The 268,242-nt window shown below is 39.2% G+C and overlaps 21 protein-coding genes across 31 annotated transcripts; 13 read left to right on the top strand and 8 right to left on the bottom strand.

The window, feature by feature from the left end:
* Positions 1 to 70,477: 70,477 nt before the first annotated feature.
* Positions 70,478 to 83,760, bottom strand: hic2 (hypermethylated in cancer 2). The gene is made up of 2 exons (XM_041041407.1): positions 83,653 to 83,760; positions 70,478 to 73,200 (listed from the first exon to the last, which is right to left on the bottom strand). The coding sequence occupies exon 2, from the start codon at positions 73,138 to 73,140 to the stop codon at positions 71,377 to 71,379; it is 1,764 nt and encodes a 587-aa protein (XP_040897341.1). The 5' UTR covers positions 73,141 to 73,200; positions 83,653 to 83,760; the 3' UTR covers positions 70,478 to 71,376.
* A 2,462-nt stretch (positions 83,761 to 86,222) lies between these two features.
* Positions 86,223 to 87,089, bottom strand: LOC121184351 (beta-2 adrenergic receptor-like). The gene has a single exon (XM_041041969.1). It carries the CDS (start codon positions 87,087 to 87,089, stop codon positions 86,223 to 86,225), a length of 867 nt encoding a protein of 288 aa, XP_040897903.1.
* A 1,948-nt stretch (positions 87,090 to 89,037) lies between these two features.
* On the top strand, positions 89,038 to 90,486 carry LOC121184350 (G-protein coupled receptor 15-like). Its single transcript, XM_041041968.1, has 2 exons — positions 89,038 to 89,927; positions 90,402 to 90,486. Exons 1-2 carry the CDS (start codon positions 89,038 to 89,040, stop codon positions 90,484 to 90,486), a joined length of 975 nt encoding a protein of 324 aa, XP_040897902.1.
* Positions 90,487 to 95,850: 5,364 nt separating this feature from the next.
* On the top strand, positions 95,851 to 96,747 carry LOC121184349. The gene has a single exon (XM_041041967.1). It carries the CDS (start codon positions 95,851 to 95,853, stop codon positions 96,745 to 96,747), a length of 897 nt encoding a protein of 298 aa, XP_040897901.1.
* Positions 96,748 to 98,314: 1,567 nt separating this feature from the next.
* Positions 98,315 to 99,205, top strand: LOC121184348 (olfactory receptor 1082-like). The gene has a single exon (XM_041041966.1). It carries the CDS (start codon positions 98,315 to 98,317, stop codon positions 99,203 to 99,205), a length of 891 nt encoding a protein of 296 aa, XP_040897900.1.
* A 1,575-nt stretch (positions 99,206 to 100,780) lies between these two features.
* LOC121184346 (kappa-type opioid receptor-like) lies at positions 100,781 to 101,668 on the top strand. The gene has a single exon (XM_041041962.1). The coding sequence runs from the start codon at positions 100,781 to 100,783 to the stop codon at positions 101,666 to 101,668; it is 888 nt and encodes a 295-aa protein (XP_040897896.1).
* Positions 101,669 to 104,044: 2,376 nt separating this feature from the next.
* Positions 104,045 to 107,030, bottom strand: LOC121185059 (protease-associated domain-containing protein 1-like). Its single transcript, XM_041043031.1, has 5 exons — positions 106,805 to 107,030; positions 106,418 to 106,518; positions 106,189 to 106,298; positions 105,037 to 105,204; positions 104,045 to 104,931 (listed from the first exon to the last, which is right to left on the bottom strand). The coding sequence occupies exons 1-5, from the start codon at positions 106,878 to 106,880 to the stop codon at positions 104,811 to 104,813; spliced, it is 576 nt and encodes a 191-aa protein (XP_040898965.1). The 5' UTR covers positions 106,881 to 107,030; the 3' UTR covers positions 104,045 to 104,810.
* Positions 107,031 to 109,917: 2,887 nt separating this feature from the next.
* On the bottom strand, positions 109,918 to 112,426 carry si:dkey-88e18.2 (interleukin-12 subunit beta). Of its 2 annotated transcripts, none has more exons than XM_041043029.1 (7): positions 112,268 to 112,426; positions 111,863 to 111,944; positions 111,458 to 111,709; positions 111,074 to 111,176; positions 110,757 to 110,947; positions 110,147 to 110,295; positions 109,918 to 110,040 (listed from the first exon to the last, which is right to left on the bottom strand). In XM_041043029.1, exons 1-7 carry the CDS (start codon positions 112,400 to 112,402, stop codon positions 109,918 to 109,920), a joined length of 1,035 nt encoding a protein of 344 aa, XP_040898963.1. In that variant the 5' UTR covers positions 112,403 to 112,426. The 2 variants fall into 2 exon arrangements, with proteins under 2 accessions (XP_040898963.1, XP_040898964.1); XM_041043030.1 differs by having other exon boundaries at positions 110,757 to 110,944.
* A 1,875-nt stretch (positions 112,427 to 114,301) lies between these two features.
* LOC121185094 (transcription factor BTF3-like) lies at positions 114,302 to 117,160 on the bottom strand. Its single transcript, XM_041043078.1, has 6 exons — positions 117,084 to 117,160; positions 116,191 to 116,259; positions 115,964 to 116,077; positions 115,185 to 115,386; positions 115,036 to 115,092; positions 114,302 to 114,703 (listed from the first exon to the last, which is right to left on the bottom strand). The coding sequence occupies exons 2-6, from the start codon at positions 116,257 to 116,259 to the stop codon at positions 114,657 to 114,659; spliced, it is 489 nt and encodes a 162-aa protein (XP_040899012.1). The 5' UTR covers positions 117,084 to 117,160; the 3' UTR covers positions 114,302 to 114,656.
* Positions 117,161 to 117,536: 376 nt separating this feature from the next.
* Positions 117,537 to 123,423, top strand: utp15 (UTP15 small subunit processome component). The gene is made up of 12 exons (XM_041041370.1): positions 117,537 to 117,691; positions 118,438 to 118,554; positions 118,688 to 118,780; positions 118,954 to 119,138; positions 119,453 to 119,631; positions 120,095 to 120,220; positions 120,377 to 120,512; positions 120,671 to 120,755; positions 121,455 to 121,610; positions 121,836 to 121,937; positions 122,172 to 122,305; positions 122,464 to 123,423. Exons 2-12 carry the CDS (start codon positions 118,465 to 118,467, stop codon positions 122,753 to 122,755), a joined length of 1,578 nt encoding a protein of 525 aa, XP_040897304.1. The 5' UTR covers positions 117,537 to 117,691; positions 118,438 to 118,464; the 3' UTR covers positions 122,756 to 123,423.
* Positions 123,424 to 124,856: 1,433 nt separating this feature from the next.
* On the top strand, positions 124,857 to 158,801 carry LOC121185105 (rho guanine nucleotide exchange factor 28-like). Of its 5 annotated transcripts, XM_041043104.1 has the most exons (39): positions 124,857 to 124,889; positions 127,759 to 127,900; positions 128,703 to 128,812; positions 129,103 to 129,289; positions 131,750 to 131,933; positions 132,440 to 132,641; positions 132,980 to 133,055; positions 134,388 to 134,434; positions 135,121 to 135,193; positions 142,887 to 143,008; positions 143,183 to 143,556; positions 144,450 to 144,609; positions 145,226 to 145,337; positions 145,562 to 145,639; positions 146,525 to 146,567; positions 147,581 to 147,670; positions 148,286 to 148,409; positions 149,214 to 149,358; positions 149,628 to 149,683; positions 150,497 to 150,554; positions 151,138 to 151,267; positions 151,522 to 151,652; positions 151,763 to 151,903; positions 152,079 to 152,329; positions 152,424 to 152,549; positions 152,656 to 152,773; positions 153,159 to 153,413; positions 153,507 to 153,583; positions 153,687 to 153,865; positions 153,986 to 154,086; positions 154,228 to 154,419; positions 155,051 to 155,182; positions 155,353 to 155,486; positions 155,581 to 155,628; positions 155,944 to 156,048; positions 156,172 to 156,336; positions 156,831 to 157,082; positions 157,202 to 157,580; positions 157,752 to 158,801. In XM_041043104.1, the coding sequence occupies exons 1-39, from the start codon at positions 124,857 to 124,859 to the stop codon at positions 157,937 to 157,939; spliced, it is 5,520 nt and encodes a 1,839-aa protein (XP_040899038.1). In that variant the 3' UTR covers positions 157,940 to 158,801. The 5 variants fall into 5 exon arrangements, with proteins under 5 accessions (XP_040899038.1, XP_040899035.1, XP_040899034.1 ...); XM_041043101.1 differs by lacking the exons at positions 124,857 to 124,889; positions 127,759 to 127,900; positions 128,703 to 128,812; ... (4 more) ...; positions 134,388 to 134,434; positions 135,121 to 135,193 and adding an exon at positions 138,530 to 138,740 and having other exon boundaries at positions 157,755 to 158,801; XM_041043100.1 differs by lacking the exons at positions 124,857 to 124,889; positions 127,759 to 127,900; positions 128,703 to 128,812; ... (4 more) ...; positions 134,388 to 134,434; positions 135,121 to 135,193 and adding an exon at positions 138,530 to 138,740.
* A 241-nt stretch (positions 158,802 to 159,042) lies between these two features.
* On the top strand, positions 159,043 to 165,823 carry osmr (oncostatin M receptor). Of its 3 annotated transcripts, none has more exons than XM_041042560.1 (17): positions 159,043 to 159,170; positions 159,263 to 159,417; positions 159,615 to 159,768; positions 160,243 to 160,515; positions 160,609 to 160,738; positions 160,966 to 161,114; positions 161,401 to 161,534; positions 161,630 to 161,771; positions 162,038 to 162,123; positions 162,274 to 162,484; positions 162,665 to 162,850; positions 162,948 to 163,049; positions 163,584 to 163,751; positions 163,997 to 164,149; positions 164,328 to 164,412; positions 164,512 to 164,596; positions 164,874 to 165,823. In XM_041042560.1, exons 1-17 carry the CDS (start codon positions 159,083 to 159,085, stop codon positions 165,279 to 165,281), a joined length of 2,709 nt encoding a protein of 902 aa, XP_040898494.1. In that variant the 5' UTR covers positions 159,043 to 159,082; the 3' UTR covers positions 165,282 to 165,823. The 3 variants fall into 3 exon arrangements, with proteins under 3 accessions (XP_040898494.1, XP_040898493.1, XP_040898492.1); XM_041042559.1 differs by having other exon boundaries at positions 162,271 to 162,484; positions 164,331 to 164,412; XM_041042558.1 differs by having other exon boundaries at positions 162,271 to 162,484.
* A 2,882-nt stretch (positions 165,824 to 168,705) lies between these two features.
* sb:cb288 lies at positions 168,706 to 172,818 on the bottom strand. 2 transcript variants are annotated; one of them, XM_041043248.1, is made up of 5 exons: positions 172,609 to 172,818; positions 172,033 to 172,087; positions 170,863 to 170,934; positions 169,795 to 169,879; positions 168,706 to 169,561 (listed from the first exon to the last, which is right to left on the bottom strand). In XM_041043248.1, exons 1-5 carry the CDS (start codon positions 172,666 to 172,668, stop codon positions 169,513 to 169,515), a joined length of 321 nt encoding a protein of 106 aa, XP_040899182.1. In that variant the 5' UTR covers positions 172,669 to 172,818; the 3' UTR covers positions 168,706 to 169,512. The 2 variants fall into 2 exon arrangements, with proteins under 2 accessions (XP_040899182.1, XP_040899183.1); XM_041043249.1 differs by lacking the exon at positions 172,609 to 172,818 and adding an exon at positions 172,479 to 172,578.
* A 1,786-nt stretch (positions 172,819 to 174,604) lies between these two features.
* ykt6 (YKT6 v-SNARE homolog (S. cerevisiae)) lies at positions 174,605 to 177,950 on the bottom strand. Of its 2 annotated transcripts, none has more exons than XM_041042305.1 (8): positions 177,858 to 177,950; positions 177,172 to 177,329; positions 176,908 to 176,990; positions 176,316 to 176,416; positions 176,124 to 176,228; positions 175,867 to 175,932; positions 175,379 to 175,480; positions 174,605 to 175,273 (listed from the first exon to the last, which is right to left on the bottom strand). In XM_041042305.1, the coding sequence occupies exons 2-8, from the start codon at positions 177,273 to 177,275 to the stop codon at positions 175,238 to 175,240; spliced, it is 597 nt and encodes a 198-aa protein (XP_040898239.1). In that variant the 5' UTR covers positions 177,276 to 177,329; positions 177,858 to 177,950; the 3' UTR covers positions 174,605 to 175,237. The 2 variants fall into 2 exon arrangements, with proteins under 2 accessions (XP_040898239.1, XP_040898238.1); XM_041042304.1 differs by lacking the exon at positions 177,858 to 177,950 and adding an exon at positions 177,695 to 177,851.
* A 4,360-nt stretch (positions 177,951 to 182,310) lies between these two features.
* gck (glucokinase (hexokinase 4)) lies at positions 182,311 to 186,907 on the top strand. The gene is made up of 10 exons (XM_041042307.1): positions 182,311 to 182,406; positions 182,888 to 183,050; positions 183,171 to 183,325; positions 183,524 to 183,643; positions 183,829 to 183,924; positions 184,045 to 184,144; positions 184,271 to 184,454; positions 185,142 to 185,297; positions 185,505 to 185,738; positions 186,223 to 186,907. The coding sequence occupies exons 1-10, from the start codon at positions 182,326 to 182,328 to the stop codon at positions 186,368 to 186,370; spliced, it is 1,437 nt and encodes a 478-aa protein (XP_040898241.1). The 5' UTR covers positions 182,311 to 182,325; the 3' UTR covers positions 186,371 to 186,907.
* A 1,173-nt stretch (positions 186,908 to 188,080) lies between these two features.
* myl7 (myosin, light chain 7, regulatory) lies at positions 188,081 to 189,289 on the top strand. The gene is made up of 6 exons (XM_041042257.1): positions 188,081 to 188,200; positions 188,388 to 188,463; positions 188,631 to 188,735; positions 188,837 to 188,915; positions 189,042 to 189,090; positions 189,185 to 189,289. The coding sequence occupies exons 1-6, from the start codon at positions 188,165 to 188,167 to the stop codon at positions 189,287 to 189,289; spliced, it is 450 nt and encodes a 149-aa protein (XP_040898191.1). The 5' UTR covers positions 188,081 to 188,164.
* Positions 189,290 to 192,050: 2,761 nt separating this feature from the next.
* Positions 192,051 to 198,210, bottom strand: agpat9l (1-acylglycerol-3-phosphate O-acyltransferase 9, like). 2 transcript variants are annotated; one of them, XM_041043083.1, is made up of 14 exons: positions 198,169 to 198,210; positions 197,552 to 197,754; positions 197,362 to 197,428; positions 196,054 to 196,202; positions 195,786 to 195,931; positions 195,473 to 195,547; positions 195,273 to 195,362; positions 195,082 to 195,175; positions 194,864 to 194,979; positions 194,437 to 194,492; positions 194,130 to 194,215; positions 193,877 to 194,005; positions 193,652 to 193,731; positions 192,051 to 193,327 (listed from the first exon to the last, which is right to left on the bottom strand). In XM_041043083.1, the coding sequence occupies exons 2-14, from the start codon at positions 197,693 to 197,695 to the stop codon at positions 193,219 to 193,221; spliced, it is 1,341 nt and encodes a 446-aa protein (XP_040899017.1). In that variant the 5' UTR covers positions 197,696 to 197,754; positions 198,169 to 198,210; the 3' UTR covers positions 192,051 to 193,218. The 2 variants fall into 2 exon arrangements, with proteins under 2 accessions (XP_040899017.1, XP_040899018.1); XM_041043084.1 differs by having other exon boundaries at positions 197,552 to 197,736; positions 198,169 to 198,209.
* A 3,061-nt stretch (positions 198,211 to 201,271) lies between these two features.
* On the top strand, positions 201,272 to 221,334 carry adamts12 (ADAM metallopeptidase with thrombospondin type 1 motif, 12). Its single transcript, XM_041043136.1, has 24 exons — positions 201,272 to 201,623; positions 201,803 to 202,161; positions 207,473 to 207,647; positions 207,797 to 208,005; positions 208,097 to 208,180; positions 208,629 to 208,753; positions 208,891 to 209,040; positions 209,429 to 209,572; positions 210,521 to 210,665; positions 212,380 to 212,472; positions 212,640 to 212,785; positions 212,925 to 213,094; positions 213,572 to 213,705; positions 213,884 to 214,004; positions 214,908 to 215,152; positions 215,487 to 215,628; positions 215,748 to 215,874; positions 216,258 to 216,468; positions 216,636 to 217,784; positions 218,411 to 218,563; positions 218,754 to 218,930; positions 219,441 to 219,587; positions 219,710 to 219,863; positions 220,058 to 221,334. The coding sequence occupies exons 1-24, from the start codon at positions 201,503 to 201,505 to the stop codon at positions 220,216 to 220,218; spliced, it is 4,842 nt and encodes a 1,613-aa protein (XP_040899070.1). The 5' UTR covers positions 201,272 to 201,502; the 3' UTR covers positions 220,219 to 221,334.
* Positions 221,335 to 227,427: 6,093 nt separating this feature from the next.
* fgf10b (fibroblast growth factor 10b) lies at positions 227,428 to 235,017 on the top strand. The gene is made up of 3 exons (XM_041042531.1): positions 227,428 to 228,717; positions 233,724 to 233,827; positions 234,189 to 235,017. Exons 1-3 carry the CDS (start codon positions 228,258 to 228,260, stop codon positions 234,378 to 234,380), a joined length of 756 nt encoding a protein of 251 aa, XP_040898465.1. The 5' UTR covers positions 227,428 to 228,257; the 3' UTR covers positions 234,381 to 235,017.
* A 2,066-nt stretch (positions 235,018 to 237,083) lies between these two features.
* paip1 (poly(A) binding protein interacting protein 1) lies at positions 237,084 to 244,900 on the top strand. The gene is made up of 11 exons (XM_041042837.1): positions 237,084 to 237,480; positions 239,839 to 239,990; positions 240,277 to 240,474; positions 240,673 to 240,785; positions 240,876 to 240,987; positions 241,430 to 241,555; positions 241,656 to 241,762; positions 242,056 to 242,173; positions 242,269 to 242,323; positions 243,027 to 243,105; positions 243,749 to 244,900. Exons 1-11 carry the CDS (start codon positions 237,282 to 237,284, stop codon positions 243,834 to 243,836), a joined length of 1,347 nt encoding a protein of 448 aa, XP_040898771.1. The 5' UTR covers positions 237,084 to 237,281; the 3' UTR covers positions 243,837 to 244,900.
* Positions 244,901 to 250,929: 6,029 nt separating this feature from the next.
* On the top strand, positions 250,930 to 266,276 carry LOC121184930 (integrin alpha-2-like). The gene is made up of 30 exons (XM_041042860.1): positions 250,930 to 251,062; positions 252,187 to 252,310; positions 253,038 to 253,147; positions 253,337 to 253,428; positions 253,996 to 254,110; positions 254,232 to 254,359; positions 254,490 to 254,638; positions 254,981 to 255,131; positions 255,286 to 255,451; positions 255,596 to 255,672; positions 255,896 to 256,034; positions 256,842 to 256,987; positions 257,089 to 257,232; positions 257,543 to 257,740; positions 257,923 to 258,053; positions 258,286 to 258,449; positions 258,752 to 258,903; positions 259,026 to 259,136; positions 259,513 to 259,598; positions 261,015 to 261,156; positions 261,301 to 261,384; positions 261,515 to 261,591; positions 261,695 to 261,778; positions 261,890 to 261,992; positions 262,086 to 262,196; positions 262,354 to 262,464; positions 262,778 to 262,891; positions 263,010 to 263,099; positions 263,498 to 263,614; positions 264,010 to 266,276. The coding sequence occupies exons 1-30, from the start codon at positions 251,017 to 251,019 to the stop codon at positions 264,097 to 264,099; spliced, it is 3,552 nt and encodes a 1,183-aa protein (XP_040898794.1). The 5' UTR covers positions 250,930 to 251,016; the 3' UTR covers positions 264,100 to 266,276.
* The last annotated feature ends 1,966 nt before the right edge of the window (positions 266,277 to 268,242 follow it).

The following is a 268,242-nucleotide window of genomic DNA, read 5'->3' as shown; positions in this document are numbered from 1 at the left end:
CTGGCAGACCAGCAGTCTGTTGTGGTAGCAACATAGTTCACAGCACTCAGCTTTTTGATGATTATGCTCTTCTTGTGCTTAGCTTCCTGTATTCTTGTGCATAACGTTTTCCTTGTCATTACTGTATGAGGTTGCAAGGTTTCTATCATAGTCTTGAACGACAACCACAGAAAATGGTTGCTTAGCTCAGCACAGAGTAGACTCATGTAACCTAACAAGACCGATTTTAGGTCAAATTTACCGCAACATGTTTCCTCAAGTTAGACGTTGAATGCCGAAATATCCGTTTGTTTTGGGAGACACAGAAGAATGTGTCATGAATGTTTCAGTGTTTCACAACACAAAATATAAGTGAAGATTATGTAGGGTTACAATCAGCCATGCCAAATAACAAACATGGTTTTCTATTATTATTATGTCCAGACCCAGGTCGCGGGGGCAGCTCCCACCCAGTTCACAATGCAAATTATTATTATTAGCTACGTAGCTCAAGTAAAGCTGTCGCGTTGCGTGCATTCTTCCGACAGCAATCCGTGTAAATCCGTGTAAAATGTGGAAAAGATCTAAAATTATTATCATTAATAACAATAACAATAATAATAATAATACACTTGAAACCACATTATCATCTGCAGAGGCAGAGGGTGTCCGTCACCACAACCCATATCCATTGTGCATATCCCTTGTGCTTGGTTATGACATATTATGCTTGGTTGAAAGTCTTACTAAAATCCGACTTTTTTTGGCATATGTTGAAGCCTTAACCCCTATGATGTGTTTTATGACATTTTGAGGTCATTCTAAAATCCAACTTTTTTTGGTATATTTTGACGCCTTACGGTCATATGATGTGTTTTATGACATTTTGAGGTCATTCTAAAGTCCACCTTTTTTGGCATATTTTGAAGCCTTAGTATACTATGACGTTTTTTATGACATTTTGAGGCAAAAAATTTTTTTGTCTTTTTTTGGCCGATTTTGACGCCTTGCTATACTATGACGTTTTTTATGACATTTTGAGGTCAAAAAAATTTTTGATTTTTTTTGGCCGAATTTGACACCTTACTATACTATGAAGTATTTTATGACATTTTAATGTCAAAAATAATTTTGACTTTTTTTGGCCGAATTTGACGTCTTACTATACTATGACGTTTTTTATGACATTTTGAGGTCAATAAAAATTTTGATTTTTTTTGGCCGAATTTGACGCCTTACTATACTATGACGTTTTTTATGACATTTTGAAGTTAAAATTTTTTTTGACTTTTTTTTGCCGAATTTGACGTCTTACTATACTATGACGTTTTTTATGACATTTTGAGGTCAATAAAAATTTTGATTTTTTTTGGCCGAATTTGACGCCTTACTATACTATGACGTTTTTTATGACATTTTGAAGTCAAAAAAATGTTTGACTTTTTTTTGGCATATTTTGACACCTTACTATAGTATGACGTTTTTTATGACATTTTGAGGTCAAAAAAAATTTTGACTTTTTTTGCCCGAAAAAAAACGCCATACTATACTATGACGTTTTTTATGACATTTTGAGGTCAAAAATTTTTTTGACTTTTTTTGTCCAATTTTGACGCCTTACTATACTATGACGTTTTTTATGACATTTTGAGGTCAATAAAAATTTTGATTTTTTTTGGCCGAATTTGACGCCTTACTATACTATGATGTTTTTTATGACATTTTGAAGTCAAAAAAATGTTTGACTTTTTTTTGGCATATTTTGACACCTTACTATAATATGACGTTTTTTATGACATTTTGAGGTCAAAAAAAAATTTGACTTTTTTTGCCCGAAAAAAAAAACGCCATACTATACTATGACGTTTTTTATGAAATTTTGAGCTCAAAAAAAATTTTGACTTTTTTTGCCCGAAAAAAACGCCATACTATACTATGATGTTTTTTATGACATTTTGAGGTCAAAAAATTTTTTGACTTTTTTTGTCCAATTTTGACGCCTTACTATACTATGACGTTTTTTATGACATTTTGAGGTCAAAAAGTTTTTTGACTTTTTTTGGCCGAATTTGACGTCTTACTATACTATGATGTTTTTTATGACATTTTGAGGTCAAAAATTTTTTTGACTTTTTTTGTCCAATTTTGACGCCTTACTATACTATGATGTTTTTTATGACATTTTGAAGTCAAAAAAATGTTTGACTTTTTTTTGGCATATTTTGACACCTTACTATAATATGACGTTTTTTATGACATTTTGAGGTCAAAAAAAAATTTGACTTTTTTTGCCCGAAAAAAAAAACGCCATACTATACTATGACGTTTTTTATGAAATTTTGAGCTCAAAAAAAATTTTGACTTTTTTTGCCCGAAAAAAACGCCATACTATACTATGATGTTTTTTATGACATTTTGAGGTCAAAAAATTTTTTGACTTTTTTTGTCCAATTTTGACGCCTTACTATACTATGACGTTTTTTATGACATTTTGAGGTCAAAAAAATTTTTGACTTTTTTTGGCCGATTTTGACGCCTTACTATACTATGACGTTTTTTATGACATTTTGAGGTCAAAAAAATTTTTGACTTTTTTTGTCCGATTTTGACGCCTTAGTATACTATGACGTTTTTTATGACATATTGAGATAAAAAAAAAGTGGACTTTTTTTGTCCAATTTTGACGCCTTACTATACTATGACGTTTTTTATGACATTTTGAGGTCAAAAAAATTTTTTGACTTTTTTTGTCCAATTTTGACCCCTTACTATACTATGACGTTTTTTATGACATTTTGAGGTCCAAAAAATTTTTGACTTTTTTTGCCCGAAAAAAACGTCATACTATACTATGACGTTTTTTATGAAATTTTGAGGTAAAAAAAATTTTTGACTTTTTTTGCCCGATTTTGACACCTTACTATACTATGACGTTTTTTATGACACTTTGAGGTCCAAAAAAATTTTGACTTTTTTTGCCCGAAAAAAACGCCTTACTATACTATGACGTTTTTTATGACATTTTGAGGTAAAAAAAATTTTTGACTTTTTTTGTCCAATTTTGACGCCTTACTATACTATGATGTTTTTTATAACATTTTGAGGTCAAAAAAATTTTGACTTTTTTTTGCCGATTTTGACGCCTTACTATACTATGACGTTTTTTATAACATTTTGAGGTCAAAAAATTTTTTGACTTTTTTTGGCATATTTTTACGCTTACTATAGTATGACGTTTTTTATGACATTTTGAGGTAAAAAAAAAATTTGACTTTTTTTGGCCGATTTTGACGCCTTACTATACTATGACGTTTTTTATGACACTTTGAGGTCAAAAAATTTTTTGACTTTTTTTGCCCGAAAAAAACGCCATACTATACTATGACGTTTTTTATGACATTTTGAGGGACAAAAAATTTTTGACTTTTTTTGGCCGATTTTGACGCCTTACTATACTATGACGTTTTTTATGACATTTTGAGGTCAAAAAAATTTTTGACTTTTTTTGTCCAATTTTGACGCCTTACTATACTATGACGTTTTTTATGACATTTTGAGGTCAAAAAAATTTTGACTTTTTTTGCTCGAAAAAACGCCATACTATACTTTGACGTTTTTTATGACATTTTGAGGTCAAAAAAAATTTTGAATTTTTTTGGTCCATTTTGACGCCATACTATACTATGACGTTTTTTATGACATTTTGAGGTCAAAAAAAAATTTGACTTTTTTTGGTCCAATTTTGACGCCTTACTATACTATGATGTTTTTTATGACATTTTGAGGTCAAAAAAATTTTTGAATTTTTTTGCCCGAAAAAAAAGCCATACTATACTATGATGTTTTTTATGACATTTTGAGGTCAAAAATTTTTTTGACTTTTTTTGCGCGAAAAAAATGCCATAATATACTATGACGTTTTTTATGACATTTTGAGTTCAAAAAAAATTTTGACTTTTTTTGTCCAATTTTGACGCCTTACTATACTATGACGTTTTTTATGACATTTTGAGGTCAAAAAAATTTTTGACTTTTTTTGGTCCAATTTTGACGCCTTACTATACTATGATGTTTTTTATGACATTTTGAGGTCAAAAATTTTTTTGACTTTTTTTGCGCGAAAAAAATGCCATACTATACTATGACGTTTTTTATGACATTTTGAGTTCAAAAAAAATTTTGACTTTTTTTGTCCAATTTTGACGCCTTACTATACTATGACGTTTTTTATGACATTTTGAGGTCAAAAAAATTTTTGACTTTTTTTGGTCCAATTTTGACGCCGTACTATAATATGATGTTTTTTATGACATTTTGAGGTCAAAAAATTTTTTGACTTTTTTTGCCCGAAAAAAACGCCATACTATACTATGACGTTTTTTATGACATTTTGAGGTCAAAAAAATTTTTGACTTTTTTTGGTCCATTTTGACGCCATACTATACTATGACGTTTTTTATGACATTTTGAGGTCAAAAAAATTTTGACTTTTTTTGTCCAATTTTGACGCCTTACTATACTATGACGTTTTTTATGACATTTTGAGGTCAAAAAATTTTTTGACTTTTTTTGCCCGAAAAAAACGCCATACTATACTATGACATTTTTTATGACATTTTAAGCTAAAAAAAAATTTTGACTTTTTTTGCCCGATTTTGATGCCTTACTATACTATGACGTTTTTTATGACACTTTGAGGTCAAAACGCCATACTATACTATGACATTTTTTATGACATTTTGAGGTCAAAAAAAATTTTGACTTTTTTTGCCCGAAAAAAACGCCTTACTATACTATGACGTTTTTTAATCAAATTTTGAGGTAAAAAAAATTTTGACTTTTTTTGCCCGATTTTGATGCCTTACTATACTATGACGTTTTTTATGACACTTTGAGGTCAAAACGCCATACTATACTATGACGTTTTTTATGACATTTTGAGGTCAAAAAATTTTTTGACTTTTTTTGGCCGATTTTGACGCCATACTATACTATGACGTTTTTTATGAAATTTTGAGGTAAAAAAAAATTTTGACTTTTTTTGTCCAATTTTGACGCCATACTATACTATGACGTTTTTTATGACATTTTGAGGTAAAAAAAATTTTGACTTTTTTTTCTCGAAAAAACGCCATACTATACTATGACGTTTTTTATGACATTTTGAGGTCAAAAAATTTTTTGAATTTTTTTGGTCCATTTTGACGCCATACTATACTATGACGTTTTTTATGACATTTTGAGGTCAAAAAATTTTTTGACTTTTTTTGCTCGAAAAAAACGCCATACTATACTATGACGTTTTTTATGACATTTTGAGGTCAAAAAAATTTTTGAATTTTTTTGGTCCATTTTGACGCCATACTATACTATGACGTTTTTTATGACATTTTGAGGTCAAAAAAATTTTTGACTTTTTTTGGTCCAATTTTGACGCCTTACTATACTATGATGTTTTTTATGACATTTTGAGGTCAAAAAAATTTTTGAATTTTTTTGCCCGAAAAAAAGCCATACTATACTATGATGTTTTTTATGACATTTTGAGGTCAAAAATTTTTTTGACTTTTTTTGCGCGAAAAAAATGCCATAATATACTATGACGTTTTTTATGACATTTTGAGTTCAAAAAAAATTTTGAATTTTTTTGGTCCATTTTGACGCCATACTATACTATGACGTTTTTTATGACATTTTGAGGTCAAAAAATTTGACTTTTTTTGTCCAATTTTGACGCCTTACTATACTATGATGTTTTTTATGACATTTTGAGGTCAAAAAAATTTTTGAATTTTTTTGCCCGAAAAAAAGCCATACTATACTATGATGTTTTTTATGACATTTTGAGGTCAAAAATTTTTTTGACTTTTTTTGCGCGAAAAAAATGCCATACTATACTATGACGTTTTTTATGACATTTTGAGTTCAAAAAAAATTTTGAATTTTTTTGGTCCATTTTGACGCCATACTATACTATGACGTTTTTTATGACATTTTGAGGTCAAAAAAAAATTTGACTTTTTTTGTCCAATTTTGACGCCTTACTATACTATGACGTTTTTTATGACATTTTGAGGTAAAAAAAAATTTTGACTTTTTTTGCCCGAAAAAAACGCCATACTATACTATGATGTTTTTTATGACATTTTGAGGTCAAAAAAATTTTTGACTTTTTTTGTCCAATTTTGACGCCTTACTATACTATGACGTTTTTTATGACATTTTGAGGTCAAAAAATTTTTTGACTTTTTTTGCCCGAAAAAAACGCCATACTATACTATGACGTTTTTTATGACATTTTGAGGTCAAAAAAAATTTTGACTTTTTTTGCCCGAAAAAAACGCAATACTATACTATGACGTTTTTTATGACATTTTGAGGTCAAAAAAATTTTTGACTTTTTTTGTCCAATTTTGACGCCTTACTATACTATGACATTTTTTATGACATTTTGAGGTCAAAAAAATTTTTGACTTTTTTTGCCCGAAAAAAACGCCATACTATACTATGACGTTTTTTATGACATTTTGAGGTCAAAAAAATTTTGACTTTTTTTGTCCAATTTTGACGCCATACTATACTATGACATTTTTTATGACATTTTGAGGTAAAAAAAATTTTTGACTTTTTTTGCCCGATTTTGATGCCTTACTATACTATGACGTTTTTTATGACATTTTGAGGTCAAAAAAAATTTTGACTTTTTTTGGCCGATTTTGACGTCTTACTATACTATGACGTTTTGTATGATATTTTGAGGTAGAAAAATTTTTTGTCTTTTTTTTGGCATATTTTGACGTCTTACTATAGAATGACGCTTTCTATGACATTTTGAGGTCAAAAATTTTTTTTGACTTTTTTTTGGCCGAATTTGACGCCTTACTATAGTATGACGCTTTTTATGACATTTTGAGGTCAAAAATTTTTTTAACTTTTTTTTGGAATATTTTGACGCCTTACTATAGTATGACGTTTTTTATCACATTTTGAGGTAGAAAAATTTTGTAACTTTTTTTTGGCATATTTTGACGCCTTACTATAGTATGACGTTTTTTATGACATTTTAATGTTAAAAAATGTTTTGACTTTTTTTGGCATATTTTGACGCCTTACTATAGTATGACATTTTGAGGTCAAAAAAATTTTTGACTTTTTTTTGCTGAATTTGACGCCTTACTATAGTATGACGTTTTTTATGACATTTTGAGGTCAAAAAAAATTTTGACGTTTTTTTGGCCGAATTTGACCCCTTATTATACTATGAAGTTTTTTATGACATTTTAATGTCAAAAAATTTTTTGACTTTTTTTGGCATATTTTGACACCTTACTATAGTATGACGTTTTTTATGACATTTTGAGGTAGAAAAATTTTTTGACTTTTTTTGGCCGATTTTGACGTCTTATTGTACTAAGACGTTTTTTATGACATTTTGAGGTCAAAAATACTTTTGACGTTTTTTTGCCGAATTTGACCCCTTATTATACTATGAAGTTTTTTATGACATTTTGAGGTCAAAAATACTTTTGACGTTTTTTGGCCGAATTTGACGCCTTACTATAGTATGACGTTTTTATGACATTTTGAGGTCCAAAAAAATTTTGCCTTTTTTTGTCCAATTTTGACACCTTACTATACTATGATGTTTTTTATGACATTTTGAGGTCAAAAAAAATTTTGACTTTTTTTGCCCGAAAAAAACGTCATACTATACTATGACTTTTTTTATGACATTTTGAGGTCAAAAAAAATGTTGACTTTTTTTGCCCGAAAAAAACGCCATACTATACTATGACGTTTTTTATGAAATTTTGAGGTCAAAAAAAATTTTGACTTTTTTTGCCCGAAAAAAACGCTATACTATACTATGACGTTTTTTATGACATTTTGAGGTCAAAAAATTTTTGACTTTTTTTGGCCGATTTTGACGCCTTACTATACTATGACGTTTTTTATGACATTTTGAGGTCAAAACTGTTTTTGACTTTTTTTGGCATATTTTTACGCTTACTATAGTATGACGTTTTTTATGACATTTTGAGGTCAAAAAAATTTTTGACTTTTTTTGGCCGATTTTGACGTCTTACTATACTATGATGTTTTTTATGACATTTTGAGGTCAAAAAATTTTTTGACTTTTTTTGGCCGAATTTGACGTCTTACTATACTATGACGTTTTTTATGACATATTGAGGTCAAAAAAATCTTTGACTTTTTTTGCCCGAAAAAAACGCCATACTATACTATGATGTTTTTTATGACATTTTGAGGTCAAAAAAAATTTTGACTTTTTTTGCCCGAAAAAAACACCATAATATACTATGACCTTTTTTATGACATTTTGAGGTCAAAAAAAATTTTGAATTTTTTTGTCCAATTTTGACGCCTTACTATACTATGATGTTTTTTATGACATTTTGAGGTCAAAAAAATTTTTGACTTTTTTTGCCCGAAAAAAACGTCATAATATACTATGACGTTTTTTATGACATTTTGAGGTCAAAAAAATTTTTGACTTTTTTTGCCCGAAAAAAACGCCATACTATACTATGACGTTTTTTATGAAATTTTGAGGTCAAAAAATTTTTTGACTTTTTTTGGCCGATTTTGACGCCTTACTATACTATGACGTTTTTTATGACAATTTGAGGTCAAAAAAAATTTTGACTTTTTTTGCCCGAAAAAAACGCCATACTATACTATGACGTTTTTTATGACATTTTGAGGTGAAAAAAAATTTTGACTTCTTTTGCCCGAAAAAAACGCCATACTATACTATGACGTTTTTTATGAAATTTTGAGGTCAAAAATTTTTTTGACTTTTTTTGGCCGAATTTGACGCCTTACTATAGTATGACGCTTTTTATGACATTTTGAGGTCAAAAAATTTTTTAACTTTTTTTTGGAATATTTTGACGCCTTACTATAGTATGACGTTTTTTATCACATTTTGAGGTAGAAAAATTTTGTAACTTTTTTTTGGCATATTTTGACGCCTTACTATAGTATGACGTTTTTTATGACATTTTAATGTCAAAAAATGTTTTGACTTTTTTTTGGCATATTTTGACGCCTTACTATAGTATGACATTTTGAGGTCAAAAAAATTTTTGACTTTTTTTTGCTGAATTTGACGCCTTACTATAGTATGACGTTTTTTATGACATTTTGAGGTCAAAAAAAATTTTGACGTTCTTTTGGCCGAATTTGACCCCTTATTATACTATGAAGTTTTTTATGACATTTTAATGTCAAAAAAATTTTTGACTTTTTTTGGCATATTTTGACACCTTACTATAGTATGACGTTTTTTATGACATTTTGAGGTAGAAAAATTTTTTGACTTTTTTTGGCCGATTTTGACGTCTTATTATACTAAGACGTTTTTTATGACATTTTGAGGTCAAAAATACTTTTGACGTTTTTTGGCCGAGTTTGACCCCTTAATATACTATGAAGTTTTTTATGATATTTTAATGTCAAAAAAAATTTTGACTTTTTTTGGCATATTTTGACGTCTTACTATAGTATGACGTTTTTTTTATGACATTTTAATGTCAAAAAATGTTTTGACTTTTTTTGGCCGATTTTGACGTCTTACTATACTAAGACGTTTTTTATGACATTTTGAGGTCAAAAATACTTTTGACGTTTTTTGGCCGAATTTGACGCCTTACTATAGTATGACGTTTTTTATGACATTTTGAGGTCAAAAAATTTTTTGACTTTTTTTTGCTGAATTTGACGCCTTACTACAGTATGACGTTTTTTATGACATTTTGAGGTCAAAAATTTTTTTTGACTTTTTTTGGCCGATTTTGAGGTCTTACTATACTATGACGTTTTTTATGACATTTTGAGGTCAAAAAAATTTTTGACTTTTTTTTGCTGAATTTGACGCCATACTATAGTATGACGTTTTTTATGACATTTTGAGGTCAAAAAAAATTTTGACGTTCTTTTGGCCGAATTTGACCCCTTATTATACTATGAAGTTTTTTATGACATTTTAATGTCAAAAAATTTTTTGACTTTTTTTGGCATATTTTGACACCTTACTATAGTATGACGTTTTTTATGACATTTTGAGGTAGAAAAATTTTTTGACTTTTTTTGGCCGATTTTGACGTCTTATTATACTAAGACGTTTTTTATGACATTTTGAGGTCAAAAATACTTTTGACGTTTTTTGGCCGAGTTTGACCCCTTATTATACTATGAAGTTTTTTATGATATTTTAATGTCAAAAAAATTTTTGACTTTTTTTGGCATATTTTGACGTCTTACTATAGTATGACGTTTTTTTATGACATTTTAATGTCAAAAAATGTTTTGACTTTTTTTGGCCGATTTTGACGTCTTACTATACTAAGACGTTTTTTATGACATTTTGAGGTCAAAAATACTTTTGACGTTTTTTGGCCGAATTTGACGCCTTACTATAGTATGACGTTTTTTATGACATTTTGAGGTCAAAAATTTTTTTTGACTTTTTTTGGCCGATTTTGATGTCTTACTATACTATGACGTTTTTTATGACATTTTGAGGAAGAAAAAATTTTTGACTTTTTTTTGGCATATTTTGACGTCTTACTATAGAATGATGTTTTCTATGACATTTTGAGGTCAAAAATACTTTTGACGTTTTTTGGCCGAATTTGACCCCTTATTATACTATGAAGTTTTTTATGACATTTTAATGTCAAAAATTTTTTTGACTTTTTTTGGCATATTTTGACGCCTTACTATAGTATGACGTTTTTAATGACATTTTGAGGTCAAAAAAAATTTTGACTTTTTTTGGCCGATTTTGACGCCTTACTATACTATGACGTTTTTTATGACATTTTGAGGTCAAAAAAAATTTTGACTTTTTTTGCCCGAAAAAAACGCCATACTATGCAATGACGTTTTTTATTAAATTTTGAGGTAAAAAAATTTTTTGACTTTTTTTGCCCGATTTTGACGCCGTACTATACTATGACGTTTTTTATGACACTTTGAGGTCAAAAAAAATTTTGACTTTTTTTGCCCGAAAAAAACGCCATACTATAATATGATGTTTTTTATGACATTTTGAGGTCAAAAAAATTTTTGACTTTTTTTGTCCAATTTTGACGCCTTACTATACTATGACGTTTTTTATGACATTTTGAGGTCCAAAAAAATGTTGACTTTTTTTGGCCGATTTTGACGCCTTACTATACTATGACGTTTTTTATGACATTTTGAGGTCCAAAAAAATGTTGACTTTTTTTGGCCGATTTTGACGCCTTACTATACTATGACGTTTTTTATGACATTTTGAGGTAAAAAAATTTATTGACTTTTTTTGGCATTTTTTGACGCCTTACTATACTATGACGTTTTTTATGACATTTTGAGGTCAAAAAAATTTTTGACTTTTTTTGCCCGAAAAAAACGCCATACTATACTATCACGTTTTTTATGAAATTTTGAGGTAAAAAAAAATTTCGACTTTTTTTGCCCAATTTTGATGCCTTACTATACTATGATGTTTTTTATGACATTTTGAGGTCAAAAAAAATTTTGACTTTTTTTGTCCAATTTTGACGCCTTACTATACTATGATGTTTTTTATGACTTTTTGAGGTAAAAAAAAAGTTTGACTTTTTTTGCCCGAAAAAAACGCCATACTATACTATGACGTTTTTTATCAAATTTTGAGGTCAAAAAAATTTTTGACTTTTTTTGCCCGAAAAAAACCGGCATACTATACTATGACGTTTTTTATGACATTTTGAGGTCAAAAATTTTTTTGACTTTTTTTGTCCAATTTTGACGCCTTACTATACTATGACGTTTTGTATGACATTTTGAGGTCAAAAAAAATTTTGACTTTTTTTGTCCAATTTTGACGCCTTATTATACTATGATGTTTTTTATGACATTTTGAGGTCAAAAAAATTTTTGAATTTTTTTGCCCGAAAAAAAAGCCATACTATACTATGATGTTTTTTATGACATTTTGAGGTCAAAACATTTTTTTACTTTTTTTGCCCGAAAAAAACGCCATACTATACTATGACGTTTTTTATGAAATTTTGAGGTAAAAAAAATTTTTGACTTTTTTTGCCCGATTTTGATGCCTTACTATACTATGACGTTTTTTTATGACACTTTGAGGTCAAAACGCCATAATATACTATGACGTTTTTTATGACATTTTGAGGTCAAAAAAAATTTTGACTTTTTTTGGTCCAATTTTGACGCCTTACTATACTATGATGTTTTTTATGACATTTTGAGGTCAAAAAAATTTTTGAATTTTTTTGCCCGAAAAAAAAGCCATACTATACTATGATGTTTTTTATGACATTTTGAGGTCAAAAAATTTTTTGACTTTTTTTGCGCGAAAAAAATGCCATACTATACTATGACGTTTTTTATGACATTTTGAGTTCAAAAAAAATGTTGACTTTTTTTGTCCAATTTTGACGCCTTACTATACTATGACGTTTTTTATGACATTTTGAGGTAAAAAAAATTTTTGACTTTTTTTGCCCGAAAAAAACGCCATACTATACTATGATGTTTTTTATGACATTTTGAGGTCAAAAAAAATTTTGACTTTTTTAGTCCAATTTTGACGCCTTACTATACTATGACGTTTTTTATGACATTTTGAGGTTAAAAAAAATTTGACTTTTTTTGTCCAATTTTGACGCCTTACTATACTATGACGTTTTTTATGACATTTTGAGGTTAAAAAAAATTTGACTTTTTTTGTCCAATTTTGACGCCTTACTATACTATGACGTTTTTTATGACATTTTGAGGTCAAAAAATTTTTTTGACTTTTTTTGCCCGAAAAAAATGCCATACTATACTATGACGTTTTTTATGACATATTGAGGTCAAAAAAAATTTTGACTTTTTTTGCCCGAAAAAAACGCAATACTATACTATGACGTTTTTTATGACATTTTGAGGTCAAAAAAATTTTTGACTTTTTTTGGCATATTTTGACGCATTACTATAGTATGACGTTTTTTATGACATTTTGAAGTAGAAAATTTTTTTGACTTTTTTTTGTCCAATTTTGACGCCTTACTATACTATGACGTTTTTTATGACATTTTGAGGTCAAAAAAAATTTTGACTTTTTTTGCCCGAAAAAAACGCCATACTATACAATGACGTTTTTTATGACATTTTGAGGTCAAAAAAATTTTTGACTTTTTTTGGCCGAAAAAAACGCCATACTATACAATGACGTTTTTTATGACATTTTGAGGTCAAAAAAAATTTTGACTTTTTTTGGCCGATTTTGATGCCTTACTATACTATGACGTTTTTTATGACACTTTGAGGTCAAAAAAAATTTTGACTTTTTTTGCCCGAAAAAAACACCATACTATACTATGACGTTTTTTATGACATTTTGAGGTCAAAAAAATTTTTGAATTATTTTGTACAATTTTGACGCCTTAAAATACTATGATGTTTTTTATGACATTTTGAGGTCAAAAAAATTTTTGACTTTTTTTGCCCGAAAAAAACGTCATACTATACTATGACGTTTTTTATGACATTTTGAGGTCAAAAAAAATGTTGACTTTTTTTGCCCGAAAAAAACGCCATACTATACTATGACGTTTTTTATGACATTTTGAGGTCAAAAAAAATTTTGACTTTTTTTTGGCCGATTTTGACGCCTTACTATACTATGACGTTTTTTATGACATTTTGAGGTCAAAAAAATTTTGACTTTTTTTGCCCGAAAAAAACGCCATACTATACTATGACGTTTTTTATGACATTTTGAGGTCAAAAAATTTTTTGACTTTTTTTGCCCGATTTTGACGCCTTACTATACTATGACGTTTTTTTATGACATTTTGAGGTCAAAAAAATTTTTGACTTTTTTTGTCCAATTTTGACGCCTTACTATACTATGACGTTTTTTATGACATATTGAGGTCAAAAATTTTTTTGACTTTTTTTGCCCGAAAAAAACGCCATACTATATTATGACGTTTTTTATGACATTTTGAGGTCAAAAAAATTTTTGACTTTTTTTGTCCAATTTTGACGCCTTACTATACTATGACGTTTTTTTTATGACATTTTGAGGTTAAAAAAAAATTTTGACTTTTTTTGTCCAATTTTGACGCCTTACTATACTATGACGTTTTTTATGACATTTTGAGGTCAAAAAAAATTTCGAGTTTTTTTGGTCCATTTTGACGCCATACTATACTATGACGTTTTTTATGACATTTTGAGGTCAAAAAAAATTTTGACTTTTTTTGGTCCAATTTTGACGCCTTACTATACTATGATGTTTTTTATGACATTTTGAGGTCAAAAAAATTTTTGAATTTTTTTGCCCGAAAAAAAAGGCCATACTATACTATGATGTTTTTTATGACATTTTGAGTTCAAAAAATTTTTTGACTTTTTTTGCGCGAAAAAAATGCCATACTATACTATGACGTTTTTTATGACATTTTGAGTTCAAAAAAAATGTTGACTTTTTTTGTCCAATTTTGACGCCTTACTATACTATGACGTTTTTTATGACATTTTGAGGTAAAAAAATTTTTTGACTTTTTTTGCCCGAAAAAAACGCCATACTATACTATGATGTTTTTTATGACATTTTGAGGTCAAAAAAAATTTTGACTTTTTTTTGTCCAATTTTGACGCCTTACTATACTATGACGTTTTTTATGACATTTTGAGGTTAAAAAAAAATTTGACTTTTTTTGTCCAATTTTGACGCCTTACTATACTATGACGTTTTTTATGACATTTTGAGGTCAAAAAATTTTTTGACTTTTTTTGCCCGAAAAAAATGCCATACTATACTATGACGTTTTTTATGACATTTTGAGGTCAAAAAAAATTTTGACTTTTTTTGCCCGAAAAAAACGCAATACTATACTATGACGTTTTTTATGACATTTTGAGGTCAAAAAATTTTTTGACTTTTTTTGGCATATTTTGACGCATTACTCTAGTATGACGTTTTTTATGACATTTTGAGGTAGAAAATTTTTTTGACTTTTTTTGTCCAATTTTGACGCCTTACTATACTATGACGTTTTTTATGACATTTTGAGGTAAAAAAAATTTTTGACTTTTTTTGCCCGAAAAAAACGCCATACTATACTATGATGTTTTTTATGACATTTTGAGGTCAAAAAAAATTTTGACTTTTTTAGTCCAATTTTGACGCCTTACTATACTATGACGTTTTTTATGACATTTTGAGGTTAAAAAAAATTTGACTTTTTTTGTCCAATTTTGACGCCTTACTATACTATGACGTTTTTTATGACATTTTGAGGTTAAAAAAAATTTGACTTTTTTTGTCCAATTTTGACGCCTTACTATACTATGACGTTTTTTATGACATTTTGAGGTCAAAAAATTTTTTTGACTTTTTTTGCCCGAAAAAAATGCCATACTATACTATGACGTTTTTTATGACATATTGAGGTCAAAAAAAATTTTGACTTTTTTTGCCCGAAAAAAACGCAATACTATACTATGACGTTTTTTATGACATTTTGAGGTCAAAAAAATTTTTGACTTTTTTTGGCATATTTTGACGCATTACTATAGTATGACGTTTTTTATGACATTTTGAAGTAGAAAATTTTTTTGACTTTTTTTTGTCCAATTTTGACGCCTTACTATACTATGACGTTTTTTATGACATTTTGAGGTCAAAAAAAATTTTGACTTTTTTTGCCCGAAAAAAACGCCATACTATACAATGACGTTTTTTATGACATTTTGAGGTCAAAAAAATTTTTGACTTTTTTTGGCCGAAAAAAACGCCATACTATACAATGACGTTTTTTATGACATTTTGAGGTCAAAAAAAATTTTGACTTTTTTTGGCCGATTTTGATGCCTTACTATACTATGACGTTTTTTATGACACTTTGAGGTCAAAAAAAATTTTGACTTTTTTTGCCCGAAAAAAACACCATACTATACTATGACGTTTTTTATGACATTTTGAGGTCAAAAAAATTTTTGAATTATTTTGTACAATTTTGACGCCTTAAAATACTATGATGTTTTTTATGACATTTTGAGGTCAAAAAAAATGTTGACTTTTTTTGCCCGAAAAAAACGCCATACTATACTATGACGTTTTTTATGACATTTTGAGGTCAAAAAAAATTTTGACTTTTTTTTGGCCGATTTTGACGCCTTACTATACTATGACGTTTTTTATGACATTTTAAGGTCAAAAAAATTTTGACTTTTTTTGCCCGAAAAAAACGCCATACTATACTATGACGTTTTTTATGACATTTTGAGGTCAAAAAAATTTTTGACTTTTTTTGGCCGATTTTGACGCCTTACTATACTATGACGTTTTTTTATGACATTTTGAGGTCAAAAAAATTTTTGACTTTTTTTGTCCAATTTTGACGCCTTACTATACTATGACGTTTTTTATGACATATTGAGGTCAAAAAATTTTTTGACTTTTTTTGCCCGAAAAAAACGCCATACTATATTATGACGTTTTTTATGACATTTTGAGGTCAAAAAAATTTTTGACTTTTTTTGTCCAATTTTGACGCCTTACTATACTATGACGTTTTTTTTATGACATTTTGAGGTCAAAAAAATTTTTGACTTTTTTTGTCCAATTTTGACGCCTTACTATAGTATGACGTTTTTTATGACATTTTGAGGTCAAAAAAAATTTTGACTTTTTTTGCCCGAAAAAAACGCCATACTATATTATGACGTTTTTTATGAAATTTTGAGGTACAAAAAATTTTTGACTTTTTTTGCCCGAAAAAAACGCCATACTATACTATGACGTTTTTTATGACATTTTGAGGTCAAAAAAATTTTTGACTTTTTTTGGCCGATTTTGATGCCTTACTATACTATGACGTTTTTTATGACACTTTGAGGTCAAAAAAATTTTTGACTTTTTTTGCCCGAAAAAAACACCATACTATACTATGACGTTTTTTATGACATTTTGAGGTCAAAAAAATTTTTGAATTTTTTTGTACAATTTTGACGCCTTACTATACTATGATGTTTTTTATGACATTTTGAGGTCAAAAAAATTTTTGACTTTTTTTGCCCGAAAAAAACGTCATACTATACTATGACGTTTTTTATGACATTTTGAGGTAAAAAAAATGTTGACTTTTTTTGCCCGAAAAAAACGCCATACTATACTATGACGTTTTTTATGACATTTTGAGGTCAAAAAAATTTTGACTTTTTTTGCCCGAAAAAAACGCCATACTATACTATGACGTTTTTTATGACATTTTGAGGTCAAAAAATTTTTTGACTTTTTTTGCCCGATTTTGACGCCTTACTATACTATGACGTTTTTTTATGACATTTTGAGGTCAAAAAAATTTTTGACTTTTTTTGTCCAATTTTGACGCCTTACTATACTATGACGTTTTTTATGACATATTGAGGTCAAAAATTTTTTTGACTTTTTTTGCCCGAAAAAAACGCCATACTATATTATGACGTTTTTTATGACATTTTGAGGTCAAAAAAATTTTTGACTTTTTTTGTCCAATTTTGACGCCTTACTATACTATGACGTTTTTTTTATGACATTTTGAGGTTAAAAAAAAATTTTGACTTTTTTTGTCCAATTTTGACGCCTTACTATACTATGACGTTTTTTATGACATTTTGAGGTCAAAAAAAATTTCGAGTTTTTTTGGTCCATTTTGACGCCATACTATACTATGACGTTTTTTATGACATTTTGAGGTCAAAAAAAATTTTGACTTTTTTTGGTCCAATTTTGACGCCTTACTATACTATGATGTTTTTTATGACATTTTGAGGTCAAAAAAATTTTTGAATTTTTTTGCCCGAAAAAAAAGGCCATACTATACTATGATGTTTTTTATGACATTTTGAGTTCAAAAAATTTTTTGACTTTTTTTGCGCGAAAAAAATGCCATACTATACTATGACGTTTTTTATGACATTTTGAGTTCAAAAAAAATGTTGACTTTTTTTGTCCAATTTTGACGCCTTACTATACTATGACGTTTTTTATGACATTTTGAGGTAAAAAAATTTTTTGACTTTTTTTGCCCGAAAAAAACGCCATACTATACTATGATGTTTTTTATGACATTTTGAGGTCAAAAAAAATTTTGACTTTTTTTTGTCCAATTTTGACGCCTTACTATACTATGACGTTTTTTATGACATTTTGAGGTTAAAAAAAAATTTGACTTTTTTTGTCCAATTTTGACGCCTTACTATACTATGACGTTTTTTATGACATTTTGAGGTCAAAAAATTTTTTGACTTTTTTTGCCCGAAAAAAATGCCATACTATACTATGACGTTTTTTATGACATTTTGAGGTCAAAAAAAATTTTGACTCTTTTTGCCCGAAAAAAACGCAATACTATACTATGACGTTTTTTATGACATTTTGAGGTCAAAAAATTTTTTGACTTTTTTTGGCATATTTTGACGCATTACTCTAGTATGACGTTTTTTATGACATTTTGAGGTAGAAAATTTTTTTGACTTTTTTTGTCCAATTTTGACGCCTTACTATACTATGACGTTTTTTATGACATTTTGAGGTCAAAAAAATTTTGACTTTTTTTGCCCGAAAAAAACGCCATACTATACTATGACGTTTTTTATGAAATTTTGAGGTATAAAAATTTTTTGACTTTTTTTGGCCGAAAAAAACGCTATACTATACTATGACGTTTTTTATGACACTTTGAGGTCAAAAAAATTTTTGACTTTTTTTGGCCGATTTTGATGCCTTACTATACTATGACGTTTTTTATGACACTTTGAGGTCAAAAAAAATTTTGACTTTTTTTGCCCGAAAAAAACACCATACTATACTATGACGTTTTTTATGACATTTTGAGGTCAAAAAAATTTTTGAATTTTTTTGTACAATTTTGACGCCTTACTATACTATGATGTTTTTTATGACATTTTGAGGTCAAAAAAATTTTTGACTTTTTTTGCCCGAAAAAAACGTCATACTATACTATGACGTTTTTTATGACATTTTGAGGTCAAAAAAAATGTTGACTTTTTTTGCCCGAAAAAAACGCCATACTATACTATGACGTTTTTTATGACATTTTGAGGTCAAAAAAATTTTTGACTTTTTTTGGCCGATTTTGACGCCATACTATACTATGACGTTTTTTATGAAATTTTGAGGTAAAAAATTTTTTTGACTTTTTTTGCCCGATTTTGATGCCTTACTATACTATGACGTTTTTTATGACACTTTGAGGTCAAAACGCCATACTATACTATGACGTTTTTTATGACATTTTGAGGTCAAAAAATTTTTTGACTTTTTTTGGCCGAATTTGACTTCTTACTATACTATGACGTTTTTTATGACATTTTGAGGTAAAAAAAAAACTTGATTTTTTTTGGCCGATTTTGACGCCTTACTATACTATGATGTTTTTTATGACACTTTGAGGTCAAAAAAATTTTTGACTTTTTTTGCCCGAAAAAAATGCCATACTATACTATGACGTTTTTTATGAAATTTTGAGGTCAAAAAAAATTTTGACTTTTTTTGCCCGATTTTGATGCCTTACTATACTATGACGTTTTTTATGACACTTTGAGGTCAAAACGCCATACTATACTATGACGTTTTTTATGACATTTTGAGGTCAAAAAAATTTTTGACTTTTTTTGGCCGATTTTGACGCCATACTATACTATGACGTTTTTTATGACATTTTGAGGTCAAAAAAATTTTTGACTTTTTTTGTCCAATTTTGACGCCTTACTATACTATGACGTTTTTTATGACATTTTGAGGTCAAAAAATTTTTTTACTTTTTTTGCCCGAAAAAAACGCCATACTATACTATGACGTTTTTTATGAAATTTTGAGGTAAAAAAAATTTTTGACTTTTTTTGCCCGATTTTGATGCCTTACTATACTATGACGTTTTTTATGACACTTTGAGGTCAAAACGCCATAATATACTATGACGTTTTTTATGACATTTTGAGGTCAAAAAATTTTTTGACTTTTTTTGTCCAATTTTGACGCCTTACTATACTATGACGTTTTTTATGAAATTTTGAGGTCAAAAAAAATTTTGACTTTTTTTGCCCGAAAAAAACGTCATACTATACTATGACGTTTTTTATGAAATTTTGAGGTCAAAAAAATTTTTGACTTTTTTTGTCCAATTTTGACGCCTTACTATACTATGACGTTTTTTATGACACTTTGAGGTCAAAAAAAATTTTGACTTTTTTTGCCCGAAAAAAACGCCATACTATACTATGACGTTTTTTATGACATTTTGAGGTCAACAAAATTTTTGACTTTTTTTGGCCGATTTTGACGCCTTACTATACTATGACGTTTTTTTATGACATTTTGAGGTCAAAAAAATTTTTGACTTTTTTTGTCCAATTTTGACGCCTTACTATACTATGACGTTTTTTATGACATATTGAGGTCAAAAAATTTTTTGACTTTTTTTGCCCGAAAAAAACGCCATACTATATTATGACGTTTTTTATGACATTTTGAGGTCAAAAAAATTTTTGACTTTTTTTGTCCAATTTTGACGCCTTACTATACTATGACGTTTTTTATGACATTTTGAGGTCAAAAAAAATTTTGACTTTTTTTGTCCAATTTTGACGCCTTACTATACTATGACGTTTTTTATGACATTTTGAGGTCAAAAAAAATTTTGACTTTTTTTGGCCGATTTTGACGTCTTACTATACTATGACGTTTTGTATGATATTTTGAGGTAGAAAAATTTTTTGTCTTTTTTTTGGCATATTTTGACGTCTTACTATAGAATGACGCTTTCTATGACATTTTGAGGTCAAAAATTTTTTTTGACTTTTTTTTGGCCGAATTTGACGCCTTACTATAGTATGACGCTTTTTATGACATTTTGAGGTCAAAAATTTTTTTAACTTTTTTTTGGAATATTTTGACGCCTTACTATAGTATGACGTTTTTTATCACATTTTGAGGTAGAAAAATTTTGTAACTTTTTTTTGGCATATTTTGACGCCTTACTATAGTATGACGTTTTTTATGACATTTTAATGTTAAAAAATGTTTTGACTTTTTTTGGCATATTTTGACGCCTTACTATAGTATGACATTTTGAGGTCAAAAAAATTTTTGACTTTTTTTTGCTGAATTTGACGCCTTACTATAGTATGACGTTTTTTATGACATTTTGAGGTCAAAAAAAATTTTGACGTTTTTTTGGCCGAATTTGACCCCTTATTATACTATGAAGTTTTTTATGACATTTTAATGTCAAAAAATTTTTTGACTTTTTTTGGCATATTTTGACACCTTACTATAGTATGACGTTTTTTATGACATTTTGAGGTAGAAAAATTTTTTGACTTTTTTTGGCCGATTTTGACGTCTTATTGTACTAAGACGTTTTTTATGACATTTTGAGGTCAAAAATACTTTTGACGTTTTTTTGCCGAATTTGACCCCTTATTATACTATGAAGTTTTTTATGACATTTTGAGGTCAAAAATACTTTTGACGTTTTTTGGCCGAATTTGACGCCTTACTATAGTATGACGTTTTTATGACATTTTGAGGTCCAAAAAAATTTTGACTTTTTTTGTCCAATTTTGACACCTTACTATACTATGATGTTTTTTATGACATTTTGAGGTCAAAAAAAATTTTGACTTTTTTTGCCCGAAAAAAACGTCATACTATACTATGACTTTTTTTATGACATTTTGAGGTCAAAAAAAATGTTGACTTTTTTTGCCCGAAAAAAACGCCATACTATACTATGACGTTTTTTATGAAATTTTGAGGTCAAAAAAAATTTTGACTTTTTTTGCCCGAAAAAAACGCTATACTATACTATGACGTTTTTTATGACATTTTGAGGTCAAAAAATTTTTGACTTTTTTTGGCCGATTTTGACGCCTTACTATACTATGACGTTTTTTATGACATTTTGAGGTCAAAACTGTTTTTGACTTTTTTTGGCATATTTTTACGCTTACTATAGTATGACGTTTTTTATGACATTTTGAGGTCAAAAAAATTTTTGACTTTTTTTGGCCGATTTTGACGTCTTACTATACTATGATGTTTTTTATGACATTTTGAGGTCAAAAAATTTTTTGACTTTTTTTGGCCGAATTTGACGTCTTACTATACTATGACGTTTTTTATGACATATTGAGGTCAAAAAAATCTTTGACTTTTTTTGCCCGAAAAAAACGCCATACTATACTATGATGTTTTTTATGACATTTTGAGGTCAAAAAAAATTTTGACTTTTTTTGCCCGAAAAAAACACCATAATATACTATGACCTTTTTTATGACATTTTGAGGTCAAAAAAAATTTTGAATTTTTTTGTCCAATTTTGACGCCTTACTATACTATGATGTTTTTTATGACATTTTGAGGTCAAAAAAATTTTTGACTTTTTTTGCCCGAAAAAAACGTCATAATATACTATGACGTTTTTTATGACATTTTGAGGTCAAAAAAATTTTTGACTTTTTTTGCCCGAAAAAAACGCCATACTATACTATGACGTTTTTTATGAAATTTTGAGGTCAAAAAAATTTTTGACTTTTTTTGGCCGATTTTGACGCCTTACTATACTATGACGTTTTTTATGACAATTTGAGGTCAAAAAAAATTTTGACTTTTTTTGCTCGAAAAAAACGCCATACTATACTATGACGTTTTTTATGACATTTTGAGGTGAAAAAAAATTTTGACTTCTTTTGCCCGAAAAAAACGCCATACTATACTATGACGTTTTTTATGAAATTTTGAGGTCAAAAATTTTTTTGACTTTTTTTGGCCGAATTTGACGCCTTACTATAGTATGACGCTTTTTATGACATTTTGAGGTCAAAAAATTTTTTAACTTTTTTTTGGAATATTTTGACGCCTTACTATACTATGACGTTTTTTTATGACATTTTGAGGTCAAAAAAATTTTTGACTTTTTTTGTCCAATTTTGACGCCTTACTATACTATGACGTTTTTTATGACATATTGAGGTCAAAAATTTTTTTGACTTTTTTTGCCCGAAAAAAACGCCATACTATATTATGACGTTTTTTATGACATTTTGAGGTCAAAAAAATTTTTGACTTTTTTTGTCCAATTTTGACGCCTTACTATACTATGACGTTTTTTTTATGACATTTTGAGGTTAAAAAAAAATTTTGACTTTTTTTGTCCAATTTTGACGCCTTACTATACTATGACGTTTTTTATGACATTTTGAGGTCAAAAAAAATTTCGAGTTTTTTTGGTCCATTTTGACGCCATACTATACTATGACGTTTTTTATGACATTTTGAGGTCAAAAAAAATTTTGACTTTTTTTGGTCCAATTTTGACGCCTTACTATACTATGATGTTTTTTATGACATTTTGAGGTCAAAAAAATTTTTGAATTTTTTTGCCCGAAAAAAAAGGCCATACTATACTATGATGTTTTTTATGACATTTTGAGTTCAAAAAATTTTTTGACTTTTTTTGCGCGAAAAAAATGCCATACTATACTATGACGTTTTTTATGACATTTTGAGTTCAAAAAAAATGTTGACTTTTTTTGTCCAATTTTGACGCCTTACTATACTATGACGTTTTTTATGACATTTTGAGGTAAAAAAATTTTTTGACTTTTTTTGCCCGAAAAAAACGCCATACTATACTATGATGTTTTTTATGACATTTTGAGGTCAAAAAAAATTTTGACTTTTTTTTGTCCAATTTTGACGCCTTACTATACTATGACGTTTTTTATGACATTTTGAGGTTAAAAAAAAATTTGACTTTTTTTGTCCAATTTTGACGCCTTACTATACTATGACGTTTTTTATGACATTTTGAGGTCAAAAAATTTTTTGACTTTTTTTGCCCGAAAAAAATGCCATACTATACTATGACGTTTTTTATGACATTTTGAGGTCAAAAAAAATTTTGACTCTTTTTGCCCGAAAAAAACGCAATACTATACTATGACGTTTTTTATGACATTTTGAGGTCAAAAAATTTTTTGACTTTTTTTGGCATATTTTGACGCATTACTCTAGTATGACGTTTTTTATGACATTTTGAGGTAGAAAATTTTTTTGACTTTTTTTGTCCAATTTTGACGCCTTACTATACTATGACGTTTTTTATGACATTTTGAGGTCAAAAAAATTTTGACTTTTTTTGCCCGAAAAAAACGCCATACTATACTATGACGTTTTTTATGAAATTTTGAGGTATAAAAATTTTTTGACTTTTTTTGGCCGAAAAAAACGCTATACTATACTATGACGTTTTTTATGACACTTTGAGGTCAAAAAAATTTTTGACTTTTTTTGGCCGATTTTGATGCCTTACTATACTATGACGTTTTTTATGACACTTTGAGGTCAAAAAAAATTTTGACTTTTTTTGCCCGAAAAAAACACCATACTATACTATGACGTTTTTTATGACATTTTGAGGTCAAAAAAATTTTTGAATTTTTTTGTACAATTTTGACGCCTTACTATACTATGATGTTTTTTATGACATTTTGAGGTCAAAAAAATTTTTGACTTTTTTTGCCCGAAAAAAACGTCATACTATACTATGACGTTTTTTATGACATTTTGAGGTCAAAAAAAATGTTGACTTTTTTTGCCCGAAAAAAACGCCATACTATACTATGACGTTTTTTATGACATTTTGAGGTCAAAAAAATTTTTGACTTTTTTTGGCCGATTTTGACGCCATACTATACTATGACGTTTTTTATGAAATTTTGAGGTAAAAAATTTTTTTGACTTTTTTTGCCCGATTTTGATGCCTTACTATACTATGACGTTTTTTATGACACTTTGAGGTCAAAACGCCATACTATACTATGACGTTTTTTATGACATTTTGAGGTCAAAAAATTTTTTGACTTTTTTTGGCCGAATTTGACTTCTTACTATACTATGACGTTTTTTATGACATTTTGAGGTAAAAAAAAAACTTGATTTTTTTTGGCCGATTTTGACGCCTTACTATACTATGATGTTTTTTATGACACTTTGAGGTCAAAAAAATTTTTGACTTTTTTTGCCCGAAAAAAATGCCATACTATACTATGACGTTTTTTATGAAATTTTGAGGTCAAAAAAAATTTTGACTTTTTTTGCCCGATTTTGATGCCTTACTATACTATGACGTTTTTTATGACACTTTGAGGTCAAAACGCCATACTATACTATGACGTTTTTTATGACATTTTGAGGTCAAAAAAATTTTTGACTTTTTTTGGCCGATTTTGACGCCATACTATACTATGACGTTTTTTATGACATTTTGAGGTCAAAAAAATTTTTGACTTTTTTTGTCCAATTTTGACGCCTTACTATACTATGACGTTTTTTATGACATTTTGAGGTCAAAAAATTTTTTTACTTTTTTTGCCCGAAAAAAACGCCATACTATACTATGACGTTTTTTATGAAATTTTGAGGTAAAAAAAATTTTTGACTTTTTTTGCCCGATTTTGATGCCTTACTATACTATGACGTTTTTTATGACACTTTGAGGTCAAAACGCCATAATATACTATGACGTTTTTTATGACATTTTGAGGTCAAAAAATTTTTTGACTTTTTTTGTCCAATTTTGACGCCTTACTATACTATGACGTTTTTTATGAAATTTTGAGGTCAAAAAAAATTTTGACTTTTTTTGCCCGAAAAAAACGTCATACTATACTATGACGTTTTTTATGAAATTTTGAGGTCAAAAAAATTTTTGACTTTTTTTGTCCAATTTTGACGCCTTACTATACTATGACGTTTTTTATGACACTTTGAGGTCAAAAAAAATTTTGACTTTTTTTGCCCGAAAAAAACGCCATACTATACTATGACGTTTTTTATGACATTTTGAGGTCAACAAAATTTTTGACTTTTTTTGGCCGATTTTGACGCCTTACTATACTATGACGTTTTTTTATGACATTTTGAGGTCAAAAAAATTTTTGACTTTTTTTGTCCAATTTTGACGCCTTACTATACTATGACGTTTTTTATGACATATTGAGGTCAAAAAATTTTTTGACTTTTTTTGCCCGAAAAAAACGCCATACTATATTATGACGTTTTTTATGACATTTTGAGGTCAAAAAAATTTTTGACTTTTTTTGTCCAATTTTGACGCCTTACTATACTATGACGTTTTTTATGACATTTTGAGGTCAAAAAAAATTTTGACTTTTTTTGTCCAATTTTGACGCCTTACTATACTATGACGTTTTTTATGACATTTTGAGGTGAAAAAAAATTTTGACTTTTTTTGGCCGATTTTGACGTCTTACTATACTATGACGTTTTGTATGATATTTTGAGGTAGAAAAATTTTTTGTCTTTTTTTTGGCATATTTTGACGTCTTACTATAGAATGACGCTTTCTATGACATTTTGAGGTCAAAAATTTTTTTTGACTTTTTTTTGGCCGAATTTGACGCCTTACTATAGTATGACGCTTTTTATGACATTTTGAGGTCAAAAATTTTTTTAACTTTTTTTTGGAATATTTTGACGCCTTACTATAGTATGACGTTTTTTATCACATTTTGAGGTAGAAAAATTTTGTAACTTTTTTTTGGCATATTTTGACGCCTTACTATAGTATGACGTTTTTTATGACATTTTAATGTTAAAAAATGTTTTGACTTTTTTTGGCATATTTTGACGCCTTACTATAGTATGACATTTTGAGGTCAAAAAAATTTTTGACTTTTTTTTGCTGAATTTGACGCCTTACTATAGTATGACGTTTTTTATGACATTTTGAGGTCAAAAAAAATTTTGACGTTTTTTTGGCCGAATTTGACCCCTTATTATACTATGAAGTTTTTTATGACATTTTAATGTCAAAAAATTTTTTGACTTTTTTTGGCATATTTTGACACCTTACTATAGTATGACGTTTTTTATGACATTTTGAGGTAGAAAAATTTTTTGACTTTTTTTGGCCGATTTTGACGTCTTATTGTACTAAGACGTTTTTTATGACATTTTGAGGTCAAAAATACTTTTGACGTTTTTTTGCCGAATTTGACCCCTTATTATACTATGAAGTTTTTTATGACATTTTGAGGTCAAAAATACTTTTGACGTTTTTTGGCCGAATTTGACGCCTTACTATAGTATGACGTTTTTATGACATTTTGAGGTCCAAAAAAATTTTGACTTTTTTTGTCCAATTTTGACACCTTACTATACTATGATGTTTTTTATGACATTTTGAGGTCAAAAAAAATTTTGACTTTTTTTGCCCGAAAAAAACGTCATACTATACTATGACTTTTTTTATGACATTTTGAGGTCAAAAAAAATGTTGACTTTTTTTGCCCGAAAAAAACGCCATACTATACTATGACGTTTTTTATGAAATTTTGAGGTCAAAAAAAATTTTGACTTTTTTTGCCCGAAAAAAACGCTATACTATACTATGACGTTTTTTATGACATTTTGAGGTCAAAAAATTTTTGACTTTTTTTGGCCGATTTTGACGCCTTACTATACTATGACGTTTTTTATGACATTTTGAGGTCAAAACTGTTTTTGACTTTTTTTGGCATATTTTTACGCTTACTATAGTATGACGTTTTTTATGACATTTTGAGGTCAAAAAAATTTTTGACTTTTTTTGGCCGATTTTGACGTCTTACTATACTATGATGTTTTTTATGACATTTTGAGGTCAAAAAATTTTTTGACTTTTTTTGGCCGAATTTGACGTCTTACTATACTATGACGTTTTTTATGACATATTGAGGTCAAAAAAATCTTTGACTTTTTTTGCCCGAAAAAAACGCCATACTATACTATGATGTTTTTTATGACATTTTGAGGTCAAAAAAAATTTTGACTTTTTTTGCCCGAAAAAAACACCATAATATACTATGACCTTTTTTATGACATTTTGAGGTCAAAAAAAATTTTGAATTTTTTTGTCCAATTTTGACGCCTTACTATACTATGATGTTTTTTATGACATTTTGAGGTCAAAAAAATTTTTGACTTTTTTTGCCCGAAAAAAACGTCATAATATACTATGACGTTTTTTATGACATTTTGAGGTCAAAAAAATTTTTGACTTTTTTTGCCCGAAAAAAACGCCATACTATACTATGACGTTTTTTATGAAATTTTGAGGTCAAAAAATTTTTTGACTTTTTTTGGCCGATTTTGACGCCTTACTATACTATGACGTTTTTTATGACAATTTGAGGTCAAAAAAAATTTTGACTTTTTTTGCCCGAAAAAAACGCCATACTATACTATGACGTTTTTTATGACATTTTGAGGTGAAAAAAAATTTTGACTTCTTTTGCCCGAAAAAAACGCCATACTATACTATGACGTTTTTTATGAAATTTTGAGGTCAAAAATTTTTTTGACTTTTTTTGGCCGAATTTGACGCCTTACTATAGTATGACGCTTTTTATGACATTTTGAGGTCAAAAAATTTTTTAACTTTTTTTTGGAATATTTTGACGCCTTACTATAGTATGACGTTTTTTATCACATTTTGAGGTAGAAAAATTTTGTAACTTTTTTTTGGCATATTTTGACGCCTTACTATAGTATGACGTTTTTTATGACATTTTAATGTCAAAAAATGTTTTGACTTTTTTTTGGCATATTTTGACGCCTTACTATAGTATGACATTTTGAGGTCAAAAAATTTTTTGACTTTTTTTTGCTGAATTTGACGCCTTACTATAGTATGACGTTTTTTATGACATTTTGAGGTCAAAAAAAATTTTGACGTTCTTTTGGCCGAATTTGACCCCTTATTATACTATGAAGTTTTTTATGACATTTTAATGTCAAAAAAATTTTTGACTTTTTTTGGCATATTTTGACACCTTACTATAGTATGACGTTTTTTATGACATTTTGAGGTAGAAAAATTTTTTGACTTTTTTTGGCCGATTTTGACGTCTTATTATACTAAGACGTTTTTTATGACATTTTGAGGTCAAAAATACTTTTGACGTTTTTTGGCCGAGTTTGACCCCTTATTATACTATGAAGTTTTTTATGATATTTTAATGTCAAAAAAATTTTTGACTTTTTTTGGCATATTTTGACGTCTTACTATAGTATGACGTTTTTTTTATGACATTTTAATGTCAAAAAATGTTTTGACTTTTTTTGGCCGATTTTGACGTCTTACTATACTAAGACGTTTTTTATGACATTTTGAGGTCAAAAATACTTTTGACGTTTTTTGGCATATTTTTACGCTTACTATAGTATGACGTTTTTTATGACATTTTGAGGTCAAAAAAAAATTTGACTTTTTTTGGCCGATTTTGACGTCTTACTATACTATGATGTTTTTTATGACATTTTGAGGTCAAAAAATTTTTTGACTTTTTTTGGCCGAATTTGACGTCTTACTATACTATGACGTTTTTTATGACATATTGAGGTCAAAAAAATCTTTGACTTTTTTTGCCCGAAAAAAACGCCATACTATACTATGATGTTTTTTATGACATTTTGAGGTCAAAAAAAATTTTGACTTTTTTTGCCCGAAAAAAACACCATAATATACTATGACCTTTTTTATGACATTTTGAGGTCAAAAAAAATTTTGAATTTTTTTGTCCAATTTTGACGCCTTACTATACTATGATGTTTTTTATGACATTTTGAGGTCAAAAAAATTTTTGACTTTTTTTGCCCGAAAAAAACGTCATAATATACTATGACGTTTTTTATGACATTTTGAGGTCAAAAAAATTTTTGACTTTTTTTGCCCGAAAAAAACGCCATACTATACTATGACGTTTTTTATGAAATTTTGAGGTCAAAAAATTTTTTGACTTTTTTTGGCCGATTTTGACGCCTTACTATACTATGACGTTTTTTATGACAATTTGAGGTCAAAAAAATTTTTGACTTTTTTTGCCCGAAAAAAACGCCATACTATACTATGACGTTTTTTATGACATTTTGAGGTGAAAAAAAATTTTGACTTCTTTTGCCCGAAAAAAACGCCATACTATACTATGACGTTTTTTATGAAATTTTGAGGTCAAAAATTTTTTTGACTTTTTTTGGCCGAATTTGACGCCTTACTATAGTATGACGCTTTTTATGACATTTTGAGGTCAAAAAATTTTTTAACTTTTTTTTGGAATATTTTGACGCCTTACTATAGTATGACGTTTTTTATCACATTTTGAGGTAGAAAAATTTTGTAACTTTTTTTTGGCATATTTTGACGCCTTACTATAGTATGACGTTTTTTATGACATTTTAATGTCAAAAAATGTTTTGACTTTTTTTTGGCATATTTTGACGCCTTACTATAGTATGACATTTTGAGGTCAAAAAAATTTTTGACTTTTTTTTGCTGAATTTGACGCCTTACTATAGTATGACGTTTTTTATGACATTTTGAGGTCAAAAAAAATTTTGACGTTCTTTTGGCCGAATTTGACCCCTTATTATACTATGAAGTTTTTTATGACATTTTAATGTCAAAAAAATTTTTGACTTTTTTTGGCATATTTTGACACCTTACTATAGTATGACGTTTTTTATGACATTTTGAGGTAGAAAAATTTTTTGACTTTTTTTGGCCGATTTTGACGTCTTATTATACTAAGACGTTTTTTATGACATTTTGAGGTCAAAAATACTTTTGACGTTTTTTGGCCGAGTTTGACCCCTTATTATACTATGAAGTTTTTTATGATATTTTAATGTCAAAAAAAATTTTGACTTTTTTTGGCATATTTTGACGTCTTACTATAGTATGACGTTTTTTTTATGACATTTTAATGTCAAAAAATGTTTTGACTTTTTTTGGCCGATTTTGACGTCTTACTATACTAAGACGTTTTTTATGACATTTTGAGGTCAAAAATACTTTTGACGTTTTTTGGCCGAATTTGACGCCTTACTATAGTATGACGTTTTTTATGACATTTTGAGGTCAAAAAATTTTTTGACTTTTTTTTGCTGAATTTGACGCCTTACTACAGTATGACGTTTTTTATGACATTTTGAGGTCAAAAATTTTTTTTGACTTTTTTTGGCCGATTTTGAGGTCTTACTATACTATGACGTTTTTTATGACATTTTGAGGTCAAAAAAATTTTTGACTTTTTTTTGCTGAATTTGACGCCATACTATAGTATGACGTTTTTTATGACATTTTGAGGTCAAAAAAAATTTTGACGTTCTTTTGGCCGAATTTGACCCCTTATTATACTATGAAGTTTTTTATGACATTTTAATGTCAAAAAATTTTTTGACTTTTTTTGGCATATTTTGACACCTTACTATAGTATGACGTTTTTTATGACATTTTGAGGTAGAAAAATTTTTTGACTTTTTTTGGCCGATTTTGACGTCTTATTATACTAAGACGTTTTTTATGACATTTTGAGGTCAAAAATACTTTTGACGTTTTTTGGCCGAGTTTGACCCCTTATTATACTATGAAGTTTTTTATGATATTTTAATGTCAAAAAAATTTTTGACTTTTTTTGGCATATTTTGACGTCTTACTATAGTATGACGTTTTTTTATGACATTTTAATGTCAAAAAATGTTTTGACTTTTTTTGGCCGATTTTGACGTCTTACTATACTAAGACGTTTTTTATGACATTTTGAGGTCAAAAATACTTTTGACGTTTTTTGGCCGAATTTGACGCCTTACTATAGTATGACGTTTTTTATGACATTTTGAGGTCAAAAATTTTTTTTGACTTTTTTTGGCCGATTTTGATGTCTTACTATACTATGACGTTTTTTATGACATTTTGAGGAAGAAAAAATTTTTGACTTTTTTTTGGCATATTTTGACGTCTTACTATAGAATGATGTTTTCTATGACATTTTGAGGTCAAAAATACTTTTGACGTTTTTTGGCCGAATTTGACCCCTTATTATACTATGAAGTTTTTTATGACATTTTAATGTCAAAAATTTTTTTGACTTTTTTTGGCATATTTTGACGCCTTACTATAGTATGACGTTTTTAATGACATTTTGAGGTCAAAAAAAATTTTGACTTTTTTTGGCCGATTTTGACGCCTTACTATACTATGACGTTTTTTATGACATTTTGAGGTCAAAAAAAATTTTGACTTTTTTTGCCCGAAAAAAACGCCATACTATGCAATGACGTTTTTTATTAAATTTTGAGGTAAAAAAATTTTTTGACTTTTTTTGCCCGATTTTGACGCCGTACTATACTATGACGTTTTTTATGACACTTTGAGGTCAAAAAAAATTTTGACTTTTTTTGCCCGAAAAAAACGCCATACTATAATATGATGTTTTTTATGACATTTTGAGGTCAAAAAAATTTTTGACTTTTTTTGTCCAATTTTGACGCCTTACTATACTATGACGTTTTTTATGACATTTTGAGGTCCAAAAAAATGTTGACTTTTTTTGGCCGATTTTGACGCCTTACTATACTATGACGTTTTTTATGACATTTTGAGGTCCAAAAAAATGTTGACTTTTTTTGGCCGATTTTGACGCCTTACTATACTATGACGTTTTTTATGACATTTTGAGGTAAAAAAATTTATTGACTTTTTTTGGCATTTTTTGACGCCTTACTATACTATGACGTTTTTTATGACATTTTGAGGTCAAAAAAATTTTTGACTTTTTTTGCCCGAAAAAAACGCCATACTATACTATCACGTTTTTTATGAAATTTTGAGGTAAAAAAAAATTTCGACTTTTTTTGCCCAATTTTGATGCCTTACTATACTATGATGTTTTTTATGACATTTTGAGGTCAAAAAAAATTTTGACTTTTTTTGTCCAATTTTGACGCCTTACTATACTATGATGTTTTTTATGACTTTTTGAGGTAAAAAAAAAGTTTGACTTTTTTTGCCCGAAAAAAACGCCATACTATACTATGACGTTTTTTATCAAATTTTGAGGTCAAAAAAATTTTTGACTTTTTTTGCCCGAAAAAAACCGGCATACTATACTATGACGTTTTTTATGACATTTTGAGGTCAAAAATTTTTTTGACTTTTTTTGTCCAATTTTGACGCCTTACTATACTATGACGTTTTGTATGACATTTTGAGGTCAAAAAAAATTTTGACTTTTTTTGTCCAATTTTGACGCCTTACTATACTATGATGTTTTTTATGACATTTTGAGGTCAAAAAAAATTTTGACTTTTCTTTGGCCGATTTTGACTCCTTACTATAGTATGACGTTTTTTATGACATTTTGAGGTAAAACATTTTTTTAACTTTTTTTGGCATATTTTGACGTCTTACTATAGTATGACGTTTTTTTATGATATTTTAATGTCAAAAAATGTTTTGACTTTTTTTGGCATATTTTGACGCCTTACTATAGTATGACATTTTGAGGTCAAAAAAACTTTTGACTTTTTTTTGCTGAATTTGACGCCTTACTATAGTATGACGTTTTTTTATGACATTTTGAGGTCAAAAAAAATTTTGACGTTTTTTGGCCGAATTTGACCCCTTATGATACTATGAAGCTTTTTATGACATTTTAATGTCAAAAAAATTTTTGACTTTTTTTGGCATATTTTGACGCCTTACTATAGTATGACGTTTTTTATGACATTTTGAGGTAGAAAAATTTTTTGACTTTTTTTGGCCGATTTTGACGTCTTACTATACTATGACGTTTTCTATGACATTTTGAGGTCAAAAAATTTTTTGACTTTTTTTGGCCATATTTGACGCCTTACTATACTATGACGTTTTTTATGACATTTTGAGGTCAAAAAAATTTTTGACTTTTTTTTTGCTGAATTTGACGCCTTACTATACTATGACGTTTTTTATGACATTTTGAGGTAGAAATTTTTTTTGACTTTTTTTTGGCCGAATTTGACGCCTTACTATACTATGATGTTTTTTATGACATTTTGAGGTCAAAATTTTTTTTTGACTTTTTTTGGCATATTTTGACGCCTTACTATACTATGACGTTTTTTTTTGACATTTTGAGGTAAAAAAAAAAATTTGACTTTTTTTGGTCGAATTTAACGCCTTATTATACTATGACGTTTTTTATGACATTTTGAGGTCAACAAAAATTTTGACTTTTTTTGGCCGATTTTGACGTCTTAGTATACTATGACGTTTTTTATGACATTTTGAGGTCAAAAATTTTTTTTACTTTTTTTGGCCGAATTTGACACCTTACTATACTATGACGTTTTTTATGACATTTTGAGGTCAAAAAAAATTTTGACTTTTTTTGGCCGAATTTGACACCTTACTATACTATGACGTTTTTTATGACATTTTGAGGTCAAAAAAATTTTGACTTTTTTTTGGCCGATTTTTACGTCTTACTATACTATGAAGTTTTTTATAACATCTTGAGGTCAAAAAATTTTTTGACTTTTTTTGGCCGGTTTTGACGTCTTACTATACTATGACGTTTTTTACTAAAATATCATATCTTACTAAAATATCATGTTTTTTGGCATATTTTGACGCCTTACGGTTAGTGATGGTCCTCTGACACCAGAGGCTCCGACACATGCACGGTAGCTCATGAAACAATTGTATCGAACCACTGTGCCAAGGTGTGGTTTGATCACATGAGTAGTGATGTTTGAAGCACTTACGTGATGTTCAAAGGAGGTGAGTGCATCGGACGTCATACGAATCACCTGATTGGTTCTGTCATGTGAATCACGCGGCGGGATCAAGTGTGTTCAGGGATAGGATAGCTCTATGTTGTGGCGGTCATTTGAATTTTTCCTTGCAGAGTAGGTTGTTTTGTTGTGGTCGTTTGGTGTTTTGAGAGTTAGTAGTGTTGATCACGTATTTTTGGAGAATCAGTGTGGATAGAGCAATAGATATATGCTATATAAATTAGATAGATACCCAAATCTGTATCAAGTAGCCAAGCATTTTCTGTGTACCCTAGCCTCATCTGTGCCGTGTGAACGGGTTTTATTATTATTATTATTATTATGATGTCATGTCATCATCTGCTATCTGGGTCCAGGCCCAGGTCACGGGGGCAGCTCCTGCCCAATTCACAATGCAAGTTATTTTTATTTTTATTATTAATAGTAATACGTAGTTCAAACAAACGCAGCTGACAGCTTCGCGACAGCATGCGTTACGTAGCTCAAGCGAAGCTGTTGCGATCTAGAGCATGGTTTTGTGGGTGTGGCATAAACTAGTGTTTTTCCTGCATGACTGGACACAGCCAATCACCAGCACTTTTGATCTTGGCACATCAAACATGCTGCAAATTTACTGGCTCACTGACGTCGACGAGATTAACCCATTAGGTATTGAAATTTGATATAGAACTAAATGACATTTTTCGATTCAGTCATATCTTAGGAAGTATTGAATTCGATACCCAGCCCCACACAACCCAAACGTTAGATGATACAGTATGTGCCAGCAATTTCATCAAGACCTACACACTGTAGTTTATATTTAATCCACCAGAGGGCAGCACAGAATGACATTTAATCTTAATGCGTTTCTTGCCTGTTCTGGTTGGTTATCCACTCAGTCACAACTCAAGTAAAACCAAATCAGCTACTCACTGTGGACAAGACTTGAAATACAGTAATACCAGGAAATGTGTGAAACAAAGTTCAGACATTACAGCTGTCAAACTGTTTCCCTCTCAGATTGTGAGACTGGCCTTGAGTGTGCCTTGAAGCATTTACCTATGACTTTAAATGGTGGCTAACGTGTATGTGCCTGTTTCTGTCTCCATGAAACACTAACTTTAGGCAGCTCTTCTGAAATACTACCTATATGCTTGCAAAAAAAGGTTATGTTAATCAATGCTGGAAAATGACTCAAATAAAACAGTCCAACCCAAAGGTATTACAAATTTGCAGGTGTGTGCATCAGCAGAGGAGTGTAAGAGCCCTGAGGAAAGAGTTGACGCAGCTCAAGTCATCACGCTGGAGGCCAAGCAATACAGACGGAGAGAGTGTGTGAAAGAAAGAAGGAAAGAAAGAAAGAAAGACAGACAGATAGAGGTCCCATGACAGCATGGGGTCTATAGGCTGCTCTTGCTTTGAGTTCTTAAAGCTGATGTACTTGCTGTTTTAATGAAAAGCCTACAGATTTAATTGATGAAAAAGCTGCTGATGGTTGTTTGTGGGTGGACTCTCGATACTCCATTTGGTTAATATTTAATTGCAGATGTCCGGAGGGGAAACACCTTGATGTATTTTTGATGAGATCAGATCACTGAGAGTCATGGCTACTCCCCGTGTTCCTGCAGGTGTACTGATCTAATCCCTGTAGCTTCACATGGAGTTTCAAATTCAAGATGTGTGTACACAGCTGGCTGAACATTTGTGCCTGTTTGAGATCTGAACGAAGCCTATAGACAAAAAGTGACAAGAATAACTTAAAGGGTTACTTTGGCTCACAAATCATGAGTGGCAGCTCAGACAAAGTTCCTGTTTTGCTGGTCTGAAAAAGTTCTTGTGCAACATTGTCAAGTTTAGACACGTTTCATGAAACATTACTTATTGAATCTTTAATTGTCCTGAATTACACTGACAGTGGCTCACATCTGTCGCCTCATATTCTGTAATTAATTAAAGGAGTCTTTGTAGGTTAATGCAATAGACAAGAACATCAACACAAAGTGTACAAATGAGAGAAAGACAAAACCCAAGAAAAACAGAATAAACCTCAAGAGAAACAGCACGTGAACAGTGACATAAATAAAAATCAACTTAATGTGCATGATGATCAAAGAGAGAGATAGAAGAAACAATAGAATGATAAATATTTTACCCGACTGAGGGGATGATGCTGAGAGCTTTAAAGAACTGGAAAAGTAATGAATGTTCTGGATTTCACTCTACAAAGACATATTGATACTGCCAGTGTGAAGTGCAGTAAGAGTTAATGCGGGAGGTGTGTGTGTGTGTGTGTGTGGTATATGTTAGAGTAGGTGGGTGGTGGTGCTGGAGGGACTGATATTTTTGAATTGTCACCACATGTGAGTGATTATCCATCATTCACAAACTGAGGTGTTTATGTTTTTATTAGCTCCTACGTTAATCATTTAAAAGCAAAATCTGTTGGCTGAAAGCTTTCTCCTCTTTTTGTTTGTCTCTCTCTACACAGGCATATACTGTAATTACATATATTCTTGTTCATCATGTGTTGAACTGCAGGGCGTCTTGTGACACATTCATGCTTCTTGAACTGGTGCAGCCGTGGCCCTGTATGCCAGCCATGTGCTATGCAATAATTAACTCTTCTCTGAGCTGTTCCAGCCATTAAAGCAGTACAGAATGAAGCTGAGTAGAAAGGGCTATTTGTCCAAAGGCCAGAGCAGACAGTCAGTCCTATTGATGAGATGCTGGAGCTAATCAGGAATAGTGGCTGCCCTACCCTGAATAGCAGTGTTGATGTGTTTTTTTTTTTTTTGTGAAAGAAAGGAAACCAGTGGCACACAGAAGTCAGGCTGTCCGCTGCCATATTCAGATTTTTTATTTTTTTATTTTCACATTACTGGCACATCAGATGAATCTGGATCTTGACTGTAATGCCTGCTGTTTGGCTTTAAGATATGAGAGTACATTCTCTGATCACATACATATGAATAGACAGAAGTGGACAAAATAGTAGAAACACCTCTCGATATAACACATTACATTTTAACAGTACCAAAGACTACATCCTCCAACATGATCATAGTACTTTGCTAAAACTGTATCAACTAAAACTGAAAATTACAGCATCTGTTGCACTGACTGTTGTATTAAACTGTGTTAGTTTTCGCTGGGTGTATCTGATAAAGCTGAATTCCCCCCAAACTGAATCATTTCACTGGTGCCATTTTATTTGGTGGCTGTGTTCTGCAGTTTGCACGTGACTGGAGGGCAACGGTGGGGTGATTCTCTCCTGTGCAGTGTTGCCACTGTTGATCAGTTGTGTTATCTGATGGTGTGATGACTTAAGGGAGGGGTCGGAGCCACAGGCTTAACCAACACAGAGTCACTGTTTACCTGTGAGCTAAAGGCCACTGGGTGACAAACACTGTACATTTAAACATGCAAACACACATTCGCACAAGCAAACAGAGAAACTATACAAGCACTCATTATCCCAGCGGTAAGGGCAAATCCATCATGATGATATAGTTCACTGTATTCAATACAATTTGCTGTATTAGCATAACAAATCTGTTTTATAAAGCTCCTCTATGCCCCCCCGCCCCAAAGAAAAGATGTTCCCAGAACTCTCTAAGGGCTTGTCAGGGCACACACTGGGGCCAAAACTTCTTGTCGTTTTTCCTTTCTTTCTGTCTTTTTCTCACTGTTTCTTGGTGCCCACGTGTTATACGCTATTGGTCCAGGCTGCTGAATGGGCCCCAGTGTTCGCCCTCTCCTTATCGTGTGACCTTTGATCTGTTTGGACAGCGTGACCAACAGAGGCTGCAAGCAGAAGAGAGGGCCAAGAGACACCCGAGTCGTAGCAGAGGAAATGCGGCACAATTCAAATGTAAAAGCAATAAATGAAATGGAAGGATGAGAAGAAAAAAAAAGATTTACTGTGTGTAACAAGAATCAAATACACATGTATCCAGACAAAATGAAAAAATTATATGACATACAGATATGATATTTGTAATGCTCTTTCAGGGCTTCACTGGGCTCTGGGAACTCTGTATTGCCCTAAAATATTGGTCTATAACTCATATCATAGCACAGCCTTGTACTTTCATACGTGAGAGAAATGCCACAGCTGCACTACCCAACCTGCACACTGACTCCCACATCATGAAAACTCTGTTGTCAACACATTTTCTTCTCCCAAAGCTCCTTTTCTGCGGAGCATCATGGCACCACTTTTGCATTTAGAAAAAGTCACTGCTCTCAGGTGTACAGCATAGGTTAAAAATAGACATTCAGCCTTTGCCCTCTTCGGTCTTTGTTGTTCCTCCCTCCCTGCTGTCCTCTCACCACCCTTTTACCTCTGTTGCCTCTCCTGCCCGTCACCTGGTTTTGCTTCTCTTTATTGACTTCCTGTAACAATCTTTACTTTTTGTCACTGTGTTGACTTTGTGCAATTTATAGCTGACATTCCAGATTCATAACAGCCATGCTAGATCTCAAAAACAGAATTGTATTCCTAACTTCAAAAAGGAAACCACTTAGACCTTGTTCTTATCTTCTCTCTTCCATTTTCCTTTTCTTCCTCTTCTTGTTTTTTTTTTTATTAATTTTTACCGCATTCCAGACATTGAAAAAGTCAAGTAAAAATTTGCAAGTGACTGTGGTGACTTGCAAGAATCAATTCCAGCAGTAATAGCTGGCCTTTTTTGTGATATGGCTGTTTTTTCATCTATGTATTACTTCAATGAGCATTTTATTATTCCCTTTAATACTTGTACAAATTTGTAAGTTTTCTTGATAACACATTATCCCTCTTTTTCACCATTTTGTTGGAACATCTCAGTGTGACATGCACATTTAATATTTCCTTTTGATCTGTCAGCAACAAAAATATGAACCGAGACAAACAGAATTAATCAGCTTCACACAACATTTCTCCAAACGTTAAAACAGGGCTTTGATGTGCATTAAGATTTTCCCACAGTGCGCTGATTGGTGCCAGACCGATGATGTGAAGCCATGCAGTTGTGCTTTTGCCCAGCAGAGGGCTGGAGCAGCACCAACCTGCAGAAACATCAGCACAGGAACAGTAAATCCCAAACAAGCTGGAGGAGCTGTGTATAAAATCTCTCTCTCTAAAAGGCTGTTTTCTTACAGTCCTTGTTTGTCCCTCATTCTAATTAGTTTTTCCTCTAAATGCTACCACCTTAATCATTTTCCATATTAAAAAACAACTAAAGACTCCCGAACTACTTTTTAACTATGACCAGTTTAAACTGATAATGAGTGATTTTCCTCCCAAATCATACTTCACTTTTCTCTGTGGGTTTGAATCTGATTAATTAAGCACTGTCCATGGCAACCAGGCAACAACAAAAAGCCTCTGCCACTCTCTCAACCGCCATGACCACTGTTGCCACGGAGACCCATTCAGATGCCCGGTGGTGACCTCTGACCTGAGGGGAGGCTGGTGAATGTAGCTGAAAGGGGCGGCTGGGCTGGGGCATCTGGGGTATCATCTGGCGCCTAACAAAGCCCCTCGCCAGCTGGGGAGGAGGGCAGAAGATAGAGAGAGAGGGAGCTGGAGGAAGGGGCACAGAGGAGAGGGGAGTGGAGAGAAAGAGAGAGCACCCTTTTCTTCTTGCCCTCTTCAGAGAGAGTGGCCATTGACACTGTGCATCTCATTAAAATCTGTGCACCACCCTCTCCCCACCCCTCCTTCTCTCTGGAGCTCAGGGCCCAGGCAGCTGCCTGTCCTGCTCTGGCCATTCAAGCTCAAGTGCAGTCCACTGCAGGATAGGGAGAAAAAAGGCAGACAGAGAGAAGGTTGGGAGTTGGGGGATGATGAGGGGGTGGAAGAGGCCTTGGACATATGCCACCACCGCTGGGATTGGAGAGTCTGCAAGGAGAAAGACACCACTCTACTGTTATGCCCTAAAAGGCTTTCTTTTTCTATCTTTCTCAAGGTTGGTCTCAAAAATGGTGCTGATTAGAGTGATGTGCACAGATAAAAACTTTTTTCCATTTTGAAAACAGTGCATACCTACAGTATGATTTCAGAGTCCTCCTACCTTATTAAACAAAAAGATGGAATGCCAGGCACAGCATGAATCCTGAGTTCGTTAATTTTTTGTGAGTTTTTGAAAGATGTAACTGAGCCCGAGAATGATGTGATGTCAGCAAGGCGCCAGACATGGCCCCATCCATGTGTAGATGGACAGCAGGATAAACATGCAAACAGCTGCTGGGTGGCAACACACGTAATCACAGACAGCAAACAATGACACACACACCCGTCAAACTCCCAGAGCCCCTCTGGTGTCCCTACACCCCCAAAGGACATTGAGGACGTGCACAGGCCTCTCTGAGGGTCATGGTCATGCAATCTGTGTGTGTACGTGCATGTGTATATCTGTGTGTGTGTGTGTGTGTGTGTGTGTGTGTGTGTGAAGCCAAGAGAGCACAGCAGGACTGCTGTCAAAACAGAAAATCTTCCACTGGGTGCAAAAGGTGGGGGATCTGTAATAAGGGAGGGGAGAAATGACTAATATTGGGGGCAGGGCTTAAACGGGTGGGTGCAATGCTAATGAGATGATAACACTGCAGGTACTGGAGAGAGGAGCATAAGCAGAGCCCTAATTACTCAGAGGAATATAACATGTTTATTTGTGTGGACAAATTCATTTGCATACACACACACACACACACACACACACACACACACACACACACACACACACACACACACACACACACAATTTAGGCATGTGATCATTCAAAAATGAGTATGGAGCTGACAGACTAAAGACAACACGAATCATATATCTGGAGAAATCAGCCTCGACTCTCCGTCCTCTCTTTTTCACCCTTCATTAGCTAGTTTGGATTCCTAAATTCAAGGGTACAGCGACAGAGCCCCTTGTCCCCCACCTCTTCTCTCTGTCTCTCTCTCTGCTGATGAATGGGGCTTTGCGTGTGGATTTTAATTACTGCACTGTCGAGGTGGGAATTGGCCATGCATTAAATTGGAATGAAACACATTTTTTCCCTCAGCAGGGGAGGGAGGAGAATGGAGGGTAAAAGGAGAAACTGGTTACTGTATATTAATTGAACCATCCAGTGGCACAAACTTTTCACATAACTGTGGGAGGTTAACAAAAGAAAAGGAGCTTGGAGGGAAGATTTTTTCATGCAAGAAAACTACGGATGAGTTACATTATATGGCCAGTTTATTTCCAAGACAGACATTTTTTTCTGTGAAAAAAAAAGCATAGCATAAAGCTGAGCTATTTTATGAGTCAAAGGCCTGCTGGCTTTTTCTCTTTGGGTTGTGGGAATTTATTCAGCCATTTTATTTTAAATGGTGGAAGTCATAGAGGGAGAGCTCTGCTGGGCTCTTACCTTAGCTGGCAAAGGCTTGTAGAATTATGATGAAGGTCTATCTGTGTCAAATTATCTCTGATTAAAAAGGACATCACGTAGGTCAAATTCCTTTTTGCAGTCTGCAAGTGCACCTTGGCAGCATTAAAGAGAACTGAGCTTTGAATCCCTTCACACACACACAGTTAGACTCATTTTGCAGGTATGGTGTTCAGTGGACCAAGAAAAGCACTAGTTGTGTGTTTTTTTGTTTTTTTTTTTCAATTTCTAGAAGTGAAAAAATGGCCAGTCTTGGTTTTCTTTACCTCAAACAGCACATAAAGAATCTGACTTTAGGGGTAAAGTAGTGGTAGCGATGTTACCTTATGACCAGGACTTAAATGGCTGCTAAAATGTGAACACCCCTGGGAACCCATAGGCCAAGTTCAGTTCTGTAACGGCTGTCTTAGGGGTAAATCAGGATGAAGTACCATATAGCATGCCTCTATATGTGACAATCCACAAGGAAGAGCTCTCATGGGTGCCTTTTTGGTTGAATAAAACGTGATAGTGCCCCCACAAGTGAGAAAACATGATAAAGTGCCCTTTAAATGAAGAAGATGAAACGCAGTGCCCTATGAGTTGCCAGTGTAATGGGGTGACCTGCGGGTTCTGTGTGGGTGCTCTTCTAGTAAAAACAAAAATGGAAAAATGTGGCATTTAGTGTGCCCCCAAGTTCAACATACTGAAGTGCAAATTAGGGTGCCCTTTCAGTGGGAAAAAGAAAAAAAAACATGACTGATTCCCCTCTGGGGTGCCCCCATGTGTGAGAAAACATGATGCTATGACAAATGTCCTTTCAATTAAAAGAAAAACTTTGTGAAAAACCCTTCCAGTGAAGAACGTGAGATACTGTGCCCTATAAGAGGCCCTTAAGATAGAGCAAACTGGCCATTATGGTACAAAGAAATGGATCCTTGTGTCCCATTTCAACTGCCTGGTAGTCTGGTAGTATTTTAGCTGCTCTATCAGGATACCTTACCAGAATAACAGTGCATTTATTGTGGCATCTGAGGTAGGAAATTTCTATCATGTGTCAGTCAATATGAGGTGGGAACAAACAACAACATGCACTAGTGATGACATTAATAATGTGAATCATAATATGAATCATAACAAAAATAAAGATACTCCCTGTAATTTCGCAGCTCCACATGGCAGCTTGGAAATTAATTTACTGACATCTAAGGAAACAGCAGACAACATACTCGTTACTGACAAGTGGTTATTTACAGTGATTTTATGCAAACACTTACCAAAAGCAAGTGTTAGACTTTTTTTTTTTTTTAAATTAACCGATTAAAGGCTTGTGAGTCAAATCTTTTTCTACTGATGTTCAAGAAACAGTTCAAAATGTTCAACTGTGGACAAAGATGTGTGTCCTATATTTCTTTTACTGGAGAGATGACATTTTACAAAAAACATACACACTGTGGGTATTTTATAGTCTGACTGCAGTATTTTTAGACTTAGCATACTTAATCTTGACTACTTTTGGTACAACAAAAGGATTCAATGTATTTCTACATTAATTCCCAGGTGCATTAGAGGGGGTGGGGATGGAGACTCACACCTCTGCATAAGATCCTGGTTGCAGCCCCCTTTGCACCAGTGTTCAGACAAAACACAGACCTCTCATTCTTCCAAACTGGGCAAATCTAAACTGCTCATCTCAATTGGTAAAGAGGAATGTTCACCCCATCTTGTGGGGTGATTTGGATGTTCAGATCTTACTGCTTGTACTCAAATTGAAGTGTATTACCCTTTTGAGGGATAGCAAGTACTTCTAGTTCAGAGTCTCAGAACCAGTAAATGTCACTTAAGAAGAGCTTTTCTAGAAAGGCTACTGACGTCATTCCACTCCGATTGATAAAAGATGACTTTCGACCAAATGTGACTTCTGTCAATGGGATACTGGTCGTGTAAAACTTAATGGAATCACAGTGGAAGATAAAACTTTAAAGTACATATCTTATGGCAGTGTTTGCCTTCACAATAACCTATGTGGCTCTGAAGCAGCTGTGTGTAAAACCCAATATCACTCACATTTTCAGTCAATTATTTACTGTCTCTTGATAAGGCCGCGACCTAAAGTATCTCAGAGTTAGAGGTCTTCGCTTTGACTGCATCTCAGCTGTTTTTAGAGGACTCACAAAGTTCTCTTGTGTGCATACAGCAGGAGGATGACCGTGTCCAACTGACTGTGGTTCTGGGGCAAATACAGCTATTACATGATTCAACTGGAGGTTGCAGGGGTCAACACATGGTCATCTGGAGTCAGCTGACAGGCCGAGCCACTTTGATAACAGGCCAGACGGGCAAAGGACAGGAAAAGCATGACCTGGCAAACAACACGTGACCCTGACAGAGATCTTTGTCTATTTGTCCTTGTTTGTCCCTCTTATTCTCTCAGACTCTCTCTGTCAGCCTCCTTTTAAGTGTGTTACACTCAGCCCTTCTCAACCAAGCACCTCTCTTCTCAGTACACTGAAACTGAGTGACCCAGAGATTTTTTTCTGAATTTCTGATTTGTTGTTGTTGGGATCTGTGGCATTGCTTTCTTTCTCAAGTAAACTCTAACAAATACTTCACTTTCTAATGTCCATTAACGTGGTGTTAAATGAACTATTTCTTCCATTTCATACAGTGTTCAAACTACAGTTTTCATCTACAGATCATTTCATTGAGAACAATTATGCTGATGTCACCTAAATGACCATCTAAACATCTTTTCTCCCTCTGGTATGCTTTTAAATAAATGTATGTCAGATTAATTTAAAAAAAAAAAGTTTTTTAATCTGATCACTGTATTTTACAATAAATGTGAATAACAATGACCAGTTTTTAAACTTACTTTAATCTTGTTAAAGTAATTTGCTCCACCGACCTTCTTATCCCATCAACCCTGCTCTAATCCTCAGATTATAATAGGAATACATGGTCACTTAGAAGTTTATTCTATCCTCCATTTCCCCATACAAGCAACTTTTTCCACTCCCTTTCCGTCCCCTGTCCCACTGCTTTTCCCTCCCTTTTTCGTTCCCCTTTGCCTCCTCTTTTTCCCACTCCCTCCCTCCCTCCTGCTCTCCCTCTCCTCCAGTGTCTGTTAATGGAGTGTTGGCAGCGATCCAGGGGAAGCCTTGCTCTGTAGGTCTTCCCTCCTTGGCAGAGCTCCCAGTGTGTGTGTGTGTGTGTGTGTGTGTGTGTGTGTGTGTGTGTGTGTGTGTGTGTGCAAGTGTGTGGCGCAGAGCTCTCTCATAATCACTGCCATTCAGCACCTCGCCGGAGTGTGTCCATGTTTACACGAGAGGGGTCAGGGAGCAGGCAACAACTCTCTCTCTCTCTTTCACTTCAAATACATGCACACACAGACACACACACACAAACAAATGCACACGCATGCAAACCCGCACAAACATGTGCACAAACAGAGGTTGAGGAAGAAACGAGGCACATGCTCAAAATCTTACCAGTATGCGCTGTACTCTGAAACTCTCATCTCGATCAGTAGCAGGAAGAGGCTGAAAAGTTCTGTGTTTAGTACAAAGTATGAGTTTGTTCAAGACACTGTCAAATAATCTGTCAAAAAAGATAGATTGTATATGGATAATACTAATTTCCGATTGGTTGTTGGGTTCTTCAGTTTCCATATAACTTAAAAAATGACCCCCAAGCTAACTCAGAACTAGGAGCCACATTTCCACCGTAACAGTTGGTGACACCTGCTGACCAGTTGTGCCAAATGACAAAAAAGGGCAAAACATGGTTTGTGTTTTGCTACCAACATTGTCTAAGTAATGAGAAGGAAATTTGTTTTTTTACAGAGTGGAGCAATCTGTTGGAAATATATATCAGTGCCAATGTTGTCAGTCATTTTTGTTTGTTCAAGGAACATATCCTGAGCCTGACAGAGTAGTGAACCCTGCAGCATTAAGCCAAGTCAAGAACTAGACAGCTTTCTGCAACAGATGATTTTGGATGTCTATATAAAGTCTGACTGTTAGTTTGATCTAAGCTGTAGTTAAAGTCCATAACTTTGAGGTTTGAGATGGTCAAAATAATTTGCTTTAATCGACACTTTGAGCACAATTATCTGTTTTGCCTTGTCAACGGTTATTAGATACAGGTGGAAATAACTTTTGAAAAAACATAGACTTGCTTTACCATCTGTTTTTTTCAGATGTAATAAAACCTTGTTGTGTACCATCGCTTGCCGTCATTACTGTATTTGACAGGTTGGTACTCATGTCTAAAAGCAGACTGACATCTGAAATGGAGGTGGCACATGAGGAACCCATGATTTGTCTACATCACCTCGAGCAGTGCTGTATATCTATGTGTAGAACCCGAAATTGATAGCTGTTCACATTACGATAAAGTTGATCTCATCTGTTGATGGTTTTCGCTGTCTGTGTGTTTTCCTTCCAAGTCAACATTCAGAAGACTGTGATGGACTAACAGCAAGAAAACTGCATGCAAGCAAACTATATAGCTATACTATATAGCTTTTAGCCCATCAAACTGTCAGAGCTCTATGTGCAAATATGCATGCAAATGATCATCGGCTGCAGTCATGAAAAACTCTGCAAAACTTTGTCGATAGAGGCATGCAGGTTACAGCTGGCAGTTCTCAGCAGGGCAACATGCAACACAGGTTTGATTGTTTAGCTCCACTTTGCTCACACTGACAGGTATTGTGAGGAAGCAATTGTCTTAACAGCAAAGACTCCTCTGGCATGGAGGAATGTGGCTCGTTCTCTCTCTTGTTGAGTCTGTTTTCTCTCTGTAATCTGTTATTCTTTTTTTTCTCTCTCTCTAATAGCTACCCTGTGCATTTCCCCCTGAGGGCCTGCGAGCCATTCCCTTTATATTTGCATGCTAGCAGTGGGCGTGCGAGCAGTTCAACTGTCTGTTTGAATCTCAAATAGCCCTGGGATAAAGTAGTCATCACTGGATGGCAATTCTGTGTCTTGGACGAAATATTGAAACACCTTTAACTGTGACACTTAATACCTTTGGGGCTGTCCAAACACAATTAACATTTTACAGTGTTAGGAAGTTAATATTCATGATACTGGTAACTGACATTGGTGTTTATTCCTATTAACTGCTGCGGGACCAGTGGTGCCTCTTCTACTGGTTCCTGCCAGTGTTTGTGTATACAATATGTTTCTGGGTGTTTGTGTGTACCTACATATGCACGCAAGCAAACATATGCCTGGAGTAAGAACAACACTTACATCAGAGTGAGAGACATGAAGAGACAGAATGATAAATAGAGGGAAAAAACAGAGAGCAGGAAATTGAAATAAAATAGAAATAGATAAATAAACACAAAGAAAGTCTTTGGTATCAGCATGCCACCCCCAGAGGTACATTTTTAGACATAAAACAAGTAACACAATTGTCAGAAAATTATATATAATAGACTAGCTGTGGGGTTTTTATCTGTTGTAATGACCTTTAACATAATGTGTTCATAACAAATTGCATTTAGTTTAATTTAGTGACAAATGCGACGAGGGAACAGCACCTGCTGTGACACTGGTGGCTCAGGCTGAGTATGTGTGACCCACGAAGTGAATTCCGGTAACGCCGTTTTTTCAAACTTCCTGTTTTCTCTTTCCCAGCAGGACTTTCTATTTACCTGTAGTGAAAAACAAAGTATATAGTCATTTCTGAGCAACAGATGAAACAAGGCTAAATGTAACTCACACAGTTCGTAAGCATAAATGAGGTTTATTAAAATATGTTTTGCTAATTTCAGTGGTTTCCTTTGTTCATATGCTGTGTATTAATTTATATAGAGAACATTTGCTGTTGGTAATTTATTGTCATTTTGTTTGGTCTTGAAGCAGTTACAAATGTAATGTATTCATATTCATATCCATAATATATGTACAGAGTTGTTCATTGATGGGCACGAAATGTAAACGGTACTGATTAATGATTGCTGCTCACTCACCACAGGAATCCACTTGTGTTCCTGCCCTCTGTCACGCAGCTAAATCATTTTGTATCTTTTTATTTATGTCTTAATGTTACTATACATCCTAATACATAAATTTAAAAAAAATAAAGTCTAAAAAAAACAAAATAGTCTTTGCAATCATCTTATAATCAATCTTTTGCCTCCCAGTACTTCTTTTACTTCTGCACTGGTGGCATTTAGCCCTCAGAGGGGCAAACTCATCAGCAATCTTCTTACACCAACTGGGTCATTTGCACCTAATGAGATCAAGGAGGGGTGATCCAGTGCTCTGAGCTCAAGATCACACCAACAGCACTTTTCACTTCCATACATAAGCAAATACAGCACACATTCCCCTGCCTTCTAACAGTTTGTGCTAGGTTTGTGTAATGTATGTAATACAAATGTGATGAAAGTGTAAAATTTGCATTACAAAATCTGTTTTGCATAATTAACAGTAAAGAGGCAGCTTGAGTGGGATTTAGACACCAAAACACCAGTCCCTCCATTTTCCTTCAGTGTTTTTCAAGAAACAGTAGCATTGAGCTCAGAGCTCGTTTAGTAATTCTCCAAGCAGATTAGGATGCCTACTGCATGCTTGCAGGGGATTGGGCACACAAGCCCAGAGTCGTCCAACAATACAGCGAGACAGATTATCCACTGTGGCACACGACTGACCACAGCTACAGGAGAGACTTACAGCTGATTTCTTTCTCTTACAGGTCACAGGTGTGCATAAACACACATGAGGAAACCAGACTCAGAGCACACACATACTGTACAATGCATACACAAACACATGCTAGCACACATAGTAACAAAAACACACATGTACACATACCCTGAACACACCAGTACCCAAGCACTTGATCCTGATCACCTGGTGTTGATCTCTTCTGTATGTACAGGGGTCATTTTACATTTGTAACAATACACTGCATTATCTGCAAAAACAGTTATACGAGCGTTCACATGCATGTAAATACAAGACTTGTTCTCACTTAGAGATAATCTGCTCTGGTGTGTAATGTTCATGTTCATTGGGAGAATGTGAGAACCAGCACTTATTCAAAATGTCCTATTGCTGCAATGCATGTTGTTCTGTTGTGCTTGCACACAGTTGCATACATGGTTTTTCCCTTCAATACAGCTGAATATATGTGCAAAACTGACAGTATTTTTTACAGTATTAGAATATTCTACATTTTCAGTGTATGTGCATGTGTATTCCTTAAATACTTGTCCACTAAATAACTGCTTAATCACTCAAATTAATGGTTTGTACATAAAGAGAGAGTAAAAGCTGATATATTTTGATGATTCCTCTCTACATCAGTGGGGCGAGCTTGGGGTGCATTTGGAAGTCATGAAAAATATACGTCCTCAACGGCTGCAGTTATTACACCTCAACTTTGTAACATTATAGTACTGATGCTTTCTTTATTTACCAGCTTGGTCACTCCTTTTCACATAAACAGGCAAACAGAAACATCACCAAGCAACAGGAGATTTGTATGTGACAGGACTTAATTTTTTAAGTGGCCAGGTTTTTGGCAATTGAGTGAGGACATGAGTTCGCCCAAATACCATCCCCAGATTCCTTAGCAAACTATGAACAAAATGTTGCTTTGATTTTTTTAATTTAATTTAATTTATTTATTTCTTTTTTTGTTAAATGCTCAGTTACGTTACAAGTTAGTTACAAGAATTTCTTTGAACTATGTGAGACATGAAAACACTGACTTAACAGTTCTCTTGTGATCCATTTCCATCTGCTCTGCTGAGGGAAAAGTAAACCCAGAGCTATTGGCTATGTTTCCCTCCATTATTCCCAAGACTGTTGTTTCTTACCAGAGTAACAAGCATTTCCTGTGAAAAAAAAAAAAAATCAAATTGGAGTCTTCTGTCAAATAACACTACACATATATATTGCAGAACTGCCCATTTACTGAGTGCACAATGTTCATTCAAGTCATATATACACACACACAAACAGTGCTGGTGCTGTACTGGTTAAAGCTCTATCTGCATGTCCACATGGAGCAGGTCTGACCCAGTCTAAGGGCTTGGAGTCCCAGAGGGCCAGCGAGGGTCTCAGGGCCCCAGTGGTTGAGAATAGCTAGGTGATCTATATTCATTGGCCAGCTTTGGAGAGGCCTGCTGTCACGGCCTCCCCACCCCCCATGGCAGACCAGACCAGGGACGTGTGTGTGTGTGAGTGCGTGTGTGTGCGTGCATGTGTGTGTGTGTGTGTGTGTGTGCGTGCGCATGTGTGTGTGTGTGTGTGTGTGTGTGTGTGTGTGTGTGTGTGTGTGTGTGTGTGCACGTGCTCCTCATGGCACTAATGCAGTCTGACAGAGATGAATGGAGCTGGACCACACAGTTTTCAGCAATGAGGGGTCCAGAGAGCAGAGAGCAGAGGGAGTTATCTGCATAAAAAGGCAAAGAGAGAAGAAATGGAGAACATGTAGGTGAGGAGAGAAGAACGAGGGAGAGAGGAGAGATTGCGGGGGTGAGGAGAGAGAGAGAGGAAGGGAGAGAAATATATAACATGAGGCAAAGGAGGGACTAGAGGGGGGAAGATGCAGGTGTTGGAATGGGCTTGGAGAGAAGAAGGGAGGAAGGAGGAGGGGAGGTGAGATCTACTCTTCATTGGTACTACATCTGTGCTGGAGGTGAGGATGGGGGAGATTGTTAAGGTAAGAGGTAAGAGGATGGTGAGACAAGATAATGAAAGAAAGGAAAATAAACTAAAAGAAGAAAGAAAAACATGAGAAAAGATACACATGGGATATGGAGGAAGGAGAGATGGAGAAATTGGTTTTGCAGAAGAAGAAGAAGAATGAAAAACAGGGGAGTGGATGAACGGGGAGAACGGTTTGAGAAATGGGGCCTGGTCCCATTAATGTTAATCAAACATCCCTGACAGATCCTAATGAAGGTTTCATAAGAAGGGTTATTCATGATTTCTCCTTGCGCTCTCAGCTTCACATATCCACACCAGAGCTGGAGTGGCAAGAACCAAAGTGTTCATCTTTGGCGTTATCCATCACTTAACGAGATTGTTCCCTCAATTACTTTTCCCTACAGAAACAACAATGTTTTAAAATAAATACAAAAACGTCCTTTTAAAAACTGACAACATTCATATTCATGTTTGCAAATGTCAGGAATCTGTGTAACCTATCAAATTAAAAGGCTTCTTTAGCATGTGCTTAAACAGAACCCTCCTCACCTTTTCAGAGATCTTTGTCTTTCTGATCCTTTCCTACTGGTCATTTGACACTAATAAGACACTAACCTGCTTAAACAGTTCTAAAGGTGAAAATAAAGATGCACAGTTTAAAGTTAGATAGTTTAAAAGTAAGATAGACCCTTTAGAATACATCCTGTGGAATTACATTTTGCATTAGGGCAGTTCTGGGTTTGTTTGTCTATTAGCAGGATAAAATGCACTCAAAAGATTTCAGTGAAATTTGGTGAAAAGTTTGGTCTTGGGCTAACATAGAAGTGATTAGGCTTTGACCTATGTGGCACCTACAAAGTATTCTCTGTGTGACTTATGCATTCTCTGAGCTCTTGCTAGTTTAAATATGTAATTCTGTGTGTACTGCTTCGTTTAAACGTGTTTAGACCAAATTCCAAGTGAAGTTTGGAGGCTGCACAATTGCTGATGTTCACCCTGACGAACTGAGGCAAAGACACATCTGACTGGAGGCTGGTGAGTTCTGAGAACAGACATTGTCTGAGCTGATTCATAAACACGCAAATACAAGCTTAGCATGGTTGGGAAATAACTAAAACATTCTGGCAGTCAAATATCTGTGAGTATTGCAAAGTGAATATTTGAATTCTGTACACTTTTTTAAACTGGGTGTGAAAAAACAGCAACTGAACTTTGAAATACTCTTTCAATGCTCAGTGGATTCATCATAAAATCCTAAAGAGACTGCTACATAACGTGAAATGTGGGTAGTGTCAGACCTACAGAATCAGTAAAATATTTAAACTTGGAGCTTTGGAGTGATGGGAGCACACGACCTGTGATTATTTGAGGCCGTCATCTAGTCGGATAGGTTGATCATGTTTTTTTCCTAGATATCTGGCAGATCAGTCCTCAGTCATGTGTGTATACCTGTTATATTCATGATAATGACTGTTTTGCTGTGGACGTGCACACATGCAACCCTTTCTGCAGAGCATCTGAGGTGGCTGTTTATGTGCCACATGCACCATGCTGGTTCCCATTATGGACCTGGGGCTCTCTCGCCTCCCTCCTCTGCTCGCTGCGATTAACAGCACTCTCCTGTCAGACTAATGAACATGCCAGAAAGCAGAGAAAGAGAATAGAGCGGAAGAAACAAGAGAGAGGGGGTGGTTATGAAAGAAGCAGAATGAGAGGGAGACTGCCAGATACAGGGGATAAAAATTAATAAGGCAGTGATGTTAAAGAGGACAGAGAAAAAGTGGAGGCTACAGAAAAAAATCAGAGGTGATCAGAAAGGATGTCAATTTAGACGAACAGATCTGTCCTTATTGTCAATTCAAAGATCGCTGTAGGCTGCAAAATATGAATTAAACAAGCAATTTACACAATTTACGTTTTTTTTTTTTTTTTTTGCCCGAAAGGGCAATGGAGTATGAAGATTAGCCATTCTTCCTTTACATGATGTTGATGTGCTGGGCTCATTGGTTCTGTTCTATCTTTGAGGACCACAGTGGCCTACAACTCATTTTCCTCTAACACGTCATCATACTTCTTAGCACAAAATTAAACAACACAGTCATCTGTGATTTCTGAGTCACATTAAAAAGCTGCACAAGTCAATGCAGGGTGGGAATGGGATTATCCCATCTTGCACTCAGCCTCGTACAATGCATAACTGCACGGTGCAGACTTCAACACTGCAGTTAGCCTTAAGTGAAATAGTGATGACAAGATTATTAAATCTGATAGCGCTGCAGATGTTGTGCTCCTGTGTTCTGTGTTAAATGAAATAGAACAAAGGTAAGATGATAATGATGACCCCTGTAAATGCCCAACCAGTAAATGCCTATTTGTACAGCAAATGAATGCATGTACAATGTCAAATCTGAGCACCTTGAGGATTAATGTCCATGAATGATGATCAGGAATAATTCCATCACCTTGTTAATAAATCATTTACTGCTGCTTCCCTGTATCTGGGCTAGATTAGTGGGGGAAATTCATAAAATGAGGTGGGGAGGATGATGGAGGTTGCTGTGGCAACAGTAATGACACCCACCCCCTCTGTGTATGTGTGCTGGCTCTTTCCTCAAGATACTATTGTAATTGTAATTGTAGCTTGTGCTGAGGTTCGTAGTGCAAACCCTTTTGGAAAAATCTTTGATTTAACCTGACGTATGTAGGTGGTGGTGTTTGATATTCTCAAGAGGAAAATTCGGCACCAAGACACTTTTGTTTTCTCTGACAGTTAAGACTTGTGATCTTGAGTAAGCCACTGGCAAATGCTTGAAATAAAAGTGCCAAGACGGTGATATATTTGATTTAATCATGCTTGAACAAAACTATCACTACATCAGCGCTTGGAAAACAAAACACCACAGGCATTTTCATGGAACATGTTCATATTATCTGATCGAAGAGTGTGTACAACTATAAAAGAAATTCATTCAGGGTGCAAATGCTAAAACAAACACTTCACAGAGTTTGTAAATCAGTGTGCAGATGCTAAACTTTCAAATGTTTTCTCCTGATGAAACAAACAAGACTGTGTGTATGTGTGTGTTATATATATTTATATTTTATATTGATATTTTTATATATGCATATATTATGTATTTTTGATGGAGTGCCATGTAATCATGCACATAAACTGAAAATGTGAAAAACCACCAGAAGTAGACCTGCAGGGTTTTTCAAGTGACAACCTTGATGTGTTTACACTACAATCATGCAAATTTCATTCGTTCAGTATCTGTTTGTTTAGTATTTGTGCCTTCCTTTTGCTGGATGAGTGTTTACATATGCATAAATGTGAAGACATCTTACTGTGTGTCTGCACGTACTCATCCTGGTACCACTTTTTACATGAAGTTTATCTTTTAACCAGGGTGTTTTCTTCCTTCCTTTCTTTCTCTCTTTTTTCTTTGTTAAAATTGGCACCACTTCAAAGCCAACCACAGTTCCTATTTCCCATTGATAAAAAATAACCTTCTCCACGTGCAGTGAAGCTGAGCCCACATCCCTCTGACTTGGATGAGATGACTGAGAAGCCTGGGCTGTTGGTATGGAGAGAGGCTTAGACCCAAAGGCTGATTACTGATTACCACAGTACTGCTGAGTATGCTAAAGCACATAGGCTCAAGGTGGGCTGGGTCACTATGATTAGGGGAAGGGGAGGGTGGGTGGATTGGAGAGCGAAGGAGGGGACAGGGCCACTGAGACCCTACCAAGAGAGAGAACTGCTGAGGTGGACCCAGTAAAGCCATTACAGGCAAAATCATCTCCCTCCTCCGCTCTCTGCATCACGTAGGCCTGCACACTCATACAGGAAGACTTGTTCATTTTTTAGAGGAAACACAGGAAATATTATGCAACTGCAATGTTTGGAGCAGTGCTTGGATGATTCAGCGTGCACACAGCAGCTGTTAAAGTGTCAGTCACAGATACAGAGGATGACCCTTTTTATACACTGTAAGAAAAAAGGCTGCACAGGAAGGAATCCCGTGAGTGTGTGAGGGGGGTCGCAGAGTCTAGTCCTGAGGGGAGGAAGTTCAACAGAGTCATGAAGAAACAAAAAGAAGACAAGCTTTAGCTGAGGAAACGCTCTAAAAACGCTGAGTTTACCTTTAATCCAGCGTGCATGTGTGTATATAAAAACCCAGAGTAGAGATTATTAAATCCATTTGTGTGCATTTCTGTGTGAGTGCATTCGTATACAGCGTAGGTGTGTATGTGCATCTGTCCCCTTGAGGTAGCTCATGATTTTATTGCCCGTCGACTTATTGCCACGGTGTAAGTGTCCAATAGCTGGGGGTGAGACCATAATGAAGCTGCCTTTTATTGGTTTAACAGTCAAAGTCAAGAAGCCACTTCCCAGCTGCAGGACGCAGACTCTTATGCATAGGTGTGTGTGTGAGAGAATATGTGCCGCTTCATCTTTTATATACTGGTGTATATTTGTAGGGAGAATATAGGCTTGCAGGCATTGACTTGTACAAACACATGCAACAACCCATCAGAAGAACTAAAATTGTTAAAAGGACTACAATAGAGTTTTTGCTGGTTTTAGCTCCCCACACAACGTTATGAATTCTTTTGAAAGCTTGCATAAAGTGGTTTTTAAATTTCAAGAAGATTGATCTATAACACAACAATATTTACATAATGGTCACTATGTGAGATTTGTGGAAACACTGATTAAGCCACACACTACTACTTAAATGGTCCTGTAAAAAAAATAAAAATAAAAATAATTCAGCAAAACTGCATTTTTGCTGAACACTCCAATATAATGAGCTGTGAAGAAAAGGTCATTCTAAGGCCGGAGTGGCTGTTCCTTTTCTGAAGAGCCATCAGGGGCCATTCAAAGACAACTGACCAATAACACAACATGAAAAAATGCCACAGCGGAGGGTCTTATGACCAACCACCCCACTGCCACACTAAATCAATAATCATTAACACTGTAGCTATGTAATGTTAATTACATACATAGCATTTTCAAAGCATTACACTGAGTCACACAAATGAGAAGCTGAAATGTTTGCTCAAATCGATTGCACAGAGCCCTTCTTATGACTCATTGTCCTAATTCTTTTATAGATATAGATCATCCACACTTCGTTTGTGCTCATCTGGGGAAAATTGATATTGCTGCGGAAGCACATATTAACACTAAATAGATAAGCTCCTCGTCTTTCTCTCATGTGAAATCTGGAATCCACTCACAGGTTGCAAGCCACAGCATATTTACCCTGCTGCCTGCCATTCATACACACATGTACACACACACACACACACACACACACACACACACACACAGACAGACACACACAAACAGTATCGCTGCCAGGCAGGGTGGAATTACCAGAGATGTGCTTCAACTTGCCCAACGACATTCCCCAGAAACCATGGCAACCTTGCAAGGTATAGTGAGAGCGTGTGTGGTGTGTTTACTTGCCTTTAAGGGTCTCCAATGCCCATCAGCCTCACACAGTCTGACTGACTGCACCGGCCCTCGCTGGAGCCACTCCACATCTTTCAGGAGCTGAATAGGGTCAAGCCTGCATGGCAACAATCTCTTCTTCCTTTGTGGCTGTCTGGGATCCTTAAAAGAAACCAGGAGGGCATAAAACTCATTCACTGACGCACCCACTCACTTGCACACACACACACACACACATACACACACACTCATGCACGCACGCACGCACATACACACTCGTGCGCGCGCGCATACACACACACTCCTTCTCCCTTTTTCTTACAAACACACACACACGGGCATGTACAGCTGGAGAATGTGGTGGTCTCACGGGAATGGAAGGGTAAGTGCAATGCAACCTCAGACTGACCCTTGGCTGAGAGAAGGTGCATGCATTCATGCACACCCCACACATGTACACACACTTACACCAAACTAAAGAAGGACTCAAGCACAATGTTTGAAAGGGAAGTCCATCCAACTCGGTCTATCTTTAACCCTTTCCAGTAAGTGGCTGGCATATTTTGATACCTAGGTTGTGTACAGTTGGATGTGGATTCCTGAGCAGAGCTGGCTACGGGTGAGGACAGCTAAGGGTCAGTTTACACATCTCTCCCTCTCTCTTTCTCTCCCTCTCCTCAATTATTCATACACTATAACATCCTCTCTTGCTCCCAGCCAATCACCATATACCAAGAATGGAAGAGGAGGCTTGGGGGAGGGCATGGAGAAACTTGGGAGCGCAGAAAGCGCTGATGAATCCGTGGGCTCCAACAGAAGCTGCCACTCACTCATTCACTGTGGGATCCATTATCTCCTGAAAAGTATCAGACACGGAAGTATCTGATTCCATAGGCACAAACTATAGATGACACACACGCGTGTACACATGTACACTCATTATACACATCAGCTTACATAAATACAGGCATGCTCTAGAAAGCCTTCACAGAACAATACTGCCACAATTGCTGTGTAAGCATTAGCATAGTAATGGTGTCTTGAATACAGGGTCAGGCACAGCTCTTAGGTTATTAGACCCACTCCAGGTGCCTTAAATCTAAAAATGACCCTTTTCAGCCGTGGCTGCAGGCTCATTTTATGTGTCAATACAACGTTTTTCTGAGCGCTCACTGATATTCATGGAATGAAATGTGCAATTGTACGTAAAGCAGGCTAACTGTGGCATAATGTGTGATAGTGAAAGGTTTCAGAGCAGGAGAGGATTAGGATTTTTGCCTGGAAGGAGAAATAAAGTAAGAGAAAGATCCGCGGCCTGAAACACAGAGAATGTGAAATGTCGTCTAGGTTTGCTACATCTATTTCTGTCAGCGTGGTGTCCATTGTATCAACAATGGGTGAAACAAATTGAATTTGTATGTAGGAAGAAGCAGAAAAAGGTTCACAGTGATCACAAGGTAAAACATGCTCTTTGTTGAAGAACAGCCACAGATAAAAGCTTCAAGACACTTTTTCAACTAAAAAAGGAAGAAATTTTCTTTTATGATCTCTATGTCTTAACATTCTTTGAGAACACATTTAAATGGGTACTCATGTAATTTACTATTACAGTTCAATGGAGCTGGGAAACTCATAGAAGACAGATTTCAAAGTTTTAAAACAAAGGTGAGATAATTATTAGGGACTTTATCTAAGAGGAAAGGTTATATATTAATGGATTGGCTGTACAGTGCTCCATTAATGGGATTTATTTGACATGTTGGCTCAGGTGAGGACATATTACAAAAGTTATCAATCAAAAGACAGATAGATGTACTTAACACATGGCCGTTTACATTTGCATGAATATTACATATTGGGAGGGAGGGTCTGAGCAAACATCCTAATCACTGTTCCTCCCTGGGGTGAGGCTGCCACTGACCTCCTTCCCATAATGCACTCTGATGGCCTTGGGGCAAAGGGTGTAGTTCTGTGCCGCAAGGAAGCTTTCCTCCTGCCCTGTAACATATCTCTTACCTTTATTTTATTCCTCCCTTCTTCTCTGCCCCTGCTCTTCCTGTGTCCTTGAACACAAAGTAATGACACAAAAGAGACTGGAGGAGCAAAGAGTGAGGGAGAGCAACAGAGACAATGAACAAAGGTGGCTGGTTTTTTTTTACTGAATATATTACATTATGGGGAAAGAGAGCAAGACAAAGATGTAACCAAAAAGGGAAAATAAGGAAAAAGAAGACAGAAAGAAGAAAGAGAACGGGAAGCAGATCAAATTCTGTCCAATTACAGAAGGAGCTGAGGCGTAAAGCGAAATGGTTGGGGAAGGAGGAGGTATTCTCACTAACCTAATGTAACCAGACAGAGAAGAGAAGAGAGGGGAGGAGAGGAGAGGGGAGGAAAGGAGAGGTCGAAGGACTGAAGCCAGTTGAGACAGAACACTGAGAATTTTGCAGAACAGTGAGAAAGTAGAAGTAGAAATATTTATTTGTTTAAATGATGCAGAAGGACTGTAGTTTATTTGGAATAAACTACAGTCCAAGTACTGGTGAAATAGTAAGTGTCAAAATCAACATTAGCATTAGCTCCAATGGCAGTACAAAAATGTGTGTTGAAGGCCAGTCTATGAAAGCAGGTTAACTGTTACCTAGACAACTAAAAAGAAATTAAGAAGGCAAGTAAATCCATAAAGGACAGGAGGAAGGGAACTAAAAAAGTTAGGAGATGATTTTGAAGAACAAAATTCATCATGTAACATCTCCAAAGGAGCAGGCACAGTGTGAGTGTGCTATTTCCCCTTTTACTCATCAATATGCCTAATATTTCAACACATGGAACCCATATAACAGCTTTGCATAGAGTATCCCTTTACTCCACATCCTCTGAGCATTTAATGAGGTGCAAAAAGGAAAGAAGAGAAATTTCTGTGAAACTGAAACGTGTGTCAGACAGACTCACAGACTCACTGCTTGATCTTCTAACAGTGCCAGATCTTCCAAGGCTCTTTCATGCCATCATCACGTCACTCCTTTTAAAAGGTTCAGTCCGGAAATTAGGTGTTTTCTTCTTCTTTTTTCACATGTACAGCTTTGATTTTTCTGTAGGGTCAGAAACAACTGGTAATTGGAGCATAAGGGAAGCATTTAATCTGACATGAAAGAGAGAAATCTGTCCTGCTTTTTGTGTGAAATCTTATTGTGAATGCACGTCTGATTCTCTACTACTTTGTCTAATGGGATTTTTTTACATTGTAAAACACAGTGGCATGTAATAAATGTGTCACAGTCTAGTTATTAAATGAACTTTTATGTTTCACTGTATGTAAGCAGCAGCCAGAAATTTAATTGCTGTGTTTTCCACACAAGATTATCTGTGTGATCGTGCCTGTGCATGTGTGAGATGAGTGTTTCATTGTGTTTGCGTGCACACTCTGATTAACACTCAAAGTCGGCCAGTGAATGATAAATTAGGAGCATGTTTTAATTCACTCGCCACCAAAGAAAATTACAATTAAATATAACACACACACACACATACATACACACAGGGGGAGAGAGGGAGAGAGAGAGATAAACAAATCAGCACAAAGGGGAGGAGATTAGAGAGCAAATGAGTTTACCCATACGTCATGACGCTGATTACTCTTTGAGACAAATATCTTTCCCATCGTGATGTTCTCCTTCTCCTTCTCCCACTGTTTATGACTTACTTTATGTCTCATTATAGAGGAAAAATGAATGAGGAACAGTAAGAAACAGTGGATGACCTCATATGTAGAGGACACTGTGGCCTGTGGAGGAATTTGATGTTTGCCCTAAGTGTGGCTTTAATGTTTGTACTCTTATTAAGTGAATAAAGTAAGGCAATTAGTAATTGTTTTCTTGATCAATTACCCAATTGTTTTTTTTTTCTTTTGATAAAGTGTCTAGTTGCTGAAATGTCAGAAAATGCCCATCACAATATCACAGAGACCAAGGTGAAGCCTTCTGTATGAATTAGTTCTTCAAACACTGAAACGGAGTCTGTCCAGTTGTTATAGAAATGTTGCAAAGGGCTACTGGTTTTAGCCACAAGGAGCAGGTGAAAATGACTTTTTTATTTTTATTTATATATTGTTTGTTTGTTATTACTACATTGTGAAGACCCAGAGAGGTTCATACATTTTATCTGAATGTGGATGTTTTATTCACGTACCCTCAGCAAACTAGATGGGAAAATTAAATTTTTTAAAAATGGTCACAAAAAACCCCAAAAACAAACAAAAAAACAAAAGGTGTTTTAAAAATGTTTCATCAGAATGACTCTTGAAACAAAAAATTTTATAGCTAACACGATTGAGAAGTTCTTAAAAGATGTAAATTCAAACCATCTCCATCTGCTGATGAAGATTGTGTGAAAAGATTGCCCTACACTGAAGCTTATGTGCTTGGAAGAACAGCTGGCAGCTGACAAATGGTACCAAGACTTCATAGACATGACTTAGGACTGAATCAGGCAAAAAAAGATTTCCGTTAACCTAGGTGTTAAGATTACTTGACATGTCCTTGGAGCAGGGAATGCAAAAACTCTTTACAGATGGCAGGGAGAGTTTACAGAAAGCCTGTCTGAAAACTCTTAAAGAAAACCCCACCAAAACCTCACAAAACAAACAAAAAAAAAATACACAACTGCCATTCTGACTGGACAAAAACCAAAAACATAGACTGTACCACGCAGCAGGTCAGCCAGTCTCTAATTCTTATTTAGCTCTGAAAATGGGATAATGATGATAATGAGAATGATTACCGAAATGGACGTCTTGGAGCACAGTAATCTAAACTGTCCATCACAAAGAGAAAAAAGGATCTGTACATTTTTTTGTGTGTGCCTGTGTGTTACAGCTTACAGTACTACTCTGTAAATGAACTGGCATTAGCATGCTCTGAAAGGAGCAGAGCCGGGGTTGAAGGGAGCAGGTGAAAATCTCACTTTGAATCATTTCCCCTCCCGGTCCCTGCCATTGTTCCTGTCCTCACACATGGCAGAGGCAGAAAGAAAGGATCCTATTATTCCGGCCCAAGCCTGTTCTCCTCGTTTATCGTTTAAAGAGGGGGAAGAGAGGGGGAATATTCTGATGGAAAGCAGGGCCTCTGTGGCAGCCTAGCAGTTGTGTGCCAGCTGAAAAGACTCCACGGGCTGAAGCTGCGGCGGTGCCCACCACCTGCCGAGTTCTTTCTCCTTCATCTCTCCCTTCTCTCTCTGCTCTCTTTCTCTGCCTTTCACCGTCAAGCGCTCGGTGACTCAGCAGTGCAGGTTCAATTCAGGCAGAGGCCTCATGAAATAAAGAAAAAAAGGAAGGGTACAAAAAGAGAGAGAAAAGATTAATTTCTTGAGTGGGAGAGTGAAAAGCGGTGAAAGAAGCAGGCAGATACATAGGTACTGTATTTTTTGCATTGAATGAGAGGCCTAAGCTGCACCTGGCTCTGGATTTTGAAGTGATTTTCAAGGGTGTTGAAGAAGGACAAAGTTGATCTAACTTTCTTCCAGAAATTTCCACACAACTTTAGAACCACAACATACTCTGTCTAGTGTGTATATCTCATACAGTTCACTCAATTTTTGTCTGTTTTGGCCTTGTCTTCTTGCCATACCTGCACAACAGGCCTTGGACGTCCTCCCCGTGCTCCATAAAGAGACCCACTGAATTTAAGATCAGGTATTGATGCTCAGAGTGTACTCAGCCCCCATCAATACTGATGGGTTATTGATGAAGGAGTGAGTGAATTCTTGTACCACACCATCATGAGACCAGTTCTGTCAGGGAAACATCTGTGAGTGTGTGTGTGTGTGTGTGTGTGTGTGTGATGAAATAATGAGATAGGGCTAAAGGAAGGTGCTGTCATATATACGTGTGCACACTCACACAGCAAAAATCAATGAAATCCCACACAAATGGAGACACATACCTTGCCTGCAGCGTTGCACTTTTGTGCCAAGACACGTGTCTTCCCAGTGGGACGGGATCCACTGCACACCTCCCTGAGGAAGAAGGATAAGGAGGACGGCACGGTTAACTACACGGACAGAGGGAACGGCCCCACAGGCAGAGGCAGGGAGATGAAAAGATGCAACTATGAAGAAGAGATGAAGTGTTGGAACCTGGGATGAACAGTACAGAGGCGAAAGCAGCTGTGAATCAACATTTCCCTGGATCTCTCCCCTGCACTACCGGGAGCAGCATCTCATAATGCCCGTACAGACAACCGGGGGCTCTGAGGCATTAATTCAACACATTGTTAATAATAGATGTGCATCAAAACATTGAAGATATATGCACACATGATCAGAATGTATAAATTCTACTCTAGTGGGTGATCCACTCTCTCTCAAGAGGATTTTATCAGTCTGGTTTGTATGCAGCTCTACAATCAATCAAACAATATCTGTCCTCACACTTTACAGCAACTTTGGACCAATAACAGATAATTAGCATTCACTTTCTGCATGCATAGTAGTCACTGCCAAAAACTTTTTTTTTTAACTCTGACTTTAAATCATGCTCAGCCTGAAAAGGTGCAACTTTTACATAACGAATGCAGAAATCCATTTGGCAGTGAAGCTGCACATGTCTCTTAGACCTCTAATGTCTCCATCTTTATAAAATCCTGTTTTGCCAAGCATTGCCCAGACCCGCAGAACATGAATATTTCACTGAGTGCAAGCATCATAGAGCTTCAGTGAAGCCCTGAATGAGTTGAGCATGTGAAAATGCCAGAAACATGTATTTTTGATTTAAATTTAAGGAAACTTAAGGAGAAGTTGTGGGTGGGTGAGGGGGAATCAGGACTTTAAAGGAATAGTTTGACAGTTTGGAACATACACTTACACATTTTATTGCAGAGGGTTAGGTGGGAAAGTTGATACCACTGTTACATCTGTGTAGTAAACACAAGGGTGGAGCCAGCAGCTAGTTAGTGTTGCTTTGTACAACGATTGAAAATAGAGGGAAACAGGCATCCTGGCTCAGTTGAAAAGTAACAAAATCAGGCTGTCAGCACCTCCAACAACTCACCAATCAATATGTTATGTCATGCATTTTTTGTTTAATCTGTCCAAAAACGATAATTTGTGGTTTTATGTGGGTTGTGTGCCTGACTATTCTAAGCTAACCACTTGCTGGCTATAGCCTTATTTTTTTCTGTACACATGAGAGCTGTATCAATCTTCTCACAAAACTCCCAGCAAGAGAGCAAGTAAGCGTATTTCTGGAAATGCCAAACAATTCCTCACACAGAAGTTAAAACATAGCCAGTGACCAAGACAAGGCCAGAGTCCTTCTGCTTAATATCAGCATGGAGACAAGAAGGTCATCTGGTATTGGAGATAAAGATGGGTGTGGGTTGTGTGAGTGTTTGTGTGTGTGTATACCACTTAAAACAGACGCTGTCCATCTCCCTCTCCCACCATGGGCAGGCCAGGCATCTCTCATCCACATTCCTCAGATTATAGAGGGCCATCCCAGACGAGCAGAGGCAAGCCTGGACCCACCTGGGCAGACCCTGGTAAATTCCACTCATGCTCACAGACCCACTGGGACAAGAAACCTGGGGAGAAGTGGGAGAATTTTTAGGAATTTCTCTTTTTGCTCTTCACCAGATAAAATCAAAAACAACATATGTAACTGCTGAGCTTCGTGCTCGTTCCTCGAGGGGCCAAAACAGTCCTCAATGTGAAACACCCCTGGCAGGCAAACAGGCACACCAGGTCTTTGGTGTGGGTAATGTCCACTCTGTACCCACCCACCTACCCACCCCCCTCCGCTTTCACTATTGTGTTTGCTTGGCGCTGATGTTAGGGGAGAGAGGGGCTCGGGATGGGGGAGGGCAGGGTAGGGCTATCGACACCAGGGCCATTGTTTCTCAGCGACCCCCATTCAGGGTCATTTAGCATGTGACACCTCTAGGGGCACAGTGCATTACTAATGGCACAGAAGAGCAATAAATGTGCCAGCTCCCTACACTCTGACCTGAGCCAGGATGATATGAAATAAGGAAGCAAAGATAAGGGGGAAGGAAGAGGGGGTGGCAAAGGCTTGAGTCAAAATTAGGGACAAGAATGCAACAGAAAACAGACATGATAGATGGATAGCAGTGAGAAACACCCATGTAAAGCAGAAAGACATTGAAGTATCTCATTTACATACCTGAGTAGGGCGTGTGCATGAGTCTATATGTGGTAAGTATGTGTTTATTGTAAGTGATGGGCTGGCCAGTGGCCCACAGCCCTGGGCATTCCTGCCTGGGCATCAAAAGAGACACTGGGGGAGAGAAGGCTGTAGATAGCCTGGAAAAAGCCCAGTGTTTACCACAGTTTGGGGCTATCCTAACCACAGGAGATGGAGATGGCAGTTGAAACTCATAATATTAGTTAGATGAAGCATATAATGTTTTCATTGAGCTTTTTGGACATTTTATTTCATCTTAAAGAAATAGTTCAGCACTTCAGGAAAGCCGAGCATTTGATTAAAAGACTGGCACCACTGTTATATCAGTCCAATAACTACGGACCTATAGTCAGGAGACAGTTAGCTCACTTTAGCATGAAGCCCGGAAGCTTGATGACAGCAGGATGATGGGCTGTTAGTATATTTGCTGTAAATGCCCCTCAGTCCATGACAGTGAGGATTTTCGTGTCCACATGCAGAAACTGCCTATCGTCTGCATTTTTCAACAGGATTTTTGAGGCATTCCCTTCACCACTTAAGAATTTTGCAGTGCTTGTGATTGTTCCAAAAGGAGCCAAGGCAGAAAAAAATGATAATCCCAGCTACGAAGTAGCTGGATACTAGTAGAATACTAATCAGCAATATTAATGGACTGTGAAATACAGCAAAAGGAAAGACTCAACAACCATGACAACAAATGTCAAACTTAAGAAAGCTACATTTGAAAGAGGAACTAGTGGCCACAAGCAGACATGTTCACAGATTGGACACAAAGCCATCCTGAGGCAAACTCCACAGGGTAGAAAATACCTGAAATGGGGCAGGTAACGTGACCTGGGAGACATTATACATTAGATATTATCTTTGAACAAGATCAATTACACAGAGACGGAATCAAACTTGTTCTCAAGAGATGAACACAAAACTAAGTCAAAGGCAGTCTTGGTTTTCAATCAAGCTTTTAATGAAAAGATCATAAAATAACAGTTTATTTTTCCTCACTGCTGTACATTAAGACTGCAAGGTTGTGAGTGCTGAGGTCAGCTGTATTACACTTTCATGACACTTTTAGTTTGCGAGCCCCATCGCTATGCACGGCGGCGGCTCTGACCTGAATACGAGCTCTCTGAGGAGTGGAGATAAAGAGAGAGCCCAGCCTGGGTGCTGCCAAAAGCCACAAAACGGGGTCACAGGATCTCACCTTAAATACTGGTGTGTGCATGTTAGGTTGTGTTTGAAGTCTAGACGATTGCATCTGTTTGCATGAGCGAAAGTGTATGCGCAAGCATGCCAGCAAAAGTGCACCTGGGTGTGTACACCTTTGCATATGAAGTGTGTTTGCCAAGGGGGAGGGCTTCTCTGCCTTTAATTATTCATCAGCAAAGACCCTACATGTCCATTCCACAGCCTCTCAGCCCACAGATCCTGATACATTATTGAGAGGCTGTTCCTGAAGAAAATGGACCAGAGAGGAAGCCTGATACACCCACTTCATGGGCACCTCCACTAATCAACTCTTCAAGTACTATTTTCTTTAGCAGCTAATCATGTCTTTCCAATATTGTAGTGCACATCAAGGTGACACTGTGCTGTTATAAATTTACAAACAGATGTAAAGTAAAGGTTATGTATGAAAATATGCTGCTACAAATCAATGTCAGAAATGATGTTATGGTTACAGATGGACGGCCAAAAAAAAAAAAAGTAAAAACAGTGAGATGTAATGGCAAAATAGCACGTTTCTGTAAACACTGAAAGTTTTGAGGTAATTTGGTGTTTTTTTTTTTTTGTTTTAGTCAGTACTGTACAACATCACTGGAGGTACAGTAAATACTGATGTGAAATATAAAATGCAGCAGAGCGGAGGATAGGGTCACCTGCGCAGTAACAGAAATTCCAGAGGGTCAAGGGGCTAAAGCAGGGGGTCATGTGTATCAGAGATAAAGCAAGGGACAGTAAAGCTTAGACAAGGTTTAATGGCACTGGAGGCCATTTTAAAACTGGCTTTGGTTTAGTCTGCCGAGGTAAGAAGGAGCATCTCCATAATAACTGGACAGACCAGCCCCTCTACTATACAAATGCCTGGAGAGGATGGTAGTAGTAACGACCGTACACGGCGTAACAACAATAATGCCAAAAAATGAGATGGACACTTGAATGCTTAGAGCCGAGTACAGTCTCTCGGTTGAGTTCCTGCTTTGTATATTCATTTTTAAAGCTTTTGTAACACTGCATAATGATATGACATTTCAACAAACACACAGCAACAACGATGAGGTAAGAAGAGAAAGACAAAGAGTAAACCGTCAGTTAAATGAGAACTGATATGAGAGCGCCCGGGTCTTCCCAGAGGCTTTGAAAAACATACAAAGTGCACTTAGTAAAGCTATCTCACCCAAGGTTTCTAAAATCCTCCAATGTGGGACTAACAGACACTAAAAACATAAAACGTCATGTAAAAGAGATGGAAGAAGTGGCGAGTGGTTTAAGACAAAAACTGTAACAATAGTCACGGGAAGAACACTACCGTTCAGCGGAGAGAAGTTTTGAATATGTGCATGTTTCTGCTGTGTGAATGCTTATCTTTTTATTTTTGATGGTCGCAGCATGGCAACACCCAGGGAGAGCAAGCTTGAAAAGATACAGTAGCCTCCGTTCTGCACAGGCAGGTCACAGTGCCCTGCCTGTGTCCACAGACACACACAAGGGGTTAAAGTTCAACTACCCTGGTGTGCAGTCATTCAGTGAGAACTCAAGAACACATGGGCAAAAAAACGCCCATCGTGAATTACATGAAATAAAAACCCTACAGACTGTCAGGTGTAACTGAGAAAGAAGATATTAAATGCCATTTTCTTTGAGTTTGAGAAAAAAAAAGTAAAATCAGTTCTCCCACAACAAAGTCACCTTCACAGATTGTGGTTAATGGCTATGTATTGTGTCTCATTTTTGATTCTCAGCTTGAAATCCTTAAAATGAAAAAAAAAGGGGGTCCTGCCTCCACCTCAGTCTCACACACTGAGCAAATTCTTTGCAGAGGTGAGGGCAGGACCAGAAATAAATACATTCATCACTGACAATAGACATTTGATAAAAAAAAAAAAAAGAACACAGTCAATAAGTGTTTGCACCAACTTTGTATGAGGCCCGGCCAGCCAGAGGTTTGTGTTGCTTTTACCCACAGAACACAGGCAGCTAAAAAAAAAAAAAATAGTTTCAAAACATCATAAAAGCAGAAAAACGACAATAACATTCACAGTTAAGACTACCAGATAAGCCTGTTTACATGCAGTGAACAAATCAAAGCTACATTCTCCAGATAGGTTTCAAGAACCGCCAGCATAAGAGATGTACCATGTTACTAAAACAACCCAAACCATTCAAGCATCACCCACCCACTCCTACATATTAAGAGACCCAAGCAGCAGAGGTAGCCCTCAAGTGCATTTGGGTAAATACAGAAACACAACATTGAGCTAAAGACCCTTACTAACAATGCCTTTTGAGTAATACGTCAAGGATGCAGCGTGCACCCCCATCGCTGCTGTCCCATCTGAAGACAGGCCAGAGGGCAGGGGGACTGGGGCGCAGGGTCACCCCGAAGCCAGCTGGCAGGGGGGGGGGGTTGCCCCTAAACCACACACCCCTCCCCTTAATTGAATATGCAGCAGTTCAACCCATGTTTGACGCTATGCTTTTGTTTTGGCAGCAACCTCTGTGGAAAAGCATCTTTTAAAAAAATACACACAAAACCACCTTTCTGACTGGCCGAGCCCCGACTGAGGTCTGTAAAACTGTAAGAGTTTATGTAAACAATGAGATAAATACATATGTTTCTTTTTAGAGCCACACATGGTTCCATAATCATTCAAATGTGCTTTGGTTTAAAAAATAGTTTGTGGATTTGGGTATGAGCTTTTTTTTTTTTTCTTCTTAGTTCTTTGTACAACTTTGCAACTATTTCTGAACATACTGTGTTACTAACTAAAATGTAGACTTGTTTCGAGCTGCCTCGCCTTTGTCAAGGCTCTTTGTGTTAGTTGAAAAAGTACCCCCCTGTTCGTCTTAAATATGAAACTAGTGTTTTGCTTTTCCCATGATTAAAATACAGAGAAATCGATACAATACTATGTCTTACAAATGTAGCTGAGAGTCTGCATTCACAGATGCAGAACAATCCCTGAAGTATTTGAATAGTAGTAGTACTAGTAGTAGTAGTAGTAGTAATAGTAGTAGTAGTAGTATGGTCACAGTTTGGAGTTCGTAGTTTTTTTTTTTTCTTCGTTATGTCAAACAAGCAAGCATTCAAATGCAGCTGCAAAGTCTTCTGCAGAGATGGCTAGAGATCTTGTTGTACAAAAACACCTTTTGCATGACAGACATTATGCCGTACTGCAGTAAGTGCTGACAAGTACAATAACGTTTGAAGGCAATGCATTGTGGACTCCCTCTTAATCTAGAAGAGGTCACAAGCAACAATGGATCAGGCGATAAATAACATGTTTGTGGTTGGGGAGTGGGGGGGGGGAGTGTGAAAAATTCATCGATGTACCATGCAATCACTAAAAAGCAACTGCTTAACAGCAAGACACCAACATCCAATATAACCAAGTAACAACTCTGGGAGTCCAGGACGCAGGTACCTTAAAACGGTAGTGATGTTTGTAACTGTAGCTGCATCCCTATGATAACAAACATTTCACAGACCATAACATGAGGACGAAAGAGGAACAAAAAAAAAAATAAAATAAAAAAATCAAGAAGACAGTTAAACCAACATAACAGAGGAATGCCTATACCAAAAACTTGTAGTGAAGGTTCATGCTCCACAGTGTAATTGCTGAGAGTAGATACACTGGACAGGTTTCAGTGAAACCTACAGACAACAGAGGGGCCATTCCCAACTTATGGTCGCTTATGATGAGGTAAAGCTTTAGAAGTTTAAAATAATTTAAAATCATTCTGTGATATAATGAAATACAATCAGAAACAAAAGGATGCTGCAGGAGACCAATGAGTTGTCCAACTGTCCAGTGCATCTCTGCTTCTCCCTTCTTTTTACAAGTTTTCACAAGTCTGGCTCAAAAAAAAACTAACAAGCAACTTGAAATTCACATTAAAATTCTGATTATAATTCCTATCTTTTTTTTCTTTTTCATTTTTTTGGTCTGAACAGAACACATACAATGTCATCAAGTCCTGTTTTTAAAGTCAGGGAATATAAAGTGATAAGGACTCTGGAAACAAACAAAAAGAAACAAAAAACATGTTCAGGGAACATGTTTTTGAACTTTACCAGTTTGGTTAGGTGGTAAAGTTTACATTATACCGGCCCACCAATCAGCACAAGCTTTCCTTGCAAAACCACAAGAACCTTCCTCAGTCTCAGAGTCATTGGCCAAAACTCCATCAAAAGAGTGGATTTCTTTGTCTGGACTTAGAATATAATTCATAATTTGTTTTATACAGCAAAAAGAAATCAAAAGTGAAATAATTTAGTATGCTATATATCTTAAGTACATCTTTTTTTAAAAACTTTGGTTATGAACTTGTCTAGCAATGTTTGTTAGTTAGCTCTGTTCTCCTCAACATTCATAAGATCTTTGGAACACTATACATCTAAACTAACTAACCACTATTTGCTCCAGGCAGGAAGCTACAGTACACTTTGAGGTGGGGCCACACTGAGCAGGGCACCCAAAAAGCTATATTTGACAAGTAAAAACAACAGCTAAAATAATATTAATGTGTAAAATCTATGAGCATTAAAAAACCTGTGTTGAGAGATGGGCAGGTTAAAGCATTAGGTGAAAAGTTACCATAATCTACACACTTTTTACAATTAATTACATAGGAACTTTCAACTAATCAACATAGAGTTCGTAAGAGTAATCAGAGGTAGCGAGGTCACAAGCCTATATAAATAGACTTTTCTTTTTTCTGAGGGGAGGAAAGCTATACAGACAAAAAAATAAACGTACCCACTGAACATAATGTTCAGTCTAAAACACCCTCTTCTTACCCCCATTAAACCCCCGCCCCACCCACCCCACCCCATCCAAACCTCCCCCCCACAAGAAAAATCCCAAGACCTTCCAGTTTAAACATTCACTGAAACATTACAAGTTCTTTAAGTAAAACAAGTACCTCAAGGGGTTCATCTTTCCGACCAGGATTCATTCCTGGAAGCACTAGCAGGCAAAACCGCAAACAACGAAAATCCTCTCTATTTTAACTGTGAACAGCTGTAGAGAGGACTTTGAGTATTTGTTGTCTGTAAAAACTAAAACCTAATCCAATGTCATCCCACCATGAATCTTCTTTCAGGACTTTCAGTTAAAGCATGGAGATGGTCCCGAACCCAGTTATCTGTCCTCTTACATACAGAACCCCATCACCAACATAACAAAGGATATAAAGCTGTCAGGGTAAAAATAATCTTTTTGCTGAATTATTGCCAGTATTGTTTGCACGGGGTTTTTGGTCAAAATAGCACTGGAGTACAGAGTGGACTCTTGAGTTAATCGGTTTGAGGAACAATCTGAAAAACTCAAAGACTCAATGCTCAAAGGTAGAAGAGAGGAAGGCTGCTGAGGGGTATGAGGTGAGGGGGCTTGACATTATATTAGTACCCACATTCACATTTGCAACGCAGACCAGAAGTCATGCCACTCCACCATGGCTTTGTGACTTTGGAAAGTGACAGGAGTAAACTGTCCCTCTAGAACTCCTGAGAGGTGAGCAGATGATATAAACGATGACATGATCCTTGCATCAACATAACCCCACCATCACCAAGAGCCCACCGTGGCCAACGGCAACATCATTCACTTAGCCAGGGCGTCGTAAACTGGAATCAATATGTAGAGCTATGTGTGTCTGCATGTGAATATGCTTGTGTGCGTTTCTTTGCTTTTGAGATGGAAAAAAGGTAGAGAAATGTTGTTTTTTTTTTTCTATTCCCAGAGTTCTTTGGCTTGATGCATTTCTAAGAGGGTGAGGTGTGCATTCTCAGGTGACTGATGAGGTTGCGCTGCTGGGTAAACTTCCCCCCGCATAGCTGGCATTCATACGGCTTTTCCCCAGAGTGGACACGCATGTGCTCTGTCAGACGGTACTGGCGTGTGAAGCGCATGCCACACTCTTCACATGCAAACGGCTTGAGGCCAAGGTGGCTGCGCATATGGCGTGTCATGGTGCCCCTCTGAGTGAACATTTTGCCACAGATGTTGCAGGGGAAGGGCCTGGTCAACCAGTGGCTCTTTTCATGTTGTCTCAGCGTTGCCGGGTCTTTGTAGCTCTTACTGCAGACGGTACACTTGAATGGACGCGTTTCAGAGCCAAAGTTGGAGGGACCTACGGGGGCAGAGAGGTCCTCTGCCTCCTCCTCATCTTCCTCTTTCACAAAGGTCCCTCCCTCCTCTTTGATGTAGAGCTCATCCTCAGTGTGTGTCTCCACATGAGCGTTGAGTTGCTCAGAACTGGGGAAGCCCTTACCACAGGGAATGCACACATAGAGGTTGTCCCCGAATGCTGGCTCAAAACCTTCCTGCCTGTACACGTAATTGGCGCTGTGGTGTCCCCCTCCTGTTCCTCCTCCACCTCCTGCAGTCTCTCCATCACTTTGACCACTCTCATCACTGTGGTCCTGGCCGTTCTCTCCTCCTTCTTCCTCATCTTTACACTGGAAGGACTGGTCAGAGGCGAAGCTGCTACCACTGCCCCCTCCAACCCCAGAGGAGCGGCCATCTTTAGGACCCACAATCACCCCATTAACCAGGGGCCTGTCATGATCTTCAGACTTCAACCCTGATGCCTCTCTCTTAGGCCATTCATTCTTGCGAGCACCCTGCCGGGATTTCTTCTGGGGTGGGGGCCCATCTGGCTGGTTTTGGGTTTCCTCTGAGGTTTTAGAGGAAGAGTTGAGCTCCATGGTTTCTGAGCCACAGTTTTCTACACCTGGTAGGGTGGTAGAGGAGTCATCCAGTGAGGCACTGTTGGTTGTGGATACTGAGGCAGATTGAGGGGATTCTTGGGAGTTGCTGTGTGGGCTGAGGGCATCGGTGGCTGTGCCCGCAGAGGGAGGGCTCTTCTTGGACAGGTCTAGTCCAAGGTCTGGTTCCCCAGCACTTCCTCCACTGCTGAGGTTACCGTTACTACTGCCATTCCCCCCATTCCCATTCTTCCCAGAGCTGCCAACAAACATCTCATCATCTGAGAGTTTGTCCCGAAGGCCTTCATCTGGCTGTGGCTGGTCGGCATCGGAAGGGGTTGGAGGATAGTGGTTGTTGGGGCCAGCAGGGGTAGAAGAGGAAAGGCGCTGGTTGTTGAGGCGTAAGCGGCTAAGGGGACCTGGAGTGGAGGGTTTACCTGGCAGAGGTTTCCCGCCACTGCGCTTGAGCTTCTTTCTGCACAGAGCAGCGAGGTCATGGAGCTGGAGGTAGCTGGCTGCGGTTAAGAGGGCACTGAAGTTCTGCTCACTGCTCTGGTCCGATGACGACAGGAGCTTACCAGTGTAGATGAAGTCCAGAACTTGTCTGAATACAGAGGGATTAACCATCTCTGTATCAAGGTTAATGAGGTTATCGTGGAGGACCAAAGATTTGAAGTAGATGCTGCTTGCGGCCAAGATGTTCTTGTGGGCACGGAAGAGCGCATTCTCCACCACGATGATAACATCACACAGGAAGCCCTTGGCTCTCTGCTGGTTGAGTTGCAGCAGCAGGTGTTTGGCATGATTTGGCAGTTCCATTTCCACCTTCCTTCTTTCCTTCTCTCTCTCTCTCTCTTCCTACACGAGCACCACCTGAAGCTGAAAGAAAAAAATGGAAAGGTGATCAGTGTTGCACTGTAGACATGAAGAAGTATTAGACTGATACTATGACAAATAACCGGTTGTTCAATACAGTGTGTAAGCCAGAGTAAATAAATGAAAGAGTAGGGGTGTTCAACAGAGGACACAAAATGTTAAAGTCAAAAAAAAGTTCACCAAGCAATGTGTGCTGGCTTAGTCGATGCAGCATACACAAGCACGGTGGGAAAACAGAGTTTTCTAGTTTACTGCAGCCTTCAGTGGGATTAAAAGTGAACACAGGTTTAACAGAAATTGACAGTTAAAAGGCTTGTGTGTCTGACATATCTGACAATCTGACAATTAAACAGCAAGTTTTATGACTCACACCGCAAGTACATCAATCTAAGCTTTTAGCTTACACGAGAAAAGAGCAAACTGTTTGCAAAGCGTGCCACATAATCACATGGCAACTTAGAAACTGGAACCCTCCCCTCCCTCTCATCTTCCTTTTTAAACAAATTGCAACCCTACATGGATCAAGTTCTGATTGTACACATTGCCACAGTTCTGGCACAAAAGCCAAAGGGGCGGAGAAGAACAAAGGGCGAAGTAACTACTTTTCTAAGGTGCCTCCTCTCAGCTTCTCTGCCCTATCTCTGCGGAGTAACTCTAGTTTCAGTGGGGTGCCCTCTTTGGAAATTCGTCTCACTCTAGTCTTCATTAGGTCATGGTAATGTCAACCCTGCCCCATTGTCTAGGGGTGGGGGGTCGGTGGCACAGCAGGGCCGGGGGGAGGGATTAGGTGACACCTGAGCAGGTAAAACTACACAGGAGCTGGGGAAGAAAAGAGGGGGACGGAAGGGGGGCGGGTGTGGCTCAGAGACAAGGACGTTACCACCTGATCCTCCAGAGAGGCCCTCATTTATGGAATTAGGGCAGATGAATCTCATTCACTGTTCAAGTACATACTGATGACATATTACATATCACAGTGCTACACTTCCAGAGTGACAATGAAAACACAAACACAAATTTTGTTAAAGACATTTGATGCAGTCGATGCAAAGAGCCTATCCACAGCTCAACTGTGATAGTAACAGTGGTATGCTTTAGTTGAGGCAACAGGGTCTGCCCCTGACTCATGTTTAACATGTTCTTAAAGCCCTGGGCATGCTGGGAAAATGTACACACGTCTTTAATGCCCCTGATCAGAGAATGGTATACCGTATTACAGGAGATTACACAGTAATGCAGAGAAATGCTTAGCTCAAGCCATAAATACATATGAAAATGTGTCATTTCAACTCAGTGCCAACTTACGAGATTTACTGAACATTATATTTCATAATATGCAGCATGAAAAAAGGGAGTGGTTCTTCAAGCTAGTTGGATTGACAGAATCGTCAAGCCTGAATGCAAAGGCACAAAACTAAAATCTGTTATGAAAACTATCTCTGGAATAGGGGTTCATCTGCACGCTGAAATTTCCAAAAATGTATCTGGCAAAAGCTCATTCTAAAAAGTACATGACCCAGGGCTGCTCGCACAGTCTGTTTTCCTTTTCTGAATACTTCTGACTACTAACTCAGAACAACTGCATAAAGATAAATAATGTACTACAGCGTGTATTTATTTTCATCACTTCTTTTGATCACTGTTCAGCCTGAATAAATTTGGTTTTAGCAAACTTATGCTTGATCTGTATGCTTCCTTAAAGAATCTGAAATTTCCAGCACAATAATGACATGCAGCATCACAACCATCTTAAACAAAGCTTCAAATATACTGGCCAAGGCTCTTCAGTTAAGCTCAACAATCGCCACACAGACTCTAATGAGAGAATAACACGCAATGTGCCATTGTGTGGCAAACTGGCCACTGAAGAAGGTGACAACAAGGAAGGGGATTTGTTAGATCTGGGTAGTGAGGACACACAACACAATGTTGCGAAAATACTCTATTACAGACAACAGCGAACATTGTGCAAGAATAGAAAGGTGAAATTTGTAAACTGGAGATGGCTGGCTGATGTATATCAAAGCTGGCTCTGTTGCAACAGTCGGGCTAGCTGATACAATCAGCTGGAGTGATCATTACTCTCAGGTCCAGGCCTGGGCTTGCCTCCTCTGCTTTGACACTTCTACTCATGGTCTTCTTCCCCTCCCCCGTCTTGCCGCTGCTCCTCTCCCTCTCTATCCTCCCACCCTCACCAGCCTCTCACTGGGCATACAAACACAGTTTGCTGTCCCCAATGTGAATCATAATGAGCTATTCTGGAATACACAACCCAGATCTGCAGTTAATCGCAGAATGTGCTACAGGGGTGTACAGCACTCAACCCTGCAGGCGGTAAAGGAGAAGAGGGCTGCTAGAGAAAGAAGGGCCTCTACTATGATGCCAGCCAGGAAGCCATATATCAGTCAAGTCTCTCTCTTAACATACACACACACCTCTGCAGGCTTTATGGGGGGATTCAAGAGGCTTTTCCAGCAGACCAACATAAAAGGGGGCTGGGCTCAGAGTAGAGAAGCCAGCTCAGGAGGGAAAAAAAGAGCCGTCCCCCACCCCCCTCCTCTTCTCATCCTGCGTTCTCTCTCTCTCCTCCCCCCATCACCCACACAGCTACCCTCTCCCCCTGGCCCCTCCGGTGCTGTGCCGTGCCGGCTGGATTCCAGGGAGCTGCTAATGGATTACGGCTGATCTATATGCAGCTAGGGTGGGACACGTGTAGGCCCAGCTCCCCTTCCAATGGTGCTGCCCAGGAAAACAGGCTTAATACCACAGGGGACAGACAGGCCTGAACCATCGTGGCAGCTCCATCTGTGAGTGCACGGTGCTCTTTGCAGTTTGTAGAAACATTTCCAATATTATATCAAGGCTGTTACAGAATCGCAGTCTCACAGTTATAGCGGAAAGCCAGGGATGGATGAATTATTAGAAAGATGATACTGCTAGGACAGCTAGAACGATGTTTCCAGTGGGCAGGATTACTAGTTGATATATGTTATGTAGTTGGCAAGCAGCATTTCCTACAGGGTTGGATTCCTATATTTTTAAGCTCTCTGCAAAGGCTGGCAGGGAGGTTGAGAGATGGCAAGATAGCTGGTCAGGAGGGCCGTGAGAAACAAGACTTGCTCGGACCAAATATGGCACCACATACCAACCAAAGCCAGCCTGGGCTTGGACTGCAGACCAGGGTAGATGTTGCCCTTCAAGCACAGCCACAGGATCAACTTACCTTGTCTGCAGTGTTAACCTTTTCAAAAACTGACTGTGGTTTAATGATAGAGGGGGAAACCTTATTTTAAAAACACAGCAACCTGCTGTTTAGCCTCAACCTTGACTTGTTTCAGGAGCCTGCTGATGAGGAGATGAGCAGACGGGGATGTTTACCCAAACTTGACAGACATGATCAGGATAACATATCCGTGTGTTGATTTGGGGCTGAAAACCAGCGAGCGCCAAAGTGTCCCCAGCAGTAAATTAATGTCAGTCTCCTCTAAAATTACACTGGTTACACTAGAGATCTGGATTATCTGGTTTGACTTCATTTACTGCTGCCTGTCATTGCATCCTTTTTCCAAGGAGTTTATGGATTAAAACAGCGAGCTAGTAAACCTTTCAGAGTCGGTGTTCATGCAGCGAAGGTGACTGAGAGAGCAGTGGGCTGTGGCACTAATCTCCTGAACAGAGGGTAGAGAGCCAGGAGAGAGGGCAGAGGTGAGGCAAAGTCCTGTGGCGCAATAACAAAACACACCCTACTACTGTGAAAGGTCATCTCCTAACAACCAATAGAAAGCAAGACTGAGAAGGATTTCAGAAACATATTCAACCAAGGGTTATCTTTTACTCCAATTCCTTTAAACAGTATACAGTAATGACTTTGTAAAAACAGTGCTGATGGTTACAATGCACAGGGAAGGGTGGGCAGAAGAGACGGACATGCAGGTATAGACTGTTTTACGCAGATAGAGAAAAAGAGCCAATCCTGTACACAAGCTAAAGGCCTCGATGTGTGCGCACGCGCGCACACACACACACACACACACACACACACACACACACACACACACACACACACACACACACACACACACACACACACACACACACACACACACACAGTGCACTTAAACACATGCACACAGCACACGCACAGATATACACACACCCAGAGAGTACGCTGGTGGGCAGAGGGAGTGGGGGAGGGGTTGGGGGGATGGTACAAAGCCAGTTTGAAATACAAACACGGTGAAACCACCTCAGAGCCATTTCAACATGGCTGACGCTGCTGCATGGGTAAGGTTGAGCCAAGCAAGACTCAACAATTATCTGAGTTTCAGTTCTCTCATAAGCAAAAGGACAGCTCACAATACAATGAGGAGATTAAAGAGAACAGATGTGCTTTTCAGCTACCTGCTCTGTGATCCTTTTCACCTGTGTAATATCTGCTGCACCAAAGGAAACACCATAAACATCTCTCTAATGATTTGTTCATTATTTCAATTTTAAGAAACATTTTAGAAACTCTGGTTCAAAGTTCTTGTGTTTACATGGAGACATAAAAAATAATAACAGCACAAATCAGGTTAAGGCAGCAAATTGGAGAATGTATTCATATGCATTGCCATAACCTGGCTGCTGTAAAACAAGCAGGTAAATGCAGGTTGTCAGTAAGTAATTTTTCCCCACATGATATATATATATTTTTAACTCTGGCATATCTAGACTGTATTAATAGTGGAGATTGTTTCCCTTTATTTCAGAGCATTTGGCTTGTGCAGTGGGAGAGCAGACAGTGTTTTCTTATTGTGTGCAGGTTTTACAAATAGTCTATTGTTCAGCTCTGGAAACCGGCTCACTTATTTCTGTTTTAATCAGAGTTCAGATTGGTTTCAAGAATGCACTTATACGAGTAACGACGTTTCCTTTCATCCTGCCACATTGCTGTCACAGAGATACCCTGTCTAAAGCATTTGTCATGCACACGCACACAAGTAAAAACCTTTTCAGAAAGCCTGTTAAACATGTACATGGCAAAGAAATCAGGTTTCTCCAGCTGAAATCTATCAGTGGTAACTGGGTTTTTCTCTTGGTTAAAAGAAACCTGTTTTTTTTGTTTCTGTGATGTTTAAGAAATGAGGTTACTGCAGCAAGTCCACAAACCCAATACCCGTTAAGGAGAAAGTACTTTAACACAATTAAAGTTTAATCCAAAACCTACAGCAATCTTCATTTTTTTGCACAGAATGTAAAAACATGCCACACAGTCTTGTATTGAATTTTCTCCAGTGTTATACAGAAAACAGAGCCATTCAACCAAGTGCCATACAGAGCAGAATATGCAGCTGTTTTGTTCTAACCAGAGACTACAGAGGGTGAAATAATAAGTGAAATCACCTGCTGTGATCTTTGCTTGAAATAAAAACCAGCCTACACTCATGTCTCTGTGGCAAACAGTTGAATAGCTCTGATGCAGAGCATCTGCTGGAATTCTGGACGCGGATCCAATCCTAGTTATAATCTCTTCAGAAAAGCTGCAGGAGAGACGTCCTGCTGTACAAAGGCTCAGAAACATTAAGACAAGAGATAAAGTCTGAACTGTCCTGTCTTAGAGACATGAATTCCTACAGAAATGTTGAATATAAATGCTAGTGAACAGGTACATAGTGCTGTATGGCTAAAGGGGGAAGTGCATGAATTACAGTATCCCTGCCGCAGTCTGGGTAGAAACCTTCCAATTAAGACTAATTTTCTGTCAGGCAGTTCAGCCATGTTGCAGACAAACAAGTCCTGCCCAGGGTGCAGTGGAATGAAAAGAGCCCCGTCCATTTCATCACAGGAGGGGGTCAATGGTTGCTGTGTACCCCAGATGTGCCAGTGCTGTGCAGCAAGGGAAGAAAAGGCGACTCTTTCTCACACATACCCAAACACACAAAACCTCCTACATGCGCACAACTCAACCTGTAATCAAAACCATGGATCTATTTCTGTGTGAATTCAAGATCTTTTTTGCTTGGACCAGAGCATTAACACCTGTGAAATGAAGAGGAAAGATTTTCCCTCGTGTGATAGAGTAGTAGCGTGAGTCTTAACCTTACTTCGTACATCACAACTTAACAACAGGTCATGAATGAATGTGTTCTGCGGTGTGCATGTCAGCCACAGGTAATACTAGACACTAAAGCCACAGCCAAGTCTAGAGGGAGTAACAGATATACAAGTGTACTCTCTCATGCATACAAAAATAGCACACACACCAAAAACTTTCCCAAAATTCCCCTCCTTCACATTTATTGTTATGACGGTGCTGGATCCAGTTGCCTAAACTGGGCCACAGATTTCTCCCTTACATTTTATAAACTGCAGCCAATACTCAAGCCAACATTATTAATTGGCATGAGACAAATGAATGTCATAATTAAAAAAGCACAATAAAACCGTTTTAAGAGTTAATTTAATTAATTTAAATTATATCTTTGACACAACATATTTTCAAAATGTGGGTCTGAATTCTTTCCTTTGTAACTATGTGACAAGAATCAGGAAGCACCAACATACTGAAACCAGGTGGAATTCAGAGGACAGCATACATGACTTCTCTTATATTTCCTAGTGTGACAGATTTTACCCTGTCAAGTGTTTAATCTTTTTCATCATATCTAAATCCTTTCAAGTACCATATTGAAAATATCTTTTGTTTTGTTGTTTGGTTTTGACACATTGATGACATATCTGCTTTTCACTAAAATTGCTACCCAAACGTGTTAATCATAACAACAACAACAAATAATAATAATAATAATGATAATAAAAAGAGAAACTGAACTTTGGTAGATACTGAGACTAACAAATACAGGTACTGAACATCTAACCCAATCCTTCTCGGTGCTTTCTAAAAAAAACAACAAAAAAAAAAACAGAGTTACTACTCTCTCTTTCGTCCTGTCTTGCTGCCACAGTTTCATGTATAACTGTGCATTTTCGCTCTGTCCTGTCTATGCTGCATTGTATTCTGTGGCTGCATACAAAGTGCTCCCTGGAGAAATTAAATAAAGACTGAAATGAACACTGAGACTTTCACTGAGGCTACCAGCAGTACTGATTATCAGCTGGCACCCACACACTGTTTCCAACTGTGTGTCCTTCCCAAAAGTGAAGTAATCAACCACTTCACTAACATGCAAACATATGATTGGTGTGATAAAATGCCCTCTGTCTTAAGAGAATGGACTCTGTTGATGAGATAAAGTCTCACATAAAAGGCAGGAGACCCACATGACCTGGTGCCTAATGCTTAGGTTGAGGACAGAGGGCAAGTTGGGTAAGGAGAGATCCTGTATGGTCCAAGGGTTTACAGAGCTGCAACCCCCTCTTCTTCCTCGTCCTCCTCCTCCTCCTCCTCCTCCTCCTCCAGCCTTTACACACCGCATAACCTTCTGGCTATCAGCACTACATTCCACAGACTGTTTCTTCTTCTTAAAGAACAACAACAACCCTGCCCTGAGGAGATTTAGCCACTGAATGAACCAAACTACCCTCGAACAGGGAGCACAGCACAGAACAGAACAGGCAGATCCATATAGATACAACAGCCTAGCACAATCTATAAGTCCTCATCCAACATGTCAGCAGAACATATAGCCTAAGTAGCCTTCTTACTGCATTGTGCTGCCCACACACACCACTGTAAGCCATGATCACAATGTACACAGGATACTGCGTGTGTATTGAGACGGGGAAGGGACAAGTAGGGTGAGGCAAGACCAACCGGCTGAACATGAGGATCATGAAGCGTGCACGCACACACACACACACACACACACACACACACACACACACACACACACACACACACACACACACACACACACACACACACACACACACACACACACACACACACACACACACACACACACAGGCCTCAAATAACCCTCCAGGCCCCACTTTGTAGTCTATAGTAATCAATGAAACTGGTCACACTTATCAGTTGACTTGACTAAATTAACTTGTTTGACACTTATTGCTAGATGTACCTATATATAATATATAATTTTGACGACAACTGCCATATGAAGGTGGTTAGGCTTGGAAATAAAATATCAGTTAAAAGATGCAAAACCTACTTTATGATGCTTTTCTGTCAGCGTTTCCCTCTCATGTCTGTGAGGCGTTTTGGCAGAGATAGCAACTTGCTAGACATCTGCCACATAGTCTAAAGCAGAGGTCAGTTAAAATGCAACACACTATCTTCACTCACTGGAGCTTATAATTTCTGCATACCTGCATAAGTTTGTAAGAGACACGGTCTTGAAAATAATGGGATCACATGAACTACACACTTAGTACTGCCAGTCTTCAAAGCTCATTACTGTTACAGATGCAGCATTGTCACCATCGAATGCTTAAGGCAGTACAGCCAGGAGCCCTGTTCCAGCTTTACAAGCCTCACCAAATTAGATTATGTATATGAAGTGTAAAATGCATTTAGATGCAACCCGTCAAGCTTTGAAAATATTTCATCAGTACAGCTGAAACCATGCACAGTTCACATAACTGTCCGGCCAAATTTTAGGCTGGCAGGTAGAGTGACTGCAACCTTTAACTACACTTCTGGGTGGGTGTAACCAGTCAAAATATAATCCTATAATCTTCATATTACAGGCCACAGCAGCGCTCAACCCTGAACAGGATAAGAGGTTGTGAAAATAGATGGATTTACCTTCATTTTGCCCTAAAGCTGTGACAAAAACCAAAGACGAGACTGGAAATGTGTCTGCATTTAAAGAAAATGGCGAGACCCTGCATTTTTGAAAACTCCTAACAACCTGTCTACTAAAAATGACTCAATGCAAACAACTGCACTGGATGTATTCAATCTGAAGAATAAGAACAGTTAACTTTGTGTGATTACGCAACAATCTAGTTTATGCAAAACCATTTTGTCATGTATGACGAAAACTAAAACAGGAACATTATTGTAAAGTCAGACTAACTGAAAAATGAGGACCTATGGCCTCTGTGTGAACAGTTTACCATCACTACACTGTCACACACACTGTGTACAACAGTTCCATTAACCCTATAATATAACAAAGGTGTCTTATCAGAATTACATCTCATCTTTTCTTAGCTGAAACTAAACACTGTAAACCAGACCTGTACTGGAATTGTTTTTACAGAACTAAAAATTTGGTTTTACAGAAAGCAGCCAGTCGGAGGAAACCACATTACTAACATTCCTGTGCCTTATTATCCTCATGCCCCTTGGTACTTTAACTACTCTAATCACCTGAGAAGCCAAGCTGCCTTCACACCTGAGCACAGACATTATTTTAGTAGTACCAAGTCATTTGTGGTTGGCCTTTATTTAATAATCAAATACTCAATATTCTGATGCGGCTATTTTTAGCTTTAATAGAAAGATAATTTACATATGGAAATTAATATCATGCAGTACTGTTTCTATAAAGCTCGGCGGTTGTGGGTCACAGTGTAACGTTACACCCACACTGTAGCTGATCACAAAGATGGTCGATGTACAGCAGTAGCCCACCTATAGGATATAAAGACATATACAATCCCCTGCATGGATAGAATTCACGTTTACAAGACAACGTTTTAAACAAGAAAGTAGCTGCGCCTACACGGTACTGGGTTTATTAGCAAGTCAATCCTGTTAAATTATTTTTTTAATTCGCCCTACCTAAGACCAAGGTGGCTTAACCCACATATAAACAATGCAGATTACACTATAGGTATCGACTGCAACATCTCTATGATTATCAGGATGATTGCGCAACACATCGTGCGTAAAATCCAAGGACTATGTCCGGATTCATTAAACACATTAAGTGCAATTTACTGCTTTTTGAAAAAAAAAAAAAAAAAAAAAAGTCGGTGTTATCATTACATGACAGGGATCGATTTAAATGAAACCCTCACCTCATTAGCTTACATTCTGGCAAACAATTCACTGAACTCACTGGATTACAAAATCACAGAAAACGAGGTAAAGTGTGTGGAAACATTTCAACATTTCTTTGAAACGCTGCGACGAAACGTTTGCGGATCCTTTCTGTCGCCTAATGTGCTTTGCCAGCCTGGTAGCCTAATTATTTGGTACACACTCGTCCCGTGAGGCATCTCTTGTAAACTCACGACGCCAAAATAAACGCCACAAGAATCGCAAGCCATTTGTTTTACGGTTTCGAACAGGGGTAGCGATAAACACGGACAAATAAAGTGAGATTTCTCGGCTTGCCAAGCAGGCTGGTAGAGCCAGAATAGGCACCAGCGGAGCCCCTTTTTGTTGGCACGCCGTGGAAAAAACACCACCGTAACGCCGAAAAGCCTTGCGATCCTTGCAGCAGCTGAGAGAAAAACGATCCGATCGACACAGACATAAACGCATCTCCGTGGCGCATTAACAATCCAGCTAAAAGAGAAATATTTTCTTTTAAATACCTTATTACATCGGTAGGATCGTTCTCAAGCGTTCTTTACCATCCTCTTGCTCATCTCACAGCCTTCGGGACGCCATGTTGCAAGCTTATGACGTTAGGCTTCCTCACCCCTGACCCACATTTGAATAGAAACCAGCCCAGAGTGCAGCAGAGAAAACATCCCACTGTGGGAGGGTTTGGCCACTTTCTCAGCCCAGGACCCCTGGCAACTTTACCTGCAAGATGGCAGAGGGGGGGAGAGACAGACCGGGGGGGGGGGGGGGGTAGGGGGCGGGGGGTATGCTGTGTTCAAACTGTGGTTTAGGCCTTCTTCTTCTCCCAGCAGCACGACTCAGCCATGGCCCTACACTGCTGAATGCAGGTCCGCGCTGCAAAAAATGTCAGACATGATAAGTGATTTTAGTGTAATGTTTACGCCTGGTTCTCCAATTAAAATGAATCAGCAAAACAAACCAAAAATAATTCTCGGTAACTTGTGAGAGAAACTCGCACTTTCGCCTCAAATTAAGACATGTTAGTTGGCCATGTGCTGACGTAAAGCGGTGTGTGTTTTAATAAAGGTTTGTACCTCTTTCAGCATAAATGAGCTTGTATTATGTTAAAAATGTGAAAAGCTCGTTTCTGATTCAGATTAACTTGACTTTTTTTCAGTGTGCACCATGTTTCTCTGCAAGCTCAAGTCTTCACCAGAGTATGACTATACAGACTATGCAAATTCAACATGTAATGTATTTAATGTGACTATCGCAATCCCTATAGAAACCACCATCAACCGTGTGTATTTTTTTATGTTTTTTTTTTGTTGTTGTTCTTTTTTTTTGTCAGTTGCATCCATCCAAATGTATATATCTTATGTATGTCTTTTTCTGTTTGGTTTTGACAGGGTTCACGTAGACAAATTATACTGACCATATATAGTTTGCATGTGTGTAAGACTGTCGGGGTCTTTTGAGGAGGACTATTTACAGTCTGGTTGGTGACCAGGGTGATTTCAAATCTTCCGGACTGGCCAGATGATTTACAGGAATTAGCAGAGATAGGGAGATGGTTGTGGTTCAGATATTGGGCACCAGATGTGCGGAAGTGTGGCGATCTGCTGGCTCCTCCTCTTAGCACAGAGGACCCACACCAGCCCTCAGCCAATAGAAAACAGGATACAACCTCACTGATGGGTTTGACCAACATACCACTTTATTAGATCTCTCATCAACGAGATTACTTTGATGATGGCACCTGACCTAAGCTATTAATGAATCTTATTTCTCCTAGCCCACAGGAAGCCCCCGAGGAAACACAGGCTGATCTAGATATTGTATCAGTCCAGTCTCCTTCGCTCTGTGCTCATGGTTCATGGTTCACATCCCATGGACAGCGAAGTTATGGCGCAGTGCCAAAGTGCTCTTCTGACACTCTGTGGTTGCCGCGGAAACTGCATCCTCTGCGGGGAAGCTCAGCCACACTCAAGTTGCATAATCAGGGGTGCTTAGACGCACTGCATGTGTTTCTGTGTTATTAGCTCGCCCTGGATGAGGATCCTTAGCGAACAACATCAGTGGCTATGAGGGAAACTTGGTTAACCCTATAACGTAAATCACAGCCTGCGACTACTGGGAATTAATAGGCTACAAGAACTGAGTGAATACAGCCGATTAATCAGCACGACTATTTTCCCTTTTACTAAGTTTTAATGTAATGCCAAACGGTAAACATTCTCTGTAGCGATGCCGGAGGCTGATCAGAACAAGTCGGCACACTTTACCCTTTGCATATTTCACATTTGTGTCCAATAAGGAGGCTTCCGAAGAAAACTGAATAACAGTCCTGTTGACTATTTAAAAAAACATGTTTGACAGGAATGACAAAGTTGAGTTTTAGTTACTGACGACCTTGGGACCTTTAATTTTTATTTATTGCAATATGTTGTATTAAAATAACTAAATTCAGACACGCTACAGGATCAGTGTTCATTTGTAATTTCCACCTGTTCTTTCTGGAATAACATCTGAAACGAGTTCACTGCGATTTGAGAGCAACACTGGAAGCAGTGTGGGTGTGTAGGTGGAGAAACAGTGGCTGGATGCGATGATGAAACATTTCCAACAGCTTCCAAGGAACCCAAAGCCCGAACTTGTTCTCTGGCGTGGATTCACAATGAAAAATCCCAATCAGCCTTTGACTGGTTTGGTTATGTTGGCATGGAATTAAAACAACATTGACTTTGACATGCATTCACTTACAAAATGATCCAACTTTCAAATTAAGCCGCGCAGATGGGGTGTTTCATAGAGCCAAGTCGTCCAGGATACACGCTTTATAAAGAGAATGAAAGAGAAGGCAAAAAGACATTTGGATCAATTTCAATTTGTGAGATAAAGAATTTCAAGCAAGATAAAAAAAAAAAAAAAAAAAAAAAAGGACTTTTCTGCAGCCTTTATAAAGGGATTCTTGGCTTTTGTGTGATCAAAACTTTATGTAAACCCTATGAAAACCAGATTTAACTAGCAGGAAAAGCACCTCTGGATAACACTGAGGAGTTAACAACGTGTAGACTCGTCAAACATCATCACCTTCTTACCTCCTCCTGCTGCAGGGTCTCCACACTTTGCTGAGCAGCATCGCTCTGAGCGGAGTGCACCCTCTGATGTACAGAATGGGGGTCAGGGCAGCGTTGACTCGCGGCAAAATACGGAGAGGGTCAGTGCCTTCATTCTTAAAGGTGTAACAGGTCGAACCAATGAAATTACAGGCCACAATGTGAGAGAATATAGGAAGCCACGTCCCTAAGAAAAACACAGCCACCACCAGTATGAGATACACCGATGAGCGCTTGCTCTCTCTGTCCTCAGAGGGAGGCTCCCTGTCCAACTGGAACCTGGCTATGATGAACAGTCTAACATTCAGCCCTATCATTATAATCACTGTGAATATGTTGCCCACAAACGTGCCAATGCTCGTGATCTTTTTGGCTACCCCGATTGTGACCAGGTTATGCACACCCACGATGAGGAAAGCATAGACCCAGTAGGCGAAGATGACCATCAGGGTCCTGTTTCGGGTCATGCGGAGGGAGTATTTAAAAGGTGACACCACCGCGTGGTACCTGTCTGCCTGCGCGGCCAGAATGGCCATGTAAGACAGACCTAAAAATGTGGGTACGATGTACAAGGTTCTCGTGGGGGAGTCGAAGCTGTCCCTCACGTCGAGAACGCCAACATAATAATAAGACGCGCCGGTGCAGATGTCACTGAGGCAGGTGCTCAGCATGTACATGAAGCGGTTCTCACTGCGCAGCGCTCTGCTCAGCAGGATGGAGAGAGACACAGACACGTTGAGGAAAATGATGGTTGCAGCCAGGAAAATACTGAACAGAAACATCATCACATTGCCAAAGCTTGTGAGGGGCAGTACAGGAGACAAACCCTGGCTGATGTTACTCATCGGTGCGGAGAAAAGGTGCGTGCAACAGAGTGCTCAGGTCTTCATCGCACGGGAGTTGCACTGTGCAGCTGTTCAGCTGAAGAGGGGGTTTACCTCTGCTCCGATTTATGTAGGAAGCACAGTCAAGCTTACAGGGAGACGTGGACCTGGGTGACTGTAATTCCCTTGACAACAAGTCAGCAAGCTCCTGAAAAACATACAGAGGTCAACATCTTATTAAAGTAACTTAGTAGGCCTAAAAAATAATAGTACAATTTGACCAAATTAATCTTTTATCGTTTTCAGATGTTTACATTATCATATAATTTAGCAGGTTTCTGCAAAATTTTACCCAGAGTCAGCCCATAGTCTACCTCAGGATCTGAGGACAGCAGCACCAGTCTTTGTATTTACATAGAATCTCTCATTACACCTCAAAAACCACCTTAATTCTAAATAATCTTTACTAATTTAAAACATCTTTCTATGCAAAACCGTTTAGTTCTGTTGAGGTGGTCTGCCCCCCCCCCGAGAGAAAAGGTTTTTCTCACACATGTAAATAAAATAACGTTTTTAATTAGTGGCTGCTGGAGGTCACACGTTTGATAGTGTTTGGATGCTGCATGAACAGTTAAGTCTGCACAAAGAATCTGTCAGCAACATGTGTTAACTCAAAGTGTCTACATTCAGACAGACTGACTCTGTTGAGTGTTTCATTTATCACTGCTTTACTGTCAACTCTTTCACTTACATTGTTTGTCTATTTCACGTGTATGTTTGTAACTGACAGACCTTTAGGTTAGACTTCCAGTGGATGAAGCAGTGAGTCAAGCATTTTACACCGTGATGTCCACTGTGGGGGTCAATGTATGACTGGATCAAACTTTCATGCAGTTAAATTTACAACACTGTATATACTGAACACAAACTGAATTACTGGGGATTCAAACATAAAACACGCCTTTACAAGGACGCATGTTCTTGTAAGAATCCATACAACGCATTTGGTGCAATATTAGTGATGACCGTCAGCAGTAGAGACGCGTTTTGTGTCCACACAATAGTGAAACGCTGGTGAATTGCTCCCTCTACTGGCTGAAAAAAAGCATTGAGTTTAGTCAGGTGTTATTCAATGCTTGTTTGGAAGCTTTCACTAAACTCTGTACAAGGATTTTAAAAAATACAGGGTCTGGCTTATGCTGTGTGTGTTGGTTGTTTTTTTTATGATTGAACTTCATGCCCATGCGGGGACATGTGCTGTGTACGATCACTGTCTGCAATAATCAGTAACAGGCATTTGGGAGAACTAAATCATCCCTCATTACAACTGAGTCATGAAAAATGGAAGGGCTTAGACCTGCAAAGTCAAGGAAAAGTAACACTAAAGGTGCTCGTTTCACAAATGTCTTAAGAAACCCCGTCTCCTCAAAATTACGCTTCTATACACATAAACTGTAAAAGCAACTACGTCTTTTATGAAATGTAATTGGGACATTTTCTATCAGAATAACGAGGATGTGTTGTTAAATTAGGTATGTGGCAAAAAGCAAACATGTTGATACTGAACATAGCTGGAGAACAGCGTACTTGTTTTCCCACTAAATATCCTTAATATCCTAAATATGTCAGTTCATTGCAATATGAACTGACTCTTTCCATAGGCACTCACAGCTAGGTCATCCTGAACCATCCAGACTTAAGGTGGAGGGTAATGGCTTAGAAAGGGAGTCGCAGTAAACCACTAAAAAGGGTTGTGGAAACAACAGGAAGCACAAACAAGTGATTGGTGATCATCTTGTTTCCACCACTAACAAACACTCCGGGGACTTCTGTCGATTAGGCTTCATTTATTCTTTCCGTCTCTACCTGTAAACATGCCAGGTGTTTATGCTACAGCCCCTGCTCTCTAGAGGTCAGGACGTTTGCTTAAACTCTGACAAGTAGCAGCATTCATGTATAAATACAAGGAATGCCGATCTTCTGGCGGAGCGTCAGGATGCTCCTCAACGCCACCATACCTCTGTCGGTGGATTTCACCACTCCAGAGGACTACCTCATCTTCATCTTCCATATTATGTTCGCCACCAGCGCCGTGCTCGTCGCCGGCTCGGTGGTCATCGGGATCTCCTCCACCCGGTCTCTGCGAGGCCAGAACCGCTTTATATTCATGCTGAACACGAGCATCAGTGACACTCTGACCGGCTTCTCGGTCTACTACCTCGGCCTCTTCGACGTCCAAGAGGGCTATCCTTCGAGGAATGGCACATTTTACATTTTACCCTCATTCCTAGGTGTCAATGTGTTAACATTCCTCTTTGCTCAGTTTGACCGGTACTTCGCCGTTTGTCATCCGTTCTTTTACAACCGCTACATAACAAGGTCTTTTGTCATTGGTATTTGCGCGTTTTGCTGGATTTACACATACTCCATCCTCACGGTGCAGAACATGGTGCCCATTTCAAAGGCGGCTCAAATAAACGCGTTTGGCGTAATGACTCTACAGATTATAGTTCTCATTAAAGTGTTGATGACAATTAAATTATACATCATAGCCAGGAATCACCTGGTGAGAGAGGCGCCCAGTGCTGAGAGAGACAACAAGAAGGAGTCGCTGCGCATCATTGTGTTTGTGGTTATTTGCTTCTTGGCTCTTTGGTGTCCATCCTTTGTCAATATAATTGTCAGACAGTTGACTAGAAACGGTCTGAGATTCAGAAACGAGGCCACTAACCTGTTCGCCATCATGGCGCGTCTAAACGCACTGGTCACACCGGCTCTGTACATCTGGGGCAGCCCGGCGCTGCGGGGAGCAGTTTGGAGAACTGTGTGGCGGAGGATCTGCCCCTGGAAGAGAGCGAGGTCGGTCTCAACAGTTAGTGCGATTTCAAATTGTACTATTTGCGTGTTTGGGAATATTTGATTGTTTTGTTCAATTTTGTGTGTAAATAAGAAATATCTTGTGAGACAATAACTGCAGCTCTCTCCCTCCCTCTCTCTCCACCCCCACCCTCTGTCTCTTTTTCAGAGTTGGCTTTAACTTTGAAGACAAAAACATTATAATGAAGCAACCTGCACCTGGATCATCATAAGGTATCACAGGGTGATGGACTAAATGGGCAGATCACGGGGCTCACTTTGAATGTGTTTCAATCAGTTCTGATTTAACGTGAGTTCTTTCACCTTTTAACTACTTTTTAATGACAAAACGATGAAACAGGGGCAGCTCGAATCACAAACAATATGAATGCAAACAGCACTGTGTTGAAATCATATGTTCAGCTGCGACAAAGGCGCCAGACTAAGATCTACAACAAGCGTACTTCTGTTCTACAGGTGTGTCACAACGCATGCCCGAGGTGCTGATCCTGAGACCGCCAAGGATCCAGGAGCTGTTCGGGGTTCTCGCTGTCTTTGTTAAGCTTAGAAGCAGAATTCTCGCAGGCGTCAGTCGCAGAAAGGCGTTCAAATTGTAAAGCTGGTTAGAACGGTTGGTGCCATTCTGGCATTTGTATTCGTGATGTGCGGTATCAAGCCGCGAACCTGCCTCTTACTTGTAACTTGAATTTGCCGCAAGTGATCTAAAATGCACAAACTAACGCACAAGCTGTAACAGGAAAGAAAATTATGACCTTTCAGGACCGTGTTCAGAGGCGTGGATCGGCCGCTGATGGTAAAGGTTGCGGAAGAGCACCGCGGACAGCTCCACTATCACTCACAGCCGCAAGTTCAGGACCTTGGTCAGATCCGTTTTGTTGTTGACAGTGGTTTCTCCAACCAAACACAAAACGGGCCATGATGGCTATGGATGATAGGAAGCTCAACTTATTTAGGCTATGCCCTCATTAAAAAAAAAAACTCTCTTAAGTCTTGTAGTTTTGTCTGTTGCTGAATGCTGATTTAGAAAAGGAAATTTTAAAAAATGAAAAACAAATTTTCAATAAAACTGATGGGGAAAACTCAAGGGGAAAGGGCGATGAGACGTCATTTATCATCAGGCTATCTATCGGTGTCTCTTCCTACATAGTGATGGGTCGACTGACCGGGGCTAGTTGTCACACGGGTAAGTTGTCACAATGCAATTATCTTCTCCACCAGAGGGCGCAACTAAAAAGTGGAGTACTAGTTTTCTTCCTTTGCATAGTCAGGCCTCATGGACTGAGTGAGAAGAGGACAACACATTGTAAGTTGAGATGAGCACCAATTAACCATTTTTCACTACCCAAAGTAAAAAATATTAACTCTATATTTTTTGAAATAAGCTTCATTCAGATAAAAATCCTAGCAGTTATACATGTGGACTTGTTAAAGTAGATATTAAGGCATCCAGTCATACCTCAGTCATTGTTCTGATTTAAGCTAACTTTAAGATAGAGCTAGCATTAGCAAACATGGTCTTTTGGGGCAACTTGTCACAGTCATTTGGGGGTAAGTTGTCACATGTGACAACTTACCCCAGAATAATAACTTTCAAAAATAATTTAAATCAACACATCCAAATGAAAATTTTACTTTATTTTTATAGGAAAAGAGTGGTTTAAAAGAGAGGAGAAAGTGAGAAGATGGTCAGGAGTTATAAAAGAAAAACAGAACATGGCAGTGCAGCTCCTGACGTGATGCTGAGGGCAGTCAGGCAGGTGACCCTAGGTCACAAGTCCATCAGGAGTACGGCGAAGGACTTTAATGTCAACTACCGTACTTTGGCGCGGTACTGTAAAACATTCACACCAGCTGAAATTCAGGGTCAGACAGCTATCCCAACTACAGTGGTTGGGTACAAATCACCACGGCAGGTTTTCAGCACAGAGATGGAACTGCAGCTTGAGAACTATATCAAGAGATCCTCTAACATATATTTTGGTTTGTCTCCATCAGAGGTGAGAAAGCTGGCATATGAATTTGCGGTGGCAAAGGGCCTGAAATTTCCGCAAGCTTGGTCAGACAAAGAAAAAGCCAGTGCCGAATGGTTTACAGGCTTCCTAAAGCGGCACCCCTCACTTTCTCTTAGAAAACCAGAGGCAACTAGCCTTGCCAGAGCTAGTGCCTTTAACAAGGAGAATGTGAAGTCTTTTTTTGACAATCTGGAGAAAGTGTTAACCAGACATTCCCTGGGACCAGGAGATATCTGGAACATGGATGAAACTGGAGTGACAACGGTACAGAAACCAGACCGATTGGTAGCCAGGCGTGGCTTCAAGCAGGTGGGGTCACTGACATCTGGGGAAAGGGGTACCCTGGTGACCCTTGCCTGCGCAGTCTCAGCCACAGGGAACAGCATCCCCCCCTATTTCATATTTCCTCGGGTGCACTTTCGTGATCATTTTATGAACAATGGGCCACCAGGCTGCAAAGGAGGAGCAAATCCCACAGGGTGGATGAAAGAACCACACTTTGTTGATTTCCTCAAGCATTTCGTGGAACATGCCAAGTGCTCAAAGGAGAAGCCCTGCTTACTCCTTCTGGATAACCACTGCTCACATCTCTCTATTGATGGGCTGAATTTCGCCAAAGAAAATGGCATCATCATGTTGTCCTTCCCACCCCACTGCTCACACAGGCTGCAGCCTTTAGACAGAAGTGTTTACGGGCCATTTAAAAAGCATGTAAACTCTGTCTCTGATTCCTGGATGAGGAACAACCCAGGGAAAACACTCAGCATCTATGACATCCCTGGGATTGTAGCAACTGCTTATCCCCTGGCTGCAACCCCACTTAATATTCAGGCTGGCTTTCGGGCAACAGGGATTCAGCCTTACAACAGGGATGTGTTCTTGGAGACAGAATTTGCGCCATCTTACATCTCAGATCGCCCCTACCAAGACCCAGCTCTACCAAGCTCAAGCACTAACCCAGCCATTCCAGGCTCCGAAATTGTACCATCTTCTCCAGGCCCCAGCACTGACCCATCCAGCACCAACCCAGCCATTCCAGGCCCCAGCACTGGCCCAGCTGCTCCAGGCCCAGGCACCAACCAAGAAGCTATTCCAGGCCCTAGTAACCCAGCCTCCTCCACCAACACATTTACTCCAGAGGATATTAGGCCTTACCCAAAAGCTGGTCCAAGAAAAAAAGTTACCCAGCAGAAAAAGAAGAGAAAAACTTCTATTCTCACTGACACACCTGTGAAGGAGGCACTTGAAGCTGAAAGGCAGGCACAAGGGAAGAAAAGACTGTTCAAAAAGAAAGGCAAGGCAACCAAATCTAAAATGCCAAAGAAGCAAAGCACAGGGAACAAACAGAGGGCAGATACAAAAAGAAAAACTCCAGATGACTCCTCATCGGAAGAAGATGAGTCCCTGTGCCTGGTCTGCATAGAGCCATTTGGAAACAGCCGCCCAGGAGAAACATGGGTGCAGTGCATGATATGCAAAAGATGGGCACATGAAGAATGCACCCCTGGCAATTCAGTCTACATATGCCAAAACTGCAACTCAGATGAGGAGTCTGGCTAGTGAGCTCAGGTTTTGTTTGAGGTTTTCTTTTGTCCCAGGACCAGTTTAAGTGTTTCATGATGCATGTTTCATAATATTTCATTTTATTTCATGTTATTTCATAAGATGCATGTGCTCCTGGCAATTCAATCTACATAAGCTATGCCAAAACTGCAACTCAGATGAGAAGTCTGACTAGTGAGATTTTCTTTTGTTCCAGGACCAGTTGAAGTGTCAGTTTCATAATGCATGTTGCATAATATTTCATGTTATTTCTTGAGTAATAAAAGTGAATTATTGTCATTTATTCACTTTCAATTAAAACAAATAACAACAATAATTTTGTCCTTATTTTATGGGTTGCAAAATCCAGTGTGACATCTTACCCCACATAGTGTGACAACTTACCCGTTTGTGGGGCAACTTGTCACATGGTGACAATCTCCATTAGATTGCTTATAACTCTGCACTGACACAAGATATGAAAATGACATGAATACAAAATATATACCTGAGACTTTGGTCTTTCATCTGGTACATATTTTTTTTATATATGATGTTTTGATTCCAAGATATCTATATGAATGTAAAAAGTGTGACAACTAGCCCCGGTCTCCCCTACTTGTGCTTTTCCAGCTACGCCTGTCAAAATGTCTGCTGTCAAGATGGCCCATTATCTCCGTCCAAATTACTGCAAGCAGATTTGGGCCCAGTGTTTTGGTGAAATTCTGCTATTCAACCTGCACACTGGGAATTGCGTATTGTGTGATTTATGATTTCTAAACAACAGTTTACCCACAGTGCCAAAAACATCTGGTATAAGAGATTTCATGAGTTTGTTTGTTTGTTTGTTTGTTTGTTTGTTTTAGTGTTATTGGGTTTCTAAAATGAGATTTTGAATCTTGATCCAAACTCACAAATCCAAAGCATAACTAAATTATTAGATTTTTTTTTTAATTAGCCAGAGACCTAACTCATGTTATTTTATTGAGTTTCTGTGACAGGTTATATTCAAATGTCAAATTCTTCATTTTATTATTGCGAGAGTAATGACAACTCTCAAAGCCTGTTTATTTATTCTAAATAGAAATTTTATGAGAAAACCTTGATCAATCTCACGTTTTTCCAGTACTCAAATGAGAAATACATTTAAATAAACATTTTGAAAAGCCTTAAAAAAGTTATTGCAGGGAAGATGTTCTTGGAAGTCTGAGCCCTTGTGACAGGTCACTAACCCTTGTATCCTGAGCCATCCAGCTAGATGAACGCTGCAGCAGTGAACTTAAGTTAAAAAATGAAAATATAAATCAGTCTTAGTGACACAGTTGTTGTGCTTTCTAAAATATAATATATATCAATAATAAAATTCACCCCTTTTGCCTCAGATTGAACCTGTGTTTCTAGAGGGTTTTTTTTTCTAGAGTGTGTCAAGTCTGGAGCCCTGTAAGATGATGGGTGTTAGTTAAGATCTTTCCAGATATATTAATGAGATGTTCTGATCTACCAAAGGAAGCTATTCGGGGTCATAGTATCACATTCAACACTTAAACAGAAGAGGACTAGGGAGGAAACAAGGCTAACAACTTAAACAAAGGCAGTTTGAATCTGGCTGGATGTTGTAGAAAGCTATTTAACTGTTTGCAGCTTAGACTATTCTGCTGATGAAGGCTGGACTTGAAACAGGTCTAAAGTTATTGTCAATAGATGAATGTCTATTATGAACCTTAACTTCAACTTCATCTTTTGAATAAAAGATTTTTATAGTATGTTTACATTGTGGCACTGATAGTTTTACCTAAGTAAAAGCTTTGAATGCTTCTTGTGCACTGGGCCCAAGTTGCCTCCATGATCTCTGACATGTGGGATAGCTCTGTCCCCTGCTCTCAGCAAAGTTCATTACTAAAAGACAATTCATCTCTTTGTGGGTTATGGGATGTTAACTGTCAGTTTTGAATCAACAGAACTGTGCCCGAGCACATCGCTGGAAACAAATAAGCTCCAAATACAGAGCAGTTAAAGTTCACCCTATCGGGACTTTCTTGGAGCTGAACGCGAGAGAGGAAGTATTGTCAACAACAACAACAACAACAACAACAACAACAACAACAACAATAAGGAGCTGACCTAAGTGATCTAAGTGTATCCCTCGTTAACTTTTTTTTTTTTTTTAATTGGGATGTCCGTCATCATCAGTCCACCTATCACTGTTCCACTCCCCCCCTCCTGCACACCATCGCCTGTCTGAGCATCAACAAGAAGAGTAATCTGCAGAAAAACAAGTGACTTTAAGACACGAGTCCTACCCTGTTTTTGTCGCAGTTCGTGTCGGGCTGCTTCCATCATTCACTCCCATCATGATCCTTTCGGTCAACATAACTCTCGTCCCTCTGTGTGTTGACTTTACCAGTCCAGGAGACTATTTCCTTTTTATTTTTCACATCTCGGCCGGGGTGAGCACCATCCTTGTGGCCGGTTCCGTGGCATGGGGCATCGTTAACACGCGTTCACTGTTAAGACAAAATCGGTTTATATTCATGCTGAACACGTCTATCTGTGATACACTGACGGGCTGTAGTATTTTCTATCAGTACCTGTTCGATGTGCAGACGGGCTTCCCTTCTAAAAATGGGACGTACTACATTTTACCCTCTCTTCTTGGAGTTAATATCATGACATTTCTATTCGCCCAGTTTGATCGATATTTTGCCATTTGTCATCCATTCTTTTATGGTCGCTTCATCACCGCGAAAGTGGTTATATGTGTCAACGTGTACAGCTGGGTGCATGTATACGGCCAGTTGTTCATACAGCACATGGTGCCACTTTCTAAAGCCATAGACCTCGCAGTATACAGCAGAATCAGTTTGCAGGTTATAATTATCACAAAAGTATTCATGACAGTTAAGCTGCTCATTGTGACTAAGAACCAGCTGCTGCGAGAGCCGCCGGGCCCGGAGAGAGACAGTAAGAAAGAGTCTTTGTTGATCGTAGTGGTGGTTGTGGTGTTTTTTCTGCTGCTGTGGGGCCCATCCGTGCTCTACACGGTTGTGTCTTCGCTGACGGGTAAATATCTCGACATCAAAAACGACGCATTAAACCCAATGAAAATTTTGTCCAGGAGCAACGCTCTGTGTACTCCGTCCCTCTACCTGTGGGCGAGCCCTTCGCTCAGGGAGGCCGTGTGGAAAACGGTGTGGAGCAAAGTCTGCTGCTGCAAACGGCCCAAACGGTTGGTGGGGCAAATCACTTGATTTGTATTGAACAGTGTTCAAACTATAAAAGGCAAATGTGCAGTTAATTCGTTTGTATCTGCACAGACTATATAAACATTGAATGTCTAAAAAATATCAGTGGTTTTGTAGCGTAATTGATATTAAGGAGTCAACAAAACAAAATTTAATTAACAATGGTGGGATTCATTTTTTTTCATTATCAACTAATGTAATTGTGGTGACCAGAAAGTGGCTTTTAAAAAACGGAACTTGAATATTTACCTGTTAACAACAGACAGCCAAAATAAAACCGCAGCGACGAAGAAGGCCTGCGTTGCTTATTTTAGGTTTCAGGGCCCTGGTATTGTGCATTCGACGTGGTTTCTATGGACAAACCTGTGACTTAGAAATTATATTTTTGTGCTTCTAATTTGCAACAGCAATTACGTTTTGGAGGAAACTGTCTCAGGCTTCGGGTTTTAGTCAGTATAACGAAGAAGCGTTGCTTGTGAAAGTTTATGTCAGTCATTACCGAAGGGATGAAAATAGAGTTGCACTTATCATGTCAATTTGTATGCATATAATAATTATGATGATAACAATAATGGTATTAATTCGCAACTGATTCACATTTTTTCTTCTTGCATGATTGATAAGGTTGGCTGTGACAAAGAACTGCGCTTTGAGACCAGACTCCACGTTTGAATAAGTGTTTTAAATTTTTGAGATTCCGTTTTCTTAACGTCATGTCATCTTCCTCAATCGACTATCAGACTGTCAGGGAGTTAGGTTAGTCTGTGCAGATGTAAATATTATCATGTCCCACGTTTCCAAAAGTTTTGTAAGCCTATCATTATAAATTCATAAACTAAAAAGAATAAAACATGTTCTGTTACTCAATACTTTGCCCAGACTTGGATTCTTCTACTATTATAACAAGCTCTGATGTTTTTAATGTGCTAGAACATGAATAGTTGTCAAAGTGGAGATGTTGTAGAGAGGCTATACCATACAGATTGCAGAGCACTGCAGATACAAATATCACGGTGGATCCAAAACTGTCAGTTTTCTCATTACACGATGTCTTGACTTTCAAGCTGTCCTGTAAATCTCTGTGACACAGTAACATCATGATATGCTATGGTTGCAAGCCACAACAAATTAAATCAAGCATTAAATACTTCCTCACCAAAGTGTTATTACAGGTAGGACCGAAGAAGATCTGAAACGGTCTCTGGACTATCAGGTAGGAAAACTGTGGGACACACTGCTGAAAACAACAACAACAACAACAACAACACACACAAAGTAATCAAAACATCATAGCATAGGAAACACCTAGGGCAGAGATGTCTGATTACAGAGCGTGCATCCTCTATATGAAAACTTTATGTTTATGTTGTGCCATTGTGTCTCCCACCATATACAATAGGAAAACTGATTTAAAACTGCAGACTTATTGCCCATAGTTTTAAATGACAGTGCCTTAAAGAAAACAAACAACACTGATGTGTAAAGTGAGATTAGGTCATCCCTCATGAGGAAAGGCGTTTTATCAACGACCTATATGAAGACAGACAAAAAAACAGGCTGAATTACTGAAACAATGCTCCTCTCCAATACCACAGACTCTCTAACAGGCGGAGCGCTGAGTCTCTCAGTGAACTTCGACAGTCCTGTGGATTATCTCATTTTTATTTATCAACTTTTATTCGCTACAACTGCTGTTCTAGTAGCCGGACCTGTGGTCATTGCCATCCTGTCCACCAGAGCTCTTCGTCTCCAAAACAGGTTTATTTTCATGCTGAACACCAGTATTTGTGATACGCTTGTAGGGTTTTCAGTGTATTACCTCGGACTGTTTGATGTCCAGGAGGGATTTCCGTCTAGAAATGGAACTTTTAACATGTTACCTTCTCTCCTCGGGATAAACATTATGACATTTTTATTTGCTCAGTTTGACCGGTATGTTGCCGTTTGTCACCCATTTATCTACACGCGCTTTATAACCAGGCGAGTAATTATCTCGGTGAATGTCTATTGTTGGTTTCATGTCTACTGTCAGTCGATCATTGTGACTCTCTTGCCCCTTTCCAAAGCAATAGAGTTGTATGTTTTCAGTATTGTCTGCTTACAACTTATCGTGCTCACCAAAGTGGCCATGACTATCAAACTCTATGTTATTGCCAGATTCCAGGTAGAAAAAGACCCTCCCAGCGCCGAGAAAGACAGCAAAAAGGAATCATTGAGAATCATTATTTTTGTTGTCATAAGCTTCTTGGTGCTGTGGTGCCCCTCTTTTGTTAATATCGTACTCAGACTGGTGATAGGAAGAGGGCTGAGATTTAGGAACGAAGCCACCAATCTTTTCGCCATCATGGCTCGTTTAAACGCTGTGTGCACACCGGGCGTGTACTTGTGGGGGAGTCCGGCTCTGAGGGAGGCCACGAGGAGGACAGTGTGGGGCAGACTGTGCCCAAGATGCAAGAGGAGGTAAGAGGTTAAATGTCCCCAAACTGCTATAAAGATGCCATTCCTGTCTCTCAGTACAAACGCAGCCGTTAATCTGCTTCTTTCTCAGAATTGGCTCCTGTCATGTGAAGGGAAGCCCGATGGGAAAAACGGGAAAAATATTCAAACTGTAAATTCATATAATCATATATATAGAGACTCTGACGGGTTCTTCCTGACACCGTTTTCTTGATTAAGTGGTTTGGCTAAATATGACATGAATATGACATTTAAGTGAATAAACATACTGTTCCTACGGCATATGAGGATTTATTAGAGTGTAAGCGGGATTTTTGCAGGAGGGAAGTTGAGCAACATTGCATTGTGAAGCTGAGTCGGGCTATAACATCGATATATCTGACGATGCTTCTGGAATGTACTTATAAATTCGCTTATTCGGAAGACGATAAAATAATTCACAACGTTTAGAAAAAACGTGTCAATAAATAAACTTTTTACGGCATCCAAATTAATTTTGAACGTTTACTTTACTACAACCAAATGTTTAAGCACTATTCTAAAATTCACAATTGCCTGGTTACTGCATGTATAATGTTAAACAGAGAGCTCAGGTGGATCCACGTGAAACTGACCTCTTTACCATATAATATCCTACAGGCCTTTACTGTCGACATCTCCTCGTGCTGAAGCTATATCTAATAATCTTGCTCGACGAGTGACAGATAAAGTGCCGGTTCATGAAAATCAAACGTCTCTTGTTTGTAATGGAGTTTTTAGACCACAGCAATGTTTTACCAATAGAGAGTTACGTTTCACAAACACAAATATTTACGAGGTTCAAATCAGCTTGACTGAGCACGGGTCTGACACTAGCAAAGTAGAATAACACATAATTTATCGTCCATTCTCATAAGTTTTTTAAAGACTTAAATTGGTTCTGTCATTTCTGTCACTGCTGATTAAAATAAATAATTATATTTATATATATGGAGAGAGAGAGCTGCATTTTTGAACTTCACAAAGGGAGAACTTTGGTAGACAATTTCTCTCTTTTAAAGACACCACAGCGCCCTCTGCTGATGTTTTGGGATCAAATACAAAATCTCTTGTAAAATCTCTCGTACATTAGCATTTACTATGAATACAGTTATATTAATGCATTGGCATTCTATTTCGATGTCTTTTTTTTTTATTTTGCATTGTTTTTAATTTTTTTTAAAATTATGGTCTGCTTCTAGCAAAGCATTTTCCAACAATACTGAATGTGTTATAGAAAAGGACGAATGCTATGCTCGTTTATCATCACATGAAGAACTTGTAGAGTTTTTTGTATTATTGCTGCTCAGAATGAGAACGACAGCACAACAAAGGCTGAATAAAAGTCTAATGCGCCGCATGTGAGATGAAAGGATTAAACATGAATGAAGTGGCAATGTCTTCAAAGGTTAAACTAAATTCGACTTTTGCATGAGGCTGGTGTAAAGCGGGTGTGGGGGGCGGCATTACATCAAATCATCTCAAGAGATCACGGCCGGTGCCTTCACGGTACAATCGGTCTTACATAAAACAATGGTAGCACTTAACCATTTGCGCATTAACAATGCTCCTCTCTAACATCACACACTCTGCGGCAGGAGGAGTCCCTCTCTCGGTGGACTTCGACAGTCCAGAGGACTATTTCATCTTTATATTCCAGGTTTTATTCGCCACAACTACTGTTCTCGTAGCCGGGACAGTAGTCATCGGCATCTTATCTACCAGAGCGCTCCGCATCCAAAACAGGTTTATCTTCATGCTGAACACGAGTATCTGTGACACGCTGGTTGGGTTTTCAGTGTATTATCTCGGTCTGTTTGATGTCCAGGAGGGATATCCGTCCAGAAACGGGACTTTTAATGTTTTATCGTCGCTTCTAGGAGTCAACATACTTACATTTTTGTTCGCACAATTCGACCGGTATTTTGCCGTGTGCCACCCATTCCTCTACAGCCGCTTCATAACAAGACAGTTCGTGATATGCATCAACATCTGCTGCTGGGTTTACAATGTCGTTCACTTGCTGGCCAGGAATGTGTTACCGGTTTCCAAATCGATACAACTCTACGTTTTCAGCATCGTCTTTTTTCAACTTATCGTGTTCACCAAAGTGGTCATGACCATTAAACTGTATGTTATTGCCAGATTCCAGGTGGAAAAAGACCCTCCCGGCGCCGAGAAAGAAAGCAAAAAGGAATCACTGAAAATAATTATTTTTGTTGTCATAAGCTTCTTGGTGCTGTGGTGCCCTTCTTTTGTTAATATTATGATCAGATTTGTGGTAGGCGGAGGGCTGTCATTTAGAAACGAGGCCACCAATCTTTTCGCCATCATGGCTCGTCTAAACGCTTTGTGCACGCCGTCCGTGTATATCTGGGGGAGTCCGGCTCTGAGGGAGGCCACGATGAGGACAGTGTGGGGCAGACTGTGCCCAAGATGCAAGAGGAGGTAAAGGAGGCAGGAAAACACCGTGGGGAAACTTCATACAAAATTCACTACCATGTTTAACCTAGTTATGGTGCTTTGTAGCGACTGATGTATTCGTTGCTCATTTAAATTGTCTATAACCCCTTTCTTCAGAGTCGACTCTTGTCATGGGAAGGCAGACAGCAAAAAGGCATGGAGATAACAAGAACTCGAAGACTCCATTCATCACGTTATTGCAGTCTCTCTCCCTCCCTCTCTATCTCTGTATACTATATAGCCTACTCTAAATACAAAGGGTTTTTATATAAATACAGTTTTCCTAAATGTTTCCAGCACTGGATCTTACAAGGTCGGGCTAATGTTTCATCTGAATTAGCTGTTGATTCAGTGACAGTATCCTGATAACAATCCCATGCTCAAACAGGCACTCCTATCAAATGTTAAAACTATAGTGCTATGCTGTAGTCTGAGAGGCATACAGCAATTTATATTAATGCCAGGGGCATCCCCCCTAAATCAGAAAACAAATGGCAAATAAAGTGGAAAATGTGTACGTTTAATCTCAATAAATTCATTCGCACTAATGGTATGTGGGGGCAGCACAGCCTGCATGCTCTATCCAAATGATATATGATATAGACTCCTTTTACCACTATGTGTCTTTGGTCATGGCAAATTACCTGTAGGTTAATGTGTTTGGTGCAATAAGCAGTGTAACTGTCCATGCTGTGTGGATCTGGATCAGTTGTGTGTTGAGCACACTACTAAGTCAAATGTTGGCATTCGATGTGTTTTTTTGCAGTTATGGTGTATTTTCTGTAATAGTTTTGAGTTTTCTGGTTATGGCCTGCAGCTTTTACACACCAGCTAAACATCTGAGGTAGTGTTTATGTACTTGTGTGGATAAAGTCAACAACTGGTTTTGAGATCAAGTTAACACTGAACAGCAGAGTTAAATGGCCCATATGCTGAAAGACAGATAAATATACAGACCCTAATAAGCTTCTCTGATGATGTTTCTACTTCAGATCCAGACATGAATAAACAATAAATAAACACAAGCATATTTTTTCTCACCTGCTTTTTTTCTTCACAGGAAATGAGCTTAAATGAAAGTACTGCTCATATATTTTAATATTTATTCAATTCCGAATCTGAAAAGACTGCAGAATGAAGGCCTAGCAGACACACATGACCTCAGATTAAATCTCTTAAATTTTCTCACAAATTAAATAAAAGAAATCACAACTCCAAACAGTCATTGTGAACTTTTTGTACTTTTAGAAAAAAAAAGAAAGAAAGAATTTTGGCGTTACAAAAGCTAGAAACGCATTTTAGCTGCCACAAGCTTATTGGGTCTATATCAGTCTGTGATGCATTTCATGACACTAACACATGCAGAAAGGACGGCAAGCCCAAAGAATAGGAAACAGAGCCAGTTAACCATAAAATAACTACTCTGCACTTACATTTAACTTGAGGATTTTACATCCACTTATACAGTCATACAAACCAGTGAGTTCAATGTTCAAAGAAATTTAAAAACAATAAAATATTAAAAGAAACAAAGCTCATGGGCTGTTATCAGTCTGTCTTTATAAGTTATCAGCCTACCACTGTCATTGTCTCCTCCTACACCCGCATCCTATCCCTCTACATCAGGGGTGTCAAACTGTTCCACAAAGGGCCGGTGTGGCTGCAGGTTTTTGTTCCAACCAATGAAGAGCACACAGTTTGACCAATCAACTGTCTGAAGACTGAGATCAGTTGATTAAATGAGTCAAGTCTGGTGTGCTGCTGCTTGGTTGGAACAAAAACCTGCAGCCACACCGGCCCTTTGTGGAACAGGTTTGACACCTCTGCTCTACATCAACATGGCTTGTTCAAATTTTGCAGTTTTAGTGAGCTCTTGCATATTAAGTGCAGCTATATTCCACATAAAATCCAACATGGAGCATAATTTCTTTTTCTTTGACCAGCTGGAATTCTGCCATTAATGTCGGAAAGCTTGAAAGCCACTTGTTCATTTGTGGCAGACTCTTCCTTTTTTCCCCACATTATTTTGACTAGTGTTACAAACTACCTTCCGGTCACCAACTGCAGTCTCTTCAACCTTCAACAGGCAACTTTTTTCACATTGAATGATCTTAATGATGTGGTACAAAAAGTCCTCCCCTGGGGTGAATTTTTAACATTTTTTTTCTGCACAGCACTGAAAGTAATAAAGGACCTCCTATACTGGCCAATACTGCTTATTGCATTACAAGAACTGTTCTCTGGGTTACTTTGGGCAAGGAACAACAGATGTCTTTAAATCATTTGTTATTATTTATTATATATTATGTGCACACTTTGTAGAATTGTAATATAAATTGTACTTTTTCATTTGTCAGATCTCTCGCTTTTTCTTTATCATTACCAACTGATTGTACTACTACAGTAGTATGGGTGATTGGGCTACAAGCACACAAAAATGCATGTGTACCCTTTTATGTTTTACAAAAGTGTACCTTAGGAAGGCAATAAATCATAAGTCTGTTATGGAAAAAGTTTCCAGAGTTGTTTAAATCCATGCAGATAAACAGGAATGTATTTACACTTTTACAGTGAGACATTCTCAGTATTATGTGTAGTAGTGAAGTCTTGTCTGAAGGTGATGTGAAGTATAGCATGTGGTGTCATGGCCTGTTTTTTTATTTTCTGTTTCTTTTCCATAGTGGCCTAAGCAACGACTTATACTATTGTGTGTGTTTCAATCTGTACATGTTGTATTAATTCATTCCAAATTTTCCAATTTCACAACTCACTAGCGACCAACAGATCATCTGAACAAAAGCTCCTGGAAACTGCTCTACTGGAAGACACGCTCACACCCATTACCACTGGCTGATTATTCAAACCTGTTCAAGCATGCACGTTTCTTGTTCGTCTGTCTTTACCTGGTACAACAGTTCCAACAAAGAGATGTGCTCCACATGCCTTTGGCTGTGTGTGTAAGTGTGAACTAATCATGCTGTTATATTTTATAGGTTCACCACTTGTGCCATGAATTTGTTAACCACCACCAAAGAGGTTCTCTGTGAGTTTATTCACTGCTGACAGAATGTGCACTGATGAAAGGATGTTGACTAAATGGATGTGGGTGAAGTTGTGGGTGTGCGTCACTTCTACCACAGTGTCCATGGCGGTTGCTTGAGAGGGAATGAGGCCAAAGAGGAAACATTGACAGGAATAGAAATGACAGCCCACGGCAGCGCTTGTCTCTGAAGAGTTCGTCTGATCATCATCCTAAAATACATGAAAAAGGGAAAAAAAATCTTAATGTCCCAAAGTGTATTGTATTAATAGCTAAATAAAACAGCTCTGAGTAATGATGACGATGAGCTGTCTTACCCATCACGTCCCAGCAGAAATAAAGCAGGTATGCTTGGTTTAGCAGTGGTTCCATCAGTGATCATATCGAGATATTGACTGTCATTGTCCACTGCATTGTCTGCAATCAGAACAGCTGTGCCTCCTGCTTCCTCCACGTGTCGGGCCTTTTGTACAAAGGAGCAACCTCTGGAGAAAAACAGAGAAAGTAATTTAAGAAACCATTGTAAAATGTGCCTGCAAAAACACGTTGTAACACCACCATTAATTTATAAATGTCACATATTCATTCAAACTCTACTCGCCCAAAAAGGCAATATGATTTGCACAGAGTTTGCTGCAAAACATTACAAAAATATAATGTCTCCTATGCTAACTTGAAAGTAGAAATGGCCTCTTTTCATATGTAAGTAACCTTCACACATAAACCTTGTGCATGACACTTGGATTACATTAAATATTCAACATGACACATTAGTGTCTTAGTGTTTCTCAAAAAGCCAGAAAAATAGCTTAATGCAATTATGTTTAAATATCTTCACAATAGAAAGAGTTGGATTTAGAATTAAGAAGGCAAGACGTCAAAGCCAGGATCTCGTGTTTGCCAAGCAGCATCCAATCCGAAAGAAAAAAAAACAATGAAACAATTTAGAAAAAGTACCATACAACATACATTGTACGAATTTGCCACATTTACATTTTAATTTTGCGCCAGTGATGAGTGCAGGCAGGAGCCCTGCTCAGACTCTTACGTGCATATGCTACAGGCCCAAAAATAACCTTAATATGTCAATAATATGAACAGGGTATTATAGTGACTATAAATTTGTCTTTTTAATATATATTTTTTTTTATTCCAGCGGTAACACATGACTTGCACTTACAATGCAGCAGCTCAAACTGTCCTCTTAAAGTTGTGAAAGGATGAACAAGCTGTGAAAGCCTTACTAGAAATCTACTGTAATTGCTACATTTCTGGCAGACACACTGTGGGCTGCTTATCTTAAACTTATTCTCAGGGCGCAGCTTCAGTTAGCCCCCCACCCCCGCTCATGACTACTAAATGAATCCATCCAAGCTTACAGTACTCCCCCCCACCCCCATTAAGTTTGTTATCACATCCTCTATTGCTTTCAGAGTTGCAGATATAGATGCAGAAGAATGTTTGCATACCCCCTTTCCACCAGGATTACTTGTCCCTGAATGATTTCTGTGTTCTTCAAGTCTGAGCAGCCGTCTGCTGGGTCTGCTGGAACCAGGAAAATCTCATCATAAGATGATGTCTAGCACCCAAGGGAGAGCAGAGTAATTTGATTAGAGGGTGAGTATACGTGTTTGTGTGTCCGAGGCTTGCGCAATTTCTGGGCGACAAATGAAATTCAAATGAGGAAAGACTACTTACAAAATCTCCTCCAAAGTCTTTAGCAGGTGCTGCACTGAAGATGTACCCTATCTCCTCTGGACTGATGACCCGGAAATACAGTAGTTCATTGATCCCAAGACCTGGAGCAGTCCAAAAAAGGAACAATTACCACAACTAACGTATCTCAGAAATGTGTTAACCGCAGCGGCAGTGACGTGAGATGGAAATTCACAGGGAATATGACATAGTACACCTCTGACAAATGACTTCACACGTGACAAATCGTGTGTGAGAACCTTGTATGCTCAGCCAACTTACACGTGTATAAATAAAGGTTAATTAAAAAGCTTTAGCTAACACCGACCGTTAGCTAGCTGTTTCCTAGCATTTGAAACTCGAGTCTACCTCACCGACTCTTCCTCTCACCTGACATGCAACTGAACTGCATGAAAACACTCCACAGGTATAAAACTAAAGCTGCTGTCCGAACAACCTCTGCCATGTTCAAGACATTGGCGACCTTACATGGACGAGACGTCAATGTGGCTTTGTACTTAGCAGTGGTATTTTGTCCATGTGTGGCTCTGTGAACAACACAGCAGCTAGGTTAGCAAACATAACCACTCTTCCTGGCATGCGCATGCGTACACTGCAAAGGCGGATTAACGTGTTACGGGGCCGCGGGGCAAAAATGAGCCATTGGGCCCCTTTACCCCTTTATTTTGTCTTAACCACTTTGACAAACCATATCTCATACGGAATATGAAAAAAAAAAACTTCAACTATAATGCTCTGTTAATAGCCATGCCCTTCCTAGCCTTCTTTGCTTATGTCACTGTTGTTGTTTGCTTTATGTCACTGTTGTGTTTGCGTATGTCACTGTTGTTGTCTGTTTTATATCAGTTGTTTCTGCACATTATGTAAATCTCACTATATACTATGTATATGGCTGAAACGACAATAAAAAACCTACCTACCATCCTTTGTTTAGCAATAAAATTCCCACCATGTCTCAGTTTCCCAGCTGCCAAGAAAAGGATTAAATTAATAATGATAATAACTGTGGAAAATCCCCTCCTACTTCCCCTCCTACCCTCACCTGGTGTACTGCTTTCCATGGCTCCACCTACAGAATCTACCTATGAAGCCAGCTCACCTGGTGCTCTCTCTGTGAACAAAGAAACCTGGCTGGCCTAAATGGTGGATGGCTCATCCTTTAAAGTTTGGACTGTCTGCATGACAATGTAGGTTTGCTTTGCTTGGTGATGAAAAGCCCTGACTTATTTTCTGTAGGATCGTAGGATCGTGTTAATATCTACTAAAGTAACAATTTAGTGTAATTCACAGAACAACACAAGAAATGCTTTCTTCAGTTCAGAGCTTTTTCATACTCAGTTTATGATCCTTACCATCAACAATGTTGAATCTTTGTTCAAGCAATTGACACATGCAATAAAAGTGTTTGCTTACATCAAACTGTAAATATATGTACCTATTCAGATTTTTTTTCCCATAATTTCCAACTAAGGGTTATTTGTTCAGCAGAACAATGCTAGTTAGAATATACATTTTTGTGAACATCTTCTTTCTAAAGTGTGCGACTCCTTTTAGCATCTTTGTCCTTTTTTTTCTTTCCTCTCTTCTTGCACTTGTCCAAGTATCCAGACGGCAACTCTGGGCAGCAGTATTTTGCTGTGTTTCTGCATTTGCACAATTTCTTTTCCCTTGTCCTCACCTGCAATGAATTAATGACAGATTAGGGTCTGAAAATGAAATGGTGATGGGGAAAACTGAGTAAGCAATGCTTTAAGTCTTAGAAACTTTAATACTTATTCAGTTTGTCTTTGCAAGTTTCTGGTAATGAATATCAAGAATGAATCCTATTAAAATACTTAAGCGTTAGTTTGGACACTTTTAGTGTCATGCAATATTACACTACTTTCACAGTGAAGCATGTTATTTCTCTGCACAACAATGTGATTTACTGCTTAAGCTTTTAGCCAAGTAAGCTCTGCTCTCTTGCAGGTGTGAGCTGTTAGCAAATATATTGATTTTACATTATAAGGCTTGGGAGTATCTATACTAATGCTGCATTTTTTTAGACTTTCAATATGTCCGATAATTTCAGTGAATAACAGATGGCAAATTTTACCTATTAATTGACAATTTTATGTTTACATGAAATGCGTCTGTCATGTATAACAAATGTGGCTGATCAAGCAGGCACAGCTATGATAAACCTTGCTGCATTTTGCCATTTGCTAGCTTTAGCTGGTGCCTTAAAGGGTCTGTAGAGTTCGCACAAGCTTACTAGGTTTTAGTAGGTTTTACTACCTACTACTAGGTAATTAGTAATAAATAAAAAATATTAACTTCTGAAAAACTACTATTGCTCTTTCATTGCCTTCTAGAAACATCTCAACATTAGAAATACCCTCCAGAGGAACTTGCTTAACAATAAATAACTTCAGATAACTTCAAATGGTTAGTGTGCATTAAAACAGTGACTGGTCATTGTAAGTTATACACTATAATTACACTATACACTATACTATACTACTATACTATACACTATAATTTTTACTACAGTATAGTAAATAACAGTAGGGGTTAGTGAGTAAAATTACTACCATAAATATGGTTTGACACCACATTACATTGATGGGGGATTTCTATTTGTCTGGCCAGGAACTGTGCATATGTCATGAGCAACACATAAATGAAGAAGGAACATATATAAGGAAGGAAGCACAAAGCTCTTTTAATAGCCATTTCTTTGCACGACACCAAACCACCAAAATACACAGCAACGCCAACTCACTTGAACAGAAATAACACAGACAACAAACGTGTGAAATTCTGTCTAAAGTGCAGACTGAACTGGACTCCTCCACTTGAAACACAAAGTTGACTTCTGATGCATGTCTGATGTAAGTTATGTATTATGGAGATATTCTTAGACTTTAATTCATGGATCCTTAAATGGACATTACTCCAGAGACCCATTTTATAATATCGAAGAAAAAATGAACCTATCTGGCACCTGCTGGTGGATACACTTTCATATTGACTCACAGAACTGCCTTTGTTGAAAACTGGGAGGTAACAGTGACTGCACAGAACCAATGTCTATTGTTCACATTTCTTAGGTACCTCCATTTGCCCTAACAAAGATCTCTGGTGGTCACCAGGCCCCAAATTGGAGAACTGTAGTGCTTTTGTTAGTGTTTCTTAAATTTTTGTGTGCATAATATACTATAATCAATACATTTATAACCAAATAAACAGTCTGACTGCAGTAAAATAATAAGTATAAGTATAAAAATAAATAATAAAAGTGTGATGTATTTATCTTCTTATCATAAAACACAACTCTTGGCTTATTACTGAGCTATTGGTGAGTGCTGTACTATCTCTTGGCTAAAGTGAGACAGCCAGAAATACAATGAAAAACATTATGTGAGAGGACATGAGACGAAATTGTAGACATGTAAGAACAGAGACAGAGCAGGAGCAGACAGTGCTGGATTTAAATAATGTCAGTAGGTTACATTTTTCCAAGGAGTCCACTGGCTCCAGGCTGAGCGCACCAGTGAGTCTCTGGAGCGAACTCGCAACTTGCTGATCCTCTTTGGTATCAGAGTAGATAAAGAACGTCCAATCTAAAGTCAAATAATAAATAGGTCACACAATAAGAAAACACAGCAGTGGAGAGAACGACAGACATGGAGACATCACCACTTTGTTTCAGTGCGGGCTTGTGAGTACCTTGCCATCATCTTTAGACATATATTCAATCTCGTGCTCCAGACTGAAGAAACTGTAAGGAGTAGACCAGCTGGATGGTGGATCAATGGTCACATTCAGGTCCTGCTCCACCTCTTGGCAATTGACAATCTGGGGACTATCGGGTTGAACTTGACAGAAGGAAAATCACAGTAAAAAATGCAGTTTTGGTCAAAGTTTATCTGTTAGAAATCATTATAGTATAGTGCAGTATAGTATATATAAATATACATGTAAATAAACAAATATTTGCTGAAATCACATTCATTTACAAAAGGATTTACAAGTGAATAATTGAATGACCCTCTTTTCTTTTTTGTACTTGAGGTTTAGTGTTACATTTTCACAACTGTTTTTGCAGCTATTAACAATTATTTGAAAATCATTTCATTTTAAACTGACTTTTATGTAGTCATAGCTTTTGATAATGTGAAGAACATGCATCTTTATGTTAAGTACTCAAATGAACAATGTGCTTTTATACTTTGTGACATGCTTTGGGATTTTTTTGGGGGGAAAAGACGCAGTTTACTTTAAATCTTGATAGTTTTCTGTTGAATGCATGAATGTAGCTCAGTTTCACTCAGCTTACCGATGTCTCTGAGATAAAATCTCTTGGTTCTCCTGAGGATGGAGAGGTTAACAACGGCCTCAGCAGTGAGTTCGAGCATGGTGCTTTCCTCAGCATAGGGTGAGAGGGAGTGGGACAGCTCAAACTGGAATCCCCCACCCAGGAGCTGATCACTGCTGCTGACCCAGTGACATGACTTCCCACCTTCACTGCTAATCATGTAGAGGCAAGAAGTAAAACAGGCACAGAGTGAAATATGTAACTGGAAGAGGTACCATTCAGTCTGTTTGTTGGTCTATTATTCTCTTTAATGTGAACTGTTTGTGTTTTTTATTTACCAGTCATGGCCCAGTCCAAGGCGCACTGCTGTGTATCTAGTGTTGGACCAGTTACAGCTGAAGTTACAGTCATAAGACTTTGCCCAGCAACTAAGGAGGGAATCTATAAAGATACACAGTGTGAGTGGACACAGATTTAATGGAAAACATTCAGGCTTTGTTGCACCAAAAGATGAAGAGAAAATATCACTGAATGTAAGACATTTATGTTGGAAGTGCATCATAGAACGGTTCAGCGTGTGAATGGCATGCAGATATTTTCAGACCTTAACCTTGTGGCTTTGCCACTGCTAAATTGTGAACTGTATGTTCCTCTATTTAAGAGTCCTGACATCTACATTATTTGGAAAGTAGAATAAATGAAAAATTAAATGAGCATCTTACCTAATTTCTCTTCCTCCTCAGCTTCCAGCAGCAGATAGGTTGATGATAACACCTGTTCTCCTCTCCAGCAGCTGTATTCTCCCAGCATAGGTGTATCTACTTCGGACACATTCAACTTTTGACCGTCTTGCTGGATATTGTCCTCAAAATCCTCAATCACTTCACCATCAAACTTCCACGTGACAGGTCCGTTGATCTTTGCACCGCAGGTCAGTGTGACTGGGTTTGCGTCATCCCTTTTTGCCACAATGACTACAGAAACAGATACAAACAAACAGGTACACACAGAGGCGTGCATAAAAACAGTTATCATATATTAACTTGACTCAATAAAAAGATATAGAACCACTGAACACATGGAAAATTTCATATTAGAAAAATATGTAGACTATAAATAAGACATACAATTTTCTGGAAAGTGGTTGAGTCCATGCACTCCTATGGGGCTGACGAGCAGAAGCCCAAATATCCACAGTGATAAAGTCTTCTGAGGGAGTGTGTGATAACAAGAGGAGAACATTATTGAAAAGCATCCAATATTTGAATTAAGACCTAAGTGATTTCACCATGATTTGCTAGTGATTCTTGAAAATTTCACCTTTGAGAAACAAAAAAAAAATCTGTACATGAGACATTTCAATGAAATGTCAGAGACATTCATAATGTCCCTGACATTTCATTTCAGAGACATTATGACATCTTACCATAAACAATCAAATGCCACATTAACTGACCAAATATATATATATAAAAAAAGGTCTATACAGCATCTAATGTTCCTTGCTTTGACTGTCAGCAGTTAGTACTTACCATTTGGATGAAATTACGCTGAAGTGAAGCTATGAAAAAAATCAAGAGCAGAAGTTCAGTCGTAGTAATCCTGATGATGTATGCTGTGGCTGCCCACTTAGCTTCATTTTTATATCTTTTTTTTGCATACAGCATACATCATCATCACCATCATCATCACTGTCCTCGCACCTTGGAGGTGAGACAGAAACTGATAAGAATTAACCTATTGACAGAGATAGCGGGAAGTGCATTTCCTCTATTTTGCAAGTCAAAGTCAGTTTCATCTAAGGGACTGACAAATAGCGATATAAATTGGTAAGTGTAGGTGTGGGGGGTTTACCCTCAGCCTTTAAGCTGAACAACTGCGACATAATACATGTACTATATCTGCTTAACAAACTACATGCAAACACTAAAACATATACACACATTTGACCTTCTATCTTTAGGAGAAGTAAACATTTATTTTTGAGGCAAATTCCATTTCTCTGAGCCTTAAATTCACCTAAAATTAACAGAATACAGATGTCATACCTTAGCAGTAGCAGACCACACAGAAATGTATAGAGTAATGGAAGAGAAATTTTACAAATAAATTATTCATCTCTGTACTCTAGTGAACTTCCTGTTCTGGATACTGTAACACTATTTTTATTATTTATTTTTCTCTTCTATTTTGTTTTACACATAATATTTCCCCGATCCAAAATCTAATCTAATCCTTAATCCTGGGTTTAAATCCCAGAAATAACCCAGCATTATCCTTAAAGAGAAGACCAAATAAAAATGATCTTCTTTCAGTTTTCCCCATCATTCCATCTTTGATAGAACATTTAATTATCCCCAAGTTCAAGACCATGCACACACACGCACACTCACAGACACACACACACACACCTTCAAACAACAAAAGAGAGGGAGAAACAACAGGATTTTCCCTTTGTGTGGGGCAACAATTTTGTTCAGTCAAAATCCAAAGCGCGTGTCCTTCAGATCACACTCACGCTCACATAGTTCACTCATGGGTATCTTCACACATACATAATTCATCTGATCCTGTCAGGTGTCATAATATGTGACGTACATACCACGGTAAACAAAGCCTTGCAAGTCATGTACTGGGGGGTTTATGTTTGTATTTGGTGTTACAAATCTTTGTCCATCTACAGCTACAGTAAGTACATCTTACTGTATATTTAAAAGAATTCACCCTGTACAGTTTGACATGCAGATTATAATGACATTTATGACCTACAGTTCTGTTGAAACCTTTTAGGTCATTTGAACAGAAATAGTTGGTCTCAAGTTTCAGTTCCTTAAAAGCCTAAATGCCACAATTTATGACTTTAAGACTCTGGGCTTTTACGAAACACCTTGGATGTACATACAGTATATGTACCGTACTGTATATTTATCTTTATTGTTTGCTGTTCTGCATTAAAAAAACAAGTCAAAAAAGTCAAAAAGTTTTCATATTGGCTCATAATGATATATCTTGTGATAGGCCAATATATCGATTGAGCTCTACCCTAAATCACGTGTGATGTCGGACATAGGGTCACCTTACTGCTGATGTAAAACACTCTTGTATATGAACATTATAATCTTTAAAACTCCAGTATGTTGCTAATACTACTACTACACTACTTCAGTGTCTAATTGGTTCACAGGAAAATGGGGAAAATGTTTCGGGTTTTAGATGGAAAATTAATTCCAGCTCCTGATTCACTATGACACAGCGCTCAAAAAGACCATTTAACATTTAAGGTGTATAAGACAGATGCTTTTGTTTGCTTTCTGCTAGCCGCTGCTGACCCCTGCTCCAGCATTCTGTGAAGACTGCTGGGATCATGATGACAGGTAAATGTTTTTTCTAGTATATTAATATGGGTAATAATTAATAATAATAATTAGTAATTATTAACTTATCCCATTTAAATTTAGGGAAAAAAAACATGAATTTGAATAAAATGAAGCCAATGAAGTAAAAATGCTTTTACATAATATGTTGCAGAGAATTGGTATCAAAATAAGTATCAAATAAAATTTGAAAAATTTTAATGTGATCTTTATTACATGATTAATTCCAACAATACATTTTTGATGTGCGGGCATCACAATGCAGGAGAGGCAGCGTGAGAAAGAAAAAGGTCTGCACATTCCACTGAATTAAATAATATCACTTGTACTGCAAAACAAGGTTAATCAGACAAAGGGGTAGGCAACAGTTGCCATAAAAAGTTGGTTTTACTTTTAGCCAAATTATCAAGGTTACAATCAAGAAGCAACTTCTGATAGTAGCCACAGAGCAATAACAGAGATGAACAACTACAAAATGCTGCTGTGTCAAAGTATGGTAAGTCAAGAGGAGCCTTGAAATGCAAACACCTGCAGATGCTTGATGGTGTTAGTTTGCCTCGTTCTTTGAAGCCTCGTCAAAGTTTTCAACAAGATCTGAAAACGCAAACAGAAGGGTAAAGACCAGTTGAGACAGAAAATAGTAACAAATAATGATAAGAAAATGTATAAATAAGCATACCATTTAGCAGCATTCAAATAAAACTAAATTACTGAAAATGAATAACCAAAAACAGCAACCATTTGACTTAAGTCATAAAATCTGTACTTAACAGAGATTGTCTAATATTCTTGTGTATGGATCCAGATGCATTGAGACTAAACTTATTAGACCTAAAAAAGTCATACATTATCATATTATTTTAATGTCAGGGCATACTACAGAGCATGCAAATCTTTTCATAATGGGCATGTGTAAATTTGCTTACCTGGAACCTCATCATCCTCCTCTTCAGCAGCAACCATTGGGGCTTTGTTTTCTCCAGCTGTGAAGGAAGATCAACCAGCAAATCATAAACACAGAACACAAAAAAATACTGATTCATGTAAACAGATCAGTAAAGAGTTTTGTGGGTACCTGGTTTGGGCAGGGTCTCTGCTAATCTTCTGAGACTTGTAAGACTGTCAGCTCCCAGCTGGTTTAGGATTCCTGGGAGCATCTCTGTGAGCTGCTTGTTCTCAGCATGCCCTGTGATTGTAAAGGTGTTGGCAGCCAAGGAGGCCTGAACCTTTGGGTTATTGAAATGGATCACTGTCCCCTGGTTTGTGAACATATTCACCTACAATGAAATACAAAAGGAGTTGAAGGGAACAAAAAAGAAGAATAACAGATAAATTCAAGGTGAGTGTGCCAAAGAGGATGGTGCAACAGCTGGCAAGACTCTGTCCTTGTCAAACACCATTTTCAACAAGTGATGCATTAAAAACACAAACTTTTAAAACAAATAATTATGTTATTTCTGCCAATGTTGACTAGAAACCAAATGGTCTCCAATCAATAAAAAACAAAATGCTTACAATAGTCATATTCATTCATATCTAAAATAACATTTCTGACAATTCATTGTAAGCTGTCAGCAAAGTGATTAAAAGATTTAATTTGTATTTTACATTATTTAAATTAGGAAGATGACAAACTGAATCATTATAACAAGTTTGACTTTTTACCATCTTTAATAATTAAAGAATTTAATTAATTAATTAATTGTTTCAGCACTTAAAGACAGCAACTTGGTCTCTTGTATATTATATTTATTACTCCATCATTAAGTGAAGAAACCTTACATTAGAGCACCAATGTCATGAAGACATGTTAGCCCACCTATTGATGTGCATTTCAGGAAAAACTTGCTCTACCTCCTCAATGCCAGAGATGTTGTTGACTCCTAGTTTCTTGAGGGAGAACTGCAGCTTCTTGTCATCTGCTGTAGCTGTTCTATGCACCACCTTCTTCTTTCTGCGGGCTGACCCCTACAGAGCACAACAATGAGCTTTAATGTATGAAGCTATAACCAAAGAGCAAGACTCATTAAAAAAATCTCACATTTTCTTTAAGGTATTTGCCAACATGTACTCCAACCCACCTTGCCGCCTATGCGGACCTGCGCCTGCAGTTTGGCGAGCTTCTCCTGGTTCATTATCGACTCCTTCATCTGAGACAGAATAAAATCAATTTCATACATGCTCAAAAATTACAGTCATTTGGAAAAAAAATAAATCTCACTAGACACAGTGGTGAATACATGAAAGCTCCACTTCTGTCATCACAACACTCATATGTTGGAGATACTGAGTAAATACTGATTTAACACCACTTTCTAATCAGACTTTCTAATCTGTATGCACACTAATAGTCTGATCATGAGATGAGAATCTGACATAGACAAATATGCAAAATGAAAGTATAAATGTCATGTCAATTCACTGGAAGCAAAGGGTTTGTAATTACAATGAAGTACCAATCCTATAACTCCCCAAAATCCCCGACGCCGACGTTTTGCCTCAAACTAACAAGAATGCACAGCTGCTAGGAGCCCCAAAAATAGCTGCACACTTTTTTAAGTCTCGACTCAAGTTCTGCATGAATCAGACAGAGGTGGTCAGCTACAGTTGTGGCTAACTGAGGCTCGCAAAGGCCGCCAAAGCGAAGAGAGATGAGCAAGCTTATAACAAGCTTACTATTGCTAGTGTGCCTTGACGAGAAACCCATACCTGAACATGCAACCTCCAAGAATGGGAAACGTATCTTTTTTAACCCGGGGTCTCAGAAAGTATGAAACTTAACTGCCAGCTAGTTAGCAAACCATGCTAAACAGCTAACTCAGGCCTTTTCAAACTGATGCTAGCGTTCAAGTATAATTGCCGTTTTCCTCGCGCTTCAACACATAGAGTGGCGCCAGCGACACTTATTTCTTCACAAAGTCTACATTTTATCAGTATGACAGAGCCAAATAAGGCCACAGAGATGTGAACTGACCTGGGAGTGTGTAAACACGCGGGCCACACCGCTGATAGTAGCTCGGAGAAAGGAGCGAAGCCCGGAAGTGACGTACCCTTAGGGGTGCGCTCGCAGTTTTTCAAAATTCGTGCTCAAACTTTAAAGGGTTTTTAATCTTGATCGAGTGTTTTCTAATTTATCCTGTCACGTTTCAGGTCGCAGAGATTACATTTAACATTTACATGCTTTCTAAAACTGATTAAAAGTTGTCAACTTCCACATATCTATCTACTACATGAGACATAATAAAGAGGTCAGATCGATGATTTCTCGCTTTTCTTTCATTAGAAAGGAAATAGATTTAATAATTGAAAAACATATTTAGTAATGTTTATTAGAATACTATGGCTATATTAAAAAAAAAAAGATACAAAAACAGTTTCAAAACTGTAAAAAAGATATGCCGTTCATAACGGAAGTAGTTCCGTTAGTAGTCATGGCGTCCCCCTGTGAACCTAGACGCAACGTGATCGCTCGCTAAAATGAGCAACTTTTGGTTTATTTGGACAGCCAACATCGATATCATCTAATTTCAACACATTCTACTGGGAAAATACGTTTCCACTCCGCGACATTTTCGTTCACAGGTGAGAATCACCAGAAACCGGTTTAGTAGAGAATGATAGCCGGCTAAAGCTCAGTGTGCTAATCAAGTTGTGTTGCACGGAACACGTTGGGACAGGTGTCTGTTTAATAAGCTGCTTTTGTTTTCAAATCGGTAGCTTTACGTTTAATTGTTGCTCTTAGGAAAAGACTGTAGGCGTGTTTTCTTTTATTGAGCTCTTTACGCACAATGAAAACATTCAGTGAAAGGATCTGTTGCATCGAACTAGTGAGCTCGTTAGCTTAGCCTACACAAGCTGTATAGATTGTTGGGTTGTGGTGATGTTGGGTTAAGAATATAAACTTTCCTTCCTTTTCTTGTTGCTGAGTTCAATGCCTTCTTTTTGTTCTCGTGCATCAAGCTAATATTGGCTATTAGTCCCTCAACAAGTGATTGTTACTGTTAATTTCCCCTTTGAAATGCCCAGCTTTCGTGAAAGAAATCCCCTTGTACCACTGTGTGACCACATCATATTCTGTAAAGGTGCCTGCCAGCTCTGCGTTGAAGCTATGTCATGTTTACTCTGAGTGAAATGATCAACATGCTCTCAGACTCTGTCTTTATGGATTAATCCATTGAATAATAAAATATTATAAATGTATTTTGCCCATTTTTATATTACCCCACCCACCAGTAGGTAAGTTGGATTTATGAGGTTTAAGTAGCCCAGGTGCCCTGTCTCTTGCTATATGTTAATGTTCATATTTTTTACATTCTGTATCTTCCTAGGTTTCATATTTTGTGATCACCACAGGCATGGCTTCATTTAAACCTACGAAAATCCCAGTCTATCCCAGACTTGGAGAGAAGGTCACACAAGACACGCTGTACTGGAAGAACTACAAGGTGAGTCTCTTTTCATGTATGCTGTATGTTTAACACTTTTGTGAGCAAGTGTCATATAGAACATGTGGTACCAGACTTGTCTTTAAATTTGTTTCTCAATCTTAACGAAGCATCTTTGTATCTGTTCTTACAGGCTCCAGTCCAGATAAAAGAATTTGGAGCAGTCACAAACATAGACTTTTCCCCTGTGGCTCCACATAATTTTGCAGTGACAGCTTTCACAAGAGTATGTTGGCATTGCTTTTATGAATTCTCTGTTTAGTTTTGTTCACACAGTTTAATCAATATTCACTTAATCAAAACAATTCAGGTTCCAGTCAGTTCTGGATGAGCAGTCAGTATTAAGTTGGCAACATTTGTTTAAGATTTCTTCTCATTCTAACACTGGTTTCTTTCCAGATCCACGTTTACGGGCCGTTCTCCCAGGAGCCTGTGAAGACATTTACACGCTTTAAGGACACTGCATACAGTGGAAGGTTCAGGTCAGATGGTCAGCTGCTCGTGGCGGGATGTGAGGACTCTGTGGTCCGGCTGTTTGATGTCAGCGGCAAGGTGGCACTCAGGATGTTCAAAGGGCACACAAAGTAGGCATCCCATGTGTCACTGTCTGATGGTGATTGTATTGAAACCAAGGAATACATCTAAGACCATTCGCACACAATTCTAAGCTGCTTCACTGTTCAGGGTTGCAGGAAATATTTATTAGCTGATTGTGTAATCTGGAGTTGATGTGTAGTTAAGGAAGTGTTGAAGGATGATTTCTTGAGTGATCCATCGACTGAATTTCATGATGAGCTCAAGAATTCTGACAACCTGCAAACTTTCTGACTGACTTAAAAGCATCTCATCATGAAAGAGAACTGATGTGAATTTTGTAACTTATTTCATTTCTGCTCAGGGCTGTACATGTAACAGACTTCACCTCGGACCGTTACCAGATCCTCACGGGGTCAGACGACTACACCTGTCGACTTTGGGACATCCCAAATGCCACAGAGCTGAGCACCTACCAGGAGCACACAGATTACATACGCTGTGGTGTTACGAGCAAACTGAACAGAGATCTCTTCATTACAGGTGAGATGGAAGCTAAGTTTTTAAATGGTGTGAGGATTAACTTTTTGATCCATTGGGATCAGTGGCTGGTGCATCTCAAAATTATCTACATATCTACATATTTTGACATGTTTTTGTAGCCCATACTCTTCTCAAATAGAACCACCATATGATGGATCTCACCTGTCACACTGGCTTTTAGATCTAAGTGATGTAACAGGCACAGCTAGAATTTACCAACACCTGACTTTAACTGGTTTATGTTGTATTAGCAGCACATTTTCAGCAGTATATGCTACAGGATTTTTACCTTTTTAAAGGTAACTTATCTAACTAGACTTTTTTGAATAATTAATATGCAAAGTTAGTTGTAACTGAAGAAAAAATGATCAGACTAAACTCCAAATATAAATAAAGTTATTCTGAAATGCTGCTCTTGAGTTGTTGGACAGAGTGCCAACAAAAAAATATGTTTTTATTCTAGGATCATATGACCACACACTGAAACTGTTTGATGCCAGAACGGATAAAAGTGTGATGACCATGGACCATGGCCAGCCAGTGGAGAGTCTGCTTCTCTATCCTTCTGAGGGTCTCCTTGTCTCTGCAGGTATAATCATCACATTCAGTCAGCACATCCAGAAAATGTACCAACTTGTCATCAGACCAATATTCACTTATACAAAAATACTACATTTTATTTACTGATGTTCATCCAGGGCTTAAGTAAACTTTTAGTCCAAATTCTCTTTGTCACTCTGGTTAGGAGGCCGCTATGTGAAAGTGTGGGATCTGCTAAAAGGAGGCCAGCCTCTGGTGTCCCTGAGGAACCATCACAAAACTGTCACCTGTTTGTGTCTAAGCAGCAACGGACAGAGACTGCTGTCAGCTTCTCTGGACAGGTATGGGGTGGGTGTATGTACAATATGCATGCCTGACGTAGCAAAGGAAAAATGTTATAAATTGGGGAAATCAAAGGTCACTCTATCATGACACTTCCATACTTATTTCATAAGTAATTTTTACGTGATCTAATGCAGAGCCTCTGTTTGTCTTTCAGGCATGTAAAGGTGTACAACACAACCAACTATAAGGTTGTACATAACTTTGACTACGCTGCCTCCATCCTCAGTCTGGCTTTGGCTGTAAGAAATTACATTCAATCCTTTGTCATTTTTAAAATTGTAGTTTTTTTCTTTGAAGGTGCATTTTTTAAAAATGTGTTTTTAAATAATTAAACACTAGTTAATTATCATAACACTAGGGGAAACTCCTTATTTGGCGGATTGTGCCCTATAAGTATAGAAAAACCAAAAACCTCTGGCACAAATTTGTACAGATACAGAGAGGTGAAAAGTTGCTTGTGCTTGAGGTACAGCTCTCAAGAGGAAGCTGTGATTTGAAACCAGCTCTAAGACTGTAAAGTGATAGACTCAGGTTCTGCAGCAGCCAACACAAATATCCAGTACTGCCAGAGTTTTAAAATGAAAGGAGATGAAGCAGTACATCCTCTCCTCACGGTGTTGGCATGAGGGTGTAGGGTTTCCAAAACACAATGTGCAAGCTCACTTAGCGAACTGACAAGGCATTTTTTACTTTGGGCCTTGAGTGCTTTTGGATTTGCCCTTTCAGTCACCCCCATGATCTTTGATTTGTTAGAAAAATGCACTTGAAAAAGAAATGCTGTACCATAGCCATATTGATAATAATAATATACCATATTGTTACATCAGTCATAGCACAACATTAAACGGATTTTGTTAGGCCTGCTCTCTGCTACTCAGAGAGATGCGTGAGAAAATCTGTCTGAAATCTTGACACTATGAATATGTCTTTCTCCTCAGCCGGATGATGAGTCCATTGTCGTGGGCATGACCAACAGTATTCTGAGTATAAAACACAGAAAAAGCCCTGAAGAGTCAAAGGAAATCTCTGGCCAACAGAGGCGAAGACCATCATATCGCTTTTTTGTGAAGGGGAAGAACTACATCCCTAAACAGGTACATTTACATTTGGTAATGTGTAGTAGTTGAGGGACAGGCTGTGGTCTGTTACATTATTATTCCCCAATAGATGCATTGAATACTAAAAAGGATAAGGTCAAACTGTCTGACAGTGCCTAATGCCTTTAATTCTGCATGCTGAGATAGTATTTAAGGTTTATGAGGCTATTTTCTGTCTAACAATTGTTATTTTTTGTTTCTTGGTTGTCTATCTTTTTCCAGGATGATTATCTCGTCAGTAAGCCGGTGAAACAGCATTTGGCCAAATATGACAAGCACCTCAAGAAATTTAATGTATCCAAGGCTTTGGATACAGCTCTGGAGGTATACATTCCATGTATTTATAACTTTAGCCACAAGGCTAGATCTGTTGGTATCATTCTGTTGAGATTTAAAGTTGTCCTTTTTTCAATTTGCAATATGAAGCAGTGACATAATGCTGCTCTTGCTGTTGGCTGTTAACTGTCCTGGATGTTGGAAGCTGAACAGCATTCCTCATGCACATACATACATTTCGGTGATGTATTAATTTACAAGTACATTCGATTTTATTTATAGACATGGACAAGATTCAGAAAACCAGAGATCACAGTTGCTGTTGTAAAGGAGCTAGATCGAAGAGGAACGCTAAAGAACGCTCTGGCAGGACGGGATGAAGAGGGGCTCTCTCGGTTGCTCAACTTCCTCATAGGGTAAGGATTCAGATAAAACTTCATTACTCTAGGCTTTGGCCATGTTGGTATAATGGGTTATTGGATGCACTGAATTTTGTATCTTGCAGTTGTAGACTAAATCATGCAGAAATGTTTTGACATGTGATTACTTAAACTTTTTTCTGTTTCTTCTCCAGGAACTTGGTTGACCCCAGGTTTGCTCCTGTCCTTTTAACAGCGGCTGAGATGATCCTGGACATCTATCAGTCAGAAATCGGCCAGTCACCAGTCGTGGACCGGCAGCTGCTGCGTCTGCAGGACCTGCTAGAGAGAGAGCTCGACTACCAGAAGAACCTTCTGGAGGTGTTGGGCATGTTGGACACAATGTTCGCCTCTGCTCTGCCAAGGAAGGAAGTGCCATGCTCTGCCGTCAGCAGATCTAATGGGCTGGCTCAGGGGGAAGTAAGACTACAGCCTCAGGGCACCTGAGGCCTGTAGGGGTGAAAAAAACTGCTTTAGACTGGGTTAGAGTACCTTTACAGGTGTCAGGCAGATGACATGTCAGGCTGCGTGTCATCAAACAAACATTTTGGTCACTCTGGTGTTTTTAACTCAGCGTGGCTGACAACACAACAGACAACAAAGAGAACATGCATTTACTGTATGAGAAATCTCTGAATGTGTGGATGTAAAGCAAGGTATTGCTTTTATTGGAAGTCTTGTAATTACACTTTCAATTGTATGTGTGTGTGTGTGCGTGCGTGCGTGTGCGTGTGCGTGTGTGCACTCTTGTGCGTTTGAAAGATTTCACTGTGAATGTCTGCTTTGTGTTTTCATAATATTTGGCGTTGACAAATGTTTTATAAGCAGATAAAAATAAATCTTTGTAATACTTAACCTAACAAATCAGAATTGTGTTCAAAAAGTGTGAAAAACTGGTTCAGCTCAGTGCTCATGTACAGTGTATGTAAGCATTGAATAAATTATAACAGGTAATGTGGTTGTTACTGCTCATAAGGGCACTTTTAACTGTATATTAGTGTAGAGTGTTTGTCAACAGTCATAACATCTTCTATGAAGACATTTTATATTACAATTGTTTTACTATATTTTCATTAATTATGTCTTTATACACCAGCTCCCACTCACATGAGTTATAGCTGTTAATAAATACACAGTTCTCACTTGCCAGTTTATCAGTTAGTTCTGCTTATAGCTACATTATGCTTTGTTATAAGTCATTTATAAAGTGTTTATATACTACCTGTAAATGCTAAATAGGGTGACTCAGTGTTTGAAGGGATCATCATCCCTGCTCGTGGCCTCGCCGCTGTTTTATCGCCTTCCATTAGAGGTCGCTGTAACCTCAAAGAAACAGTTAACTTTCGCACGCAAGGAGGAATTTGCATTTGAGCAGACGGAAGACGGACAGAGAGCATCGGCAGTGACTGGGAGGAGGATGCTGTGTCAGTGGAGGCTGCTGGTCGGACTGGAAACGCCATTTCCCCAACTTGCGGCTTCAGCACCGACACCTGAGTTAGCGGTTTTACCCACCGGAGGATGAGTCCGAGTTAGCTGCTCTTTTTTTTCTTTTTCTTCTTCTGAAATCATCTGAGCGCTGTCAGGTTTCCCCTGCTGGAGTTTGAGCTCCTGTGAAGGTAGGTACATCAATATTAACCCTTTTCCACTAGCTGCTGACTTTCAGCGTTCAACCTGTTTCTCTCCTGTGGTATTATTGACGGTTTGTTGGTCAACAGTTGGAATAATAAAAGCCTATAAAAAGAGCCTAATTTATTCTGCGGCTAAATAGGTCAACATTAAACTGTGAGTTAAATTCATTTGAATCATTAAAAAAAAAAAAAAAGCACATAAACGTTAGCACGTAAAAGCCAGACTGCTGAGTTTGTGGTATTTAATAAAAAAATATCTTATATAATAGCTGTAATATTTACACTGTGAGCAGTTTTGCTGTGTCATAAAGCTAGCACACTTACAAAAACTTCCTCTCCTCTTGGTTTGTTCATGCTTTGCCTTTGCTCTCTGTGGGTCTATTATGATTATAGACATGTAATTATAAAGGTTGTTGCAAAAGATAATGTAATTGCATAGGTAACAGTTTCTGGGGAAGTGGTTTTTATTTTAAGACCTTGATGTTGTGTCCAGTTCAGGAAGTGGCCACTGATAAAGAACAGATCTGAATCCCCCCAGCACTAAAATCAATTGGTTTCATACTTTAGCAGACACACACACAGAGGAGTACACTACGCACTGTCTGCATATCAAATTTGGGCACATTTGGTGTTCTGGTACTGTCTCTACGCACCAAGGCAGAAAGTATCATCATTAAAATAATTATTCGCATACTTGGGATCAAAAGATTATCCTGTCTCATCAGGGGACCTCTGACTCTGCTTGGCGCAGATGAGGTTTGATAATCTGTTCAGGATCAGAGGACCAAGCAGAGTAACCAAAATAACCAAAGAAGTAATGATGAGTCACATGACTACACTGAGAGTGGGTTTTTCTTTTTTTAATATTTGTCTCTCATATGTCTGTTTAATGTCTGCCTTTGCCTGCAGTTGCTGCGCAGATGGAGCTGAGCAGGAGGAAAGTGCCTCTGTATGTGAGTATGTGCTCCAGTTTGCTGTCAAGTTTGAGACCAGCCTCTCCGGTTAATCTCAAGAGTTAGTTATCCCTCTGGAAAGTCTCTGCAAATTGGGTTTGGAATGGCAGTGAGAGATCAGCCTTTTTTAAAAGCCTTTTGGCCTTATAAAAACTGAAAGTCTGTAGCTGAGATTTTGACCAAAATCATGACCAAGATCATGACCAAACCAGTATGTTCAATGAAAAGGCCAAACTATAATGTAAATAACATCCAATACCTTAAAGGATACAAATGTTTCCTGCTTGTATGTCAATATTGTAGACATAGTTTCATTCAGTGAAGTTACTGTATGTACAGTTTTATACATCAAACCTCAGATTAGACAGTTGGGATAATGAGGGCGCGATGATGACAGGAAGACTGATGTTTTCCACTGTGATCAAACAGGGACTATATTGGTCTTTGCATGAAACATTTCTGGGTTTCGCTGTTGGATTATTTGAGTACTGAATCATAGTTTCTTTGGAGAGAAAATAACCTTATCCATCAGCACAACAGTTAACAATAGCAGCCTGGCACTTGCATATATAACTGGCAAATCAGTAACTCCTGTGATTCATTAACGGTGATGTTTTTTTATTTGTATTTTACTTAGAGCTGGAAAGGAACTTGTATTTGCTATCAGTTTGATTTGTGATGTCTGTGATCACGCTAAACCTTTGAATGGATCTGTTGTCTGTGAGGTCAAACAGGGCAGGACTGCAGTCAAACATTTCAGTTTGGGATCTTAACAATGTACGCAAACATTAATGAGAACTAATTCTTCCCTGAAGATCAAAGGAGGAATACACTGCTCACACTGTACTGCCCAATCTGTCCTAATTTGACATGTTTTTAATGCTGTTTTCCTTTTACTCAAGGTTACTTAAAGGTCACCAAACTTTGGAGCTCACCAAAGTCAGTGGGCTTCACCCTCTGTGCACATGTGCACACTTCCACAGTGGAGTTTATGGGCATCTGTTTCTAAGTGTGGGGCAAAGCAAGCAGTTGCATATTGCTATACTGGCACACATCCTATTGTTTAATGCAACCAGAATTTTGTTTAGTTTCAGAAATCTGTTCCTATCCATTCTTCCTCTGTTTCTAATAGTTCCCACTGTTAGACCCAGTGTTTCATCTGATGGTCACAGTATCATTAGTGGTCAGCATCTGGTCAATCATACAGAGGTGAAGAGTCTTATTGAGGGCACAGGAGAAGCTGTGGAGACACTGTAAAATTTGTGGCAAATGGGGTTTTCTCTCTGTCAAAGAATAAACAACTAGGGGTAAAGAAATGGATAAGTGAATCTGAAATTGGGATTACATGAGACGGAGAGAGATATAGAGGCAGGATTACTCACAGTGTCTCCATCTGAGACAGTGAGAGAAGTAAAGAGAAAAACCTCTCAGTTATAGCATGAGAAATCAGGTCAACTCTTGAGGTGATGTGAGGCTAATAGGCAGACTCTCTTAAGAAAAACAGAAAAACTGCTTAAAAATGCCCTCAGTCTTATACGCTTCTAGCATCCAACACTAATCTGGGATGTTCATTGCATTTCAAGTTAAGCCTTGAAATTTACATTTTTTTTCTGTACCTTTTTCCATGCAACCTGTTTCTTTCACTCCTTCCTCAGTCAGTCGTTTGATACGGTTCCCAGAATAACCCACACGCTGTGTCTTGTGGCTGCATTGCTATTGAGGCCACTGTAGGTGGACAAATTGATATCTTCTTGATTCATGGTGGAAAGTGGTGGCTCTGAAAAGCAGGCTAGTGGCCCTGGAGGATGTTTTTTATTCTTAGGGACTGAAACTAAAACCTCTGTCCCTAAGGGGGTAAAAAACCAATTTATACTTCTTTGAATATTTCAGTTTGTATTTTCATCATATGTCCTAAAAACGACTCGGTGGAACCAACTAATTCTTTCATCACCTGTTCTGATACATTGTTGGCATGACACAGAAGTGCAAGCAGACGTCTGCCCCTGAACTGCTGTCAGTTTTTCTTTTCTCTCTACTTAGTGTGATTTTGTTGTATTTAAAAGGCTAAACTACTGTAGAGGTGTACCACATAGTATTTTGTTAAACTAATATGACACAAAGATCCCTGTGTGCTAATTCCATTTCCCTAAGCTCTGTAGTTTTTAATATAATAATGGATAATGGATCTCTATATAAAACTTGTTCACATGATATGTCGATAGATGGGTGTCTAACCTCAATACTTTTTTATTACAGTTTGAAATATGCCTGTAGTCCAAATAATTGAAAATGTCAATACCAAAAGCAGGAATTGGTTAGATTCTGTAACTTTTTTGATCGTATTAAAGCTCGGGCACTGTATTGGCTCTGGTATCAAAAACTTCAAACAATACCCAGCCCTGGGTAAATCAGTGACCTCGAACAACTCAACCTGAGCTTCTTAAGTGAGGGTTCACAGTTTAGCGAGGGAGACAAATAACATGTTGTCACAACCACATCTGAGCTGCTCAAAGTGTTTTTTGAAGGGTAACAATCAGTCTACATATCGGTATGACTGTTCTACCTTATTTCACTTTCTTCTGCCTTAGATCAGAAGTCTAAAGTGTTCTGGCCTGTTGGGATCAGGGCAGGTCTTTGCAATAGACACTAAGACATTCCTGTTTTTATTGAGGGGGAATGTTTTATTGTACCCTCAAGAGGAATGCTGTCAGGGGATTTTGTGTGCTTTACAGAAATGTAGAAGATTGCATTAGAATGGAGTCTTACTCTAAAACGAGCCTGTATCTTTAGGAGTAGAAATATTTTTTGCTCTCTAGCATCTTTCTTCTTTGTTTTCCCTCTCAAACTCTCTCACCTTTCTTTATCTCAGGGCCAGGCGAAGGTCTTTGCTTTGCTGCAGGGTTTAGACTCGGTGCCAGACGATGCAGAGGTCTACATTGTTTTGGAAGGATCCACACTGGTCCACGTCACCAGGGCCCAGAGTGATGTCATGCTCTGCTTTATAGTGCCTGGTATGTGCATGTGTATGCCTACATAATGTTGTGTTGTTATATTGTGACTACGTTTTCGTTTGCTTTGTTTGACACCTAAAAGGGAATTTTTAGAGAAAGAGAATTTATTTAGAAATCTATCATTTAAAGTATCATTTATAGACCGTATATAATATAAGTTAAACTGTGCTTCCTGATTATCCCAGGTTTTCCACTCCTGTCTGTGTTGTACTAAGGAGCCGTGCATCACTGTTCTTCACACACACACACACACACACACACACACACACACACACAGACATACACAGACATAAACATTCACAGACACATAGATACACAGTCTGTGACTTGAGGTCTGGAAGGGCACAGAATCTTATCAGCTTCCTCTCAGGAGGGAAGCAACGCCATAAACAGTATGTCAACATTACTGAGCCTCTGTGTAGGCTGACACAGACAGCAGGCACTCCTGCAGGCTTGTGTGCTCTCTACAGTGCACCAGCCTGGTGGACTATTAAAAGCAGGTCTCTTTCTCCATCAAAAAAGCAAACATGGCTTTATTAACACACAAAAAGAAAATCTGAGAACATTGTTACTTACACTCAGGCATTTCCTAAGGCACTTAGGCTCCGGGCTGAAAAATATAAGGCATTTTTAAAGCACCACACCAGTGGTTTTGTATTTTTGACTTGTTGCCTGAAACTGTGTGTAATTTTAATTACTAATACAGTGCATGACATTTTATATATATATATATATATATATATATAGACATAAATCTGTTTGGACTGAAGTTGGGCTTGTGCTGCGTTGTGTCTCTCTTTAGGACATAACCTGGCTGAGATGGTCTCTGTCCAGGCCTACCTATGCTCTGAAACCACACCCCTCACCTGGGTGGGTGGAGCTTCTCTGGAGTATGTCCAGGATGATGCTCAGGTAAGGAAGATACACACATATTATCCTATTCATTGCATGCAAGGTTGTGTATCTCCATCATAAAACTTACCTGCTGTCATGTGTCATATTTAGTAAAAAAGAAACTACTGTTGGCTTATTAGTGAATCACTTACTTCAAGTCATAAAATTCTCCAAACATGTTTTTCTTGCATCAGAGTAAAATGATCTTACTTTGGTTGCAGAGCGACAGTTTTGCAATTACTGTTTTTTTTTGCATTGTGCACCAGTTATCACATCTTGCATCTTATTCATGACCGCTTTACTCTCAGGACCTTGCGGAGCACTTGGTAATCCATGGACATTGTCTGAGCTCCACCGATCACAAGGAGCTGAGTAGCCTCTTCAACCTGGGCCAGGAGAGTTCTCGCTGGGCTATGGATCGCCGCGTGGCCCTGGCCATGGCCAACCTCGATATCCCCCAAAACTGGAACGTACTGGGGAGCCACAGAGGAGACGGTGAGACGGGGATTATCTTAGTGTGTTGAACAGCATTCCTTCACACCTATGTTGATCAAAGGCATTTTATGTTTGGGTTTTATTATGTATTATGTTCCTGTGTAAATTAGGAAATTCTAATATGTTTAAAACATTAAATAGATGTGAAAAAATTCATGAACAAAAATTGAGCGAGCAGAGAAAAAGCTGACAGATTTTGGGATAGCTTCATCTCTCTGCTTCGTCGTGGAAACTTGGAGCCAGAGCTATCCAAGGAAAGTGAACTTTTCAACTCTGCTTCCATCCGCCTCTCATCCATCCTTCTACTTGCTGCGCCATCATTGCCATTTTCCATGCTCACTGGGCTGAAATCGGAAGTGAACATGGTCACATGTGTGCTTCTGTTGAATTCATCAAAGCCAATTAAGCAGCGTGTAATGTGGTTAATAGAGCCTTTCCATCTGGAAGTAGCCCTAGGCAGAGCTCAATAAATCTGAGGGCAAGTGTGTGCTCCTTCTGTGTGTGCTGACCACCATGTCTACTAGATGCCTCCATCTGTTTATATGATCGGAGTGTTTGTGTAGGGCCACCTACATAAATAACAAACTGGATTTAGCCTTAATATAGTTATGGCAGTCTGTTTCATCGCAGCGTCTCCCTCTAGATGTCTGCCGTTAATCTGATAACACTGCTTATGACATCACTCTGTCGTTGATGCTGTATGCAACTGAATTATCAATCCCCAACTTTCCTTTCATAGTCACCATTTCTTTACTGTGTACGTTGCATTTTTAAGGCACTGGAAAAACTCATTACTGTTACACAGTCAAGAGACTGCTTTGGAGCTTGGAATTATTATGTTCTCTCTGGACTGAGAGCAGCTCTGAGAAGCTCAGCTTTAAAATTCTGACATTCAGATGGCAAAAGTGTTATCTTGCGAAATGTGTCTTTATAGCTTAACAAGGCCTGCACCCTGATGGGTTTTTGGATAAAGAATATACTTGGACAAATAGAACTGAAGTCAAGCCTTTTAGGTCTGTAAAGTAAATCTGGGTTTGGTCTCACCAGACCATTGTCTGTTTGTTTACTATAAAGTAACCCCAGTTTGAGTAGAAAACATATGAATCGCTTTTAAAAGTAAATCGATCTTTCTTGCTCTAGTTTCTCTAGACTTACAGTGCAGCACTTTGCAGTAAAATAATTGTGATTTATTAATTTTTGGTGAGGCCTTCCAAGGTGTTGATTTTGTTTGATTGTCATATTTGAGGTTATAGTTTGTGGTTTCACTAAGTAATATCCCATTAAAAGTCCCTCAGTCAGTGTAGACCACATGACCGGCGTTTCTCTCTGCTAATGTAGTGTTCCGGTGATTCACCATGATCTTGGACTCTTTGCCTCTTGCCACATTTTTACAGTGTTAGTCGGTAATGTGCACTCAAGTGAGACAGCATCTGTCTGACTTCATTGAACCTCTGTAAGCAACCTCATGTTGCCTTAAAAACATTCTGTGAAATTAGGAAAATGGTGACTGTCAGACCTTTGTGAAAGCTGTCATACACTGCTTATTGTCATTTGAGTTAATGTGACTCACTTTGCATTTGCCTTTATAATTGCGACTTATTGTGGTTGCTATCTCCATCGCTGGTGAATCAGTTGCAAACACTGAAATATTATGGTGGAAAGTATAAAAAAAACAAAAACTGTCAGCAGACGGTGGCACCAATCACAATAGACCCTCACTATTTCTAAAAGATGCTATAAAGAAGATTTTTCTACAGTCAAAGCAAAAAGCAAACACTATGAGCTTCACCAAACTGGTAATGACTACAGGGTTTGTTAGTACAGAATTTTATGTTGGTTCCATTATTTTGTCCAGCCTCTGTTACTTTTATGAATATATGATGATTTTACCTTGACCGTAGGCTGAAATGTACTACTCACCTATATATTTTTTAATGTATATAGTTTTTCTCTTTTAAGGAATAATACCTACACCTAAAAGAAATTGAAGAGGTTGAAAAGATTTTTAAAAAATGAAATATTTTATTATGGTGAATTTATGCTGCTTTTTTTTCAAACTACAACTATACATTTACAAGCTTACTAGTTGCCCGACTGTAGCTGATTTGATGCAGTCTAGTTACCTGGATACAGATGTTGCGTGGCAGACACAGAAATAAGAGGCTGTCACCACTTTGTTGAAAAGCTTTTTGCCTTAAAGTGGGTCAGTGGAGCAGAGGGATCCGGTGTTGCGCAAGAGAAGAAACCAATCATTGATATTTAGGTTAATTATCATGAGGAGGTGGTTACAAAGGAGAAATTCTCAGCATATTTGTTTCCTATATTTTTCTCACATTCTGCCATTGACTTATTTTTTCTCATCTCCCTCTTACATTCAGCAGCTGCCTTCAGTCCCTCCGCATACCATCATCTCTCCAGAACTATATTTTAATGTTATTATAATTCTCCCCTCATCTCTAGAATACAGTCCCAGGGAGTCTCCCCTCCACCTGGCAGTGCGATGGGGTCTGTGTCGGCTTGCGGAGCTGTTGCTTTGCCAGCCGGGGGGTTTGATGGCTGTCAGCCTGCCGAACGAAGAGGGAGTCACACCGCTGCAGCTGGCAAAGACAGCAAGCAACACTGAACTCCTGGAGCTACTGACACAGTAAGATTATAAGCTCCGACAGGGCACTTCAGGGAGAGACGCTGACAAATGAATCACTGTTCTGCAGTAACATTATGCGTTGAGTGCCGAGCTTTCCCACACACAGCAGTAAGGGAAAGCTTTCCAAATGTAGAAACAACCTGGTTTTAACCTAGCTATTACCCCAGGTAATTTGCATTCTTTAGATTTCTCAGATACTGTAAATATTCTGGTTAAGGTACATTTTATGAACACATAAAATGCTAAACACCTGTTAGTTACCTGTCAAACTCAGGAATGTTTTGTGCTCAATCAGCTAGGCTCAATCTGGATCCATAAATCTTTAGCACAGCTTTGTAGGTCTGTTGACTTGACCTGAAAAACCAGTAGACCATCATCTGCACTGAGCGACAGTACTTTTAGCATGTTATTTATGTATTCTAATCATTATTTTAATAATAAAAACAGTATTCTCTAAGTGTCTTTTTGTGATTTGAGATTAAACTAATCCACCTGTTGTGCTGCAGCCCACCCAACCCTCTTGCCACACCTCCAGCAGGTCTGTCCCAGGTGTGGGCAGACCGGTCTCGCTTGCTGAGGTACTGTCATGACACCAGAAACCTGACACTGACCGTCCGACAAAGCCTGAGGTGGAGCTCAGAGGAAAGCCGGCACGCTGACATCCTGCTTCTGAGAGACAGGCTCAGGGATGAAGACTTCCTCAGAGAGGTGAGCGTTTGTAATCAGTGTTGCCTCATGACTGTCTGCCTGAAGAGTTGTTTACATTAATAATATCTGTAAACTCTAGATTGAAACAGAACATTATTGATTATGATCAAGTACTGGTACAAACATCTAATTTAAATGGACTAAAAATCACTATCTGGGGCTTTCCTAAGGGATCTCATACATAAACAGAAACATTTTTTTTGCTGCAATTAATTTGCCAGAAGGCACAGTTAAAGCATTGATAGAAACTGTGGAATTAAGTAAACGCAAAAAACATACCAATTTATATGTTATTTTATTCCATCTTCCGATTTAAAACAATACCTGTCCTCCTTCAGATCAAAGCACTGAGGAGGGAACGAGTGGAGACCATCCTAGGGAAGGAAGAACTAGTGGATGATCCTGCAGAGAATGGTATCATACCCTTCCTAATCCGCCTGCTTTGTGGGATTTGGGAGGCCTGGTTAAACTAAGCCTTCGAGTCTTAACTCTTCTCTTTCATGTTGCAGTGGCCTGCCATTTTTTGTCCTGGTGTTTTATGAGGCTTGATACTATCAGGCTACAAGACTGCCCTCCTCTGGGGTTTTAGGGGTACTGTACTCTGAGACAATCCAGAGAACAACCACACCGTGTGTTTAAGTAATGTTGACAGAATAGTTGATTAATAGATAATGAATGATTATTTGACTGTCAAAAAAATGATCAAGAATTATCAGAAAACATCTGTTAATTAGCACTAAATACGAAGTTCAGCTGAGTCTGATGGAGCTAGATGAAAAGTCATGGATTCACCAAGGTTATACACATCATTCATATGGAGGTATTAGGATATATTGTCTCGTAATCATGAATGTCTGTGCAACATTTTGTGCCATTCCATCAAGTGCTCTAGATGTTATTTCACTGGATAAGAGAAAACCTTGACCTGCTGGTGGTGCTAGAGGACAAGTCAGAGGACCAACAGTGTCATTAGGATTCAGCTTCTGGGCATCACAATGTCTGCACAGAATTTTGTGACACTCAATTCGAATAGTTGTTAGGATATTCAGTCAGAACTAAGGCGGTGGGCTGACAGACAAACAGACCACGAGCCACACTGCGAGCATGGCTAAAAATACATGTTAGCTGGATGAAATCAGTCTCCCTGTCTCTCTAGCTCTCTAGAAATTTAGAGCAACATTTGAGCCAGTTGGCATCATTATATCAGACTTGTGAATGTGTTTTATGGCATCACGCTGAGGCACAGAAAGACCTTAGTCAGATTGGGGCTGTTGTTTAGTGTTTTCCTGTACATGACATCTTTTCCTTTCCCAGCTTATGCTTTCTTTTGATCCTCTTCCTCTCATTACTTTTTTTTTTCTTGTGTCTGACTTTCTCTCTCAACCTATATATCCTTTATGGGTTGCTACCACTTTGCTCTCCTACATTTCCTGCCTTTATATTTTTACGTTACCCCCGGCCGCACATCAAAACACCCAAACACTAATTTCTGTGTTTCGGTGCTTTGTTTCTGGTAAGCGATCATACACCGTGTCCTTTGATCTGGGATGTACATGGTAGTTAAATGAAAAGAAAGGAGATTAGGGCCACACGGTAGAGATCCCCCCAGGTTATGAAAAGAAAACAAAAATAAGACTTGACATGGTATCGTTAAAAACTGACAAACATCTGCGCTTACTTGAGTCTCTTTTGAAGTTTAATGGCTGCTGTATAACTGGGTTTGAATATGTTTTCTCTTTTTTTCAGGACTGTATCCCAATATAAATGGAGGAAACACAGCTGTGGAAGAAAATGTGCGTATTTGATGCAAGAACAATAATGGATTTTCTCTACATAATTCACAGAATAGACCAGAATATATTTTGCTGTTGTAAATCTCCCTAGAACCTGTGCTTTAACGGCTTTATCTGTTGAGATAAATCAGATATGAGCGTAAGTTACCTGCCCTTCCAAAATATTCTGGAATAGTTTTGTGCTGTTTTACATTTTACAACAACAGGTGTTACTTAAAAAAATCCTGGATATCTAATTTCAGATGTTAAAACTCTCAAAGCTCCTTTCAGTTTCCATGAACATCTGCATCAGCCAGTGGCAAACGACGGTCATGGCTAGAAAAAGGCACTGACTGCCCCTCAATGCTCCACATTGTTTCACTCTCATTGTTAAGGTGTTGGAGTTGGCACCTTGCACACGCCGCTGAATAGCTAACTTTGTGCACAGTCAGGTGTGTATTTCACCTTTTGAGAGGTGTGGCGTGTGCACATGATTCTGGTTATCCAATAGGACCTGTTTTATGTGATGCAGATGGTTAGCTAATTAATCTTTCTCTGCCACACACCTAGGAACTCACCAGACACTTGTGTTTTTATGCTTAGTTCTACACGGTTTTTAGTTTTTGTGTTAAACTTGTAGCCTGATGAAGCCTGAGTTTGGAAATATGCATCCTGTTTGGCAAAACGTTCCCTGTTTCTTCTCTCAGGACTATGAGGAGCCACTAATGTTTTGCCTGAATGAGGAGGACGAAGAGGACGATCCATCACAGTCTGACTCGGGTAAAGATTTTATTTTTAAAGTCTTTTTAAAGTCCCTTCCAAGGAAGGTTCCTTTCTCAGAAGCCCGTTTATAGATATGGTTTTAATTTTAGAGCTTGTGGTGCCTCAGCTGTAGATCATGTTTTGTGCAGACTGAAACTGATCATTGTTGTTTTAGGTGGTGTTATATTCATAGGAAGTTATCCAAGTAGCTTCCAATCATTAAATGAGACCAACTGCAGGAAACATTTCCTTTCCTGAACAGAACTTGGAACTCAGCTCTAATCCTTGACTATGGCAGTCTACCATCCCCGTGGACTATAGGATCACATTTCAGCCCCGTGGCTTGTCATGCCCCCCTCTCTCTGGAGTTTTTCGAGTCTTGTCACTCTGTGTTTACAGTGATTGCGGCACTGGGAAGGCATCTTTTTAATACAGCATGTAGAGAACACTTCTGTAGGTAATCCTGAGTCATTCTGTTCCCGCCAGCAGTGAGAGGAGGAACAGAAATGAATGTTAACTAGGTGACTGAAGGTGGCTTCACTCTGATCTTCTTCTGGATGGGAAGGAAAGGATTTGAGAGTGGGAACATCCTGCGGGTTAATAATTGGCTTGCATTGCTCCAGAGCAGACTGATGCCTCAGTGTAAGAATGCTGTGGTTACAAGCTGAGGCTTCGGGCTTTATAACACTTGGCACTGGACATCTGCAATCTTAACTTCCTGTGGCTGGTGTTGTTTTCCGTGCTATATGGTCTGGCCATTTTGTAGTCTGTGTGCATATGTGTATTAGTGAGTGTGTGTGTTAGTGTGTGTTGGCTGGTTGAGGAGTTTCACATTTTCTGTGTAGTCATTGTAGACTGCCTGCCGGTGACCTTGCTCGATCCCCTCAAAGGCCTTTTGTGGTTCAGACGAATAACATTAGTCACTTGAATATGTTTTCTTCAAGTTTCCCTTCAAGTTTCTTCAAGTTGCAGGAATTGTCTGAATTAGAAAAATAGCTCAGACTGAAAATGACTCAGGTTTTATACATACCATTCTTCTGGGATTACAGTGCTTATTTGACCCTTTCCTCATTAGACATGCCAAAGCTGTCGGGCATTACGAGTTACCGGCAGGTTTTTTTTTTAACAAAGAAGTGAAGCATATATTGTGACTCCAGTCTGTTTTTATCACATGCAGTGGGGCTGCTTTCTTGCGCCAATGCGTCATTAAATAGACAGAGAGAACTTCTGTAGCCAGAGCTTCAGCAAGAGATGAGGAATTTTGAATGTAGCTGTCATGTCCCCCCGTCTTCTTGATGTCAGCTTTTTCCTCTTTCCAATTCAAATTACTGCAACTCCACTAGCATGACTGTAATTAAATACAGTATTACCAAAGCAGGTTTTTACAAGGTTTACAATATAATAATTCATAATAATTATGAATTTTTAAGAGAAACGGCTGTCTTTCTTTCATTTTCCATCCGTCCTCCTCCCTCCCTTTTCCCCCACCTCTGTCCTCCTCATGCCCCCAATATTCAAATACCCCACCCAAAACACACACTTGCACCCAAATACCTACATAGAGACACACACACACAGACTTGTGCACCCGTGCTCCTTGTCCCATCCTCCCAGGTCAGCATTTTAATGTGAGTTTAGTGAACAAACAGCAAAGGCCACTTCATCCTGAGGAGCTCTGCTTTCCACAGCTGAAGAAAGGAAGGAGGTTGTTGTGTGTGTGTGTGCACTTGTGTGTTTGAGAGGGAGAATGCAGTAGGGAAGAGCGCTCTGAAGGGGGCAAGGGGTATGGGGAAGTGAAAAAAGGGGGTGTTTGTGGCTGAATGGGGGTTGCCAGGGCTTTGCTGAATGCAGTTTTCCAGCAGCTTGTTGAGATCCCCAGGGAGAGGAGAGTGAAGAGTGTGCAAATGGTGTGTGTGTGTGTGTGCGTGTGTGTGTGTGTGTGTGTGTGTGTGTGTGTGTGTGTGTGTGTGTGTGTGTGTGTGTGTGTGTGTGTGTGTGTGTGTGAGATGGCGGGTAAAAAAAGAGAGCAAGAGAAAGGGATTTATGATATGGATAGTTTGGCGTGGTGACAACAGACGATGAGCGCAGCACCAGGAGCGCTAGCAAGAGTCTCCGACCCCAGCTGAGAGATCTAATTGGAGAACGGAAAAAAGGACTAAACCTCACACAGACCCCACAAAGGCAGCATTAATGTTCACTAGTACAGTGCCAACACCCTTCACCACCCCTTCCCATGCACCCCCCCCCCCCCCCCCCCCCCCCCACACACACACACACACAGAAACTACTTTCTATAGTTGCAGTGTACCTCTTTTTCCCTCCCCTGCATATGTTCTGCCTACAAAACCCTCCTCATCCCCCCTTTTTGTCTTTTTTTATCACATTCCTTCATTTATGTGCATTTATAAACCCATGTTTGGCCTCTTTCCAGAGTGCCTTTGTCTGATTTGTCTTTTAAACCCCCTTCACAATCCCATTCTCTCACTTTTACCACCTCTAGTCAAACTTACTTTTATTCTTGCTGCTGCAAATGGAGCACTGTACTCGTGCAAGTTGGCAAGAGGAGGAAAATGGGAAAAAATGGCACAGAAGAAGAAAACAGCAGCGGCTCTCACTGCTGTCTCCATGGTGAGGCTGCTGACCTGGCAGTCTGCCCCCCAACCCTGCACTCCAAACCCCTTTCCCCCTCAGCTTGGCTTTGACATGCTAAAATATAGAGAAAGACACAGAGGGAATGGAGTGATCGAACTCTCTTCAGACGTGGCATCGGACATATTCGGAATGAGTGGCTTTTATCTTGGAGTGTGGAGCTCTGCAGCCTGGGACAATCATGAACTCACAGGGTTAATGATTTCTCCCGTGTCTGAGACTCACCTCCGCTAAGCTGTCTGCCCTCATGTTTGTCTTCACTGTAGGTTCTGAAGTCACTCCTATGTTTGACTTTGTCTCTCTCTGTTTCTTTCCCTCCTTCACTCACTCTTTCCGGCTGTCAATACCATCCTCCCCCTGCTCTTGTCAGCTTGTGTTGATCCCTCTCTCTCTCCCTCCGTACTGTGTGTGGTAGTCGAGTGACTGAGATAGAAAAAGACTTAGAGACCCAGAGGGTGGCACAGATTTGAGAAGAGCAGTCAGGAGGGCAAGAAAACGGAATAGAGACTGAAAGAAAACCGAAGAAAAGGAGCAGAGGGAGAAGGCAGGGTTCGGTCCCGGCTCTGTCGGACAGTTGTTTCGGAGTTGTGAAGGGGGAAGGGGAGGATTTTAGGGGGAGGGGTGGCTGGGGGAGACGGAGGGGAACATGCTGGCTCACTCCTGAAGTGTCAGAGTGTCTACAGCGGGGCTCTGGAAAAAGGAGAGCGAGGGCTGCAGCTAGTCCGCAGTCTGTTCAGCCATGGGGAAACGAATGTAAACTGAGGAACTGCTCATTTATTCATCAAACCCCGTGAGCTGTTTGGATGAAGATTTTCTTGAAGACAGCAAATCATGGATTCCGACTCAGACTCTCCTTTCAACTACTCCTGGCCTTCTTTTCCCAAGATGAGGATGCGCAGGAAGACAGGAAAAAAAGGTAGCAGAGCAATAATTAATTGACATGGAAATCTATCTTGCTGTTCTGTTACATTGACAGTTGTAGCTGTTCGAGTTGCCATAAATACCGACAGAGTCACTTTTCACTGATAAAAATATCCTTGAAGCGTGTGTTCTTCACATGTTAATTTCTGAAGTGTTTGACAGACTTTACATGCATGTGGATTAATTTCAGAGAGAAAGCTGCTGGCTGTAGGCACGCACGTCAGCCTTCTTTAGCTACATCATGTCACAGATGGCAAATGGAAGGCTTTACTGCAAACTGCCCTCTTGGCAGACACGTTTCACCGTTCACTGTGGAACAATAAAGTTAAAATTAGACTGTTCCCATGACACATTCTTACTCACAGGCCTCCACTGCAGCACCAACTCAATCAGAGTGAGATAACTGCATGTTTGCCAGTGATGTAACCTGATATCTGACAGTATGTTGGGGAATGTCAGATGTCCACTCGAGGCTGACTGAGTGGCTTGGGGCTTTCGAAGTCCTCAAGCCACACTGTTGTTTGCATGAATGAACCTTGGTGAGGAGTAGTGGCCTCATGTGACTTCTGGTGTCCATGTAGGGCAAAAGGTAGGCCCAATGCTTAATATGTCCTTTCAGATACATTATTTAGGCTCAGGCACCTGCTGTTCATAATCCTAATCAGTTTTTGTTTAGGCATCACTGAAGTGTCACTGGAGCTGAAGTTCAGTGTTTGCCACAGAAACTCAAGCAAAATAAAGTTAATCCTGGTGCTTTAACTTGGCATACAAGTTTGTTGCTTCATCATTAGTCATGGGAGAGCGAAAGTAAATACTTAAAATGGTACAAAATTAAACCAGAATGGTTAAACAGTTCACTGCTTGTGTGCAAATGGCTGTGTGTGCTGGGAAGAGAGAGCGAGAGAGAGAAACAGAGAGAAAGACAGACACAGAGCAAGATCAAGTTACTGCCATGTCTGTGTCATGGCTCAACTCCAGTGGTCTTTTCCTCATCTTTCACCATAAACCTCCGCAAGATTATCCATGTTATTGCTTCTTAATTGTGATTGACATCGGCAAATTTTATGCACACTGCCTGTCTGTGCTATTCGGCTAAAGAGCAGAAACAACGGCACTATGTAAACTTTTTAAACTGCCCATATATTAAAGTGAGTTTAAGCATTTTTAGAAGTCAAAATCTGAAGTAAAACAACCTTAGTTTAACAATGCACCTGCAAAGTGAAATGTGATTTCAGGTGTGCAGTGCCACAAGTTTATTTCTTCTCTCTGAAGACTGATCGCTGTTCTCTCCGGGTTTACCTCTTCCTGGATCTCTTGGGCCGGGTGACACACTGAAATATAAACACAGTGGGAACACACAATGTGATGCTTGGACCAGGATGTTTGACCGCAGGTGTCATAACTCAGAGCGGGTTTGTAGATTTTGGTAGACAATTGTTTTAATGATTTAACCGGCCTTCCATGAACACTGAAGTAAAATAATTACCTCTCTCCTTTTATAAGGTAAGAACACCCTCTCTTGTGATTATTTTTCTCCTTTTTTTAGACTCAGCTTATTATTTTACTCTGCTTCTAATTTCTCCCAGCTCTCACCAAAGTGACAGTTGTTTAGAGCAGCGCTTAAAACGTGACTTACATCATAAAAGAAGGGACAGCATGGACAAATAATCCTTTCATACTCATAATAAACAAGCCTAGGTGTTTACAGACTTAAAAATCATGATTCTGTTTATCTTAAACTTTTTGTTTTGCCATACAGCTTCTAAAGAGAGTGAACCTTGAGAAAGAACCCTTGTGACAGCTCTGCCTGCCCCCTTTCCATCCTGCCTTCCTCGATCCCTCTCTCCCAGGGGTGTGCATGGGTTGAAGGGTCACTCTCTATGTTTAACTGGCCTGTTCTGGAAACCTGGCAGTGACTGCAGTCTTTGTCTGGATCTCTGTAAAGCTCCAGCTCTCTCTTTTTCTCTCCTCTGTTGCTCCAGGCACTGCTACTGTATAGGGTTGGCTCTCACTCAGGGACATGCTCTGAATATCACATCACTCCAAATATACCTTCTGTGAGCAAAAATCTTATACTAATAACCCCACACACTGCTCTGCATGCCTTAAAACTCTCTTTGAAATGGCAACCTGCAGACAGCACTCTCTGTCTCAGCGATAAAGGCGGCTTCTCTGGCAGAAAGATTGATTTTGTGCGGCTTTAACTCGTTAGTAATATGAACTCCCTGCTTCTCTGTTATTCTCCCCGTTAACTAATGTTAAACACAGATCGCAGCGCCTGACAGTAATGTTCACTGAGGCGGTGTTTATGGGTCAGAGGTGTGTGAATGGATCGGGCCCGTCGCGGCCAGCTGTGGCTTTGGATCTGGCCCAGAACTTGAACTATTAGGCTTGTCTGTCAAGTTCCTGAAGTGGGTTTACATGAAACAGTATCTGCTTTCAAACAGCAGTTTGACCCACATTCAGGATCTGACCCCCTCTCTGGATTTGATGTTCAACTAAAACTAATCCTCCGTAACATAGTAGAGGGTCTAACTTTGTGCACACCTGACTTTATGGATCTAGATTCAGGTTCAAATACAAAATAATGTTTTCTTTTGGAACGAAGAGGATCCAGATGTTTTTTAATAAGACAGTTTTCTGCTGATCTCGGGCTGTAGTAACTTTCAGTACATTTAAATTGTGGGAGGTATCATCATACATTATGAGAGAAGCTTCAGAACTTTGGAGGCTCAGGGTTGATGTGGAGTGGTCTCTGCATATCCAGCAGTGGTCGAGCTTGAATCTGTTCCTTTACATTTGATGTGGATGGAAGAGGAGTCATCTGGTGTCCTCATCAATGTCTGCTTGACTCCCTGCTGCCGCTCTGATTTACAGCCTACAGGAAGCACAGCCAATTGTTGGCCTGATTTATTCTCTGTTACAAATGCTGGACCTCTCTTATTTTGAGGTGCTCGTAGCTTAGAAACTACGGATAAACTGTTTCTAAAGAAGACTGTTGAGTCTTGTTTTATTAGCTGCTTGAGGAGTTTGGGTGCAAAGACATGTTTTCACTGCAGACGTGATTTGGCATTTGTAAGGTGAGACTTGTCAGGAATATAATAATGTAACTGAGCTAATGAGGCTTCACTGTTACTACTGGTTGTTGGTCTGGATTGTGTCTTTCTTGATTGATTTGCACAAATGTCAAGCAATTATTTAGTGAAAAATGAATCTTTGTTGAGACAGAAAGACATTGGCGTTGACACTGACAAAGCATTCTCATGTCAAGGTCCTTTTAGTAGCTGTTTTGGCGCTTTCAATCATATCATATGTTCTTCATCAGCAGATGGAGCGTTCCCAGTTGTGTTTGAAATGTTTGTGTTTGAAATTTGTGCTACAAATTTTCATACATGTTGGTTTACAGTTGAGATTTAGAGTTTTTTAATGTTTCATTCAGTGCTGTGCATATTCAGTTTGTATTTTGAGCTGAAAATTTAGTAAGTGCTTCCCTATAATTTTTTTTTGTTTATGTCACTTCCACAATTTGTTTCACTCTTCATATTTTGCTACATTTCTCTACTTTGTACAAATAAGCTTAAACAATACTTTACTGTGCTGCGTAACTTTCTCGTCAAAGGTTCCTTGTAGTGAGTGCTGTTGTTAATAACGTCAGGCTTGAAATACTTTCTAAGAAAATTGTGTTGTAGAGAACTTGTGTTTTGTAGAGAGCAACATCCCAAAGGGAGCTGTGTGTGTTTTGAGAGCAGGAGTGTTTTCTCCTGTTTAACAGCAAAACCAGACTACAGCTCACAGTGACTCTACTGTGTTGAAAGGGTTCCTGTCAATGCTACTGTGTGCTCACCGGGAGTTATTTCCACTCACCCGCTGTATCGACGGCAGGGTGGGGAAAAAAACATGCCTACAGATGCCCACTCACCACTGCAAGCACACCCATTTGCGTGTGTGTGCAAGACAGACACACACACACTCTCATATAGAGACTCTTAGTCCAGAACAATGATATGCAACTGCCCAGGATGTCTATGTCACTTCCTGTGTTTGTGAGGAGTTATTTGGTGTTGCTGTGGAAACCAAATGTAATATTGAAAAATCCCCTCTCTCACTCTGTCTCTCTTTGTGGCTCCCTCCGTCTCTGTAGAGAAAAGCCAGTCCATAAAGGAGAGCCAGGCCTCATCCCCGACTCTGGCTGCAGCCGCCAGACTGTCAGCGATGATACATGGCAAAGACAGAGTGTATGCCAACGCCATGCTGGTGGACCAGGTGAGTTGGGCTGAAATGAGTAAGTAAAAATATATAATGTGCTTTGAGTTATATAGCTTAGTCATTAAGTCAAAAATAGGCTTGGTTCATATGATGTAAAAATGTTTTATTAGAGGAGCCAAAAATCAGTCTGTTCCCTCTCATTGCCTTTAATTTCTCACTTTTCTGTTCCAGGTGGATGAAGCTGACATTAGATACCGCTCTCCAGGGGAGGAGGAGGTGAGCCCTGCGCCCCATGTTGGCAGCCAGTGCTGGGACTCCTTCTCCATGACTTCTCATGACTCAGGAAAGTGCTCGCAGAACCAGCACTCATCCTCACCCCATAATGGGGTCAGGGGAATCCAAGGCTCCAATCTGGAGAGTCACAGGGAGCCATCCCCTCGCCCCTCTCCCTTTGCTAACTCCCCGTCTTTTCCTTCCTCACCCCTGGCTTCCGCCTTTCGTTTGTTCGAAGGAGCACAGAGGCGTCAGACTCAACAGTGTCTGCCAGCTTCTCCTGCCTTGAATCGCAGAGGATGCAGCTTGACGGAGGCAAGCCGGGGCCTGAGGTAGGACATTATTGCTGTTGATTCTTGAATTAAAAATCTAAGATACTTAAAGTGTTTTTCTCACAACTGGTTGCCTTTTTATTTAAAGTGAGAGAACAAGTGCTAACTTGATTCCTTGATTTTGTACAGCAGTATTTGAAACCTCTGCACCAACTTGGAAACTTGTAGTGTGATCTTGTTGATAAGAATTATGAACATTCCTAGGCCTAACCCACACTAAGACAGCCATGTATCATCTGTTTGGAATTTCAGCGAAAACATTTTTTGACGTTTAGTGCAGTGACTGTAGTCAGTGAAGGTGCGGAAAGTCACAGGAAGCCTGGACACAATTGAGCTGTTTGTGCGCTGAAGTTGCTGAACATTCCTTCCAGTTTCTTCAGGGCTGCAGGATCTTCTGTACCGGGACAGAAGCACAGGGTTTAAAGCCTGATTATAACCTTTATGTGGTAATGATGATGGTAAATGGTGATTTTTAGGATCATGGAAGATACTTTTCAGTGATCTTTACAAAACTGTGAAGGTCATCATGGACACAGAGTCAGCACATTATCTTGTAGCATGCAAGACTTTAGTATTTAAAACTGCTGCTTCCCTGAATGAGTTGTGGATCGGTTAGAGGGATCAAACTGGGCTAATTGTGAAGATTGCAATCTTAACAAAACTGAAAGTGATCCTGGAGCTATTTAATGCCAGGCACAGTCTGTTTGTCTAAAATTGTAATGTGTGATGCCAAGACTTTTTACGGTTTCAACATTGTTCTTTTAAATTTTTAGATTTAAATTAGTCAGGGCTGAAGTAGCAACAGCCATTACCAAACATTGTGACTGTGAGATCATAACCTAAGCATGTGAATATGGTTGTTTCTGTGTTTGTGTGTGTATATGTGTAAATAGTCCTAGTCTTGAGTGTGACAGTGGGGAAGAGGACATCCTGGGACATTCCTACCCCTGCTCATCTTTAAAGCAGCAGGCCATCCTGCGGTCGTGCTCGGGAGAGGAGAGGGACTCTTTCGACACGTCACCAGACTTCAACAGCACACAGAAGACCACCAAGGTACACCCATTAAACATGTTAATAACTTAAATGTTTAGCAGCAGTGTTTTTCTCCATGCCGTTAGAAATCACATGTGGCCTGAGACAGAATCCAAACAGTAAATTAAAACAGTCTTTACGACTATATTGCCTTCTAGACAGGAGATTAAAAAGTTTTTGATTATTTTTACTGATTGCCTACTTCTGCAAACTCATGAAACTGCTTGAGAGTCACACAGTACAGCAGTTTGACTTAAATCTTCTGTTGACAGATCAGATGAGCAGGCCACCTATGTGTTTCCACTGTGACACGATGTGCTGAACAGGCATGATGTATCATACCTTTATGATTTAATTTTAATCACATTTTACTGTCAGTTTACAGTCACAATAAAACACTAAAGACACAGTCAATGCAAACTACTATAACAGACACAGTCTTCCTTGCAGACAAACATCAGTTGATAAGCCCAGACTGTCAGCAGCTCAACAATTTGAACAAAAAGTCAGATATATTAATCTGTCAGCCCCGCAGCATTCTGCTGCTCTCCAAGTTTCCCGTTCAGAGGATTGAACCCGTGAACTTCTGCTTACTGCTCAACCCGATCTGTTCCTTCTGATTTGTTTTCTCACCCAGAACCCAGAGGAAGTCGAGGTTCGCCTGCGCTCCTACTCCTGCTCCTCCCCCAAAGCCAAGCCTTCACGGCCACTGCTAAACCGAGACGCAGCCATCACTGACCTGGCAGAAGGTGAGTGAACTTTGACCCCTCTGCACTGTGACCTTTCTTTTCCCAGGAGCCAGCTGAATGGACACATGTGCCACATGTCTAACATGTGAAAGACCAGACAGGTGTCATAAATCAACTGATCCTCTATAAAGTATATGTGTGTTTACAGTCAGCTTTTATGCGACACCACTACTCATGTGTATGAGCGAGTGTGCAGCATTAAGGTCGTGCTTTATCCCGTGTAGGTGCATTCAGCAGCAGCGGTCGTTCTCTACTTCAAGCTTTATCTCTCTCTAAATCCCTCTCTCGTCTCAACCAAGTTAGTAAGTACAAGAATGCTGCGGGTTGGTTGGTGAATGCATTTCACTATGTCTTCTTGCTCTTTCTGATAATTATCAAGAGCTGCACAATTAAAAGGCAGGTTTGTATACTTAAAATTGTATGTAATGTAATTTACAAGTATATTTATAAAATGGAGTAAAACAGTTAAATTAATCTTGATGTAGTGAGAAATCAAATCATTTTTCTGCACATTCCGGTGTAAAATGATTCAGATATTTTGATCACACAATTTTGCAAAACAATGATGTTTCTCGTTGTTGTCCAAATTGTGCAGCTCTGTATCTGTGGTGACTGTGGCCCTCGAAATGTGCAATGCATAAACCACTGTCTCAGTAAAGAACCTATTCATCATTATTTTGAAGTGCTGGATGATCAAAAGCAGACTTTCTCCAAAGCTTGATGCCAAGACTTGTTTCTTAGTAATAAAACAATAGTCATCCGTGTTATTGTGTTTAATACTCTTTTTTTAAATCTATGTAATGACTGTCAAGTAGAGGTCTGAATCTATATGATTTTGATATCCTGTGGCTTTGGAAAACGTTGTCTACATAACTCTTACACATCATCTGAAAGAGTTGTTTCTACTCTGAGGTTTCTTTTTGCTTCCATTTGGGTACGTGTTTTGTTTCCCTCTTGTTTTTTCTGTTTTTCCATCTTTACTGTCATCTGGTTTTTCAAGGCAAAACTGGTTTGCTGTGTTTGTTCTTTCTCTGTAGGGGTTTACTGGATGCAGACTGTTTCAAGGATTCTTGTATTTGCTTCTAACTCAAATCTGATTTAGGGTGATGGTTTTTAACCCCCTTAGCTGATTAACCTAGAATCTTCTGGCTTACTCATTTGCCTGTCCTTGTTCCTCTACGTTACAGAGCAGAGAGCCTTCAGCCTGACAGAGACGCCCAGAGAAAAGAGGTAAAATCAGTGTGTCATCTCATGAGCTCACACAAGATCCGCTCGACTGTGCAGGGTCTTCCTCAGATGTTCCTCCTTTTTTAGGCATCGGTGTTGACCAGTGGTTAGAGATTGGCTCAAATGAGCCTGCACATGTGTATGTGTGCATTTGTGTGTGTATACGTGTATCTCCATTTTAAACCTGTGGTTGAGGTCTGAGTGTGCAGGATATGACATACTTCCTGTTGCAAGGCCACGGCCAGAATTCACTCTGATTGCAACCTAAAAAAAAAGCCCTGAGTAAACAGCAGTACTCTGGACTTTCCTGGACGTCAAACCTCAGACACATCTAGCTTGTTTCTGTACCACATTAATGATACTGAATTTGTAGGATGTACATATTCTAGTATGTATTTTGGATATAGATTTTAACAGATGTACTGACAACATTTGCTTTTCCATCCTACCATGTGACAAATTGTGCTTATGTTGTTTGTATTTCATAACTGCCATAATCCATATTCATTTTATAGTTTATTTCATTTCACTGTCTCATAAATTTATCTTGCGTTAATGCATTTTGTTTGCTAATAACCATGCCCTGCTAACAGTGGAAACATCGTAGAAGATCATGTTAGACAGTTAGATTAGATCATATTAGATGATTAAATTATTATATCATATTGTATTAGGACAGATCATATTAATACTACAATATTCACAATACCAGACTAATTGGACTCACCATCCATTTTTGTTCCTCACAATATCTCAAGCCATCTAGTGTTAACAAAATGGGGATGTTGCCTTTTCCTTACGCTTTTGCTAATAGGTTATATGGTTTACTAAAACAGTATGTCGCACAAACAACCATGTGACTATCCACAGGTAAAACCTGTTGTCATATAACTTTTTCTTGCACTTTTTATTACGTCCCCAAATGACTTGTAGTCTCTAAACTTGTTAGTAACATTTGAGTCTCATGATGAGGTGAAAAACAACAACCTGGTCTGAGGTGTGTTATATCCATGCAGGGTTTTGGGTTTCCGTAAGCGGGCCCAGTCAGCAGAGGAGGAGAGCAGCGCATCACTCCAACACCTCACCCTCACAGAGTTCCTCAAAGAGTATGTTTTCACCAAAACAACCTCACAGCCATGCATGCGTGGCTTAACTCATTCTAACCCCGTCATAAAACCATTCTCTGACTCATTCATGAACCACATGGATTCTTTTCAGATGTGTTTGGTCATAAATGAATCCTCAGTAATAAATCATATTAACACTTTTAATGCCATGCCTCAGTATAGGTTTGATGTGATGTTGCATGTATTTCTCTTGTCTTGTACCTTCTCTCTTTGTTGCCTTCACCTAGAATGTCTGATGTGACTAGCATAAGTAGCTATAAACAGTTGACACATTATAAATTGCATCTTGCCAAGGTCATACTATAAATAGAATCCACTAGAGTCCATAGTGACTTCCAAGCATGCCAAGCATGTTGTTAAGAGTAATAATCTGTAGACCAGGGGTCCTGGAAGACTGTCTGGACATTCTTTCATTTCAGCATGACACCAGTGTACCTGATTATTCGTCTGTTCCTATTATATAAAAAGTACTGAAATAATGATTTGTTTCATAAAAAAGTGTGCATGTTGGGTTTGAATGCTGCAGTCTTCCACAGGCCAAAATGATGTGAGGAGTTGTGATGACTGCTGACTAAAATGTTCTCCCTGAAACAGGATCGAGGATGAGGAGTGGGATAAATACATAATCCCGTCTAAGGTTGAGTCAGAGAAGTACAAAGTCAGCCGGACTTTCAGCTTCCTCAAGAGCAGGATGTCCAGCACTCGCAACAAGACCAAGGTGAGGCGACACAGTAGTCTTTGCTCCTGTGGAAAATATGATTCCTGCTAGCTAAGCCTTCACCTACATGTGTTCAAAACGTGATTGAAAAATCCCTATAGTTGAACTAAAACAGAAACTCAGGGCTGGAATGCCTCCCGAAGTAGTGCAGTAAAAGGTTTACCATCTCTTAGACAAGCCAGGTCAGAATTCCTGTGCTGTGGAGCCATTGTATGTTCAGTGTGCCTTTATTTGGCAAGGGAGAAAATTCCCTCTCCTCAGGTCTTAGCAACGGGACACAGAGAATAATATCCTCTTACATAATACATAGACCCCCTCCACACAGCGTGAGGAACCAAAAACACATTCCATATTATACTCTCAGTCCTATAAACATGTGTGCATGTGTTCAGGAACGTGCTTCCATGTATGTACAGACACACGATGTACACGAACAGTCAAAAAACAAACATACACTCTTAGACTTCCTTGTAAAGTTTGATAAGAAAATAAACATTGTACTATCACACACATACACAGAGGAATCCTCCTAATGCCCCCCCTAAGGATTAAGCACCACAACAGCAGCCATCCCCATAGACCTTAACAAAGTAAACAGAAACGGTCACTCAGAGGCCCCTTTATCTCAACTAACTCCACTTTAACAGGTGTGTTTCAGCAAGATGATGACCGCTATATGCCTCTTTCTGCCTGCAGCAGAGTGGTGTTATTTCTACTTTGGTGGTTCACATGATATCGTGGCAGTAACTGCAGTAAATGTCAGCTTAATGGGTAAAATTGCAATATTGATCACTTGTATTTCAGGTGAAGGGGAAAGAGGTGAAGGAGGGAAAGGAGAAGTCAGGAGCCGCTAATGGACACCAGTTTGCTCCTGTGTCTCCATCTGGTCCCACTCTCTGTGTGGCCTGTGATAAGTCTGTTTCTGGGAAGGAGCTGTTGCAGTGCTCCAGTGAGTATTACACTGTCATTACTCTTGTTGTTTTATGTCCTGTGGTGGCTGAACTGTTTAGGGTATGTGTAAATCTCTTCGCACGTGCTGCCTTAATGTTTTGTTTAGTAGAAGGCATGAAGTCAGATTTCTTCCTCCCACAAATTCAGCACTGATCGTGAGGAGCATAGCAGTTTAACAGCCATCTTGACACTGAATCCAGAGATGTGGTAATTATGTTTATTATCATATAACTGATGAAATTAACAGGGATTTGCCTTTGTCTGCAGACTGTTTCGTGAATGTCCATAGAAACTGTCGAGAATCTGTTGCAGCCTGTGGAAAGGTAACCAACAACATCATGCACCTCGTTTGATTTCACATTAAAAAACAGTAAAGACGGACATTACACCAATTTTAGACAAATACATCAAGTTAACTTGTCACAGTTAGCAACACTCTGTAATGTCTTCTGTGGCTCTGAAAAAGATTTGTCAGGTAAGTAAAATAACCAATGATGACATTTGGTAATCCCAGTTTGAGCTTGGAGACTTGGAGACTTTTTTTGCTTTTTGAACATTCTTTATTTTAAACACATTCTGATTGGAAAATCTGTCACTCTCATGTTGTTACTGTGCTACAGCCGTTACTCTTCTTAATCAAAGTCTCTGCCCAGTGCTCTAAATCCAGAAAGTTCACATATGGTCTCTTAGGGTTGTCAAATATCCTTCTTTGGAATTGTTAGAAATCTGTACCTGTCCACTGACCATGTCCAGTGGTCTGAGACGCGTGCTGTGTGGCAACAACATCACCAGTTCAAATTTGTTGCAGGTCATTCCCTCTGTCTCTCCCCGTGTTTCCTGTCACAAGGCAAAATGCCAAAGCAAATATATAAATTAGTTACTGAAGTAGAGGCAGGCTGAGAGGAGGTGGGCATATCAGGATGAGTAAATTCCAACACTTGAAGACAAAGGAACTCCTGGAATGTTTTGAAAAACACAATAAGAGTATCTAAGGGGGGGTCTCTTTAATGGTTTTGGTTGTGCATAAATTGATGCCAATATTGAATTTATTGTTTTCCAACCACAACAACGTGATATTTTAAACAGACATTATGATTTACAACTGTTGATGTTAATATGATTATGTCTTTCCCCAGAAGCTGCCGGAGAGGAATGTATTGCTGATGAAAAGCAAGACCATGTCTCTCCCACAGAGTGAGTCAGAAATAACAATGTGTCCCCCCTCTCCCCTAGTGTCCTCCCTTGGTCTTTGATTCATTAGGTTTTCACCTGTCCTCCCTTGTTTCTCCTGTAGTGCACTAAGTAAGCCATTTCTCCTCACCCCCGACTCTCCCCTCTTCCCTGTTGTTCTCTCCCTGGTAAAACAAAGTTAAATTTTAATCTATCTCAGCAGGGGATCTAGCCTGGATTGTGTTTACGCGTGTGTTTGTCCATGAACACTGAGGTTGAGTGTTTCTCCCTCGTTGAAAGGATCAATTTATTTCTTAATTTGAACCATCGTCACTGTTTTGATGTCTGACAAATGTGTCAGGGACAAACACAGTTTCAATTACCAAAACATATTGTCATAACTGTAGGCTTCATGCCTAGTTAAACAATGAAAAATAACATGCAGACCTCCTCACAGCTTTATAACCCGGTTAATGTTACATTCAGTGACAACATAGATATAAACAAAACATCTGAACACTAAACTGAGTTTTGAAGTATTTATTTGTAGAATGGGAAAGCCTCCAAGGTGTGACTGATCGTTCTTCCTATCTGATCTTACCTTTAGACTCTGTCAAAGACAACTTCCCAGCTTCTCCTTCCTCTTCCTGTTCCCCCTCACTGCCAACGATGACCAAAGAGAAAAGAGAAACAGTCGCCCCTCTCACCAAAAGCCTCTCCATCTCTATAGACAGCAGGTAGGATGGCAGCATTTACACTATGGTTTCACCAAAACATCAAAGCAGCACTTGGATTTGTTAAATTTTGAATATGACCACTACTACAAAAGAGTCTATTTTCAGTCTGACTTGAGCCTATGAATCTGGAATCTGTTTCAGAATATCTAAACAAAGAAACCCTTGGTTTCAATCATCCACCCACATGAAAACACTCTCTTTGTTTTTGTCAAAATGTTTCATGCTTAGTTCCAACTTGAGTTGTTTCTCTACAGACGGCTGAGTGACTCAGCAGGGGTGGATGGAGAGTGCAGTGCGACATCTTGCACTAACAGCTTATTGTCTGATGAGGGAACACCGGTCACAACCACTCCGCCATCCACCGACCCACCAATCGTTACACAGGGTGAGGAAGAGAAACTTGCCGAATTTAAATTTCTCAAGCATCACATTGAGAACTACTGTAGAGGGAACAGGGATTCATAATTAAGACGTTCATTATTTTTGCTCCCACAGATTCTGTAGATGCTCCTCTACTGAGCGACCTGTCAGCTGACCTGCTGGGACTTGATGCAGAGTCGTGGAGTTTGGCGGTCAGTCCCAAGTTCTGCAGACAACACGACAGGCACACCATCAAACGACAGGATGTTATTTATGGTGAGAAGATTTTTTTTTCTTTCTCTCTTAATAAGCCAATTGTCCCCGGAGGTTCATTTTCAGCCTGTCAGAAACCTTTGCCCAACTAAACATCTCATCTGTACTTGTAAACATAAACACACATTTCCACCAGATGTTTCAGTGCCCATAATCCACTTTCACTGTGCCCATACAGAGCTGATGCAGACAGAGCTGCACCACATCCAAACGCTGACAGTCATGTCAGAGGTGTTTAGGAGAGGCATGTTGGAGGAGCTGCAGCTGGACTGGGACTGCGTGGCCCGGATCTTCCCGTGCTTGGATCCCTTGCTGCTCTTCCACAGGAACCTCTTTGGAGCGCTGCAGGAACGGCGACAGTCTGCAACCCAACCTGACAACCCCCGAAATTATCTCATCCAGCAGATTGGAGACATACTGCTTCAGCAGGTTGATGAAGATTAATTCATGCATATAAACACACAGGTAAATGTCTATGCTCAGTGTCTGATAGGCTCTCTCTCTCTCTCTCTCTCTCCATAAGTTCTCAGATGATAATGCTGAGAAGATGAAGCAGGTGTATGGTGAGTTCTGCAGTCACCACACCGAGGCCGTCAGTGTCTTCAAAGAGCTACAGCAACAGAACAAGAAACTCCAAAACTTTGTTAAAGTAAGCTCCCTGACCTCTTGTGCTTTTAAAAATTATGGTTTTACAGGAAAATGTCCTGATAGAGAAGCTGATGTTCTCATTTTAATTTTTTTAACTCTGTTCACAGCAACAGAGCAATAACTCTCTGGTCAGGCGGAGAGAGGTACCAGAATTTATCCTGCTGGTCACTCAGCGCATCACCAAGTATCCAGTGCTGCTGGAGAGGATATTACTGTACACTCAGGGTAAGTGAGCTCTACATTGTCCTACATGAAACTGTAAACACATTCAACGCTTAAGCTTTTTTCATGTTCAACAAAATGACAAGACAAGGGTATTTTAAGGGTATTTTAATTGCATTTTTCTTTTTTTAATACTAGATGATGTCGCGGTTTTTAAATAGTCTGTTTGAGAATAATATTTGCCTTTCATGACTTGTGCCACTTAGTAGTTAGCGGATAAAGAAGGCCCATCTATATAAAGTCTCTATGTAAGCAGAGAGCTGACGTGCTAAACACTTCTCTTTGTGTAGCTGTGCTTTGTGTGGAATATATGTCTGAACGTTTTTTAATTTTTACTTTGAGTGCAGTAACTGAAAATCTGTGTTTTGTAATGTTGACTCTCCCACAGAGGGAGGTCAAGAACACGCTGACTTGTCAAGTGCCCTGGTTCAGATCCGCGACGTCATCGCTGCAGTGGACCTGACTGTGAGTAAGTACGAGAGGTGTCAGGAGCTGCAGGAAGTGCTGGCCCGGCTGGAGAACAAGAGCTTTGCCAAGCTAAAGAACGGCAAGGTGTTTCGCAAACAGGATCTGCACAGCAAACACAGGGATCTGCAGCATAAAGGGCTGGTCTACTGGAAGACTGCCACAGGACGTCTAAAAGGTATGTATGACATCACCTGTCACAGGATGAACACGAGATGTTTTGAGGTTTAAGAAAACCAATACCTACATATATTTCTACTCCTGTTTTCAGATACTTTGGCGCTCCTGCTCACAGATGTTCTGGTGTTCCTACAAGAGAAAGACCAGCGCTTCATATTTGCAGCGGTGGTAAGACGCAGCCCAAACGATGCTTTGAAATAAGACACTTCTTAGCCCGCTGTCCATCCATTTCCTTTAAACCCATTTTAATGGGCTTTATCCACTGTTTCAGGACCAGAAGCCTCCAGTAATCCCTCTGCAGAAGCTCATCGTTAGAGAAGTAGCCAATGAGGAGAGAGGGATGTTCCTTATCTCTGCCTCCTCAGTGGGACCAGAGATGTATGAAGTTCACACCACCACCAGAGAGGAGAGGAATGCGTGGATGAGACACATACGACAAGCTGTAGAGAGGTGTGTGGATGTCTGCAGTGTTTTTCCCACTTAGAATCTGTGTGCCTGTGTGTGTGCCTGGTCAGAGTGTGTGAGTGTATGTGTGTTACTCATTATCTGACATACTGGTCTACCTGGCAGTTGTCCTGAAGAAGAGGAGGAGGAGGAGCAGCGGAGTGCTGAGACAGAGGAGGTCAGGAGAGCTGCAGAAGCAAGGGTTCAGAAGATCAGCAAGTTCCAAGGTAAGAAAATATTTGTGTGCCTGCATACATCTTATCTGTTACCAGTGGTTGATATTGTGGATGGCTTCTGAAGTTATGAAAAATGAGAAATCGTTTTGCAAACAACAAAAAGACTTGAATTGTAGTGTGTGTTTTATGCAGAGACACTGTTGGGTCAGGATCAGCGTATCTGCAACAGCCTGGAGGAAAAGTTACAGCTGTATGCTGAGCTTACTGAGTTAACCCTCCGCTCACCAGAAGTGGTACCACGTCGCCATCTGCTGGTACAACCAGACAGGGACAGTGAGTTGCCACGACAGGCCTCCTCACTGCTCACAGCAGCACTCACAGAAGGTGAGAACACTGCTGTGTGTGCACACAAGCCTAATTACGGCTAATGACTTGTGACTAACCTACTTAAAAAATGAACATGAGTGCACTGTTCTACCAGAGTTTTTAGTTTCATCTGCATCTCCACACAGACTTCTTTGAAATAGTAATCTTTTGGTTGGGAGCAAAGCCATATTGATTTCTATATATGAGAAACACCATCAAATACTGTCTAATACTATAGTGTTTTATACACAGTGCTGACCCCTTGCTGAAAGAGTGGCTCACACTTGAACACATTTTGTATAATTTTAAACAAATTACACCACTTTCCTAAAGCCCCTAGTGCACAGCCATGGTACACCCGCACAGGTGTTTTCACTTATTGTGGCTGATTAGGCTGACCTCTTTTCACAACTGTGCAGCTGTTTTAATTAGAAATGTGTATTAGTTTTAAAACCTTAAGTAAAGTTACTCTGCAGAGTAACTATCATTCAATATGAAAAAATGTAGCCTGGATACAGTATTGTATGAAACAACTTAAAGTTGGAAGTGAATTGTTTTTTAAAGATGATATGGTATCGGGTAGGTTTTTGTTGTCATGGTTGCCATTTGGAAAATCGTGAATTTTGACAGAAATTTGCTCCTTTTGCAGCAGAGAACCTGATCACCATTCTTCAGGTTCATGATGGCCTTTCTGTACAAAGTCAGAGCTCTCCTGTCCGAGGACCAGAGTGCTGCAGCTACAACAGTCATGGCAGCAGCATCCAGGAGTCTCCCTCTGAACGTGAGCTGCAGATATACACTGTAATTCTGAATGTCATTTTGTATGTTTCTCCTTTAGTTGGCGTTGCTGCTCACATAATACTTGACCTTTGCTGATGTGGGTGAACGACACTGCCTAATGTACAGGCTGTGCTGTTTACCATGTTCCCTCTCCTTTCTATGTTCCTACAGCAGATTATCTCAGCACGCTTAGTATGAGCTCTACCTCTCTTGGATCAGACACAGAGCTGACAGGGCTGGATAGCGCATTGTGGAGCTCTGCTGTCGAGCTGAGAAGAGGAGACACCAAAGGGACACTGTTAAAGGTTCAACCACTATAACTGTACTTCCCCATGACCAATATTTGTTAATGGATAAGTATACATTACTGTTCCCCTGGATTAACACATTGTTCTGTAGGTGACAGAGAGCGTCCAGAACCTGACTCAGCTTCTCTATAGTCTGCAGGTGAGGAAAGACACAAGTGTCAGCATTTGTGGCTCACTGAATGAGTTAATATCTGGATTGAAAGGTACAGTGGATGTAAATGAATTCTAAAGATGGCATTTTAACCATCAAAACTTGTTGTAAAATAGTTTAAATCTTCCTTCATCTAACCTGAATCTAAACGTAAACAGATATGATATTGAAGGGATAGGGATTCAGTAAACTGGATTCAGATTTGAAAAGATGCTTCTGTTTCAGATTTCCAGCCTTAAAATGGCCATTTTTATATTATAGGTAGTAGCTTCAGTGTGATCAGGTGATTCTTTCTGTTTGCAGGCTGCTGTTACCCTCCAGGACAGCTGCTATGAAGTCCAGAAACTCCTTCTCCAGGATGGAGAAAAACCTCAGCTCCGAACCCTCTCTTCACTCCAAACTAGTCTGGTATCAGTCACTTGATCATCATCTTAAAATAAATATTTTCAGGAATGTCGACTAGAATTCAGTTGGCTTTCTTTTTTTTTTAATTATGGCAGAAGGGTTGAGCCAGTTTTTGTTTTTGTACAGGAGCAGGAGAAGCAGAGAAGTATTGATAAGAAGAAAGAAGAATTAGAAAAGAAGAGTTTTGAGAGGAAGAAAGAAGAGGTGGATGAGGTGCAGAAACTCTATTCGAAGCTGAAACAGGAGCAGCAGCGCTGGGACAAGGAGTGTCTGGTGAGAGAGAGACAACAGGTGAGCCTGGTGCTGATGCTCTGACTTAAATGCACTCCCATATGTCACTTGTTTTTCCTGTCTTTCTCTGTTGTCATTCCATGGTCTATTTGTGCTACACAAAAATATGTTGTGGTTGGCACTGTGCACGCTTAGGCCTCACCCATATCTTACATCTGTGCCCATTTCTGATCATAACACTCACAAATCAAAGCTGTCAAATAAAAGGCACCTCCAGTGGATATTCTGTACCCTTGACTAAATAATCCAATTATAATCACCCAATTCACCCCACCCTCATCAGATATTTTTAGATAGCAGTAGACATCATCAGCACATAATGTGCTGTGAAATTTAAGTGTTATCTTGTCAAGTATTCTCACTTCCTTTTTCCTCCTCAGTTGAGAGTTAATGCCTGTACATAAGATTTACTACTGACTTGCATTTACAACATATTCTGATGAATGCAAAAATGCAGTCACTTTCTGAGGTGCATATGCCTTGTGTGTTTACAGAGTGAGCAGGAGAGTGTGCTGGAGCAGCGAGAGCAGCAGTGCCTCTTGGAGGCTGAGCGTCTGCGCAGTGAGCGTGACGAGCTGGAGGCCCAACTGCTGGAGTACCAGCAAAATCTGGACAGACTGAGAGAGGGCCAGCGGATAGTGGAGAGGGAGAAGGAGAAGATTGATGCCCAGCAGAGGCTTCTCCAGAGCTGGAGACACAACCGCCAGAGCAGCCTGCCAGTTACAATACCACTGGATGGATACAAGGTATGAGAGGGAGGAGGCAGAGAGACAGGAAGGTGAAGGTAGCAAGAATGAAAAAAGAACACTGAACACTACTGAGCAAACCATAATCCCACTGCTTTTTTGGTGTTTCAATGACTCAGGTGTCCAGTCACAGCCGCTCAGGCAGCCTGGATGGTAGCATTTCAGTGTACGAAAATGAGGCGGCTTTGCTCACCTCCCTCCAGCATAAACACCCCCACCAGCCCACCAACAACAACCAGCACCAGTGTCTGCTCTCCACGTCGAGGAAGAACCATGATGGCCCCCTGCATGGCTCCAGCTACACGGCTAACCTCGGCCTCAGCCCCAGCCTCTACAACAGCCTCAACACCCTACTGAGCCAGGCACACAGCAAACAGCCTCCAGATGGTCTGACGTACCCAAACTACAGTAACAATCACGGCTGTCCTCGGCCTCTGAATGACTCTGTCCACCCATTCAGCAGCAGGGTCACTGCACAGTCACAGAGGACCAACAACAGTAAGAGCACTTGCTATACATATAATCATACAGGATTGTTGGAAGCCTACTGTGAAATGGATTCTGTGTCCTACATGGGAGAAAACAAACATTAAGTTACTTTCATGTGTCTTTCATCTTTCCTCCAAAACATGATCTTTGTCTTAAGAGTCTCTGTTGTTCCCCCTCCAGCAGACTTCAGTCCACCATTGGACAGGCGATCCCTGGGTCCCTGGAGGTCAGAGGTCACAGGTCACGGACATTATGAGGACTTCTCTTCCTCTCCCTCTCTTACCCCACTCCTACCCCCTCAGGCTTACCTCTCTCTTGAAGGACAGAATGGCGAGGAGGGAGCTGAGGAGAACATTGTTTATCTCTGAGAATCATTCGAGAGACACAGTCAACGCAAGCTGCCTGATATATAACTGGACCGACAATAATATATCTGTTGCTTATATGTGTTTGTGAATGTGTGCATTTGCATCCATCTACACGTGATGCATATAATTTCATTTTTAAATACCTGTATAGTCAAATAAGGGAATAGTTGCAGGGAAGAAGAGGAGAGAAGAAGAAGAACCACAGATGTGGTTCTTGTGCCTTTATCAGTGTATGTCAACCATTAGTCATCCTTTCCCGTGACCTTTGTGCCTTCTTTGTAATTCAGCCTTTATATTTTTACTTCTACCATGTTGTTACTTCTACTATAGTTATTTTTAGTATCTGCTGGAAATGCTGAGGTACCTTTGTGCTACAAACACTGGGACCCAAAGCACCAGAAAATCTGGATTATTATTATTAATGTTATTTTCCTGTGAGCACTTAAAAGATCATGGAAATATTTGAGAAGCAAATTAAGTCCTTCCCCAAACTATGTATAAAGTGATATTATTTCTCCATGTTATCTTTAATTATATTTATGAGGGATGGTGATCATCTAAAAGACATATAAATACACTGACATTATTGTATAAATATTATATATATATATAGTTTATTATATTGAAAGGCTACCTATGCACACTATGTTCAAAGAGGAACTTTGTTTTTCTCACTTAAGTGCCAAAAATCTTGCTGTTACTGTAATTAATTTCTGTAAAGAATAGCTGTATTTTTTTTCTGTTAATCTCCTTTTCTGATAATTTATTGTAAGTATTGTATGTATTGCTTAATGCACTGTCAACATTAATAATTATTTGATTGATATGTGTTCTCTTGTAATCTATGTAATCAGAATTGTGATGTGCCATTGTAATATTGTGTTGTTTATAAAGCTATTGTGGCAAAAATCAGTTTTTCGGTGTGTTTTGCCTTATGTGAAACACGGAACAGGAACATAAGTTTGACATTTACCCGCCTTTCAGGGGTTTTGATGTTACATGATTACGTCATCATAATACTCTTACAGCAATTGTAGGCAGGCTTCCAATAACCACTGACTCATGAGATTTTCCGTTAGTCTTCACAGCGAATGGTCAGTGTTTCTGCTTTGGTTTTACTTTGATCATTTTTCTACTGAGAGGATGAAACCTTTCAGAATATCCTTGATTAACCTGCTTTGGTTGTATCTGATGTTTTCTGAGGATAACAGTGGATGCTGCTTAGACACTGGTGAGTTTTATTTAAATTCTTTCAGTTCCCATTGTAAAACTCCTTAAATATGTCTTGTGACTTTACACACATTGTGTTGCACTGTGTGCCAGTTCGGCAGCCACCAAGATCGAGCATCAGTCATCTGCAGGCAGCCAGTGACAGGCAAAGCCTCATGGTGAGCTGGCTTATAAACCATGATGGTTTAGAAGGCACCGTTAACGAGATCCAGATCAGTCGCACTGAAAACCACACCGTTATTTACAGTGTGAGTACTGAAGATTTTGTTCCCTGGAATTCATACTGTTTAACAGGTTTGTATAGCTGTACCCCGGTAATTTTATGGTATTGAGTATCCTACTTTAAAAGGATTTTCTATGAATGATGCTGTTACTGATAATCACCAGTTCAAATTCAACTCAACTCAAACTTATGTACTATTTTTCCCTGTCTCTGTTAATGTAGAAAAATGTCAGCATACCCTCTGCGGATTCAGACGAATATACATGGACATGGACCTCTGATCTGCCTCTGGAGTGTGCGGATCACTCAGTCAGGATACGACGCTTCTACAATCAGTCTGTCTCGAGTCCCTGGAGCAAATGGGTAACTAACTACGGTGAGATGATGCCATTCTGTTAAGTTATCAGTGTATGTGAATAAAACCAAATGCATAGAAAACAGGTCTGTTTGTTGCATGCTTTCACTGATCGTGATAACAGATAAACACCAGTAGCTGTATTCTCAGAAAGATCGAGGCCCTCCATCCTTTTCCTCTTCCCTTTCACCAATCTTTATATCAGTGTTTTTCAACTGTTGCAGCATCTGTTGTTACCTCCTACTTAAAGCCTGTTCATAATATACTCGGATGGGTAACATTTTTATTGTTTATAGTTTTTGGAGGTATTATCCAAAACACTAACACACATTTTACATCTCTCATTAGTCTAGTAACTTGTATTAAGGGATGACGGCAGAGAGGGTTTAGGGGTCTTAGAACATACAAGGGATTATAGATACTTGTAGCAGCACCACTGCTTGTATGCAGAGCTGCACATCAGACTGCTCTATAACCTTACTCTCTGACCTCTAGGAGTTGAGGTGACTGAGACCAAGATATTCCCATTCCAGCGGGTGCTGAGAGAGGGCAGCAGTGCTATGTTCTGCTGTGTTCCCCCAGTAGGAGTTAATATCACCAACATAACCTTCATGAACATGGAATACCCCCTTATCAACATTGGAGCCAGAGTCAAGGCCATCGTTGTAGACAACCTGACTATCCCCCCACCAACCATCAGACCAGCTCTTTTACTCGGTTGCGGTGATACAACCAACAAGATGAGTCACATCTGGAACTATGTCAGTTGTGAGTTTGAATTACTGTTTACATCCATGACATTCTTTTAATATAAATTTTCCATACATACATAATATGTATGTGTGTATCTGTGCGTTGTAGTTCCTGCCCAGAAGCCCAGAAACCTCACCTGCGTGACCTCACACATGACTACTGTCACATGCACCTGGGATCCAGGCAGAAATCGATACCCATATGATAGCAACAAGCAAACACACACTCTTCACATAGAGTAAGTGCACACATTACCAAACACTGAGGATCTATTTTCTGAAGTTTCACATCCATAATTTCAGACGTAGACTGCAGTGTTTTTATAAACACTTATCCAACTCACATTTACAAGAGAGCATGGCAACACTGCTAAAAAAACAGGGTCACAGAGCAGGAAAGCCTAAGAAACTCCAAACCAATTCCAAACAGACACTTCAACTCTGTTCTCTGCTGATGAAAACACAGGAACTCAGACCAGGCTCCCATCAACTGCGAGCCAACGTCTTGCACTTTTCCGGCCATCCCACAGTTGGAGGAATACAAAATCAGTGTAATGGTGAAGGACCAGCTTGGAGAGGAGACAGAGAGCTACAGCTTCAATATCTCTGAAAGAGGTCAGAGGTCATCCAGGCATCTAAACAGACTATGTAATATATAGTATATGTTGTAGCTGTATAATTTCAGTTGTGTTTTTAAAACCCTAAAAACTCAAGCAACATGTATTAATATGCCCTAAGATAAACATCCTTGGTAATGGTGTGTTCGCTTAGGCTCCTGTGGTTTATCTACACAATGTATTGAAAAAAGTCCTGGTGTAGTCATTGCGTTGTTTGAATGTTCACTTCACAATCATCACTTTTATTAAGTGTGTGGATTTCATTGCCGTTGTGTTGCCATTAGTGTTTCCTGTTGTGGAATTGTATAGAGTGAGCCCTGAAGTGACAGACACCACTGTGTCCTGGATCATACAAGGGTATTTGACTCAGATGAACCTTGTCTGTCAGGTCACCATAGACCCAGACAACACCACCGAGGTGAGGTTAATCTGGTTTAACTGAAATGTTCATACTGCAGAATTGGAGGGTTCATTGCATTTTTTTTACACCTTTCATTTGTGTGTCTGTAACAGGTGAACTGTAAAAGTGTGAATGGTCTCTGCAAAGTCAAACTGGAAAATCTGCTTCCCAACACAAGCTACTCTACCAGGGTACGCTGCTCTGTCAATGGCAAAAAATGGGGAAAATGGACACAGCCCAAATCCTTCACAACCTGTGAGTACAAAAAGTGTGTATTACCAGGACAGTATGTCAAGTCCACTTCAAGTCCCAAGTTAAAAGAAGTTTGAGTCAAGAGCATGCTCAGACCAAGTTAAAAGCCAAGAATTTCATACGGTTTCAGGCCAAAACAAAATCAGGACTATAAACTACTGGTAGTACTACAGTGTTAGTACATACAACAAGTATACTGGTTGTGGTATTGAATGATCTGCTGATGCCTAAGACACCTTAAACAAATAATCTTCACGTGCTTTCCTTAGATCCGTTTGTGACATTAAACTTATGGAGGAGAATAGAGAGGATGTCCGACCTCCAAAGTCGTCAAGTGACTCTATTGTGGACACTGGTGAGACACTAAGCTTGTATGTTTTCCCTGCAAATGTGTAATTTGGGCACAAGAACTGGTGTAATGTTGAACAAACTCTTTGTTTGGTTCAGTTAAGGGAATGTATATCACCACAGTATGAACATTCATGACCTCCTTTGTTCTCAGCAGGTTCCTGTCTCAGGGGCCACTGTAAACATCCAAGGTTACACAATTCAGTGGTCACAGGAAGGCCAAAACAGGACTGAGTGGAAGGGCAGTGGACAGACCCAGGCAGAGGTGTACATTGGTCCATCACAGTGTAACTTCACTGTCCAGGCTGTCTTTCACAAAGCCCCATCCATCGTTGATCACATCACCATCCCAAAGTTGGACAATAGAGGTGAGCAACACATGGAGTCACCTGAGATTCTCTCAGTTCAGCTTAGTTGTGCTTTGAACCCACCTTCAGCACAACTTTTCTGGATGTATCACTTTAGTGGTTTAGATTTGAACCAACCACAGTCTTTGGCAGTCTGACATAATTACATATGAAGTGGTTTGCATTTGTGTTTATGTCCAGAGAACCTCCCCATAGAGAAGCGGTTGAGCAGCAGCATAGCTGGTGGTTTCAATCTGTCCTGGGCTGAGCAGGACACTGCCACTTGTGGCTATACAGTGGAGTGGTGCCTTATGGGAAACACGGTGCCTTGTACTTTGCAATGGACAAAGATGCTAGAGGGAAAAAACACATTATTCCTACCTGCTAGTAAGTTTTTTTTTATTATTTTCCTTTGGTGGTCACTGTAAGTACCTTTAAGCTATTCCTGTTTTGGCATTCATTGTCATACACCTTCATTTTGCAGGTAATTTCAAAGCGGGTTGCAGGTATACATTTAATATCTATGGATGCACAGCAAATGAACACAGACTATTGGAGATACAGACTGGATACTCACAAGAGCTTGGTAAGTGTAATTACTGGTTAATGAATTGGATGGGAAATATACGTGTATGTTATGTGGAGCTGATATTTGTTCATGAAGTTAATTAGACGTTTTGCTGATAGAAGGGTTTAAGATATGATTCAGGCTGATCAGGTATACTGCAGGAGAGAGAAGCTCTTGAGCATATGGTTAAAAAAAAGTGTTGCAGCTGAAGTTTTGACACAGGATGTCTACATCCAAGGCTCTAATGAGGGCGTCCTTCAGATGTCATCTGCAGATAAGACTGTCTTTCCTGTTTGTCAGATATGTTCTTATTTAAAATGAAAAAAAAAAAACAAACTCAAAAAAAATCAGTGAAAAAACCAAATCAATTTTTTATCAGACTGAAACTTTTGCAGTGGATTCTGACATCAGCACAACAGTGCAGGTGTTTGATAGAAAGTCCTGGTGGGCTGACATCAGTTGGAGAAGTTACATTAATTCTTGAAGTCTGTTGCTTTAATTTTAATAGTTTTTACCTGTCTTCCTTCTTCAAAACCACCTCCTTTTCTGCAGAAGCTGTACGGCCCCCACGTCTTGTTGAATCTCCTCAGAGTACTCCCTCATCTGTGACACTGGAGTGGCATTATGATGAGGATGATCCGGCTCACCCTGGATTCATCACTGGTTATCTGGTTACTGTACAAGAAGCTGGATCTAATATGCTGCCAGGTCATACTGCGAGTAGGTGCAGAGGACACCTTCCGGTGTTATTAATTCTTGATCTTGATCTTTTTCTGAGCAAAATATGACTATTATCAAAAATGAAATAAATTATAGATGAGGACAAATAACAATAATATGTTTTAATTTCTTTGGTCATTAGAAGCAGTCTCTCCGGTTTGAGTCACACTTGAGTAATGCTGTTGCTGAACAACATTAATTATTAATAGTTAATGTTAATGTGGTGTCATTTTGTTTACATTTAGATATGTTCAACATGTCAGTGGCAGACCCCCGGAGGAAGTCTGTTACCATAGAGGGTCTGAAGCAGAGCCATGAGTATGCTTTCTCTGTGAGAGCTCTCACTAAGGTGGGGCCTGGAGAAACAGCCAGTATCACCATCAGGACCAGATACAACTGTGAGCTCCATAACATCCATAACGATCTCAGAGATATAACAATTCAGCAGCATCAGTTGATTTTGGTTTTGTTTTTTTCTCCAAGGATCTTGACTAGGCATTCTCAAATTCCAGTACACAGGCTTGCTTGAATTTTACTGTTAAATTGTTCCCACCGCTCATCTTCTGTTTCCTCTAGTAGACTCTGCTCACCTGACCATGATACTGATTCCCATCTTGTTACTGTTGGGTTGCACCATTCTCCTGTGGCCTCAAAGAAAAATGTGAGTAACTTTAAATCTTTACTTTAACAGTCCTGCAGAAGAAGATGACCTGGGGCCTCTCTCTTCCATCTCACTTTTTTTGTTCTGTTCCTCTTCCAGTCTGAAGAGAGGGCTGAAGGAGATATTTGCTTATCCAGTTGGAATGAACATCAAAATTTCAGAGTTAGACAGCTTCCTGCATGAGGTATGGACAAACCACTCAAATGGTCAAATTATGCACTGAAAGGAAACAACTTTCTTGTGTATAATCTTAATCTTTAATACATTTACTGTATAACACTTTTTGTAGAGAAACGCTAAACTACAGTTGACGTTTTACCTGCCGTTGTCATGTACACACTCTATTTTATGTACATTAGGCCCATAGATAGAAACTATCTATGGGCTTCTATTGCTTAGACTTGTTTTAATCATTTGCCGAGCGTTTACATTTTTATAATCCCCTCTACATGTTTTTATAGACTGTTGAGAGGGTGCAGCCTCACAAGGTGGAAGAGTGCATCAGCTGTGACATTGAGATCATAAATACCCACCCTCCTCTGAATCATACAGCCACACTCAGAGATCCTGGACCCCTGAACACACCGCCCTCTCCTACCTCCCTGTCCTCTTTTTCATCCTTGTCACCCTTCTGCCTGCCAGTGCAAGACTACCGTCCACAGTTGGTCACGTTGCTCTGCGAGGGACTGGCCCTTCCTCAAATAACACACATCACCAACAAGACTTACTTTCACTCCAAGGTGGAGGATTTTTCTGAGCCCCAAGAAGAAGTCACGTTCAGTGAAATCAAATCAAGCTTTGAACCTTCTGACTGTCTGCAGGAATCATGCAGTGTTATATATGGTTATGTCTCCAGTGATACTTTGTAAGTATGAAGTCAAAGACCAAATCAAAAACTTCAATGTCATAAATTTTATGTCTCCATTTCAGTAGTCTAAATACTGTAAATAGATGCTTTGCTTATTGGATATATTGTGAAAATACAGCTCTCTAATGTAAGTATGTTTTCTATTTCTGCCACATTTTAACATACTATATGTATATGCAATTTGATTGAACAAATGTAGCTTGCTGACTTATTGGGACATATTGTATGTAAAGCCAAAAACACAGTGCAGGCAATCTAAAAACTCTGCGTTTTCTCTGCTACAGCATAGTCCACCAGTGAAACTACAGGTGCTGTTATATGTGAAATTGTACACAACAGTTTAAGAGAAACTCCCTGTAATGATTTTGGTAAACTGTGAAGCAACTAGAGATGTTAATCTCCAGGATGCAAATGGTAAGTACTGATAAGGCAGCTTAACGTCCTCCTTAAGAAGGAGAACTCAGGAGCGTGACGGAGAGATGTGTGTTTGCATAACTTTTTTTTTAAAAAAATCAACCACATTGATGTAATAGTTAAGAGAACTTAAGCAAAAAAATAAATAAACAAATAAGAGAGTGAATAATCCTCAGAATTTCTTTGTTCATTTTAAATTCAGTTCTCTGAAGTTTGTCCATCAGTGACTTATGGGTAAGGAGTCTATTTTTACTGTGATAAGGGTCTGACTCAAATATCAAAACATGCTGGAATCTTACACTTGAAATTCTCTCTACTTGTTGGAACAGGTCATTTGGTGATAGCAAATGTCTCCTCCTACATGTCTGCTGACACTTTGTTCTTCAGTTATGAATTCCGGTTTCCAGCAAATATGGAGCCAGAGATTTGTTACATTTGATAATGTAATTTTGTATAAAGTGATTTTATCTCTTGTGAACTGCCTTGTGAATTTCCAGGTGTCAGAGGAACACTAGCAGCCTCAGATTTCTGTTTTTTGGGTGATAGGAGTGGAACCGAACCTGGTCTTCTGCTGTTGTCCATTCTGAGTTGCTTTAGTATCTCAGTTTTTAATCAGTTGTCAGTTAAGATATCTCTGAGTAATTCTACACAATTTCCATCAACATTCACATTTCCACCAAACCGCATTCCTTGTTCATTACGTCAGTCATTCTCACTCCTCTGTGGGTTTTTTTTTTTTTTTTTTTGGGATTGTTGCAGAACTGGTTCTGAAAACATGTGTCAGACCTCTGCTGTGGCTGTGACACATATCATGCAGCTAATAGCATATTTGGCAGGGTATCTCAGTGGCTACTGGACTGTGTCCACTTATGTGTCAATCTGACCCACACGTATGACACAGAAAAGGCTGGTCTGAGTTTTGTCTTTGATTCAGTATCTCATGAACTTTTATAAAGCTGGCCAGATATTATTGATGCATATCATCCACTTACACAAGAAAACAGATGAAAAATCAGAGATAAGAACTTTTCTTCTTTTACACTCATACTGGCCCTTAATCTGTTTACTGCTCAGTTTCAATCAAATTCCTGCATAAATCAATCCACAGAATTTGACCTGAGGGAAAAAATGCCTTGACTCCCAACACCAATACTTTCCTTATTCCATGCTTAAGCTAATTTAGAAATACACCATGAAGCAAAGGAAAAGCAAGTGATTGAGTATGATTAGTGGTTTCAATGAAACTTGTGACCAAGGGGGCAGTTGTGGGTTTCAGCAGTGAGGATCACTTCCGCGTTCAAAAAGCTGCAGTTCCTCGGCTGCCGCTGGGGGCTGGCTCCAGAAGTGAGCAATTCTCCATGCTAAGGCCCCCATGTTAAACTTTACTTTAGCCAACTTTACAGTCTAAAAAATACATATTTACAGCCTGGTACATTCTTTGTTTTTGGTCTCTATTGATAGTTTACACCTCCGTGAACACTGTGGTGAGGGGAGGGGGGTTGTACCACAACCGTTTTAGTGTTTTTTAGGCTTAAAATTCTTTCATAAATTTGGGTGTTGTTACGTTGAGTGACAGCCTCATAGACAGACACTGGCAGTTAGCTCTTTGCTAAAGCATCGGCAGGGCTAGGTGGCTACATCCAGAGGCCTCCGGCTACCTCCAGCGGTTGACAGGGGCGGCAGTGTCCGTGTTTGTCTGACAATGTTCGGATAGGTTTTTATGACAATATAGGGCAGGGGTGTCCAAACTGTTCCACAAAGAGCTGGTGTGGCTGCAGGTTTTTGTTCCAACCAATGAAGAACACACAGTGTGACCAATCAACTGTCTGAAGACTGAGATCAGTTGATTAAATGAGTGAAGTCTGGTGTGCTGCTGCTTGGTTTGAACAAAAACCTGCAGCTACACCGGCCCTTTGTGGAACAGTTTGGACACCCCTGATATAGGGCTTGTTGTAGTGTAGACTGTACTAACCGACCGTCGAAGGAGTCTATGTTGCAGTTTTTTCGGTAAGTAAATTTCTCACTATTTTACCTGGATGTTTGCACTAATTAGCATGTATTAGCATATTTTTGCCGCTGGCTTATGACATAATTGCCGATTTATGGTCGCTGCTGATACAGATAGAGGACCGGAGCAGCTAATGTTAATAAGGAACGCTGTTGCGGTGTGTTCCGTGCTCTCAGAGTCCGTTTATTGCGGTAATACTAGGCTACAATTTTACTTCGTCTCATTTTTCTGTGTAAAAAGTCCGACATTGCATGGACAGAGCAGCTCCGTCAGTAAGCGGCTGCTGTTGTTTGTGTGCTGCTGTAACTGTAAGTGGATAGTGGGTGGACGCAGCGGTGAAAGCCGGTAAATATTAATTATTAAGCATTTTAATATATTATTATCATTATTTATTGTTATCATTAATAATAATGACAACAACAATAAGAATGTTTTTAACGTTTTAATATATTTTATTAATATGAAATAATGATGGTTTCACAGTTAAATAATAGGCTAGAAATAAATTTCCCCCTACAACTCCACCAAACCCTGCAGCTTCACCTAAAATCTCTCTATCTGAAACAGTGATGTTTAAAACACAGTAGCGACATTATGATCTCTGTTGTATGCTGTGTGTCGCGGTTACACTGGGTCGAGCTAGTCGGGTCAGACTCGGGGACTGTCCTGTGGTGGATGTAGCTGCGTGTAGATGCCGCTTAGCTTGTTAGCCTAGCTGATTAGCCTTAGGCTAGCTCGGTTGCTCCGAGCTAAGTGGCCGGGTTCTCGGCCGGCTGACCCGCAGAGTAACCGCCTCTTCGCCAGATATGGAAAGTACACTCCCACTAAAATCCAAGATGGCGCAGCTGAAATGGCCATGGTTTGGTCACAAAACAGACTCCCCGAAACCAATGGGTGACGTCACGGGTGCTACGTCCAATTTTATAGTCTCTGATTGTGACTCGGTCAGTTATCTTTGTATTTATTTATAGTGGCGTCCACTAAATGTAAAAAAAAATATATATATATGAAAAAACACAAAGTTTATTGCAGAGAATCAAAAGTCTGTAGTTACAACATCCTGAGTAGCTTGGATAAACCATGTGGATTTTAAAGACGACAACAAAGGACAACTATAAAAACAAAATGAAAATCAGTTCCTAGATTTCCACAGGGAATGATCGGTAAAGACTTGAGTCGAGGTGATTAGCTGACTGTCCTGAACACCCTAGGCAACCTTAGTTTTCCTAAATATCTTTAAGAAACAAAATAGATGTAAATGGAACCCACTGATGCTATTGTGTACTTTAAAAATGCTATTAGGAAATACAATGCAAGTATAGAGGATATGTTTAAAATGCCACTGTCCATTTGGTGCAGGTATAAAACATGAAAAGAAATGTGCATATACTAACTATACCACAGTCTCTCTCTCCCTCTCTCTGACACACACATACACACAGCTTATCGGTCACTGGAGCGAGCTGTGGCCTAAACAGCCTTGTTTCTCAGTAGTGCAGAGTTCACAGAAAAAATAAAAATAAAAACAGAAGAACAGCAGCACAATCTGACATGCCGAAAAAGTGATTCACATCATCATGGGGCCACCGGCAGACAGTAAAGCTGTGGGAAATGGGTAACACATCCACTCTGTTGCGTCAGTTTTTTTTTGTGGATTGATCTTTGGATCCATTAGAAGGAGGATATTCCTCAGCATATTGTCAGTCTGGTGCTTTTCACTGACAGGGAACAAAGTCTGTTTTCAGATTTTAGTCCACACCATTACGATCCAAAATAACCTGCGGAACAGACGCAACCTGGAAGCCGGTCTTCACACAGAATGCCTTTGTTGTACTCTCACCCTCACTTTGCTGTGCTTTCTGAAAGGGAAACAAAAATGAGTATTCACATGACAACTACAAGGAAACGGTAATGCAGTTTAATATGAGGTGGAAAAAAGTGCAGATCATGTGAGGCGATTTGTCTTTCTTTGATGAGCTGGGATGCAAAGTTCAGGCAGGTAAAACAAACAGCAGTTTGAAAGATCACTGCGTAAACAAAATTAAATTGAGGCTCTAGCAAAATCAAGTTTGGGCTTGTGTGTGTTCTTTACCGTTGTGGTGGTGACACCATGCACTTCCAGAGGATGGCATAGAGAGCAAGTAAAAAGGCAATGAACACTGTGGCTGCAATTAACCCTAAAAGCACAAAACACAAATGTTAAACTACAACTTCATACATGCATGAGACCTAATGAAGACCGAGTGCAGCAATTCACTTTTTAGGTTGGATCTTCTGCAGGGAGTATTGCAGAAATAATTTGTTTACCTGATATTCATCCTGTTCAGCTGAATGCACCAGTTCCTCCACAGAAAACAAAAAAACTTTTTTTTATTCATAGGCATATTTCTGATCCTCATTTTCCTATATATCCTCACTGCTCTATAATATACCAAAAGAATCCTCAACTCTGAAAGAAAAAAAAAAGTTTTTTCACTGCTTTGGGACTCTCTCCCCTTCTGTTAGAGGGTATATTGATCCTGACCAGCAATGAGTTGTGTTTCAAAACATACTGAGTTAAAGAAGTGCCCAGTTTACTGAAGTTGTGTTAAATGATCTTTTTAAGTAATACAGTCCTTTAAACTCAGACACCTGCATGCTCTCACAGTGGAATGCTTCACTGTGTATTGATAGGGACTCATGACAGTTTATATGGTGCCCAAGCAAACAGAGGCTTGGAAACATGAGGGACCAGGGGTCCCAAAAGTTCTCCAGTACAAGGTTCAAATGATAAGCAAGAAACATACACTGTAAGTCATCAAAGCACTGCATGTTGAAATACACAGAGAGAAAGAAGAGTACAAGATGGAAATGTTGCTTGACAAAAACAGCAGTTTCAGTATTTTTGGAAAATCTTGGTCTCTGGCTCAGCCAATGAAAATATCCCCAAGCAATTTGATAGACTTCTATTTCTTTGCAGTTACTCCAAAAAGAACTGCCAAATAAACGGTTTTAAAGCTTGGTTGACTGTTGGTGGTGCAACTTGACTCCCCTTCATTTGTGGGTCTTGACTCTCTGAGTGAAACAGGCAGTCTTTGTTAGCTGTTGACTCAAGGTGTTTTTCTCTGAAACAGGTCCTGGGTCTGAAAACACATCAGGTTTTTGTAAAAGTGGTGCTCACCAGGGATGATCCCACTACTCCTGGTTGAAGAGTCCTCTGTCCTGGAGGGAGGAGTGGCGGCTGCAGCTGAACCTTCACGAGAAAGAAAACAATGAGTGAGTGTGTGTTCACATTTGCCTATGCAACTGAACCACCAATAAGAATTACATTTAAATTAACAATGTCCATGTGAGTTAAAACAGTAATAATCTAGAATTTGTATTGGTCACTATTAAAGTGCAGGTGAGTGAACAAAGTAAAGGACCTCATCATACATGAGCTACACAACACCTCAATGATATAGTACATCCTGAAATGTGAGGGTCTTTGTGCAGCACATTTCCTCCAAACCACCTTTAGCTAGCTCATGATGTGCAGGGTTTGCTGAAACTGTGTCAGCATTGTTGATTGATGTTTGTGGTGACTTACAGTGAGTATTACAGTTCTGTACAGTTTTACCCTTCTTTTTTAGTGAGCCTTCAGGAGCTTGTTTGTTGTGAGCCTCTTAAGATTTCCAAACTATCAAGGGTTGCAGCAAGAACCAATTAATTGACTCTTGTTCAATCAGTAACTCCCTTTTCTGGTCAACTAATTTACTGTAGTTTATTATGTACATTCTCTGTGTATTTAAAACATTTATATTGCCATTTTTGCAGATATAGTGTTGTCTGTGAGCTTTGACCAGCAACTAGTGTTGCATATAATACGTTTTCTTGATTTTCCCCTTTCTACATTGAATAATTACAATTTTTGTGACCACTGCACCTTCACTGTGTGCAGGAACTACCAAGCTTCTTTGGCACCTTGCTATTTGTCTGAACTAATAGCACTGATTGACAGGCATCTAAAGCTGACGTACTGCTAAAGTATGAATACTACATAACTGGAATTTACCTGAAGTGGACTCTCCAGTTACTTCTGGAACTGTAATCTGCTTTAATTATGTCAAAGTTTTATGTGCTTTTGAAATCCATGTATGGCGTTTTATATAACACTGTGGGACATACCTGTACTTCAGTTTCTTACAAGAATTACATACATACATACATAAAATACAAGATACCAACTTACAACTAAAAATTGAAATTATACCTTACATGCATTTTAACCGGCATAGGCCAAAAACTTTGGACCTCCCTGGTGACCTCCTGATTACAACTCAAGAAGAAGACAGAGGAGATAAAACCTCACCATTTCTCAGCTGAACAGCATCTAAAAGCTGCAGTGTCAGATCTGGGTCAACCATCTGAAAATGCAGCAAAACAGTCATGTTTGAGCAGAAAAAAAAAAAGTTGAGCGTGGGGCACCGACGACAGAACAGGGCACACAACTCTAGCTCTGAAAAACAACCAACTCGTCTTATGCAGGTTAAAATCAACCGTTTATGACAAATACATTTATTTGGAACATGGGGGAGGGAGAAGAAGAGAGAGATAAAAAGAAGGAAAATAAGTTGCAGGATAGATCAGCAACAAGTCCTGTTGCTCACAGCAGAGGAGCGAAACTTGCTGCAGGAAGTCAAACAAAGTGGAAAAATCAGAACGCTTAGGGCAACGACAGACACGAAGATAAGAAAATGCGAGCGAGACACAAATTTCCAAAACATTTTCGTTGGGACAACACTTCCTGAAGCGTACCGTGTGAGAAACCCGAAGCCAGTCCAGGTAAAAACTCGTTATAGGACTCTATCCCACCAGAGAAGACTCACCCTTGGATGATGGTGCATAGCTGCACTGCAGAAAGCGTTTTCCCTTTTTAGCCTCTTACCTTCGTTCTGTTTCCGTCGCTGATGACAGCCCAGCTCTTGTTTTGCGCCTCCGTCCACATTTCTGTGGCTGTGCGGCCAGACCTGAACCAGCTCACGCTGTTTTCAGCTCACCTCAGCTGCGCGCTGAGACGCGCCTCTGGTGCTGCATTCACGAGCTCCTCTCGGAACGCGTATTTTACGCTTTGCATGGACAAGATCCTCGGCACACAGTGCGCGCAGGGTGTTAAAATGAAAGAAAAGAAAATGTTGATTTAAGTTGTTTAGAGATTTGTTTTTGTCACCTTACGGTTATGATCATTTGCAAGTTGCGTTACCCAGATACACTTCCCGGTTTTCCGCTTATATTAAGTTGCAACAGTTCCCATTACCAGAGAAGGGTGCACCAGATTCTCGGCTAACCTTCCTGCGAAAAGGCGGAGTACAGCGCCACACGGACCTCAGTTTGCTGATTGAAGTTATAGATATTAAAGATAGGACTGTTGACTTCTCTTTGCTGGACAGAAGAAGATAGCCTTTACACTGCGTGGCAGGATTTCCTGCAGCACCTCACTGCAACCTTAAGAAAAATAATTTCCACTTGGATGCCTGAAACAATGAAGACATAGCACACAATAAGTTATTTTTCTGTTTATCTAAGCAAGATCACATGTTCAGTAAAGAGTCAGTGTTTGAACAAAACAGTATTCCAAAAAGAAAATGTTAATACAGACAGAAAAGAACCGTTTATTATCTGAAGTCTTTTTAAATTTTAAATTTGCAGACCACATCTGGATGACAACGTTGAATGCAGACTGTTTATCACACTGGTCAGTAAGACCTGACCTGCAAATAGCTACAGCATATATAGATCTGACAGGTTTTCAAATTCAGAACATTAATTGGATGTTTTTGAAAAGAATATATCAAAGAAGTATCTCAAAAACAACCCTGGACAACCTTCACTATGGGAGTCGGTCATAAGAAAAGCTAATACAAAGGTCAATTTACTGTCCTTTATGGGCAATTTTTCCATTTACTCTCTCTACTTTGAAGAGAGAGACAGGGTCTGCAAAGATATTGCACAATTGTTTACACTGTAAAAGCAGAATGAGCAAATTCAGATCTCACACACACAGGCACTCAACATTAATGCAACCTGCAGATGCTGTATATCCGCAAATCATATACACATACAGCAAAAAGAGAGAAACATCTTAAAATATACAACCAAAGGCATCTCTTTATCTTAAACTGATCAGCAGTTTATGAAGAAAGAAATTTCTACGCAGTCAGAGCTGAACACAAAGCAAACAGTGCTCAAAGTAAAAAAAAAAAAAAAAGCAGTGGAGTGTCTTGTCATGGAGAGGTTGTGAGATCACTCAGTTTATAATGATGCACGTCTGTTCTCTTTTTAAACTTTATACCAAATTTAGGGAAAATTTGACTAGCACACAATAAGAAGCCAGAGAGAGCAACAGCACCTGAGGCTCCTCCGAATCACCCCAGTCACAAGAAATGATGCTAAAATGCAAGTGACCATAGGTTTGAGAGGTACAGATGAGCCTTGGACTGCAGAGGTCCAAAAGAGCTTTTGAACTCTAAAAACCCGCTTAAGTATCATGTGTTGGCTACCAGAGTGAAAAGCATGGCTACCGCACACAGAGTAAAACAGCTCACAACTCCTATCCTGCTCATTAGCTCTAATTCTTACACAGGACAGGAGGGTTACATGTTAGCCACACTGCAATAAGGCTGCATCTATGGTGAAACATCTGTCTAAATTTTACATCTAATCTCCAACTTCTCATCAGCTTTAAGATACATCATCACACAATAACACAATCATCCAAAGCGGGAATGTTTAAGATTTCATTTAACAATATAAGACAGAGAAAAGCAAAGAAATAGTGTAACTTAATCCAGTATAGCAGAGATATTTAAAAATAACTGTAAAATTCAGTGAGATTTTGATATCACATGTCCAAACAGCTAACTGCTGTCTTGGCTGACATTTGAGTTTTTAGATTAACCTGGACATTCAGGCTCATTGGAATAATACAGTAAATAAACAGGGCTACCTAGTGGGCATGAAGGTTACGCCTGCAAGAAAAACAGTTTAGTTTTGAAGAATTGAAACAAAACAGTGACACACTGTATGAATTCACTAGATAAGACTGTGAGATTGTCAGAGTTGCTATAAAGCAGAAGCACAACCGTTGTTAATACTCTTTCAAAACGTTTAAGATTTCAGATCAAACTATTAAGCTCTGATTCAATCTGAAGAACATTAAATGGTTTGAAGACAACACATCACCAATACACGACATCACACTATTATGTCCTCAGCTGGTACTGAAACACCGCACAGATGATTACCCCTTGAAAGGTTAAAAATAATTCAGCTGTTACTTCTTTCCCTGACCAAAACCCATCACTCCCTCAGCCCCCATCAGTCATAATCCGGATAGGTCACACTTAGACTGGCCAACACCTTCCATCCTTTCTTGCTCTCAACCTGGCACCCCATCCCGGATAAGACATCGTCAGTTCGGTCCTTTGTGTTGAGAGCTGGTGACTGGTGCATGATGGGAGATGTAGGAAAAGCAGAAAGGCAGAGACAGGTGTGTCCACAAGGACGAGGCAGCGACATCACATGATTTCACAGCAGGAGTTCTGTTTCCGTGCCTGCAGGGTTAACGTGAACACACATGCACACACTCAGGCATCTGAACAGTGACTGACCAACAGCCGTACACTCCAATGCTAATGAGACGAGTCTTTAGTACTCACAGTCTTGTAGAAGGCTTTGGACTGGTTTCCCAGGTGCTCTGACTTTGCCACAAGATCATCCAGTTTCTCTCCTCTCTCCAACAGACTTTCCATAGTGTTGTGCTACAGAAAACAAAATATTTTTTTCTGATGTAGTATTCTTTATAAAGATTATGACTTGACAAAGACTACATAATGTTTCAGTCATGTGGAGTGACAATTTGGTTAATAAACCTATCAATAAAACCGAAGCACCGATAACAGACACTGATCTGAATGTTATTGGGGTTTATAGAGGTGGTTATGGGGCCCAGATCTTAGGGCTGAGAATAAACAGCTTTTTACCCCTCTCCGTTTAGTTTACTCTAGCAGTGTGTGCTTTCCGTATCATATGTGTGTGTTCTGCTGTAATGGAAAACTAAAAATAATGCCTCGAGTGTTTCAGTGCATAATGAGCATTTTGACCTCTTGATTAAAATGTTGCATCCCTGCTAAGGGAGGTATTTTACCAAAATGATCTTTGTCTCATCCAGCTCCGCCTGCACTTTGGACATTGCATCTGCTTCCCTGGGGTTCTGGGGAAAAAAAAACAAATACACTATTTAGTGAATAATGTCAACGTAAGAAATTTAGAAACTCTGGCAACTATGAAGGCTCCAAAGTCAATCTGATACTGTTCTCATCCCACAAAGATTGTGTAGTCACAGTAATCAGATATCAGGGCTCTCCTTTGATGTATTTTCTGATAAACAGGTTACACACTGACCTGGTATTTGGAAAGGTGAATATCTAGGGCTTTGTAGTTTATGGTTTCAGGATTACCAGAGGGCCAGTCTATACTGTCCACCTGCCTGGAGAACTCCTCTAATACCTGAAAAACCAGACAGCAGTCTCAATACTGAAGTTGACATCAAAGTGCAGTAATTAGGTCTCTTTATTTGCACACATTTGTACCCACCTTGTCCAGCAATGTGAAACAGACTCTCTGTGGGTATTCAGCATCTGCGATGACCACAGCACCCAGGTTGTCGTTTCTCACATACACATGGCACAGGTACTCTAAGAGACACCATGTATGTTATAACAATGATAACAATCGCATTTCCTGGTGTCACGGTACAGCAGCCTGTTGGTGCACTTTGTTAAGAAAGGCAGAAGAAAAATTGAGAGGGTTTCAAATAAAGTTTAGCATTGTTCACCATAGGAAGACTGATAAGCTCTCATTATACACCGTGGCTTGATTGATGCTGTGGATGTAAAGTGGTGTGTTTACATGCTTTGGACAAATGAGAGACAGAGGAAACATTTGCTTTGGTTGCTGGCAAATATAAAAATACATTTTCAATTTTCCCTTCTGATCTTTAAAAGGCATTGTTACTGTTATTTGTCCATCAGACAAATGTATGTATGGGTGGTAAACAAAAGCAAAGGGATTACCATGTGCGCCTATGTCAGAGCAGCTAACAGAGAGAAGAAGAGGGACTTGGCTTGTTTACTGATATTTCATTACTTCAGGTATGACAAATTAGACTAAACCAGCCCATCTTTACCTTGTTCTTTGACAGAGGCACGGGTTCCTTGTGATGTTCGTTCAACAATCAAGGCACTGGTGAAGGTCATGAACTCCTGAACACTGAACAAACCAAAACAACAAAGTCACTGCGTGGAACACACGTAGAAATAGTCAAAGACGTCTTGTTTGCTGAGATATAGAATCGGATTCACTGCAAAAGCATAAAAACAAAGTACGGTGAAATAAATGTCGCAAATAAAAACGTCGGTCAGGTGTGGTGGTAGGTATCAGTCAGACGCACCTGGAACGCTGAAAGAAGCTGAAGGAGGACAGGTCGTAGGCCGCTTTGAGGAGGTTGGCTTTGGTTGCTCCTTTGTAGAGGATGCTGAGACTGAAGAGCTTCATGCTGCCGCCTGTTCAGTTCGGGTCAGTCAATCACACACACACAGTCGTAATGATCTAATTTGGAGGATGACACACGCAGAATCACATGGGGGCATTATCCCTTATCCAGCTCAGCCACTTAGCTTCCCTGCTAACAACGCGGCTAAAGAAACTTGAGTGAAACACAGATGACAAGTGAAAGTAGCCGCCTGGTGAAGAGCTAACAAGCTAGCCATCTACTGTTAGCCATGCTCGGCTTAAGTTAATCTTTTTCTCATGGCGAAGATCGATTGGTTAACTGGCAGTGAGCAGCACAAACTTACCACCGTCTGATAATAATGTAAATGAGATTTAAACCTCATAAATATTCCTGAAATCCAGTTAAGCGCATTGCTAGCTACAGATGTTATCCGGTATTCGCCAGGCCTCAGCTAACTTACCAGACAAAACAGCAGCAAACAGTTTAAATCCACTCAAAACAACCGAATAAACTTCTTATTCCACATTAACTAAAACTCGTGAGTATGTGCTGCAGACGCCCAGCGACCAAATCACGATATAGTTTACGCTAACATAATATTTTTCAACATGCAGTTTACTAACCTATCTTTTACTTATTAACCAATCACCACGTCACGATCCACAAACGGTCCAACGGGATTTCGGTTCCGGTGGAAACAAACACGTCGCTGTTTTCATAGTTCCCAGTAGATGAGCTAAAATTAAGAAATGTAAAGTATTAAAAGCTAGCCCATGTAGAGGGAAATCTTGCATTTCTTGAAGCGGATGATGTTCACTTTCCCCCGAATGTACAACAACAACAACAACAATAATAATAATAATAATAATAATAATAATAATAATAATAAAACCAAAACATGAATCGTTGGTTGCAGGAGTTCTTAATGAAAAGCTGTGTTTTTCGCTTAAAGGCAGACTTTTGTGTTCTATATTTTCTCTTTATCTCTTCTCTTTAAGAGAAAAGCATGTTAATTCAAAAATACCTTTTTTTCTGTGATACATTCTTCATATTAAATAGTTTGGAAAAACAAGACTGAATAATTATGAATAAATGTGTAAAATAATTATATCAATACGGCGATTGTAAGAGTACTGATTATAAGTATTGAGTACCCATTGATAGTCAATTTACAACTACATTTTATTTCCTAATGCAAAAAAAGACATCTGGAAATCATTATTATTATTATTATTATTACTTATCCTAAAAGTGTGAAACAGCTTGGTGGCCTTGTGAATCCCTCAACTGTTTTGTCTACAAAAACATGCCACCCTCAATTGATGTTTTCTTTGGTAATCTTGCTCCATTTAACAATTTTCCCCGGCCACTTAACTCAGTGGTAAGTGTTTTCCATGGCAGAAGTGTGTCTGTAATTCATTTCCAAGGCAACTCGTTGAAATCGTTTTGGCATAGAAACGGCTAAGTCTTCGGTGCATCTGTTGAGGGGTCTGCTACACCGCGGGAAGAAATGGCTTTCCTTTCGTGGAATAGTTTTGGTTGTGTGAAGATATTGAAGTTACAGTGTCAGTAAGAAGTTCAGCTACGCACTGGAGGTTTTCTTTATATATATATATATTTCGTAGTTCTTGTGCCCTTAAAATTTAAGTGTTCATCTCTGGAGCGAAGGTTTCGGTGGAAATTTGAATCTGTTTTATTGTGACTGTTGGAGCTGATGGCACATTCAGATGCGGATATAAAGCGGGCCTGTTAACTGCAAGAATGAAGACACATCAACAGGTTTTTACATAGAATATCAACAGCAGTGAAGATGAATCCGTAGAGTTTTTTATACAATGTCTTAAGAATGAAAACAAATGCGAATACATTTTTTTTTTTCGTAAAATGTGTACAAGAATGAAGGCGAATCCTTAGTTTTTTCATCCGTAACATATCTGCAAAATGAAGAAAACTCCATAGGCTACTAATAAGACTTCTGCCCTGTTTTCTGAAAGATCTCACCTCACTGTTTACCACTTAGACCTTGAAAATACCGCAGATCTGTCTTTTAAATGATTTTCGGCCTTGCAGCTGAACATAATGTAGATCAAAGGTGTTGGGAATATAATAATGCTGCGGCAGTTTCACATAAAAGGATAACGATTTCTTTACACGTCATGCGCGGACGTTAAAATATCATTCACATCAGAAAACTGGCAATTTCTACATCTCCTGAGAAGAACGAGTGAACTTGCGCTGCAGAGCACTGATGGTTGGCAGGACACCTAGGATTTAATCCTCGTCGTGATAGGATGGATAAGGTAAAAACGAATATCTATCTATCTATCTATCTATCTATCTATCTATCTATCTATCTATCTATCTATGTGTACCCAATAAATAAGTGCAAAATAAATGACTAAACCTTTGTGGGTAAAGCAAGTTAAATACCCTAACTACAATTAAGTCATTACATAAGTCACTAAAAACTGTAACTAGTTATGCAAATAAGTAAGCTAACATAAGTTATTGAGTGTGTAAATAAAGGAAGACAGTGTTGATGTCCAGAGTGGGCCCATGGCTGTAGCATGGATGTCAATTCATAGTTCAAGGACACTTTGACACTATAAATCTATAAATGGAAGTAAGCACACTTTCATCAAGTAGAAACAGCACATATCTGTTTCATCATTGCTGTAAATGGTTACAGCAAACGTTCCCAGAGCTTACATGGGACAAGACCACTTCATAGTGCCAGCCTTAATGAATCAACTCATGCGCAGCAGTGAACGAGCTGTGACACAAATTTCTTGAAGTACAGTATGAGGTAATGTAAGGTAATACCATAAGCCTACAGATCTTTAAATTTCCTTTTCCTGTAATTGAGTAACATGTTGGCTTAGTCGTTTACATTGTGAGAGACAGCTGGCTGAATGGAAATCCATCAGGCGGATCTCTGTGCAAACAACCCAGTAGGTTAAATTAAGCAGATAATCAGCTATTGACAAGTACTTGGCACACATTCAACTCTTATCCATAAATGGACGCAACACAAACTGAATCAGTCATGTGTGCGTGTGTGCATGTGTGTGTGTTTTGTACCATGCTTGTGATGTTTAAAATTTCTTCTGTCAATATTTCTTTGTACAGTATTGTAATTCTGTTTTTCCCAGTTCTCACCTGTAGATAGACTCAGTCAATGATACATGTACATATACTTTGACTGGTCAAAGTGAAAGCAGCCCAGTAAAATTCAAGCTGGAGCTGGAGCTGCTTACCCAACATAGATGAAATACACATTTCTAAAACTTGAAATTTATGTGCAAAATTACCAGTGATTGCTTTCTCAACTCTACTGATTAACAGGGGAGTACATAATGACAACCACATATTGCTCAGACAGGTATTGTTCAAAACCACAGAACTTTATTTTAAATAAAGCACATATTCAAAAGTTTTTAAACCTTACAAATACTACGGAGGTGTGTGAAATGATGGAATCGAGAATCTTTATAGTTTGCAAATCAAAACAAAACATATTCTGTTTAAATATTTTACTCAGCATAAGTTTTATATAGATACATTTAAATACTTAAGTGATGAGTGATTTTGCAAGAACATTCTTTTCCCCCAGAGTTAAAGCTTTGGGGGAAAAGAAGAACTTTAAAAAGTGTATTACATATTGCATAAATGTGGGAGTCTTCAGGTCAGTGACACTGTTTGGGTTTACTTAGAAATCCTACAGTGAGGGCAATGGGGGAGAGGGTCACAGTTACCTCATAGCCAGAGGTTAGAGCTAAGAAAAGCTCTGACCTCTGGTCAGGTAAACTATTGGAGCCGATAAGCACAAGAGGCCTTCACCTGCAGCATACTATTGTTAGTTTTAGAGGTCATTCATCTCTCACTGTTGCTAATTTTAGACATGTTTCTAATTTTACAAATATATGCATAACTCTCAGGCCTCTGAAGGTCACTCATTGGGCAACTCTGGGGCATTGCATGTTGCTCCTCTAAACAAAAACGAGTTCAGATCACAAAGTTCATGTTCAGATTTGATTTGCCGTGTTGGTGGGCTGTAAAACCTCAGTCAGTGGGGTTCTAGGTCACAGGTCACACCTTGCCACATTAAGGCTATGAATAATTAACCAAACCAAATCTTGAGTCTTTTTTGCTGGGTTGTAAAGTCATCCAAGAAAGTTCATGTATCTTAACACTAATGGGTATTCAGTTATTGACACTGACAAATCACAGTGTTTGTTGTTGAGAGATTATGTTTTTCTTTTCAATGTAACTTTAATTTAACACTGGAAATCTCAATGGACTGAAAAGTCTTTTTTTCAAGTGTGTCTTGGCAAAGAAAACAGCAATTCAACTAAATGACACAACATAAGGCAGCTTGCTCAAAACACTTATCACAAGATCAGAATTGGATCAGAATATTTTGTGACAGCTTTAATTATCAACATTTTTTAAAATGTCACAATTCACAAAACTAATAGTTCAGAATGTAGTTTATTGTGATTAAGCAGGGAAATGTTAAACAGTTCATCATATCTTTTAGTCATTAATGTTTCTATGGTTCATTTGATTTTTTTTCAACAAAGAAATGAAATAACTGTAAATTCAATGTGCCACCTCTTGCTCAAACAAGCTGTAGATGAAATATATGAATATATTTTATATAAATTCATCCAAATCCTCTGCCAGTCAATGATATGCTTAATTTTGCCTCCCAGTAATAAAACTAAACTGTCTACGAAGCTTAATTCTTACTTTTTAGAAATTAGGTCACACAGGTTTTCATTTTTTTTAAACTTTGTACAGAAGCTGTACCTCTGCATAAGTCCATGTTTGCATGGGGCGTGTGTGTGTACCTCTGTGTGTGTGTGTGTGTGAACTTACATTGCCAGATGGGGTGATTGGGAAGGGGTGGGCATTTACATCTGATGCATCCAGCCCACTTCACCTGAGCATAAAAACAGCTGAGGTTCTCATTCAGCAGCACTCACACTTCACTGACTCTGCACACACACAGGGTGGACACACACTCACCACACACTCACCAAACACCTAGAAACACACACAGAGTCTCGTTTAGTTAAGCCTGTGAAGATGCCGTGTGTCAGCTCTCATCTCGACCAGATGGTGAAGATGCCTTGTAGCTACAGCTCTATGGTTGACAAAATCCTCATGGTAAGATTTGCTTTTCTGTCTCCAGTGATGAAATAATACTTTGTAAACTTAAGTAAACAGTACCTTTAGCATTACTATGGATTTGTATTTTCATGCCATGTGACAGTTTTGGTAAGAAACTCTGAGTGAAGAGTAGGAGGAGACTGTATTAGATTTTCAGATGCTACTTTCCTGTGTACTTTATTAAAAAATATGGTTAGAACTTAGAATCCTCTCCACTTTATTTCATTGTTTACCATTTGAAAATAGGGCTTTTTAATTTTTTTTCTTGTTTTTTTCCTGTAACATCTCACTTGTATTTTCTCTGATTGTTTGCTGTTAATTGCGCCTGATTTTGACTGCACCATCATTTGAAAAATAAGTGAAAGCTCTGTTTCACAACGCGGTTTGCCTACATTTTGTCCAGTGCATATAACGCAATACTAAGGAAAAACATGGTTTTGTGCAGCTCCTGACCTGCTGTTCTCTCCTCTCCTTGCAGGTAGAGGAGATCCTGTCAGAGCTCAGACTGAATAAGGAAGAGCTAAAGGAAGTCATGAAGAGAATGCAGCGTGAAATGGACAGGGGATTGCGTTTAGAGACGCATGAGGAGGCCAGTGTCAAAATGCTTCCAACTTATGTCTGCTCCACTCCTGAGGGCTCAGGTAAATACTCTTTCTTTCTTCAATCATAACATTATCACTTTTTTTTGTGAAGTCATGCAGATATGACTAAGGCAAGTAAAGTAAAGTACATGTATTCAGATTCTGTGTGTGCTTTGACAGAGGTAGGCGATTTCCTGGCTCTGGACCTGGGGGGGACAAACTTCCGTGTGATGCTGGTCATAGTGGGTGAGGATGAGGAGAGGAGCTGGAAGGTGGAGACCAAGAACCAAATGTATTCCATTCCTGAAGATGCCATGACAGGGACTGCTGAAATGGTCAGTAATTTCATTATTTACATGTGGATGCAGTTATTTTCAAGTGTCGATAATTGTTGATTTTTCGTCCTGAGTTATTTGTAGTTATCCGCTCGGAAAACTGATGACTGGTCAAAGCTATCTGAAAGTGGCAAAAAAAATTCTACAGGGTCTGGTCTTTTGTAAACGCTCTCATTTCTCTTTTTTCTCCCTCTGCAGCTATTTGACTACATAGCAGAGTGTATGTCAGACTTTTTGGACAAACATCATATCAAGCACAAGAAGCTTCCTCTGGGTTTTACCTTCTCTTTTCCAGTACGACACGAAGACATTGACAAGGTAGGAAGTTATACTGTACACTTTGCATATTTTTAAACAATACTAATAGGGGTAACAATGACTTTCAACACCTTTTCCCCCGACAACAAAGCCTTTCTTTGATTGACTTTATTTGCCAGATATATAAAAGTTCTGTATGTATTAGAGAGTTTAGACATTTGAGGTTTGTCTTTTTCTTTCCACAGGGTATTCTGCTTAACTGGACCAAAGGCTTCAAGGCTTCTGGGGCAGAAGGGAACAATGTTGTGGGTTTACTCAGAGATGCAATCAAGAGACGAGGAGTGAGTTACATTTTATCACTATTTATCATCTATGATGATGAACAACTCAAGACAGATATATAATACCTGCATATGTGTAGATGACAGTAATTGCATTGTGATGTTGATCATATCTTTCAGGACTTTGAAATGGATGTGGTTGCCATGGTGAATGACACAGTAGCCACCATGATTTCCTGCTATTACGAGGATCGCAGCTGTGAAGTTGGGATGATTGTTGGTAAGAAATTCTGTACATACACACGTTCATGTGCGGTAATAACAGGCATAGACACACTTGCATGCATTGACGTGTACTCACCACGACACTGCAGGTCTAAGGTCTGTATCCCTGCTTTTTTACCAGGTACTGGTTGTAACGCGTGTTACATGGAGGAGATGAGGACTGTAGAGTTGGTAGAAGGGGAGGAGGGTCGGATGTGCGTGAACACAGAGTGGGGGGCTTTCGGAGACAATGGGGAGCTGGAGGAGTTCAGGCTGGAGTACGACAGGGTGGTGGATGAGACCTCAATTAACCCTGGACAGCAGCTGTGAGTGAAAGTGTACATTCTGTTCACACAACACACATTTAGATTCACACATGGTTCCCCAAGGTTCCACACACGTTTCACATAACTTTGTACATCTTCCCACTTCATCCGCTGTATGCACATACACACATGACAAGTGCCAGTCGTCTGTTATTCAAGCTTAAAGTGGCACGGCTTGAAGTGTGAAATTCGGACTGTAAACGTGCCAAATGCCCCCTCCCTCACTTTCTCGCTGTTTTTCTGAATTAATCATCCTTCTGTGGCAATACTCACCTGACTCTCTGCATAGATGCTAAGCTACCAGCTGGTTTTCGTCAAGATGTTTGTAAATGGCCAGAGCCCTCATACGTCAGCGGGTGGGGGTGTCAGACTAATGAACCCTTTCTGCTGCTTGTCATAGTGCCTGTCGGCCTAATGGCTGTTTGCCTTTTGCACTGGCAGCCCCTTCACACAGACAACTGCTGAGCCCTGCCTCATTGAGCCTCTTAAGCACTGACGTTGCCATCCTCATCCGCTCTCCTTGTGTAGATAAAGAAGGTTGTTTGCTCATGTGCTGTGTGACGCACATATCCTTCCTATTTGTTCCACCATTTCCACCTCCTCTCTTTAGCTAATTTTTCCCACCCTTTCTCTTATTATTTCTCTGTTTATGAAGTGACCTGTCTTTTTTGTTCTTGCCTCCTGTAGATATGAGAAGGTGATCAGTGGGAAGTACATGGGTGAGCTGGTCAGGCTCGTTCTGATGAAGCTGGTGAATGAAAACCTGCTGTTTAACGGTGAAGCCTCAGAGCAGCTGAAGACACGTGGCAGCTTTGAGACGCGTTACGTCTCACAGGTGGAGAGGTGAGCATCACTGAAGTCTTAAATACATGTTTTTTTAAATTAATGTTGCCCATAAAAAAAAAAAATAATGTGAAGCCTGCTGTATCATATAAGCCTTAGCTGATGGCATATAATAGGCTTATATAACAGTGTTAAAGGGGAATATGGGGAAGCACTTTGGTTTGCTCACTGCTCGTTTTCATTTTTCCATTTGTCATTTTTTTTCAGTGACACTGGGGACAGAAAACAAATCTACAACATCCTGTCCTCACTGGGTGTTCTGCCGTCAGAGCTGGACTGTGACATTGTGCGTCTGGTCTGTGAGAGTGTTTCCACTCGCTCTGCTCACATGTGCGGTGCGGGGCTCGCCGGTGTGATCAACCTAATGCGGGAACGACGCAGCCAGGAAGCCCTGAAGATCACTGTGGGGGTTGACGGATCGGTCTACAAGCTGCACCCATGGTGAGCAATGGCAATGTTTTAGATTTTTGAATATCTTAGTTTTCTGTTATAAAACATAAGCAAAAGCCCACCGTAACACACAACAGTTTCTTATTCCCCATGGCTGACTGGCTAAATGAAGACAGCATGGCTTCACAAGGGGAATTTCCAGTAGTTAACAAACTAAATAAAAAAGTTGGTAATCTGAAGTATCATTGACAGTAAATAAATCAATAAGAATCAAGTAGCAGACACTGCATCAATATTCAACAATCATATGACAAGAAATCATAGGGGAAGACAGTGATACTTCAAGTCTCCAAGTTCTTTTGTTTCCTCCATGTACAGGAAACATATTTAGTTATAGGAACAGCTCATTAGTGTCATTTGAAAGTCCAAAACTCCAAAGATTGGACAATTGGATGACTAAACAGTAAGGGAGAATGTGAAAAAGGATGTGAGATAGCTGATTCTGAACACTAAACCTGTTGTTTCTCTATCTCAGGTTCCGTGACAGGTTCCACAAGATCGTCAGGGACCTCACGCCTCACTGTGAGATCACCTTCATCCAGTCGGAGGAGGGGAGCGGTCGTGGAGCAGCCCTTATCTCAGCAGTGGCCTGTAAGATGGCTGCATGCATGCTGACACAATAAAGGGAGCCGTGCACTGAGCTGTCTCCCTGCAGGACAGTGGTGAAATAAGCCTGAACTCTGATCTGAGAACACTGATGACAAGCAATCCACAGATGTGCAGCTCTGGCCTTTTTCAGACTCTGTGGGATGTGCATCAGTGGACTGGATCCTCGTGGCTGGAAGATGTACAGACGAGAAACCAGCAAATGATTTGTATTATAGACTGTTTTTAGTAGTACTGGACCAACTTGTACTAATTTTAGTGTTTCTGAACTTTAAGAATTAGTTTACTCTTCTGCCCAAAACATTAGGTGGCATGAATGCTCATTTAAAATACATGCTCCTTGTGTATCACTGCTTTTTGATAGTGTTTGGGTATGAACTGGTCCATTTCAAAAATGGCTGTTGTATTATTGATGATAGTGTATCATAATACCAGTGCAAACTGGTTGATGTGCAACATGATGACTCTTTTTATAAATGCTATTGTAAACTATGACAATATCAAATTCATTGCTTTGGTTCGTAGTTACTTCTGTTTGTGAACAATTACATATTTCTCCGGTATCCTATATTTAAAGTTTGTATTTGCTACTCTATGTTTGTTAACCGGTAGGTTGTAGTTTTTCACATGTGCATGTTGAAATGTATTTTGTATGTGAATAAGCTTAACTGTAAATAAAAATGCTTAATTAAACTAAAAAAGTGTCATTTAAATTTAAAGTTATTGCTTTTTGTTTTTTTTTTCTGGTTGCCAAATACAACAGAGATTTAATGCCACAGTTAAAACAGATTAGCAACTGGTTACTGAGTTATGTGAACCTGTATACAAATCTTGAAGCTGTGACTTATTGTCACCTCTGTGACAAAACTGAAGCCAGTGGTGTAAGAGAAAATATACATTATACCAGCTAATTCCCATTTTCATTTGTTTTGTTGTTTTCAAATGTTTTTGAGGATTAAAATGAGGGAAGCTTGAAATTAAAAATAGAAAGTCGTAAGAAAAATGCACCAGTGAGCTGCACAAAATCATTTAGTCCACACACTCTCAGTCCCATTGAGACCCCCAAGCTCACCAAATCTCAGTCGCTGCATGAAATCAGGCTTAAAGTCTGTTAGAATCTGCTGTGTTGCATCACACTGAGCTGTTACTGAAGTCTTAAAAAAGGAGCACATTAAACTTACATTAAATTTGCCCGTATGGCTTGGTTTGACCTCTGAAGAATAACTTTATTTGGTTGGTTGACTGTCAAACATCAGAGGTCACTTTCCCCTGTCTCCTCACTCCCTTTCTGCTCCTCATATCTCTATTTTCCAGCTCAGAGGAATCCTGGCTGCTTCATCTCTTATCAGGTCCCTTTAGTGACACACAGAGAGCAGCCATAGCCATGTAAGGGACTGTGCTGCCCACCATGGGCTATTATAGGAGGGTAGAAGATAAGATGGGCCATACATAAAACCCACCCCAGCATCACACCTTGGCTGGGAGTCCACATACGATCATTCAGACATGGTAAGTCAGTCAGCATTTTCAGTCTTTATATATTTTCAGTTAGTGATAATTTAAAAAAGAAAACCTATCAGATAATTTAGGAATCCTATTACTGTGTTGTATTTAGGATGTTGTCTATTAAAACAGAATTTTGCAATGGTTAAAGCAGTTGTTTTTTTTATACTTCTGACTAATTTGTATGCAGACAGTGAAGATATCAGGGTGCAAACTGAGTGAATTTGTGTTCATCTTCTCAGGCAAGTAAGAAAGCCTCCAATAAGAGACAGAGGGGAGGACAGAAGTCTTGCTCCAATGTCTTCTCCATGTTCGAGCAGTCCCAGATACAGGAGTTCAAGGAGGTATGGTGCTGTACTGTTCTGCTTTCACACAGTTCCTTTTAAAACTCATAGGAACCTATGGGTTTTGATTTTAGACTTCATGCAAGGGAAGGAGAATATTCAAATTACTAATTCATGCAATAACCAGCAATAACGATAACCAGCCTGTCTGCACTTGTGAAAACTTGTGTTTTTCTTTATTCTATAGGCTTTTGGCTGCATTGACCAAGACAGAGATGGTGTTATCAAAAAACAAGACTTGAAGGAAACCTATGCACAGCTGGGTATTAAAAAAAGAAAAAAAAAAAACTATCTTTTTTATTGATTAAGACACATACATCTAAAAATATTTTCTACTGATGTAACTTGCTTTTGCAGTGCATTTGACACTGTTTATTTGTTTAAGCTGATTGTGTGCATTTGTTTGTGTGTGTGTGTGTTTTTGTACTAGGGAAGCTCAATGTCAAAGACGAGGAGTTGGATGAGATGTTGAATGAGGGGAAGGGCCCCATCAATTTCACTGTCTTCCTGACTCTTTTTGGAGAGAAACTCAATGGTGATTAGTTTGGTGGTATTTTCACAGATATTAAAATAAATCTTTGAATTTTTGATGATAGTTTTTCATATGATGTTGGATGATATTTTGTTTTCCTCCAGGAACCGATCCCGAAGACACCATTCTTGCTGCCTTCAAACTTTTTGATCCTAATGGGACTGGCTTTGTCAATAAGGATGAGTAAGACACATTTTATCAAGCAGTTTATTAGTTATTAGTATTTAGTTTATATTTTCCTTGTTAGCTGTAACATTACTGTTTCTTATTTATCTCTCCTTTTACACTTTTTATGTTTTCTGTGTCCAGGTTTAGGCGATTACTAATGAACCAAGCTGACAAATTCACAGCAGACGAGGTTTGTGTTTTCTATTTTTATGCTGAGAGACTTTCAAAGTATTCCTTATGATAATATTTTTCACCAGGCAAATTGTCACTTCATAAAACTCTAGGTGGATCAGGCCTTCGCTCTCGCTCCCATTGACCCAACTGGTAACATTGACTACAAGTCGCTCTGCTACATCATCACACATGGAGATGAGAAGGAAGAATCTTAATGAGTTGTTTTTATGTTGGCTGGATATCATTCAAAAACCGCAATGTTTGATGGAATAATGTTGGAACATCTGATTAACTTAAACTCAACTGTTCAACATTTATAAATGCTAAAGTTCCGCTGGTATTAAAAATCGGCTCTTTTGTTTGTCTGCTATGGTAATAAAGTGTTGGCTCCTCAAAAGCTTCTTTATTGATTACAAATGCCTATTCCGTTGAGCAACACTGCACATGGAATAAAACAAAAACCTTAGAACTGTTGTGACCCTAAAAGAAAAATCTGAACATTGCACACTGAAAGGGCCACCGACTAAATGTCTGCTAAATTCCCATTCTTGTTTATTTCAAATAAAAACAATAAATAATGATAAGTTTGACACAGCTCAAGAAATATGTAACTTGAGTCAGAATCACTACCACATACTACACAAAATTTCATTAAAGGAAAATGGGCAAAAGAAGTATGGGTTCAAAGTAAAGTAAAGTAGATGTCAGTGGATCCATCACACTCACAGAAGCCTCACTGGTGTTCCACTCTTCTGGAGCAGTGTTGCCATGGATACAACAACAAACATCTCCACAAACTCCACAGCCACATTTTCCCCCTCCAACGGGAAACAGCCAGTCAACAACAAGAAGACCAGGAGGGTGCGTATAATTTTGCAAGGCAAGCTCCCCTTTTGGCACATTTACAACAGAAGAGTTGCATCCAAATGACCGTGAGTTTATTTTTGATCTCTGAAATCTGTAGTTGTGATGGCAGAGATGTCTGTTTCATTTGGAGCTAGAGGCATGATGGGTGTACGACTAAATACAAACACAACAAGGAAACAAGACGGACTGAAGAGCCAGCCCAAACCTGCTTACAAGAACCGTGACTCCTATCTGCAGCGGTGGGTGTATTACTGCACGTGTGTTCTGACATATAGCTGTACTTTGTGAAAGATTATTAACAACGTCACAGTGTTTGACACAACAGACTGTGGTGTTTAAGCTTTTTAGTACAATACGCAGTGTTTTTGAGTGGAATGGTTATATTTTCTGGCCAACACCATTTAGCTTGGTCCGATCACAAATTTTAATATAACCAACCAGCTGATGCCAATGCAGGCAGATATTACCCTGGAGATATAATCAGTCCAACTTTTCCAGCAGTATATTAAATAATGGCTACACACAAATGATGAAAACTAACACAACTAATTAGCAAAAGTTAAAATCATAGCCTACAACAAACAAAACACAGTGTGGGCTGTTCTAAATGTAGAAACCATTGTAGTCATTGAAGTAAAACCACAGATGATTAGTTACAGAGCGGCTTTATTGGGTTTTATTGCTAAGAGATAAAAGCAGCTTAATTTAAACACTGCCTGAGTAAATCAACGGCAACCTGTTAGTCATCTGAAATGTGCATAGGAAGACACAGATGTGAGGCACTAATCTCACTCATAAATATTTCACCGAGCCATTTGTTTCTCCTGGCTGGGTTAATAAAAGGAAGAGGCAGGAAGTCACGCTTTAAAGAAAGCTGTGACACACTGGCTGTTGTCCACCACTCATTGCTGTAAATAAATTAGACTCAGCTGTGTTTCTTGGCAATCACATGTAAACTTCTTTTCATTGTTGATGATATTTACAGACATCAGGAACTCAAACTGAGCAACAAAAATAAAAGTAATGTATTGCAGGTAAGTACTGTCATCAATGTATGGTTTAAACGCTGTCACACAGTGTGGTAAAGGATTAAAGGATGTTTGTCTTTGCATAGGTCGCACAGGATAATACAGAGCTGAGTAACCATGAGAATGACGGTGAGACTGCTGACAATTCATAACAAAAGAAATATCAGGACTGCATCAACATTCACACAGTTACAGTGAGTGAACTTAAAACTAATTCTTCTTTAATTTGTTTTAAGGGGCCAAAGAGGAGGAGAGCCCACTGAAAGGCAATGAGGGTCATTCCTCAGGAAAATGCAGGGGAAAGAAATCCAAAAAGTCTCGGCTGTGTGTTCTCCTTTAAGGCCGTCACATCTCACGTGGACATTTAATGAACTGGGCTTTCACACACAACATTGTCATGTAATATTTATGTGCCAAACCATTGTGTCTCTTGTGTTCTGTGAAAAATGGTGAAGGGTCAAACGTTACTGAAGTGTTTCTTTTTTGAAGAACTTAAAATTAAGCTATATGTCTAACAGTGTCTAATTCAAAGTGAAAGACGACTGTTTCGAACAGGTTGTCTATTAACTGAAAACTGTGTTACATAGGTGCTTATCAGTGTTATTTATTTTGCAGCATATCACTGCAAGATATAAATACATAAAGTATAATATTTAAATGCTTACACCATAATTATCTCAGTATTTTTGTTTCTGTTATATATACATATATATATATATGTACGGAAAGTATTCAGACCCCCTTAAATTTTTCACTCTTTGTTATATTGCAGCCATTTGCTAAAATCATTTAAGTTCCATTTTTTTCCCTCATTAATGTACACACAGCACCCCATATTGACAGAGAAACACGAAATTGTTTACATTTTTGCAGATTTATTAAAAAAGAAAAACTTAAATATCACACGGCCATAAGTATTCAGACCCTTTGCTGTGACCCTCATATATTTAACACAGGTGCTGTCTATTTCTTCTGATCATCCTTGAGATGGTTCTACACCTTCATTGGAGTCCAGCTGTGTTTGATTCTACTGATTGGACTTGATTAGGAAGGCCACACACCTGTCTATATAAGACCTTACAGCTCACAGTGCATGTTAGAGCAAATGAGAATCATGGGGTCAAAGGAACTGCCTGAAGAGCTCAGAGACCGAATTGTGGCAAGGCACAGATCTGGCCAAGGTTACAAAAAAAATTCTGCTGCGCTTAAGGTTCCTTAGAGCTCAGTGGCCTCCCTAATCCTTAAATGGAAGACGTTTGGGATGACCAGAACCCTTCCTAGAGCTGGCCGTCCTGCCAAACTGAGCAATCGGGGGAAAAGAGCTTTGGTGAGAGAGGAAAAGAAGAACACAAAGATCACTGTGGCTGAGCTCCAGAGATGCAGTTGGGAGATGGGAGAAGGTTAGCGTTAGGGTTAGAGGGGATATTTCACTTTCCAACAAGACAATGACCCTAAGCACACAGCTAAAATAACGAAGGAGTGGCTTCAAGACAACTCTGACTGTTCTTGAATGGCCCAGCCAGAACCCTGACTTAAAACCAATTGAGCATCTCTGGAGACACCTGAAAATGGCTGTCCACCAATGTTCACCATCCAACCTGACAGATGTGTGTATATTGAGGGGAAAAAATGAACTTCAATGATTTTAGTAAATGGCTGCAATATAACGAAGAGTGAAAATTTTAAGGGGGTCTGAACACTTTCTGTACCCACTGTATACACTGATTTATCATGTCATGTTATAACAAAATACAACTACAAAGACCTCCAGGTTTTTTTACTCTCACTCAGTCACTCCATGGGTATTCAAAACTAAAGTTTATTTAAAAAAGAGAAACAGAATGAGTCAGCTGACTGGGAGAGTAGAGACATTAATCGATCAACTTTGTTTAACCAGTGGCTTGCCTACAATCACACATATTCAGAGCATCTTTCTCAGCATTAATATTCAGTCACAACAGTAGATAAAAACAAACAGCTTTGTTTTTAACAATAAAAACAAAGAGCTTTCCCTTTTCACGGTCAGTCTTTTCCTCATAAAGGTCAATATTGCACTTGGGTTTTCTGTAAATCACTAAGACTCTCCGCCTTTTAGCTGTACCAAAGTTTTCACAGTGTTCATTTGAGTTCTCTTGGCAGTACTGTATTCAATGTCGTGTCCAGCTAATAAGAACATGCGAGAGGCCTGTTTCTAGTAGAAATCCTCCAAGAACTGGGCAGGTGTTCATCCATCGTACTGGTTGGGGGTCTCAGTCACTGTTGCTGCTGCTGTCGTCTCCCACCACCATGCTGCTATACTTCTTCTGCTCCTGCTCTTTAAACGTCTCCTTCACCTTTGCTCTCTTCAAGCCTCCATCCCTGCAGAGGCAGCAGGTGGAGACAGGACAAAGTGAGAGTGGTACTTCAACTACATGCAACAGTGCTACTGAATGTATGTTCAATGTCAATACGTTTTTGTGATTTTCATGTCATGTGACATTCAGACAAAGGCCTCTATGTTCCTCTGTGGTTTAAAAATACCACCCTTCTGTTGGAAACTAAAAATCTAAGTTAATAAAAAACTTTTCTCCCACCAACTGTGGTATAATGGCACAATTTATATGGACCGAGCCATAAGAATTCATCAGACAAAGAAAATGACATCTTTGACAAATCTTTAAACAATTTAAAATCAAGTCTTACCACTGTAGATCCACCAGCCCTCCCTGGTGAGCAATGGCCGACTTCACTCTGTTAGCAAACTGGACAGCATCTTCCCCCTCCTGCCATTTTTCAGTGAACAACAAACTCAGTCAGACACGTGTCTCTGTGTGTACATATGTGGAGGGATGGGGGTGGCCCCTGTGGGTTGTACACGTGGGTTTATGCATGCATGTGCTCACGTGCCTCAGGACATGCCATACACACCTGTTGATGCATGGCTGGCAGGTACCAGACATTACAGACAAGGGCCCAGCTGGTCATCATCCTCAGCAGGTAATTAACCATGCTGTACTTGGAACTGTTCCAGAAAGCATCTCCAAACTTTGGGTCATACTAAGAAAAATTTAAATATACACAGAAGTGCAGTGAGGAACAGTATTCTTAAATAAACGAGTCAGACAGCTAGAAAAAATATGAATGAGAAGTAGGGATTGACTGACAGATAGGACTGAAGTACCTTAATGGCTACTGGATATATCGTTGCTCCAATTTCAAAACTTCCCTTTTTAAACATCATGACAGATGTATTGTTGACACAGGTTCCTGTAGAAACCAGACATCAGGATATTAAAGGAGACAGAGTCGTGTGAGCTCTGTCCAAACCCACATAAAATAGCTGCTCATTTGTCACCGCACAGTGGCCAGACTGCCATCAGGCACTGAGCTAAAATAACACTCACAGAGTCTTATCTTTGAAGATACAAAGACAAACATCAGACTGGTGTGGATAAAGTAACTCTGCCTCTCTACATGCTCACACTTACCCTCTGGAAATATCAATATGGGAAGCTTTGTCTTGTCGTTCACATGATCCTTCAACCTGGAAGCAACACAAAGAAGTAATGGAAACCATTTCCTGACTGTATAAATATCTACATATTGCACCTTTGAAGAGTTTTTTCACATTTGGGACAATGCATCAAACATCTGGAACGAGTGTCTGGGTGAAGATGTGATATTATGAGATGCTGGAATCCAAACTGTATGAGTCACTGTTCAGTAGCGACTTTCCAAAACATATCTGTTCTTGTTTGGATAACAAGTAATACAGAAACTAGAGAAGATTTTACTGCCAGGAAAATGCCAACCTCTCTTAATGCCAGAGCAGCCAGAGAGAGAAAATACAGGCGAGAGAAACATGCAACAACAAGCCTGAATAGATGTGCAGCAGTTGAGAAGTGCGAAACTGACCTTTTGGTCACTAGGTGGCGATCTTTCATCTCTGCTCTCTCAAACCAGACATGAGGACAGGATCTCACCATGGCTCTCTGAACAACTCCCATCAAGCCTCCATGGACCTGACCCACCTGATAAGCACATTTGGACAATTATGACAGCATGTCATGATTCAGCATGAAGAATTACCTATCAGTGTAGAGATGTAATAAAAAAAAAAGTGTCTTCCGTACCATAGCATAACCACCATCGTTGCAGAGAATCACAATATCAATAGGAGAGGTGTGATTGGCAACACAAATTCCTCCTTTTTTCGGTTTATTTTCCCTGTGGTGGTGAGGTAAAGACACAAAGTCAGAATCACAAGATAAAGTTATTTCTCATTTTTATTTAAAAAAAGTACTTAGGGAGAAGGTGTACCCACCTGTTGTGATAGCAGATAGCAGCAGAGAGTCCTCGAGCACAGATTCTGTAGCACATGACATGGACCCATTCACTGAGCCAAGACTTAATCCTAAAAATAAACATAAGCAAATAAGAACAATTGAGGGGGGAATGTTAAAATGTCTAAAAATAAGGTACACAAAATTATTATTTTTCAGACTAGTTATATTTTGTCGTCACCTTGAATTTGGAAGTAATCCAACTGCTGATGTTCCTATTACTAACCAGCTCAGGCCAATGCAGGCTAGTGTTATTCTGGAAAGAGTCACACATTGAGTTTTCAGTTTTCAAACAGAAAAAACAACAAAAAAACTTGTACAAATAATAAAATACTGAATAGTCAGAAAAAAATGAAAAAGGTCAGAGGCCTGTGGAATCTGACAGCCACAGTCTTTCATGCAGCAGTTCCTGTAAGTGACAGTCAAACTTGTCTGTGAAAAAAAAACTTGTCAGGCTGTGTATAAAAAATACTGCTTGCATTCAGCTCTGGTACCTGAGCGGGGCGAGGATGCAGTATCTCACAAAGATGCCGAGGGCGTAAACCAGCGTCAACTTCAAACTGATGTACTGGAAATCGTTGTTGGTGCGAGTGAGTAAGTTCCACGACACCAGCTCTTCTGAAGAGAAGCGCTGGGTCACCTAAATTTAAAAGATTTAAAAGATGGACACTTAAAAGTTTGAAGTGCAAAATCACTTAATAAAATCACTGATTACCATTAACATAACAAACTGTGCTCTTGCTAATTAAAGTAAAGGCATACCTCATCCTCTACAATGCTCTCAATTCCTCTCCGGGTGAAATAAAAACAGTCACTCAGTGTAAAATCACCACCCACTGGTGGCTTGGGACGACTGCGTCTAAGTTCCTCTAACTCTTTCTCCATAGAGCCATCTTCCCTCTGGATGAGACCTAACACACACACACGCATACACACACACAAACACACAAACTCAGTCTTCTGATAAGAATCATTATCTCTGAAGCAATCTAGAAAATAAGTAAGCCTTGCCATATCGTGTTAGAAGACTAAATGGTTTCAGAAGAAAAAAATCAAAGTTCATTCAGGACAGAACCTCCACATCAACTAAGAATGCAAATGTCGTATGTAAGTGTCATATTGCAGAACGAGGAGGCTCATCCGAAAAACCCGATGAGATATTTGTGCTGCCGCAACTTTCCAAGAAACATAAAATGTATGAACAATTCATCTAACTAACCTAAAACATGGCTTTTTGCCTTTTGACCTTAAATACATAATAATAACACAAGAGCAGAGATGTTCAGAGAGCTGTCTTAAGGAATGGAGGCTGTGACGCCTGGGATCTATCCTCCTCACAGGTCTCAGAACAGTAAAGAGTTGGCCTCAGCTTAGACTCCACATTGTCTGATCACTCAGGGGGCAAAGTTCAAAAACTGGAGTAACAACCTCTGCATTCAATATTCGATCAAAATTTTCCTAACAATGTCTGCCTCATATCTGTTATGAAGCACTTTCACTTATTGTATTCATCCTCCCTGTATAAATATGTAACACTGACATACTCTGAAATTTGCAGAGGCCACATTTTGCTGACATGACTAATATCTTTATGTGCAACAGCAGGAGATACCACCCTGTTCAGCTTAGTGACTGATAAAAAAAACTTGTGTAATTGCGTCTTGTGAGATAGGCACAGTGAGAATTTGCAGTGCAACTTCACCTCATTGCCTGTCATAAAAAGTTAACTGAGTCATGGAGGCAGACACAGACTGCTCTTGGCGAAAAAAAGAAATACCATGGTTCTCCTCTGTTAGCATTTCTCTGTGTTCTTCAGTCTACATGCAAATGAATTACTCTTAAAACTAGCTAAGATCATTGCAACAAGCCTGCCCAGACTTGTAATAAAGTATGTTATGAAATCCAGTATTGCAGTTCAACGCGTAACTGTCACTAAGTCCCCATCTTTCACAATAAAGGATATGACAAAAACGTCTCTTTAGAGAAAGCCCTTATTCATTTAGTCTAGAATTAAAAGTCTGTCTATCTACTACTTTGAACATCCTTTCAAGCACATAGTTTTCTTCTCACCATTGGATGCAGAGGCTGACAGTGTTTGTTCATCTGCATTTGCCTTCTGTATGTTCAGAGTGGCCCACTGCAGAGGAGGACAGGCAGGAGAGATTCATGGAAATTTCTTATATCAAACAGATGAAAATCACACGAGTATTTTCATTTATTAAAGTGCACACATTTGTGAGAGGAATCTTAAAGACAGTACCTCTAAGGTTTTGACCAGAATGGTCATGTAGGTCTCGGAGATGCCCAGTGAGAAGCCGAACATGGCTGGGATCATGATGAGGCTGATAATGAGGTACAGCCAAATCTTCAGTGCCCAGAGGGCCCCTACCCAGAAATCCTCCATCTCCGCCTTTTCCCCTGAGGTATATGAGTGAAGCCCTGTGGCTTTGATGTAGTGAAGTCCTGTATGTAAGAAAAAAGGTGTCAGATATTTTTACTACTGTCACCAAAGTTAACACAATCAAGAAAGATCCTCTGTAACACTATCTCTCAGCTTAAGAGGGTCAAAAGCAACCACAATGACAAGGGGAGCAAGACAATGTAAACAAAACTTCGCTCTTGATTTAATCAGGAGTAAATTCTCAGCAGGTCACAGCATACTTACACACACACACACACACTGACACAGAGCACAGAAACACTGGCGATCAGTATCACATATATTCATGCCAATATAAACAAAACCATTAATAATCAAACTACGACAGCTTACTTCTATAGTTAGACTATGAGACTGTATCCAAATCTGCAGTATCTATTCTAGTTTTCTACTGTTAGCAGTTTTCGCTGTTTTCAAGTTACAGCAGCTCACCTTACCTGTCAAACTTTAGTCCATGTCCTCACTTCCTGAGGAATAACTTAAAAGGACTGAGCACAGAGAGCAAACACGCCCATTTACTACTGGAACAAAGTTCACAGAGGTGCGTCCAACAGCGCCACCTCTGGACAGCGAGGGAAACGCAGACACGTGGACCTGGGATCGATTCCAGCGAGACTTAATAGTCCCGTTTGGTGGCGAAATACTTTTATTTTTGCAACACATACTGGACAGTGAAACCTATATATTTGCATAATGGCATGATGAGCTTGTTCACCTTATACAATACTGTAAATACCATAAATAGTGAACTTGGGAAGGCTTTCTTTCTGCAGATCTCCCCAGGAGCACATACCTAAATGTGTATTGGATGAATTATAAAGCACATTGATCCTTGAAAGTCTCATCTCATTGGATGAATTGTAACTTAGTCACTTAGTTTTTCATGAAAGCAATATCTTTTGAGTAAACCACCCTATCCACTGATGAAGACCACAGGTTATGGTTCCTGAAAAGTGGACCTTATGATAAGACCTTTTTTTGTTTGTTTGTTTTTTCTAATTTCTGTGCTGAAATTTTCAAAACAAAACTGATCTCAATTTTTAGTCTTTATTGCCATTTGGGAGCACTGACCCAGGTGCTAAAATGTTGACCTGAAATTTGTACATTTCTTGAAACAGTAATACAGCTGTAATAAAATGCCCCAAACCTCTCAGACATGTTACTCGCCACAACACAAGGAAGCCTTTATGAGGAATGCAGCCACAATCTCTCTGTGTTAAATCCTCTCTCTCCCACCTAAGACTAACAAAAGGTCCTGATTATTTTCCAGGTTGAGACATTTCACAGTCTGTTGCACATTACTGTAACGGGGTACTTCAGGGGGTCCGTTTGGGTAATGTCTCTGGGAATGATAAATGGGCGAGTTATTCTGGGATTGAACCTAATCCAGAGAGATTTCTGGACCATAATCTGGCTCCTTGGCAAAGATGCATTTTCAAAAGAAAACGGGCTTCCTGCAAGATACAGGAATATATGCCACATGACGATGCAATTCATGTCTAAAAGATATCCTCTCGTTCAAAAATATGTAATCACTTGGATTTAGTGGGATAGTTGTGAGCAATAAAGTACTACATCTTCATCTAATATTAAAAAAATGCCAGGCCTTGCCATTTTTACATGAGACAGACATTCCAGATGTGTAGTAAAACACTTGCCAGCAACACACTATTTGTCCTTTAATGTCAGGGTGTGTTAGTTCCAGTAAGGCAGGCCTTGTTAGCTCACAAATAACAGTTTTTTATCCTAAAGCCTCTACACAAAGAGCTTACTGCTTACAGTTTTAATGGGTCCTTTTCAGTGGGAACACCCCAGTATGGCCCATTAGTGTTGTTATTGTTGCTTTCTCTTGTAGGGGAGGGAGAGGTTAGGGTTGACTGAGATCAACTCAAAGCTCGAGTGTCATAATCTGTGTGGAACTTTGAGCTATCAGTGGTCTGCTGATTTATTTTTAGTGGGGTCCTAAATTTTCCAAAATGATCTTCGCTCTACTCCTAAACATATTACTGAGACACTGAGAAAACATTTCCCAGTTTAAAAGCCACTGCCTCATTATTCAGCGGTCTTATGTGCAGCCAAAGCTGCTGGACTTCCAAATGTTTTATTTTAAAAGTATAACAAATTCAAATCTGCCATGACCCACATTTGGGTCTTTGCTGATCTTTGGAAAACACTGCAAAACATAAGTCTGTGGTAGGTCCACAACCGCATAAGTCTATATATACAGACTTCTTTTGAACTCGTGCAAGGAAAATAAAGATAGATAGATAAATAGATACCACAGTTAAATGGGCTCACTGCATTGTCTGCCTCTCTGTCTCTTATGGCCTGAAACAACGCAGGAGGGAATGTGTCATGTCTCAGTAGCCATTTAGTCACATACAAATCTGCTTCAGGGATAAACATTAGACAACTGAACTCCAGCAATATTCAGTAAGAGGGGTTACAGCCTTCAGAGGATATGCCCCAGGAAAGCCTTTTACCATGAGCTACAGTATGTCATGGTTCATAGCGACTTTAAATGTTCTCTGGAAATAATAAATAATGTCCTACAGAGGGCTATCCCACAGTGCATCACAAACATCAGACAATCTCTTGTGGATTGTCTGATATATTAGAAGTATAGCCAATATATATATATTTTTTATAAGCGTGAAGGTATTCTTGAATTCCCAAATCCGGCAGGATGCAGTCTAATTCCTGTTTGATATGCACTAATATCAACTCTGTCAGCGAAAAAACAGAGCATATCTGTATAGAAATCAGCATTAAAAAGCTGCAGCAGCAACGTGGAATGCAAAAACATGTTTGATCATTCTATATTGCTGCTGCAAAGATATTTGGACAAATATATTTGTCCTTTTACCTTAAATAAAACTAAAGAACACGTGTTTGCGCAGGATTGACTTTTAGACCTGCTTTTCTTCATGCAATTAGGAGATTTACATAGATGTCAAAAATGCACGCAAAATTACTAATGCACATAATTTAGAGTAGGATTTTGTTCATTTTGCAAGTCTATGTCCTCTCATATATATCTACATTAGACCATGGAACACCAGGATGTAAGAGTAGGTCTGGTATCAGTTTATCACACAATTACCAAACTGTACATGTACAGAACAAACAGTAGTGCGAGTCATTCTTATGCATTTTCACAGTGTGGGCATAGTGTTTCCATTTTTAAGTGTTGATTTTTGAGTGACAGGTAATAACACTTATCATGAAGCTGTTACAGCCACAAGGACTGGGGACGTTTATGTTTGGACGTTTGGACGTTTTATATGGCAGTAAAGCAAGCCTGTTAGAAAACTGTCTTTGCGCCCATAAAGTTTAATCCTAAACCTAAGCGGTTAACGTGGTTTTTTCAGGCTTTTTTTTTTCTGGCAATGAATTATCTCGCATTGATGGTAGAGCAAGAAATGACAAGTTTCGACGCTGAACAGAGGCTGGTTATTCAAATCAATGAAGCTCCTTCCTTTGCAGCACCGATTCTGCTCTGCTCCCCCTCGCTCCTGCAAGGAAAGTAGCCACTGGAAGAAGAACACTCCTCCCCTCCTTCCTCCGAAGAGCCGGAGTTTTCTCCCTCTTTAAACTATGATTTGGCTCCCAGTCTTCTTCGCTGCATGTTTCCCTTCGTGAGGGGAGATTTCTGAGCTTGTTCATGTCATGACACAGTGCAGCGCAGGATCGAAGTGGTCGCCTCTAACGCCACTGAAACTCCAGTGCCCAGGACTCTTTTCCAGTGCTTTGAGTTTGCTTACATGAAATATGCGATGTTCGCAGGAGTGCCCGGTTCTTCTTCTGCTACTGAACTCTGTTTTCATCTTGGCAGCCGGCCACGAAGAGATCTCTGACTCTGGCAGACTCCTCTCCCTCTTTGCAGAGCAAGGTCAGTGTGGTGCAGCTGTAATAGAGGCTGCAATTCTGTGCTTGCGTGCATGGCTGGAAAAGTTTGTATGGTTTGGTGCATGTCAGTAACAGTATGCTCTAAAGGTAGAAATCTGTGTAATCAAGACATCACAACTGTATATTCTGTTCTGTTGTATTGTATTCAACTCTATTCTGCAGGTCTGTTGTCCCAGTCAGGGTCAGACCTGTCCATTGTCCACCCAGAGAAAACCAACGCTGATGGAGAGTTCATCTCCCACTCTCTGTCTCACCACTTCAAGGGTGGTAGAGTCAGGCGTGACCTACGACCTTTGGAGGGACAGGTTTACTATAAGATCAGCTACAAGGGGCGAGCTTTAATGTTCAACCTGACTGCAAACAGTAACCTGGTTTCAAATGACTACATCCTGGAGAGGAGGAATGGCAGTGCCAACAGGACTGAGCATCGTCTCTCTGAGGGGAATTCCTGCCACCTCCTTGGCACCGTGGAAGCCTCTGATGTGCGAGGAACTGCTGCCATTAGCACCTGTAGAGGACTGGTAAGGAATCCCATTGTATTATGTACATAACAGGGCGAGAAGGTCAGAGTTAACTTCAGTCTCATTCACCAGACAGAGTCCATTAATCCACGTGAAGCTTTTATGCAGAAGCCTTCTCCCTAACTCTGCGTTGAAGGTCTTATTTCTTTGAAAAATATAGATGCTTTTGGCAGGACTGTTTTTTTTAATACGCAGGAGAGAGGGGGGCATCACTCAGGGGAAGCTGGTATGTGGTTTAGGCAGTCACAGGCTGTTAAGCACACCCTTACGTCTGACAGTGCCCTGTCTGTTAGTTTGCCCTTCAAAGACTTCCTGACACTATTTGCAGAACGACTGTGCTGCAGACCCACTGACGGCTGCCGCTTTTCGGCCAACCATGAGACCCTTTTTGTCTTCTTTGTCTTTCAGATGTTTTCCTCTTTACTTTCACCCTCACTCATTCATTCACATCGCTGTCTGTTCTGCAGGAATTCTTTAGAACCCACACCCACCCTTTGGCGTGCAGTGTTACTTTGTTCTATGCTAAGAGAGAGCTTCAGTAATTGATTTTGGCACATTTTTATTGACTGGAACAATGGTTTGACAGATGGAGAGACAGGAAATAGTGCTATACTTTTTGTTCAGAGAACTTGTGCTTTTTTTTAACTTCAACTATAAGGATCTAATCAAATAAGCAGTTAAACTACAAAAGAAGGCAGCTGGACAGCAGGAAGATGATAAATTTGATTATGAAAAGAGATATGCACCATATGAAAAACTCTGGTGCACTCATTGCCCAGTATCTGACCTTTTAAGACCTTTATTCACCAAATAATAATCGCTCAAAACACACTCTTCAGCACGCTCTTTGTTATTGATATATATAAAATAACTGATTAATTTGATTTTCAGTGATATTTTGAAACAACCAAATAGGTAGACGTGGAAAAGGGGGCACTACAGTCCTCTGAAGTGGTGGGATGTGTCAGTATTAGTCATGAAGAGTGTTTCAGTGCATGTGTTTGATTGTGTTGCAGCAGGAATGCCTCTCCTGCAGGGTCTTGCCTCCTGCCTCACTGTTATGTTGTGTGTGTGGCTTGCGCTGCCTCTTCCTGCCAAATCTTGTAAATGCGTTTCATTTGTTACAGCTGACTCACAACAACGAGACTAAAATAACAGCCATCCCATCATTTATATCTGACCCACTTTACATGCTCTCAAGTAATCCTTAAAATTTGTTATGTCACTCTAAAGTCTACAACCTGCCACGTTTGGGGGATTTTTCTGCAGTCTTGAATGCTCCAGTTTGTCCTTTCTCTCCAACCTAATAGAGAAACCATTGTGATCTATTACACCTATGTTCTGTTCTGAGGTTTATAGCAGCTAAAACCACAGAGAAACCACTAAACAGCAAGACACAGCCACACAGATGTGGGGAGGGAAACCATGCTAGCTGCTTTGGAGGTCATTCACCCTTAGGAAGCATAGAGAGATGGACTGCTTCAAAATATGAAGCCATGACCATCATTTATATATGCAGAACAAAGGGCTAAATAAACCAGAACCTTAAGGAATACATATGCCAACCATTGATCAAGATTTTATGAAATTTTTTTTTTAATATAATACATCAGTGATCCCCTATTTCCTGATTTAAACTTTTGTCAGTATTCAAAAAATTAATTCCAATAGTGCTACTGCCATTTTAATCGACCCTTTTCATCAAGTCGACCCAGCTACCACAGTTTAATTGCTCTGCCTTTAAGTGCTGCCTTTGTTGTTAAAGAAAACTACACAGTGATATGTTTCCATAACACGACTTGTTAGGAAATTGCTGCATACTTACCTTGTGCTCTAGTTATAGCTGCAGGCAGCTGACATGGTTCCATTGTCTACAACCTGATCTGTCATCTGATAAATGACTTAAATGATTAATTGAATACATTCCAAATAATTTTGTGTTGATCAACTAATCAATTAATCATTTAATTGTTGCAGCTCTACTTGGCACAGAACAGACAATGGAACAGTATCATGCCATTTAAATGCTGTAAAAGCCACAATGAGGTCCACACTTCTACATCCTGTCATGTTACCACCCAGCCTGTGAGTCACATTTGCTCAGACAAATAGAGCTGTATTATATTTACCTTAGATTATGTCTTTACCAAGCTACCCCTCACCTTTATTATTTGCTGCATTTGTGAAACTATAAGGACCAGAGCGACTAGGTGGAGGCTGCTGTTACTTTTTTTTTCTGTGGGAAAACCTCCAATTGAAGCAAAGCTGAAGCGTTCTCAGTCTTTGGTAATCCCTGAGGCACAATACAAAGCAAGAACGTGCATGTTCAAACCTATTATATTGGTATTTTCCTCACTTAAATGCATGTTTCTTCTCACTATGCAGATGCAAAATGGTAATGTCTTTGACCTCTGCTGAAGAAATTAGCTCACAGGCAGAATTATCTTGTGAAGTGAAAAAAAAACTTGAATTAAGTGTAGTGAAACCAGTAATAATCAAGAAACAGTTCTCTAAGAACAAATGCAAGTTTGTTTGGTAGGAAATTGTTGTGATTAATCATATTGCAGTAATGAGCACCATCTGCCCCCACCTCTCCTTCTGTCCCACTAATCACTACTGAGGCCACAGGCTGTGTAACAGCAGAGACTTTATTCCAGACCCAGTTGGCCAGCACTACAAAACCCACAGAAGCAGGAAACAAAAGTAAAGCAGTTCCACATGGCCGATGTATTCAGAACACAGACCTGTGTTATGGTAACCTCCCCTGGCTCTGGCACCTCACACCCAAACACACTTCCTCTGGGTCAGAGGAGGGGGATTAATGGAGAGGAGGAGGAGAAGGGCATGAGGTGACAGAGGGAGAAAAGGTGGCGAAAGTGCAACATGAACTCCAGTCAGAGGCTGTTTCAGCTGGCAGAGCATTCAGGATTTAGAGCAAAAAAACTGTGCCAGAATTATCACCTATTTTTATTCAAATTGAAAAACAAAGTCCTAGTTGGTATTCTTTCAAGTTGTCTTTGTTTGTTGAGCACAGACATCACACAAGCTCTGTACATGGTAATTTAAGGATCACAAGTAACACCATAACCACACTGTACAAGCAAAGCCTTGCAGGCTGTGTTGCACAGTAGGACAGCATTTGGTATGCAGATCATACAGATCATGCAGAGCAATGGTCTGCATGTTTGGATGGGCCTCTCTGTAACATTCCTTCCTGGCTGATCTGCACTCCACCACCTGCTTTTCTCTGCTGGGACTCACTCAGAACTTTAATACTCAGGAATACATATAGGAAAGAACAGGGAGGTATGATTCCAGAGAAGATGACAGAATCTGCCCAACACTTCTCCCTTACATATTTCATATCTTTTAATACAGCATGTGTTTTGTCTTGCAGTGAAATGATGCAAATGGAAAAACAAACCTTAATCTGATAACATATTAATCCTGTCAAACAGAGTGTGTGTGGATGAGATACAGAGCGACAGTGAAATCAGCTGAGTGTTTTCTGAGCATGGCCTGTGGGAAACTTTCCCAGCTGACTGTAGACATATCAGCTTGCATGCTTTGTGGATGAGTCCACCGCAACTCTGGGACCCCTGGCTGAAGGCCACGCTCTGAGTCAGTGGTGGAGAAGCCTTTCTCAGTAATTTATTTAATGTGAGTTTGGACAAAAATAACCAAACCTCAGACATATACAGAAGATTTTTGTAGCATTTCCAATGTTACCGTTGTTCTTATGGTGGTTTTACATGGGCAAACAAACCCAAGGAGTGTAGTTGGGGCCTATAATATTTCTCTTGCAGTTTTTTCTATCTTATTGTTAGATTCTTTGTAACAGGTGGAGTGATATAGTCTTTCCAAAGGAACTGCAACTTCAGGTTTGTACTTTCTGAACTCCCTGAATGGGGAAATAGGATACCCTATCAGAGCTCTAAAGACTGGTGAATGAATGTGGTTGGGAATTTTTTTTTCTTCCAAGAAATACGTGTAAAACTTGTCAGGATGACCCAGAAAACCAAGGAGTGCGTAACTCCTATAAACAGCAGGGTAGACCCTTGGAACGACAACTGGCCAAACTGTAAGCACTGCATGGCCTAATTTTTCACATCTGCATTTGGCTCCTCAAACACTGTGAAGAAATCCAAGAGTCAGATGCAACACTCATTTTCTAAGAATTCTTTGTGTTGGTCTTGTATGACTCAATATATGTGCACGTAAAGTGATTTTTTTTTCAGTTGTGTGGTGTCTCCTGGATACATTTATTAATGTGCACAACCATTTTAACATCCAAAATCCTTTCTGAAGATTTTTTTTTCTGTACTCGGTTGTACCTTCCTCATTCCATCTATTTGGCTCTTGAAAGAATTATGCATCCCTCTGTCAGTCTCTCTTTTGCATGTTGGTTTAGTGAGAGAGGGAGGGGTTCATCCCCAAACAGTCTGGGCTTGTTTGGACTCAGTTTGACACAAAACCCACACAGACACACACACATACATGGTCTTAATGACGAAGACTTGCAAACAGTGAGCTGGAAGTGGAACATTCATAATGTGTGTGTTTACAAGAAAAACCCTCTTTTGCGTGCCTGCATGTATGTATGTTTTCATGTAGGTGTATTTGTGTTCGAGGGCATGTATCCATGTATTTGTCATATGTGTGTTCACCAGCACACCTCAATCAGCAAGTGAATAGACTGCACCAGTAAGAACATGCATGGCATACTTAGGGAAAAGTCATTGTATTGCTGCTGCTGCTGCTGCTGCTGCTGCAGATGGAGAATGTGCCTCAGGTTCATATTCAGATCTGTTGACTAATGATGGCTTCCACCCTGATGGAAATTACTGAGGAGTGACCTTTTCAGCAGGCTTTACAAAGGACCATATACCCTTTCACCTTTTAAGCGTGAGAATTACTGAAACACTATAATTTTTGGTGATTTTTTTGTTGTACTCATAAATCTTATAACAGAAAAGCATGTTAGTTACTAGGCTTTAATGTTTCTGCTTTGGTCACAGTTTGTGTGATATTACAAAAGAGACTTAAAGCTGCATTAGGCAAAATTTAGGGATAAGAAATAATCTTTTTAATCTTAATTACAAATTGGTGCTGTGACTGAGTAGAATGTCATGTCCCTAATAACTGAGACAATGTAAGTTTGCCTTGTTTTTCACATTTGGTTATCTGTCTTTTCAGTGCACAGGAAGTGACTTATGAAGTGAAAATATAAACTTAAATAATATATACTATAAACAGTCTCAGTCATTTCTGCTCAGTGAATATTCATCCATGTAATTTTTGTTTTCCTCAGAGAGGCTTCTTCTCACTGCCAGAGGGACAGTATTTTATTGAGCCAGCCCAGAAATCTAATGATCCTGCAGATGCACCAGAGCCCCACATTGTCTATCCGAGAGTTACTACTGAAAGTCACAGAAAAAAACGAAACCTTGTGTCCAAGGAGACACCCAGCCCCTGTGGAGTGAAAGGTGTGTATCTGAATTAGTGTATGTGTACAGTATTGCAGGTGTTTGTGTAATTGTACACAAGTGAGCATTTTTCTCTGGCCGCGCCTGTGTCAAGTAAGGATAAGCCACAAGCGTACGCCAAGTAATGTCTTCCATTATCCATGCTTCAGATGCTCCAAGTGACTCTGTCCAGGTGGAGAGGGAAAGGGAGACATGGGAGAGGGAGCAGCAGAGGGGGGAGGATCAGGCTCAGTCCCGCTCGCAGCGCTCTGTCAGCAGAGAGAGGTGGGTGGAGACCATGGTGGTGGCTGACTCCAAACTCATCGAATATCACGGCAGTGATAATGTGGAGTCCTACATCTTCACCATCATGAACATGGTGAGGGATTAGAGTGAACATCCATTCTCAGTTTCTTCACAGCTGCTGAATTTCTGCATACTTATACTGTCACTGATCTTTATGTTTACAGGTGGCAGGAATCTTTCATGACGCCAGTATTGGGAATGCCATACATGTTATCTTGGTGCGCCTCATTTTGCTACAGGGAGAAGAGGTAACATTTGCGTGGAAGAAGTCTTTTATGAAATTTTAATGGGGTTTTGTCGTTTTTGCTTTGGTAGTGCAAACTTTAAATGTGGACCCAAACAGGTGAGACTCTTCTTTAGTTGGCCCCAGTTCTAGCTCCTTGCCATGAGCATCCACCTGAAAATTCAGGCCCTGACAAACGTGGATTTAAGTCAGCTGCTCAAAGTTTGTAGGCTGTAAGTGTGGCAAACTAGTTTCATTCTTTTTTTTGGTCTGCATCATAAGGAACAGGTCTTTTTCACAGCAAACTTTTTGGCATGTCATCATAGAATTGAATAATAGATAACATTAAAAGTGACTGCATTCCATTTGGATGAGGTAGTTTCAAGGCCCTGGTATTGTGGGTGGTGGCTTACTGGGACACTTGATTGAATTGAATCATAATTAACAATCATAATTTTTTTTTTTTTTTGCAGAAAGGGTTAAAGATTGTTCACCATGCAGACACCACTTTGGCCAGTTTCTGTGCTTGGCAGAAAAACCTCAATCCTCAGAGTGACACACACCCGGCTCACCATGACCTTGCTGTGTTGGTCACCAGGCAAGTCACACGCACATATGTATGAGTGGGTCAGCAGTCTTTTTTTAGACAAATAAAATAGATAAATTAAATGTTACTGTCCCCTTGTAACAATATGGCATGCACACACTTAATTTGTGTTTGTGTTCTCCCCTCAGGAAAGACATCTGTGCCGGAATGAACCAGCCCTGTGAGACCCTGGGTCTGTCCCATCTGTCTGGGATGTGTCAGCCGCATCGCAGCTGCAACATCAATGAGGATTCAGGACTACCTGTCGCCTTCACCGTCGCTCATGAAATGGGCCACAGGTCTGTGTGTGTGTGTGGATTTGCAATTGTCCTAAAATATGCTAACAGTGGGTGATGTGATAAAGGAAGCATCTTGTTCCCATGATTACTATAGAGGAATATACAGTTGTGTCATTTAATCTGCTAGCATTAGTGCATCAGCACATTAGTGAATTGGCAATCAAATGATTATTTCAGATTTGGTAACAAACATTATATTACTTGTACACATCACAGGATTGGGACACACTGATGTTGACTTCTGTTGAGATTAGCAGGTTGTGCTTTTTTCAGATCCAAGACCTGAAGGCCTCCACCATAACAGCCAGGGCACGAAGGCCAGCTGTTCTTGTAAAAAAATTCTTGGAGTAATTATATAATTGGTCATATTTGTTGTGTTTGAATGCAGCTTTGGAATTCACCACGATGGCCAGGGGAATGACTGTGAGTTGGAGGGGAGGCATCCATTCATCATGTCCAGACAGCTGATGTATGACAGCTCGCCTCTCACTTGGTCCTCCTGCTCCAAAGAATACATCACACGTTTCCTCGAGTAAGGCTGTATTCACACGTTATTCTGAAGCCATGAATGATAAAATGATAACATGATTTGCTCAGCTTTAACACTGTTTTTCTTTGTGGTGAACACAAATTCTGTGAATTGCCAGGGTTGTGCAATCATTATGAAAATGTGAATACTTCCAAACTGTAATCATAAATTGGATATGCTGGTGCTGATTTGAATGGAGGCAGTGAAAATGATCCAAAAAACACACTAGGTGTGGTGCGTGTTGGAACAACATAAGGCTATGAAAACACTGATGTGTAGCAAAGCATGACAAGCTAAGTTCTTAAAAGAAAAGCAAAGAACATGGGCAATATATGGTGAACAAGTACAGTTCATATGAAGCAAGGGAATTCAGTGATTGACAGAAAAGCAAGAGGAGCCTCATGGAGCATTAGAAGGTGGTCACAGTTGCACAAAGGTCTGAAAATGTTTGCTTTGACTCTCATTATTTTCTTTTTAAAACTATGTCAATGATGAATTAAGGAATTCCTTTCTGACAACAACAATTTCAACCTCGAGCTCCTGCAAAGTCAGAGGTCACAGCTCGTGTTTGTTGGACTCTGATCTGTGAATCCGCATGTTTTGCTTTTAGAATTGTTTCCTCTTAACAAGTTTTATTTGTGTGTTTTCCCGTCACCCTATTTCATTTAACTCTTGGCTGGGAGACTAAAAGCAATGGTAAGCGTGTTCAGTGGCATGTTTTGACATGACATCAAGTTAGTGTCATTTTTTAGAATTCAGATAAATTATCAAAGCATGCTGGTAGCCTCAATCATTCAAAAACAAACACACCTCTTCCTGCTGAAGTCCTTTTCTATTGATTCTCTCTTTCCTTTCCCGGTCAGTTATCTCTCTTAACCACTGCACCACCTCGTGACCTTTCTCTTTTTAATCTTTTTCAAAAATTCACAAATGTATGTTTGTCTGCCTCAGTCGTGGCTGGGGTTTCTGTCTGGATGACCGTCCATCGAAGAGGGACCTCACCACCCCACTGGCTCGCCTTGGTGTCCGCTACACCACACACCACCAGTGCCAGCTCCAGTATGGCCCAAATGCTACCTTCTGCCCTGAGGTTGATGTGAGTATTGTGCACCTAGGCACCGACTGAAAACTGAATGTCAGAAATTTTACACCACTTACCAACTTACCACCTCAGAAAATATTTGACTTTTCAAGTACCATCATTTTGACCAACATCAAAATATTGTAGCGTAGGCTTACCCCATTCAGCTATCCATCCATTTTATATACCGCTTGATCTGTCGCAGGGGAGCTGGAACCTATCCCAGCTGCCTATGGGCGAGAGGCAGGGTACACCCTTGACTGGGGCCAACACACAAAGACAGAACCACACACACACGCACGCACACACGCACACGCACACACACACCTAGGGGCAATCTAGGGTAGCCAGTTAACCTAATGTGCATGTGAGGGTGGCCGAGAAACCCGGAATAAAACAATGAGTTACGGCAGTCTGGAGCAGTTCCCAATTCCATTTTATTTGTAAAAATGAGAGTCTTGTTCAGAAACTCCACAGTAAAAATTCACATTGGGTCAACCAGAAGAAGAAAAGTAGCAAAAAAAAAGAAAAAAAACTCACTTCTCAAGAAGAATCAAAATAATACACAACAAAAGAATTCACCCTAAACTGCCTTCCTGGTTATACCCTTTAAGCTCATGCCCACGGCAGGAGCTACGTTGTGGAGCTGCGTTTCTCTTCTCTGGCCCCCAGCCACCACCGCCTCCTCACTTTTATACTGTTGGACTGCACCTTCCCAAGCAATCAAAATCAATGATGTCTTCCAGCACACTTACAATAATACCATACTGGTATTATTGTAAGTGTGATACTTATACTGGTTATTTCAGCACAAAAGACATAACACCCCTCCCAGTCTACCACACTTGGTTTCTTCTCCTGTGAACCCCCTATTTAACCAAATGGAACACTCCAGCTAAGGTTTGACTGTTCCTGGTCTGACAGAGGAGGAAGTGCAACAAAGGAGACAGGTGAACACAATTTAAATTCAACAAATCAAATACCCGATCACAATGTGTCTTCACCCCCCTTCCAGATGTTCATATCACACACATCTCCCCAGCAGTTTCCACCAGGTATTAACATTTTGATAAAATCTACCTGAGAAAGAGTGTATAGTGCATGTGCCTTACTTTAGGGCATGGGGTCTCCCTGTGACAGTGCATGTTTTTGGGATTGTGGGAGGAAGCTGGAGTACCTGGAGAAAGCCCACGCACACACAGGGAGAACATGCAAACTCCACACAGAAGAGCCCTGACCGGGGTCCAAACCTGGAACCCTCTTGCTGTGAGGTGACAGTGCTAACCACTGCACCACCATGCCACCCCCCGATTCAGCTATACACAACGCAAAGCTAATATCAGTAGTTTCATTTAGCTGGATGGAATAATAGCAACTACTTTTACTGTGCTGAAATATGTATACATTCTATAGTTATTGCCATTTATGTACCCATAATGTGCCCATTGAAAAGCATTGAATTTCCAGTCCTATTTGGTAGGTAGGTATGTATTGGTTTTCTGAGCCAAAATGGCTGACACTGGAGTGGCCTTTCAGTTCCAACTGAAAGGCATTTATGTCCACATGTATGTTATATAGTTATTTCACACATCTCATGTTTATGGTATTTTTATTCGTAGAAGAAATTTGATTGGATTATATATCTTTTAATTAATTTTATTTTATATTTTCAGCTATGGTTTTCGAAAATAATCTTTTTGTCTTTGTTTTCGGCTTGTCTTTCTTTCAGAACGTTTGCCAGATTCTTTGGTGTTCAGTAAACGGCTCTTGTCGCTCCAAACTGGACTCACCTATAGATGGCACTCGCTGTGGACCAGAGAAGGTGGATGGTGCCAGTTGCTTTGTCTTGTTAGGGTTTGGGTTTCATTTGCCTGGGGAAGGAAATGGTTAGCACCATGGATATATGGGTGATGCTGGCACAGAGTATTAAATGTGTCATATTACTAACTGTGTTTTTTGAGTGAGCTTACCAGCATTTTCTTTTTTTAGTGGTGTATCTCAGGAGAGTGTGTGATTGTGGGTAAACTCCCAGAGACAGTGAATGGAGGCTGGGGACAGTGGAGTACCTGGTCTCACTGCTCCAGGACTTGTGGAACAGGTGTTCAGTCAGCAGAGAGGGAATGTAATAACCCCAAGTAAGACCTAACTCCAGATGTGTTTCACACCATGATGCACAGGTTTTACTTTTCTGCCATTGTCTAGTCCTTCACAAATGACACCCTTAAACAAAACCGATTACCTGGTTAATTCAAAGTGTCCCATTGTTTTCCACAGACCAGAGTTTGGAGGCAAGTACTGCACTGGAGAAAGGAAGCGGTATAGGACTTGTAATACAAAACCCTGCCAGAACAATAAACCAACCTTTCGAGAGATGCTGTGCAGTGAATTTGACACCGTGCCCTACCACAATGAGCTTTACCAGTGGATTCCTGTGACTAACCCATGTAAGTGGTCAAAGTCTCAAATATAGTCAGATACAGCTGATACACACACAGATGCTAATAGCCCTTTTTTGCACTTCCCTTTCCATAAACTCAGTGGATGCAATTGTATGTGTAACCCAACAGGGGGCAGCATTGACACTGGAAAGGTGTCAGTAAAGTAACTTCCCTGATTTAGTGGAGACATGCAATATTTTTGTGCTGTACTTGTTGTCCATGCTGAAGTTCTGTTTGTTGTGTTCATGTGTCATTGTTATAAATTTTTGTCACAAAACAAATGTAATGTTACTGGGATAATGAGTGACTTTCTTGGTTAACTGTGTAAAAAAAGAATTAAGTTCAAAAAGGTCATGTCGTCATGAGTAGTATTCCTCATCATTAGTTCCCAGAACAGTTTGGCGTGACTTTAATAAACTTGACTCACACTCATCGTTTATTGAAGTTAAACAGCAATCTTCTTTTCCCCAATCTCGCCTTTAGTAAATCCCTGTGAGCTGCACTGTCGACCGGTCAGTGAATATTTTTCGGAGAAGATGCTTGACGCTGTGACAGACGGAACACCGTGCTTCATGAACAACAAATCCAGAAACATCTGCGTCAACGGAGTGTGCAAGGTAGTGTGGCTGGGTAAGAGACTAAAAGAGGCTGGAGGGGTGATAGTGGAGCAGGGTATGAGATAATAGTGTGACTATGGTATAATGGAGGGAGGAGATTTTCTGTGTAAACCTCTATCTTATGTTACACTGTAATGTGTAGTATTTTTATGTGTTTGTGTGTGTGTTTTGTCTGTAGGAGGTAGGCTGTGACTATGGCATTGACTCAAATGCAGTGGAGGATCGTTGTGGGGTATGTTTGGGTGACGGCACAAGCTGTGAGACAATCTACAAGTCATTTGATGAAGCAGAGGGCTTTGGTGAGTTCAACACAAAGGTTATTTGAGCAGCTGGAAACAAATTAAATTACTTAGACTTAAGAAATTGCACAATTATAAAAATGTACTAACACAAAACAGACAGAATATTAATGAGAAAAAGCTTTGATGTACCCACTACAGGAGTGTGAAAAAGCAATTCAAATTCATGTCTACAGGCGGAAAGTCATTTCAGGACAGTTCGTTAGCATTACGCCATTGTGTTGTTTCTTTGTTGTCATGGCAGCCTTCTTGTCCACACTGTGCAGCTGTTTGTCCTGCTGCACTTGGCTGGTGTAATGTGTGTGTGTGTGTGTGTGTGTCTGCACACTCGTGTTTGCATTTGTCTACAGATGCACGTCTTTGGCTGCTTTTACTGTGCTTGGAAAAGTATAACTCACCCCCAGAATCAACATACCATGAAGACAGATTAATAGAGAAAGAGGCTCTAAAACAATGAAAACATCCCTCCCTTCTCCCCTCCCTCTCTTTTTGTGTGTGTTTGCCCCACACAGCATCCTTTCCAGATAACCAGCCCAGATGTGTAAGACTTCAAAAGGCTTAGACCGAGAGCAAACCTCCCCCTCCTCTGCACAAACACAGAAACACACACACCTTCCCACAAACATCATTAAACTCCAGAGACCCACTCATAGCAGCTTTCGTCCTCCCCCATCCAGCCCCCCCTCCCACCATCCACACACAATAAAAAACAGAGACAGGGTAGTGCCCCCCACGCCGTATATGCACACACACACACATGCCAACCACCCCCACAGACTGAGCCCACCCTCTATTAAAGATCAGAGAGAAACTGTCTGGTAGTCTGGATGAGAGAGTGGCAGCAGCCATGGTGGCCCATCTATTACCTCGCTGTGACTCTAACTCCCCCCCTGACTCTCCCAGGGTACGTGGACATGGGTGTGATACCTGAGGGGGCACGGGACATCCTGGTAAAGGAAGTAGAGGAGGCAGGTAACTTCCTGGCTCTGAGAAATGTGGCGTCGGAGGAGTATTTCCTCAACGGTAACTACATCATCCAGTGGAACGGGGAGTACGACGCTGGTGGGACAACGTTCTACTACGAACGCAGCGGAAACATGGAGAACCTCACTGCTCCTGGACCCACCAAACAGCCAGTCATGCTCCAGGTGGGCCCACATACTACAGAGGCTTAATGTGTTTAAAGGGAGGTGAGGGTGTTCACTTTCATCATTTTTAAATGTTTTAGTGTTTTTTCTCCGTTTTTTTCCCATTGACTTTGTAGAGTGACTTTAACCAATCAAGGATAGAGCAAAAGAAAAGTAAAAAGTAAAAAAAGTAGACATGTTTCAAAGATACTAGATACTGGAATCGAATTGATGAGAACATGAAAAATATATCTTTATTACATGTCTTTATATGATTGTCTAAATATGTAATACTGATAGTATTCTAATCAGTCTTTAAAGGGTACTCTACATAATATTTCATGTGGTTGTCCAGTTGCTGTTTCAGGAGAAGAACACAGGTATAAAGTACGAGTACACCATTAAGAAGACCACAGAGACAGAAAATGAGATCATCGAACCTATTTACAGTTGGAGGCATGGGGCATGGACACACTGCAGCACCACCTGTGGCTTAGGTTGATGTTGCCTTTGACAAGAAAAATTCTTATTACATGAATTTGTAGCAGTTGGAGGATTTCAGTGACATTTTAGTCATTACCTGGCCATCTGCTTCCTGATTTCCTGTCTATTTTAGGCGAGCAGCACCAGCCTGTGCGGTGTTTTGAGATGGATGTGGGTGTGGTGGATGAGTCTCTGTGTGACCCGGACAGCCGTCCAGAGGACAGATACCGAAAATGCAAGACTATGGATTGTCCTGCAAGGTCCTTGCTCTCAAATAAGTGGCTACTGTAGATACACATGGAATATTATGGCTGGTTTGAAAGTACAAGTCATTTTACTGCCTAGTCTAGATTTTTCAGTCAGTCTAAAGAATAATGTTTGTAGAACATGTTAAAAACTGTTAAGTACCCAAAGTTGGCTTAAATGGTGTAATCAGATTTGTGGTCTTACTTATTCTTTGATCACATACTGTAGTTCCTGATTTTAATCAACATCAATCCCAACTCTATTCATTGTTAAAAAAATGAAGGCAATGTTATCCACTTACCATGTGCTCCCCATTTATTTTTTGAGTGCCATCAAATCACTTCTATCAGCAGTCTCTTTCTTCACCCTCTTTTCCTCTGCATCCCCTCTCCCTCAGGTGGTGGGTTGGAGGTTGGCAGCAGTGCACAGCAACCTGTGGATCAAACGGTGTGAGAAAGCGAACAGTGCTCTGTGTCCGTACAGTTTCAGGAGAAGAAAGGGTGCTCCACCCTGTGGAGTGCAAGCATCTCCTTAAACCCAAACCTGTGGTGCCTTGCAACAGAGATGTACCCTGTGGACAGGACTGGGCTGTTGGGAACTGGGAAGAGGTGAGCCTTTTTTTTCTGATTTCTATTTTATTTTCTTCTCCAAAGTCTTTATCATCCAGACTTCGGTCAGTCTTTAGTCTTCCTTGCATTTGTCTCTGTTACCTTAACACCTTCCTTTATTTCCGGGTCAGTGGTTTATTTGCGTTTTTTTTTTTTTTTTTTTGCAGTGTCCAGTCACATGTGGAGGAGGGGTTCGCTCACGCACAGTCACATGTGCACTAGCGCCCAAAAAGACCTGCGATCTCTCAACCAAACCTCAGTCCAGATCACTGTGTGCCCTGCAGAGCTGCCCTAACTCAAGTTTACGTAGACGGCCCGGGCCTCCCCCTAAATACCGCCGTGTTAACCCACCGAAGAGTCACCCCGCCAAACCTCCTCTTTCACCTACCTGGGCTCCCATGAACACTACAGCCACAGCTGCACCAACAGCACCTATCACTGTGAGGAAGAAAACAACCACCAAAGAAACTACAACTGTTTTAATTCCTACCACCACACCCCTTTCAACCCCTGAAACTACAATCCCTGAAATCATAGACACAGATTATAAGTTCAATGTCATAATGAGGAAAAATGCAGATAAGAGAGGGAAAGCTTCCCCTTCCAAATCCAATTCTGCTGAAATGGACAAGAAAGCTACTAATGTGGAAAAGGAAAACATGGAAGGAGAGGAGGGAAGCACGCCAAATGTGGTGATGTACACTCCAAGATATGATTATGTTGTTGAGGACAGGACAACAGAAGGAGAGGAGGAGATTATTGACCTGGATGTTTTTACCACAGCTACATCACTCAAAAATCCCCTTAGATCAACCACTTTACAAACAAGTCCACCTACCATGCACCCAACCAAAACACCCACCACAACTACGTACTCCACCCCACACACTAGTACTGAAACATGGGCAAAGACCACTCGCCACTTATCCAACCCACACACCAGTCCATACAGCCGCTGGATACATGGAGCTCCCCTCACCACTCCCGTGTACAAGAGCCACTCAGTCCCATCAAAAACTGGCTTCCACACAACACAAGCTCCTTCCACAACTGCCAGAAAACTGTCCACCACTGCAGCATCACCACAGCCCACAGTAAAGATTATTAAAGTGAAGAAACCTGCTGTAACTCCCAAGAAAAATATTACTCCCTCTCGTGCTAAAAAACCCTCTCCACGGTCCAAAGGCAGTCGCTCCAAGAGCCAAAACCAGAAACCAGAAAGTCCCATGAGTAGCTCCACCAGTGACCAAAGCAACCTGATGGCCAGAGAACCAGTCAGCATGGATATTTTCTGGGTTGTAGGAAACTGGAGCGAGGTGGGTACAGACATTTTATAACCATATTATCCTGCTCACTAAAGTACCATGCAAGTACATTTAACATATTTTAGCCTTTGCATATTTGTCATTAATGCCAACCTTTTTCCAAGGCATATCATTAATTTTTAAGATTTTTTTCTTCCTCTTCAGTGATGCTATGACTGCAATGAAATTGAAAGCTTTGAAAATCTCAATTCAGAACCTTCAGTGAAGCTCTCATTTCTGTATTTTGAGCTTCAATGTGGAGCTGCTAAAAAACATCATGTTACCAGAAAATGTTGAGCACAAAAAAATAAGCAAATATGAATGCTGGGAAAATAAGATTAATTTGATAATTTCATCAGAATGATGGATATCCCTGGTGGGAAGGAGGTACCGTTCAAAATTATCCCTCCTTGCAGCTGCACATTGTGCTTTAAAAGCAGAAAACCATTTGGTGGTGGATTAACTAGCTGCACATTAATGTTCATGCTTCATGAAAAGTTTCTGTTTCGGAGATTCTCACATCTCAACAGCTACTTTATAATGCAATTGTCTTACAAGTCACTTTAATTAGTTTGTCACTTAAGTATATACACAAACCCAATCCGAGTTTTAATCAGAACACACTCCTCCCTCCCCAGTGTTCAACAACGTGTGGGATTGGTGCAATATGGCGACCAGTCACGTGCAGCTCCCAGAAGGATGAGGACTGTGCCAACATGAAGAGACCTGAGCCTGCACGTACATGTCAGCTGCAGCCCTGTGCTGCCTGGCAAAGTGGCAGCTGGAGCAAGGCGAGTAACGTTAGATTTCCTCCAGTCACTGAATCCGATAATTACACTTATTATTTTTTAATTACACTTGATACTTAATTATAATTCTGCTGTTACTTTTCCAGATGATGAAATTACTTTGTTTCTGCTGCACTTCTCACTTCCTGTGTATCTCTGAGGCATTTATTGGATTGTGATGAAATATCCACAGTGTCCAGATAACTGCGTCGTGGTGGGAAGGAGGTACCGTGATGTCCAGTGTGTCGATTCTCAGAGTAAACGTCCCCTCCGACCTTTCCACTGTCAAGCGGTGTCCAGCAGACCTGTCAGCACCTTGACTTGCCCCCACAAGCCCTGCATGACCTGGAGTGTATCACCCTGGGGACCGGTAGGAACATTATAGACATTAAAACACAATATAATACACTTTTTGCGTGCATTTTTATAGAATTAAAGAGAAACATGAAACATGTTTATGTAAATATCAATGTCTATTTTCTGCCAAGTGATATCAAGCCATGTAGATGGTTTTAGTTCTATTTGTTTTTAGATAATCATCCTTGAGATTTCTGCCATCAATATTTTTGTAATTTGGGGGGAACAAACCCTTTAATATTGAAAGTTCTCATCACTGTCACTAAATTGCCTGATTTCTTTCAATCTTTTGAGAACTAATTTGCTGTAAATGGGAATTTTGTAGTCGAAAGTTGTAGTCGCTACTACATTACACTGACAAGTGAGAATATTTCACCTTTGTAGTCTCACCCAACTCCACAAATTTATGAATACGGTCACATTCATGTCCCATATTATACAGATACACATGTAGGGAAATTGCATTTTGTTCCAATATCAGCAAAACCCAGATACCTCTCTTAAATCCTTGGGTTTTCCTCAGTGTTCTGGCAGCTGTGGTGAAGGCATCAGGGAGCGGCTGGTGTACTGTCCCGAGCCTCATCGCTGTAGCACCACACTGAGGCCGAACAGCACAGAGCCATGCAGTCTAAAGCCCTGCACTAAGTGGAAGACTGAGGACTGGGAGGAGGTCAGTCACTAGTGATCGGGATTTCCTTGAGGCTTTGAAGGCATTTCTAAATGTTGTTTGCGATCACTACTTATAGAAATGAACTAACGTATCACTCTGTGTGTTGATGTATGATTTTGCAGTGCTCTGTGAAATGTGGTGGGGGTCAGCAGCAGCGTCAAGTCAACTGTGTGAGCGACCAGGATTTGGCTGTAATGCCAAACAGCCTCTGTGAGAAGATTTCCAAACCCGAAACACTCAGGAAGTGCAATATGCAGGAATGCAAGTCCAACACAGGTTTGTACGGAACACAATCAATCTGTCTGTTTTGTTTTTGAGTCCCTGGAAGTGAAACAAATTCAGTATCCACACACGCTCGATTTCTATAGCATTACATTAAAATCACGCTAAATGAACTTGACATTACATATTATCTGGATTTAAGTGTTCTCAAGGCATTTCACCTCTGAGCCGTGTTCCTTCTCATGCAGGTCCAGTTTGCAGGAAGAACACCATGTCCTCACGCTTCTGTGACAAGCTGAAGCTGTTAGGTCGCTGCTCTCTCAGGTCGGTCCAAAGACAGTGTTGTGTCACTTGTGGGGGTTACACACGCACATTAATTACAGTGGGCGCATCCCAACTCATGCAATAGTGGCATGAAGACAAGCCATCCACAGACTGACACATCCCAACCAAAGTGTTAATAACCACAACACGACAATAAGCACATCTTAATCACCACAAACGAACTTGGGTCGACTAAGATTATGTTACTGTTATTTTTTTACCTATTTGCATAACTTTTTCCAATGAGAAGTTTTGCTTGGATGCATTAGAAAAGTGAGCAAGACAACAAGCCAAAACACTGATGATGAATAGACACATTTGAACTGTAACACATGTTAGAGCTTAATATTCATAAAGCCATCAGTGCTTATCAGAATTAAAATATTGAATTAAAAAAAAGGGGACTTTAATTGGAGGCAAGTAGAGTAATTCAGTCAAAACATTTTTAAAAAGATATTTTAACATATTTTAAGTAAAATGACTAATTAAAAAAAAATCAAGAAATACAACAAGAAGTTACAAAAGCTCAGACCAATGCAAGAGCCACTCCTACACAGTTGTGAAAAAAAGTAAAGAAAAAAGAAAATCAGTCATTAGTTTACCTATCATACTGATCTTTCTGTGTTGAAGGTGCTTTTATAATCAGGACGTTGGTGATTCACAGCTCAACAGTCAAGTTACCACTTATATTTTTATTTCATAAGTGAACTGATAAAAACAGAATGTAAATATAGATTTTTTTGTGACCACTTTATTAAATTGTTAATAGTAACGATAACCTCTGTGTTTTTTTTACTCATATATTTAGATTTTTTTTCTGCTTGAATTGTGGGTTTGTCCTCAGAGCTGGTACTGTGTGTTTACATTATTCTGGGTGCGAGATCCTGCTTTAGTCATTTTTGTTTCAATGATAAAATCAGCTGCAGAACCTGCACAGTTCTCCAGCTGAACCTGTGGTGCTCCTCCTATGGTGTGAGATTGACCAATGAGAAAGAGGTGTTGCAGGTCATCCCTCTCAGGTCCCTCTAAAGATGGCCGCTGTGTTTGTATGATACTGTACAGGCATTACCGCTGTCATGTCTCTGGTACATCACCTTGACTGAGTTGTCCTTCACATGTCTCTATAAATGAATGTTATGATAAAATATGTTTGTGACAAAACTGCTTTGTAGCTGAGACATGAAATAAAATTTCCTTTTAATATTTTTGCTTGTATGTATGATGCATGTACATAAAATTTTTAAAATCCATTTTGCATTTATCCTGTTTTATATTGTAATTCTCACAGCCATAGCAGTGCTTGAATGCCACAGTAATAACAGTGTAAATAAGAGTATTAACACCTCATGTTAGCTAGCATATCGTACCCTTCTATTCATCATGGTCATTTGCTTTATGACCTTTCATGTTAACAAGGTCATTCTCGCCTCAGAGTGCCAGATGCCGCTGGATGTGTAACACCAGAATCAGCAGCACCAGGCTCTGTTTCAGGAATCAGGTTCAGCTGGCCCAGATTTCCCAGGCTCCTCTGTGCCAGATAACTTGACACGGACAGACGCTGCCCCGCTCCACACACCCTGCTGCTGTCATTCAAGCCAGAGACCAAGAGTTAGTCAGCAGTAATGGAAGGAGTAACACAACACTGCGTCAATGTGGAGCATCATGTCCTGAAAACCAACAGCATGTGTGTGTGTTATCATGACGAAGCAGACACCATCTAGTTGTATTACCTAACCACATCTCTCATTCAGTTACATCACTGTGTGTTGCTTAATTTGTAGAGTTGCACAATGCAAAGAAGCAATTGAGCTCAAAATAAGGAAATGCCTAAAAATTTTCTCAGAACATCTCAGATTCAGACTTCACTGTGGATTTTGCTCTAAAAGCAGTGAGATAGTATGAACAAAATTTCTTTTATAGCTTATTTGTGCTTTAACATTTCCCCATCAGTGTTCTGGACATCTTCATACATTTCCTATGTGAATCCTGGATGATGTACAGCAGACAAAGCAGAGCAGGATAACAAAGAACAAGCAAATCACTGAATGAAAAACAAACGTATTTTTCATAACATCGTAAAATAAAGTAGTTAAAATAAATATAATAGTCAATTCAAATGTGAAAATATTTACTCCTCAAAACATCACTGAAGTGTGGATGTCAGTGTAGAAACAGGGACTTACCTGGCACAGCTCAATTTCACCTATTTTCTAAACAATGAAAGTTGACTGGTTCTTCTTTTAAAAGGGCAAACATGGCCATAAAATTACTCTTAATAGCTTGTGCAACACAGTTCAAATGTTCCAAAGCCAAACAAAAGTGGGTTTGGATTCAATAGTCGAATGTTTACTTCATTATTTGTAGATTTTCCAGATGTTCTCTGCACAGTGCCAACAGTAGCAAACAGATGTTGCCTCCAAAGCTTTAAGACATATTACAACAACGGTTAGAACATGCCTGATTGGCAGGTAAGTGGTAAATATAAAATGCCCAGATATGACCATCTCTCGTCCATTTCATAAGGTTTAAGGTTTGTATTGTGTCGTTGCAGCGCTGAGTAGGTGTGTTCCCCTTGGTTTTCAAATCAAGTACTATAAAAGTTGCTTTTGTTTGACTATTTTGTTATTTCTGATTAAAAGGGACTTAGATTCAGGATTATTTCCACTGACAACTAGGACTTTCAAGAACACCAATCCACCATATTGCTGTGGAGCAAGCTGCTCTGTGAGCACAGAAAAAGAATTTCAGTAAATATTGTGTATATGAATGGATGGATACAGAATTGACATTTTTGGCCAAATAAGCTATTTATAATATATTATCCCAACTGGTTTCATCTGACTATTGTAATCCATGATGATGTGGATACAGTTTTTGATCACTCTGTGTTATTTTGTCTCATGGTACATATTGTAGTATTACCCATTGTTCTACTCATTATATGTAAGAAGCTTGGTTTTAAAATTTATTGCATTGTCACCTCATATTCCCCTGAGAAAAAACAGAGCACAGTTCAGTGCGGAACAGTTGATCCAGTGTCTGACTTGTAAGTAAATTCCACTACCCTGCTGAAACTGACACTCAGCAGAGGAGGATGATGTAAGTGCCTGTCCGGACAAGGAAGATAACATGACAAACATCAATTGATCACTGTAAAGCAGGAAACAGCAACCTCATCTTGTAGGTTACCAGACACCCCCCCAACACAGCGGCCAGGAACACATTAAATATTTACATTTGATGACCAACAGAAAAAGGAGGCCTCCAGTACGAGCCAAGCATATGTTAGCAAGTTATCTCTTTCAAACATGAGGTAACACGTTTTCCTGTGATCTTTGAAAAGCTTTAAAGTACCATTAAAAGAGAATGTTACTTTAATCTAGCTGCTTATCCCTCAAATCCCAGTGTAAACCCAGGGAGAGAGGCTCAAGGAAGAAGGCAGCAAGACGTAATCCGTGCACCAACTGGCTGTTGGTTTGGAGGAAGAAGTCCAGTCTGGTGGCTCTCATCTGGACCCCATCAGGTTGCATGTCCCCAGGCAGCCAGACTGGCATCCCTGTACCAGGCCTGTTCCTTTATTAAAGCCTCAGCCTCCTTTGACCCAGCACACACAGAGCGGGCCCCAGGGAACGCAGACAGAGACACACACATGGTTCCCATAGGTCAGTTTGGTTGTTTGTGAGTTGTGCGTTTGATTCCCTCATAGACCACATATGGATTTGAGCTTAAGTAACTCAGAGTGAGGTGCTTTTCTTCGTAAAACATCTGCTTAATGATAGTGTACCAAAAGGGAGGGGCCAGTGGACTCACAATGAGGCCAAGCAAAATCAGAGACACATGACATGAATAAGGTGAATTTCCACAGTTCAACTTGCTAATGTGATACAGTATGTTGAGCAGACAGAACAACAGATTATATTGTACTCAGTGCTGGATCCACCTGCTGGCACAAGGATCAGGATTAAGCAAACTCAGGCACACAGGCCAAAATTTCACGTCAGAATCAAACCAAAGCTAACAGATTCATGTGGTGTATCACACCTCAGAACGAGACGCAAAAAAAAGGCAAAGGAAACAAAACGCAAAGTTTCAGTAAAGATCTGACATATCCATTAAACTAGTTTTGGATTTGATTTAATAATTGCACATTGTTTTGTTTCTGTGACACCTTTCAAATACCTTGACATTAGGCAAACTTTCTATTTCTATAGGGAGGTTTTATAACCAGGGTTACAACTTGCGTCTCAGGTGCACATTAAATACAGTATGGTCAAACAGAGAGAAATAGAAACCATAAAGCACCCACGTAATACATAACAAAAATACCACTCAACCAGATCTTGCCATGAGCCATCAGTATGTTTATTGTGGATGTCCCTCTTGCTCCCACATGATTATAACACTGCTAACAGTAACACTGATTCTTTTAAACTGTCCTGAAAAGCCATCTTTGCAGACAGAGTTTTATATTTAATATATAAGAAATACAGCAAAAACAACATCTGATGGTTTTACTGCTCGCTCAAAAATAGTCAAAATAGTTTTCTCACCTACATTACACCGTAAAAGGAATAAAAGGAACCTTTCCATGTGTTTTGCCTTGATTCATTTTTCTTTTTGGCAATTGTAACTGTGTGAAATCAAATCTCCGCTGACGCATATAAATTTCCGGTATTTGACTTTTCGTTGCCTTCGTTGTAATTATGTTTTTGTTTTTGAGAATAGCGTAAGAACCCAGCTAGAGCCGCAGCCTGTAGGGAGGGATCAGAAGCAGAATTTGTCTGTTCTATTGCCTATTGTTTTGAACTTTGAAATGCAATTCGGGGAGATAGATCTATAAAGATACACTAAATGCTAAATCTGTACAGCAGGGAAGGACATGAGACCATCTTCAGACTCTGCAAATCTCACTTATATTGCGTTTAGGAGAAAAAAACGCAGGCATGGTTACGTTTATAAAGAATTTGCTCCTTGGCCTCTAAAGAAATCCTACAAATCTTGCAAGTCTGTCAGCATCATTGCAAGCCTACATCCCTCTGAGGCACCTACAGAGGACATTACTGTCTTAGTGGAAAAAATACTAAGAACGGAGGGTATATCTGCACAGTCTTTGACTCTTCAGTCTGCTCTGAGCCATGCTTTGAGAATTGGGCATGTGCCTTCAATCTCAAATGCAAACTTGATGCATAAAATTGGTCTTAGTTGTCAGTGAAACAATGTTATTGGGCCTGAGCTCCCAAACTGCTTCTGGAAAGCACAGAGCCTTAGCACAATTTTCTAGTAAACGTAAAAAAAAAAAAAAACACTGAAAAATGTAGAACACAAAAGGTGCAGGTTAACAAGGTATCTACCCCCCAAAACATTATTTTTCTTAAACATATCTCAGAAATGTGCATTATTTTTTACAATGTTGTTGCTTAAATTGTTTAAATTAGTTGAAATTAATCAAATGATTTAACTCAGGTGAGTGATTAAATGAGAAATAAAATATCAAGACACTACAAGATTAAATTACTATAAAATTGTGCAGTCAGTATCATTGTGTTTAGTGTTCATTTGGACAGGAATCACAGAGGATGTAGACAAATAGTACACTGTAAAATATTACATGAGGAAGTGAAAAAAAAAAACATTGCTCACAGTTAACCACAACACATTAAAGCAGAAGTTATAAACCTTCTACATAAAAATTTAGACTGAATAATGCACCGTGCACAAGCCCAGTGCCATTTAGGTTAGGTGGATTATTTTAGTGAAGGAAATGATCCAGAAAAACTATTATTTCACTATTATTCATGCAACAATAATTAATGCAATATAATCAATATAAATGGTGCCTGCTCCTCCCAGCCCCTCAACAGTTTCCTCTGCACAGATTCAGGTTATCACAGTAAGAATGGACACCACAAAGGAAGCGCTGATAAGATTGCTTTGTTTGTATCCAAAGATAAAGCCATGCCAAGACCAGAGTTAAGACATGACTGCTGCTCTGGCCATAGATCGTTGACAGACATTAAAGCAGGCACTAAAAACTAGGACTTAAGGGAAGGAAAACAGGGAACAGGACAGACCCTGACATTAAAGACATGAGGATCAGGGAGAACAGATAAGACTGCCAGCAGCACATTTTGTTTATCACAATGGATTGTTGAAAATGTCACTAGATGGTCCTTGATCATTGTTGTTCTCTTAATGAGCCTAAAAAGGTCTTAGTGGTAATAAGCTGAAGCCCATAAATGCCTAATCCACATCTTAATTATCTCAAAACTTAGACATGTGCCTTCTAACTCTGCTTCTCTGCTTCTCATCATGTGCGGTTAATGTTGATTGAGTAAGAAAAGTCAACAAAGCCAATAAGAGATAATGTTTTTATCTGGAGTGGTTTTATCTGAGTACTTCGTGAGAACACTGGCCATCCCTAATATTTTGCACATTCAGTGCACATAGTGTACATTGTTGTTTATTCTGCTATGGCATCGTCCATCCTGTGCCTGCCCCCTGCCCCCTGCTTTGAGGAGCAAATGATGCATGGTCCGTAAAAGAGAGTCTCATTGGCTGAGTTCCACTCAGACACCTGAGTCATTGAGGAAGGTGGAGGTCTGGTGAGTGAAACTGGAGAGCTTCATTGCATTGCAGTGCTGCAGGAGAGATAACACACCACGCTGACGACGAGGGAAAGAGAGAGGCCTTAGCAAGATGGCCGTGATATATGGTAACTCGATAGGATTTTTATCTGTTGAGACTGAGGAGGATGGCCACTTCTCAGGATTATCACACCTTAATGAGTAACAAGTGGATCTGTTTCAATTTGTGATATTTATCCTCTTTATGCTCAACCATAGGTACAGATACTGGATGATAAAAATTAAGACGACATACTAAGTGGAAAAGACAACTGAATCCCAGTTTTTGCGACCCTACACAGTAAAAACAAGACCACTGTTTGATTAACCAAAGCAATCACCAGTGCAATCTGTGGACATAGGGACTGATCCAATACTACGAGACTGCTTCTTCTGGCAGTGCAGCATCTATTCAGATAAACCCTGCTATCACCTCTAAACCCCTCTCATAAGTTAGATTTGCTTGTATGTAGGCATGGACACACACACACACACACACATGCAGAGCAGTACTTGCTCCCATATGTGAGAGGGGAAGTTGAGTAAAGGAGGGAGGGATCAAATAACTAACAGAGTCACACAGCTACACACAACACACAGTCATTTTCTGTGATCACCCTTCAGGTGAAGAGATCAATCCAGGAATCCTCACATCAAGGAGAGGAGACGAACAACTCTGACTTAATCCTGAGACAGAGAGAAAGACCACCCCACACCGTTACCTCAATGTTGTATGAAGGTGGAGTCATCTGGGGGTAGACAGAGAGAAACAGAGAGAGATGAGGAGAGAACGAGAGGAGCAGGGCAGCAGAAGAAGACATGGATTATCTGACATGCGCCTGGATTGACCAGCGTTCCTCTTCAAGTTTTCCTCCTCACAGTGAAATCTGAAAATGCTTTTCTGCACATGTGGAGTGTAGCAGCTCTTGGACATCTAGATTGTGTGCTGTGTCTTTTTTTTAAATTTCACTGGAAGTAAGGGTTTTTACAGATGTCAAACTTTCTACCTGGATATCAGTGAACTTTACATTTTTTCTTAAACTGAGAAACTGCCTGGAAATACAAGGGACACACTGACGAAGCCAAGAATAATAGTCAAGATTTCGCAAACAAGAAAGAAACAAGAAAGAAAGTGGAAAAAACAGGTTTGTTACTGGAAAACACACATGCAGTAATTGGTGTATTTTTTTATGTAATCTTTTTTTCATTCATTTCTTTATTTTTCAAAAAAGACTTTCTGGTCATCAGCCTGAAACCTTTCAATAGTGATGAAAGGAACTCAGTGACTAGTTGAGTAACAGTCATTACTCTATCAAACACAATTCAGAGGAAATCTAAGGATTTCACACAGGTGCTAAAAAATCTGGACTCTGCAGGGGGACCATCTTGCCCAGCCTGGACTTTGGAGGGCTCCCCTCCCTGCCCTCCCAGCCTATCCTTGCCCCCAGCAGCATGTCCCAGGCTCTGAGGCTGCCTCTAGTCCTCCACACAGCACACTACCATGATCAGATGGGCTGCTGGAGGGATTAAGGCTGCCTCTGCCTCGTCCTGCTCCAGGGCTGGGTTAGGGGCTCGTTCTGGCTCTGGGACCAACTCCAGACTAAGGTCATCAACACTGCTTTCCTCTCTGTCTTTGCCTTTCCTTCTGGCCTTGGTGGTTTTCTCCTTTTCCCTATCTGGGGCGGCCTGCCATCATCTCCGCAGAGAAAGACTGAGGCTTTCCAACCCACGAACTCTTAGAGTTCCACTGAACATTTCAGAGACTGAGCTCATCTCAAGGCCCAGGGCCACTGGGGGTCCCCTGGGTCGGACTGGGGGACCACAAGGTAGACATGTGCGCAGCTACAATCATCTCCAAGGGGATATACGGAGGAGGAAGCTGTTCTCTTTCCAGAAGTTCTTCCTGAGGATCGATAAGAATGGAACAGTCAGTGGGACCAAGAGCAAGGATGACCCTCTCAGTAAGTAACTCAATGAGTATCTAAATGTGAAAAAGTGATTAAGAATGAAAGAAACCTAAATAAACCAGAATCCAAAGTGGATCTGAGCCTCTCCTGTGACAGTTAAAAGTGACCTTAAACACGGCCTTTAAATGAGTTTACTTTTTAAGTTGCAGGCGCAAAGTAAAGGCTTTTAGTCTCTGCAACCAAAACTTCTGACCTTTCTTTTGATCTTGTTTCTATTTTGAGGCGTAAGCACCTGTTGATTGCTTTGAGTCAGGGACTTTTCTGGAACTAAGAAAATCTCTCAAATGTTTGCTTATTTCTAATTTAAGAAATCAGGTGTCCTTTCTTTGAGAAAGACGCTCGTCTTACCCCCCAAAAAAGTAACGTTAACAAAAATGCAGAAATTGGATATATTAACACACATCGTGGCCTAATAATTGACTTTTTATAAAAATATTTTTTTTCATTCATTTCCAGACACTGTCAGCCTGCCCATCGGTTGGTAGTTTGGTTGAAGCATTCCCGATTAGGGTCGTCTTTTTGTTTTAAACCAGACATCCACTGATATCTCTCCTGTCCAAACACTCAGCACAATGGTGGTAGCTCTCAGATGGCTTAAAAAGGAGCAGGGGCAGATAACCCAGCCATTATCAGGCAGTCTTCACAGCCCAGGATAAATAGCACTGATAACAACCACAGAAGAGCAGGGCTGGGGCAGGGGGAGGACATGGATGTCAGTCTCATTGATGCTTTTAGACTCTTTCTGCCTTTCTGTGTCTCTCTTACTCTCCCACTCAGATTGCCCACCTACCATCCAGCGTCAAGCAAATTACATACCCACAGTCAAAGATCAGACATTTGTTTAAAGCAGTCTGACGTGCTCACTAGCAGAAACACGTCTTTAAAGTGATTACATGTTGTATGTTTCGGCATATCAGTCAGTAAAATAGCATTCTCATTAGTGTCCCAGCATTCCCACCGAGCTACGTGTGTGTGCCTATCAGCCAGCGGGCACTCACATGCTCCAGTGGGTGTGTGATCATATAGCAGCCAACGACGACACATGTGCTCACTTATTACTGACACACACACACACATACATACACACACACACACACATCTCTCTCTGTCTCACATGCTCTTTTTCTCCCTCTTTCTGTCTTTCCCTCAACCCCATGGAGAGTGTATATGGAACCTTTTAATGCTCCTCTTGGGAGAGCTAAACCACACATTCAATCAAAGTGACTTGGGGAAATAGCACGCGGAGGCAGAACGTCAGGGAAGATGTTTGTTTTGACAAGGTCATGACAGAAGCAACTTTATTTACTGACCGTATTACATGGTGATGCCTTTACTGCCGCCTTTGTTAGCAGTTTCTTTAAAGTTGTAAAACTGAAGCAGTGTGAGGAAGTCTGTCTCAGTTTATCATAATAGTGGTGTGTGAATTCGCCATTAAGTTTATGTACGTTCGGAAGATGATTTACCCCTCTGTCTTCTTTTTTATTGACTCACAAATTCACATTTTTTAGGAGTGTGTTGCCTTTTTCAAAAGTCAATTTGTGTTAGCATGAACTGGGCATCAGGGCGGGAGGTGAAAGAGAGACTCTCGAGAGGTACAAGTTCATGAATGACATGGCTTCACATCATTGTGGCCACATCAAAGCCATGTGTCTTCAGTATCAATGGTGGTGCCATCAAAAAGCTGTGTCCTGAGGGGATCTAGGGACACTGTGTGTGGATTATGTGCTCTCATATCAGGTTCACATGGTAAAGGATACTACACAACAGCAGCTTCAGTCTTTGCTCTGGCCCCTGGGGCTAGACATGATCCCAGGACTGGCGTCCTTTGTAGACCCTTGATGATCCCTTGAAGTGACAAAATGTCTTTTTTTTTTTTTTGGATCTAGTAGTGGAGGATGGCTTGCCTTTTCTTTAGCCCGAAGTTCCAGAGCAAAGACACTGAATTTTAATTTTATCATAGATTCATTAACATAAATATTACAATTTGCCTCAGAGGTACATGGGATGTGGAGGCTTTGCTTTTGGGTGCTGCCTGTGGCCCTGCGAGGACCCGGCTCACTGTCTGTTAAAGAACCGGTATCCAGCCTCCCACAGATTTATGGGGATGCCAGCGCAAAACTGTCCCACATGGCTTTCCAACCCACCGGGAGCCTGTGCTGAGGTTACAGAGAGGCAGAGAGAAAGGGATGGAGATTATGTTAAAGTCAGCTAAGTAGATATCTGCATGGCCTGGGTGCATAATTAAAATATCTATGATTCACAGCTGAGTTCTCCTAAATTTATAGACAACTAGCAGCTCTGAGTTACTAGTGAAATATCACTAAACAAGATTCAGGCAAAGGCTTGGCGGTAAAAGAGTTTGGTTAATTAGCCACGGCTGTGCTGGTGTGAGAGGGTGAGCCTGTCAAGTTTGTGTGTGTGTGTGTGTGTGTTGCTGTGTCAGGCCACCAGTTATATTGTGCTGTAGGGGCCAAGCCATGTGTGCAAGATGCTTCTGGACATGGCTCAAGACGTGTGTGTATATATATAGCATTCTGTTATATAGATTGCATGTGTTAGTGTGTGTCTGTGCACATTTAAATCCTTTAATCAAAGCAGTGGCCTTTTACGTGGCAAAAAAAAAAAAACCAGATGGTGTTCTTATGGAGGTTTGAGGAAAGAGATATATAGCTTTTCTCAGAGGGGAAGAGGCTGGATATCCCCTCTATGTAAATACACTCAGTGTGGTCCTTATCAAGTGTTATTACTATATATCCTGATTTACGCCTCACTCCGCTCCATTTTTCTGCATGGGAATGGTACCAATCAAAATTTACATTTCAACTTATCTGCCCAGATATTATTTTGTGCAGACCTGAACATCTACGAAGCAAAGTAAGAGTGAGAAAGAATAACAATGCAAGTTGCAAAGCACAAGCTTTTTTGGCATCCCACTGTGGAAAAACCACTTTTAATTCTCACTGGCATTGTGTGCCTCCATTCCACAACCAACGCACCATTTACTGTTGTAACTCCAAACAGAGCGTATCAAATAAGCCACACATTAGGAAAAAGCAACCAGCATGCAAAAGAAAATCTGCTGTCTCCCCACATAAACAGCTGAACCTGGCTGGCTCACTTTGGGCAACATTTTACATATGCAGTTTGTGAAATTGACCCCAATCAAAGCACTGCTGTCACATTTAAGGCTTAATGTTGTAATCTGGAGGAAACTAAATTAGGAGCAAATTTTCTGTAATGCCCTTTTCCCATACTTGCTGCCATCAGCTCATTACTCTCCATTTCTGGACCAAGTTGAGCATCCATCAGAGAACAGCCAATGGACATTTTGTAGTTTCACAGCCAGGTTGATTTTGTAAGTTGTGCACAAGTGCACATTCACCTGCTACAACATTAACCATGTGTGTGCATGTGAGTGCAGCAGTGTGCGTGCATGTGTGTGTGTGCCTATGTATATACAACCTGTCTCGCCCCTGCCTCCGGTAGCTGACTTTGATCAGTGATCATTACAGCCTTTCTAATCCTCACTCCACCCCCAGTCTCACTGTCATGGCTCCTCTGTCCTCCTCTGTTCTCCTTCCTTTCATCCCTCCCATGTTTACAGAGCAGCCAGAGACTGCCATAGATTGTCTTACATCCTCACTCCATACCCGACACCCGATCCCATACAGAAACCAGCTCCTCTCAGATCTTCAATGGCCGTTGTGTCACAGTCCCCACCACCGCCTTGCCGCCTCAGACCTCACTGCCCCAAGGTGCCACTGTTTGAACTAGAAACTGATACAGTCAAGACCTCATGGACGAGGAAAGAAGCTGCTGTATTTTTATGAGAGGGATTGTTCTTTGGGGGCACACCTGCATCCTCCACTGTCCACTCATGTACCACGTTGGCAGCTCCAGAGGCCCCCCAGCCAACGAAGAGTGGGTCTGACAGCAGAGCAGGCTGCCGCACAGTCATCAGACAGAGGAGGGGCTGCTGATCTGATCAAAGGATGTCATCGACCCTCTGGAGTTCACACCCCCACGCTGAAGTGTGTGTGTGTGTGTGTGTGTGTGTGTGTGTGTGAGTGTACACATATGTGTGCTTATCAGGATAAAATAACGACAGCTCACAGGAAGTGTGGAAAGGAAGTCAGGGAGTGAGGCATGCAATCAAACATGCCATGGGAACTGGGATGTTCACTCACACACACACATGCACACACACACACACACACACACACACACACACACACACACACACACACACACACACACACACACACACACACACACACACACACACACACCAGCATAAGACGAGACGAGTGGGCTCTGTGGTCAAAGGACACATTAGGAAGTTATATCTCTCTGACCTCTGATACTGAGACCACACAAATAACCACAGCTGTCTGCAGCAAAAGCATGCCCTTGTTAACTGGGGTATAAATTAGCCTCTCTAATAGCCTATGAGGAACCTGAATTATTTGTATAGGGACTTGGAAACCTAAATACCAAACAGAACATAAACAACCTGAGAATCTCTGGGGTATCCACCTATTAATTTTCAGACTAAATGGCCTTTGCAGCTGGAATCTGTTACACAGGTGTAGGTTGTAAAGTAACTTTATAATATCACCAAAATGATGAATGTGCTCAGACAATAATGGTGACCTTACACAGGATTCCCACTGTGTGCTCCCACATGTAAATGTCCTGAAATGAACATGCAACATGTTGTTATTCATTATACTCTCACTGACATGAAATAAAGATTTATGGATTTATTCCAATCTAGAGTCTCAAGTGGCTGACCTGTGACTGCTACCGGAGTGTTAACTGCTGTATACTCTTAGCAACAGCAACGATGAGTCAGGAAAACATTGTCACCTGGCATGTCGCCTTTACTTCCTCTGTCCACTGATTTGTGTTTGTGGACACACCAAATGACACAGGAGCTCTTATGCTTTTTCTGAATGTTAACACTTAATGATATAAACTTCTTTTTTGATGAATCCTAGGTATCCTGGAAATCACTTCAGTGGACGTGGGAGTGGTGGCCATCAAAGGGCTGAACAGCAACTACTATCTGGCTATCAACAAGAAGGGAGACCTGTACGGAGCGGTTAGTATCTGAGTCAGAGTTCAATCTGGATGCTCCAGAGAGAGAGATATAGTGTTAGATTCTTCTGTCCTTATCAAAGGAGGCCTTATCTTTATTTCTTGTGCAGCCGCGTCAACTCTGAATCATAACCAGGCCAGTGCACACACGTGAACCTCTGGGAGAACTGTGCAATTTTCAAAGTGTACACTAGTTTCTACACAAGCACACAAAGTAAAACATTCAATGTAGATTAAGGAGGAGTAAATAAACACGGTTCCATGTGCAACCACAATGGATTTGCACAAGAAAATGACCTGTGTTTTTCCTTAACCTCACATGTCGGGGTTATAACACTAAAACATGATACCTACTGTTTTTCCAGAAAGAGTTCAGCGTCGACTGCACCCTGAAAGAGCGGATTGAGGAGAACGGCTACAACACGTATGCATCCGCTAAGTGGAAGAACAAGAAGCGGCAGATGTTTGTGGGTCTAAATGTCCATGGGAAGCCGCTCAAAGGGAAGAAAACCCGCAGGAAGAACACGGCCACCCATTTCCTTCCAATTATGGTGTGAGCTGAAGAACTCCACTGGAAAGGGAGAATATGCAGCACTGGACAGAGAGGTTTTCAGTACTGAAAAGCTGTAAAATAAGGACGTTCACTGGGAAATCTCTCATTTGGAAACAAGGCACTAACACTGTTAGACAAAAATATGGTCTCTGCTCCTGACTTTGATTGAGATCATGTCCTTTATTTGGTGGGAGAAGGTGACATCTGTGTTTTCTGTGGCATGGGATGCAATATTTATCCTTTCTTTCTGTGCCAAACAGTTTGCAACTGCAGTATGTGTGTGATGTGGTGAAGACAGGAGATACTGTCCCAGCTAATAAACTGTAGTATATGCAGAGGTATCTCAAGATATTATTTATAATCCATATTCTCCTGTGAGACATAAAGGGGAGAGATAAAAAACGACTACAGTAAGATGAGGGAAATGATCAGTCAAGTTTATTGTGACAGCATTAAATAATAGCGGATACCACACATTTAAAGCAAATGTTTGATACGTAACCACTGTGTTTTGACTGTATTGTAATGATTTATTTATTTTGTGAAATATTTAACTGGAGGGGAACACTTACAAGGCAAGCATTCCTTTGCATGCTTTACTTTTTATAGGAACTCTATTATGTGAAAATAAAATTACCATTTCCTCCTCTGCAACGAAGTGGTCTTTCTTCCTCCATACAATAAAGATTGACTTTACTGGTGGGAAACTGTAGGAAAAGGGCAAGTTTTAGCACAAGTACCGAGAAACCCTGGTGAACATTCAGGTCACGCTAAGTCTATTCTTATCTTGGTCTCAGAGGTAGGAAAGGACAAAAGGCAACCATTAATGCCTAGCCAGATATTCCATGTGGCAACCATTGCACTAATGATTAGTTCCCAAACAAACGGGAAACATACAAGACCAACCACAACAAAATGGGAGGGAGGTAACTTCCCTGGTATGGCCTGTAGATGCTGACATCACTTCCTAATTCACTCCATTACTGTGGAACTGCAACATTCCCTGATTGCAGGAGGCCTTGCATAGTAAAGATAGCTGCTAAAGCACCTGCTGATAATACTAGCAAAAAATATAAAAACAGCTTTGTCATGTTTGTCTCTGGAGGGCTTTGGAAAAGGTTCTGAATGTGTATGAGGAAAGAAATGTGAACGAGGGAGAGAGATATGACCTGTGTCTGACCACCCACTTCCTTCAATAATCATCTACAAACACACTAATCAATGACAGCTGCCTTGATGCCAGATCAAAAGAACACAGGGAGAACATTAACACCACAGGCTTCCGGGCCTCATGTTCTCTTATCCCGCCTCTCTGAACATCTATCTCAGGACAGGCATGAAAAATTGGGAGAGCAGAGGAAGACAGGAAGATGAGAGACGGTCTGTGAGAGGCTACGGCCGCTGTCTTCATTCCCAAATTCATCCAAGTTGGCCAGTGACTGTGACCTCAGATTGGAAGGAGGGAAAAAGAGTTCAGGAGTACAAGAAAGAATTTGCTTTAAGCTATAGTATATTACCCTTCAATAGCTGTTTAAGGAGTCTCTGCAACAATTGATTTATACTGAAGAAAGCTGCAGTGCATTCCACCATGACTGCCAGGGACAAAGACAACATATGGAATACTATTTCCCGACCATGTCTGCACAGTACCGTCAATTACATTTTGTTCAATGTGCTGCGGCTGTTGCACCTTTGAAGCCACATTCACAACAGTGTTCTTAAGATAAATCTTACCTAAGAAGAAAGATTAGGAAGTTCAGCTGAAGGTTATTATGCGCAATTTCTCTGTGATTTTAGAAAAATAAATTTAGATGTTTTCTATTGGGTTACATTTCATACTCTATTTGGTTGAGAATATATTTTAGAAATGTTTAGATTTTTATTTTTTCTTTGTCTTAACACTTTTCTAATTAGAATTAAAGTTCAAAACAAAACAAAAAACACATACAGTAGCACTGATTTGTCTTTAATTGCTCTTTATTCAATCTAATGAACCCCTGTCCCAACACTAACCTCAGTCATTTGTCATCCTGAGCATTTGCAAGACTTGGGAATGTTTGAAATCTCTCCAAGACACTGGCATGGGGGGGAAAACAGCAATAACAGAAAATAAGTGCAGTAATCTTTTATCAAAGTGGGTCTCTGCATTTCTGGCACGGGAATTCTCTGTGGCATAATGTGATCCAGCTTTGGGAAACAAGTGGAAAATGACTGGAGGCTAAAACAACTAATGAATACTTACACTGAGAGGTCTGGTGCAACACATGTTTGTAGTGGGCAGCTACTGAGTGAGCGCGGGGAGAGAGGCACGTCTGAGGGGGTTACACAGGTTCAGAATCTTCTATGGGAAGGATAAATATGTGTCTGATATATTTAGATTTAGATTTAGATTACCCTCCCTTCACTGTGAAGAAAATATATATATAACCGACTAACTTCCCTGACTACCTCTCACCCCTAATATTTTTTATGTTGTACTTTATTAAGTTGTGAATGCAGGACTTTGACTTATAAAGAAATATGTCTGTATTCTTAGAATATGAATACTCTCACCACCGCTGATGATACCATGATGTATTTTGAGGCAGCAGAGTGCATCACCCATGGCTTTGCAGCTTCCACTCCGCGCCACCAGGGGGAGACAGTTACATTTTTATATCAAACATTGTCATGGGCAATCAGTGGCAGCGAGTTTGTTGTTAAAGGAAGTGGGCAAAAAAAAAGTTGTGTATGTACAGTAATACCAGCCGATCGAGAAAAAGCCACCATGAAAGAGAGATAGGGCGTGTTTTGCAATTGCAGCTACGCAGAAGACAAAAAAAAGAAGCAGTTGATACGGTGAACAGCATTTCTTCATCTTTTTTCAGATGCTGCTTTGAGAGTCGAGGCTGACAAACGAGCAGTCATGAGTCAGAATTTCGACCGAGCTCCCGGAGCAGGGAGAACCCGAAATCTTCCAGCGGACCCCGGGCTCATGGCTACCGCTGCGGACGGCGAGACCAAGACCCGTTTTTTCAACCAAAGGGAGCCGCTGAGACAGCCGCGAACATCCCCGCCGTTTGCCGACAACAACACCACCACGGCCAACGACATGGTCGGTGCAGGTAGGGAGCTGTCAGCTAGCTAACGTCAACGATAACGGAGCTAAGTTAGCCAGCTAGCGTTACTTTCAGATTCGATTACATGTAACTTGTCGCTGCGTTTGCCCGAATATAAAAGCTGCCACCAGATTTCCTCCAGCCGCCAGTCCCTATCAGCATATGGGGTTTACTTGTTTAACGTGGTCTAAATCTGGAGCTGTCATTAGCAACCTAGCTGCTAAATGCCATTAATGTTAGCTAACCTTAGTATTTTGGCGTTGCGACATGCACCTGTTGGATTGTTATTTCATGTGAGGGTAACGCCGCAGCTAAATAAGGCTGCCGCTCGGATGTCACGTACTGTAGTTGACTCGTTAGGTGCCACAGTTAATGTTGTCTCACCCAATTAAAATCCCAGTTTCGCGATAGCTAACTTGAATTAGCAACGCGCTGCAAAGGGGAAGAATCGGTTTCCCTTCCTAGTCTGATCAAGTAGCTGGCGTTGAGGAGTAGAACAGGGGTCAGTGATAACCACAAAATTTTGTTTCGATTCCCAGTAATGCCATGGCCAGGATCACCGATATCAATACCAATATGTATATATTTACTGTCTGTTGTTAAAAATGGTTAATATGCAGTGTAAGTGAAAGAAATATGTCATGAGATAAATGCATTATTAAAAGGCTTCCTCTGAATCATGAGGTACTTCTTGCTCCTGTTCAGTCAAATGAATGTTTAAACTCAACACAGCTCTCAGCAAATGTTCATTTTGTGAATTCTCTGAAATAAAGAGGTGATTGCTGCACATGTGCACACAACAGCAGCAGAGATGCAAAGATTGCAGCATGTGCTCAGGATGTGATTAAACATGTGATGGAGGTTTTTTTTAGTAGTATCAATACTCAAAACAAGACTTCACAACTCTACTATCAGTACCTTAGGGGATCGATCCAACAACCCCTAAAGTAGGTTAGTAAAGTACCAGTGAGGTAGTTTGCAGTCTAGATGTGTCAAGAAAAATCAGAATGACTCCACAACCAGTGCTTTCACAGGTACTTTGGTGGACCCACCCACAAGAGGTTAAATACCTGGGTCCTCCTCCACTTTCTTGGTCAGACTAGTGCGGACTAGAAAGACCGATGCATACGAACTGATGAAGCTCCTTGAATAAGAGGCGAAACGTCTTCCCAGACAAATACAAGTCCAGTTCCTTCGATTCAATTTGAGAGAGGGAGAAGAATGACTCCATGTTTGCGCAGTTGGAGGCCCTGTTGTGATCTTCATCTGAAGGACTATCACTTGATACACCTGTCAGTGCTGTAACTCAATAATACTATGATCGTGGTTAAAACCATGCAATTGCAAACGCCTGTCTGAAAAACACAACCAGTTTTTAAAGAACAGGTCATGTTTTTCAAATCAGTTCATAGCCAGCCTGATCTTGAATGATTAAAGTCTGGGAGTATGGGGTGCTGCTCTGCTGAGACCAGCGGTGAGGCACAGCTGGTGTGTGTGTGTGTGTTTGTGCAGTGTTTTCCCACAACATCCCTTGTTCAGTGAGCTTCAGGTCCTTTCATCAGGTCTATGTCTTCTGCCTTCCAGCTTCAAAAGTGACAGAGCCAGGAGTTCCTTTATTCCATCAGCCATCACACTCTGTAACACACTTGCATGAGTCGCAGCACTGAGGGGCAAGTGTTCACACACTATTGCCAGCATTAATCTTGGGTGAACCTCTAATTTCTCACAGCAGCACTATAGCTAGTTCTGCATAGTAAAAAGTATTGTGTCTTGCTCTGTGCTGCACTGTACCTTTCCACTCAACTAACATTAGTTCTCATGTTAAATTTCTGCACTTTATAGTCACTAGAGAACAGTGCTGTGTAGAATTGTGTACTGTTTACTGTGGGTGTCTGCCATATGCAGGCTATGTCTTTGTCTGTTGATTGTTTTTTTCTGTCTATGTTTTTGTTGTGTATGTTAAATTTTATGACGAAAATTCAAAGCACTTTTCCTCTGGGAAAATAAAGTTAAGCATTTTTTTCTCTTACTGTCATCCAATAACAAATATTGTCTGTGTATCCAAAGCTTTGTATGACTTATTCCTCGTTTGCACTGGGTGACATGTTCCTTCATTACCGTGAACTTGGGTACTGCAGTTTATTTTGAGTTGATCCCACACACTATCCTGATGCCATAAATACTTGCTAGCACACCAAATCTGTTCTCAGCACATCTGAGCTCAGCTGTTTTATAAAATTACTGTGCCTTTTTAAAAAAGGGAATGTTTGTGGCCCATTTTTTTTCTTTTTAAAGATTTGTGTTTTTGGTAATAATGAATGGTTTTCAATAACAAAACAAAAGCCTTCCTTCTTCCACTTTCAGATTATAAAAGACCAAGCAAACCCCAACAAAGTGTAAGTGCCAACAGTATGCCTGCTTCCAGAGGTTGTAATGATGTGGATTCCTTGGTCAAGTCATCAAATCTTTCAGCCAATGCTCCAGAGTTTGTTCCCTCTGGAATGAGCCTGTTTGAAGTAAGAGGTTTTTTTTTTTGTTTTTTTTTTTTATAATATTTATCCGGATAGCATCACTCTTTAAAGCATTGTATGGCAATGGTTCTTGTAATAGTTGTGCTTTTAGCTTCCAAATAGGAGTCAGAAACTATATCAGTACTGTTTCCATCATTATTGTTCAAGATCTGATCTTAATTTTGATATTTAATTTGAATATGTTACTCATTAATGATTTACCATAAGCATGACAAAATGCCCTGGATTTTTCTGCTTTGTTTTACATGTTTTTGTTGTGTTTTCTGTATAGGACCCCACTTATTGTGATGACAGTGAAACCTATTACTTTGAATCAACATTGGCTGAAATGGTCACAGACTTTCTCGGCCACCTGAGCTCCTCACCGGGGTCCTTTGAGACAGACGTTGAAGACATAACTGGTATGCTCAATTCCTGTGTAACTACTGAAGAGCTGTTGCAGGAGCTCGTGGAACTGATCTACACACAGGTTTGGAGATACACATTCAGTCCACATTTTCTTCTTTGTGTGAACATTGAATAATGTGATTTTAACCCAAACCTGTTTAAACACAACAGACACATTAAGTGTAATTCACATGTATGTTTCTTGAAAAAAAGCACACAATTGTATTAGGTACCCCACTGGGTATTAAGTTTTTTTTTTGTTTTTTTTTTTTCATTGCAGTCCACTGCCATTCCAAACTTCTCATACACGGGTGCCAGACTCTGTAACTACCTGTCCCAGCACCTTACTGTCAGCCCTCAAAGTGGCAACTTTCGTCAGCTCCTCCTAAAAAGGTGATTTAATTTCTGTTTTCACCGAATTTCATGTATGTTCATTGTTAATTCAAGCTGCCTTTTAAAAAGTAAGGACATTGTCCGCTCTAGGTGTCGAACAGAGTATGAACAAAGGGATGCAGCTGTTCGAGGAGACCCAGAGACTCAAAAGAAATTCCACTCCTTTGTGCTCTTCCTGGGAGAACTCTACCTGCACCTGGAGGTAAGAGGTCACATTCATTTGCCTGGTGTGATGAATCAGTATGTTGATTTCACCATAATATTATATAATAATTTAACAAGTAATTTTACTTGTGATGCCTTAGTGGCACCTCACTGAACTCATGTCACAATTGTCCATCCATAAAAAAAAAAAAAAAAAACATACACTTTTTATTTCATCACATTATCTAGCTGGTTGTATGTATCACCTTGCCATGTTTGAGCCATGCTTAGTTTGATACATCCTGCTGGAACGCTGCCATAGGTTTAAGATGTTTGGTGCTTCTGCTGGTTGTGCACTCTGCTGTGTTGTGGTGATTAGTAAGGGGCCACCTTTGAAAACTGAGGTTATAAACCTCCAACTCCAGCCTACTACTCAGGATGCTGTCAACATTTTCATTTTGTCAATCAGTCATTTATTGACATGACATTGATTTGTTTAGATAAAGAGCGGAAAAGGACCTCCGAAAAGAGCGGAGATCCTCCTCAGTGGCCTGAAAGACCTGATGAACAGTCTGCTCTCGAATCCTGTGGATGCAAACCTCATCTGCGCTGTCAAACTACTTAAGGTTACAGATTTCACTTAGATACATTTACAGATTTACAGTGCTAGCTATCCAGGTAGTTTTATCATTTTGAAAGGTAACGAGAATGTGTTTGAATTTAAAGCTTACAGGCTCTGTCCTGGATGATGCGTGGAAAGAGAACGGACAACCTCACATGGACGATCTGATCCAAAGAATAAAAACTATTCTACTGGATGCCACCTGCAGCAGGTGTGTATATCAGAATGGTCTTTTGTGTGCAGCTGCTGCTCGAGAGGTATGCTTAAGGTAGCTTACGGTTTAGAAAGACTGAAAAATGCTTTGAATGTATACCAAAGTGCAAGGAGTGTTTTAGTGCAAGGAGTGCCTTTTAACACGCACATGCTGAGCATTCGGAACATGTTATGTCATAAAAAAGTCGGCCATAAACAGGCAAAAAGCTGAAGCACCAGAAAGCAGAACAGAGTCAAACCTTCATAGACACTCTGTACTTAACGTTCTGATTTGAGCATTTTTCTCTTCAGGGATGTCAGACAGATGCTTCTGAAACTTGTGGAGCTGAGATCCAGTGACTGGGGCAGAGTCCGTGCTGCTCCAGCAGCTAGCAACGCAACGCCAGACAACGACCCCAACTACTTCATGGTGAGGGTCATGGTGCGCCGTACTCCCCATTTTTCTTTTCTTTTTCAAATCTCTGTATTTCTGTTCATCGTGGTTTTTACTGTTTTTCCTCTCAGAATGAACCTACGTTCTACACAGAAGATGGCACACCTTTTACAGCAGCGGACCCAGGTGAGGCTATGTAAACATGTTGATGCTCAAAAAAACCCATTGAAATAATGTAATGTATTTTTTGTGTAGTTCATGCTTAGAAATGAAGGCTGAATATTTCTTTTTATGTTTTATAGATAGCTTATACCTCATGGTGTTATTATGAGTAACTGTATAAAACAGTGGTTTTGTAATTGAGAGAGTTAATCATGCTTACAAAAATTACTGTAAGTCATGCTCCCCATTTTCCTTGGAGCTATGCTCTTCTTTTTTTTTTTAACTGGGATAAAATTCAAAATGCAGCCAGTGTTCATAGAAATACACTTGTCATTTGTTTGCGAAGTGTTATTGTTGCTGATTGTAAAGAAATAATGTCTGGCATTTCAAAATGGAAACATAAAGTAGTTTGCAGACAGAACTTAACACTGATATGAAAGATATGTGTTATTCCCCAATTACACAACTACTGTTTCTTTTAAACATTAGTACAAATCATGCTAGTAATGAAATGGGGGAGAAAACTGTCATTAGTTGTGGATTTGTCCACACTATTGTGGATAACTGTTAAATAAATTGATGTTTTGACTTAACCTGGTTACCCTCCTCAGCCAAGTCACTGAATAAGTTATTTACATGCTAGAAAAAAGCAGCCCACTCCTGCTTTAAATTAAAATACATTCAAACACGTTGCAACCTCTGAATGTCTGTCTCCCTGCTTTAACAGAGTATGCTGAGAAATACCAAGAGATCCTGGACAAGCAGGACTATTTCCATGATATTTATGGAGAAAATGGAAATGAAGTGTAAGTACAAATTGTAGGGATAAAATAATATAGACAGGTCATACAGAAGCCGAGTGTTTCTGGCAGTGGAATTACACATACAGTAAATTTCTGCTGTAATACATGTACTAAGGATGAAGTCGAACGAACGAGTGGTCATTTCAGAACTCATTGCATTTTGAGGATTTTCTGGTAATAGACTGAGGTTACTTATGTTAACTGGGTTAGTCATCACTAGTTTATGGTTTTATTTAGACCCAAATCAGTAAAAATTCACCAGTACCACTGTGCTGGCACACCTTCAGTCATGTGACTGCATAGCAGCATCACACAGGTCATATGACCACCACTGACCCGTTGGCCCCTGAGCTTGGCGAATGTGTTTGACTGGCCCACAATGCAACAGGGTCGACCATGGCCTCAGATTCAGTTTAGTCAGCAGTTGGGTGTGAAAGAGGGCTTAACTTGCTCCTATCCCCTCTCTCAGAACTGCGTGTGTGTCTGTGTGTCTGTGAGCTTGTGTTTTTGTTGTGTGTAAACGGCACATATTGTAGCTTATGTTAACATTACAGAAACTATCTGTTGCACTGAGGAACACATTTGTCTTAAAGATCTTAAAAGGAACATTGGTGCCTGTAAATCACTGGTTGTGTTGCGTTCACAGATACGACTTTGAAGACGAGATGGAGCCTGAGATAGAAGAAGCTTTTGAGAATTTTTGTTTAGAATCAGAGAGGAAACGACAACAGTGACGTGAAAGTTAAAATCGGTGACACTCAACAGGCACATACTGCATTTTTCCCCACTCAACTTGCTGGAATGTTGAAAAGCAAAGGAAACTAGCAGAAGATAGATTGAAACTTTTATTTTACTGCAAACAAGCATTTTAACAAAAAGAGCTGTTCATAGTTGCACTCCTGACACTTTTTTTCTGTCAGTGTTGATTAGAAAATGGGGACAATCACTGGGATAAGTGTTCAAAATGTTGCTCTATGAAGACTTTTTTGAACATGGAAGTTCTCTCTTTGTTGTTTTAAATTCTTTCAGAAATTTCTTTTCTTTACGCCTGAACTAAATGCAAAGAGGGAAACAGTGTGCTGTGGATTTTTTTTTAGAGTTATTTTATGAAAGGCAGATATGTTTCATTAAATTGTGTGAAAAATGTTTTAGATTAATACCCCGTGCATAAGTTACAGGCCAAAAACCTCATATCATCGTCGGCGATGCATTATCTTTATGTAAAATGCACTGTAGATGGGTGACGTGGTTGTTTTTACTACATACCTACATGAAGTGCATACACAGCCTTTATCTGCGCTGTCATGACATGTGTCTCTTGTCTGGTTGCCAATATTGAACACTGTATCCTAGGCTATTCACTTAATCTGGCTGCAGTTCACTTAAGTGGTCAGGAACTCTGTGAAAGGCTGTGCAGTTTAGAAAATGCGGTATAGCACTAACAAAAACAAATACTCAAGATCTGTCACAAACATACAGACATGAATAAACAAAAAAACTTTTTAAAAATTTCTTTTGCAGGTTAAAGTATACATTTTAAGAACTTTCAAGTACATGATTCACAATCTTTATAATGCTGTGCATCTAAATCCAGTTTATTTGCTGAATGTAGCTTTAAATATCTACAGATCTTGCAGTTTGCAGCGGTCATTGTGACATAACTGCAAAAAGGATTCCTTGTTGACTAAAAGACTGTTTACCAGCAATCCATGGAACCCATAAAAAAGGAATGTTGTTCTATAGTTTGTAAATATTATTTATAGTATTGTTTGCCTGCAATAAATTCTTTATAATGTGAGATTTTAGTTGTTTGATTTGTGTGTGAGTCTTTTTGAGTTAGAAGAGATTCACAGTGAGCAGCATCGTGTATGCTGTACAGCCAAAATAATTTGAGGTTAAGTGACAGTGAACTCCGGCACAGTTACTCTAAGTCAGCAGATGATAACGCCAGAACAGCTTTTTACAAATATAATGCAAATTATTTAAGCTTATAATGTTATAACGTTTTTGTTGGTTCTTGGCTTTACTTAGTGCTGTTGTATTGGACTCCATTACATTCAGATGTGTTCTTAAGTTCTGTTTCCTCATACCCTGAAATGTATGTAAACTGGGGTGAGCAAAACAATCAAAACAGGTTTAAATGTAGTGGTATGTACGACATTTTCTCTCTTTAAAAGAATCACCCTAGAATTTAATCAACAGCTGATTTACTGTTGATTCAATGTTTTAAAAGTAAGCAAGATTAAAGTGGTTATTCTGTTCATACTTATTACCTCTGCTTGGGTTGGTCCCATCATTTCCTGTCTGTAAATTTCCAATCAGACCCAAAGCATGTTGTGAATCAACTCTAAACCGTATCTTTCCTTGATTTGTCACTGAATTGAACAATGCAGCATAAAAATAAGGTGACACATAATGTATCTCTGAAGAAATGAATGAGTCACTGAGTAGTATTCCTCACACTTGCAAGAAAAAGCATATTTTGCTTAGCAGCCAATGATATTATTCAAAACAAATAATCTGCAAGCAGATGAGTAAGTATCATCAGATTTTATTTTAAAAATAACCTGGCCCACACAACTATCTGCTGTGTAATGAAAAAAGAAATACTGTTTCCTAACTAAAAATGTAAATACTGATATCAGCTGGTATCTTAGTGTCTGTGCAGCACTGTCCAGCGCTCTGCATTTCTACAGTTGTGTCCTGAAAATACCAAGATTAAAACGTTATGTAAATGCTTGTCAGTCAAACAGACTTTAAAGCTCTTTGGAAGAATTATGTTATTTGGTGATGCACAGTAAACAAGTGCACAGAAAGACAAGGGTGGTTTAATTCACAGTTTTCAGGTAGTCAAAACTATTATGTTACACGTGTTTCACCACAAACCCTTCAAATTTGTATTGTAATAGTAGTTGATAGCTTTTATTATGGAACTAATACAGTAATTTACTCAAACAGGCTGCTAAGTCTTTGTAAGTATGCAAATTTGCATGTACATGCACAATTAACATCAATTAATTACATGTGGTATTTTGGTTTTACACCTCCTCAGTTGTTCTGTTTTTTCAGCTATTCCACTAGGTGAGCATTTTTAGTGGATGAAAATTGTTGGTGTTAAAATGTTAAGCCATAAGCTTCTAGTCAGGTTTTTGGGAGGTCAAGGGTGGCTAAAAGTCAGCTCACTTTACCAACCTATTCCTAAAAATAAACGTGATGGCGAGGATGATCGTTTTAAAATCCGCAGACTTTATATTAGCTTTTACTGCCACCTGGTGACCAAGCTGGGCAATGTTATGAAAGTCAGTAATCATTTATTGTCAAGAAGCTACATCAATGATTAAACTCAGGACTTCTGATACTTTTTAATCACAATTTGTCTTATTTTAGCTTCTGTAAAATTTTCAGTAACAAAATAAATCAAGTATTTTTTCATTATGATGCCAATAATTGAGTAAAGGATTACTGGTTTCAGATTAGTGTGAATGAGGTGTTACAAGCAGCACTTGAGCAACCCAATGCTCGATACACTCTGTTTCAACTGAAAAAAAAAAGCACATAAAGTAGGTCTTTTGTAGTGACTATGGACTGATTGAGAAACAAGATGCTGAACGGCTCCGTTTTTTCACGTTTTCCGCCTTTGTTTTCCCAGAGTCCAAACATTAAACTGACAACCTCTGAGTCTGAAGTGTGCCTCTCTGACCACCACACCCTCTCATTAACCATGACACCATTCATTTTTTTTCATGATGTACAAGATACAGCAAGCTTCTACCTTTCCCTAGGTTTATATAACAACCTTTCACAATTTAAAAAAAAAAAAAAAAGGAAGTTTTGTGTCTTGTCAGATATTTGTTCTGTGTTTTCAGAATGGCATCGGAAATGTTTCAGTGGTTTCCTTAGCTGTAGAGGAAAATGAAATGGCATGCCATCATTTTCTTTTAACCTCAATTCCACATCACAGATATTTTGCATGCTACGATGAAACTGTTCTTTTGTGCTTTGCAACTGTCACCACCAGGCATATGCTGAAATTGCAAGACGTTTGAGTTACATTTAAGAATATTGCATTTTGTGCTGCGATACAATCCGTAACACTTTCATGTCCGTCAGGGGTGCAGTTTACTGAGGCATCCTGGTGATCCAGGGATGTATGATGCATGTTATTTAACCGCAACCGTCCTAGTTTAACCTACCTCGTTGCGTGTCACACAAAATAAAAATCAGTCATGCAACACCACAAGGTAGCATATTTTCATGTGGTTGTCCCATCATATTCTAAATGTAGCATACCATGCATTTCACATACCGGTTCACTGTACTTTAGGCTAAAATGCCTTGCAGTGAGCTTTAAATAAATTGTTAACATCTGCCACTTGTTACATCTGTAGACGAAAAACCATTTTTCTACCAAAATGAAAAACTCTCCCACAAGTCTGTATCCAATCTATTGCCATTAAGCAGTTGTTGCATTTATCTAGACCAAAGAATTCTCATTGCATACTGATATATACATTTTATATATCTTGTCTATGTGAGACCAGATGTGTGTTTTTGTATTGTCTATAGGATCGTTGGGCAACCATAACGCTGACATCTTAACCAGCAATCCACAGGATGCCAACCCATGACATGCAAAAGATAATGCATCTTTTTTTCTCACATTTACGACAAAAACTGTACTCCTCACATTTTTGTGCTTCAGTTTGTTGTTATGTTTATTTCAAGCCAGGAAATGTACCTGTGCAAATCAAATTAAACCGAACCTCTCCACCGGTTGGTCATGTGACAGGATGGTAACTTAGCCCAAAAGTCACATTACCACTCTGTCTGTGAGCAGTCATTGACTCGTGAGCACCTCTGAGCCTGCTGTGTGTGACTGTCTGGTTCACAATGCAACGGGGCAAACCAGGGCCTTAAATTCCCACTGGTCAGCAGATGGGTGTTAAAGAGGGATTAGCTCCATCCAGTCCACTCACCCAGAAGTTTTTGTGTGTGTTTCTGTTTTCATGTCTCTCCATTATACAGTATAATGTGGTTTTTAGACTTATTCATCAGTATCAAAAGCACTAAAAGGGCATCATATTTCTTCATGGGAACACATTCATCTGTGTCAGAGAAGGATATCTCAAAAACTGAAGACATAGTAAAAACAATTCTGCCCATACTGTATTGCTGGATGCCAACAGAGGCAAGTGAGAAAATATGTTTTTTTATAATGTGGTTCAACTGATTGTTTAATATAAATAGTAAAAAGACAAAGGCTTGTCCCGTGATTATAAATGGTCCCCAAACTTCCAGACAACTTCAAATGATTCATGTTCTTCCTCAGTGGGGATTTTTAATGACGTGCCCACACTGCTCCATTATGTGGGGGACTAACAGGAAAATACACCACAGCCTCTGCTGTTTAAAGATCCTTCCTTGGATTGTTCAACATAATTTAACAGAGTTTAGTACCCTGAAACTGTCTGCACTGTTGTCTGTGAAATAATATATACAAATGAAGGAGTGCAGTATCTTGTTAAAAGGAGAGGGCTTTAAGAAATGTAGTTTGTCTATGTAACGTCAAGTATTGAGTGAGAATCACTTCACAAGTTATTACCTTTTTCACATCTGTGAAAAGTGAGCGGTTTAGTTTCTCAAAGCAAGTCTTGTCAGCACAACTATCAGAAAAAAATAGACTAGCCTTTTCCAGGAACTGATCTGCATCACCACAACAACAACAAAAAAAGTGCTTGAACTTGTTCATTTGGATTTCCCAAAGTGTTCTGGCTCACAAGATGACTTACACAGGAATCATGACTTTACAAACAGAGGAGTGGAGGAGTGGACATAGGGATTCAGCTGTGAATAAGGTTGTGCATTGTTTCCTCCTGGCCAGTGACTTCAGTGACTAAACTCAAACACATAGCTGAGGGTGGTGAGTCTGTGGATTATGTGCTTCCCCAAAGACTATGGTGTCTGGACTCTGAAATCTGATAACAGATCACTTTCTGCTGCATTGTATTTCAGCTCCCAAGTTAACTGAGCAGATCAGTCCGTAATGGGAAATATATATATTTTTAAAAAAAGTATTTTTAGTTCTGAGCAAGGTTTGCATTTGCCTCATAACTCCTTGCAGTGCTCATATTAAATACAGAAGTTTGCAGGCTGATTTTGAATATGAGTGAGGTCCCTTAATGAATTTTTGTGGTTGGTAATATGAAAGCGTAATGTTTGGCAACTTGTAGGGTACGCCTAAGTTCATAACTGTGATTTAAGATTTGATGTGACCTACTTGGAAGGGTGGAGACAGCAAATTATGTTCAACTCATTTTATGTTACACAGTAAGTTCAGCCTCAGCTGGTTCCATCCTTGACAAGTTTGCTTAGTAGGATAAATCTAGGTGGGGAAAGTGAAAGAGCAGCGCTTACCCTCCTCCCTCATTACCACCACTTAGGTGATCTTGAGCAAGCCTTTTTAATCCCAACTGTTACAGTAAAGCTCCTCACTGGCCAACAAATCAGACTTGGGTTGTACTGGGCTGCTTCCTGTACCGGTGTGAATGTGATCGTGGCATTGCTGCAAAAGACAGCTTGACTCTCAGTGAATTAAATAAAGGTTACATGCTCAAAATTGTACCCAACTGCGATGAGATGTTCTGATGTTTACTCCCTTTATCCCCTTATATGTGAGAGAAAAAAGAGATCCTACATTACCCATGGTGCAACTCGAAGAATCTTTTTTATTTGACCCTCTTTGCCTAGAACATGCCCACATCCTTCAAATTCCACAACCCCAGTTCACAATGCAGGCTTTCTGTCAAAAATCTGTAGCTGAATTGATGTCCTCAGGGTTATTTTCTCCGACTTCCTCCAAAGCCACAGAGGACATCATTTAACTGTTTTCAGTGGCTGAGTCATACTTCCAATGGCCACTGAACTGATCTTTACGTGTTAAATAATTGGAGTTCTCCTTTAATGACAATACTGAAATGGTTTCTTGCAGTGACTACAGCTTGCTCAGAAAACAATGTGACATCAGATTATGTAATTATCCGTCTGGACATTGAGCAACAACCACGGACTAACATTCTTTCCAGAACAGTATTTTAGAATGAAACCACCCACTGAAAATTAAATCTTTCAACTCTTTCACCATCCTGCCCATTTCTTTTACAGTGTCTTAAACATGTTCCAGTGAAAGGTATTACATCATTGTTTTCCTATTGTCTTCCAACATATCTGACAATAGCCTTTCTGTTGTTTGGGTCTCAGTTTATAGCTCCTTAATGATCTACATGTCTTAAGATATCCTTGTCTCAGTCTCTGCTCCGTGATGAGTTGTAAATAAATTACAGGGTTCAGGGTGATGGGAGAAGAGCCAAGTCTCAGACTGTTGACTGTTAATTGATGGTGTTTATTTTTTATTTGACATCTTCTGATTATAATTATGTATTGTTTGCACGATGTGGCTCTGAAATGACGATTTACAGAGATTTAAATGAAGGCTGATGGGCGTGGACTTGTTTTGAACATTGACCTTTTTCTAATCTTACATTTGCTTCCACTTGAACTTAGATTTTTCAGCGATTTCAGCTTTTATCTTTAAATCATCAACTGGACTAGATTTTAAACTTGAGGCAACATCCATCCGTCTGAGGGTCTTTTTCAGATCTCCTGCCTGCCTATAAATGGATTTGTAACTTCTGCCAAATTGTCTCTTCCCGGTCAGACTTTAATACAGACATCGATCCCACCCTTCGACAATACGTGGGTCAAAGTTTGAATCGGCAGGTAAGAGGAAGAGCACAAGACCTTATTTAGAAAGTCTGTCCGATGCGTCACCGCTGACTCGCGGCGCCGTGTTCTCAACTTTGTCAAGTGCGCGGAGACTTCATTTAATGACCTCCGACAAATGGAATAAAGACGACGATGGAGTACTTCTGGGGGACTGTCTTCTTCACAATAATAGTCATAAGTAAGTACCGAACTTTTTTTTTTTTTTTTGATTTTGAACTTCTATTGAAATTCCATTCGCTGTGCGACGCTGTACTTTGAGCCCCGAAGAGTAAAAAGATTAAAAAAAAAAAAAAAACCCAGCCCGTCTCGAATAGTGATGGTTTTATAGAGTTTTCATGTGACTTGAGTAGGTAAAGATTATTATTATTAGTAGTAGTAGTAGTTGTTGTTGTTGCAGTTTAGAAGGTGGCTGTTTTTTACACACTTCTGAAGAGCACCGGATGAGTGCGCGCATAGTATGAATTTACTGAATGGTAGCTGTCTTTTTGTTTTGAATTGGATTTCACTTCATCCTGCAGATTTTCTTCACCTGCTATGAAATATTTGATCCGCAGTCAGCCCACGTGGATTAAATAAAACCAGATTTGTTGTTTTGCTGTTCATCGGATGGCTCATAGTGGAGAAAGGTCTCGTAGTTTGCGCTTGCCTGTTGTCTGCTCTAAAACTTGTGGAAGCTTTCAATCAGCAGCCGGACAGAGACTTTTAATCATTCTTCTACATGCACAGTTCCCGTTTCTGAAATGAACGGAAATATGAATATGTTATAGGGGATTTACAGAGCCCCAAGAGGAAGCAAAGTGCTACTTTGTGCTGCAGGTAAACAGGCGTGGCAGGAGGCAGTGCTTCAGAGGGTCTCCTGAATCCAGCATCCACATTCCTCTGTCTGCTGATTGAGGGGAAGACAGGCTGATTCTTGAGCGCTGCCTGTATGGGCTTGTGGGTTTGATATTGCAGGAAGACTCACTCATAGATAAGTGGATGTCCTGAAGGGGTTCAGAGGGCTGTATTTGAACATACATTGGAGAAACACACTGTGCCATGATGAGCAAAGTCGCATAACACAATCTTCACCACTTCATAAACAGTATGACCTTTGTGTGTTTCAAAGCTTTTTTTTAGTGTGTTGTCTTGCCTGTGTGAAAAACAACTGGCACAAAGGGGGAAGTCGAGATGGCTGAAACCACTTTAAAACACCACACTTCGCCTTTTTTCCATAAGCATAGCAATGATGACAATTTTATTTTGAACTTGTATAAATTACCACTGTCGCTGTCATCTAACTTCAGCTTTCCTCTCCACCAGCTGACAGAGTATGGAAATCACAGTGCTTCAACGTCGGCACTGCAGGTGCCAAGATTTTCAGTGGTCTAGCAGCGGAAGAATTTGGCTACACAGTCCTACAAGCGACAAATCATGAAGGCAAATGGTATGAATTTAAGTCATCACGGAAGGATTTTGTTCATTGAAGGGACAGCGCACTGGAATGCACTGCTTCTAATGCATATGACAATGACAATAAATGTGATCTTGATTCAAAAACCCTAAGCGCTCAGCTTTGTTGGAGGTACTACAATCTGCAAGTGTGTCACAAAGCACAGCGTGTCATTAAAGCCTCTTTTATTTAGTTAACTGAACTCCTGAGCCATGTCTTGATTTTGAACACTCTTAGTCACAGTCTCATAGAGTAACTCACCATCTGGGGGAGTGTATGTTTACGTAACAGAGGGAGGCGTTTAGTACCTGATAGTGGTCTCTGACTGTATATTTCACAGTAGTATCCATGAGAAAGCAATTATGAAACATCCTGTTTCCTGTCCAAATCAGCTTCAACAAGAGCAAGCAACGTCAGTGTCATGATGTGGAGCTGATGCAGGATGTGAAGTGAACATTTCCTGTGTGAACTTGTAGAATCTTGTTTGGTTCTTTGATATTATTTTAATATGCAGTCAAAGTAATAAAATGGCTTTTATTCTTGCTATAACAGCATGTCAGCTTCTGTAGAGAATTCTTTTACCGTTTCCAAATACACTGGATGAGTCTCAGCTACTGCATGTACGGGTGGCCATGCACTGTTCACAAAAGCATCCAGACTTGCCTGTTGTGGTAGGTGTTTAAGAGAGAGGGGTGGAGATGAATATTGTTGTTTTCTTTAGGCTCCTGGTTGGCGCGCCATGGAGCGATTCCAGAAGAAAAAAGAAGGGAGATGTTTACAAGTGTCCAGTCACAGGGTCCAGGAACATCTGTGACAAGCTCAATCTTCAAGGTAAAGTTTGGTGTTTTGCTGTTTAACTTTTGACATCTCCACCTCTTTTACATTGGCCATGAACCTGTTGAATGTCTGTTATCTTAAAAACATCCAGGATTTTTTTTTCTACGCGTTATATAAATTACAGATTTAACAAATACAACCTGAACTTTAATGTGATGTTGCCCTTGCCACCTTATTTTGCAGATTCTGTCAGTATTCCAGATGTTAGAAACATCAATGATGACATGCACCTGGGCTTGACTCTTACCCGGATGCCTGTAGTCAATGGTTTGATGGTGCGTGTATATATGTGTGTTTTCACACAAATAATAGAACACAAAACATGTCATTTCTTAGACTGGCTGATTGCATCTTTGTTATTTTAACCTAACATAGTACCTATAAATCTGCTTCTTGTCTATGTGCTCAGTCATTTATTATTATACGTCCTTTGAGGGGACGTTAATCATTGTGATTTATTATTAGTAACACAACCTTAAATAGCTGTGAGATCTAAAATTTAAATAAGATGAACACACTTGGGTGATTAGAGAACTACTTGGCTCATGACTTCCTTTGAAATTTACATGATGATCATGTCTTCGGGTGGCAGGAAGTATGTCAGTGAGCTGAATACATTTGTTCCTGCATCAGGAAGTAGTGCCAGGCCTGTAGGTTACTAAATAAAACAGTTGCAGGTTTCACTTTATTGTTATTTCCCACCAAAAGCGTTTTGATATGAGTTGAGTTAAATTTACAACGATTAAACAGACATAAGAGCTTTCTGGGAGCTTTTAAAGGCAGAGACAGACTTGAACAGCCATTAAGTCTCTTCTCTCTTTTTCTGTGGTCATCTAATACAGACATGTGGACCTCTTTGGGGACAGTTGTGTGGCACTCAAGACTTCTACCCTGGAGTATGTGCAAAAATGAACCCCCTCTTCCAACCTCAACCTGCCTTCTCTCCTGCTGTCCAGCGTAAGATGTCTTTACAGGATAAATTATGTTTTTAGTTTAGTTTTTTTGTCTCCTGGGCCTGACCTCTGTTATTTATCACAGCTGCCTAAATGTATAATGTCCCCTTTCATGACATTTCTAGAATGTGGAGGGCCTATGGACATCGTTATTGTTTTGGACGGCTCCAACAGCATTTATCCTTGGGAACCAATGATTGATTTCCTCAAGAAACTAATACCTGCACTTGACATCGGGCCCCAAAGCGCACAGGTAACGTCACGCTTTTACAACAGTATCAGTATGATAATCTTCCTTTAATTCAGTCATTGTCTTGTGGTCATTACTGGCTGTTTTCTGGCTGTTTTATCATGCCATTTCTTTCTTTGTCCTTCTTCTTCAGGTCAGCGTAATTCAGTATGCTGTTGATCCCCAGTTTGAATTCAGGCTAAACGACTTTAAAACCAAAGAGGAGATGGTCAATGCAGCAGCCAGAATCCCTCAAAAGTATGGTTCTTCTACCAATACCTTCCATGCCATCCAGTTTGCCAGGTGGGTGTTGCAGCAAAGCCTGCGTATGTATAGATATATCTACAAAGGTTTTTATTTATTTGTGTGTTTGTTTGCTTGTTTATCTTATTATTATTTGTTTGTCTGTTAACTTGTTTTATTATTACCAAACTGGGGGCAGGCTGACTTTTTAAGTTTTTCTTTTTCTAGAAGGCTGCATTTTAAATTTATTTTAAAATTACATTTATTTTAGCAACCATACAAATATCTTTCAATTAAAAGAAATGTAATTGTGCCATAGTCAATTTTTATGGGCTTTATTTATTTAATAGAATGTTGTAGAACTTAAAAGTTAAAGAAGAAACCTGTGTGTGCTCTCTTCAGTCAGTGGGGTTTCCATCAAAATAACGGTGCCCGACCGGGTGCTGCCAAGGTGATGGTGGTTGTCACTGATGGAGAGTCTCATGACGAGGCCTTCAGAGATACAGTCATTGCAGAATGTGAGAAACAAGGCATCACCCGTTTTGGTATCGCTGTAAGTAACGCCTCATTAATTCTCATCATGGCAAGTCACAGTAGTTGTAGGAGCCTTTTAAAATATGTTTGTGTGTTTTCTCTATAAAATCAATAAAATCACTTATTCTTTGCAATCCTGGAATTTTTTTGGGCGATTTCTCCGTTTTTCCTAGGTGTTGGGGTATTACATTAGAAACCAAATCGACACAGAAAACCTAATAAAGGAAATCAAATCCATTGCCAGTTCACCAACGGAGAAGTATTTCTTCAATGTGTCTGAAGAGGCTGCCCTCTCCACCATCGCTGGAACACTGGGGGATCGTATCTTCAACATAGAAGGTGCATATCATTTCTTGTGTAACTTCCTGGGCGCTGCATGTTCATTCATATACTGTATTTTTCAAAGAAACTCATGTTCTCAATGTGCCTGTCAAACTGGTAAACTTTTATACACATCTTTCACTTTGTTTGATTTCCCACAAGGCACTGGAAAAGGGGGTGACAGCTTCAAAATGGAGATGTCCCAGGTCGGATTCAGTGCCCACTACTCCAGCCAACAGGTACAGAGTGCTGCTGTGTACACTAAAACTTCTCCATCAATTATGGCACAGCAAAGTCGTGAACAGTTTCCTTTACCTTGTATTTCTGCCGGGAAACTCAGTAAAGTTTGGTTTTGTTTTCAATCTGCTCAGTCTGTAACCCAGACCAAAAATATAAATGCTGTGATCTACCGCAGTATTTCTGTGGTATCTGTTGACTGGTCTTTGACCTGTGCTGTTTAAGGATGTGATGATGCTGGGAGCAGTGGGAGCCTACGCTTGGAGCGGGACCGTCGTCCATCAAACAAGGTCAAAAGTGGACATTCTCCCTTTCTCAGCCTTTGAGGGGACTCTTCAAGACAGAAACCACAGTTCATATCTGGGTAGGCATTAACTCTAATATAAGTTTTGATTTTGTTACTTTAAATCTTTGCACGACACAACACAGGAGTGGAAGGGCAGGATGGCTGCTATCAAATCCTGTCACTCAGCTTGTGATGTAAGCGTAAACACTGCAACCGCATGGCTTTGGGAGCCATCGCGGAGGTGTTCACATTTTAGGGAACAGTTGTTGATGAATAGTGTTTCAAACGTAGTCACCATTTCTATAGAACTGCATGGATGTGGTTAAGTGATATGTGAAATTCACAGCCTCTCAGCCAACCACCTCTTTCATCATGTACTTTTTTTGTGAAGGGGAACCTCATTGAAAAATGATTTGTGTAATCCACAATGGCCACTTTTCTAGTCACTTTGTCGCAATCATTTTACTTTGGTGTAGAGGCCACAGGATTAAAGGCAAAATATGTTTCCTTTGTCCTAATAACTGAAATTTGGAAATCAGTCTACCTCATCTCACTTTTTTACATTTTCAGTATTTATAACATTGTTAAATGCATACATACTCATACTATGTCTTCCCTTTCCTGTTGTGCTTATACATTTCATTGTTATTCACACACAGTTGAACACCCATGATGGCACCTATGGTGACTGTTAGAATAACTGCGGTGAAACTGCTGTTAAAATTCACCTAAAATATGTCATTTAGAGATTCCATAAACTTTGATTGATGATAACTTTATTATAAATATTTTGCTAATAGATAGATCAATAGATAGATATACTTGGTTGCAATCCACCACTGTTCAAGTTGAAAAAGTAAATGTGTAACTTATGGGCATTTCCAGGTTACTCTGTCACCACTCTGACCGATGGATCTACACTGTATTTTGTTGCTGGTGCGCCTCGCTCCAACCACTCTGGACAAGTTATCGTCTACACTGTCAACGCTCAGAAGCAATCTACTATTATAGATTCTGAAAGAGGGAAACAGGTACTGACATTAGAGGATATGGTATTTCCAGGGACCAGCTGTGTACATGGGGTGTTTAACCACAAACCAATTAACTCATCATCTGGCAATTGTTTTCCTAGATCGGGTCATATTTTGGGAGCGTCTTGTGCTCCCTGGATGTGGACAAAGATGGGGTGACAGACCTCCTACTAGTTGGTGCGCCCATGTTCATGAATGAGCTAAAGAGAGAAGAAGGCAAGGTCTATCTCTTCTCTGTCACCAAGGTAAAAATAAACAAGGTGTCATGTTTTATGGTGACATTTTGTGGTCTGGATTTCCTGAGCAGCAGTGACAGTATCAGTATGATAAGTTATTTCAGACTTCTAAGGAGTTTATAAGAAGAAAAGTTAGGGTACTATAAGAAAAGTCAAAGAGATATTCTCAAAGCTGATACATTTCGTTTTTAAATTTCAAACCAGCCCTTGATGCATTATAAATTGACCTTTCTAGTGAAATTACATAGATTTCATTTATTGTTCTCTAAAGTTTAAAGCAACTGTAGCATGATGTCTATCCTTATGTAATCATTTGAAGGGTATACTGAATGAGCAGGGTTTCCTCGATGGCCCATCCCCAACTAAAAATGCACGTTTTGGGATGGCTATCTCCGCCATTCCTGACCTGGACCTCGATGGTTACAGTGACGTTATAGTCGGAGCGCCACTAGAAGACAAAGGTGTCATTTACATCTACAATGGAGAGAAGAAGACACTAAAAAAAAAGTTCTCACAGGTAAGGAGCCAAAAAGTTGTGCTCATTTAAAGTCTGACCTACAGTCAAGGTTTGGCTTCTGTACTTTTGTAGCTGAACAGATAATGAATTCAAATTAATGGCCAATTGTATTTCAAAAACTGCATATCACATTTAGTTGACATTTTAATGACATGAGTGATGGTGATTTTTGTCTTTTTCAGAGAATCCCTGGCTCCAAACTGGATCCTCAATTGCAGTATTTTGGAAGGTCCCTAGATAGCTACACAGATCTGAATGATGATACACTCCCAGACATCTCAGTTGGTGCCTATGGCAAAGTGGTGCAGCTCTGGTGAGTTAAGCCAGCACAGTATGTGGTAACAGTAAATGTAACCTGTGATAAACTGTAAAGTATTAAAAGCGCCTTAAATTATGTAATGGTTTACTACACTATATTATTTTTATCAAGTTTAGTCAGTGAACCCATTGCTTTAGAACTGGCAAGGCTGATAATATTTTGAATAATAATAATAATAATAATAATAATTACTATTATTATTATTGTGTTTTGTTTTGTTTTTCAGGTCCAGAGGTGTGGCATTTGTCACAGCTAAAGCAACTTTCAACCCCGATAAAATCAACATTTTTAACAAACCCTGTGACATAAGTGGACGCAAGCTTTCATGTTTCTACACCAACCTCTGTTTCAGCGCTGAATTCAGGCCAAAGAATCCTGTTGGACCCATTGGTAAATGAGATTACCTCTAAGGCTTCTAAAGTATATGTAGACTGCTTTTACTTTAAGAAATAGCTGTTGCTGTTAAGATAAACAAACTGCTGCTGCCTGTAGCCTTGTATTTAGTGTACAGACACGAAAGTGGTATCAAACTTCTCATCTAACTCTCAACAAAAATTCAAATGAGCCCATTTCCCAAAATGATTAAAGATATTCAAATCCCATCCTAATCAAAGACTCTCACCTAGATGCCTGTAGATTGAACTCAGATGTCAATGCTTGTGTCATATACAGTCTCTCTTTATTTCTTTTAGATATATCCTACACTTTGACTCTGGACGCAGACTTACAGGCTTCTCGAGTGACATCGAGAGGAATGTTTACAAAAAACAATGAACGCTTACTCACAGAAAAGGCGAAAATATCATCGACACCCCTGTGTCAAAACTACCAGGTTTATGTTCAGGTAATGGATGAAATTCATGTGTTTGGATTTGTCATGATTCAGTTGTGTGCAGTCATCAAATAGTATCATTGACAGTTTTTATGTGAGCACCTTTATAAGGCTATATATGATTTCTTCAACAGGAGACACCAGACTTTGTCAATTCCCTCAGTCTGAAAGTGGAAATCGAACAGGGGAATGCAGATGCGAATCCCGTCCTCGATATGTTTTCTCCAAATGCCTTGGAGTTCTTTGTAAGTAACTGACACAGTACGTGACTCTGTGTTTGTGTATTATTAGACTTTGGTCTCCAATGAGCTACAAGAGACATATCTGATGACAGAAGACTTTAAACATACTTGTTATTTTGCAGAGGTGTTTGTACAGTCATTTAAAATGACATGGTGTATGTGTGATAATTACTAGGTTTCAAAACTAAAGTGTTTCAGTAAGTCACGCAAGTTTGGCACATTTACACACTATGTGTTTTCCCAAAAACAAAATTGAAGTTATGGGGTTTTTATTCCAGTTCCATAGAGATTATAGGAGATTAGTCATCATATGAAAAGTTGCCTTTGAACAATAAAGTGGCATCCTGTGCTGAATTTTACTGCCCTGTTATTGTTTCAGATCCCCTTCACAAAAGACTGCGGCTCTGATGAGGTGTGCATCAGTGATCTGGTGCTGAATGTGAAGACAGACTCAAAGGCATCCAGGTGAGAATCTCTGACCTGTCTCAAATGTACAGATGTAGCGTGACATTGCTGTCCATTACATACACATTATACAGTATCATATTTATTAAAATACATTCTTCAAGTAAAGACAAAATATGCTCTGTTTCATGATTTCACAAGATTTTTGTTGTTCATTTAGAGTTGAAAATAAAAATAAGAATAAGAACAAACTTGGGCAAGAAATGAGGATAAGCGCTTATGGGAATTTCATCAACCAGCTTCTTACTACAAGCAATCGGGCCTTATAGTAATAGAGACGTTAAGTGTTTTTATATTTAAAGTGCTCTTCTCACTGCTTTGAGGCAGGCAGTCATGTATGTCTGTCTGCGAAGCAGTCAAAATTCCATATTTGTCATATCTGTCAAATGTCCACACCCACACAGGCCTGATGAAGTGAGGGTTCGTGTGTTAAACTCTTATTAGATACAACTTAGAAATGTGTTTTTTCTCAGCTTTAACTTTGAGTGTTGCTTATTTAGTCATGAATATTTCATTTTGCAAAGATTTTTTTTCTGGAGCCTTAATACTTTTATGTGAAGTTGTGAAAGAAATCTTTACAAAATCAGGGCCTATATTGATAAATTATAATGATAAATTCCCATTTCACAATATAAATGGGAATTTACCATTTCACAATGTAAGTGTGAAATATTTATGATGTCACATAAAGGCAGCATCTAGAGGTGTAGACATTTATATAACAGAGAAGAAAGAATTGCGTGATGATTAGACCAAATTTGACAAAATTATGAGTCCTCTATTTAATGTTGTGCTCTTGTAACTCCTCGCAACCATGACACCATTTTCTATTTTCTCTGTTTTATGACTCTGTCAGAAGTGCTAATAGCTGCACAAATTAGAGTTTTCCAGTTTATACAGCAACATCACAGTCCATAAAATTGTGGAGTCAGATGCGTGGGCTTGGAAAAAGAAACTTGGAAAAAAAACTTACAGAATTTGGGAGATACATGCTTAGTGAATTAACTCAGATGAAAGGATATGAACAAGAAGTTTACAGAGACCACACAACACTTTTTTAAAGTACTTTCCCACATTCATGCACATTTGAACACATGGTTTTTGCAGCTGCTGTTGCTTTTCATTTTTGTAGGCTTGGCTGTATGCCTCTTTTATGTATCTATGTATTTATATTAAGAAAAAAACAAGAAAGACCAACAATCGCTCAAACATTATGAATAAATCACCCGTAGCTCACAGCAGGTTCCATCCTTCAGTGAAATAGGGTAAAGATAACTTTAACCATCTCTCTGGTCAGTTAGACAATACTATTGTATACTATTGTATAATATTGTGAATACGCTCCTTAAATTTGTGGCATACACAGAATAAATCACGTAAATGAAAAGAAATGTAATCTTATCTCTTGTGTTGCAGCTCTGCTCCCATTCTGGTCAGCGCTAACAACCGAGAACTGTCCTTTGAAGTTGTTGTGAAGAACAAAAAGGAGAATGCATACAACACTCAGGTCTTGGCCACGTACTCCAGCAACCTCTACTACTCCTCCGTCTTTCCTCCTGTGAGTGAAAAAAAAAGTTTAACTGAAAGCAGGTTATTCTGACATGATACTACATGCTACTGTGAAAAAAGTCATCTACTCTTCCTCGAATTTTGACTTTTGAGGCACATTAGTCATGTGCTGTTCTGAACTATGCATTTACAGACAGATGGAGTCAAATGCACCTCATCACAAGCACAAATTGTCACCTGCCAAGTGGGATACCCAGCATTAAAAAAAGACGAAGAGGTAAGTGCAAGAAAAAAATATCTGTTTTTCTACCTGTGAGCTATTTTGGTTTGATTTTGCCAACAAAATGATCTTATTTGTTTTTCCAGTTGCAGAAGGTAATGCAAAACCTTATGTTATTTCATTACAGGTGAAATTTCAGATCAATTTTGAATGCAATCTTGATCAGTTGCAAAACCGAGCTGAGGTGAAATTTGAGGCCAAGAGGTACATTTTAATTTATCTGGTTTAATTTAGAAATTTGACAAAAACATTTTTTTAGTTAAAATTATTGACATGTAGTAATGTTCTTTACCTTTTGTCTTTACAGTGATGGTAAAGAGGAAAGACCTGCAGACAACAAAGTGGACATATCCATTCCTCTTCAATATGATATAGGGATTGTTTTATCCAGGTGATTTTACTTTTTGTTACCTTATTTTCTCAGATTTTAGCCATCCAGTGTAATGTTAACAGTTGATCGTGGAAAATGCATTCAAGTGTTTTTATGGTCTCTTTGTCGTAGGCAGTCAAATATCAATTTCTATGTGGCAAATTCGACCAATCAAGTAATAACAGCGGTGAAAACTCTAGATGACATCGGCCCAGAGTTTAACTTTACAGTGAAGGTGCAAGAAACGAATCCATCTCTTACAATCTCATTATCTAATTTCTCATATTTATTTTAGAAATATATTTATTAAAACAATTTGCATTTAAAGGTTTCAACAGGTAACTTCCCGGTCAGCCTCCTGTATCTGACCATTGCTCTGCCAATGACCACGAAAGACGGAAATAATCTCCTCTATGTTACCAAAGTGGACACACAAGCGGTGAGTACTCAGTTACAAAATACCAGCAACTTTTTAAAGGATTCTGCACCAAATCTGCAATATAAAGTATCTGTAGTTGCAACATACCTTGGTGGTAACCATATGGCAAAAGTTAACCAACTACTGAATAAATGACATGAGGCTTCTCCACCTGTAGGGAGGTTCTGTCAGCTGTGATTCCAGCAGCCTGGTTGACCCTCTGAAGATCGGCACGAAAAGCCACAAGGTGTCTTTCTCAGAGGAGAGCTTCAGAGGCGTGGAGACACTGGTCAGTCACTTCTCTTAAATTTAAAACTATGTGTACGCAGTGCACATGAACAACTTAATGTATATTTTTCAATATATAAATATAATAACATGATAGCATATTTTTCACCAGATTTTAGTATAGTCTTGTGTATTTGTGATTGTATGCATAACTCATGTAGATTTATAGTTTTTGTGAAGCAATATGAATAATAAAACTACAAACTGCATCTACAGATGTCACTTAGAATTTTAGAGGTTATGTGTTGAACATTTTTAAATAGTAATTTATTTTGATTCATATTGTTAATGTTTGTTTTCTTTTAAACTGACAGGACTGCAAAAGTGCAAAATGCTCGTATATGAAATGCATCCTCAAAGACACCGAGCTTAATACTGATTACTTTGTGAAAGTTAAAACAAGGATCTGGAGTGGCACGTTTATTTCGGTAAATATATTCCATAATTAATTTTACAATACTATTTTCTTCTCTTTTCTAATGCTGCTGATTAATGAGTTCATGCTGATGCGTAGTGCCATGATTTGTATAAATGTTGTTATGACAGGCCACCTATCAGACCATCGAGCTGACCTCCAGTATTGATGTGGAGACCTCCAACCCAGATATGCTCATTATTGGCCTCAGGCAGTTACCAGTAAGATCACATTTCAGTACTTGGATTTGGCTCTTCACATAAAGAAATAAAGAAGAGACTTGTGATACTGAACTCATTTCATCTGTGACTTAGAACACTCTGAATTTCCAACACTTGCTGTGACTCATAATCATGCTGTATTCTCTAAATGCAACACCATTGTTGAGCACTTTTTCAAAGGCCATATGTAAAGACTTAAGAGCATCATGTTAGTATATTCTACAGATATATAGTATATTCTACAGAGATATCATCTCAGATTAAGGGGTATAGTCCGATGTGTGAAGTGCCTGTTAATTTTTTTGTTAATGATGCCATATCCGAGAGAGAGAGAGAGAGAGAGAGAGAGAGAGAGAGAGAGACCGTGTAATGACCTCCCGTGTCTTCCTGCTGCCCAGGTGGTAGTAACAATCAGCAAACCAGGAGAGAAAGGTGATGTTCCTGTGGGAGTGATAGCTGGCAGTATCATTGCTGGATTGCTGCTGTTGGCTGCGGCTGTTGGACTGCTGTGGAAGGTAAGTCTTTGTCTGTGCGCTGGTAAAAATAATTTCAGCATACAGAGGAAGATCAGTAAATTATTTATGTAGCTTAGGCATGTCTGATGAGTATTTGTAAACATGAGTATTTGGAGAGTGAACCTGACCTGTTTTCATAGAAATGTGCAGCTTTAAAAGGAAAACTTGATTTGCTTATCACCAATCTGCTATGCAATTGAATGTGGTCTCCTTACCACATGTATTTGGATTTAAGAGAAATAGTCTGTGAAACTTCATTACATTAGTACTTAATAGATATAAATTAAAGAAAATATGTGCTGGAATCTCTTGGAAAACGTGCACATTTTTTATTGATTCTGTGATTTGAATCAAATATTATAACTGTGTCTGAACTCATCCTGTTTACTTTCTAGTTTGGGTTTTTCAAAAGAAAGTACCAGCAGCTTCAGAAGGAGGCCGATGAAGACGGGCAGAGCCATGCACATGTTGATGAAGTGCTATGAACTAAAGGGAAAATCGGCAGCCTTCCCTCTCCACTGGATTGTCTCTAGTATGAATACTGGTACTTCTCACTGGTACAAGGTGCAAATGAACCATAGCTCAATCACTGTGGAAATTGGGCATTTTAATTCAGTTTGTGGACTGAACTGGAATTAGATTCTCTGTCCATTTTACCGAGAATCATTGTTGGTCTTTAATTTTTGCTTTGTGGACTTTACATTGACTATTTGCTCTTATGCACTGACTTTGAATAAATTTAAAAACCATATTTTTTTCCCAACATGACAGCACCGTATACAATACTTAATTTAGGTCCTGAATCACTCTGATTTGGATGCAGTTGTTGCCATCCTGAGTTTTACACTGTAAAGGCTTCTCATTTCTGCAGTGCCATTTGTTTTGATAAACTCTGGGCAACAAGTAACAGTTTCAGTCAGAAAAATCTTATAATCATTTGTCAAAACATTTATCTATCAAGGCAGTCAGACTGTAGCATTAACTATCCACTGTCACCTGTGGCACTCAGGACTTTTCTTGCATTAAAAGTATTAATATCAGTTGTTTAAATGGAAAACGAAACAACACTTATCCTAGAAAGAGTGACATACATGTATGTCATTACCCTGTTTCATTGTGTTTGTACTGTAAATATTGTAACATAAAATTATGATATTTCTTATTGGGTTTTATATTTTAAAAGATTAGATGCAATATGGGATACGTGGAATAGCTACTTCTGTTGATGTTATTGTTATTGAAGATATTTGTGATGTTTTTGTTTTTAGGAGCACAACTTGTCAGGTATAGATGTTTTGGCAGCATATTCTTTAGGGCTGCAGTTGACCATTCTGTTCATAATTGAATAATTTGGTAATTATTTTTTTGATTAATACTTTTGTCAATTAAATTTCATAAAATTGTTTTTTTAAATCTATCACAGTTTCTCAGGTTCCAACACCCAAATATGTTCACAGTACTGTCATATAACACAAAGAAAAGCTAAAACCAGCAAATGTTTGGCATTTTTTGTTCAAACCACTAATTTAGTTATCAAAACGGCTGCAAATTAATTTTCTGTTGATCAGCTAATTGATTAACTGTCTAAGTGTGTCTGATCTAACATTGTTTATCTTTAGGACAAAGGACACAATGTCCTACACTGACAAAACAGTGTGTTCCCCATGTGCAAATACTGTTTATCACAGATATGGTGCATCATTGTTTATTTACTAATCACTAAAAGCAGCAGCTAAGTAAATCTGCTCCTTAAATACATCTGTATCATTTTTCCTTACTTTCGGTTTGAAGTTTGTTAGACCTTTGATCAAAGTTAATCCTGCAGGATTCAAATGTGTATTGTCACAACTTTGCCACAAGATGGCAGCATGATATAGATGACATGTTGGCACTGTTCTTTATTTCCTCACTTGTCTGCTGATAACTTGAACACTCCATACCACTACCAATTAATACATCACATTTTATGACCTGTTTTGGATTGCGATTGTCATTACTAGTCTTGTGTTGTCCTCTCTCCTCTCCGACCCTACGGGAACCTGACTTTGACCACTTCTTTCTAAACATCAGTACAATTATATTTTTCTCGCAACCACGATTAATTTCTTCTCACATTTTTCCATGTTCCATGTTTTGTGTTCGCCCACAGTAAGGTTACTCTGTCCCTTGAGCCTTTTGGAATGCGTTTCTGAAAGTTTTCCTTTTGAAACAAGCCAACTCCGGCACCCAGCAGAACTTTTAGCATTCAGTTCTTTGGATCTGGCGAAGTGGAATTTGCTGTTTGTCTCTTCTAAGTAGCATATTTATTAGGAGCCTGGGCTTGGGTCCTTGTGGTTGGAGGGAACATATAGGATTTGATGAATGACTGGAGTGGTCAGTTCCACGATTACTCATGCGCTACAGTGTTGTGAAATAGCCTTTGGATTCTATGCACATGTGTACAGGGAGCAATGTGGAAATAGCTGATGAAATGAGATACAGTGGAAATGTTTGAACACCTTTGTAAACTCATCCCTCTGGAGTTTTCTGCAGGATGATTGGCAGTTATAACAACTGACCTATGCCACAATGGGATGATTGCTCAAAAATTGCTGCAATGTTCATGTGAATCAAAAATGATGTCATAACAAATTATTTAATAAAGGGTGGTGTTTTTTTTTCACTTGGTAATAAAACCTTCAGTGTTCCCCAAACCTTGTCTAAAAATCTTTTTAAAAGATTTCTAAGACGATTGTCATTAACTTGACACATTACCGATGAGCCAGTTTTTATATGTTTTAGCTGACTTTAACTTTTGACTTTTAAACTTGAACTCTCTGTCATGTATGGTCACATTAGATTGGAATAACTATAGTCACACAGTATTAAAGCCTATTACAGACTTTTTAAGTGCAAAACTTCTGGATCAAACTAAAACAGAATAAATGTCATGCCCCATGGCATCAGGAGCGAGTGCAACCAATCAGTGACCATATAATAATCTATGACAGCGATTTTACTTATAGTTGCAAAATGCCTCAATCAGTACCAATCATTCGCAGCATAGGTCTGTTTGAACCAAATTCAGCTGAGAGCCTGGGACAGGGAGCGCTGGTTGTCCTTCTGCTGATGCCATTAACGGCTTCAGAACAACAGCCAGCACTTTAAAGTTGATACTGCAGGGCAGAAATGTACTTGCATGTCAAGAAGTGTTTTGGAAACTGCAACTCTTCAAAGACACTGGTCTCACAAATCATACACATCAGACACTGAATGATTTGTCAAACATAACTCAACATCAAGTGAACATTTTCAGATTTGTTGAAAGAAGTAATTGTCAAAAATACTAACTTGTTGCTTTTAGAAGAGTTTTAATATTGTGAAAAACAAAGTCACTAAACAAAGTGACAAAAAATGACCACTTTACTGTAGGAAGGGGAAAATGAAATAACTTACACACAACTTTCTTGTTACTTCAGTTAGTTTGAAATCAAAATAGTCTAAATCACCATGTTCACTAATTCAGTCCTTGTGAAATTAGATTCTTGTTTCATTACGTGGGATATATGGATAACATGGACAAAAATTAGTTAGCTTTCATAATCGAATGGTTTACTATGCCTGATAAACTTAGAAATACCTTAATGAAAGAGTACTTAGATGCCTCCTCAAGAGAGGCATCTAAGTATGAGTCTAGTGTACATGTCCCTCAGACACATCATTTTATTGCTTACAGACACCACCATGTTTGGCTTTCATTACATGAAGGAACAACTAGGGATGTTTACTTCTTCAAAGATTATGAAGATGATCATGTTCGGTCTTAATCCAAATATGTTATTTTTTGTTGTTAAACCTCTGTGTTGCCTGTGTATCAGTCGTGGCCATCATGATGAGAGTTTGTATTAACACTGATGAAAGCGCCCGTGCTGTTTGTATTGAAAATGCATTAACAAGAACAGTAAACGTTCAGATGGATACAACACAAAACTCAAAAAATTAGGGAAAAAGTGTAGACGTAGTAAAAGTTAATGATCGTATTTTTTGTCGTGGTATATAAAATGATATGAGGCAACATGGTGTTTCAGCTCAGCCACACTCACAGCCCTGAAGATATGGGAATATTGGATTGAGGTTTTGACTGGATATGTTCTCGTGTTTTAACGATAAATTATACTTATATGATATTTCACTTCAATAAAAAAAAAAAACCCATAACACTGTCTTCTGCTTTGCCGACAGATAATTAACTCACTGGTGTCTGATTCGCACAGCAGACACTTTGCTCTTTGCTCTGGAGAGCTGTAACCAGAGTTCCGCTGAAGAGGTCGCGCAAGGACTTCTGAAGGAGTTCAGCCTGTGCGTCAGTGAGTGGAGAGCTCTGTGTGTGTGTGTGTGTGTGTGTGTGTGTGTGTGTGTGTGTGTTTCATTCAATGAAACGCAACACCCCGCTCCTCTGTCTGAAGCCTCTTCGGAAACAGGTTTGATTATATTTAAAAGCTTGACCCGGGAGAGAAACCCAAACAACTGTCTGTTCTAATATTAGCAGTGCGGCTGCGGACTACTATGAATTCTATTATTGTCTGGGCTGGGATATATTCCAAAAGGCAACTCTCATCAAAAGATTTACACTTTTGTCTGCAGTTGGT

This window comes from Toxotes jaculatrix, chromosome 7 (genome assembly GCF_017976425.1).
Source record: "Toxotes jaculatrix isolate fToxJac2 chromosome 7, fToxJac2.pri, whole genome shotgun sequence".
Taxonomy (NCBI): Eukaryota; Metazoa; Chordata; class Actinopteri; family Toxotidae; genus Toxotes; species Toxotes jaculatrix.
The sequence above is the reverse complement of the archived record's forward strand: the minus strand, read 5'-3'. Positions and strand labels throughout refer to the sequence as shown.

Bases quoted from the DNA above. Each gene is read 5' to 3' on its own strand.
- hic2 (XM_041041407.1), bottom strand. From the start codon at position 73,140: ATGGAACTGCCAAATCATGCCAAACACCTGCTGCTGCAACTCAACCAG.
- LOC121184351 (XM_041041969.1), bottom strand. From the start codon at position 87,089: ATGAGTAACATCAGCCAGGGTTTGTCTCCTGTACTGCCCCTCACAAGC.
- LOC121184350 (XM_041041968.1), top strand. From the start codon at position 89,038: ATGCCGATCTTCTGGCGGAGCGTCAGGATGCTCCTCAACGCCACCATA. The intron at 89,928-90,401 runs GTCGGTCTCAAC...TCTGTTCTACAG, and splicing joins TGCCCCTGGAAGAGAGCGAG to GTGTGTCACAACGCATGCCC.
- LOC121184349 (XM_041041967.1), top strand. From the start codon at position 95,851: ATGATCCTTTCGGTCAACATAACTCTCGTCCCTCTGTGTGTTGACTTT.
- LOC121184348 (XM_041041966.1), top strand. From the start codon at position 98,315: ATGCTCCTCTCCAATACCACAGACTCTCTAACAGGCGGAGCGCTGAGT.
- LOC121184346 (XM_041041962.1), top strand. From the start codon at position 100,781: ATGCTCCTCTCTAACATCACACACTCTGCGGCAGGAGGAGTCCCTCTC.
- LOC121185059 (XM_041043031.1), bottom strand. From the start codon at position 106,880: ATGGCAGAGGTTGTTCGGACAGCAGCTTTAGTTTTATACCTGTGGAGT. The intron at 106,519-106,804 runs GTGAGAGGAAGA...GGACTGCTCCAG, and splicing joins GCAGTTCAGTTGCATGTCAG to GTCTTGGGATCAATGAACTA. The intron at 104,932-105,036 runs GTAAGACAGCTC...CATGTATTTTAG, and splicing joins TTTCTGCTGGGACGTGATGG to GATGATGATCAGACGAACTC.
- si:dkey-88e18.2 (XM_041043029.1), bottom strand. From the start codon at position 112,402: ATGCTGTATGCAAAAAAAAGATATAAAAATGAAGCTAAGTGGGCAGCC. The intron at 110,948-111,073 runs GTAAATAAAAAA...CTACATGATTAG, and splicing joins CTTGGACTGGGCCATGACTG to CAGTGAAGGTGGGAAGTCAT. The intron at 110,296-110,756 runs GTAAGCTGAGTG...CCTTCTGTCAAG, and splicing joins ATTTTATCTCAGAGACATCG to TTCAACCCGATAGTCCCCAG.
- LOC121185094 (XM_041043078.1), bottom strand. From the start codon at position 116,259: ATGAAGGAGTCGATAATGAACCAGGAGAAGCTCGCCAAACTGCAGGCG. The intron at 115,387-115,963 runs GTAGAGCAAGTT...ATTTCATTGTAG, and splicing joins ACATCTCTGGCATTGAGGAG to GTGAATATGTTCACAAACCA. The intron at 115,093-115,184 runs GTACCCACAAAA...CTTCCTTCACAG, and splicing joins AGAGACCCTGCCCAAACCAG to CTGGAGAAAACAAAGCCCCA.
- utp15 (XM_041041370.1), top strand. From the start codon at position 118,465: ATGGCTTCATTTAAACCTACGAAAATCCCAGTCTATCCCAGACTTGGA. The intron at 118,781-118,953 runs GTATGTTGGCAT...GTTTCTTTCCAG, and splicing joins CAGTGACAGCTTTCACAAGA to ATCCACGTTTACGGGCCGTT. The intron at 121,611-121,835 runs GTACATTTACAT...ATCTTTTTCCAG, and splicing joins AGAACTACATCCCTAAACAG to GATGATTATCTCGTCAGTAA.
- LOC121185105 (XM_041043104.1), top strand. From the start codon at position 124,857: ATGGAGCTGAGCAGGAGGAAAGTGCCTCTGTAT. The intron at 132,642-132,979 runs GTGAGCGTTTGT...GTCCTCCTTCAG, and splicing joins ATGAAGACTTCCTCAGAGAG to ATCAAAGCACTGAGGAGGGA. The intron at 154,087-154,227 runs GTAAGAAAATAT...TGTTTTATGCAG, and splicing joins GAAGATCAGCAAGTTCCAAG to AGACACTGTTGGGTCAGGAT.
- osmr (XM_041042558.1), top strand. From the start codon at position 159,083: ATGAAACCTTTCAGAATATCCTTGATTAACCTGCTTTGGTTGTATCTG. The intron at 163,050-163,583 runs GTAAGTGTAATT...CCTTTTCTGCAG, and splicing joins TGGATACTCACAAGAGCTTG to AAGCTGTACGGCCCCCACGT. The intron at 163,752-163,996 runs GTAGGTGCAGAG...GTTTACATTTAG, and splicing joins GCTGCCAGGTCATACTGCGA to ATATGTTCAACATGTCAGTG.
- sb:cb288 (XM_041043248.1), bottom strand. From the start codon at position 172,668: ATGTGGACGGAGGCGCAAAACAAGAGCTGGGCTGTCATCAGCGACGGA. The intron at 172,088-172,608 runs GTAAGAGGCTAA...CTGCATTTTCAG, and splicing joins GCGACGGAAACAGAACGAAG to ATGGTTGACCCAGATCTGAC. The intron at 170,935-172,032 runs GTGAGGTTTTAT...TTTCTCGTGAAG, and splicing joins TGCTGTTCAGCTGAGAAATG to GTTCAGCTGCAGCCGCCACT.
- ykt6 (XM_041042305.1), bottom strand. From the start codon at position 177,275: ATGAAGCTCTTCAGTCTCAGCATCCTCTACAAAGGAGCAACCAAAGCC. The intron at 176,417-176,907 runs GTAAAGATGGGC...GGTGTCTCTTAG, and splicing joins TGCCTCTGTCAAAGAACAAG to AGTACCTGTGCCATGTGTAT. The intron at 175,481-175,866 runs GTAAAATACCTC...TGTTTTCTGTAG, and splicing joins ATGAGACAAAGATCATTTTG to CACAACACTATGGAAAGTCT.
- gck (XM_041042307.1), top strand. From the start codon at position 182,326: ATGCCGTGTGTCAGCTCTCATCTCGACCAGATGGTGAAGATGCCTTGT. The intron at 183,051-183,170 runs GTAAATACTCTT...GTGCTTTGACAG, and splicing joins CTCCACTCCTGAGGGCTCAG to AGGTAGGCGATTTCCTGGCT. The intron at 185,298-185,504 runs GTGAGCATCACT...ATTTTTTTTCAG, and splicing joins TACGTCTCACAGGTGGAGAG to TGACACTGGGGACAGAAAAC.
- myl7 (XM_041042257.1), top strand. From the start codon at position 188,165: ATGTTCGAGCAGTCCCAGATACAGGAGTTCAAGGAG. The intron at 188,464-188,630 runs GTATTAAAAAAA...TTTTTGTACTAG, and splicing joins GGAAACCTATGCACAGCTGG to GGAAGCTCAATGTCAAAGAC. The intron at 188,916-189,041 runs GTAAGACACATT...TTCTGTGTCCAG, and splicing joins GGCTTTGTCAATAAGGATGA to GTTTAGGCGATTACTAATGA.
- agpat9l (XM_041043083.1), bottom strand. From the start codon at position 197,695: ATGGAGGATTTCTGGGTAGGGGCCCTCTGGGCACTGAAGATTTGGCTG. The intron at 194,006-194,129 runs GTACTTCAGTCC...AATTTTTCTTAG, and splicing joins TATATCCAGTAGCCATTAAG to TATGACCCAAAGTTTGGAGA. The intron at 193,328-193,651 runs GTAAGACTTGAT...CTGCCTCTGCAG, and splicing joins GGGCTGGTGGATCTACAGTG to GGATGGAGGCTTGAAGAGAG.
- adamts12 (XM_041043136.1), top strand. From the start codon at position 201,503: ATGCGATGTTCGCAGGAGTGCCCGGTTCTTCTTCTGCTACTGAACTCT. The intron at 213,095-213,571 runs GTAAGTGGTCAA...TCTCGCCTTTAG, and splicing joins GATTCCTGTGACTAACCCAT to TAAATCCCTGTGAGCTGCAC. The intron at 213,706-213,883 runs GTAGTGTGGCTG...TTTTGTCTGTAG, and splicing joins GCGTCAACGGAGTGTGCAAG to GAGGTAGGCTGTGACTATGG.
- fgf10b (XM_041042531.1), top strand. From the start codon at position 228,258: ATGATCAGATGGGCTGCTGGAGGGATTAAGGCTGCCTCTGCCTCGTCC. The intron at 228,718-233,723 runs GTAAGTAACTCA...GATGAATCCTAG, and splicing joins GAGCAAGGATGACCCTCTCA to GTATCCTGGAAATCACTTCA. The intron at 233,828-234,188 runs GTTAGTATCTGA...CTGTTTTTCCAG, and splicing joins AGGGAGACCTGTACGGAGCG to AAAGAGTTCAGCGTCGACTG.
- paip1 (XM_041042837.1), top strand. From the start codon at position 237,282: ATGAGTCAGAATTTCGACCGAGCTCCCGGAGCAGGGAGAACCCGAAAT. The intron at 241,556-241,655 runs GTTACAGATTTC...TTGAATTTAAAG, and splicing joins GCGCTGTCAAACTACTTAAG to CTTACAGGCTCTGTCCTGGA. The intron at 241,763-242,055 runs GTGTGTATATCA...TTTTCTCTTCAG, and splicing joins CTGGATGCCACCTGCAGCAG to GGATGTCAGACAGATGCTTC.
- LOC121184930 (XM_041042860.1), top strand. From the start codon at position 251,017: ATGGAGTACTTCTGGGGGACTGTCTTCTTCACAATAATAGTCATAA. The intron at 255,452-255,595 runs GTGCATATCATT...ATTTCCCACAAG, and splicing joins TCGTATCTTCAACATAGAAG to GCACTGGAAAAGGGGGTGAC. The intron at 262,197-262,353 runs GTGAGTACTCAG...CTCCACCTGTAG, and splicing joins CCAAAGTGGACACACAAGCG to GGAGGTTCTGTCAGCTGTGA.